Source organism: Diabrotica virgifera, chromosome 7 (assembly GCF_917563875.1).
Source record: "Diabrotica virgifera virgifera chromosome 7, PGI_DIABVI_V3a".
Taxonomy (NCBI): domain Eukaryota; kingdom Metazoa; phylum Arthropoda; class Insecta; order Coleoptera; family Chrysomelidae; genus Diabrotica; species Diabrotica virgifera.
This window is the reverse complement of record NC_065449.1, coordinates 98,651,930-98,940,287: the sequence shown is the minus strand read 5'-3', so window position 1 is coordinate 98,940,287 and position 288,358 is coordinate 98,651,930. Positions and strand designations below refer to the sequence as shown.

The following is a 288,358-nucleotide window of genomic DNA, read 5'->3' as shown; positions in this document are numbered from 1 at the left end:
TTTTTCTTATTATTGAAGTCAATATTTTATATGTTGTGCTTAGTAGTGTTATTCTTCTATAATTATCACAAATTTGTTGGTTCACAATACCAAAATACTATACTAAAATCCATTTAAGAAAGCTCAAAAAATACTCATTCCTAGTTTTGACCAACCTTGTATACTAAAACTAAACGTTTCTCTATATTAATAATGTTTAACAATAGTAGACTATATTAAAAATATTTTCAATATAAAGAGAAATTTTTATGTCAAGTTACTACAATTCTACAGGGTGTGAATATTGCTACGAAATTAACAAAAAACGTAATTATCTTTTAAACTACTTCGTATATTACTACAAAAGCTTACATTTTAGGAAAGTAGACGTACAGTAGAATCCAAAAATATAAAAATATATAGGGTGTTCTATTTAAAAAAACATAACTTTGTGTCACCCTGTCAATACGGATGGCCCTGTATATTTGAAAATATTTTCAGATTATGGTCCTGTCTAGGCACCAACTTTTAGCTAAATAACTTTTTTCCAAATCTCCTACGATAAACGAGTAATGGGACTTCTTCCCACTAATTCCCCACCCTTTATGAAATTAGCGAAACATCGAATATTAAGAAAAATAAAAGGGCGGCAAAATTATTTTTTTCACAACTAATTAACGGCAAAAAGCGGCAAATTCAGCAACAACTCGATTTGAATTTGAAACATTTTTTGCTGTTGTGATTCGCTAACTTCATATGAAGTTAGCGAAACATCGAATCATAAGAAAAATAAAAGAGCGGCAAAATTAATTTTTTCACAACTAATGAGCGGCAAAAAAGCGGCAAATTCAGCACCAACTCGATTTGAATTTGAAACATTTTTTGCTGTTGTGATTCGCTAAGCGAAACATCGAATATTAAGAAAAATAAAAGAGCGGCAAAATTAATTTTTTCACAACTAATTAACGGCAAAAAAGCGGCAAATTCCCATTGTGCTTGCCATAATATTTGCGAGAAATGATTCGCTAACTTTATGTACATAACTGCAGTAAATATCAATTTTTATTATCACTAAATGGTCTTTTCAGAGTTTTTCTAAAAACAATTTTAACGGTCGCATATGACCATTCACACATGACCAACTAAAACTTTTATCTATGCACATGACATAATTAGCATATAAGCAAATCACATAATATTGAATGCGCTTCGCAATTAAAATCTAGAGTTTAAACAACTAATTAAATAACTACTTAGGCCCTAGCTTTTCACCGATCTTCAAGTGACTTTACATCAATTGATTTTGAATTTTGAGTCTATACCTAAATACTTGTTATTTAAATACTTTTTAACATTGGTATTTGTATTTATTAGCCTTTCCCAAATTTAATAAAATTTGTGATTTTTATATTATCTAATCGTTGTTTTATTTAGATCAAGCATAGCCACAGATCAATCTTTATAGTATATAACGTTTCAGTTTCATTTTTAAGTACATCTAAAAAGGTACTACCTACATAATTTAATTTATTCATGCCTTAATTACAATGTGAACTTTTAGGGCCGGTTGTTCGAAAGCTAATCAACAATGATCATTATCAAACATTTAATTACTGTCACCAACTGTCAATGTCAACTTTGTTTGGGTTGCTGAAAACATAATATGAAATTACTTAATCAATTATGTTAATAATTGTTATGTTAATTGATTAACTAATCTCATAATTTTAATCAATTATGTTTTCAGCAACCCAATAAAAGTTGACATTGACAGTTTTGGTGACAGTAATTAAATATTTGATAGTGATCATTGTTGATTAGCGTTCGAACAACCGGCCCTTTAAGTTGTTAGCAAAATTTAGAATATAGCAAGATTTTATTATTTATAAAATTCTTTCATACAGCATGACTTGCTTGAAAACCATTTAGGTACTGTTTCTTTGTAATATCTATAAATTAATAATTTTCCCATTTCTATTTTATTACAATTTCTATTTGTATGTAATATTTTTTAAATAACTCAAAGACCCATTTCGCCGATTCAAGTTTATATACTTACTTTACTTTACTCCTCTTGATTCCATTTGGAACATAGGGCCTCTACAGTCCCCCTCCATTCATCTCTATTTCTGGCCAGGGCTTTCACTTCTTTCCATGTTAACCCATTGTCTTCTAGCTCTCTGGTAATATTTCTTTTCCAGGATGTCATTGGTCTGCCTTGTTTTCTTTTTCCAGTTGGTTGGTAATCCAGGGCTTGTTTGGTTATATCATCTTCATTTTTCCTTAATGTGTGTCCAATAAACTTCCATTTGCGTCTGTTTATCGTTTTGGCTATCGGCTCTTGATTAGTTTTTCTCCAAAGTTCCTTGTTACTTATCTGATTTGGCCAATATATTTGCAATATTCGTCTAAGGCATCTATTTACAAATGTTTGAACCTTTTGTATAATCTTTTTCTCTATTTTCCAAGTTTCTGCTGCATATAGCAAAATACTCTTTACATTTGTATTAAATATCCTGATTTTGGTTTTGGTTGTTAATCTATTGGACTCCCATGTTTTCTTCAGCATATAGAACGCATTTTGGGCTTTAGTTATCCTTCCATTAATTTCCTCTTCTATTCCACCGCTAGCGTCAATTTTGCTTCCCAGATAGCAAAACTTCTGTACATTTTCTACTTCTTCTCCTTCAATGAATATACCCATTTCTCTTTCCGTATTTATCTTCATAAGTTTGGTTTTTCTTGTGTTAATCTCTAGTCCTATTTTTCTTGCTTCTTTTGTCACCTTTTCTGTTTTTTTCTGCATATGTTGTCTTTTTTCGGACACCAGACATATATCATCTGCAAAGTCTAGATCTTCAAACTGACCGAAAGCATTCCATCTAATTCCTGTTTTATTTTTCGTTGCCTTCTTCATGACCCAGTCAATTAAGATCAGAAATATGGTTGGAGATAGAATACACCCCTGTCTGACTCCACTGTCTATGTTGATTGGTTCTGTGAGTTTCCCATTGTGCATGATTTGTGCGGTATAGTTTTCATAGAACATTTTGATAATTCTTATATATTTTAATGGAATTCCATATCTCTTTAATATTTCCCACATTTTTTCTCTGTTAATCCGGTCAAAGGCTTGTCTAAAGTCAATGAAATTTATATAGATTTTGCTCTGCCATTCTATTGTTTGTTCTACAATGTTTCTTAATGTGTTAATATGATCTGTGCATGCTTTATTACTTCTGAAGCCCGCTTGGTTTGGTCTTAACAACTGGTCTATAGTTTCTTTCATTCTTTCTAGTATCATCCTTGTCATGACTTTACTCACTGTAGAAAGTAGTGTTATTGCTCTCCAATTGTTGCAATTCGTTTGATCTCCCTTCTTGGGTATCTTTACAATTATACCTTTTTTCCAATCATCAGGTATTCTCTCCTCCTGCCATATTCTGTTTATTAGTACATACAGGATTTCTTCCGATGTTTCTCTATCTGCTTTCAGTAGTTCTGTGGTAATGTTATCTATTCCAGCTGCTTTTCCTCTTTTCAGCTGTTGTATTGCTTTACTTACTTCTTTTTTTGTGAATTCCGATTCGGTGAAGTTTAGTTCTTCCTTTATTTCTTCATTTTCCATTTCGTGTTCTAGTGTTCTGTTGGCATATACTTCTCTAAAATGTTCGATCCATCTCTCAACTATTTCCTTTTCATTCTTCAATATTTTCCCGTTCTTGTCTTTTACATGCTCAACGTTCATTTTTCCGCGCGAGCTTAGTTTTTTCGTCGTTTTATATAGAGTTCCCATGTCGTTGTTTTTTGCTGCTGTTTCTGCTTTTATTAACAGTTCTTCGTTATATTGTCTTTTGTCGTTTCTCGCACTTTTTTTAACTTCTTTATCTTTCTCTCTATATTCTCTCTTCATTTGTTCCCTATCTCTTAGATCATTTTTTAGCATTTTACATTTAAGTAGTTTCCTTTCGTTTATTTTTTCCCACGTGCTTCTCGATAGCCATGGTTTATTACTTCTTTTTTGTATTCCTATCGTTTCTTTTGCTGCTTGTGTATATACATACTTGCATTTATCCCACAGCTCTTCTATCGTGGCATTTTCTGTGTTGTAAGTTTTATTATATAATTCTCTTAACTTGTTCTTATATTCTTCAGTACTTTCATTTCCGTCTTTGAGCCAGTGAACGTTATATCTTTCTCGTTGTTCCATTGGCGTTTTCTTACTTCTGGCAAAGAATCAGGGTTGCCAGATGATCAAAACGAAAATATCCTACAATGCTGCAGAAATTATCGTTTTTTAAATGATTTTATCGTACAACCAACTGCACTTAATTTTTCGGTAGAAATCGTCAAATTTCGGTAGATTTTATTTTTTTACCTCTTTTGCTATCACATTGCAAAAAAGTAATATTTCAGGTATGAGTATTCAAAAACTACCTTTATCATCATATATGATGATCAATAATCATCATTCATCATAAAAAATATTCAAAGTTCAAAATCGGTATACGTATACGTTAAAAAAATGTATTTTCTCGACTTTTATAGCATTTTCTTCATTTTTTAAATCCAAAGTAACTCGAATAGAGCCGCTTAACAGACGAAGACGCAATACTAAAAATATCAAGGATGCTTTAGTTTTGTTATAATGAATGAATTTAATTATAACAAAAATAAAACTGCATATTTTTTCCTGTTGTTGACTTTTTAGAAAAATTTACCACAGGTGTACCTACCTTTTAACAGTCCCAATACAAATATCCTCATCTTTGTTAAAATTAAAAATGTTTGTTAGGATAATAAATAACAGTTATGTTATTTCTCATATAACATTTTTTTTATAAATTAAAGTAAATATATGTATTTATAAAATAAGCAAAAAAAGGTTTTTTTCGATCAATTGTTTATGCATTTCACATAATTCAGAAATTATCCTACATTTATTCATATTGATCGTACATCGTACAATACCTTTAATTATCGTACAAATACGATAATTATCGTACGTCTGGCAACACTGCAAAGAATACATATCTCCCAAGAACCGACACAAACGGATTATCTAAGAACTAAATTTTTATGCGCATGTGCCAGATCGGCCATTTCTCAATTTGTATGAATAGCAAATAATTTTGGTGACATTTGTCTTGTACAGGATCGGCGTTTGTTGTCACAGTTGTTTGTTTTGCTTGGCTTGGCGTTAGTATTTTGTTTTTGTATCAGTTTGTAGCTCATAATATTTTGTATAGACTTATTTTCTATATATATTTTCTTATATAGCCTACAACTATTAATTGTTATTTTCCAACATTTATACAATTTAATTCTTTTTGAGATATCTTGATTATGTGAATTAATTATTTTAAGCTTTTTCATGAACTATAAACTATCGTATAAAAAATTAATTTTGTATTTATTGGGATTTCACAAAGAATTTGAATCTAAAATATCATACAAATTCTCTAACCTTTCTTTGACCTCTACTGTACCAAATGCATCTTCACGAAGAGCACAAAGTCATATTTTATATGTGTTCATTCCACAAGCCACGTGCTGTGTTTAAAAAGTTGAGAATCCAATACTCACAAAAACTTCCATAAAGTACTTTTATCAGCAAACCTAAATTAAATTTAATAAACTATGTTTCATTAAATTGTTTCTGTAGTTTGTATAAAACAATAACTTAGGTCAAATATATAAAACAATTTATGACTGACTACTTGAAATTCAGGATTTTCAGGAGTAACATTATATAATTTAGCTAATTCAAAAAGTTTGATCCAATATCACTTGAAATTGTTTCAACATTCAAGTTAATGCTTGATAATTGACAATACACTCTTCATAATAGGTTTACATTCTCTTGATTATACTTGCGTTCCAACAAAAAAAGCTAAGGGCTGCTTTCATATGGAATATAAGCTTCTGACCATAATGATCAAAACGTTTCCATATATATATATTAATTAATATATTAATTTAAAAAATTACTTTTTCTCTTTTCTCGATCGCTTATTAGTTTTTATTGTATACTATGTATATTTTTTCAGTTATTACATCTCTATATTTATAGAAATAAAATAGTACAATACTTATTGGTTTTTTATTTATTTACCCCGATATTCGACTTTAAAGAATGTACTGGCTGGTTTTGGCTGGAATGTACGGAATGTTTTGGCTGGTTTCCAAGACAATAAAAATTGAAAATATTGACATTCGATTTTAACATACAGTTTCTTGTTGTTGATCACGAACATTTGTCATCCAAAAAGAATTGGATTCCGTGACGGTTACAACGGCTGTTATTTTTCGATTATTTTACGAAATAACGAATATAATGAATTAGGAAATACCTCGACAAACAAGTAATTGGTCCTAGGTTTTCACCCAAAGTAATCGAAAGTAGAACTGGAAGTCGATATTGGAACTCTTCGTGTAACTTTGCGTCGATTGATCTACGATTTTACTAAATTTGTCATCTTGTTTTACATTCATATCATATTTTGAGTGATTTTAAAGCAGTACCTACGGTTGTAACTCTAAAACCGAAGTCCGATGTCAAATTTCTCATCTTTAATACCATCCATGGGTTATAAGCTTCCATTCGACACCTCATTTGTCATTCTATCTGTATTAGTAACTGAGGAGTTGTATTCGCGATCGGACGGACAGACAGTCATGAAACCAGAAGTATATATTTGTTCTCGTCTTGCGAATGCGCGTCGAATAATATATCACTTGTGCTATTGCGGTGACTTTAAAAGAGTACTTCCGGTCGCATTTCTAAAACCGGAAGTCCTAGGTCAAATTTCCCACCTTTAGTACCATCCATGTATTATGAGCTTTCATTCGACACCTCATTTGTGATTCTACCTGGTATAGTGACGGAGGAGTTACATTTCCGGTCGGACGGACAGACAGTCTAGGTCAAATGTCTCACCTTGAGTACCATCCATGGATTATAAGCTTTCATTTGACACCTCATTTGTCATTCTACCTGGTATAGTGACTGAAGAAGTTATATTCGCGGTCGGACGGACAGACAGCCTATTAAGTCACACCAAGTCGTTCAAATTCTCACCAACTTGTTCACACTTTTTCAAAATTGGTGAAAACAACAAATTATATTTTGTATCGTTGTATCAATATAAGCCAAAAAGAATAATTAGTGAATGTCACGCCACTATAATATATTTTATTATTGGTCTTTCAATGCTAAAATCAGGATAAAAAAAGGTATTTTATCCATGGTTTTAATCAATATAATTCTCACCATTACTTTGTGTTGTATTTGCAACCTTTTGTAAATCAAAAATAATTCCACCATATTAAGAATGTCAACAAAAGCCGGCCCTGCATGCAACCTTTCTCTCAGTGCAACTAAAATTTTATTGATACACGCCAGAAATGTGCGAGACTTTTCTCAGTGTACACTTGCTAACTCGATACTAAAATTAAGTACATGCTAACAACAAAAGAATCGCCGTCCGTGTCGGTTCTTGTGAGAGATATGTATTCTTTGCTTCTGGCTAGTTTGAGTTTGATTTTGGCTCTAATCAACATGCGGTCGGACCCTATGTCTGCCCCTCTCATTGCTCTAACATCTAAGAGTGAGTGCCTCCATGTCTTATCTATGGTTATGGTTATGGCTCAGGCTCAAGTTTATATAGGCAACTCAAATTACACAGCGCAAAGTAGTGGGCCAGGATTTAGACAGAATAGTCACAGAAGTGACCAATGACGTTAATTCCATATGCATACGCTTAATTTAAATGCATATTATTTTGTAATATTTGATCAGTGGCAGCGTATAAATTAAATTATAGATTGAATATTATGTATTAATATTTATTAATAATTGATAGAAGAAATAATGAGTAAATATTAAATACATGTGATTAGAGCTGTACACGCAAAAATTCATCTTTATAATTGATACCTGAGTAAGAAAATACAGTGTGTCGCATTTAAGATAAAGACTCCCCTATATCGGCTATCAAAATAAAATACAGATTTGAAATTTTGCACAGTCGTACAGGTTGATGGTTCACATTTTTTTAGGATAGTCAACTGAAATTTAAATTTTAATCGCGGCCTACTGCGAATCCACAAACATGGTGAATTTTCGATAATTTGCTTCTTGATAAAGATATCAAAAGATATAAAAAGAAGAAAAGAGAAGAAAGGTAGTAAACGAAAAAATAAAAAGTTACAAATTAAAAGAGGAAAGATATAAGAAGAAATTCCAAGAAAAATTAGATAATACTCTGAAAGGTAGGGCAAAAAATACAAATATAGAACTTTCTTACTTTCCGTGTCCGGAACACCAACAACTTTAAATTCTGTATTTCCAATGGTTGGTCACATAGATGGCCCTGTCATTTGCTATAAATAAGTCTTGTTCTGTGCAGGTCTCTCTCATCTCTGTGCATGATAGTAGATGCCGGCTGGTCTGAACCGCGCCACAGTCGCAGGTATCGTCCTCCTGGTATCCCCATTTTTTCAGGTTACTAGCACAACGTGAAACGCCGGTTCTTAGTCTGCTTAGCGCTTTCCAAGTCGGATACGGTAAATTGTGTCCAGCAGCCATTTCCTCCGAGGGAGGAAAATGTGTCGCGGTAGCTGACGCTTGTCATAGGTGTATTCGGCGCGTCTCTGGCGCTTCGGGGATGGATCTTGATGTTTTCAGGAAGCTTTTCCGAGATCTTAGTCTGCTTGGCTGAGTTTGGTGGTCATATAAGGGGTGTCTTCGGTCCGTCTCCTGCTTTTTCCGTTCTACCTCTGACGTGACCTTCCTCCTGATAGGTGGTGGAGCAATTCCAGCAATGGGGTATACCTCTTCGATAGGTGTCAGTTTCAGGCAACCCGATATTATACGGACCGTTTCATTTAGAGCCACGTCGACGTTCTTTGCGTGAGCAGAGTTTGCCCATACTGGTGCTCCAAACTCCGCGGCCGAAAAACATAATGACAAGGCAGAAGTGCGCATAGTGTGTGGTTGTGCTCCCCATTTTGTATTAGTTAGCTTGCGGATGATATTATTTCTGGCACTTACTTTCTTCTTGACATCTTGACAGTGGTATCGGTAAGACAGAGTTCTATCCAGACGGACGCCAAGGTATTTTGGCGTCTTGTTGTGTTCCAGCATCTGACCACGCCATTCCACCTCCAGCGACCTTCGGGTATGCTTGTTTCTCAGGTGGAAAGCACATACCTGGGTTTTTGTGGGATTGGGTTTCAGATGGTTTTTATCATAGTATAGAGCTAAGTCTCCCAGGGCATCTGTCAGTTTCACTTCGACTTCATTGAAGGTTCTTCCGTGAGCTGCCACCGCTGTATCATCAGCGTAAATAAATTGCCTTGTTTGTTGGTGTATGGGTTGATCGTTGGTGTATATGTTGTATAGAATCGGCGCGAGGACACTTCCCTGTGGTAGCCCATTTTTTTGGTCCCTCCACCGACTGTTCTTGGACTGGAGCGTTACGTAGAAGCATCTATTCTGGAGGAGACATTTCACTAACCTTGTTAGTCGGAAATCCTTTGTAGTTTCGTAGAGTTTTGCGAGTAGCCGTTGATGGTTAACTGTATCATAGGCGGCAGTTAGGTCTATGAACGCTACTCCTGTTATTTCCTTCCGTTCAAAACCATCTTCAATATGTTGGGTGAGATTAAGAATTTGGCTGCAGCAGCACTCTCCAGGCCTGAATCCTGCTTGTTCTGGAATAATTTTAGTCTCCACATATTCTGCGATCCGGTTCAGTATCATTCTTTCAAAGGCCTTGAAAAGGTGGCACAAGAGAGATACAGGTCTAAAACTATTTGTATCCGCCGGATCCTTCCCTGGTTTTAAGAGCTACCACTCTAGCTTTTCTCCAGATTTTGGGGATTTGTAATGTACGGATGCAGCAATTCATCATTTTTACGAGCCACTCTACGGTTTTTAGTCCAAAGTTCTTTATTTGCTCTGTTCGTATGTCGTAAGAAAAAAGAGGTACCTAGAACATCCCTTTCTTCGTCGATGTTCCGTTGAGCTCTCACCTTGTTCTTTCTTGATGTCGTCTTACCGTTCATTAGAAGATGATGGGCTATCTGATCGGGTGTGACTTCTGTCATGTTAACTGCCGGAGCAGCGGGATCGTTGCCAAGATTCCGAATCAGCTTCCAGGCACGTCTGCTGTTTTGTTTCATGTCCAGACTCGTGACCAGCTTGCATCACCTTTCCGTTCTGTTGGCGGATATCGCATGTAACATTTCCTCCCCAGCCTGTATTGTCGCTTCCGAGAAAGGGTCTTCTTCATATAGCTGTTCGTATCTTTTAAGTAGGGGTTTAGATTCTTCATTGAGCCCCGCTATGTACTCAGTTCGACAACCTCTAGGGATAAATTTCCGTGATACTTGCTTTACGATTTCTACAAATTTATCGTATGAATCAGGGCAAGGTTCTAGCTGGGAAACTTCTTGATCCAATGTTTCAGAGAATTTTTCCCATTTTGCTTTAGTAAAGTTGAACCTTCTCTTGAAAGGAACAATTTCGTATCTGATTGCCGCGTTGGAAAGACAAATTATTGGTCTGTGCTGTGTCTTTGGGAGGGCGCTTTCAACGATTTTTGTCACCTGGTCTCCAATTCTGTCGCTGACAAATATATTGTCTGGGTTGTAACCTCTGCGCCATCTTCTGCTGTTGAACGACGCAGGCTGCTTTGGATCGTGAATAAGTTTTAGGTTCATGCTTTCAGCCCATTTTTCTAGTTCTTCGCCATTGGAATCTGTTTCGTTGTAACCCCACGCGACACTGTGACAGTTGAAGTCACCCAGTACGAATTTGATTTGCTGTGATTGAAAGTTATTCGGTTCCTCAAAAGCAAAGTCAGCGTTTGGTGGTTTGTAGATTGACGTTACTGTACAGGAGTTTATCTCCACTGTGAGGATCTCGATGTCACTTTGATCTGTTAGAGATGTGGATGCTACGTCGATATCTGGTCTGACGAAGACTGCGCTACCATATTGGTCGTGTGATCTCTCCAGTATGAGCTTCATACCCCGAATCCTTGGTCTGCGGCTTGCAGTACCTCTATGGGTTTCTTGAACCAGTAGAACATCGACACCATGTTCTCTGCACATATTAGACAATAGGTCTTCTTTATCTGCTGATAGTCCTTCAATATTAATTGAGGTCGTCATCAAAAATGGCCTTGATAAAGACCGTTTTGATTTTGATTGCATCTGTGTTGTTGGTGCACCGGTGTTGAAAGGATTAGCCGACATTACTCGTTTCCAGGGGACGCCCGATTGTATTCACAAGTGATCACAATCTACGTGGAGGCTCCTTTCATGTCCCCCACAAATATAGAAGAAAAATGGGAATATCTAAAAACCAGCATAATCAAAGCAGCTGAGGAAACTTGTGGGAAAGCAAAAATAGCAAATACTAATATGAGGGGAACGGAATGGTGGACGGAAGAAATACGAGAGAAAATAAAGAACAAAAAAGAAAAATGGAAGAGATACCTAAGTACAAAACACCCGGAAGAGTACGAGGCATATAAAGAAAAAAGGAAAGAGGTTAAAATAGCGGTGAAAGCAGGAAGGGAAAAGTCATGGGAGAGATTTGGACAAAAAAATGACAAAAAATTATAGGGAAAACCAAAAACTCTTCTACGGCGCATTAAAACAACTCAGACAAAAGAAAGAGCACACGATGCCGAATATAAAAGACAAGAATGGAAACGTACTAACAGAAGAAAAACAAATAATGGAAAGATGGAGAGAACATTTTAAAGAGCTAACTCATGCAGCACGGACAACATAGGGGAGATACAAGAAAGGAATGAAGAACAACAAGTGGAATCCATAACAAGAGAGGAATTAGAGAAAGCAATAGAAAGAGTAAAATTGGGCAAAGCACCAGGCAAGGATCATATTACCCCGGAAATGATAAAATTCATGGGGACAGAGGGAATGGATAGCATGAAAGAACTAATGAATGATATCATATATAGAGCAGAATTACCAAAGGACTGGAAGAAAGACATTATACTACCAATACACAAAAAAGGAGACAAGAGAAACTGTAATAATTACCGAGGTATCACCATATCAAGTATCCCTGGGAAGGTATTCGCAAGAATAATAGAGACAAGAATAAAAGCCTAAATAGAAACAACTATGGAAGACACACAGTGTGGATTCAGGAAGGACAGAAGCACGCAGACATTAAGACAAGTAAGTGAGAAGGTAATCAAGAAGAATAGAGAGATACATATGTGCTTCATTGACCTGGAAAAGGCGTTTGACAGAATCCGAAGAAAGGACGTATGGAAGACACTAAAAGAAAGGGGAGTCGACAGAGACATAATAGAAATAATAGAGGATATGTACAAAAATAATACAAATACAATAAGAACCAATAACGAGGAATCCAGAGAATTTACTACAAGTCAAGGCGTCAAACAGGGATGCGTGCTGAGTCCACTGCTATTCTCAGTGGTACTGGATGAAGCGATAAAGAAAGCCAAGAGAAGAATGAGAAAACTAACATTAGGATACTGGCAAATGAAACGGACTCAACTATCGGAGCTACTATTCGCAGAGGACATGGTATTGATAGCAGAAAACAGAGAAGACCTACAGAACAATCTTGAAATCCTATAAGAAGAGCTATCAAACATAAATATGAAAATTAATACAGAGAAAACAAAAACAATGATAATTTCAAATACGAAGAAGACACACGCAATAGAATTAGACGGGAAACAACTAGAGCAAGTGGAATATCTTAAATACCTAGGAGTAATAATCGAAGCAAATGGTAAACAAGACATGGAAATAAACGAGAGAATGGGACGAACAGGAAGCTTATTTAACGCTATGAAAACAACATTTTTGGGGAAAAAAGAGATACCAGAGAAAGTAAAAACGGCAGTCGTTAAATCAGTAGTTAGACCAACAATCATGTATAGCAGCGAGACATGGACATTGACGGGGAGACAAAAATCCAGAGTCAATGCTATGGAAATGAGGTTCCTGAGGAAAATAGTAAACAGAAAGAGGACAGACAAAATACGAAACGAAACAATTAGACAAAACCTAAAACTGGAACCAATCAATGAAAAAATAGTGGAGGGACAACTTAGATGGTTCGGGCACGTGTGTAGAATGTCGAACGAGAGGCTTACAAAACGAGTGTTCGAAACGAGAGTGCAGGGAAAAACAAAAGAGGAAGACCAAGAGTTATGTGGGTAGATGAAATCAGGAAAGAAGTCGAGAAGAAGGGATTGACATTGGAAAGTGCAAGAAACCTAACGCAAGATCGGAAAGCATGGAGACTACAATGCCAAACTCAAATCGACCAGCCTTACACCCAAAGGTAGAAAGGCTTATTAGGACTAAGTAAGTAAGTAAAGTAAGATAAAGATATCAGAAAAAGTTGTTTTAAATATTATTATAACCCCACATACCAAATTTTATGACAGAATTCGCACTACAGCTACAATTAGCTGGCCCGAGATGCGCATCTCGGGACAGCTAATACTGAATAATATCCACAAAATACTTACTGAAAACTATCCACAATGTTTCGAAACTAACACATTTGACCAATGTATTCTAGCGGTGCAACCTAACAAGAAGAGTCATTATTGGTAAGAAGCAGGAGCAGGACTAAAGTAAAAGGTGCTATCATCATATATCAGTGGCTTCCAGTATAACCATTATGTTAGCGCTGGTCTTATTAGTGTCTTGTACACAGTCAATTTAATTTTTCTACATAGGTATTTTTAAGGCTAACTGTCTTCTTAAGCCATAGTAACACTTCTTCTTCTAATTTCGTCACTGACATTGTTATCTTTAGTTAGCAGCGAGCCTAAGTATATGAAGGTGTCGACACCTTCCTACAGTTCTAGGTCGTCAAATATTTTGTTTTGTCGGCGTCGGGTTGCTTGACCTAGTGCAACACATATATTTGGACTTTAGAACATTTATGCGGAATCAAGAAATTCATATGTTGTTTGTCGACCTACGGAAAGCCTACGACACTGCTCCACTGAAGAAGTTGTGTGCGATTAAGAAGCTCGCCGTAGCAAACTCGGCTGGTTCAATGTTCGGTTTTCGCATACAGGTTTTGGGAGTTCTTCTTTTTCTTTTTCGAAAAGCCAGCTGGGAATCCAGCACCTATAAGGATTACTCTTTACGGTTGGTAGGTAAAGTCGGTTCGCTAAACTCAGACACAACTGGCTAGTGATTTTAGTAAGTAATTTTGCCAATTTGGTAAAATTGGCAAAAAAAAAATCATTGCTAAAAATAGTTGGTAATTTTGCCAAAATTGGCAAAAAGCAAAAAAATTACCTACTAAAATCGCTAGCCAGTTGTGTCTGAGTTTGGTAAACCGACTATAATTAAACACAATGTTGTTTATACAACAATAAAAAATATGTATATTGAAGAGTTAAATGAATAGAAGAATAAGCGAGAGATAGCAGATATTATATGTTTAAATTATAAGTTTATTTGTGAGACAGTTTATACCGCGTAGAGTTTAACTTGTTGGAACAGCAAACCGTTTAGATGTAATGGGAACACCGCGACTTTGATGTTAGATGATTAAATAATAATGTATTACATATCATCTTTCTTACTTACAGTTGATACAGCTATGATTGAATTAAGGCACTAATCACTTACGGCCAAGTTACTATGGCACTGACGCTAATTATTTGGTTGGATTTGTTGAGAAAACAAGCTGTGGCAATCAATGGAAAGCACGAATGTTAATATAGAATTAATAAAAGCCGCCAAAGTGCTATACAATCAATCAATAACAAAAATAAAAAAGGGACACAAATAGGTAATAACAGGATTTATAACAATAAAAAGGATTAAAGCAAGGATATTGCCTGCCCCCCACTTTATTTAAAATATACCTTGAAACTGCTTCAAAAAGATGGAAACAAAAATGTAGAACAATGAGGATACCACTCACCAGCACTATTGTATGTACGCTCAACTTCTCTGTGCAGATTGCTATTAACGACTGAATTGATTCAGTCATAAATTCTGTGGACCTACCTATGATGTCTATGTCATCTGCATATCCGACAATTTGTACTGATTGGTTAAAGATAGTACCATTCGTATTAATCTGGGACTCTCGAATTATTCTTTCTAATGCCAGGTTAAATATGAGACACGATAGTCCATCACCCTGTCTTAGTCCATTTTTGCAATGGAATGGCCTTGAGAAATACTTTTGAATTTTTACCATGCTCTCTGCTCCTGTGAGTGAAAGTTCAGTTAATTGGCCATGATGAAGCGGAATTTGAAATTCTACCATAGCAAGTAGAAGTTTACCTCTATTAACTGAGTCGTATGCCACTTTGAAGACCACGAATATGTGGTGGGTGTGGACGCCGAACTCTAGGATTTTTCAAGGATCTGCCTCACTGTAAATATTTCGTCCGTTGTTGATTTATTAGGACGGAAACCGCACCGATATCCTCGCACTATATGTTCGGCGTAGGGGAGGCGTCTTTTGTACAATATGTTGTACATTTTATATGCCATATTAAGTAGAGTAATACCTCTATAATTATCACACATCATGATGTCTCCGTTTTTGTGTAGAGGACACAGCACGCCCAACATCCAGTCTATACGTATTTCTTTCTGTTGCCAGATTGCAGTTATCAGTTTATGCATGTGTTTCAAGAGGGTGTCGCCGCCATTTTTTGGCAGGGAGCTTATCCGAAAAGGTGATATACAAACAATAAATACACTTAAATGGTCATTTGTGGACCACATCAGTAGACAGAAAAATGGTAGATGGGACGGTCAGATCATTCACTGAAGACCATGGGAATACAAACGTGGAAGATGAACACCGCAGAAAAGATGGGCAGATGACATCAAAGAACATGTAGGAACAAGATGAACGAGTTTGGCCCAGAAAACGGTAAATCTAAACAGGATGGAGGGGCTTATGCCCAGTACTGGAAGAATAAAAACTGATAAGACAAGGGGTTTCCTTGAGTCTTTTACTGTTCAACCTGATCATGGATGATATAATAAAAAAAAAGTAAGAACTAAAAAAGGATATCAAATGGGAGAAAAACGACTTAAAATAATCTGCTATGCAAACGATGCAATACTAATCTTTCAAAGTGAAGATGATTTACAACGTATGCTGCACCAATTTAATATAACTGGCAGAAAATTTAACATGTTAATTTCCCTAAAAATGACAAAATGCATGGCTATAACAGTAAATACAATAAGACGTCAATTGGAGCTGAGGGTCAGATAATAGAACAAGTGATGGAGTTTAAATATCTAGGTGGAAACAGAAGTGGAAGATCAAGTGAATAAAGCAAACAGAGCCGCAGGTTGCTTGAATAACACAATATGGAGAAATAAAAATATCAGAAAAGAAATGCAGAATTTACAAAACAATCATCAGACCTATAATGATATACGCGGAAGAAACACGACCTGACACAAAGAGGACAAAACGATTGCTCGAAACAGCGGAGATAAAAATCCTTAAAAAAAAAACGATGGTACAATAAAGCTTGTCACGCACTGGGAGCTATACTATAATATATATTATATCTCATATCGCTAATTACAGTAACGAGTGAGCCTGCGTACACGGAACTAATATTATGGTTCCGTCTAATGCGGGCTCGCTTATTATACAGGGTGATTGATTAGTGGGGTAAAGCTCAATAGATCCGCTATAGTAATAGATAGCAATAAAAGTTAATAACAAAAATTTTAGCCACCTTTGAGCTTCACATTACAAAATTACTTAGAATGTTACAGGGTGTTCGATAACACAGTGGCAGACCAAACTTATGTTTTTTTTTTAAATGGAACACCCTATATTTTATTTTATATTTGAAATCCCGTTAACTTTTCTATCACAAAAATATAAAGGTTTGTTATGTTATACAGGGTATTTACAAAGTTATAACCAATTTTGTATGAAAATCGTAACAAGTTCAACTCCCTGTATAAATAAAAATAAGCACAACAGCAATGGTTTATTAATGCCATATTTGTTTATTTATTGTCAAAATTATCAAGAAGATTAATATTGCTAATTTTCTTTATATCAATTACAAGGTGAATCAAAACGCAAGTACATTATTTTCTCAGTAATGTTAAATGGGACACCCTGTATTTTATATCATTATTGAAAAGTAACATTACCGTAATTTTTTATATAACATTCCCTATGTCCAAATTTATTAGTTTTCGAGATATTTTCATTTTTCAGAGCAAATTATTTTAGGTGTCTAAATTTACCTAAATTTTAAGTAAGCCATGACTAAATGGACAATTGACGATTATTGATTATCAACCGGTAATCAATGTAACAATGTAGCAAATAAAGAAATAAAAATAATTTATTAGTAATACATTTTACAAAAAAAAAAAAAAAAAAACAACCACAACATGCAACATTTTTGAAACAATGAAAAACTACTTTTTTATGTAAATGTAACAAATAAAGAAAGAAAATTAGTAATAAATTTTACAAAAAAAAAACACACAAACAAAATACAACATGTGAAGACAATTAAACACTACTTTTGTATGTAAATGTAACAAATAAAGAACGAAAAATATTTTATCAGTAATACATTTTGCAAAAAAAATGTTTGAACAAATTAGAAGCTACTTTTAATAAAATATTTTTAAAATTTAATTACATAAGGTATTCAAAATTACCTTCTTACACATTTATGCACGCCTAAAAACGATCATTGAATGAGCTACTTACTCTACTAAGCATTTGTAAATTAACACATCGAAATACACTTTGTATTCTAATTTTCATCTCATCCCTTGTTGTTGGAGGTATTTTATAAACTTCATTATTAACGTATCCCCAAAAAAATCAGTCCAGTTTATTAAATTCTGGTGATTTGGGTGGCCACGCTACTGGTCCATTGAAAAATGAAAATATCCCGAAAACTAATAAATTTAGACATAGTTATCTAAAAATTAAAGTACGGTAATGGTACTTTTTAATAGTGTTATAAAATACAGGGTGTTCCATTTAAAATTATTGAGAAAATAATGTACTTGCGTTTTGACTCACCCTGTATTTGATATAAAGAAAATTAGCAATATCAATCATTCTTAAAATTTTTGACAATAAATAAAAAAATATGGTATTAATAAACCATTGCTGTTGTGCTTATTTTTATTTATACAGGGAGTTGAACTTGTTAAGATTTTCATAAAAAATTGGTTATAACTTTGTAAATACCCTGTATAACATAACAAACCTTTATATTTTTGTGATGGGGAAGTTAACAGGATTTCGAATTTAAATTAAAATATAGGGTGTTTCATTTAAAAAAACATAAGTTTGGTCTGCCACTGTGTTATCGAACACCCTGTAACATTCTAACTAATTTTGTAATGTGAAGCTCAAAGGCGGCTAAAATTTTTGTTATTAACTTTTATTGCTATCTATTACTATAGCGGATCTATTGAGCTTTACCCCACTAATCAATCACCCTGTATGCAGGCTTACTTATTATTATAATGAGCAATATGAGATATAATATACAGGGTGTTTCATTAACAATTGTCCATATAGTAACTGGAGAAACCTTAGCACAAAATATGAAGATTTAACCTAAAACACTTAAATAAAATGTGGCTCCTTATTGAGTTACAGGGTGTTTTATTTAAAAATTATTTGCATCCAGTACTTTAAAACCATTTGACATATCCCTGTCATACTTGGCAGCAAGTGTAGGTACTGTACACTCTACTAAATTATGTTAAACAAACTTTTTTGGCTACTACCAGAGGCGTACGACGGTGGAAAATGAAAGGCTGGCCCTTTCCAAATTCTACACCACTGGCGGAATTCCTACTTTAGTGCAATTTTTGGATTTTCCAATACTTTCTATGTAAAAAAACATACTCTTCATTCGTAACGATTAAGCCATTAGTTTTCGAGATATTTGAAGTTGAAAATGAAAAGGCATAGTTATTTTTATTTAATGTACCCGATCATTTTTAACTTCAAATATCTCGAAAACTAATGGCTTTATCGTTACGAATGAAGAGTATATTATTTACATGGAAAGTATTGGAAAATCTAAAAATTATGCTAAAATAGCAATTCCGTCAGTGGCGTAGAATTTGGGAAGGGTCAACCGTTCACTTCCCCTGTCGTACGCCTCTGGTAGTAGCGAGAAACGTTTACTTAACATAATTTAGCAGGATATACAGTTCCTACACTTATTAGCAAGTATGATAAGGATATGTCAAGTACTTTTAAAGTACTGGGCACAAATAGGTCATTTTTAAATCAAACACTCTGCAACTCAATAAGGAGCCACATTTTATTTAAGTGATTTGGGTTAAATATTAGCTATTTGTAGGTAGTGTAAACACTACTACATTATGTTAAATAATCGTTTCTGACTACTACCAGGGGCGTACTACAGGGGAAATTGAATGGTTGACCCTTCCCACATTCTACGCCACTGGCGGAATTACTATTTTAGCTCAATTCTTCGATTCTTCAATACTTTCTTTGTAAATGATGTACTCTTCATTTGTAACGATAAAGTCATTAGTTTTCGAGATATTTGAAGTTAGAAATGAAGGGGCACAATGCATAGCACAAAATTGCTGTGCCGTTTCATTTTCAACTTGAAATATCTCGAAAAATAATGACTGTATCGTTACTAAAGAAGAGTACATCATTTACATAGAAAGTATTGGAGAATCCAAATATTGCGCAAAAATAGCAATTGCGCCAGTGGCGTAGACTTTGGAAAGGGTCAACCATTCACTATCCCCTATCGTACGCCTCTGGTAGTAGATAGAAACGTTTGTTTATCATAATTTGGTACAGTGTAGAGTACCTACACTTTATGCCAAGTATGATAAGGATACGTGAAATAGTTTTAAAGTACTGGGTACAAATTATTAATACATTTTTAGATAAAACACCCTGTAACTCAGTAAGGAGTCACATTTTATTTAAGTGTTTTAGGTTAAATCTTCGTATTTTGTGCTAAGGTTTCTCCAGTTACTATATGGACAATTATTAATGAAACACCCTGTATATTATAGTATACCTCCCAGTCAGTAACAAGCTTTAACTATATGGGACAGAGCTAGAAGTATATACAGATAAACGACAGAGATGCAAGGTGGACAACATTAATAACTTGGTAAGAAACAGAAGACTAAAATGGAATGACCACATAAGCCGAATGACAACAAATAGTAAGGACTGCGAGAGACGGTTCCCCAATAGGAAGACGATGAGTGGGAAGAGCACGAAAACGATGGAACGACAACTTACTGGAGGGACATTGAAAAAACAGACAGAGCCATGTCTATACAAAAAGAAGAAGAAGAAAATGGATAGATAGAATGAAGTTAAAAAAAAAGAATAGTATGATCGAATGTGATTAAACAAACACGAGACAAGGGATGAAAACGAAGAACATTCAAAGTCATAAAAGCAGAGGATCCAATGGCATAATATGTACATACTGATAAGGAAAAATATGGGAAACGGTAAGCTGAAGTACGATGGAAGGAAAAAGAAGACAACAGGGAGATAACAAACGCAAGAAAGAATACGGAAGAAAGGAAAAATAGTGACAAACAAGCAAGACATTGGAAAAGAGAATGGTTCAGAATAATATTAGCGGGCGATCTTTTTGATAGGTAGACAATTTTTATAATTATAAGACTACAGATAACTGCCATAAATATATTTATATTCCTTAAATAATATAGCATAAAATATTACAACAATACAACATTAAAATAGACTTCATAGATACTTTCACATACAAGAAACTTTGAACACAATTTTCTTAAAATGACATAAAATGTACAGTTAACTCTTATACTCATAGGCTCTGTTTTTTAGACTTTCTAATACGTCACGTCATATTTAATATAATACAAGGAAAGTCACTTTATAATATGTTCAGCTGCCACAAAGTTACGTAGTAAAGAGTCAAAAAACAGGTACATAATGGAATGTTTGTGATAGTCAAATTTGTATATATTACAACACACAATACATTTTCTTATTTCTTCTTCTTTTGTTGTCTTTGTCGTTTCTTTTCCTCTTTTCTTCTTTCTTTTTCCATCAGCGATGAATACAGTTTATAACCAAAGAATACTGAAACAAAAAGGCCAAACATTAATTTGATATTAGATTTAAACAAGATAAAAAACTTTATTATTGCTTAAACGTTTCGGATATTATAATATCCTCCTTTATTATAGTATCACCTCGCAATGTTGTTATGTAATGTAATGTCATAACGTAACATAACACAAAGATATAATAAATTGGCGACGAGGTAAAACATTGAATAACCAGATTTTTAAAATAAAAACCTTGGAAAGGACCCGCATAGTCAATATGAATATGAATGCGGTCCCCCGCATTCATATTGACTATGCGGGTCCTTTCCAAGGTTTTTATTTTTTAGTAATGGTTGACGCTAAACACGATGGGCTGAAATCAAAGTTGTTAAGGATGCGCCAACATCAGAAAGAACAATTGATCCTCTGTCAGAGATATGTTCTGCTCACGGATATCCTCAAATTATGGTATCAGACAACGCTACAATTTTTGTAAAGTGATCAATTTAACATTTTTCAAAAATCCATGGTATTTTTCAAAAGTTTATTGCTCCTGGTCATCCTGATATAAATGACTTAGTTGAACGAAATGTTCAAACTCTAAAAATGAGACTAAAAGCTTGTATACCCATGAGTAAGAAAGTACAAGAAATTATTTTAAAAAATAGGGCGACACCACTTTCCTGTGGAAAATCAGCAGCAGAAATGTACTTGAACAGAACGTTAAGAATCAAACTCGACGCACTTCGTCATCCAAAACCTCCTGGTGCAAGACAGTTAAATGTGGGAGAGAGGGTACAAGTAAGGTATTACCAAGGAAACCAGGAACTTTGGAAATTTGGCACAATTGTTAAAAAGTATGGATTGTTACATTACCAAGTCACAACTTGATGATGGGTATTGTCTAAAACGTCACATTTACCAAATTCGTAAAACCATGGTACCTAAAAAGAATGTAACCTTTGTAAACGAACCAGAAGTAATTGTTTATCAGCCACAATATCAAGAACCTCCCCTACATCTTCTACCGTCTATCCAACATTCAGTTCCTCCAGTTCATTTATATCCAAACCCTATCAATGAAAATGTAGATCTAATGATAGAACCTGATCATCATGATAATCAAATGGTAGAATGGTACCCATTAATGAATCTGCTACTGGAGAACGTACTGATCTTAACAATTCACCACAGCAGCCGCTTATACCTGAACATCAATTCAAGATTTTAGATTTAGATTTTTAATTCTTTTGTATTTTGTTGTAAGTTCAAAATAGCGTGGGAGACTATAATATCTTCCTTTATACTTTATAGTATCACCTCGCAATGTTGTTATATAATGTAATGTCAGAAAGACAATTATCAAAATATATTTATAAAAATGTCCAAATTATTTCATCTAAAGATACAATAGCTATATTTGCCATTTTCAATAAGCAGTTTATATAAACGTCACTTAATACCATTTATATTTAGTCTGCACTATTTACTAGTTGGCGATGGAATGCAAAAGTGATATTTCACCCGGAAACCATATGGCGACCCTTGAATTACGGCCAGTCGTAATTCACTTACTTAAAAAGTCTACATCTATATTAAAACCAGGAAAGGCAAATGATCAGTCTCAAAATTACGGGTCTATGCTGCTGGAACGCTTAACCTGCAGCAAAATTAGTAGGAACATATTTGAATCTAAGTATACCCATTGAGCCAGCAGGGTTCAGACCTATCCACAGTTAAACAGATCAGATCCTATCCTTAACAACACATATTGAAGCATATTTTCAAAGAAAGCTAAAAACAACCTTTGCTTTCATTAACCTATCAGCTGCATACGATACCGTCTAAAGAAGAGAACTATTCTGCAAACTACTCCGTGGCATTAGGTACGCGTCAAAAAATAACTAAACTCGTTGTTATAATAATTGATGGATTCGACTGTTACTTGATGGAAGTTCATTTTATCTAACAATAAAACACTGCAAACTTTTGTTTTCAATATTTGCACAAAATTTATTAAAATATTAACGTCACTACAGCTGTTTCGGCAGCAGGCCCGGCCCTAGGGATTTTGCCGCCCTAGGCAAGATGGGCGACCGCCGCCCCTCCCCCTTGGTGTACGCAAAAACTCCAAAATTTCACCATGGCTCTTAATTTGCTGAAATCTATCACTTAATGCATTAACGGTTGTGTCTATAATTTTTAAATAGAAGTCAACTTTATATCGTGTCTCTGGATCTAGGTCCATACTTTCATATTCAGCCTTCTTTTCGGATTCTCAATTTCTAACTTTGATGAGCCCTTTTGCGTCTGTCAAATAGCCCTGGAATTTTAAATCACTTCCGAGAGACTTAAAATTGATTTCCGATTTTTCTAATAAACTGATAGCTTGATACGCTCCCATATCAACACTCTGCATAATATGCGACTACGTTGATGTGAAGTAAAATGTCATGCCATATTACCACAGAGCAAAGAAAAGTAAAATCACGGATTTGATTTGCCAAACAGCTTGCCTCATGAGCAACCATTTTATCGTTGTTTTTATTCACAGTGATTTCTACAAGAGCATCGTAAATTTCTTCAATTTGGTATCTAATGGGAGTAATTGCATCAATTATTCTACTTTCCCATATAGTTTCGGACAAAGGTTTCAATGTTAGGGTAGAAATATGATTTTTTAGCATAGTTCAACGATGAACAGATGCTGAGAAAAAGTTGTAAATTTTGTCACTAAGGAAAAGAAAGAAACTGCAAACTGTGAGGCTTTAGCAGCATCGTTTACGACTAAGTTGAGTGAATGGCTAGAACATGGGACAAAAAATGCTCTAGGATTCATTTTCAAAATTCTGTTTTGAACTCCCAAGTTCTTCTCTTCCATGCTTGCCCCATTATCATACCCTTGTCCTCTCATATCTTCCAAAGATATTCCCAGTTCATTCTGGGACTCTGTAACTCCCAAGCCAGTGGTTTCCACTACAGGCACAAATCCAAGAAAATGTTCTTCAATTTTAACACTTTGTGAACAAGAACCTAAATCGACCAAATGTACAACAATAGTCATCTGTTCCACCCCAGCAATATCAGATATACAATCTAAAATTATGCTATAATACTTTGCTGATTTCAAAAAGTTTAAAATTTTATTTTTGATTTGGTCATGGAGGAGCTGAATAATTTCGTTTTGAATACGTTTTCCCAAGTAGTGATGCTGCTTGTTACTCCCATTAGTTATTCTCCTAATGTGCTCTTGTAACACAGAATCAAAATTTTTAAAGATCTCAAAAAGCTTAAAAAATTACCATTGTTTTGATGAAAATGTTTATTATCAGAATCGCCCCTCATTGGATAACACTGATGTGCTAAGAACTGTATTATTGATATAAGTCGTTGTATTACATTTTTCCAATGACCAGTTTCTGAATTTGGAACTTTTTGTGTTTCTTCATCTATGATTTTGCCCGATTCTAGTCTAATTGCTAGTTCTACCCACTGTCGCTGTGACTGTAGATGAGCTGGAGACTTAACGTGGCTGGACAAAGCTTCAGACATAAATATGTTTCTAATTATTATATCCATTTTCAGTAAAGTTAATTTTAAGTGAATTTCAGTGAATTTAGTGTAGTTCTGATCCTACTATTCTTATGCGATGAAGAAGGCGGTGTTGTTGATTTTCCGTCGAATTGCAATTCCGAACCTTGCAATTGTTATTGTTTCACTTACTTAATTCTCGTTTTTACAGTTGCATTTTTGCCGCTCTTGTTATTGATTATTATGGATTTTTAAAATATTAAAAACATAAGTTATTATTTCTTCAATTTCAAAAATTGGCTGTCTTCTAAAATTTGCCGTTCCTGAATTTTTACCGCCCTGGGCAGCCGCCCAGCTCGTCCACCCCTGGGGCCGGACCTGTTCGACAGAGTGCCTTTTTCAAGTGATGGGTTTTTACAATGCGTGTATACTTTAAAGTCTTTAACTGAATAGGTTGAGGAGTAGGCACAGGTGATCTGTGGGAGTAGGGAGCTGTTTGTCTAAAGTTGGTCATTCAGAATCATATCTCTATTTTTAAATTTATTAATTTCCATAGATTCTAAAAAAGGACTTTATTTTGAATATGAAGAATTTGATACTGTTCATTAAAATAATGATTATGATCTAGCTAGAAGGTGAAGTGAGTACGTAGATTCTGTTTTCCTATTATTGAAAGCCCTTTTGTGTTCTGCTATGCGTTTGTCAAAGGTTCTGTCAGTTTGACCGCATGAAATTCAGTTAGAGACTTTAAAGTGTAGACGCATTGTAAAAACTTATCACTTGAGAAAGGCACTCTGCCGAAACAGTTGTAGTGACAGGGCCGGCGATAACGGGCCTGCAAGGGATGCACTGCAGGCGGGAGCCGTTGGTTAGGGGGCGCCATAATGAGCTTTTTTCTGTCGGTGTTACACAAAATACTGATTTTAAATAACCAAAGGACGCCTGTGCTAGTTTTGCAGGCGTGCACCTTATACCCTAGCACCGGTACTGCGTAGTGACATTAAATTTTAATAAATTATATGTGGAAATATTGAAAACAAAAGTTTTCAGTATTTCATTGTTATAATAATGCTCACCGACCGACCATTTTAAATTACAATGGGCAATTTAAACACTATTCAAATGAAGCTCTGCAAATGACTGTCGCAGCAGTTTGGTTTCAAGAGTGGTTTCGGTATAAGGGAGGCGCTGTTTAGCATTCAGGTTCTTATACAGAGATGTCGGGATGTGAATGTTGATGAATATGCCTACTTTGTCTGAAGAGATAGGCCTGGATGGACAAGACATTCCGATAATAGCCAATTTGTACTGGAATCAAACAGCTGACATCAGAATTAACAACCAGACTACTGAAGAAATTCCTATTCTGAAAGGAGTTACACAAGGTTGCGTGCTCTCCCCGCTTCTGTTTAATTTGTATGCAGAAAAGATTTTCAGAGAAGCAGTAGAAGACAGAACAGGGGGTATAATGACCAATAGAATAATCATCAATAATCTGAGATACGCTGATGACACAGTTCTGTTAGCAATGGACAGGGATGATTTGCAGCCACTCCTACATTTTGTAATGGACCATAGCCAACAAATTGGTCTAAAGATAAACATAAAGAAAATCTAATGGATGGTCATCAGCAAAAACAAAAATATAGCTAATAGCTTAGCAGATATAATAGATGGAGACACAGTGCAGAGACATACAAGTCCAGCAATGGCCCAGCAGCATACAAGTATTTAGGCTGCTGGGTGAATAAAAAATGGGATTTATTACAGGAAATCAACTGCAGAATAATGCAAGCGAGAACAACATTTAGCAAAATGCAAAAGGTACTAACCAACAGAGAATTAAAAATAACGCTTACGAATAAGCTGATTACACTGCTATGTATTCAGCATTTTGTTTTATGGAATGGAAGCATAGACCCTCACGGAAACAATGTGCAAGAGGATTAAGGCTTTTGAAATGTGGGCTTACCGAAGAATATTGAGGATATCGTGGATGAACAAAGTAACAAATCCAGCGGTAACGCAGCGGCTAAACAAAGAAAGAGAAGTACTGAATATCATCAAAAGAGGAAAACTAGAGTATTTTTCCCACGTGACTAGAAATCCGAAATATGAAATGCTACATGTAATTATCCAAGGAAAGATAGAGGCAAAGCGCGGCATTGGACGCAGAAAAACATCCTGGTTTAGGAATCCCCGCCAGTGGTATGAAGTGAGCACCACGACACTATTTAGGTCAGCTATGGACAAAGTTCAAAGCTATGTTCACTGAAGCAATGGAGAAAAAACTTGAAGTCTTCGAGATGTGGCTATTGGGACCGTGCAAGTTCGGAAAAGCGACACCTGGTTTCTTCGCTCTGCACTTTTATTCGCACTTTTAATTATATTGGCCAATCATATGGTCCTGGTTGCTGGATAATTGTCAAGGCCATAGTCCAAAAAAATAATAAGAAGAAAAAATAAGATTCAGGTTATGTTATTAAAACGTAAACAATTAGGGATTCCAATGAACTGTCAGTGGTGGCCGGTGGATGGCTAAACTGACATGGCCATAGACATGGATAAGGGGGGTGGTCATCGCGTATCTAATGTTTACATTAAATATTGACAAATTTATAAAGAATATCCTGTTTGGTTTTGTTTTTTTGTTAATTGTGTAGCGAAATCTGTGAAATTGTGATAGCAAATTAAATATGAAATGGTTTAATAATTGGATACGCCTATGGATGACAGTTTTGCCATCCAGCAGCCATATTATATCACGTGATTTGGAATGCCTAATTGTATGTAGTAAATAAAATTAGTTATTAAAATGCAGTAATGCAAGCCAAATACAATTAATTACATTTACCTTTATTTAATAATTGCATATCATATCAATATTGTGGAGCAATATATAATTTTTCTTCTTCATTGAGAGTAGATATGAAATATACGTCAATTTGACAATTTCAATTGACAATGAATTATTTAAGAAAGTTACAATATTTCTCCGCTATTCTCGCACGATCGTTTCTCGTATCGCCTCCAAGTACTTAAACACCGCGAATACAGGCGAATCCTAAGGATATCATGGACGGACAAGATAACCAACGAGACCGATTGCGAAGAATGGGGAAAGAAAGAGAGGTGATGTATAAGATTAAAAGGAGAAAGTTAGAATATCTCGGACACATAATGAGAAACGGCACTAAATACAGATTACTGAAGGTAATCCTTCAAGGTAAAGTATTCGGAAAGCGGGGAGTTGGGAGAAGAAGAATATCATGGTTAAAGAACCTGAGGAAATGGTTCTCCACAACAACAACTACTAATCTCTTTAAAGCATCAGTTAATAAAATAATTATAGCCAGAATGATCGCCAATATTCGAAACGAATAGGCACCAAAAGAAGAAGAAGTTCGAGCATGGAGATGAGTGGCCAGAGAAACAGGTAAATGGAGGATTGTTCTGAAGAGAGCTTTGGCTCATAACGAGCCACCGATGATGATGACTATTTAAATAATGTAGAAAATACAAGGAACATCATAATTGCATGATAATTTGCCAAAAAGGGAAGTTGCGTGATTGACTAGATCAGCGCAATTGCAGCAATGCAACAAGAATACATAGGAATCTATACATAATATAAAGATATCTATAGAAAGATAATTAGGTACAGAAAAAAGAATTCATAAGATAAAAAAAGGAAAAATAAGACACAATCAAAATAGAAATACAAAAACAAAAGTTACAAAATTATAGTGACCGAAAAGTACTTTTTTAAATGTTTCTCTTATACAATTACACGATAAAATATGTTACTTAAGCTTACCTAGAATCAAAAAAACTATTGAAAGGAAAATGAATAAAATTGTGAATTCTCCTAAAATACCACCAGATGCAACGTTTTCTTTTACAGAATCAGCCATATTTTGTGCTTCTCTAGCTAGTCCTCCGCTTAGAATACTCTCTCTTAATTCCCGTTTATTTTCTTCACTAAGTTCCGACATCCGTGAATGTGTCCGACATAAGAATATCTCGGACACATAATGAGAAACGGCACTAAATACAGATTACTGAAGGTAATCCTTCAAGGTAAGTATTCGGAAAGCGGGGAGTTGGGAGAAGAAGAATATCATGGTTAAAGAATCTGAGGAAATGGTTCTCCACAACAACAACTACTAATCTCTTTAAAGCATCAGTTAATAAAATAATTATAGCCAGAATGATCGCCAATATTCGAAACGAATAGGCACCAAAAGAAGAAGAAGTTCGAGCATGGAGATGAGTGGCCAGAGAAACAGGTAAATGGAGCTTACAAAATATTTTCGAGCATTTTATATGGTCGCCTAAGTGCATATTCAGAGGAGCTTCTTGGAGAATATCAAAGTGGTTTTAGGCCTGGTCGATCAACAACAGACCAGATCTTTGTGCTAAGACAAATACTGGAAAAAACCAATGAATTCAATATCGACACATACCATCTTTTCGTAGATTTTAAATCGGCCTATGATAGTGTCCTAAGAAATAAATTGTATGAAGCCATGGATGAATTCCACATCCCTGACAAACTGATAAGATTGGTTAAGGCTACAATGCGTAAAGTCGTTTGCAAAGTCGAAATACAGGGCGAACAATCACAGGCGTTTGAAACGAATATTGGGCTGCGACAGGGAGATGCGCTGGCGTGTCTCCTCTTCAACATAGCTCTGGAAAAGGCGGTCAGAGATGCCCGAATAGACAACAGAGGAAATATTTTTAATAAATCATCCCAAATTTTGGCATATGCCGATGACGTGGACGTAGTTGCCCGCACAACACGCAAACTAGAAGAAATGTATACCACCTTCTCAAATGCCTCAAAAAATATGGGCCTGACAGTAAACGAGGAGAAAACTAAGATGGTGGCATCAACACCCAACAATAGAGCCAGAAACATCGGTCACCAATTCTCTGTTGATAACTCTACCTTTGAAGTGGTGGACAAATTCACATACTTAGGCTCCCTGATCACCAAGGAAAACGTCATGACAGAAGAAATCAAGCGAAGGATAATCCTAGCGAACAAATGCTATTTTGGACTAAGTAGACATATGAGAAGCAGAAACTTAAGCCAAAAAACAAAAATAACCATATACAAAACCCTTATACAACCAGTGTTGACATATGGATCGGAGACATGGACCATCTCCAAGGCAGATGAAAACCTTCTGCTTATATTTGAACGAAGGATCCTGAGAGGCATATTCGGTGGCATCTGTGAAAATGGTATTTGGAGGAGGAGGTACAACTACGAGGTATACCACAGATATAAACATATATTTGGTGGAAAAGACGTAGTATCTCTTATAAGAATAGGACGACTAAGATATGCAGGACATCTAGCAAGATCACAGCATAACAACCCTCCTAGAAGAATCCTTATGTCACAACCTGTGGGAAGTAGAAATAGGGGTAGGCCAAAATTTAGATGGAAAGATGGTGTAGATGAGGATGGGAGAAAAATAGGCGCAGCAAACTGGCAACGGTTGGCAATGGATAGGACTGACTGGCGTAATAGACTTGGGAAGGTCGAGGCTCTTTCATAGGGCTGTAGCACCATTGATGATGATGATCAATATTGTGGAGCAATATATAATTTTTCTTCTTCATTGACAGTAGATATGAAATATACGTCAATTTGACAATTTCAATTGACAATGAATTATTTAAGAAAGTTACAATATTTCTCCGCGACTCGTGCACGGTCGTTTCTCGTATCGCCTCCAAGTACTTACACACCGCGAATACAGGCGAATCCTAAGGATATCATGGACGGACAAGATAACCAACGAGACCGATTGCGAAGAATGGGGAAAGAAAGAGAGGTGATGTATAAGATTAAAAGGAGAAAGTTAGAATATCTCGGACACATAATGAGAAACGGCACTAAATACAGATTACTGAAGGTAATCCTTCAAGGTAAAGTATTCGGAAAGCGGGGAGTTGGGAGAAGAAGAATATCATGGTTAAAGAACCTGAGGAAATGGTTCTCCACAACAACAACTACTAATCTCTTTAAAGCATCAGTTAATAAAATAATTATAGCCAGAATGATCGCCAATATTCGAAACGAATAGGCACCAAAAGAAGAAGAAGTTCGAGCATGGAGATGAGTGGCCAGAGAAACAGGTAAATGGAGGATTGTTCTGAAGAGAGCTTTGGCTCATAACGAGCCACCGATGATGATGACTATTTAAATAATGTAGAAAATACAAGGAACATCATAATTGCATGATAATTTGCCAAAAAGGGAAATTGCGTGATTGACTAGATCAGCGCAATTGCAGCAATGCAACAAGAATACATAGGAATCTATACATAATATAAAGATATCTATAGAAAGATAATTAGGTACAGAAAAAAGAATTCATAAGATAAAAAAAGGAAAAATAAGACACAATCAAAATAGAAATACAAAAACAAAAGTTACAAAATTATAGTGACCGAAAAGTACTTTTTTAAATGTTTCTCTTATACAATTACACGATAACATATGTTACTTAAGCTTACCTAGAATCAAAAAAACTATTGAAAGGAAAATGAATAAAATTGTGAATTCTCCTAAAATACCACCAGATGCAACGTTTTCTTTTACAGAATCAGCCATATTTTGTGCTTCTCTAGCTAGTCCTCCGCTTAGAATACTCTCTCTTAATTCCCGTTTATTTTCTTCACTAAGTTCCGACATCCCTTCCAACATCTTTAGAAGTTCGTCTGTTGTGGGAATTTTTCCATCTTTTCCAAACACATTCGGGATACCACCAACATCACCACCGTTTTCTGCCATTTTCAGCGTTTAAATGAAATACAATTTTCCTGCTGTGTTTCGAGTAGTTTGACGTTTTATTTGAAACCCAGTGATGTGGCGCCAAATCATCACGTATGTTTATAGGTCGGGCAAATTTCGTAATTTCCACATCCAATATTACAAAAATATACATTTATTATTACTATCAGTTATAGAATAAATTTCAGAGATATTAATGAATGGGATAATATATAGGGTATTTGGAAAATAATATGAAATACACTGAGCAGCAAAACTAACGCACCACCTTAAAAATGGGACATTTTTGATGTCTCGAATTTCCTAAACTTGTCCGATTTTTTATTCTTACAGCCTTATTCTTTAAGAATATCGATGTAGTAATACTGTGGCTGGACAGGTAAATGTCATTCGTGGCAAAAATGTTAAAAACATTGTGCTTAACTAATGGTATTACCACAATAATAATAAGAAACAACCTTATCCCAGAGACTAGGCGCAATACGATCAAAAGCGAAGTCGAACGGGAGATTAACAACCAAGGGCTAGTTTTAGATCAAGTCCCTAATGAAATCCTTGATGAGCAGATTCCTGAGATTCCCATACCAGAAACTCAACCTGACAATACACAGCAGGAAAACAACGAGTTGCGCGATATTCTAGCAAACGAAATGGCTCGTGCCTTTCAAGAGTTTAATGGAACAAATCCACTTAGCAGACCACCGCTACCACGAATAAACTCTTGTAAGAAACTAGGTGCGCTGTTACAAATTGTAAACATTGAAGTCCTACCCAACTATGTCGTAGCAGCCCACACATTGGAATATCTGCATATGCTAATCTACTGTGCAGCAACAGCAATTGCTAATGTAGTGGGCGTTAAGATCATAACACGACGGGGTACTAATAACGGAAGGACTGGTAACAGAATTGTACCCTGGGAAAAAAGACTTCTCGGAAAAATTGAATTACTGCGTAGGGATATTGGTCAAGTCACAGAATATATAAGACGTGTAACAAGTAGAAAGTCATTAAGAGAGCTGAAGAAATAATACGGATCACTGCAAGACACTCGAGATACGATCTAGAAAATAACACAGCCCAACAGTGTCTGGATACATTAAAACAAAAACTCTCCGTCTATTCAGGACGATTAAGAAGGTATAAAGTTAGTAACAACCGAAAATGTGACAATGCACTTTTTGAGAATTCTGAGAAGGCGTTCTACCGAAAACTCAATTCCACCGTAGAAAGCGTCGACAAGTCTTACCCAAGCCAAGAAGAGATTCATGAGTTTTGGGGAAATCAACTTTCCACACCAGCTGCTCTTAACAACAATGCTGGCTGGATAGAAGATACGACGCACAACTGTCACCACTACGTCACACTCCGTCACAGCTAACTACGAACCATTCACTACTGAAGAGGTCTCAAATATCATCAAAGAGCTTCATAACTGGAAATCTCCTGGACCAGACGGAGTTCAGAACTTCTGGCTTAAGAAGTTTTGGAGTACACATGAGTGCTTATTAACATTAATTAATCATGTTATCTCTAACCCGCAGGAAATACCATCATTTCTAACTCAGGGAACCACTTATTTAATACCAAAGGGTCAAAATAACACCCAAGATCCAGACAAGTACCGCCCAATTACTTGTCTTCCAACTTTGTATAAATTGGTCACATCCTGTATAATCCGGCGTATCTACCAACACTGTGCTTTAAACAATATCATAGAGCCTCAACAGAAAGGATGCGCTAAGGGTTCTATGGGTTGCAAAGAACAACTTATCATCGACTCAGTCATTTCTAATCAGGCATATTCCAAAAAAAGGAACCTCTTTACTGCCTTTATTGACTACAAAAAGGCCTTTGATTCAGTGCCGCATGAATGGCTTATAGATATATTAAGAATATACAAAGTCGATGATAACATAGTGACTTTTTTAAGGCATATAATGACAAGTTGGAAGACTAAAATTCACCTCCAAATACCTGGTGAAAACAATATCGAAACGGAAGATATCGCAATCAACCAAGGCCTGTTTCAAGGAGACTCGCTGAGTCCATTGTGGTTCTGTTTGGCTATGAACCCACTATCACAGCTATTAAACTCCACTGACTCAGGTTTTAGCATTAAAAACAACAATACTGTAGTAGCGAAGCTTAATCATTTGTTGTATATGGAAATTAATGGCTTCTACTCGAGAGAATTTAGAACAGATGCTAAAAACAGTAGAAACATTCTCTAATGATATTAATATGCACTTTGGACTAGACAAGTGCCGCGTTTTAAATATAGTCAGAGGAAAGATACAGCCCGGTGGATTCGATATGCAAAATGGCCAGAACATCGATGCCATGGGTGAAAACGATATATACAAACATCTTGGAGTAAAGCAGGCGCGGAAAATTGACCATAAGCAAATGAAAACTGAAATAACTACTGAGTTTATACGAAGGATAAAACAGCTGCTTCGTTCACAGCTTAACAGTAAAAATTTGTTTAAGGCACTAAACACCTACGCTTGTTCCGCGCTTAGCTATTCATTTGGTATTGTTAAGTGGAAAAAAACAGATATAGAAAATCTTCAGCGAAAAGTACGAACACACCTCACAAAGGCGCAAAAACACCATCCTAAAAGTGCAGTAGAAAGAACAACACTACCACGGAATCTAGGAGGAAGAGGACTTATGGATATAGGTGAGCAATTAGATAAACAAACTGCTAATTTAAGAACTTATTTTCAGATGCAGGCTGAGACATCTACTCTACATCGCGCTATCTGCGCAGTAGATGACACAACACCGATCAAACTGAGGGAACCAGAAATGCGCATAAACCACCTTACTAAGGACGAAAAAGTGCGCGCCTGGATGGGTAAACCTCTGCACGGGCGACATCCCCATGAGGTCAGCCAAGATTATGTCGACAATATAGCGTCGAACTACTGGTTGACATCAGGAAAGATGTTCCCTGAAACGGAGGGTTCTTTACTGGCCATTCAGGATCAGGTTATACCAACAAGAAATTACCTGAAATATATCATCAAAGACCCTCAGGTTCAAAACGACAGATGCCTATATGGATGTCAAGCCCAAGAAACCATCCAACATATTACAGCGGGCTGCCAGGCATTTGCTGCAACTGAATACAAGGAACGGCATGACGCAGTGGGAAAAATCCTTCATCAAGAGATAGCTATCAAGCTGGGACTTCTCCAAACGGACCATCTCCCGTATTATCAATACGTCCCTGAGAGTATGCTTGAGGATGGCAACTACAAGCTATACTGGGACCGCACTGTGCTCACAGACCAAACAGCGGCAAATAATAAACCAGATCTCATATTAGTTAATAAATTAACAAGACAAACAACACTAATTGATGTGGCGATACCTTACAACAATAATCTACGTAGTAAATTTACTGAAAAGATCGCCAAGTACAGAGATCTAGAAATTCAAATACGAAGGCAATGGAGAATGCAAAGTACCCAGACTATACCGATTATTATGTCTACTACTGGAGTCATTGCGAAGACCCTCCTCGAAAGGCATAAAAAAGCTGGGTCTGAATGAACATCTTTATAAGACCATGCAGAAAGCTGTACTACTCGCGACGGCCAGAAGTGTACGAAAATTTTTGGGAGATACACCTGCATTCCAAGTCACCTAGGGCTCGATAACACGGAAAGAGTCTCACCAGAGCCCAATCCTTTTTTTTTTGATACCATAGGTATCTGGGATGAGTCAATTTTCCCCTTAGAGGGAGTGTGAGCCGTATGGCTAAATCTGGATTCAATTGGAACGTACACAAAAGTTTGGGGGGGGGGGTTAAGGGAACCAAACCCCCATAAAATTTTTCTGGGGTGCACAAATTTCACTGGTATTTTTTTTTAAAATGTTCCTGCCATAATAATGCTACAGGTCCATTTTCAATAAAAAAATCTCTTCAATAGTTTTCGATATATTGGAAAAAATTGATTTTTATTTTGTAACTCAAAGGACTGTAACTATCTTTATGTACACATTTGTACTAAGGTAAATTAGGTTCAATTGAACTATTTTTGATCCCAGATTATGTGATTTAATTTATGGCCTCCCTTTTGTTACACCCTGTATAATTTACTATGATATCATATATGTATTACCTTCATTTGTGTACATGGTTAAAAATGAAGTTTTTATAATTATTGTACCAGACTATTAATACCTTAGCTCATTGGTTATCCTTATCATTTATGTAGTAAGCATTTATTTTGATAACTTTTTATATAATAAGTAAACAAAGTTCAGGGTATCGATATGGATGAATATTATGTACTATATGGTGTTTTGTAAATTAACTATAGCCTTTAAATGAAAAATAGGAACATGGTTTTTTTTCAAGGTTATTTGAGAAATAAAATAATGTAAAATTTGTTGTCTATTTTAAAAGTTTTGCACAGAAAATAAGGTTAATGACCGATTAAGGTACTAGTACACTTTAGACCAAAAATAGGCATTTTTTTCATAAATTTTTTTCTCAGAACCTTTATTAAAAATGAACATAAAACTTTCACATATTAATATCTAACTCTTAGGGCCGGTTGTTCGAATGCTAATCAACAATGATCACTATCAAATATTTAATTACTGTCACAACTGTCAATGTCAACTTTGGTTGGGTTGCTGAAAACATAATTGATTATAATTATGAGATTAGTTAATCAATTAACATAACAATTATTAACATAATTCATTAAGTAATTTCATAATTGTAATCAATAATTATGTTTTCAGCAACCCAATCAAAGTTGACATTGACAGTTGTGACAGTAATTAAATATTTGATAATGATCATTTTTGATTAGCGTTCGAACAACCGGCCCTTAGAGAGTACAAAAAAATATATATCTTTTTTCATTTATGCACGTACACTAATATTGTAGAGGGCGCAAAAGTCGGGGCCTCGAAAAAAAGTAGTTCCGATGGCCAGTGGCGGATCCAGGGGAGGGCGATCGGCCCCCCCTCTCATTCTCTCATACCAAGTTATATATATAAAGAATATAAAAACAGTCATTTATTCATTTATTTTTCATAGAAATTTAGCCAATCGCCCCCCCCTCCTCTTGACGATGCTGGATCTGCCACTCTGGATGGCGGACAGTTAAGCCAGGCGCAAATTGAACCTAAGCGAGACACAACCTGCGCCGGCGGGACGGATGACCCGTGCATTTATTTTTCTAGCGCACATATTGAACCTAATCCGACCCAACCGTTGGCTGTCAGTGATACTGAGTACAAATACTGATTACAAAATACTTATGTATCTGATCCTTGTACTGAATTGAATAGGCAACTTTAAATCGGTATTTCCGCACATGTAACTCGTAACGTTTTAAAAATATTTTACATGTCCCTAGTAGTCGTAGCGGTATGACTTTCAAAAACATCGAATTTGATCATAAGCGGGTGCATAATAAGATGTCTTACACTGAGTATTATTTTATTTCTGCACATAATACCTACATATTTAAAATAATATCAGAGTTATTTCATAATCGCTCCGCTACTACTGATCGGTTATAAAAAATAACACTATCTGCATATTTCGTTTTTAATTTTTAAGCATAAACAAAAATGTAATATGCCGACAAGTTAAATTTGAGGGTAATACGATATATTTATCGATCACGGTTTTAAAAACATGAATCATTTTCACCTTATTTTTCTAATAATGTGTTATTGTAAAGGTATAACTTTGATTATTAATTTCGTCTACCAAAATTATTTAATATATAAGCTTATTTAGTCTACCAAAAGTTATCAGAATTTAATGACAAAGACAAAGCAGTTTTCACTCGGGGTTTTGACTATGCTAATATTTTTATTTATCACAATAAATAATTGTACTTAGGTAATACCATCCGTATTCATTTCAGATACGTTCATCTCGCAAACAAAAACAAATAAAAATAAACATCTGGCAGTGAGTCACGCATCCCACGACTCAAGAAAAACTGTACCCGATGACAAACGTTCCCAAGTAAGACCAGCGAGCGCAAGCAGTGATCGCAGCTTAGGTTCAATTTGCGGTCCCTCGCTTATAAGCGTGCTTTACAAAACTGTCCACGCAGTTCGCCGGTGCAGGTTGTGATCTCTGAAACAAAAAAATCATACGGCATTTGAAAAAGAAAGGTTTCTTACGTGACAATTTACCACAATTTGACCAAAAAATAAATATATTTTAACCATGAAAAACTGAATAAAAAAAAGCGAATTTTCACAAAATTTTTTCAAATTTCCGTAAAATTTTTTTTAAACTGTACCTTTTCATTTTTAACTTCAAATATCTCGAAAACTAATGACTTTATCGTTACAAATGAAGAGTATATTATTTACATAGGAAGTATTGGAGAGTCTAAATAGGCTATTGATTATATTCAAAATAAGATAGCTAAAAGGAACTACAACGTTAACGGGGTTTTATTATTTCATATGGTCAATGGACATCTATATATGATAAAACCGCGGAGTGCTACCATTTAAAGGGGTGCGTTTTTGAGAAATGGGTGAATTAGTCCCTGGGCACAGGTTACATTAGGGTGAGTTCTATGCACTTTTGGTACAAACATACCTACATAAAAATTATTCCTGGTTAAATTTCCTATCTACATATCACTTTTTAAAGTCAATGATACTTTTTTTTTCAAAAATATATTCAAAAGAAAAAGCACAAAGAAACCCAAAAGAAAAAAATTTTGTTTTTTGTCCCATAACTTTTGTCCACGAGGATATAGGTATAGACATTGCTTTACAGAAAAAAAAACCTACATATTTCTTCTTTAAAATGCTGTTCAGTAGAGGTAATTAGGATTTATAGTTTTCGAAATATGATTTATCAAAATTAGCCACTCACAGCAATTTTGGGCAATTTTCCTTGTTACTTCGCAAATATTGTTTTGTAACTTTTTTCTACGTAACTTTAGGTATATGCAATGGTACACGTAATAGGAATAGAAATCAATTACCTTTAAAATGGTCTACTGTATAACGTTGTACGACTTTTTCTTTTCGAAAGAGATTATGGTTTTTCAAGGTTTTATACTTTTAACGATTTTTTATAATATGTATAAAAATAAAATAATATTATATAATATATAATATATTATATAATATTATATTATATATAATATAATATTATATTATATATTATATAATACCTAATATAAAAAAATATTATTTTTTACATTTTTGACGATTATTTTTGAAATTTCTCATTATAACTTTTTTCTTCTATATTTAGGTATATATTATATTATATAATAAAAAAAGCTTATTTTGTTTACTTTAAAATCGTGTACTACAAAAAATTCTAGGATTATTTTTTAGTAAGATATTATTTTTCAAAATGTAATAAGTACTTGCAACGATTTTTGATTTTAGGATTATTTTTTAAATATCTCATTATAAATTTTTTTTCTTGTACATGAATATACTATATATTGCTCAATAAAGAGGGCTTATTTTCTGTTCTTTAAAATGGTGTTTCATCTATATTTAAATAATGGAAACCGAGTGATTCTTTGATATTTTTTACCTGTCACTTTAGTTAAAATTATTTAAATGTTAACATTTAAAAAATTTTCAAAATCAAAGTCCATCTGTTCGTTAGTTTTAGCTTCAATATCTTCCTCTGGCACCTCAGTTATCTTAGAGTTTCCACAATTAGTACCCATGCACATGCACCCTTTGCAGAATATTGAACAACTAATTCCTATCTTCCTACAACCGCAGTTTTTTGTACATCCTTTGGTACATTTACATGCTATTTTTTCAAGCAAAGCTTGTGGTGCAGGAGCTTTGACAGTAAATAGTACGTATAAAAAATAAGATTCAATCATAACACACAATCACATAAAAAAGTTGTAATGAGAAATTTAAAAAATAATCCTAAAATCAAAAATTGATGCAAGTACTTATTACATTTTGAAAAACCATATCTTATTCAAAAATAATCCTAGAATTTTTTATAATACACCATTTTAAAGTAAAAAGAATAAGCTTTCTTTTTTATTATATAATATATACCTAAATATAGAAAAAAAAAGTTATAATTTGAAATTTAAAAAATAATCGTAAAAAATATAAAAACTCGTTAAAAGTATAAAATCTTGAAAAAGATAATCTCTTTAAAAGAAGTCGTACAACATTATACAGTAGAACATTTTAAAGGTAATTGATTTATATTCCTCTTACATGTACCATTGCATATGCCTAAAGTTGCGTAGAAAAAAGTTACAGAACAATATTTGCGAAATAACAAGGAGAATTGCCCAAAATTGCTGTGAGTGGCAAACTTTGAAAAATCATATCTTGAAAACTGTAAATCCTAATGACCTCTACCAAACATCATTTTAAAGAGAAAATATGTAAGTTTTTTTTCTGTGAAGCAATGTCTATACCTATATCCTTGTGGACAAAAGTTATGGGACAAAAAACAAAATTTCTTTCTTTTGGGTTTCTTTGTGCTTTCTTTTTGAATATATTTTTGTAAAAAAAAGTATCTTTGACTTTAAAAAGTTATATGTAGATAGGAAATTTAACCAGGAACAATTTTTATGTAGACTTGTTTGTACCAAAAGTTCATAGAACTCACCCTAATGTAACCTGTGCCCAGGGACTAATTCACCCATTTCTCAAAAACGCACCCCTTTAAATGGTAGCACTCCGCGTTTTTTTTCATATATAGAGATTCATTGACGATATGAAATAATAAAACCCCGTTAACGTTGTAGTTCCTTTCTATAGTACATAATCAATAGCCTAAAAAGTTATGCTAAAATATTCTGTCAATGGAGTAGATTTTGGGAAGAGTCAACCATTCACTTTCCTTTATCGTACGCCTCTAGTAGTAGCCAGAAACTATTATTTAACATAATTTAGTAGGGTGTACAGTACCTTTTTTTTTCTCTGATTCTGGCCTTGGTTTAGAACTAGAACCTTTAGCCACGTAATTGTATATGGTGTAATGTGTAGTGTGTGTGTTGAGTAAGTGTCTTGTTACTTTGCAAAGTCGACGTCATTGTCTTTGCAAAGAGACGCTAATTGTATCCGAACGTCTGCGGTCCCTCCGGTGAGTACCGATCGTGTACAGTACCTATACTTATTAAAAAAATATTTTAAACCTATTTGACATATCCGTGTCATATGTGACAGAAAGTGTAGGTATTGTAGACCCTACTAAATTATGTTAAATAAACATTTCTGGCTACTACCAAAGGCGTACAACAAACATTGGAAAGTGAATGGTGGGCCCTTCTCAAATTCTACACCACTGACAGAACTGCTATTACATAAACATACACATTTATTTATGTAAAATTAAAGCGATATTTACTTGACTGGCTCCCTCCCACCACTGATGTTCCGTGAAGAAGAAAAACTGAAGGAAAATACTGATCCGGAACAAACAGAAAATATCGCCTAATAAAAAAAATAAAGAAACTAAAGAACAATAACAGCCCAAGAGTGGATGAAGTAACAGCAGAAGTTTTCAAATATGGAAGACCAGTACTATAAGCATTTGGAAAAGTTGCTAAAGGAACAAGAACATATACAAAAGACAGTTGTATATTGTTCCTTTGAAGGATTAAAGTGACACTGTGATCAATTCATAAAAACGACCAAAACAGTTAATGCCACAACTATAAATGAATAGCCATACTAAATGTTGCAAATAAAAAATACTTGCAGTAGGTATATAATACACTCCTGGCCAAAAAAATCGGGACACCTTAAAAATGGGTCATTTTTGATGTTTTGAATCTCCTGAACCTGTTGTCCGATTTTAGTGATTTTTTTAATATGTTATAGCCTTATTCTCTAAGAATATGGATGTAGTAATATTGTTGCTGACCAGGTTAAAACAATAATACTGTGTTTTTTCATGAAAGTTTGTAACACCCTGTGGAATATTCTAGCATTTAAAAAATATTGAAATTAAACTCAATTGTAGCCTTAGCCTTTCTTAACATTACGATTTTTGACTCATTCACTTATGTTGGATAATGAAGTTTCTGCGACAGCTTTAAGGGGTAATTCTGCATGAAAAAATAATGACCGTTTGATTTATAAACATAGGTCTGCAAATGCTTCATTTCCAAGATACCGGATGTTGAATTTTTTCTTACACACTGACGATTTATTTATTGCTCTAAAACTGGTTGAGATATGCAAATGAAATTTGGTGGGTTTTAAGAGGCAGTTATTGCGCATTTTTTGACATACAATTATGTATTTTATATTCACCATTGGCGTGCACAAGGGTCAAAGTACCCTGTGATATTACCTGTATGCACACCACTGGCGAATATAAAATTTTTAGTTGTAAGCCAAAAAATAGGAAATAACTACCTCTTAAAACCTACCAAATTTTATTTGCATATCTCAACCGGTTTTAGAGTAATAAATAAATCATCAGTTTGTAAGAAAAAATTCAACATTCCGTATCTCGGAAACGAAGCATTTGCAGACATATGTTTATAAAGCAAACTGTCATTATCTTTTCATGCAAAATTACCCCTTAAAGTTTGTCGCACTTATTTAGAAACACCCTGTATTGATGAAGAACATGGCTAGTTGTCAAAGTACCTAACTTTGTCATTATCCAACATAAGTAAATGAGTCAAAAAGCAAAATGTTAAGAAATGTTAAGGCTATAATTGAGTTTTAATTTCAATTTTTTTTAAATGCTAGAATATTCCACAGGGTGTTACGAACTTTCAGGAAAAAACACAGTATTATTGTTACACCCGGTATACAATGACATTTACCTGTTCAGTAACACTATTACTATATCCATATTGTTAGAGAATAAGGCTATAACATATTAAAAAAATCACTAAAATCGGACAACAGATTTAGAAGATGCGAGACATCAAAATGACTCATTTTTAAGGTGTCCCGATTTTTTTGGCCAGGAGTGTATAACAATCAAGCTATCTCAAAAAACAAAAAATAATGAAATTGGAGAATATCAATATGAACCTATTCATCAACTTTAAACAAGCTTTAGACAAAGTAAAACAGAAAGAAATATACAAAGCACTATGACCAATGGGAATAAACAAAAAGAAAAAAAGAATGATAAAATTTGCACTTCGAAAGATTACAGTCAAAATAAATGGGAAAGAAACAGATAAGTTTTTAATCAGTGACTGAGTGAAATTGGGACCCAATGTCATTACTATTCTTCTCGAAGTTAGCATCAGACAAGGTGAAATCAACAGATCAGGTCTTATATATCAATAAAAACACCAATCCCCATGTTATATATTATGTTTATATGGGATTAGCCAGCCACAATCGATTGTAATGATATGTAATTACATTTTTACCTAAAAAGATTTGATGTTTACTCTGGATATCAGGGGCGGCCCGTCGGGGTAGGCAAGGTAGGCGCCGCCTACCCTCTTCAAATGTAGTACAATAATATAAATTATTAATATAAATTACTTATTTCAAAATTGTAATTTATAAATTTTGACACAATACCTACAATAAAATAGCAAAAATTATACAAATTATTTTTAAAAATATCCAAAAAATTTTCTCCGTAGTTATAATTATTGTACGCTCCTTGTAGTATCAGTAGTACTGTATAAGATTCTATATTCTTCCTTGGTCAGGCACTTGAAAACGTAGCCTGAAATAGAACGACGCCAACACCGAAATGACGTGCGATCTCTCTCTGTTTACGTGAGCAGGCCTGCTGCAGGTTTGCTGGTAGCGACCGTATTCTACGAATTTGAAAGGGCGGATAGGCACAGAGTCTTATAGCCGGACCTACAAAATTTTATCAGTTGCTTCTCTTGTGTCTTGTGAAACTGTTTTAAATAATTGTTTTTTGATTTTGGCTGTTATTAGTAGGTTAAGTATTGAATAAAACTAGGTAGGACAATTTAAATTTGTTTATGAAAACTGAATAATAAACAGGTAAATTTGAGATCAGTCTATTGAAGAGCATTTTAATTTTATATTAATTTAGTAATAATTCACTAACGACAAATAAATCTGTGAATAGTTATTTGTCAGTCGTCCATTATATTTTTATTGTGTTTCAATACAATTTGGATAATTTAAAATTAAACTGACGAATTGTGTTATTAGATTATATAAATAATTAAAAATTTAAAGCGAGGTTAATTGTTAACTTATTAATTTATTCGAAGAGTAAATTATTATTTGATACATAAATAAAATAAGTAATATTTGACGTTGTTGAAACGTAGGTGTGTTAGTTTTATTGGTGGAAAAACTTTAGTCATCGAATATGAATATTTTAAATGATGTAATATGCAGTTTGATCGAGACGCCTTTTTCAAGGCGCCAAAATCAAGAAAGATCACAAATTATTTCAATGGGCCGGCCTTTACCAAATTTAACAATTTTATCCACAGATAAGACAAAAGACAATCAACCATTTTCGCGATCGTTTAAAACAATATGGTATGAAAATCATAAATGGCTAAGCGGAAGTTATTTTAAAAATTCACTTTTTTGTTGGCCTTGTCTGTTGCTCTCAAATTTGAAGCAAAATGTTTGGGTGAGTCAGGGATATTCAGATTTGAAAAAATTTTCAGCTAGTGTAAAAAAATATGAATCTTCGAAAGAACATTTAAACAATTGCTTAGGTTTAAAACCGTTAGAAAAAAATAAACAAACTATTGACAGTACTTTAGCTGGACAAATTTCTCTATCTAATAAGATATATAATGAAGAAGTTGAAAAAGATTGAAGAAGTTGAAAAAGATTGAAGAAGTTGAAGAAATTGATGTTACAATTCTGTTAGTAAAACAAGAACTTGCATTTCGCGGTCGTGATGAGAGCCATAATTCTTCAAACATGGGTAATTTTAAAGAAATTTTTAATTTAGTAGTTAAACGCGATCAGGAAATCCAGGATCATGTTAAAAAATAGAAGGGGTGTTCACGGGTTTGTCAAAAACAATACAAAATGATTTAATAGATTGCCTTGCCGATTACGTAAAAATTGAAATTTCAACAGAAATTAATGAAAGTCAATTTTTTTCTATACTAGCGGACGATACTACTGATATAACCGAAAAATCACAGTGTACTTTAACAATCCGTTTTGTTAACAAAGTTGGTCAGGTAACAGAAAGATTTTTAGGGTTTTTTGATGTTAGCGAGAATAGATCTGCAGACGCTCTATATAGTTTAATTTCAAACGTGCTTAAGCCATATGATTACAAAAATAAATTAATTGCTCAATTTTACGATGATGCAAGTGTAATGGCTGGCTCTTTAAACGGATTACAATCAAAAATTAAAGTAGATGCTCCAAAAGCAATTTTTACACATTGTTGTGCTCATAGATTACATTTAGTATTGCAAGATGGCTCAAAATTTATTACAAATTGTAGGATATTTTTTGTCGCCTACCCGAAGTATATGTGTAGCCTACCGCATACTGAGGTCACGAGCCGCCACTGCTGGATATCCAAGATGTTTTTGATGTTAGGTTATATCAAAAAATAAAAAAATTGAGGTTTGATTTACTTGCCTATGGTATTGTAGGCAACAGTCACACTTTAGCTAAAAAGATATGAGGGTGGATGTTTTATGCCACATGATACATCAAATTCTGATTATTCTGTGTATTTATGCATCTTTTCCATGTGTTATGCGATTCTGTGTTTGGGAGTGTTAGTAAATTGTGAGTTTTTAATGTATAAATTGTGTATTATGTGTTGCAGTGTATCCTGTATGATTTAGACCTTTGTTTCACATTTTCTTATCTGCTGTCGCTGGTAGGTATATTCTTGTTGTTCACTTCTTCTTCTTTAAGTATTGCAACCAAAGCTTGCTGCATTTTGCTGATGGGGTTGCTTCTTTTTGAATAGTCTTGGAGGAAAAATGCAGCAGGTAATTCGATGGATGTTGTAATATCTAAAAGATGTATTTCTTCTACATAATGTATTACAGCATCCAAAAATATCAAAGCATTCTAAGCTGTATTTTAACCACCATCACCATATTTTCTAAACTTCCTGCGAGCTACAAAATGTTATGCAGATCTATTTTGCAACACAAACAACTGGATCTCAAATTAGTAAATTTATTCTCTATTCCTTGCCAAAAGCTTCTTCCCAAAAACAAGGGCCATTTTAGCAAACTTTCAGATAATATTCTTCAGCTGTTCAAAAACAACACTAGGATGGAACTCCATAATAAATTAAATCAAGAAATTCAATAAAAAATCAAAAAGATACAACTAGCAATGTTCTTCAACTTCTATCAGGAATTTAAAACTTTACAAATATTTAATAAAAAATTCTAAAATATGAACAATGCAGCTTAATATTGGTGTACTTGTAAAATACTACTTTCTACTTACCACTTAGTGAAACAAAAACTATTCCAGGAATAATAAACACCGAATTAGAAAAACCATGTTCAATGGGTCCATCATGTCCTCCACCTAAATCTACCATGACACACTTTTAAAATTTTAATTCAAACTTAAAACAATTAAAAACTATAAACTAATTTGTTTATAATTCTGCTGTTGTTGACACTACTGTCAATTTGATAAAATTCATAACCTCATTATTTCTTCTGCTTTTATTAGAGGTTCAGTTGACCTTGTCGAAGTATTCAAAATGCACTTTTAAAACCAAATACTTGTATCTTAAGCTCATTTCACACGGGGAGTTGGTAAAGGCATAGCCACCTTTACTTAACAAGCCATGAAGAGAAAAAGGCAACATCGCAATTGATGACGTGCGTAGTCCGACTTTCGGACTACCGCTTTTGAAAACACAATTTTAAAGTAGAAATTCTGGTAAAATTTATAGTATTTTTGAGTCGAACAAGAAAATGTTATTAATTAGAAGTTTGTACAAAATAAAATTAAAAGTGCTTCCTTGTAAGTAACGTTTATTATACAAAAAAAAACCAATAACAAGAATATACATGGGATTAATTTTTTTCAAATCCTAAGAAAACTAATGAGTATTTTTCAAAAATTTAAACGCAGAATGAAAGATTACGTTAGGACCGAGGGCCGAAAGTCACTGAAAACTTCTATGTTTATTTTAATAAGTTACAGGGGCGAAAAATTAAGAAAATTTAGTGTGATTTTTAGTTTCAAATATGTCATTCAAAAACAACTTTTCATTCATTCTAAGGGACTTTCGGCCCTCGGTAATAAAGTAATCTTTCATTCAGCGATTAAATTTTTCAAAAATACTTATTAGTTTTCTCAGGATTCGAAAAAAATGATTGCATTTAAAATACACTGAACATTTTGACAGGCGTCAAAATTTTGCATTTTGTTCCTTTCCCTTTAAAGTTTTTCGCACTTATTTAGAAACACCCTGATTTGATAAAGAACAAAAATCTAGTTCTTAAAGTAGCTAACTTTTTTTATTATCCAACATAAGCGAAATAATAAAAAAAACAGAATGTTATTAACAAAACCAGAGTCTATAGTTGGGTTTTAATATATTATTATTATTATACAAAAAAACCAATAACAAGAATATGTGTAAAATACTTTATTTTAAATAAATAATATCTTATTTTAAATTATATACAAATATCGCTAGAAATAACTATAACAACAATTTCTCACATGGTTTGATGTGAAGTGTTGGGGTTTAGAGTCGATAACTTTCTTTTTTTGTTATTCCCCTTAGCATTACTTTTCTTTTTATACTTTTTTGAAAATTCATCACTTTGATGGCTGCTATTTTTGTTTTTTGTATAATTATTTAAAACAATATTACACATAATTTTTATAATAGCAGAATAAACTTTGAAGGCATTTTCCCCACATTCACACTCAAATTCAAAATTTAAATGAAAGCCTTCATGTTGTAAACCTTTCATTACCAAACATGATAACAGCTTCAGGTGACAATTGTGCTGCAAAAATAATTTTTCAAGATTGGGAATATTTATAATAAATTCGAATGTTGAGCAAAGATGATAATAAATAAATTTTACTGAGTCTGTTGCTAAGCACAAACCATCTCTCTGCAAATAATCGTAGTAATCTGCTCCAGTTGTCTCTCCTTTAGTGCAGAAAACAAGCTGTTTGAAATGTTCACAATAGTTTTTACTTTTATGAATTTGATGAGCCACATATCCACAAATATATAACTGGGTTGGTTCATCCAATTTATACACTTCTAAGTGGACGCATTTCTATATGCACGTAAGTTTATATAAAAATATATTATACTATAAAATATATTATATAAAAATATATTATATTGAACTAAAATCATCTTAATACATACCTTTTAATATTCTTTATAATTTGGAGCACGAAATATTGTAAAATGTTTGAGTTTTTCTGTAAATACAGTGAATATTATTTAAAAACATTTAAAAATAAATGAGAACTGTCACAATTAACCGGTCTACGCTTAGATGTTGCCAAGTTTCAACTTCATGGCTTGTAAAGTAAAGGTGGCTATGGTAAAGGCCATTGGCATTTTACCTCTGGGAAATTTCAGGACACGTTCGGAGCATTCTGCGCGAATAGGGCTTTTCATCGATTGTCATTTGTTTCGAGCTTCTGTCATGTGTCACATAATATTAATATATCTACGTCATACGTCTTTGGTTTGTACCAGTGATGTGGGAGAGAGATACTCTCTCCCACATCACTGGTTTGTACATAGATTTAAGAAGCCCATAGATTTAAGATTAAGAAGTACATATATTTAAGATTTAAGAAGGTGTTTTCATTAATCTAAGGGTTTGTATCATGATATATACTATAGCCACCTTTACTTAACCAATAAAGTAAAGTAAAGTAAAGGTGGCTATGTATATAACGTATGACGTAGATATATTAATATTATGTGACACATGACAGAAGCTCGAAACAAATGACTGTGAATGAAAAGCCCTATAAATGTGGAATCTTAGAATATAAAATAAACTAGGAAGGAGTAAAATGCGAAATGACTCCGAGCCAGGAAGGAGGTTGCAAACGGCGATCAGCTGTCAGATTTGCTTTCTATCTCCAGTGACGTACCTTTGAAAGAGGGAAGAAAATAAATTCCTTAACGATTTTATTACATCTTTGATGTTAAAGAAACAGCTATAGATCAAGAGAAAATACGTATTAATATAATATTTTGTTGAAAAGTCAGTTAAATAACATTTTATTATACTAATAACTTCAGTTAATTGATTGCATATACAGGAGCTTTACCAGATGGTACGCCTGGACAGCCTAAGTCTTGACGTCACAAAATTGGAAGGAGCTTATATTTGGCTCCAAACAATTCTGTTTATAATGTTAAACACTCATAAGGAATTTTTAATTTATTGTTTACGTGGTTTGTGTGACAAAATAAGACTTTTCATTTAGGTATTTAGTTAAAGAAACGTGCCAATTAAGAGATTTTTATTCGTTTTTGCCCAGGTGAATTAATTTAATGCAATGATTAGAATATAAACAGTTTTGAGGTTATGTTTATTTTCAATCACTAAGGAATAAAAACCACCCGAGCAAAAACGAATAAAAATCTCTTAATTAACACGTTTCTTTAACGAAATACCTAAATGAAGTCTTATTTTGCCACACAAAGCACATAAATGAAAAATTCCTTATGACCATTTAAGGTTACAAACAAAATTGTTTGGAGCCAATATAAGCTCCTCCCAATTTTGTGACATTTGTGACGTCAGACTTAGGCTGTCCATACACAAACACCTTCTACCTCGTTGACAAAAACTCATGAGTCATCCACAGACGTTCAAGATGGCCAGTTCCGCTAGAAATTTAAGGTGTTGTTGATATATGACAGACTCCTTCCTGTTCTTTTATATTCTAAGTGTGGAATAAATCTATAACAATCTATAATATAAAAGGTGCGTTCGCGGGTAACTGTGTTCGCGGGTAATTTGCTGACAAATTGTCAGCAAATCGCCTGCGCACTTTAAAATAATATAAATATTAGGTTTGTTCTAGCAAACAGTCAAACTAGTCAGAAACCGTCAGAAAACAGTTGGTCAGTGAGAGAACATAATGCAGTCACCAGTGCTATCCCCTCTACTCGTGCTGGTCCGCTATTCGCTGATGGTTTCAAACCGTTTGAAACTGATGCTAGAACAAACCTAATATCGTTAATAGCAGTGGTGGCTCGTGATTTTTACAATAGGGGAGGCTATAACTATAAAATATCTAGATAAATTTGGACTAAACAAAAAACAAAACTAGACAAATTTGTACTAGACAAAAAAAAAATTGTTTTAATACAATTAAATACAATACAAATAAATAGAATTTTAATAAGTTTAATAATAAATTTATATATATACTTACATATACAGTGTGTCGCATTTAAATGAAGATAGCCCTATATTTCGGCTATCAAAATACAGCATTTGAAGCTTTGCACTGTCATACATGTTGAAGGTTCACACTTTTTAAGATACTCAACTGAAATTTAAATTTTAAACGCGGCCTAATGCGAATCCACAAACAAGGTAAATTTCCGGTAGTTTTCTTCGTGTTAGAGATATCGAAAAAAGTTGTTTGAACAAGTTGTTCCAAATATTATTCTAACCCCTCGTACCAAATTTCGTCACAAAATTCGTACTTTTAGTTTTTTCATTATTTGTATCCAGGATCCTAAAATTGGTTGTCACGAGAGCGGAGGCTTCCGGCCGGCAAGCCTCCCTTGCTAATCTCCGGGCAGCGTGTGCTTTAAGCGATAGTGCAGCGTTAAGGAGGCCAGGTCTCCTTAAACACTACTGGGCTGCGCGGAGCATTAGCAAGAGAAGGCCGGCAGCGTTCGCTCTCGGGACAACTAATTTTAGGATACTGACTACAAATAATGAAACCACTAAAAGTGCGAATTTTATGATGAAATTTGTATGCGGGGTTAGAATAATATTTAGAACAACTTGTTCAAATAACTTTTTCCGATATCTCTAAGTAAACAAAACAGTGTAGCATGTGTAAAAAATTTTAAGCCTCCCTTGCCTCCTCTGACCAGCCGCCACTGGTTAATACATAAATATACAAGATATATTTACCTAGTATAAGTTAATAATAAGTTATTAAGATTAATTAAAAGAAAATATACCTTGTTTATTTATCTTTTAATGGCATTATTTATACAGATAAATTCATCTTTAAACGGAACATATAATTTACATGTAATTTATCTCGACTCCGCTCCACACAGTTGGACAATAAAAGGTTGTCAAAGAATTATAAAAATCAAATACTCAATCGGGCTAGTGGATTCTGAACTATTTCAGCACAAAAGTCACTGAAAGTCGAATAATGTCGAATGGTACAATGTTGCTAAAATTATTGTATTTTGATGATGAAGTAGTTTTCAATCCTATTAGCAATATTAATAATATTTAAAAATATTAAATTATTAAAAAATATTAAAAGATTTTCAAATTGAAAACTTATTGGTCAATTTTCTTGGTAACACATCCAAGAAGACAAGAGGGAATTCAAAAAACTTACAATTCACGACCCCGTCTGTTCAGCTGGTAAATTCCAACAGAAAATGACGACCAATATAAAAATAAAATAAAAATTCCATTTTTATTCAGTTGCAATGCAAAGGCAAAACAATCTTATTTTTCACTTAGAATACGGAGCGCAGTCCAGCACTCTGAATCGACGATTTTCGACTCTGTTGGAGTCTCATCGGAGAGAACGTAGGCCTGCTACTCCATACTCTAAGTGACCAACACCGAGAGTTTATTCCCCACACCGCAACTGACGTGAATGGACTAGGTGACTAGCGTCATCTGGCAATTGAAAGATGAAGTAGTTTTCAATCCTAATAGCAATATTAATAATATTTAAAAATCTTAAAGTCTCTCCGTATTCTAAGTGAAAAATAAGATTGTTTTGCCTTCGCATTGCAAGTGAATAAAAATGGAATTTTTATTTTATTTTATTTTTATTGTCTTTTGTTGGAAATTATTTCTTCAACTAAAAATGCCAATCTATTTTGTAATATAGTAATCTGACCTCTGACAATCCTACCATGTCCCATTTGATTTTAGTTAATTCCTCTTCGAGTTCGTACAGCTTTTCATCTTGAGCCATGGATCTGATATTATATGTCGCTACGTGTATTCTGTTGCATTCCTTCTTTTTCCGTTTTCTCTGATTTGTTCTTGTCGAGCTTTTACCTCCCCCAGAATCCATGAGGCAGATCGGTTTCCCGATGTGGGACTCCGGATTTCTCCTACCCACCTGGGGTCCATTTCCGCTTTGTTGTAAGTTCGACATTGTTAGTTTGGGGAAAATAGCCATAAAACACCACGCTGGCCAGGCGGGTTGGTGAGTTGTAGGGATCACATTTCCTTGACTCCCTGTAACTGTTGTATGGTTATCCCGCTCATACTCGGTCGCCAGAGCCTCGTCTGTTATGTAGCAGGAGGCACCAGGTAATTTAAGGCCACGTCTCACCATCAAATAATTTGATCAAACAGTTTGAGCAAACTCCGGAAGTACGTCAAAGTGACGTCACAATTGCAGTTTTTTTGAAATTCTAAAAATCTGTGCTCTCACTATCAGTCTAGTTTGATCAAATTTTTTGTATTGAGTTGTCTAACTTGTTTGTACTTCATTTAAAATTAAAATTTTTCATTATTATCCACAATGAACACTCAGGATGTGACGTCACTAACTGTCACTTTCAGTTTGCTCAAACCAGTTTGATCAAATTATTTGATGGTGGGACGCAGCCTTTAGACTACCACTCGTGCAGGTGAGGTTGACTTTGGGATCGATTGATGTATTGTTGTTAAGTCCGATCCCTTACCTCCCAACTATATATAGTAATCTATTATAGTAATATTATCGTAATAATAATTTATTTTTATAAAAAAAATAAAAACTGTGGCGTACGACAGGGGACAGTTAATGGTTGACCCTTCTCAAATTCTACGCCACTGGCGGAATTGCTATTTTAGCGCAATTTTTCGATTCTCCAATACTTTTTATAAAAATAATATACTCTTAATTCGTAACAATAAAGCCATTAGTTTTCGAGATATTTGAAGTTAAAAAGGAAACGGCACAGTTATTTTGAGTAATGTATTGTGCCGCTTCATTTTAATTTCAAATATCTCGAAAACTAATGATTTTATCGTTGCGAATGAGTCGTGTATTATTTTCATAGAGAGTATTGGGCAATCGAAAAATTGTGTTAACCAGTGGCGTAGAATTTGGGAAAAGCCAACCATTCACTTTCCTTTGTTGTACGCCTCTGGTAGTAGCCAGAAACGTTTATGTAACATAATTTAGTAGAGTATACAGTACCTACACTTTCTGCCAAGTATGATGAGAATATGTCAAATAGTTTCAAAGCACTGCGTACAAAATAGTTTTTAAATTTTTAAATAAAACACCCTGTATCTCAGTAAGAAGTCACATTTTATTTAAGTGATTTGGGTTAAACCGGTTAAACCATGATATTTTGAGATCAAGCATCTACAACCAGGGACCCGGACCGAAATGAATTAAAAGGTTCCGGTCCGGTTCCGGTTCTAGTAAAATTCAAAATTTTAGGTCCGGTCCGGTTCCGGTTTTGTTAAAATATTTCGATTCGGTTCTGACCAATCTTTTCGGTCCAAACGGTTTTTTTCGGTTCCTTCAAATTTTTGAAGTTATACTTCTTTACGGGCGTAATGACGGTGAAATTTTATATGGGAAAACCTAGCGACCGGGCGCATGCGCATTATAACTTTGTTCTGATTGGATGTTCAAATGACATGACAAAAATTATCCAATATGGCAGCTGTGGCACAGCTGTGGGACTGTGCATGGTTTGGTTATAATGTATGCTTGTTGCGTTTTAAAATTTGTAGGAAGAGAAACAACAAACAAAAAGTTAGTTAATGGTTATACTGCCTTTTTAAATAGTTTTCATATTATATTTTTGGACTTATTTACATAGAAGAGATGATTGTTGCATGCCAATGTGAAAGCTCATCAAACTGTGCCTAGTATGAGTGCCGCAGATCTCGCTTATTCAAAGCTAAAGAATCTTTCACTGGTAAGTGTTTTATAAATAGTTGATCAAATTTTGTTATGATATTTGAACATAGCCACTTTGCACGACGCAAGTGATTGCGAAATTTATTAGTCGTTATACGGGCTCCGATACCTACCTTGAACCTACCAAAATACATAAGTAGTATGTAATACTTTTATTTACATAATTTGATTACCATCAAAATTTCTATCAATATTCACCTAATATATTGTCTTCTTACTCTATGTTTTGTTGTATTTTTTCAATTCTAAATCATTTCAATTCAAAATCAAAATAATTTGATTTACATAAGTTAAAAATGTCAAAAGGTTAATCTGTTTAGTTAGACGATCTTCGCACATAATGACAAGCTGTCTCTGTGGCGAAGTTTTAATGCGGGTGAATCCCGATACAACGCAAATACCAGCCGCGTGGTGAGTTGGTTCGAATCCCAGTAGAAACTTTTATTTTTTTATTTTTTTTATACATTTTATGATTGTAAGTATATTTATTATATAATTTTATTTTCAGAAAATACGTATTTAGTTAAAAAAATTTCCGACAATTAATGTTCAGAAATCATTTGTGGCATTTTTAATGTGTTTTTTGGCACTGTTTTAATAAAAATGTTTGAGAAGTAGTAAGTATAAATTAATTTAATATTTAAATAAAATATAAATAAAAAGTATATTAATTTCGTTTATAATCATATAATCATATAATAGAAGTATAACTTCTTACGTGCGTACAAAGTACACACACATTCTTTTTCAATTTCACAGTCTGATAAAAAAGTAAATATATGGTGTAATTTCTAATAATTTTTTTTATATAAGATATAGTAGGGTAGGAAAGTATGCTAAATTTGCAGTTACTCGAGCGATATGGGGACCTATTGGGTTGTGGAGATTAGGTCCTAAAACCAAAAAAAGTTAAGTAAAGTTTTCTATTTTAGTGGGGACTAGGGGACTTTCCATTTTTTTAATTTAGTTTTCCATTTCCAACAATCGTTTTTCCGATTATAGTGCCATCTATCCATAATTCGAAAAAATATCTCGAATAAAAGTTACTTATTGTTATGTAAGAAATCCAAATCTGCAATAAAAAAGGAGGACTTCTATTTAAGATTTTAAAGTAACCCCCCACCCCACCTCCGTGGGGGTCGTGTTTGGTATCATTCGATAAATTTTTTAAAAATATTGAACTCGTAATTTTTAGTTTTTCGATCTGACGTTTATTTCTCGTAATATTAGCTTTTTTTATTGTGAAACTTTGTGACTCACCCATTTCCTTACCTCATGTACTTAACTTACCTTATCTTAATCTGACAATTTCGAGTTATTCTCAGGGTAGATTTTTTTTCGGATCCCCTTAACGAACTCCCCTGTAGTAAGATCCAATATATGGTAGGGGTACATTTACAGAGTAAGTATACGCTGTGAGCTCGTACGTAGAGGGGATATTTATAAATTCGTGAGCGCCAGTAGTGGCAAGTCTGTAAACGTTTACCGGAAATTTGACATAAATGTCAAAGTGATTAATTTAAAATTAAAATTAAAAACATTAATTATACACAATATTAGTTGGTCAAAGCTGTGGTATATATTTTTACCTTAAATATACTTACGTTTAAAATACTGAATTTACGTTTTTTTAATGTTCCATAATATGTAATTATAAATTAATCAGCGCCATCTACACGATAATTGTGAAAGTATCCGAAGTAAGAAATTAATATTTCATCAATAGAACGTCGAAATGATTAGCGAAATCTTAAAAAAATCTGTTACAATTTAATTACTTTTTAGCGTTGTAAATATTAAGCGATAACAATTAAATAATAAATTTAAAAATTACCAGTGAAAGTTGAATTAGTAATCCGCCAGGAGCGACATCAGCGAAGCTCAGAGCGTATACGCTGTGAGCTCGTACGTAGAGGGGATATTTACAAATTCGCGAACGCCAGTAGTGACAAGTTTGTAAACGTTTACCGGAAATTTGACATAAATGTCAATGTGATTAATTTAAAATTAAAATTAAAAACATTAATTATAAACAATATTAGTTGGTCAAAGCTGTGGTATATATTTTTACCTTAAATATACTTACGTTTTAAATACTGAATTTAAGTTTTTTTAATGTTCCGTAATATCTAATTATAAATAATCTATTATAATCTTAGCGCCATCTACACGATTATTGTCAAAGTATCCGAAGTAAGAAATCGATATTTTATTAAGAGAACGTCAAAATGATTAGAAAAATCTTAAAAAAATCGATTACAATTTAATTACTTTTTTGCGTTGTAAATATTAAGCGATAACAATTAAATAATAAATTTAAAAATTACCAGTAAAAGTTTTTTTTTTTTTATTTAAATTTATTTTGCAATCTGTTGAGTGTCAACAATAAACAAAAGTAATTACATTGACTAAGGACAAGAAAGATTTTACCCACTGGCAAAATCAAAGTACAATTTTTATAAAGTTCTGTACAAAATAATTACATTTCATAACTACTAACTCATTAGTTTAAAAGTTTACTCTAAATGGTAAGTCCAATGGTTTGAACCTCTTTAACCTACGCTGTTCTTGGGAATTGTCTAGGAGGTTAAGTGCAAACTGGTTTTCATGATCCTCCAACTTGGCAATGTAAGCAGCGCTACGTTTTGTGATGACTTCTTGTACCGTATCAGTTTTAAGGTCTCGATGAATAATTCTATTGTTGATGTACCAAGGTGCATTAGTGATGGTTCTGAGGGTTTTTGATTGGAAGCGTTGGATGATTTCGATGTTGGAGTGACTGGCTGTTCCCCATAGTTCCAACCCATATGTCCAGATTGGCATAAGTATTGCCTTATAGAGCAGCAATTTATTATCCAGAGATAGTCTTGATGAACGGCCCATTAACCAATACATATTTCTGAATTGGAGACCTAGTTGCTTTCTCTTGGTCCAGATATGTTTCCTCCATGTGAGACTTCTGTCCAAATGAATACCAAGATATTTTACCTCGTTGGCTGATGGTAATTGGTGATTGTTTAAAGTTACAGGAGGACAAGTTCCTCTTCGTGTTGTAAATGTAACTTGAATAGATTTTCCTTCATTCACTTTAATTTTCCATTCCAAAAACCAAATTTGTACTCTGTCTAGATACGCTTGAAGGATATGCGAGGCATAAATAGGGTCTGTGTGTGAGGCTAGGATTGCAGTATCGTCGGCAAATGTTCCTAGCATCATTTCTTCTGTAAGTGGTCTCTCCTCTAGTGGTTCCTGAAGAGGTGGAGGTATATCTGCGGTAGACAAGAGATACAAGGTAGGTCCCAGCACGCTACCCTGTGGTACGCCAGCTTTGATAGAATAGAGTTTGGAAATTGCATCTTGGTTTTTAATAAAGTAACACCTACCTGACAAATATGACTCAAGAAGAATGTAAAAGCTGTGCGGTAATGTCTTTTTTAGCTTGTATAGGAGGCCTTCATGCCATACCTTGTCAAATGCCTGCCTAACGTCAAGAAATGCCGCTGAACAGTACCTTTTGGCCTCAAAATCAGCATTTATATGTTTTACCACTCTGTGAACTTGTTGGATTGTTGAGTGATGGGATCGAAATCCAAACTGGTGGTCTGGAATTAGATTTTTGATCCAGGGTTCGAGTTTTTTTACTAATAGTTTTTCGAAAACTTTAGACGTGATTGGCAAGAGGCTGATTGGCCTGTACGATGTAGTTTCTTCTTGAGGTTTCCCCGGTTTTAGAATGGTTATTATCTGAGACACTTTCCATTGATCAGGAAAGTAACCTAAGTTTAATATGGCATTGAATATAAACGTTATAAGTTTTATGCATTTGATAGGTAATTCTTTCAATACTTTTCCACTGATCAAATAGTACCCTGGAGATTTTTTATCGTTTAAATTATTAATAGCCAAGATGACTTCGGACGACTTAAATTTCGGAATAGGCAAACTCATTTGATATGGACTTTGAAGAAATGAGAATACGTCTACTTCCACAGGTGAATTCACTTGATTGGGAGTAAATACTTCGGAAAAATACTCTGCAAAACAACTTGCTTTCTCTTGTGCACTACGAGCCCATTCTCTGTCCGATTTTCTAATTGGAGGTGACGGTTTCTGGGGTTGTTTCAGTTTTCTCGTGGCTTTCCATAGCGAATAATCGGTATCTTTAGTGGAATCTAAATTTTCCAAGTAGTACTGAAGTGATTGGCTTTTGAGATCTTCGAAGAGCTTTTTTAATTCCCTTGATGCACTATTGAATCTACGCTTATCAGCAGGATCTCTGGTCTGTTGCCATCTTTTCCTCAGTCTTCTCTTTAGCAAAATTTTTTCTTTGACAACTTGTGGGCAGTCATTTATTATGCATTTATTTTGTATTGTTGGTGTTGCTTGCCAGGCAGCTGATTGGATATTTGTAGTTAGTTGTTCCACAGCAAGAAAAATGTCCTCTTTGATTTTTAGTGGAATGTCTAGAGACACCTTGTTCTCCAGGATAGATCTGAATTTTGGCCAGTGTGTGCGTCTGTTATAAAGTGAGGGGGATATTTCTTTAATAAGTACCTGGGTTCCAACTGTGAATAGTATAGGCGAGTGATCAGAAGATAATTCGTAGCATGATGTAGCTTTTATATTAGACCTAGGGATGTTCTTAACTACAGCAAAATCGACCAAATCGGGGATTTTATTTCTGTCCGAGGGCCAGTATGTTGGTTCGCCGGTTGATGAATAATCCATATTATTTGACTCTATGATATTTAAGAGAACTCTACCTCTCGGAGTGATTAGTCTTGATCCCCACCTGGTATGTTTGGCATTATAGTCCCCTGCTGCTATGAAGCGGCTCCCAAGTGAATTGTAATAATCTTTAAATTGTTCGTTTGTGATAGAGTGTCGTGGGGGGCAATACAGCGCAGATACTGTAAGTCAGGGCCGGACTGGCTCATAAAAAAGGCGCCAACCCAAATTATAAAAAAGGCGCCAGCCCAAATTCTAAAAAAGACAGAATATCTAAACAATGGCGCCAGACCTCCCTCTTAAGCTTTGACATCAAACTTTTTTGAAATCGTAATGCGTGTAAAGTAAATCAATATGACTAATTTTATTTTAAATCCGTAAAACAATTTACTATTTTTATTGGGAATAGTAAATTATATTGAGATTACACAAAAATATAGCTTCAGTTTCCCAGTATCCGTTTTACTCTGCTACACTCTTTGATACTCTCTGAAGACTCCAAAACAATTTTCGAAAAGTGTGTTCAATTTTCACTTGCTACTACAAAAGAATCTATTGGTTCAAAAACATTTAACAAAAATCATGATGATTTGTGTTCAATAGAAGTCACCTTTTGAATTTTTTTAAATTTTTTACTAAATTCCATATAGCATAAGAGTAAACCTCGATAAAAATCCGCAACCACACACGGTGTCAGGCGATCCGTGCCTAAGTGGTGAATGGCCTAACGTCAGACGGTCTCAAACGGAGCCCTCGGAGAACTGCTGAAACTCCTTTGTAATTCAAGCCTTAGCGTTGGCAAGGGCGCACTACCTCGCCAGAAAGTATAATTCGCCCCTACTCGTGGAAACTATATGGGTAAGTATTTAATCATGCAGGAAAAAGGGAAACAACAAAACGAAGGGATAATGGAGCGAGTCACCAGTGATGGTGCAGCTGGAACAAGCTATGAATGAGATGATAAGGTGTTCATTGTAGTAAAGGGAACAAAGGGAAAGTATTCAGCGAAGAGAAAAAGAGGAAGGAGGAGACTATGGTCTTCGGAAGATCTGTTGGAAGATCTCCAGTCTGGGGTAGCGACCTGATCAAGACGGATCTTCCAGAGGAGACAACCTTGCAAAGGAGCTCCTCACTTGGGGAGAGAACACCTAGAGACTTAGAGAGAAGGAGGAGAGCTCGGACATAACGGCCATGGTAAGAGCAATGGAGAAACTTACCAGCGTTACAAATAATTTAGTGTAACTAATGTCCGACCATACAAACATTAAGGTCGAGATCAAGAATGAGGTACAATACCTGAAGAGAGTCACCGAAGACATGGAGGTTACTTTCAGACAAGTCGCCCTCGGCAGCATTAAGAAACGAAATAGAATAGTGTAGAAAACCGGTGAGGAAAAAAACGACTAGGAAGACTGTACGAGTGTGCACACAGATGGATTTCGACGAGTTCTTCCCCGAAAATCTTCGCATAAAAATGATCGCAACGGTCCTGAACTCAGGGAAAAGGGGCTTTGAAAAAATAAAGGACATTATACAGTCGAATTGGAAGAGGATCACTATACGGTCGCTAAACCGGGAAGAGGGAATAAACTTGCAGGCGACTTTGTAGTGGTCATGGAACATGGACTTTTCGGTGAGGAAGAAAGGTTACACGAACTGATAAGGGGAAAAATGAACTGGGAATATGTGCAGGAGGTGCAAACACACCAGGACAGGTGGAGTACCTCCAACTTAATACTATGACTACAATTACAAGGAAGAGTCAGAAGGAAGAAAACCGAGGAAACCGTCAGACCATTTTCATGGTCCCCCGTAGAGACAAGGGTGACGGAAATGGACGGGGACGAGAGACTACTGGCAATTATTTATAAATTGAGGGAAGACATGGAGACACTGGAGACCAGAGAGACATACATACCTAAGAGTAGTGGGGGCTACAGAGGTAGCAACCTCAGGAAGCTCCTGGAACTCACCTTTATGGGTGTGGACCTCCACCTCGCGCTGGAGGAGTATAAACTCGGGGAAAGGCGAGTGGAGGCGTAGAAAGTGATCGTGAAGGGAGGCAGAAAATCCTACGCCGAGTTGCTCAAGCAAATCAAGGGTAGCGTAGACATGAGGAAGGAGGGGATTAGCGTTAAAAGCACTAAAGAAGGCATAAGAGGGACCTCATCCTCGAAGTGACAGGGAAAGAACAGACCGAGCGCCTGAAGGAGACTATCGTGGCCCGCACGGATGGAAACGCAGTAGAGGTTGTCCGGGGCTATCAGGTTCAGGTGTATCTATTTGATATAGACGGAAGAGTCCCAAGGTAGAAATCCTGAGACAAGTTCGGAGGTATACCGGCAGCAGGGAGCCTGACGACGTCAAACTCGTCTGTATAAAGGAAAATAATGAACACAAACGTCACGGTTGGACTGTCACGTATCACAGCCAAGAAGGCACTGGATAGACAACATATACCTATTGGCTGGAACTCATGCAAGATACGAGAGAGACTGCGTGTCCAGGGGTGCTTTAGATGCCTGCAGTTCAGGCATAGTAAAACGGACTGCAAGAGAGAAAACAGGGAGGACTCCTACTACAGATGTGGTAAGGAGGGGGCACCAGTCACGAGAGTGCAGTAGTGAGACGACTTTTTCCCTGACTTTTAAAAAATCCGGTCACATTGCCGACAGCTTACAGTGCCCGGAGTGTAAAAAACTGATCCTGGAAAAGCGGGGTCTCAAGAGACACCCTGCCACAAGCGATGAGAAAATGGTGGGTGAAAACACCTTGGACCAGGAATCAGACAGCGTATGGGTAAGTAAGTTAGAAAGATAAGAACCATCTAATACGCAGTTCCTTTAAATAAATGTGGGAAAGGTGAGGGCCGCTCACGACGTTGCAGAGGCACTCGCACGAAGGGAAGGTATGACATTTGGTCTTTCGACAGGTAATCATTAAAAATAGGAGATCTGCCGTGACCGTATACGTGGTGAACCGACGTATTGGAATCACCAGACACTCTGTTAAGAATGTTAATAGGTATGTTAAGGCATAAGTTATAGACCGGCTGGCGTACAATTGTTATGTTTCACCAAACGTCCCGCTTCGAGAGGGGAATACCTATCAGAATGGATCCACGCCATGGGACTTACCATGCTAAATGACGGTAAGCCACCTACGTTCGTAAGAAGTAATATTGAATCCTTTCTGGACCTCTCGCTGGTTTCAACATCACTTCTAAACAGTGTCATAAGCTGGACTGGTTTGGAATAACAATCGCTCAGCTTACATAACTATGTGAGTTTTGAACTAACGAGCAAAAGGAAGAAACGAAAAGATGAAGATAGCGATCTAAAAAGATTTTCAAATCAGGAAGTTTTTGTGGATGCTCTTGGCTTGATTGGTCCGATATGCGAGGATGTGAAGGAGTTGATCGAGAGATCAGGTATCAGATAACCAAATAGCTTAGATGCGACGCGTAGTGCTTTCGCGTATAAATATCCGTTATTTGATAAACAGCGGAAATTGATACCCACGAAAGGTGCACCAATCGTAAAAATTGTCTTCGAGGGCGCCGCTCGTTGCATCTAAGCTATTTTTTATAATAGAAACAGTGGAAAGTGATACCCACGAAAGGCGCCCGAATCATAAAAATAGTCTTCGAGGGCGTCGCGCGTCGCATCTAAGCTACTTATTATAATAGAAACAGCGGATATTGACCCTACGAAAGACGCCTGAATCGTAAAATGGTATTTGAGCATGCTGCGCGTCGCATCTAAGCTATTTGATTATCTGATACCTGATACAAGTTGTATTTTATTGTACCCAGTGGCTTCATTATTTAGGAGTTTGGGACACAACAATTCTGCATGTATAATGTAGTTTTGGAGCACTGAAAACCACACCTGTATATTTTAGTCCAATTGTGGGATGTAATACTCTTTGTATCAGGTATCAGATAATCAAATAGCTTAGATGCGACGTGCAGCGCCCTTGAAGATTATTTTTCAATTTGAGCGCCTTCCATATGTATAAATATCCGTTATTTGATAAACAGTGGAAATTGATACTCACGAAAGGTGCACCAATCGTAAAAATGGTCTTCGAGGGCGCCGCTCGTTGCATCTAAGCTATTTTTATAATAGAAACAGCGGAAATTGATACCAACGAAAGGCGCCCGAATCACAAACATAGTCTTCGAGGGCGCTGCGCGTCGCATCTAAGCTATTTATTACAATAGAAACAGCGGATATTGAACCTACGAAAGGCGCCCGAATAGTAAAAATGGTCTTCGAGGGCGCCGGCCAAACGGCGAAATCAGAAGCAAGTAAAAACATTTTTTAGGGGAATGATAGCTACATCATTTTTGTGTAAAGGTTAAAAAAAAATTTTTTCAGCGTTTAATTTTTTTAAGGATAGATACTAACCAAGGCAAAAGGCGCACCGGCCCATGGGCCGGTGGGCCGGCGGCCCAGTCCGGGCCTGCTGTAAGTGGTCCATCCCAGTCTTCAACCACAATATTGGTCGCTTGAATATGATTTGTTTGGTACTCGCCAGCATTATGATGTTTTATTGTATTTCTAACTATAATAGCAGAGCCTCCATGTGCTGATCCATCTGGATAATTAGTAGTATATATAGTATAGTTTGGAATTTTAAGGTAACTTTTTTGTGTAAAGTGAGTTTCGGATACTAGCAGTATATCTATTTTATGAAGGTGTAGAAAGTATTTGATTTCCTGTGTATGTTGTGATAAGCCATTGGCGTTCCATGAAGCTAGTTTTAGAAACGCCTCCATCTTAGGGTTTTTTAGCAATGAGAGCGGTTAAGAGGTTTAACATTGTGCTCATTTGTTCTACCAATTGTTTGATCATATTTTTAAGTTCGAGCATGTCAGTGGATTGTTGAAGACTGGGAGCTGTATTTGATGGTATTTGATTACCAGCGGTTGCTACCTGAGCATAGGTTACATTCGGGACTACTAAGTGTTGGTTTGATTGGACAGGCTGACTTGTTGGTTTGCTTCTCAGTTGTGGAAATGCTCTTTTTTGCAGCTCTTTGTGGACTAAGCACCCACGATAGTTTGCTGGGTGATTTCCTTCACACAGCACGCATTTCACCTGGTTGTTTCTTTCTTTGTAAGAGCACTGATCAGATCTGTGGTTACCCGCGCATTTAACACATCTTGGAGAAAGGTAGCAAAAATTTTTGGTGTGGCCGTAGCGTTGGCATTTTATGCACTGAGGTACTACACGCTTTTTATGTGGAGGTTCAAAAATTACTTTATAGTTCAACAATGAATCGATCTCCTATATATCTTTGTTATTCTCGGCTTGTTTTAGTTCAACGTAGAACAGTGGTAATGGCTTTTTAGTACCTGATTGACGACCAGTAAAAGTTGAATTAGTAACCGCTAGGAGCGACACCAGCGAAGCTCAGAGCGTATAAGGTTTCTGCCCATGTGATTTTCTGACGCGCTCGAGTAGCTGCAAAAATTCCCGCTTGGGCTCCCCTACCTTGGCCCAATTCATTTATATCTGTATACCATTACATAATCTAATAATTGTTGACATTATTAAAATTATATTTTCCCATCACAACCAACTCCAAAGATTTATCACTATCACCGATTATCAATTACTTACAGTCGGAAAAATGAAAGAATACCCATAAACGAACATATAAAACACGCTGTATGTTTCTGTCACCGTGTCACAAAGAAAATTGTCCAGTGCAAGTACATGTAACAATAATAATTATTACATGTACTTGCACTGGCCAATTTTTTATCTGATACGGTGACAGAAAAATACAGCGTGTTTTATATGTTCGTTCATGGGTATTCTTTCATTTTTCCTACTGTAGTGACAGTGACCACTGATCAGGTGCAACAGTTAACAATGATGGACTAATTTTATTATTTTAGAATTTGCTAAAACCTGAATCACCCTGTATATAGCTCCACGTGCGTAACAAGTTTTGGTGGTGATCCTGCATACACGGAACCATAATGTAGCCTGTGACAAACCAAATGATGTTGACCACAGATGTTGACTGTTGTCTTTGACATTAGTTGTTATATGTCATGTCATTTTCATTTCATATTTAAAAGTTTCAAAGTTTATAAACAATTTTTATATCTTGAATATCTTTAGAATACAAAAATAATATATCATTTTCTTTTACTTAGTTCATTTAAATGGATGGCCAGGATGATTCTTCTTCAGCAGATTTACTCAGGGAGAGAGATGAAAAGATTAGTGGAGTAATAATATCCTTTTAAAAAGTCTATTCCAAGACAACAATAATTGGTTAGTAAAAGGACAATTATTATGTCCTTTAATTTTTAAGTTTATGAAGTATCTGTGGTTATAATTAACTAAATAAATTATGATAACTGAACATATTTCATTACCGCCGATGTACAATTATTTCCGAAAAACTATTTTATTGTTGATAATGAAAAAATGGCTATTAACTTGTTGAATTCCAATGACTCAAAAGTTGAGTTATGTAGGACGGTTTCCACTTACAGGCGATGACTCAACTCTTAAGTCAAGTATGTCCTATAAAATAATTGATTCAGTATAGCATAGCTTTTAGGAAGGGTTGTGTATTATATTCCAGCCTATTGCTAGATATTTTTAAAAGGTACTTACAGTTCTGGTTTTTAAATAGCTTGTGAAGTGTAATTTCAGTATGGACAGTGCAATTACAGGACCATTTAGACCTAAAAGTATGCAAAGAGACTATAGAAATCCTATAAACCTATGTAATTTTTCTGAATATCAGTTAGAAGAATTGCTAAATTCATCTGGTAGTGATATCGAACTATATCCGGAAAGGAGTGACTATGAACCCAATGATGATGAGTCTAGTTCCTATAAAGAAGAAGAAGCCATAGATGAAACTAACTTAGAAAATCTTAACGATTCACATGCTCACTCAAATGAAAATATACGTAACATAATGTGCTGTTATGGAGTGATTTACAGTAGACTCTCGTAAGTTCGGCCACCTTGGGACTGGACCCTAGGTCGAACTTAAAAGTGGCCGAACTAACCGATGCCTATCTAAAAAATACTCATTTATTGTTTGTAAGGATCTAGCAAGCACGAAACACTTGCACATTCTGTAGAATACAATACAGTGGGATACTCTGCCATATATTTACCACATATGAAAAAACAGAAGGATAAAAAGACACTACAAAACAATACTTACAGAACTGTAGGCCTAATATAATTTAAAAATATTACTGTAAGTTACTGGTTTGGCTTCTTAAACACTTTCTCAGCAGCATTTGCATCGCTATATTTTTCTCATTTTCCTGGCGAATAACACACTCGGAGATTTCGTCGTCGTCGTTCAAACCATGTTGTGCAGCTCCCTTTTCAAAGTTGATTCAGACCAAAACATCTTCAACAATGGGACCACAGTTCGGTAGTTGCCGAACGTCGTGCCTTGTCATCAGGTGCGTTAACAAGAATGTTGTTTGGCTCATCTGCTGTCATGTTTGCTTCGTCAATCTTATCTTCTATATGTAGCCAAAGTTTTTTCCATGACTTTATAAAAGTCGACAGTGGCATTTCGTCGTATGCCTTAGTCGACATATACACAACATCCTTCATATTAACTGACTGCAGTATTTCTAGGTCTAAGTTGTCATCAGCCTTCAATTTGGAAAGAACTTCAGAAAGCAGTTTTCGCCGATACTTCCTCTTGAAGCACTCAATGGCCTCTTGGTCCATCGGCTGCTGAAGACTGGTTACATTGGGTGGCAGGAACAGCAGTTTATTTAATTTTCATTGTCACACTGAATATCTTCCTGGTGATAATGCGCGTTGTCAGGAAGTAGAAATGCTTTGCTGAGCAGTATTAATTTTGTAAAATGTTTTTTCACTTTGGGAACAAATTCGTCGACGAACCATTCCCTTAACAAATATGTGTCCATCCATGCTGATTTCTGTGACCGATAATACACTGGGAAAGTTTCCATATTTATGTTCTTAATCGCTTTCAGATCCGACGCCCTGAAGGGCACTAAGGATTATGAGAAAGAAGAAGAATCGCTTTCAGTTTTGCTGCTGTGCCAATGACAAATAGGAGCCAATGTGGATCCCCGAAGCATTTGAAGACAAGGTGACCGTTATCATTTTTTTGCTGATTTACCCTGCAGCAGATGTTTCTTGTGAGGTGATAACTGTCTTTCTGGGCAGCAGTTTAAAATTTAACCCAGTTTCGCTGACGTTGGCTATTTGCTCTGGGCTCAAGTTTTGATCCTCGATGATAATTTGATCATCGATGATCCTCGATGATGGTGGTGGCCACCAGAAAAATTGGTGGCCACTGCAGGCAGAGAGCCGGCCGGACTAAGCGGAGACCGAACTAACCGAGGCCGAACTTACGGGAGTCTACTGTACCAAATTTCAATAATTTTCAATTTTATGGTAATTCTGGGCTAAAAACAAGTTTACTTACAGATAAACCTTATGTCTTTTTTCAATTATTTACTGATTACTTTTTCGAACATATACAGGGTGTCCTGAAAAGATTGGTCATAAATTATACCACAGATTCTGGGGTCAAAAATAGGTTGATTGAACCTCACTTACCTATATACAATAGTGCACACAAAAAAAGTTACAGCCCTTTGAAGTTACAAAATGAAAATCGATTTTTTTTCATACATCGAAAACTCTCAGAGATTTTTTATTGAAGATGGACATGTGGCATTTTTATGGTAGCAACATCTTAAAAAAAATTTAAGTATAATTTGTGCACCCCATACAAATTTTATGGGGGTTTTGTTCCCTTAAACCCCCCAAACTTTTGTGTATGTTCCAATTAAATTATTATTTTGGCACCATTAGTTAAACACATTATTTTTAAAACTTTTTTGCCTCTTAGCAATTTTTCGATAAGCCAGTGTTTATCGAGATATTTTGAATATTTGTCGAATCCACCACATATTTGTATATGGTTAAGTACGGTTATAGAGACCTGTTAATAATCTGAAAATTTATTTGTAATTTACATTTTTAGGTATATTTTGAAAAAGAAGCTACATATCGATAAAAGGTGACTCATGAACCAAAGACTAAGAGGCAAAAGTTTTACAAACACTGTGTTTAACTAATGGTACCACAATAATAGTTTAATTGGAACATACACAAACATTTGGGGGGTTTAAAGGAACAAAACCCCCATAAAATTTTTACGTAAATATATTGAAAAAGAAGCCGCATCTCAATAAAAACTGGCTTATCGAAAAAATACTAGGAGGCAAAAAAGTTTTAAAAACGTTGTGTTTAACTAATGGTACCACAATAATGAATTAATTGGAACATACACAAAAGTTTGGGGGGGTTTAAGGGAACAAAATCCCCATAAATTTTTTATGGGGTGGACAAATTTCACTATAATTTTGTTTTAAGATATTCCTGCCATAAGAATTATACATGTCCATTTTCAATAAAAAATCTCTAATAGTTTTCGATATATTGAAAAAAATCGATTTTTATTTTGTAATTTCAAAGGGCTGTAACTTTTTTTGTGAGCACATTTGTACTAAGGTAAGTTAGGTTCAGTCGAACTATTTTTGACCCCAGAATGTGTGGTATAATTTATGACCAATCTTTTCGGGACACCCTGTATTATAGTGGAGGAAACCAATGTGTACGCTGAAAATTTGTTTTTGAGTGAAAAAACAAGAGGACTCTAGAATAACTACCTGGAAACAATTAACTGTTTCATCACTAAAAGTATTTTTGGGTTTATGGTTAGGTACACATGAGACAATGGGTAATATTCAAATGAATTAATTGTATTCATAATCATTGGAAAACAGATAACTATAGAATCTTGCATGTTGTAGACATTGTATGAGTAGAAATCGTTTTCTTACAACCTTAAGATGTTTGCATTTTTCACCAACACCACAGGTTATAGTGATTGCCTGAAAAACATTAGGTGGCTATAGGATTTTTTAACCAACGCATTAATCAAATTTATTATCCAAATAAACAGCTTTCCTTAGACAAGTCAATGGTTCTTTGGCGATGCCGCTTAACATTTAGAAACAATACATCAAGAACAAAAGACATACATTTAGAATAAAACTGTATAATATGTTAAATGAGGCAGATGGACTTTGTTAAAATTAAGAAGCGTGTTTGGTAACGAATGGGCCATAGCTTAACCTCAGATTCCTGTTGTTAAAATAGGTTGATTTAAGCTATCTTACCTTAGTACGAAAGTTGATAATAACCGAAATACAGGGTGTCAAAATTAAACTTTTATTTTATTTATTTTTGAATATTTCCTGACAGGCATGGGATAACAACACGAAATTTGGTATGTGGGGGTTTTTGGGACGAGAAACCTAAATTCCCCACCAAAATTTATATATTACCCAGAGGGCGCCACATACGTCTTTCCATGTTCATTTAACACATTCAATTTTTTTTACCTGCCACCCTATATAATTTTGAGATCAAAACTTTTATTCCCCTATCATTTTTACTTAAAAAAGGTATACTACATTCATCTCGCTAAACTCAACTGTTTTCAATTTAAACACATTTTAAATCCACAATGCAAAATTAAATTTTTTTGCATTCCATTGCAGTTACTAAAAACAATTTGACATATCCTTGTTATACTTTTCAGCAAGTGTAGGTACTGTACACTTTACTAAATTATGTTAAAGAAACGTTACTGACTACTACCAGTTAGAGGCGTACGATGGGTGAAAGTGAATGGTTGACCCTTCCCAAATCCTACGCCACTGGCTGAATTGCTATTTTAGTTCAATTTTTGGATTCTCCTTCTTTCTATGTAAACATTATACTTGTCATTCGTAACGATAATGTCATTAGGTTTCGAGATATTTGAAGTTAAAAATGAAGGGGATACTACATTAAGTGTGCCATTTCATTTTTAACTTCAAATATCTCGAAAACTAATGACTTTATCGTTACAAATGAGGAGTATATTATTTGCACAGAAAGGATTGGAAAATCTAAAAATTATGCAAAAATAGCAGTTCGGTCGGTGGTGCAGAATTTGGGAAGGGTCAACTATTCTTTTTCCCCAGTCGTATGCCTCTGTTAGTAGACAGAAACGATTATTTAACATAATTTAGTAGGGTGTATAGTACCTACACTTTTTTCCAAGTATGATAAGGAAATGTCAAATAGTTTTAAAGTACCGAGTACAATAGTTCTTAAAGTTTTAAATAAAGAATAATTTATTAAAAAAAATAATACTTTAAAACTATTTGACATATCCGTGTCATTCTTGGCAGAAAGTATAGGTACTGTACACCCTACTAAATTGTGTTAACTAATCGTTTCTGGCTACTACCAGAGGCGTACGACAGGGGAAAGTAAATGTACGACCCTTCCCAAATTCTACGCTACTGACGGAACTGCTATTTTATTTAGCATATTTTTAAGTTTCTCCAATACTTTTTGTGTAAATAATATACTCCTCATTCGTAACGATAAAGTCATTAGTTTTCGAGATATTTGAAGTTAAAATTGAAAGGGCATTGAAAGTGTGCCATTTCATTTTTAACTTCAAATATCTCGAAAATTAATGACTTTATCGTTACAAATGAAGAATATATTATTTGCACAGAAAGGATTGGAGAATCTAAAAATTATGCTAAAATAGCAGTTCCGTCACTGGCGTAGAATTTGGGAAGGGTCAACCATTCTCTTCCCCCTGTCTTCTGCCTCTGGTAGTAGCCGGAAACGATTATTTAATATATTTTAGTAGGGTGTATAGTACCTACACTTTTTGCCAAGTATGATAAGGAAAGGTCAAATAGTTTTTAAGTACCGGGTACAATAGTTCTTAAAGTTTTAAACAAAGAATAATTTATTAAAAAAAATAATAATACAGTAGAACCCCGATTATCCGTGTGTGGATTATCCGGGCTGCGGATTATCCATGCTATGATTTTCTATTACTCAAATTGCATTTTTCAGGTTTTATCAAAATAGCTTCACCATAAATCGCTCGTACGAAACTCTATACGCCGAGAGGAAGACTCATAATCATAATAAAAGATTTATTTTTCTGTTATCTTTTTATGATAGGTACATGTATGTATATACACGTATATACATATTATATGTACGTACATATAATATGTATTATATCGTTATATATAAGAAATGTTCGGATTATCCGGGCTTTTCAATTATCCATGCCACCCTCCGGTCCCAAGGAGCACGGATAATCGGGGTTCTACTGTACTTTAAAACTATTTGACATATCCGTGTCATTCTTGGCAGAAAGTGTAGGTACTGTACACCCTACTAAATGGTTTTACATAATCGTTTCTGGCTACTACCAGAGGCATACGACAGAGGAAAGTAAATGTACGACTCTTCCCAAATTCTACGCTATTGTCGGAACTGCTATTTTATTTAGCATAATTTTTAGATTCTCCAATACTTTCTGTGTAAATAATATACTCCTAATTCGTAACGATAGTCATTAGTTTTCGAGATATTTGAAATTAAAAATAAAACGGCAGTTATTTTGATTAATGTATTATGCCCCATCGTTCTTAATTTCAAATATCTCGAAAACTAATGACTTTATCGTTACGAATGAAGAGCATATTATATGCATAGAAGGTATTGAAGAATCCAAAAATTGCAATAAAATAACAAGTTCGCCAGTGGCGTAGAATTTGGGAAGGGTCAACCATTCACTTTCCCCCGTCGTACGCCTCTGGTAGTAGCTAGAAACGTTTGTTTAACATAATTTAGTAAAGTTTACAGTACCTACACTAGCTGCCAAGTATGATTAGACAAGGCGAAAACGGCGGGTTCGTTGGGAAAAATATTCCCATGAGATTTTTTTGCATAATTACATTCGTGAGACATCCCAGAATAAGGTTCAATAAGTCGCCCACGTGAAAAGTGGGCCAAATTTTTTTTAACAATTTTTTTTTTAATCAAATTGCAAGAATCAATATTTTTGACCCGGACAATTTTTTTGTAGGTTTTTTGGACCATTCTGGATAAAAAAGGTCTCTTATAATTTTTCTCTAAAGTTGATCGTTTTCGAGTTATAAGCAATTTAAAATTGAAAAAAACGAAAAATGGCGATTTTCAAGGCATAATAACTCGGTTAAAAGTTATTATTATGAAAGTCAGAAAGTGACTAAATCAAAGTTTAATGTCCCCCCTACAAGATCCCGAAGAAATTTTTGTCATTATTTTATTACTAAGCTGTTATTTTTAAGTAATAATATTGAGCGCCATGCACGTGGTAGGCGGCCGTAAATGTGAGTGCAAGTAAGATGCACAATTGGACTGCCGGAGTGGCATCTCTCTCGCACTCAGAATTTACGGCCGGCTACCACGTGCATGGCGCTCAATATTATTACTTAAAAATAACAGCTTAGTTATAAAATAATGACAAAAATTTCTTCGGGATCTTGTAGGGGGGCATTAAACTTTGATTTAGTCACTTTCATAATAATAACTTTTAACCTAGTTATTAAGCGTTGAAAATCGCCATTTTTCGTTTTTTTCAATTTTAAATTACTTATAACTCGAAAACGATTAACTTTAGAGAAAAATTATAAAAGAACTTTTTTATCCAGAATGGTCCAAAAAACCTACAAAAAAATTGTCCGGGCCAAAAATATTGATTTTTGCAATTTGATTAAAAAAATTGTTAAAAAAAATTTGGCCAACTTTTCACATGGGCGACTTCTTGAACCTTATTCTGGTGTTTTGATTAATGTATTATGCCCCATCGTTCTTAATTTCAAATATCTCGAAAACTAATGACTTTTCGTTACGAATGAAGAGCATATTATCTGCATAGAAGATATTGAAGAATCCAAAAATTGCAATGAAATAGCAAGTTCGCCAGTGGCGTAAAATTTGGGAAGGGTCAACCACTTTCCCCCGTCGTACGCCTCTGGTAGTAGCTAGAAACGTTTGTTTAACATAATTTAGTAAAGTTTACAGTACCTACACTTGCTGCCAAGTATGATTAGACAAGACGAAAACGGCGGGTTCGTTGGGAAAAATATTCCCATGAGATTTTTTGCATAATTACATTCGTGAGATATCCCAGAATAAGGTTCAAGAAGTCGCCCACGTGAAAAGTGGGCTAAATTTTTTTTAACAATTTTTTTTTAATCAAATTGCAAAAATCAATATTTTTGGCTCGGACGATTTTTTTGTAGGTTTTTTGGACCATTCTGGATAAAAAAGTTCTTTTATAATTTTTCTCTAAAGTTGATCGTTTTCAAGTTATAAGTCATTTAAAATTGAAAAAAACGAAAAATGGCGATTTTCAAGGCTTAAAACTTATTACTCGGTTAAAAGTTATTATTATGAAAGTCAGAAAGTGACTAAATCAGAGTTTAATGCCCCCCCTACAAGATCCTGAAGAAATGTTTGTCATTATTTTATTACTAAGCTGTTATTTTTAAGTAATAATAATGAGCGCCATGCACGTGGTAGCCGGCCGTAAATTCGGAGTGCGAGAGAGATGCCACTCCGGCAGTCCAATTGTGCATCTTACTTGCACTCACATTTACGGCCGCCTACCACGTGCATGGCGCTCAATATTATTACTTAAAAATAACAGCTTAGTAATAAAATAATGACAAAAATTTCTTCGGGATCTTGTAGGAGGAACATTAAACTTTGATTTAGTCACTTTCTGACTTTCATAATAATAACTTTTGACCGAGTTATTATGCCTTGAAAATCGCCATTTTTCGTTTTTTTTCAATTTTAAATTGCTTATAACTCAAAAACGATCAACTTTAGAGAAAAATTCTAAGAGACCTTTTTTATCCAGAATGGTCCAAAAAACCTACAAAAAAATTGTCCGTGCCAAAAATATTGATTTTTGCAATTTGATTAAAAAAAAAATTGTTAAAAAAAATTTGGCCCACTTTTCACGTAAGCGACTTCTTGAACATTATTCTGGGATGTCTCACGAATGTAATTATGCAAAAAAATCTCATGGGAATATTTTCCCCAACGAACCCACCGTTTTCGTCTTGTCTAGATAATGATATGTCAAATGGTTTTTAGTAACTACAATGAAATGCAAAAAATTGAATTTTGCATTGTAGATTTAAAATGCGTTTGACTCGACAACGGTTGAGTTTAGCGAGATGAATGTACTTAGTATAACTTTTTTTAAGTAAAAATGATAGGGGAATAAAAGTTTTTATCTCAAATGTATGTAGGGTGGCGGATAAAAAAAATTGAACATATTAAATGAGCATTGAAAGACGTATGTGGCGTCCTCTGGGTAATATAAAATTTTTGGTAGGGAATTTAGGTTTCTCGTCCCAAAACACCCCCACATACCAAATTTCGTGTTGTTATCCCGTGCCTGTCAGGAAATTCTCAAAAATAAATAAAATAAAAGTTTAACTTTGACACCCTGCATTTCGGTTATTATTAACCATAGGCGTAACCAGGATGATCCTAAGGGGGGTTACAACTACCCCAACCCCCCCTGGTTACGCCTATGTTATCAACTTTTGTACTAAGGCAAGTTATCTTAAATCGATCTATTTTAACCTTAGGAATCTAAGGTTAAGCTATGGCCCATTCGTTACCAAACACCCTATACAGTGTAGCAGAGAAAAATATGCAGTGATATATGGGGCATGTCGCTCATGAGGTATTTTCATTGATGGGAAATTATTTAGATCACATATGTGATGTCATTCGTTTCTGTTTACAAATTAATATCCTCTACATTTTCTATCTTTAATTTATTTTTTGATATTTCTTACATATTTTTCTTAACACTTTCAATACAGTTCACTAGAAGCTGAAACTGAAGGCTCCAAGATTTTAGAGCATATTAAAACATGCCTTAGGTACTTATCAAGTTTCCATGTCAGTGAAGTGGATGAAAAATTACTCCAATGGATCATGCCAGCATTAAAGAATACTTTACAAAAGGTAAGTGTAATGTAAATTTCAACTATGCAACATAATAAAATATTGTATAAATTTTTTTAATTTAATTTTAGGCAATTGATGATAATTTTTTATTATCTGATACATGTGAAGATGACTTCGTTCTAAATATATTAAAGCAAAATTTAGGGGTAAGTATTTTAATATTTTCCTCTCTTGAGGTTATCAAATTCTGAGATATATTTCTTTGAACAGTTGGTAACGCTGATAATATTGAAAAATATTAGGTACAAAAATTGGACTATACTACATTGATTCCCAAGATAAGCTAGAGAAACATGTGATCAGTGAATGTGTAGTGTTGCAGCTGTAGTAGGCTAACACGACAATCCCATTGATCAGTGTGACCTCAAGCTTATCTTGGGAATGAACATATATAGGGTGAGGCAGATAACTGGCCTATTAGAAATATTTAGAGAACTAAAGGCAACAGAATCATGAAAATTGGAATGAAGGGGTTTTGAAGGGTGATCTATTTAATGAAAATATTTTCCTCAATTTGCCACTTCCGGTTATACCGGAAGTTGCTTAAAATTTCGTTTTTTTAAATGGGACACCCTGTATATTTTTACATTTTTAGATTCTACTCGATGTCTTCTTTCTTAAAATATGCGGTTTTGTAATGTTATACAGGGTAGTTTAAAAGCTAATTACGTTTTTTTATTAATTTCGTAGCAACTTTCACACCCTGTAGAATTGTAGTAGTTGGATATTAAAAACTCTATTTATGTTAAAATGATTTTTAATATAGTCTACTATTATCAAAAATTATTAGTATAGCTAAATGTTAAATTTTAGTATACAGGGTTGGTCGAAACTCGGAATGAGGATTTTCTGAATTTTCTTAAATGGAACACCCTGTATTTTATTATTGCAATGAAAAGACAGTTTATGGTACTTTTTTATTTCTTTAGCATTCCCTATACCTAAATGCTTTAATTTGTGCTTAATTGTTAATCGCGGCAAGAATGTTAACTACGTAGGTATTTTGATAGCTCAACCATTATTGTCAATTTTAAAGATCAGTCTAGATTAATATGTATTTATTTCCGAAAAATTATTTGTGATTGAATATTTTCACGGCCAACCTAATAAAATTTCACGTATTTTTTGTTGAAATTAATGTTTGGCTTGAATCACCAATAACTCACAAATTAAAGCAGTTAGGTATAGGGAATGCTTAAGAAATAAAAAAGTAGCATAAAATATCATTTCATTACAATAATAAAATATAGGGTGTTCCATTTAAGAAAACTCAGAAAATACTCTTTCCGAGTTTCGACCAACCCTGTATAGTACAATTCAACATTATCTATACTAACAATTTTTAACAATAGTAGACTATATTAAAAATCATTTAAACATAAATAGAGTTTTTGATGTCAAACTACTATAATTCTACAGGGTGTGAATGTTGCTAGGAAATTAAGAAAAAAAAACGTAGTTATTTCTTAAACTACCCTGTATAACATTACAAAACCTCATATTTTAAGAAAGAAGACATCCAGGAGAATTCAAAAATGTAAAAATATACAGGGTGTTAGATTTAAAAAAAACGAAGTTATAAGTCACTTCCGGTATAACCGGAAGTAGCAAATCGATGAAAATATTTTTATTAAAGAGATCACTCTTCAAAACCCCTTTACTCCAATTTTCATGATTCTGTTTCCTTTAGTTCTCGAGATATTTCTAATAGGACTTTTATATCTGCCTCACCCTGTATAGTTAACTAGAACATATAACGTCCCAATCTATAAACGGCGTAACTCCATAATTCTATGAATACGAGTTACTACTGCCATCTGTTTAAAAAATCCCTACTTATCGTTTAAAAAAGGATGCACATGCATATCTTTACCAGATGAGTAAATACAGACATCTTCGTATACACCGTATCTCCCTTGCCGCCAAATTTAGTATTAAAAATACGTAACTCCCTAGTTTCTCATACCACACGACTGACCCATCACTGTTTAGAAAGTGATATCTTGAAGAAAAAGTTGGTGGTATAGTGGTAAGTAATATTAAATAGGTACTTTATTAAACTATAAATTTAAACTAATATTTAAGGTTAATAGAAGGCGTAAAAAAACCTTTACAACAACAACATGGTAAGGGTTAAAACCGGCAATAAATACTCCACCTGATTTAAGACCACAAAAGTCTTATTGAAGGGATGCTCTACATCTCCGACACTATTCAAGATATTCCTAGAACAAATATTAAAACCATGGAAAAGGGAATGTGAAGGGATGGGAATTCCAATCCGGGACAACTTCTTGTACACATTAAGTTTTGCAGATGACCAAGTGGTAACGGCTCAAGATGAAGAAGATCTGTCCTATATGCTCCGAAAATTAGAAGAGGAATACACAAAAAATGGACTGTAAATAAACCTAGAAAAGACCGAATACTTAACAATAGAAGAACAAGAACCAGTGAGAAACTTGGAAATGGACGATGATAGGGAAATTAACGGCACTGAAACATTCAAATACTTAGGATTCATACTCTCAAAGAATGGAACCACCGAGCAAGAGATAACCAGCAGATTAGCACAGACAAGAACATGCATTAAACAAATGAACTGAGTATTGTGGGATAGACAGATTACCAGAAATACAAAGAAGAGAATACACTAACACCTTGGAATGTAGTATAATGACCTATGGAGCAGATAATTGGGTAATAAACAAACGAAACACGTCCAAAATTACATCAACTGAAATGGAGTTCATAAGAAGAAGCTGCAGAGTAACACGAATAGATCCATTAGAAATGAGGAGATAAAACTAAGAATGTCACTAGAACAAGACATCCTCAGCTACATCGAAGAAAAACGTTTAATTTGGTATGGACATGTGAGAAGAGCAGATCGTACAAGGTGGATATCCAAGATTTCGGATTGGAGCCCAATAGAAAAAGAAGAAGAGGTAGACGCCGAAGATCATGGAGGTATGAAGTGGACGAGGCCATGGAAAGACGAGACCTTAAAGACGGAGAATAGCAGAACAGAACAGAAACGACTGGAGACGTTGGCTGAAAGAAGGAAGGCGGCGACAGCTGTAAAAGTCCCTACATAGATAGATAGATTAAACTAATATTTATACTAAATTAAACAATATACAAATGTTAGTGATATGTGTTTCTCCACCTAGATGGAGAAATGCTCAATCATCTGCGTTTTGCCGACGATATGGTACTTATTACCGAAGATCTGGTTGAAGCACAACAAATGCTACTTGAATTAGAAAACGTATCTTCAACAATAGGTCTAAAAATGAATATCAGTAAGACCAAATTTATGACAAATTTAGTTCCCAGCGAACACCTAACAATCCAAAATCAAGTGGTAGAATTGACAGAAAAGTACATATATCTCATCAGAAATCAGAATAGGCAAGGACAATCAGACTTCAGAATTTCAACGACGAATAACACTTGCTTGGGCGGCGTATGGTTCACTAAGAGACATCTTTAAGAGCAGCATCCCGACAGCTATGAAAATTTGACCAATGCGTTCTTCCTATTATGATATACGGAGCAGAAACTCTCACGCTCACAAAAACAACAGCACTAAAAATGCGAGTGGCACAAAGGCGCATGGAAAGGAACGAATGCGAGTGGCACAAAATGCGAATGCGAATGGCACAAAATAAGGAACCAAGACTTAAGGAAAAGAACAGGTATCACTGATGTCGTTGAACGTATAGCCAAGCTGAAATGGAATTGGGCAGGTCACATAGCGCGACTGAAAGACTCAAAATGGACCAGAAAACCAATTGACTGGCGCCCAAGAGAAGACAAACGCAGCAGGGGACAACCACCAACACGCTGGATGGACGACATTAACCGAATATCCAAGAAATGGCAACAAGAAGCACAGAACCGTGAAGAGTGGCGAAGAATGGGAGAGACGTATGTCCAGCAGTGGACAGAAGAGGTTGCATGATAATGATGATGATGAGTGATATGTGTACCTATAAAATATTTCTAGTATTCGCATTAGTCATATTTAGAGAGATAGTTTTTCGTGTCTCCTGTAATATTTGGATAAATGGAGTTACGCAGTTTATACATTACGTCGACGATATAGAAGAATTAAAGCAAGGGTAAAGGAATAAGACTTTAGATTAGTAGAAACAAGATGCTAAAGAAACTGAAAAATAAAAAATCGTAAAATGCATTAAGTTTAAAAAAGAAGAAGATAAATTGGGCAGTATAAAAATGAACATTTTTAATAATATTTCTCACTTTTTATTACTACTGAATTTCTGTGGATGGATAATACATTTGTAAAATATTTGAATATATCCAAAAATTTATGTTTTATTTGCCACTAAATTTTTAGCAAGTTATAGCAGGTTTATTTATTTGACTTTGGGAACTTTTGTTGGTAACCTCTGGTCACGTCTGATTTTAAAATATCATTCCGTTTTTATATACCGGAAATTTATAGGTATTAAAAATAATTTTTTTAATTGAAAGTTCATAGAAGTGAAAGACAGTTTATGTTTCTTTTCGATTCAAAGGATATCCACCATCCCCAGACAGATGTTTCTGTCTCTCAAGACGTCTTCAGTGGGGCTACATAAACACCTCTTTGACCCTGATTCATTGATTTTGACTGGTGCTACTAATGTATGTTGCTCGAGAAGATGCTGTGAATAGGTGTAGAGTCTCAGCTCCTGATGCGATTTTAAACCTTGTAGACCAGGGCGCATCTGTAAAAATATTAGTACATTTGGACGTTGAGAGGTGACTCAAATTTTTTTGCAGAAATTGCTTAAAAAAAGAATAAAATAATAATATTTGAGTTATCCTCCCTCTCAAAAAGGTCCGGAACATTGTTTAAATAATCAAAATGTCAAAAAATTAAGGAAAAATTCGATTTTTTTCTTCGTTTTTTGATTATAACTTTAAAAGTATTTATTTCCAAGAAAAGTTGTACTAACATAAAAGTTGCATAATTAAATTTCCAACAATATAGAATTAGTTAAATATTTAAAAAATAGTCACCCTTGTTGCAAAATAGCAATAATTGCGAAAAAACCATACAAAAACAAGTATTCGCATTTTACGTTTTTCAACCATTTATGCTACACTTAGGACCTTCATATTTCACCCAGAAAAACTTTATGATACAGTTAAACAATACTGTAAAGTTCATTAAGATCGGTTCAACAGATTTTGCAAAATAAATTTTGCAATCCAGCTTTCGCAAAAAAAATTAATTTTTTCAAAATGTTACAGGACTGAAAATAAAGCAGATAGCAAGTTGAATTTTTTTTGCGTATAGAAGTGTAATGTACCTTTTATATGCAATTTTGCAAAATTAAAATCGATGAACACGACGGCGTCAGGAATTTTTTTAAATAAACATTAATTATTGATGCTACGCGCAGGACAGCGGATAGTTTGCTCTGATTGGGCATTCCAATGACCTTTGATAATGAATGATACTTTTTAATTTTTATTACATTTCGATATAAATAAATAAATTTGTTTATTGCAAAATAAAAACATACTCTATCCTTTGAAATAACACTTTTATAAGCAAAAACTTTCTTTGTTCATATATTTTAACTTAGAGAATAAAAGTTTATTATTTTTAAACATATGCAATTGTTTAAACAATACTTCACAAACAATAATAACATTAGTTTGATTTTTCTGGAATTAAAATATTAAAATACAACAAAATATAGAGTAAGAAAATAATATATTAGATAAAGATTGGAAGACATTTTGGTGGAAATCAATTCGTGTGAATCGAACACCGCTGTCCTGCGCGTAGCACCAAAAATTAATGTTTATTTAAAAAATTTCCTGACGCCGTGGTAATTAATCGATTTTAATTTTGCAAATTGCAAATGAAAGTAAATGACAGTACACTTCTATACGCAAAAAGAATTTCAACTTGCTATCTACTTTATTTTCAGTCCTGTAACATTTTGAAAAAATGAATTTTTTTGCGAAAGCTGGATTGCAAAATTTATTTTGCAAAATCTATTGAACCGATCTTAATGAAATTTACAGTATTGTTTTATTATATCGTAAAGTTTTTCTGGGTGAAATATGAAGGTCCTAAGTGTAGCATAAATGGTTGAAAAACGTAAAATGCGAATACTTGTTTTTGTATGGTTTTTTCGCAAATATTGCTATTTTGCAACTAGGGTGACAATTTTTTAAGTTTTTAACCAATTCTGTATTGTAGTAAATTTAATTACGCAACTTTTATGTTAGTACAACTTTTCTCGAAAATGAATACTTTTAAAGTTATAATCAAAAAACGAAGAAAGAAATCGAATTTTTCATTCATTTTTTGACATTTTCATTATTTAAACAATGTTCCGGACCTTTTTGAGAGGGAGGATAACTCAAATATTATTATTTGATTTATTTTCAAGCAATTTCTGCAAAAAAATTTGAGTCGCCTCTCAACGTCCATCTCAAAACAGATGCGCCCTGGACTATTAACAATTCCTTGAAATACCCCTCATTGTTAGGTCCAGCATCTTCGTAAAGAAGCAAAAGGCCATCATTATGGTGGCCCCTTAGAGGAATATTTTATCGACTTAACACTATAGACTATAGACTCTACTATTGGTCGTAGTTCTATTTTCTTGTATCTGTTTAGACCTCTGGAGAGTTAATGACTGATATCTGGTTAATGACTGACTTTTGCGGGTTGCGGTGCAAAAAACATTTGAACTGCAAATATTTAAATTTATATTTTTTTTAAATTTTGGGGGCCATGGCTTGGATCCGCCCTTGAATTCTTGTAAATCCTCTATGAGTATAAGCAGTGTCATAAGCAATATAAGCATAACAGGTGTGGTTTATATGTTTTCCGTTTAATCTTCTCTCATTTGTTTGGTTTTGAATTGCTAGTTGGAATATCTTCTCCACCTAGACATAAATAGTAGAATTGTTTGATGTTTTATCCTATCAAAAGCTCTTTCTTCTTCTTGCAGTACCGTCTCCTATCGGAGGTTGGCTACCATCACAGCAATCTTCACTTTTTTGGCTGCAGCTCTGAACAATTTTATTGAACTGCACCCATACCACTCCCTTAAATTTCGCAACCAGGATTATGAGCCTTAGCAAGGAGTACTTTTCCCCTCTCATTATGTGGCCTAGATATTCCAGTTTTCTCGATTGTATGGTTTTTATGGCTTCGAATTCTTTCCTAATCTTCAGCAAAACATCTTGATTTGTTACTCTCTCTGTCCATGGTATTTTCCACATTCTCCTGTAGCACCACAACTCAAATGCCTCAATGTTTTTGATGCCTATCTTTTTCAGTGTCCAAGCTTCCATGCCGTACAACTGAACGGAGAAAACATAGCACCTTAACATTCTCGTTCTTAATTTCAGATTTATGTCCCGGTAGCAGAGGAACTTTTTGATTTAAATAGATGATTGTCTCGCTATTTCTATTCGCCTCTTAATTTCTCTTGTCTGGTCATTAGTATCATTGAACCAAACCCCTAAATATTTGTAGGACGTAACCCTTCAACTTGCTTGTTATTTATGGTTAAATTCACATTGGTGTATTAGTGCAGTCACTGAGGGTGGATATGAACTATTGCCTCTGATTGCGTTGAACCTCCATAGATTTGCATGAAAATTTGTGAGTGGTTAGAGGATATTTCAAGGAACAAATGTGACGTGGTGCCAACTGGCGCTTCTATCCTGGGGGTGGATGCCACCCCTTCTCGTGAGTGAAAATTAATGTTTTTAAAATAATCCCATAATTCGATAGAGGAACAAATTATCAGCAACATTTGTTATATAAAGTTATTAAAATAAATCAAAACTTTTTGAGTTATTAAAGTTTAAAGATTTTAATTTTTCGTGAGAAAAATGCATGTTTTTAATCAATTTTTTATAAATAACTCAAAAATTGTAAGTTTTTACAAAAAAGTTATTATTACCAAAATTAAAGCTAATAAAAAATGAAATAAACTCCTTTTAGAAAAACCTTTTAATATTAACTAAAAGTGAGTTATAGGTAATTGAAAGTATATTTTTTTCGGCGAGTACCTAAATCTAAGTATTCAAGCTTAAATAACGGGAAAATGATGCATTTATAACATAAACTTATTTAACATTTGTCAAAGTACTTAGAAATATCTATCGAATGAACTACCGAACAAGTTGAGAGCATTAAAATTTATGCTCAAAAGATTTTTCAAAATTTATCTTTTAAAAAATTTTCCAAAAAATGTTATTGTTTTTTTTAATAATTCCGTCAATTTTTACGATATCATGTTCGCCTAAAAACCATTTGAAAGTTAATTTCAAGGGCTATTAAATCGCATTGAATTTAGTCTTTTAAATCCCTTACTTTTTTAAAAATAAAAGGTTAAATGGCCCCGGTTACATGGTTTTAGCAGCAAATTTTAAGTTTTAAACGTTTCTATCTCGGTTATTTTTTACAGCACAGAAATAATAAAACAGGTAAAATATTTGATACAGAAAAAAACTAAAATTTGGTTATATATCCTGTTTTAGGTATATTGATTATTTTTGGAGCTATTATCAAAAGAAAATGAAAATTACGATAATTTTAAAAATTCAGATGTTTTTAAATCATATCTTTTTTCAAAAATATGCATTCTAAACCGGTCAAAATTGTTGAAATCATTACTTATGCTAATATAAAGAAATTTTTGTAAGGATTACTATAAATTTTAATTTTTGTAGAAATGGCGTACGTTTTATTTTTCACTTTTTTCTAAAAAAAATTCGAAGGTTTCTCTTATTTTCATCATAACTTGAATAATTTTGATGCTATTAAGTTCTTCTGGAGCTCATTTGATAGGTATTCCGAAGTACTTTGATAAGTACTTGAATACTTAGATTTGAGTACTCGTCGAGAAAAATATACATTCAATTACCCATAACTCATTTTCAAATAACATTAGTTTAGCTCTTTAAGTAAGGAGTGCATTCAGTTTTTTATTATCTTCAATTTTAGAAATATTAACTTTTTTATAAAAGCTTATAGCTATTGAGTTATACGTGAAAAACAGTTTTAAAACATGCATTTTTTTACGAAAAAATAAAATCTTTGCTATTTAATAACATAACTCAAAAAGTATTGATTTATATTAATAACTTTATATAACGCATTTTGCTTAGAATTTGTCCCACTATCGATTTATGCTCTTATTTTTAATAAAACAATTTTCACCCCCGAGAAGGGGTAGCATCCACTCCTAGGATAAAAGCGCACGTTGGCATCATGTCACCTTTGTTCCTTGAGGTATCCTCTAACTACCCACCAATTTTCATGAAAATCGATGGAGGTTCAACGAAATCGGAGGTGAAAACCTTCAGTGACTGCACTATATAGCTTTTTTGTTACAATCATAAATTTAGTCTTTTTAATGTTCAGTTTTAGACCATAATTGTTGGTATGAGTGTTTATGTTTTCCAGCAAATACTGTAAATTTGCTAGGTTATCTGTTACTATTAGCGTGTCGTCAGCGTATATAAGCTTTGTTTTTAAACCAAGAGAAGTAAACTAAAAAGACAGATTCACACCCAAGAAAGTCACTAGAAGTTATCATCAAATACATCTTTTTTTTTTGGTTGATCATGTCGGCCTTCGACGGTAATCTATAAATATTATATTATACTAATACGTCGCTAAAGAGTTCTAAAAACAATAGCTTTTTATATAAAAGCAACTAAAAATCTACAAATTCAAGGAATAACGCAGAAAATACAAAAAATCGATGATATAACTTAATTAACCTATGAAATGCCAAAAGTGTCAAAATTTGAAAAATGTCATTAGTGTCAAAATTTTTTAATTTTTTTTTATTTGATACGCTGCTTTTTTTACAATCTACTCTATATAAAAAGTAATAAGTAAATGGTATGTAAGTCAATTAACATGAGTTAGGTACCGTCCAGTGACGGTTCTCTAAGTATTATTGTGGTAGGTCGTCTGGCCATATTCTCTTTAGTCTTTTTTCAGCAAGTGGTTGGGTGAATAAATTATTTATCAATTCGTTGGTGTGATCAGTGGTGCGATTTTTATATTTTATTGAACGATTTTTTATTAAGTCCTTGATTAGTGGGATGTCTAGATCGAAAGATCCATTGTCCAAATTTGATAACAGTGAAGTAAACTTTCCTGAGGTTGGACCGATTACAAACAAGCTTTACGGCGCGGGAAATTTGAATTACTCCTCTTGGTTTAAAAATAGACTAGTAGTAGAGTATAGACTAAGAACCGCTATAGGTGAAATTTCTTAATCATTTTGGCACGATGGGACCCTATAACTTAAATAGTAGAACCTAAAAGAAAAGGTTTGAACACTGTGCCGTCACTTTTCAGTGGCACATGCGTCGACAGTGGCGCATCAAACTTTCCACTTATGGACGGGATAAATAAATTTAAAGGTACCCTCCCTTAAGAACAGAATTCAATTTTTTTATTTTTTTAAGTAATATGTGATTAACACATAAGATTCAGCGTAATTTTAACCCACCACCCCCTTCCCCCTGCCCCACCATCAAAAACTTCATTTTTCGTTTTTATTTTTTTTTTGCTGGGATGCAATCAATTTTAAAATTTCAAAAAATTCACACGCATAGTTGAGGCTTTTATAAAATATATCTATTTTTTACAGACCCGTAGGTAGAGTGTACATAACCTCAAAAAATTAAAAAAAAATTTTTTTTGAAAAAAGCGTATAACTTTTTTTGGGGAAGAGCTGCATGTCTAATTTTTTCTTAATCTTGTGTGTTTTATCAAACACTATATTTCTAATTTTTTTAGATTTTTCCGTAATGCTCGCCACCTTCAAGAATCCGAAAAACTGCTTTTTGGGGGGTTTTGGGGGATTTTCCCTATTTTATAGACTTCATAATATATCAAATCATTTCGATTTTATAGGATATATGTAACTTGAAGTAAGTGAGTCCTTTAGAATATTTAAAAATGGGAGAAACACGTTCAAACCCCCCAAAACCCCCTTAAAAAACAGTTTTTTGGATTTTTGAAGGTGACCAGCGTTACAGAAAAATCTGAAAAAATTTAAAAATATAGTGTTTGATAAAATACACAAGACTAAGAAAAAATTAGATCTGTAGCTATCCCCAAAAAAAAGTTATATATTTTTTTCCAAAAAAAAAAAAATTTTTTTTGAGGTTATGTAAACATAACCTACAGGTCTATAAAAAATAGACGTGTTTTATAAAAGCCTTAACTATGCGTGTGAATTTTTTGAAATTTTAAAATTGATTGCATCCCACCAAAAAAAAATAAAATCGAAAAATAAAGTTTTTGATGGTGGGGGCAGGGGGAAGGGGGTGGTGGGTTAAAATTACGATGAATCTTATGTCTCAATCACATAGAACTTAAATAAATGAAAAAAATTGAATCCTGGTAGTGAGGGAAGGTATTTTTTAATTTATGTATCCCGTCCATAAGTGGAAAGTTTGATGCGCCACTGTCGACGCATGTGCCACTGAAAAGTGACGGCACAGTGTTCAAACCTTTTCTTTTAGGTTCTACTATTTAAGTTATAGGGTCCCGTCGTGCCTAAAATGATTAAGAAATTTCACCTATAGCGGCTCTTAGTCTAGTATATTGAACTCTCCGTTAATGTTCATATCAATGTTTCGCTCTAGGAGCGCTTCCTGACATATTGTTTCGCTATATACAGAGTGGGCCAAATAAAAGTATCCACCTCGATATTTGGCAGTATTTATTAGATTTTAAGAAAATGACGAAACAGGTCGATTTTTATCAAAGGGGGACACATTTTTACGGTATATACATACATCTGTCATTTGTCGATCCCCTCCTTTCCACATCCCCCATCCCTTATTTTGAAATAGGGAATAGGGGTCGTGTGCTAGCTCATTTGAAAGGTTATTCAATTTTCTATTCAGTAATATTAACATTGGCATAATTATTTGTACAGGGTGTCCAAGAAAAATTAATTTAAATTAAATTAATTGACACAAAAAAAAGAATGTATGTAATTTATTTAACTCAAAATACATTCTACTGCTGACAGAAAATATTGTTGCTTAAATTCAATATTCAACCTACCAAGAGGCAGATGGGTGGCAGCTTGAACATTGAAATTAAGCAAAAAGCAATGTTTATTTATCAAAAAACATTTTTTTCTGTTTTGTGACAGCAGTAGAATGTATTTTGAATTCAATAAATTACATACATTCTTCCTTTTGTGTCAATTAATTTAATTTAAAAAAAAATTTCTTGGACACCCTTTATAAATAATTATGTTAATGTTTGTATTACGGAATAGAGAATTGAATAACCTTTCAAATGAGCTAGCACACGACCCCTATTCCCTATTTAAAAATAAGGGGTGGGGATGTGGAAGGGAGGGGGTGACAAATGACAGATGTATGTACCGTAAAAATGTGTCCCCTTTGATCAAAAATCGACCCGTTTCGTCATTTTCTTAAAATCTAATAAATACTGCCAAATATCGAGGTGGATACTTTTATTTGGCCCACTCTGTATATTGAATAGTAGTGAAGAAAGCACACAACCTTGACGCACACCTCGACGAATCTCAATTTCTTCGGTTAGAGTTGTGACTGCATAGCTTCATTGAGGATGCTGAAATAGCTATATGGAGATGGTGGTCCAACTCTGAATCAAATATAAACAAAAACTGCCTTTATCCTTCTTTGGTTAACTTATTATCAACCTTGATTTTTGTTGTTTGTCCCCAGTACAACCTGGATATGATGTTAATGTCGCGACTGTCGATGTTTTTGCTTCTTAGGATTTCATACAGTTTTTGTGTCTGACTTTATCGAAGGCCTTCTCAAAATCTATGAAACCTACATAGAGGTCTTGATTTACATCCAAACATCTCTGCATTAACACACTCATTATAAAATGATTAAAAATCTCTTTGATAGTATTTAAATGCTATATAAAGATGTGTTGCAATAGGTCATAATATTATTACTTCTTCATATCCAGTGCCTTCAAAAAATGGGCTTTACCGTTGTCTTCTTCCCATTGTTTTGTCTATTTGTAAATGAAGAATTTTCAGAAAAAATTTTATGACATAACTCATTAGTCTTATAAATCTGGGATAATCTAATGAGAGGTGGCATTTTAATTTTTGTAGAAAAAGTTATGTGATAACTCCAATAATAATAATTGACTTTCCCTCCCACTAAAATAGATCGGGAATATTAATAAAAAAATTAAAATATTTATAAATGATTAAAACATATTTTTCCTACTTTCTACTTGAGTGGTTCAATCATTGGTTGCTTGAGCCACTTTGCATCTGAAAATATGTACTTAAATAAGGGATAACTTTAATGTAATACAAGCGTTTTGGTAAAATTGTGGGTTGTGGGTTAGGCCACTTTGCATCTCATAGCGTAAATTTTTGTGTTAAACTATGGTTTTAATTTTCAGTTGCTCTTGGAATTGGTTCATATTTTAAAAGAAGTTTTGGATTTTTTTGCTGCACAAGGTGAAATTTGTTTGGTAGATATTAAATATACAGCTATAACATCAATTGAGATAATATCATCAACATATGATCATTGCAGAAACAGGTAAAATTCTTATAAATAAATAAGAAGAGTAAGTAATTTGTGTATTAAGATTTTATTAAAATATGTTTATTTAAAAATTATACACTATATAATTTCTGTATATTTTTTAAATTTTCGTTAGTTTAATAATTAGCTAGCCATTCTAAATGCTTCAAAAACGGAGTTTTCAAAAACGGAGCCTAAAACTTAATTGCCTTTTAAAAGTAAACATGGACATAGGAGGTTTTTGAAGAATATAAAACGGCTAATTGATGAGAACGCAGTAAAAAAACTCTTCCAAAAAATTCTTCCATCGATAACTTTTTAATTGTTGTTTTAGTTCTGAAACGTATAAAGTGAATTTTAATGAAGACTTGTTAGACATATTTAAAGTAATGCAAGAAGTTCATTCTATATACCTTCAGATTTTTGATACCAGTGTTATACTTTCTGAAGCCTTACAAGATGATACAGAAAAAAATATTTTGTTAAAAGGTAATTTAAATTGTTTTTTGTTTATTTATTAATAAATAATAAAATATACATGTAGGTTATACATGAACATGTTATCTCTGATATGTATCGCAACTTTTCTCGATGTTTTCAGATTTCCAATCTATACCTTTATCGGTTATTTCATTTCCGCTTTATAAATCTTTCCCTCGGTCTTATTCTGTACATACCATGCCAGCTACTGGTTTTTGATATTTTCTGTGATTGTTTCTTTAATTCCCATTGTTTCTTCCACGTTCAAGAGTTGCTGGAAGGGGAACAACATAGAACTGGAGTACTGAAATGAGGAATTTAGAAAAAGAAGAAAGAGAAAAATTAAAAAACCACTAATTTTCAGGCAGCGATGGTATCCCAGCTTTATAGGGAAACACCCCTGTCAGACTTCATTAGAATACAAAGATTGCAATGGGCCGGACATGTGATAAGAATGGGAGAGGATAGGCTACCAAAAAGAGCACTGAATGCTAGAATGCCGGGAAAGAGTCCGGTTGGAAAGCAGCCAAGAAAGCGCTGGAAAGACACAGTAAACAGCGACGCACAAGCCCTTTTAGGAGTCCGTGTATGGAGAAGAGCAGCCACAGACAAGCAAGGGTGGAGGCAAAAAATAAAGGAGGCCAAGGCTCAATTTCCGCCGTAGTGCCGTAGAAGAAGAAAAAAAAGAAGATGGTATCCAAGCAGAGTTATTTAAACTTGATAGAGAGCAAAAAATCGTCAATGTGATGTAAAAAATTGTTTTGAAAATTTGGTCTGAGGAGCAAATGTCTAAGCAATGGAGCTTAGCCGTATTATGATCGTTACATAAAATGGGGAACCAACTAGAATGCAATAATTACTGCGGAATAACTCTCCTAAATACAGTATACAAGATATTATCAAATATTTTGATTGAACTCTCATGAGATATTTAATCCTTAAGGTCGGTGCATATTATCATGCACGTATAGTTTCCGGCACGTAGCGTTTCCAGTCCAGCAATCGGACTGCGCGTTGACATTTTCATACATAGAACGTTTCAGTTTGGTCCGGTAAAGATGTGTTCTCGCTTTTCGCGAAAAAATTATGTGCAATTGCTCTTCTACTTGACGATGAAGAAAGCAAGTTTGCAGTGTAATGCGGATCTACGGGGAGGGAAAATGGGGAAATTTCCACCCCTAACAAGGTCCAAAATTAAAGAAAAAATTGCTGAAACATACAAATATATTAGCTGACATGAAACTTAAACCACAGATAGACAAATTCAACCCAATAAACATGCTAGTTAGGCAAATTAAGGGAACTTGATGCATATAAGTTATTTATATCCATTACGTACTTTGGGTTTATTTTTTATGCCTTTTGGTTGGTGTTTCATTGGAAGTTAATATTCTCTGAAAAAGATTCATAACAATTTTGGATATTTGATGCTGCTGGTGATGTCATTGGCGTAGAAATATTTGAAATCCTTATTGACGTTGAATATTCCGATGTCTGAGGTGAATGCATTGGTGTAAACATATTTAAGGATGTTGAACTGTTTTGGTAGTTATTTTCAGGATAGCTAGCAAAAGTCCTATTATTAAAATTTTAGTCACAAGCAATGAAAACATGCATAAATGACAAAATAGCCTCGAAATATCCCTTCTTGATACAGAGTATTTTTTAAAACACTCTGTATCAAGAATCACCTAACAACGACTGGAAAACGACGGACTTGAATTCACATTATCCGTACCAACAGGTTCTGACTCGTTCCGTACCGGTCGGTATCCGGAAAATATTGTTTGCGAATATACTGAACGAAAACGTAAGGTGTCTGATACGATACGTGCCCGACAGTGTGAATTGTTGGTATTTAAAATCATTGAATCATATTTTTCGGAAACTAAACGCTACGTGCTGGAAACGCTGGAAATGCATGAAAATATGCACCGACCTTTATACCGAAGCGTGGACGACAAAGTACATTTACTTGGGTCATGAAATTGGAATTGGTAGAGATAACCAAACGTGCGAAATAAAAAGAAGATTAACTCTTGCTTGAGCAGCCTACGGAGCTCCGAGAGACGTATTTAGGAGCAGTATACCGATCGGTTTGAAAAGTGTTTGATCAATGTGTGCTGCCGGTAATGACATATGGAGCTGATACTGACTCTAACCAAGGCAACAGCGTCGAAAATGCGGGTTGCTCAAAGGCGTATGGAAAGATCCATGCTGGGTGTAACCCTACGGGATAAAATAAGAAATGAAGATCTCAGACAAAGAACCGGTATCGCAGATATTATAGAACGTATCACCACCAGGCTCAAATGAAACTGGGCAAGACACGTCGCCAGGCTGAAAGATTCAAGATGGACACGAAAGCTGATGGAATGGTGACCAAGAGAAGGTAAACGCAGTAGAGGAAGGCCGCCTACACGATGGGCAGATGATATCAGGCGGATTAGTAAAAACTGGCAACAATCAGCACAAAACCGTCAAATATGGAAACAATTGGGGGAGATTTATGTCCAGCAGTGGACGTGAATTGGTTGGATGATGATGATGATGTGGACGACTATTAACCAGATCTTCAGACTACGACAAACTCTCGAAAAAGCGCAAGAGTTTGATATAGATATGTACCATCTTCTTGTCGATATTAAAGCGGCATATGACTATGAGTGAGTTAGGAATTCCAAAAACTCATATGCATGATAAATGTGACGATGGCTAAGATGCTATCAGCAGTGAAAATTTAGAACAACTAGTCGACCATATTTGAAATGCATATAGGGGTTAAGGCACGGACTGGGTCGTTTCGCCGTCGCCGTTTCGCCGTCGCCATTTCGCCGTCGAGCCACTTCGCCGTCGGCCGTTTCGCCGTCGAGCCAGTTCGCCGTCGGCCGTTTCGCCGTCGCCATCCCGGCATTGGTTAAGTTTTCAAGAACATGATAACATACTAACTTTTTTTATACTAAATGTCGCAAGAACTTGATATCATACTAATTTTTTTATACTAAATGTCAGTGTAAATAAAATGCTGATGTTGCTAGTAAAACCAAGTTATATTTTCGTATTCAACTATACATTGTTTTCGTCTGAAAAATAAAATATTGAAAGTATTAAAAATATTTAAAGGCCTGTTGAGCTGAACTATATATATATATATATATATATATATATATATATATATATATATATATATATATATATATATATATATATATATATATATATATATATTAAAAATATTTAAAAGGTAATATCATAATTGGGTAATCATAAAGGTATCATAATTATGGGCAACTCCTCTAAGATATTCTAAAATATCTCCATCGCCGTTGAAGTTTCGGACTAATCTTAAAATTCGCTCATCCGCGTCCCTACATTTTTTCTTTTTCAAGGGTGGCAGATTCCCAGCAACTAATTGTTCATAGTGAACGTCCCTAATCTTCTGCACCTTACGAAGGCTCTCGATAAATTTCCATATTGTAGGGTGGTCGACTCCTAATTCTGTTTGAAGCCTTCTGTGTGCTGCCTCCGCGTAATTGTTGGTTCGATCCTCCCTATTCATCGTCCTTTGATAGAGATTCCACATCTCCTGGGGAAATAATGGAGGGCGTCTACCATCTCCTCGTCTATAAATAATTAATAAAATGGTATACAGATTTTGGAATTTCTGAAGAAGTACACTTTATAGTTACCTGTTCATACGTCCTGCGTAATTGTCTTCGAACCAATCCAACAGTGGTTGAAGCGCAACAGGTAAAGCGTTTCCCAACACAGCAATGGCCTGATCTAAATGACGAACTGGAACGAATGCCAAGGATGTCACCATCTTACAATTTAAGGCAAATTGGACGTCGTTATTGTATTCTGTAAGATGGCCTAACTGTGCCACATGCTTCTTCATGTTTTGTGCTAAGTGGAAGAAGGACCCGTTGATATTTACTCCTGGGAAGCAACCTTCCATGGCTGCGAATGCTGCCTGCTAGATGCAGTGGATGGCAGTAGGGCTCAGATTTGGCTTCAAATTCTTTATTAGATCGAACATACGGCTATAAGTAGCTCGTGATTTGTTTGGCAAAAGGGCATAAAATATAGGGTGGACCTCATTATTTTTAGTTGCCATCACGGTGTACACTTGGGGAAAAAAGCGGCGGTGCTATTGAAAATGTACCATCGGCAAACCATATGGCGAAGTTTTCAAATGCTGTAGCCAGCTCTCCCGAAAATCGATATTCTGTTGGGCCCTTCTCCATTGTCCGCCAAAAGGAAATTTTCTTCCACGCCATCCGACACTTCATAAATCCTGTAATGTTCCGGTATCCGCAATTCTTCCAAATTAACAGGGTTTGGCCTTGCAGCTTGAATTTCGTTGCGTTTTCATCTGATGGTCTTCCTCAGTGCGCAACTATTTGGAAGTCGAGCTTGAGAAGCCTGACTGGTATTATTCAAACATTCGTTGACTACCTAAAATAAAACAATGAATCAATCAATGAAAATTTCAAAGTAAAATATTGTTGGAAATAAGAAAATTTATTAGAATAATTTGAAAATTACCTGAATTGTTCCTTCCATTGTATCTTCTGCTCGTCTTTTAATGGTTGTTACAATTTGGGCAACCTCTACATCCACAGCCGAGGCGTCATGAGAGTGCAGGTTAACCTTTTTTATTATTTCACCATTTTTAGTGTGAATTCTTGCCTTTCACATGCCTCTTCTCTCACATCTCCAAAATCTAATTTCATCGTCATTTTTGCTAAGGGCATCAAAAACATAAATAAAACCATCTGAGCTAAATTTTGGCTTTCCTCTAGTAGATAGAATTTGTCGGTCCACAATTAAGTTCGTAATTATCGCAAACACTTTCAAGATACGACTGAACTCTTCAGATAAATTCTGCGCTTATATAGTAAATCAAAAGAGAGAAATGAGGAAAAGGGAGATAATCTGTTAATGGTACCTAATGTACCTGCCAACTTTTAATAGTCACCCATTGTTTGTAATTTTAAGTTTAACTTATTATTTCTAGGAAATTAAGGACAATAAACAAGAGTATAATTAGAATACATCATTAAGTAGATAATAATCTGTTAAGATAACTGATGTACCTGCCAAACTTTAATAGTCACCTATTGTTTGTAATTTTAAGTTTAACCTATTATTTCTAGGAAATTAAGGACAACAAACAAGAGTATAATTAGAATACATCATTAAGTAGATAATAATCTGTTAACGGTACCTGATGTACCTGCCAACCTTTAATAGTCACCTATTGTTTGTCATTTTCAGTTTAACCTATTATTTCTAGGAAATTAAGGAAAATAAACAAGAGTATAATTAGAATACATCATTAAATAGATAAATATGACTATTATCAGATTCCCGGAAATAAACAATATTGAGAAAAGGGATTTCAATTTCAATTGTTTTTACTGTATCAAAAATTAAAAAATTCATTATGCAAAAGTGAGTACCTATATAATCGTTCGAAAACCATTCAAAACTTATATACAAGTAATGATCATCCCGAAATTATAAGTGGGAATGCTAACAACGAAATGGCGACGGCGAAATGGCTCGACGGCGAAATGGCGACGGCGAAACGGCGACGGCGAAATGTCCTAGACCCGTTAAGGCTGGGAGACGCCACGCTTTTTTAACATAGCCTTTGAAAAAGTTGTATGAGACGCCAATTTAGATAGCAGGGGGACTATATATTTAATAGATAGGTCAAAAATTCTAGCATATGCTGACGACTCGACGTGGAAACAAGAGCCAGGGCCGAAATCCTAACTGAGTTAGTAGAAGCAGTAGAACGAAAATGTGTACATATGTATAAATCAAAATAACACCAAATTCATGCCGACTAACACAAAAAACGAGAGCTGGAAATGTTGACGCAGATCTAACTGCTAATGACCAAAACTTCGAAGCCGTCCATATCTAGGGACATCGGTTATCCCCAATAAGAACACATCAAGTGAAATGATAATTGCAAATAGGTGTTATCATGGTTTATGAAAGTGCTTACCTAAAAAACTTACGACTCAAAAATCTTGTATAATATTGTAAAGGTGATTCATTTAGAGGTACTTTTTCAAAAGAAAAAACAATGAAAAAAAATTAATTTTATTTGAAAATCTTTACTATCATACAGAAGAACCATTCATTACAATTTCAAGTTCCAATTTTCGATGAGAATTTCGATTGGTATTTGACCAATAACTCGAGCAATATTGGCCTTTAATGTCTCAATCGTAGCTGGATTATTCATCTAGAGTTTGGATTTTAGGTAGCCGCAAATGAAAAAGTCTAGAGGTGTAATGTCACAAGATATATGCAGCCAATTCACTGATCCGAAGCGTGAAATAAATTGCTCACCGAATGGTTCTCGCAGTAAAAAGCCATGCTTTCACGGGCTGCATCAAGTGGCGCCATCTTGTTGAAACCAAATGTCGTCGAGACCACGAGCTTCAATTTCAGCACCAAATTGTCCTTTATTATGACATTATAACGGTCTCCATTCACAGTAACGTTCTGGCCGACATCTGTTTTAAGGAAATATGGACCGACGATTCCACCGGCCCATAAACCACACCAAACATGTTTTTTCTGGAAGTAATGGCAACTCTTGAACCTTTTCGGGTTGCTCATCACCCCAAATACGGGCATTTTGTTGATTCACGTCTCCATTAAGCCAAAAATGGGCCTCATCGGAAAACAAGTTTTTTTTTTTTCAGAAAACAGTGGATCTTCTGCAAGCTTATCAAGATCACATCGACTGAAACGGTGACGATTCGACAGGTCGATCGGCAGGGCCTCTTTTACCACTAGACCCGTGAGGCACCTACCTCGGGCCCGCATTTTATTGAGGCCCGCAAAAATTACCAAAAAATTTTTTTATTGCAATAACAAAATAAATTTTCAAAATTCATTCATTTTACGGGAAATTATATGATATCTCACAATAAGAGTCATATTCATAAACCATAAACAGTTCTGCATAAACAATGATTAATTGTTTAAACATAAAGTTAATTTACAGTCCCTGGCCAAATTATTATACGCACTATAAGATTTTATATAAAATGTTAATTCTAAGGTGATACTAAATAGGTATTTTGCATCTACCAGACACAATGTATGTTGTTTGGTTGTCCATTTAATTGTCTATATTTTATTACAAATAAAACATCATCATTAATCAACAAATATGTGTTTATTAACTCTTGAAGGAAAACTGAAATAACGACAATTAAATGTTAATATTTTAGCAAGGAGCTCCATCTTGCATAGAAATGAATGGTTCCCCATTTGGAAAACAGTCTTGGAGCTGCAGAATCAACCGCCTTTACAAGACATCTTTGTACTGGTCTTGCCGCATCATTCCTTTTACCCCGTACGGACGTCCAGTACCCTTGCCGATAATGACTGACCAAATCATCAGTTTTATAGGGTGCTCCACAGCATTTTTTTTTATTGGTGACAGGTCTGCTGCAGGGATAAAATCACATTTGAAATGTTGCAGAATAAAGTTCAGTTTTTTTTGTCGTCGTCTTCAAGAAACTTTTCATCCTGAGTGTGTTGTTCAGACTGTAACACCCTGCAAAAGTGACATTTGGCCAGTCATTAGCGGCAAGGGTGCTGAACGTCCATGCGTGGTAAAAGGAATGATGAGGCAAGACCAGTACAAAGATGTCTTGCAAGGCGATTCATACCGCAGCTCCAAGACCGGTGTCCAAATGGGGAACCAGTTGGAAAATAGAAAGGATAATTCGCGTGTGTCATCATCATCCTTAAATGCAGGAGACCGTACAGGTTTGCATTGATAAAGGTAGCTCAATAAAGTATTAACATCTAATTGTCGTTTCCGTTTTTCTTCAAGAGTCAATGAATACACATTTTTTCATTAATAATGTTTTAGTTGTGATAAAATATAGACAATTAAATGGTCAACCAAATAACATACATTGTGTCTACTACATACAAAAAACCTATTATTTAGTAGCACCTCACAATTAACATATTTTATAAAATCTTAGTGTGTCTAATAATGTTGCCAGGGACTTTATTGTTAAAAAAAATTTAAATTTCTGGTGTAACTATATTTCTATTAAATAATTAATACATTTAAAAAAGTTACTATTATCATTATTAAATTATATTTAGGGGCCCGAAAATTGTGTAGTGCCTCGGGCCTGATTTGAAGTAAAATAGGCTCTGTCGATCGGCTTCAGATCTTGCACTAATTGAATTTTGTATTAAACCAATATCCTTACGTAAAATACGATAAGTTGTCGTATACGACAAGCCAAGCTGTTGGTAACGGCGACAAATCGATTCTTCATTATTCTCGCGTTCACTATCCGCTACCGCCGCTATACTCTCTTCGGTACGTGCTGAATGTGGTCTACTTGGTGGTGTGTTATCCAATAATGAAAACTGAATTTCAAACTTACTGATGGTATAGCGAATTGTGCGTTCGGTAGACAAATTATGATGACCTTAAGTTACTCTAAGCGCACGAAACACATTCCTCATAGAACACCTATTTTCGTAGTACAGCTGAATAATTTCTAGACGCTGTGCCGGGCTGTCTTTCCAGGATGAAATGCCAAACAATACTGAACAAAAACGCAGCGTCAGGTGATACGATTCCTGCACGATCTCCCATCAAATTCGCACCAAAAAAGTACCTCCAAACTCTAAATGAATCACCCTTTATAAACCCCGTTCCACATATGGATCAGAGCCATGGACCCTAATCCTAACAGACGAATTCTCTCTATCGATTTTTAAAGAAAGGTACTACGCAAAATAATCTGAGCGGTCTGTGAAAACGGAATATGGAGGTATAGGTATAATTTTTAACTGCAGAATATCTACAAGTATACGTTTGGTGGAAAAGATATTACCACTGTAATCAAGCGAAACCGTCCGCAGTGGGTAGGACATGTAGCTCGGGCCCCGGAATCGTGATAAAAAGTGCAGCCGATGGGAATAAGAGGGTTAGATGAAAGCTGAAGTGGATAAACGGGACAATACAGGCAAGTAAGGCATGGAGTAAAATGACGCAGAGAGCTTGAGAATTGATGATGATTTAGGTTTATTTTCTTTTATCTTAAGTAATATTATAATCCACCAAGGAAAACATCATCATCATCAATGGTGCTACAGCCCTATGAAAGAGCCTCGACCTTCCCAAGTCTATTATACCAGTCAGTCCTATCCATTGCCAACCGTTGCCAGTTTTCTGCGCCTATTTTTCTCCCATCCTCATCTACACCATCCTTCCATCTAAGTTTTGGCCTACCCCTATTTCTACTTCCCACAGATTGTGACATAAGGATTCTTCTAGGAGGGTTGTTTTGCTGTGATCTTGCTAGATGTCCTGCCCATCTTAGTCTTCCTATTCTTATAAGAGATACTACGTCTTTACCACCAAATATATGTTTATATCTGTGGTATACCTCGTAGTTGTACCTCCTCCTCCAAATACCATTTTCACATATGCCACCGAATATTCCTCTCAGGATCCTTCGTTCAAATATAAGCAGAAGGTTTTCATCTGCCTTGGACCTGGTCCATGTCTCCGATCCATATGTCAACACTGGTTGTATAAGGGTTTTGTATATGGTTATTTTTGTTTTATTTTGGCTTAAGTTTCTGCTTCTCATATGTCTACTCAGTCCAAAATAGCATTTGTTCGCTAGGATTATCCTTCGCTTGATTTCTTCCGTCATGACGTTCTCCTTGGTGATCAGGGAGCCTAAGTATGTGAATTTGTCCACCACTTCAAAGGTAGAGTTATCAACAGTGAATTGCTGACCGATGTTTCTGGCTCTATTGTTGGGTGTTGATGCCATCATCTTAGTTTTCTCCTCGTTTACTTTCAGGCCCATATTTTTTGAGGCATTTGAGAAGGTGGTAAGTGGTATACATTTCTTCTACCAAGGAAATCAACAAATATTAGTTATAAGAATCTTTTGAAGTATTTTGAAGTATTAATTTCAGTTTTTTGTTCAAAACCGTCACCAATTTAAGTATTATACTAGGTCTACACTCTGCATAGTATGCGGCACCAGATTAATTCATATTATTTTATTTATCTTAGATATTAGATAATGTTGCAATCTCAATTCTTTTATTCATTTTTCATTAGTAATTTATGATTGTAAAATACCGTGATCGATTGTATGTTTTGATATTTCTAAAATAAATATTGAGAATAATATTTTTATTTTATAGTTTTAGACAATTTATGTACAGTTAGCCAGAATTTGTTTTTCCTTAACCTAAAGCTACTAGCAACAAATTGGAAAGGATATATAGGAATTGCTCAGAAATTTCTGGATATATTGAAAGACCAATTGGACTTGAGGAAACCTATAGGTTGTCTAGCTTCGATCATTGATGATAATTTATCTTCCTTAAATGACCCTGTAAGTATAGGTAGAAGTACAAATAAACTTATAATTAAGATACAAAGGGTTACAATTTGTTATGTAAGTTTTATACTTATAAAGTTTTTACGGAAAGCACATTTAAGAAAATTGCGCGGAAAATTGAAAAAATTCAGAAAACCATGTAATTAAACTACGATTACTTAAATTAGGCAGGTTTGATCGTTGACACGGTGCAAATGTCGTTTAACAGCTACATTGGTCGGTCGAATTTATTGAGTTTAAGTGACGTTTTTTTGAGAGAAATCTTCCTTTTCGAGGTATTTTCAAAATCAAACTAAATTTAGAGATTTTGTAATAAAATGGGAGATAATAAACAAAATAAAATATTTTTGTTTTCAGCCATTATTTCAACAATTTTTAATTTATACAACTTTTTGCCATCTATCGCCAAAGCTCCTAAGATTTCATTGGAGATTTAAATAACTGGTTTAACTGTTTTATAGTTGGTATAGCTGTAATAACTGTTTTAATAATTCTAACTTCTTCTTTTTGTACAGACATGACTCTGTTTGTTTTTTCAATGTGCCTCTAGTAGTAAGTTGTCGTTCCATCGTTTTCGTGGTCTTACTCTGGTACTACTCTATTTCTTGTCATTCGGCTTATGTGGTCATTCCATTCTATTCTTCTGTTTCCTACCCAATTATTAATGTTGTCCACCTTGCATCTCCGTCGTATATCTGTACAGTGGAACCTCGATAACTCGGATTAATCGGGACCGCGGCCGATCCGGGTTAGCCGGAGAATATGGCAAAAATTAATAAAATACGGTATACTTACAGATAAACTCCGTTAGAATTGAAGTAACATGAAATATATATAAATATGCACAGTACCTACATCTAAATTACTAAAAACACAAACGTAAGCAAACGGAAGCGAACAATATACAAGACTGTACTACACACAATACAGTCACAATCGGTGTGATGTTATTTAAGAACAGTGAAAACTAAAGACCATTGTTAGAAAAAGAATTTTTTAAATAGTCTTTTAGTCTTTTTAAACAATGCTGTTTGAAATATATAAAGGAATACTACAGACAGGTGTGTGTTGTTTCTGCCGGCGCGGCTCGGCGTGTGCCATGAGTCATTTTTACTATCGTATAGTTCAAATTACACAAATACACATTATCTCTCAAATATTATATTACATACATTTTTATTGCTGAAATGTTTATCTGATAATTAACTATGTATTTTGATGGGAAATAAGCCACAAATAAATTGAAAAATAATTTTATTAACATTTCGACGCCCAAACCGTGTGTCGTTGTCAAAATACAAAATACTGAAAATCAAAATGTTTATCAGATGAAAATCGGTCCGGGTTAGCCGGACTTCCGGGTTATCGGGGGCCGACTTATCGGGCTTCCACTGTACTTCTAGCTCTGTCCCATAGAGTCTTACCATCGATTTTTCGGAGGGTTTTCATCACCGCTGTTTCGAGCAATCTTTTTGTCCTCTCCGTGTCGGGTCGTGTTTCTGGCACTTATGTCATTATTGGTCTGATGACTGTTTTGTAAATTCTGCCTTTCATTTCTTTTCCGATATGTTTATTTCTCCATATTGTGTCATTCAGGCAACCTGCGGCTCTGTTTGCTCTATTCACTTGATCTTCCACTTCTGTTTCGAGCCTTCCGTAGCTAGATAGTGTGAAGCCTAGATACTTTCTATTATCTGACCCTCCAGCTCCAATTTACATCTTATTGGATTTGCTGTTATAACCATGCATTTTGTCTTTTTTGGGGAAATTAACATGTTAAATTTTCTTATGGTTATGTTAAATTGGTGCAGCATACGTTGTAAATCATCTTCACTTTGAGAGATTAGTATTGCATCGTCTGCATAGCAGATTATTTTAAGTTGTTTTTTTCCTATTTGGTATCCTTTTTTAGTTCTTACTTTTTTTATTATTTCATCCATGATCAGGTTGAACAATAAAGGACTCAAGGAATGCCCCTGTCTTAGCCCATTGCCGGCTTCAATTGGGTCAGTTAGTTCATCTTGTACTTTTACTTTTATTGTGTTGTTCTGGTAAATGTTTTCAATCGATTTAAATATTCTTAGAGGTACCTCTCTTGAGTATAACAAATGGACGGCGTCCTTTAATTTGACCCTGTCAAATGCTTTCTTAAGTTCGACGAAACATAAATATGCCGGTTTGTTGTATTCTAACGATTTCTCTTGAACTTGCCTCATTATAAATATAGCGTTAGTGTAGGATCTTCCCGACCTAAAACCTTGTTGTTCTTCTGCTAATGTTATAACTTCATTCAATTTGTTTGTTATCACTTTGGTTGTTAATTTTAATGTTGTGTTTAATAAGTTAATTCCTCTGTAATTTTCCGGGTCCGACTTATCTCCTTTATTGAAGAGAGGTATTAGGATGCTTGATCTCCATTCTTATTGGTATTCTGTTTTGTTCTATTATTTTTTGTATTAGTTTTAATAGTTGTTTAGTCAGATCTTGTTCTCCGTACTTTAGGAGTTTACACAATTCTAACTGTAAGCACAATTCCTTATGACTCACCCTGTATATATACTGTGAAATAATTGCAAAAAACTCTTGAAGAATTGTTCTTTGTGGTCCTGTAATTTCTATCTAACTGTAAATAAAACAATGATTGTTAATATGCTGGGCAACATGAGAGCCAACGATCGGCAAGCGGTCTCGGCACCTTAAGAAGAAGAATTTGTATCTTCAATATTGCCGCTTGTCCTGCTCGAACTTCTGATGTTTATCTAACTGTGATAATTTAAACATTCATTCTCCCTTTTCCTGCTGACCGTCATTTTAAATGCCTTCACAGGCTCTTCTTTTTAATCTGTACTTAACTATCATGCATAACTATATGATTGATATAAATATGATGATATATCATCACTAGATGATTAATTAAAATTAAATTTTTTTAAACAGATTGTAAAGATTTTAGCTCTATCTATAATAGTTCATAGTTCTATCTATTATACACTCACCGGCATAAAATTCCGCCACTAAAAATTTTTGATTAAGTTTGACAATTTATAACTTTATTATTTGTAGTCCGATTTTCAAGATTCTTGCATCAGTTTGTAGGTACATGTATTGATATCGTTTGTTATTATACCGATAACAAACAATTGTTGCTTAGATGGCGTTATACGGGGGTGAATGGAAGCATTGTATTTTTTCCTAATTTTGAAAGTTCTAAATTACTTTTAATGGGAAATAAGCCACAATTTTACCAAAAAAAAATATTTTGTTAACGTTTCGAAACCCAAATCGGGTTTCGTTGTCAAAATACAAAATACTACTAAAATAAACAAAAATGTTGTTGCTAAGTAAAACATTCTTCTAATAATTTGCTTAATCTGACTCATTTATATTGGAAATTCAGACGTATATTATACATTTTAAAGTAGAAGACTTTAAAATGATATCGTCAATATTTATGAGTTGCGTTCCTGGGACGACTTTACTAAAAGATAGTTCATTCGATTACATGAAATCATTCCTAACTCAAGAATATCCGTCACAAAAAAATCATAGCATGTGATCTGTCTTTAAAAAGACAACCAAATGCAACGATGACAGTAAAATTCTCGCGTTAGAGATTCCATAGTAAATCACGAGGGAAAACCAGGAAAAAAACCTCGCGATACTATCCCGACATCGTAAGTAGTTGGTCTTACATTTATTTACTTTTCATAAAACTAATACCAAATTCTGACTTTAATATGTTTAAATTATAAATAATATTAATAATACATAGATATACAATAAGTAATACTAAAATATAAAATTTGTACTAATTCGATATGTTATTGACTGACTAATCGTGGTATTTTCTTTCTATTGACTCCCTCTTTCAGTATGGGTAACCACATCTTACTGCATTCTACCGAGGAATTTGCGACACAATTGGTTTCATTTAGCATAATTAGAACCGCTTCTTTGATTTTTCTCTTTTTACTATCTGATTCTTTCAGGACTATACTTGAATCTCTCCACTGAATTCTATGTTCATTATCCCATGCATGTTGACATATTTGAGATCTATTAAATTCTCTATTTTTAATATAAGACTGATGTTCACTTATTCTAACGTTTAATGGTCTTGATGTTTCACCTAAATAAAATTGTTCGCATTCACAAGGTATTTTATAAATACAATTCTTTGTTCTTTCTTGTTCACTGTTAGGTTTAGTTTTAGATAGAATAGATCTCAAGGGCAGACTGCAATTGCGCGCAGCGGTCAGGGTTCTCAACAGGGTGTCTAAGCCAATGGTGCAATTGCGCGCACGTCTTTAAAAAGGTATGCTGTGATTGCTCGCAAAGTAGTAAATTATAGTAAACGGAAGTTTTATTTACTTCTTATTCGTTTTGAACGGAAATTTTGCTAATTTTAAAAAATTAAGATAATAACAAGTGAATACTACATTGAAATAGTTGTGATAAAAAAAACTAAATAGTGTTTCTTTTATAATTAATATTTATTGTATTAAATAATGTACATATGTAGACATTTAATTTGAACATGCCTTATAACATATAGTTTTAACAAATTCTATTCTGGATATTTCTTTATTTTTAAATTTCTCTATCAAATTTGTTACATATTTTAATGTTCTTTCATAATTAATATTTTTAATTTTTTTTTGTAAATGTAAGCTATTTAATTGCACATAAGATCCTACTTGAACATTTTTTAATTCATTTAAAAATACAAAAATATTAGGATGCGGAAAATAAAATCTTTTGTTAAAATGGCTATGAAAAGATTCACATGCTTCATGTTTAGAAATTTATTGATTGTGATTGTCAATAAAATCTTTTTTACATACTTTGATGTATAATTTTTACAGTTTAATATGATCATAAACAAATAAAACATTTTTTAATATGAAGGTATAATATGTATTAAATACTGTGTGTCTCTTTAAAGTTAAATATTTATTTTATTTGTGATACAAAAATAACCAATGTAATGTAAATGTATTAGGTTTAGGTACTTGAAAGAATGAATAAAATAACATAGGTATATCTATGAAATCTTTATTAGACGAGGATACCCTATTATAATATTGATTAATTAATTAAAAAATTAATATTTTATATATATGACATATTATACAGTACAATTTTCAAAGGAGGAAGACCTAACCCTTCGGTACAAACCTAACTTTCGGGTATTAAGACCGCGTCCCACCATCAAATAATTTGATCAAACTGGTTTGAGCAAACTGAAAGTGACAGTTAGTGACGTCACATCCTGAGTGTTCATTGTGGATAATAATGAAAAATTTTAATTTTAAATAAAGTACAAACAAGTTAAGACAACTCAATACAAAAAATTTGATCAAACTAGACTGATAGTGAGAGCACAGATTTTTAGAATTTCAAAAAAACTGCAATTGTGACGTCACTTTGACGTACTTCCTCAAGTACGTCAAGTTTGCTCAAACTGTTTGATCAAATTATTTGATGGTGAGACGCGGCCTTTATAGTGTAGAGTACCCCAGGAGGTATTTGACCGCTGCGCGCAATCACAATATACCGTTTTGTTTACCTGCCTTAATCCTTCCGTTGCGCGCAATCACAGCAACCCTCTTAAAGGTAAATTTCAGTACCCCAGGAGGTATTTGACCGCTGCGCGCAATCAAAACCCACCCGATCTCAATGTGTTTGTTGTTTTGAATGTTGTTGAAATGTTGAATTTATTTCCTATTGTTTTAAGTTTCTCGAATAGTCCTTTTATATATGGTATTGATATTTTCCTCGTATTATTTCTTGTGGATGTTATAGGATCCCGTTCTACGTTGTTCTGTTCTATTCGATCCAGTCTTGACAATTCCTTATTTATAAACAGAACAACAATTTATAAATAAGGAATTGTCAAGACTGGATCGAATAGAACAGAACAACGTAGAACGGGATCCTATAACATCCACAAGAAATAATACGAGGAAAATATCAATACCATATATAAAAGGACTATCCGAGAAACTTAAAACAATAGGAAATAAATTCAACATTGCAACAACATTCAAAACAACAAACACATTGAGATCTATTCTATCTAAAACTAAACCTAACAGTGAACAAGAAAGAACAAAGAATTGTATTTATAAAATACCTTGTGAATGCGAACAATTTTATTTAGGTGAAACATCAAGACCATTAAACGTTAGAATAAGTGAACATCAGTCTTATATTAAAAATAGAAAATTTGATAGATCTCAAATATGTCAACATGCATGGGATAATGAACATAGAGTTTAGTTGAGAAATTCAAGTATAGTCGTGAAAGAATCAGATAGTAAAAAGAGAAAAATCAAAGAAGGGGCTCTAATTATGCTAAATGAAACCAATTGTGTCGCAAATTCCTCGGTAGAATGCAGTAAGATGTGGTTACCCATACTGAAAGAGGAAGTCAATAGAAAGAAAATACCACGATTAGTCAGTCAATAACATATCCAATTAGTACAAATTTTATATTTTAGTATTACTTATTGTATATCTATGTATTATTAATATTATTTATAATTTAAACATATTAAAGTCAGAATTTGGTATTAGTTTTATGAAAAGTAAATAAATGTAAGACCAACTACTTACGATGTCGGGATAGTATCGCGAGGTTTTTTTCCTGGTTTTCCCTCGTGATTTACTATGGAATCTCTAACGTGAGAATTTTACTGTCATCGTTGCATTTGGTTGTCTTTTTAAAGACAGATCACATGCTATGATTTTTTTGTGACGGATATTCTTGAGTTGGGATTGATTTCCAATGAATAATCCAATGAATAATCTTTTAGTAAAGTCGTCCCAGAAACCCAACTCATAAATATTGGCGATATCATTTTAAAGTCTTCTACTTTAAAATGTATAATATACGTCTGAATTGCCAATATAAATGAGTCAGATTAAATAAATTATTAGAAGAATTTTTTTACTTAGCACCACCATTTTTGTTTATTTTAGTAGTATTTTGTATTTTGACAACGAAACCCGATTTGGGTTTCGAAACGTTAATAAAATGATTTCTTTGGGAAACTTGTGGCTTATTTTCAATTAAAAGTAACTTATTATAAAAATGCCACAAGAAAATAGCTCCACATTTGAAAGTTCTGTGGAAAAATTGAAGGGTGATGTTGTTTCGTATCCCTTTCGTATTATCTCGGAGGCATTCCTAAAATTTTGTTTTTTGAATTATCCGAATATCTCTTTTCTTGTAAAAGCTGTAAATAAACACACTGATATGAAGGGTTTATATTAAAATTATCAAACGCACTAAAATTAACAACAAAAAACAAAATTAACAACACAACAATTCAATAGCGGGTATGTCCATCTCTCGCAGCAACGACTGCTGGCAATCTGTTTGAAATCTAATAAATAAGATGCGTTATCCTTGCCTGGGGAATAGCCCGATATTCCTCTACCAAGGGCCATAACTGTACCAAATTTTCTGGAGACCTAGGATGATGGTGAATAGCTATTTTCAATTCATCCCATATATGCTTGATAGGATTGAGATCTGGACTGCATGCTGGCCATTCTAATCTTATTAATCCAACCTCTATTTGTTTATAAGCCATATACAGTCGGAAAAATGAAAGAATACCCATGACCGATCACATCAATCACATATTTTGTATTTGCTGTTTTTTTAATAAATAACAAATGAGAGAGATAGATTATTAATAATCTGAATAATATGTGATTGATGTGATCGTTCATGGGTATTCTTTCATTTTTCCGACTGTATGTATGTTTATGAGTCAATCAGTGTTTTTATTTACAAAAAATTACGCAGCTCTTACAAGAAAAGAGATAGGTATTTGGATAATTTCAAATGTTAGTGATTCCTCCGGGATAATACGAAAAGACTATGAAACAAAATCAGCTCTTCAATTTTTCTACAGAATATTTTAAAGTTAGGAGAAAATACAACGCTACTAATTTAGATGTACCTACAAACTGATGCAAGAATCTTGAAAATCGGAGTACAAATAATGAAGTTATAAATTGTCAAACTTTCAAAAACTTTCTTTCAAAAATCGACAGAGCGGATTCATCTGTTTTAGTTAGCGTCCATGCCTCTGATCCATATGTGAGAACGGGGGCTATCAATGTTCTATACAGCCTTATACGAGTTTTTTGAGACATACGTTTGTTAGCTAAGTACTTTGATAGACTATGACACCTGTTTGCAATTATTATTCGTCTTTTTATTTCATCTGATGTGTTATTATTGGGGTTAACCATGTCCCTAGATATATGAACTCTTTGACCGCTTCGAAGTTTTGGTCATTGATGATTAGATCTGCTTCAACATTTCCAGCTCTTGTGTTTGTGTTAGTCGCCATGAATTTTGTTTTATTTCGATTTATATGTAACACCATTCGTTCTGCTGCTGCTACTAGCTCGGTTAGGATTTCCGCAGTTCTCGCTCTGGTTCTTGTTATAATGTCCACGTCGTCTGCATATGCTAGAATTTGGACAGATCTATTGAATATTGTTCCCCTGCTATCTATATTAGCGTCTCGTACGACTTTTTCTAATGCTACATTAAAAAGTTGACACGCCAGCGCATCTCCCTGCCTTAACCCCCTATGTATTTCAAACGGGGTTGACGAGTCGTTTTGAATTTTTACTGCTGATATCATCTTCGCCATTGTCACTTTTATCATACATATGAATTTTTTTGGGATTCCTAACTCATTCATAGCGTTGTAGAGACTTGGTCATAATACACTGTCATAAGCAGCTTTAAAATCGACAAAAATATGGTACATATCTATGTTAAACTCTTGCGCTTTTTCCAGGATCTGTCGTAGTGTAAAGATCTGGTTAATGGTTGAACGTCCATGCCTGAATCCTGCCTGGTATTCTCCTAGAAACGTTTCGGTATAAGACTTCAATCTCTCGTGCAAAATGTTTGACAGTATCTTGTATGCTGTATTTAGGAGAGTTATTCCGCGGTAATTATTGCATTCCAGTTGGTTTCCCTTTTTGTGTAACGGGCATATTAAGCCTAAGTTCCATTCTTCAGGCATTTGCTCCTCAGACCAAATTTTACAAACAATTTCTCGCATCACCTTGGTGAGCTGCTCTCCACCGTGCTTAAATAACTCTGCTGGGATGCCATCGCTGCTTGGAGATTTGTGGTTTCTTAGTTTTTCTATAGATATTTTCACTTCTTCTACCGAGGGGGGTTCCACGAGTTCCGCATTTCGGTATTCCAGTTCTATATTGTTAGTAGGTTCCCCTTCCAGTAACTCTCGAAAGTGCTCTACCCATCGTAACAGGATATCCTCTTTGTTGGTAAGTAAGTTACCTTCCTTATCATTACAATAGTTGATTCTCGGTTTGAATTCTTTTCTAATAATATTTATTTGATGATAGAACTTTCTTGTTTTTCCGTGACTCATATGGCTTTCGAGCCGTTCTAATATGTCATTTTCCGAGTCTCGTTTCTTTTTTCGGTGTATGCGTTTTTCCTCTCTCCTTAAGTTTTTGTATCTATTTATTGTTGTCCTAGTTTTCCGTTGTTGCATGGTCCTAAATGCCTCGTTCTTCTCATCTGTTATTTTTTTGCAGTCTTGGTCGAACCAGTCGTTTCTTTCTTGGGTTCGGGATATTCCTAATGTGCTTTCGGCTGCTAATTTCAGAGCCTCCTTGCAGTTGTTCCACATTTCCGTGCTTGACTGGTCGACTGCCCAGGTGTGTTCTAGGGTTTCTTTTATATGTGACTGGAACTGTTTCTCTGTTTTCATTTTTTAGCATATGTAAATTATATTTTACTTGTCTAGTGCCCCTTTCTTTCTTGGCATTGGAAATTCTTTGTCGTAACTTGGCCCTTACCATGAAATGGTCTGAGTCAATATTTGCGCCTCTGTAACTTCTGACGTCCATTAGGTTTGTAAAATGGCTTCTGTCAATTATAACATGGTCAATTTGATTTGTGGTGTGTCCATTTGGTGATATCCAAGTTGCTTTATGGATATTCTTATGATTAAAACATGTACTTCCCACAATTAAGTCTTTGGAAGCTGCCATACTAATAAGTCTTAAGCCATTGTCATTAGTAACTTCGTGGAGGCTGTGTTTACCAATATAATCTTGGTAGCATATCTCCTTTCCTATCTGGGCGTTCATGTCTCCAATGATTATTTTAATGCCGTTTTTGGCACAGTTATCATATGCTCTTTTGAGGTCTTCGTAGAATAAATCTTTAATTTCTTCGTCTTTTTCCTCGGTTGGCGCGTGCACATTGATCAGGCATATGTTGAAAATTTTTCCTTTTATTCGAAGGATGCATAACCGATCATTTATGGCTTTAAAACCAATAATAAATTTTTTTATTTTCTTTGATACTAGTAACGCAGTTCCGAACTCATGTCGGTTCGGGTTGCAGCTGTAATAGATATCATGTTCTTTTTTCTGCATGATGCCGGTTCCTGTCCATCTCATTTCTTGAGTAGCTGCAATGTCTATTCTATATTTTAGTAGTTGATCTTGGAGCAGCTTCAGTCCCGCTGTCCTATACAGCGTTCTTACATTCCAAGTACTAATCTTTAAATCATTGTCCTTAGTTCGGTGCCTGGGTCGTCGTCTTGAATTCAGTCCGGCTTTTTTATCTTGAGATTCCGTAACAATAGGTTTTTTCGGGATAAGGGAGTTAGCCCCATGCCCAACCCCCTTTTCGGAGGACCATTTCTCCCTTCCTCGTCAGCCCTGACCCCACCTTCCACTGGGGTTGGTTACCCAGTCTCCAGTAGGGTTGCTGAGGTTTACCGGGGTTCACCCGTGTGATCCGGATCACACTTCTCGGAGGTGAGGATAGGAATTGAGTAGGAGAGGCTAGAGGTGTTATCTGGAAGCAACACCTTATGATGCACATCACTACCCCATTTAAACCCCGTTGTCAAACTTATCAAAAATTTTTAGTGGCGGAATTTTGTGCCGATGAGTGTAGATCTCCGTATCCAATTTTCGTTGATCGGTTCAAAGATCTTTCTTAATTTTTTTTAACTTTTTGGAGCGGAATATATGACCGAGTCGGAAATATAATTTGCTGTTCTCTATTATTCTTTTTGAATTTCTGCCTTTTCTATTTCCTGTGTATTTAATGATATGCGAGTACTTCTCACTCTTTCAATATCATTTTCTACTCTCATTTGATTTCTGTTTCTTCTTGTGTTGTTTTGTCTTTTGTATGTTTATTTATAGTATCGCCGCTTCTGCTCTGCGTTACATGATTTTGCCATCGGCCTTATAATACACTCAGATGCCAAAAAACGCAACGGAGAAAATTTTGATCAAATTCAAAATATTTCAGTTTTTATTTTTAGCCCTATTTTGATGATTTTTTTAGCACACTGTCTAAAAATTTATAAATTTTAATTTGGTATAGTGAGTTTTTTAATAAAATTTTGTATTTGACTTATTATACGGGGTTAATCGAAAGGTGGTTTTTTTATCCTAATTTTGAAACATCCTGTGGAATAATTCCGTTAGCGGATTTTCGTAAAACCTTGCTTTTCAGTTGCAACCATGTCTTTTAAATATTATATTTTTTGTTTCATGTGAAAATATGGATTGGTTCATTTTTAGGAGCAAAATGACTTTGCCACCCACAATTTACGACTTTTCCTATTATTAACATTATCTTTTACGACGATGGGGGCTTTGGTAACTGATATCGAAGGAATGTCATATCGACATCCCAGAAGCACTGTATTTAAGTAATGATTAAAAGCAACGACATGATCTTTGTTTTAATAAACAATGATAACAATAACAAAACATAAAAAAACAACTTAAATGTAACTTAACCAAAGTACGCAAATAACAAAGAAAAACTACTTAAAAATAACTTACTACTTTGTATTGCCTCCCCAAGCCTCTATAACTGCATGTACACGTCGGCTCATGCTGTCTATGAGGTTGCGAATATTATCTTGCTGGATGTTTTGCCATTCCTCTTCTAGAGCCAAGCGGAGTTCGTTAATTGAAGCTGGTGCGATTTCGCGACCTCTAATATTTCTACCAAGCATGCCCCAAACGTGCTCTATTGGGTTCAGATCTGGCTAACACGGTGGCCAGTTCATTTTATTAATACCAACTTCCCCTAAATATTGCGTGACACACATTGCAGAGTGAGGTCGCGCATTATCTTGCATTAATAGAAAATCATCGAAAATTGAGAAATGGGTACTATGTGATTCGCTAAAATTTCCTCAATATACTATACCGGTGTGCAGTCAACGAACCCTCAGTAAATACCAATGCAGTGTGCGCCTCTCGGGATATTCCTGCCCACACCATCACCGAACTCCCTCCATGGCGTTAGCCATGGAGGGGCAAATCTCTGTCCAGCTCGACGCCATACTCGTTCTCTCCCATCTGATGATTGAAAACAGTATCTCGATTCCTCCGTAAAAAGAACATTGCTCTGTTGTCCTAAATTCCAATGTAAATGTTCCCTGGAAAATTGTAGTCTAGCCACTCTCTCCCGTGGAAGTAATTTGGGCCCAGTTGCTGGTCTGCAACTTTACAAACCAAATTCATGTAATCTTTGACGAACTGTAAATACACTTACATTATTGCCACTTCCCGCTTTACGCTTGTTTGTTCCAGTTCGTATAAAACGTTCCACTACCCTTTGAATGGTAGAGCGATGAGTGTGTAGTACTCTAGCCACATATTCATAATTTCGCCCATCTTCAACCAGAGCAACGGCTTTCGCACAATCTTCGACACTAAGAACCATGATCAATCATAGGTGTCATAGTGTCAATATGACATAATGACAACAGTCACCAAAGCCACCTCGTCGTATTACAAAATAACTCCAAAATAATCATAATTAAAAAAGTCATAAATTGTGGGTGGCAAATTCATTTGGCTCTAAAAAATGAACCAAACCATATTTTGACATGAAACAAAAAACACAATGCTTAGGAGACATGGTTGCGACCGAACAATAAGGTTTTACGAAAATTCGCAAACGGAAATTATTCCACAGGATGTTTCAAAGCGGTACCGCCCAAAATCCCGACAGCCAAAATCCCGACAGCCAAAATGCCGACGGCCAAAACATCGACACGCCAGAATCCCGACACGCCAGAATCCCGACAGGCCAAAATCCCGACATGCAACAATCCTCGCATAAGTAAAAATTCCGACTTTTGTTTAATACTTTTAATACAAAATACTTTAGTTTAGTAACAAAAAATAAAAAACGGATGTCCATAAACAAAAAACAAGAAATAAATGTAATTATAATATGTTAAAAATAAACTTATCAAACCTGTCGGGATTCTGGCTTGTCGGGATTTTGGCCGTTGGGATTGTGGCTGTCGGGATTTTGGGGTAGACCCGTTTCAGAGTTAGGATAAAAAAAACCACGTTTTAATTAACCCCTTACAATAAATCAAATATAAAATGTTATCAAAAAACTGACTATACCAAATTAAAATTTATAAATTTATACACAGTGTGTTAAAAAAATCATCAAAATAGGGCTCAAAAAAAATTGAAATTGAATTTGACCAAAATTTTCTCCGTTGCGTTTTTTTTGCATCTGAGTATATATTAAAGTGTCAGAATGTTATAACTACATCACCATCTTTCTTTAGCTCTTGGGTTATTTAATCTAGTAAATTAATTCTGTATGCGATTCGGTGCTATTGTTAAGCTTGTAAATTTTACTAGTTGGATATATTTCGATGGTTGAAGCTTGGCCGGATGTTATATATCTGTCTTATAGCTTTCTTTTACAATTCACTAATTGGTTCCTGCTGTAGAAGAGTCCATATCGCGTAATACTGGGTATTTATCTTAGTATTTATGAGTAGCCTCTTTCAAACTTTATTCTTTTTTAAATTGTGGTTTACTCCACGTTTTCTTGAAATGTTGTTTTTTGTTTGGGTAGATGCCAAGGTACATTGATGGATCCATTTTCCTCTCCATTTGATGGTGTCATTAATCTTTATCTTCATTCACTTTTCAGATTTGTTATCGGTTTAGTCCTCAACTGATCATTAGCTAAGTTTTACGCTATCTGCAGATTTCTAAACGTGTTGTGAGTATTGAGTATCCTAACCGGATGTTTAGAATTTCGAAATTAATACTTTATAATCCACTTTTAATATATTGCACAATCTAATAAATTTAAAAATGAGTTGGTTTACGCTATTATTTTATTTTAGGAAAACATAAAGACACCGCAAATCGTACAGTTAACAGGGTTTTTGGTCAAAGTGATTCTAAAATTATTAGATATATTTTGGGATTCTAAAGAAAAAAATGTCGACATGATCATGGAATTCTGCTGCTCTATCTACAGGTAATAAGAAATGTTTTTACGTTAATATCGTCATTGGTATTGTATTGCAGTTCTTAAGAGCAAACACTAGCGATCAACAGGTAGCAACAAACGCGTTCCAAGATTGCGGCTCTAATTTTGAATATTTTGCCGAGATATTTGGCACACATATTCGTAATATAATAAAGAATGGCGGTACAGAGCCCAATTTTAGAAAACTGTTGGTATGTGGAAATTACTCTATAACTAAATAAAATATTGAAAAAGGAGCCTGTACCGCCATTAAGAAAGACTAAAAATACACTTTCTTCAAATAAACTTTTTTATTCCGTGCCTAGATTTTATGTCACATTGGAACTACTAAAAATCGATTTTTTTATAACAAGAAATCGAACGTCACTGACTTGGCAACATTTCGCGCCTAGGTGTATAACAATTATTGTTTTTAATAGTATAAACGTCACTGTCAGTGTAGAATTACCGACGCACTGTTGCCTCAATTTTGAAAGTTCGCAGAACCGTCGCAATCTTGGACCGTTTGTTGCTACCTGTTGATCGCTACTGTGTGCTCTTAATGAGAACTGGCTAGGATTTTGACTTAAGCATTATTAACATTGCGGCAGTTTGTACTACTTGCAACTGAAGGACTAGAAAATACAGAGATAACAGACCTTAAAAAGTTGAACAAGACAGTATCAGAAACACTAATATAGGTAACAAAGAAACACTGGTCAAACCGCGGTAAACAGAATAAAATTCGCTCCCACACCAAAGCATAAATGGAACGACGAACAGAGTCAAGATCAAGAAATAAGTTCTATAAACAAAGATATCTCCAGAAGTATTCGGAATGATATTAGACGCTACAATAAAGTAAATCAAACCGGCAACTGGTGTATGTTTTCAAAAAAACTGATAGTGTGTAAAAACTTTATTAAAATTCAGCTAAGTACTTTCAGCATATCAAAATGCCATTATCAGAGCTATCCTATAAAAAAGACTAAGTTTAAATGACTTATTCATAAAAAATAAGGTGTAAAAACTTACGTCTCATAGGTATAAATACCTCAAATGAAGAGTAATCGTTGAACAACACATTACAAAATTTAAAATTGACCCAGGGATCAACCACTGATCATGAGTAAAAATCCTTAAGGATCAATAGGTAGCCAAAACGCGTTCCAAGATTGCGGCTGTAATTTTAAATATTTTTTCGAGATATTTGGCACACGTATTCGTAATATAATAAAGAATGGCGGTACAGAGCCCAATTTGAAAAATATATTAATATGTGGAAATTACTCTCTAATTAAGTACAATATTAAAAAAAACGAGAATGTACCGCCATTAAGAAGAACAAAAAATACACTTTCTTCAAATATACTTTTTTATCCGATGCCTAGATTTTGTGTCATTTTGGAACTACTAATGAAATAAGAAATTTTAGTAGTTCCAAAATGACACAAAATCTAGGCATCGGATAAAAAAGTTTATTTGAAGAAAGTGTATTTTTTTGTTCTTCTTAATGGCGGTACAGGCTCGTTTTTTTAATATTGTATTTAATTAGAGAGTAATTTCCACATATTAATATATTTTTCAAATTGGGCTCTGTACCGCCATTCTTTATTATATTACGAATAAGTGTGTCAAATATCTCGAAAAAATATTCAAAATTACAGCCGCAATCTTGGAACGCGTTTTCGCTACTGTTTCCTCTTAAAATACAGTCGGAAAAATGAAAGAATACCCATGAACGATCAATCACTTATTTTGTATTTGCTGTGTTTTTCTATAACAAACGTTTATTTATAGAAAAAGACAGCAAATACAAAATAAGTGATTGATGTGATCGTTCATGGGTATTCTTTCATTTTTCCGACTGTATATAATTATCACATTTAATGTGAGTTCTAAATAATGGCTACCATTTTACATTTAACAGCTGTTACTGACAATTTTGCAATGATGAGGACGGAAACAAAGTTCGAAGTTGATTACTCTTCATTTGAGGTATTTATACCTATGAGACGTAAGTTTTTACACCTTATTTTTTATGAATAAGTCATTTAAACTTAGTTTTTTTTATAGGATAGCTCTGATGATGACATTTTGATATGCTGAAAGTACTTAGTTGAATTTTAATAAAGTTTTTACACACTATCAGTTTTTTACCAGTTGCCGGTTTGATTTATATAGAAGTGTGTACAAGTCGTACAGTCTGTTTTTATTCATAACTACAATCAAGAGTAGATATAGAAATTCGAAAAAAAATAGAACAATGCAAGTTATGAGAAGAAAGCTAAATAGAAAAACCTAACGGAAATGAAATTCTTACAACAGTCGAAGAATTCTACTGAGAACTTTATGAAAGGCAACAAAAGATGCAAAGCACACAGCATAATGATACCAATGTTCAAGAAAGGAGACAAAGAAGACCCCAACAACTATAGAGGTATAAATCTACTGAACACCGCACTTAAGCTAACCACAAAAGTCCTACCCAACAAAATCAATAAACTAATAGCTTTATCAGATGAACAACGGATTCAGATCCGGAAGATCCTGCGTAGACGCCGTATTTGTACTGAGACAAATCACAGAAAAGGCCATTGAGTACAATAAACCAGCATATCTATGTTTTATAGACCTGACAAAGGCTTCCGATCGCATCCAACGATTATTCATTATTATCTGAATAATAAACAATCTTTACTACGAACAAGAAGCTAGAGTACATACTAGATAATATGGATATCATTATAATAGCTCTTAATCTAAATCTTTATGATCATGATGTAATAGTCCTATTTTTTTGGGGTAGATTATTCCCCTTTGCTCATTATACACACAGTTTCAAAAGTTAGGCATCACCTCAAATGTATGATCATTGTCATAGTTGATTTTTTCGTGAACGCATTCCGCTATTTTTTTTTATTTTTTTAGATATTTCTTTGGTATTTATACAGTTGGTCAAAATCTTCTTTTTTGGAGATATACCGGGTGGAAAAAACAAAATGTTTTTCTTATGTTAAGTTTGAGACATATTGTAGGGATGACGAGGCATAAGTATGGGTATACATTATACATCGAAATGGTATTGTAGTCCTATGTTTTGTGAACATTTTGTTTTTTGAATATCTCTGATATCTTTAGAAACAAAGAAAATATACGCTTTTATTCTCCAACATGACGTGTTTTAACTGAGACAAAAAGAAATTAACAATAAAAAAAACAGTTAACAATTCTTTAAAAACGGAAAGGCATATAACGTTAACAATTTTGGTCGACACCTTAAGAGTTATTTATCGACCAAGTGAGCGGTATGCACATCGCAACATAATAAAGACGAAATTGTTTAACGGAGGCTCTGTGATGTTTTGGGGTAGAATTTCCTTGAGAGTAAGTACGGATTTGGTGTCTACGTGGATAGCGAGAGGTACTTTGCGCAGACTTTCTTTCTTTCTTTCTTTGAACACTTTGTTCCTGTCGCACTAGAAGATATGAAATAATTTCATCTTAGTGTATGATAAGACATTAAGCCATGGCTTCTTCACATATCGCATGTCGTATGTTAAAACACATATACGAGGTCTGGCTATTAAATAACGAGACTGCTTATGAAAAAGAGTTTTATTTTAAAAATTATTTTACAATCGAATGCTGTCCTTCAATATATTCCCCTTCCCTCGCCACACACCGTTCCATTCGTTTTTTCCATTGGTCAAAGCAATGCTGGAAGTCTTCTTTTGTTAGAGCTTTTAGGAGCTCCGCCGTTTTTCGCTTCACCTCTTCCATCGGCTCGAACCGGATTCCTTTTAAGGCAGACTTGATCTTCGAAAACAGGAAAAAGTCACAGGGTGGTGCATCAGGCGGGTATACCCTATTCCACGAACATACGCCTGGATTACTTCGACAACGAATATTTTACTATGCAAAATAAGAAGAACGAAAGTAAATTGCAAATTACATTGTTGTTTATTGGAATAATTATTAGCGCCATTTACTTTCGTACTTCTTATGTTGCACAGTAAAATATTCGTTGTCGAAGGAATCCAAGACAGGCGTATGTTCGTGGAATGGCCCATACGGCGGGTGTTCGAGCACTGGAATGCCTCTAGCGGCTAAATATCGCTTCACAGATAGCGATCTGTTGAGGGACGAGCTTTTGGTCAGGGGTCAAATTTTTTGGGACTAACTTCGCACAGACTTTCTTCATGTTCGATTTGTCATGTAAAATTTTTCTGACAGTTTCTTTATCTGCGTTAACAGTCTCAGCAATCATCCGAATGCTCATACGACGATCTCCGCGCACAATTTCATTTATTTTGGTCACTGTTTGCGGGTGACTTATGAAACTATGTTTAGTTTGCTATGTGTTTTCGTGGCGTTTTAGGTTATTGCATTGAGCTGTCTAATCTATAACCCTTCATGACTATTGGAGTCAAATCGGTTATTTTTCGAAGCATGTCTTCTCAGTATATGTCAGATCCATTCTTGGCGGAGTTAATATATCTTACTATGTTTTCTGTCTTTAGTTAGTTTTCTATTTTCTTGTTCTTTTAAGTCTTTTTCACCTTCTCTTGTTATGTTTGAGTCTACTATTACTCTCATTAGTTTTCTTTTAAATTTTAATAAACTGCCTTTCTCTTTTTTATTTATCGTTGCTGTTACCATAGCATACGTATTGTATTGTCTAATTAAGGTTATGTACAAATTAATTTTTGTATTTTTGCTTCTCGGTAAATTTCTACTATTCATACGACTGATTTCCTTTTCGAATTCTTTCTTCTACTTTGTCCATCCCAAACTTTGCAATTGTCACTCCTAAGTATTTGGAGGTGGATAATTACTATCATTATCCATATTTTAACGGGGGAAATAGGTTTAGGAGCCCGATTTTTCATGTTTTTTTTTTGAGAATTTTTTTTAAGTAGAACAAAAATTTTTTTTGCAACTTTGGGATCAGTTTATACATATTCTAAAGTATATGTCCAAATTTTTTTAAGTTATTATATTTAAAAATAGAGCAGTTGTAGGCCGCAACCCGTGGACGTTCGCCGCACGCTTGCGCGACATGTAGAGGTCGTAATTTCCGCCTAAAATCAAAAATCCAAACATTTTTACGTTTATTACAAGTTTCTCTTCGATATGAACCTCAAATCGGCTAAAAAATCAAAAATTTGAAAAACTACGCAAGTTTGAAAAAAAAACATCAATTTAATTTTTTCAGTTATTTGCCCTTAAAAATGTACTTAAAACCCAGTTTTTATTCCGATTGGAAGTTCATATCGAAGACAATTTAATAACGAACAATAATCACTTTGGTTTTTTAAAATTGGTTCATTATTTTTTGAGCTAGACGTCACGCAATCCGAAAAAAAGTCTTTTCGAGAAAACGCGTTTGAAAAAAATCTCATAGATTGCGCTCTACGCGAGCGCGCTTCGTATAATTCTCATAACTTGCGAAGGACTTCGAATTTTGCTTTGAAAGTTTCAGAACACATTCTCGAATAGTAATACTATCGATTCATGCTAGTTCCAAAAATTTGATATTTTGAAACCTCTAAACCTATTTTCCCCCTTAATTAACTAATGAAGATAACTCATGTGTAATAATATTAGTTTATAATAATTATATTTTAAAATTTTTAGTTTTACTCCCCATATATTTTCAATGTTGGAATATCCCCTTGAAATTATCCAATTAATAGATGACACCATATTTGCTCATATGAAACCATTTGTATGGAAATTTATGCAAGAGGAACAGTTTTTGCAGGTAAAAAACGGTAATTGTACTTTAAAGTTTATTTATTTATTTTGCTCAACAGGCTACGTAGGCCTTGGGCGTGAAATACACTATTTTTTTTTTCTATACATACAATATACAATATTTGTTTATTTAAAAAATACATTATATAAGTAAATATATATAGTTATCATTTTACAGTTCATGGCAAATTCTTGTGTTAAAATTTCTCTTGCGCTCTTCTTACCACCCCTCTCCATTCACCTCTGTCTAGTACCTTGTTTCTCCAGTTATCTATTTTTAATTCACGTAAATCTGCTTGGACGCTGCCAACCCATCTTTTACGAGGTCTTCTTTTCCTTTTTTCTCGACTGGTTTCCTGTTCAAAATCATCCTGGTCATTTTATGATTTTCCAATATTTGCACATGTCCCAGCCATCTTATTCTATGCGCTTTTATTATAGCGGTGATTTTTGATTCCGGATACAGCTCTTCTAACTCTTTGTTCGTCCTTCTTCTCCATCCCATTTGTGTATTTATGCCTCCGTAAATTGATCGGAGAATTTTCCTCTCCCATCTTTCTAATCTTTCTTCATCTGCATTTCTCAAAACCCATAATTCAGCTCCATAAATATACAACCGTAGCTCTAATCACTGTCTTGTAAATTCTTTCTTTTGTTTTTCTTGAAACATACTTAGACTTCATTAGGGATCTCAGCATTCCGTATTTCTGGTTGCCTTTTGTAATTGTGGATTCTATTTCTTTATCTTCATGTCCATTTTCCTTTACTTTCACACCAAGATAGGTAAACTCTTCCACTCTGTCAAAACTGTATATGTAATCTTTCTCCTCTTGTATTTTTATAAACTGTTCATTGTTTTGCTGTGTATCCCCCATTATCATGTATTTCGTTTTCTTTTCATTTATCTTCAGGCCAAACCTATTTGCTTATTTTTCTATCTTTTTCACAATTTTTTTCAATTCTTTCTTTGATTTTGCTAATATTGTTAGATCATCCGCGAAAGCAATACATTGATGTTCATTTTTAAATCGGTTTCTACCATTTTTTTGCTGCAATTCCTCATTATTACTTCAAGAACAAGATTGAACAACGTGGTTGACATCGGGTCACCTTGCCTGCTGAGTCCTTGTTTGATTTCGAAGTCCGCTGAGACGTCTTTTCACACTACTTCACTTTTTGTTTTTGTCAAAGTCATTTTAATCAAGCTAATCATTTTTTTGTGAATTTTTAATTCTTTCAGAGCACGGTACATTTCTTTTCTATTTATACGATCATATACCTGCTTGAAATTTACGAACAGAGCATAAAGGGGCGTTTTATACTCAGCAATTTGCTTGTAATTCTTTTAGAGTGAAAATCTGGTCTGTTACCGAATGGTTTGATCGAAAGCCTCCCTGGTACTCCCCACAGTATCCTCCATGTATTCGTTCAGTCTTCTACGTATGCATTGTGCTAATATCTTATACCCTGTCTCTAAGAGTGCTATTCCCCTATAATTTTCACATGTTTGCTTATCTCCTTTTTTATGTATGGGGCAGATTCTAGCCAGCATCCACTCATTTGGCATTTTTTCCTCTTCCCATATCTGTTTCACCAGCCCATATAGTTGCTCGTACAGTTGTTCTCCTCCTGCCTTTAACATTTCAGCTGTTATTTCTGTCGCTCCTGGGCTTTTGTTGTTTTTAAGTTAGCTGATTATATTCAATACCTCTTGTTTTGTTGGCGTCTCCACTATTGGATCGTTTTCTTCAATGTTCTCTATTATGTCCACCTCGTCTTCTTCCACGTTATTTAATAGCTCTTCGAAATAATTTTTCCATCTTTCTAACACCTGCGCTGGTTCACTTATAATTAGACCTTCTTCATTCTTAATATAGATGCTTCGGCTCTGATATCCTTTGTCCATTCTTTTAACCTCCTGGTAAAATGTCCTTATTTCTTTAGTTTGAAATTTTTCTTCGATTTCCTTTAGCTTATCTTCTTTGGATATTCTCTTCTTTCTCCTACATTGTCTTTTCATCTCCCTTCTTGCGTCCCTATACACTTTTCCGTTATTCTCATTCTCGTTTAATAGCATTATTTGTCTAGCTCTCCTCACTGCTTCAGCTGCTTTTTCACATTCTTCATCATACCAGTCATTTACTTTTCCTTTTCTCACTGTACTATTTAGAACTGCCTCATTTGCGTTCCTTATTGACGTTTTTACTTTTTCCCATCTTTCTTCGATTTCCAAGCCTTGGAAATGCGCATGTTGCCAGTTCTATTTCTATTTTCTCTTTATATTTATTTTGTGCTTCTTCACTTTTCAATAAAGTCGAATTGTATTTTCTCTCACTTTCCGTTCTTTTCCTTTTTCCCTTCTCGATCGCACCCCAGTTTCCCATGCATGTCACTCTTACTAGGTAGTGGTCTAAATTGCATTCTGCTCCTCTCATGCTTTTTATTTTTGTTATAAAATCCATGTCTATTTTCTCTATTACTACATGATCTATTTGGTTAGTTGTTTTTCCGTCGGGCGACTTGCATGTCCCTTTGTGAGTTTCCTTCCGGCGAAGTTGTGTACTTCTTATTATCTTATTACCATGTTTCTCTCAATTGCAAAACAAACTGCTCGGCGCCCTTTATTATTTGTTATATCATGTTTGCTATTCTTCCCTACTATGTTCTCATATTTATCCTCCTTTCCAATCTTTGAGTTGAAATCGCCCATTATTGTTTTCATATCGTATTTCGGCGTTTTTTCGTATTCCTCCTCTAGTTGTTCATAGAACATGTCTTTCTCATCTTCGTCGGCATCTTCTATAGGAGCATGCACATTTATAATACTTATATTTCTTCTTTTCCCTTTCATTCTTAAAGAACACAGTCTGTCAGATATAGGTTTAAAAGCTATTACCCTTGATTTCAAGTTTTCCTGTAGTATGAAACCTGTTCCTCTAATTCTGTCTTTTCCACCACTTTTAAAAAAGGTTGTGCCCACTACATCCACTATTTCGGTTCCTAATTGTTTGGTTTCTTGTACTGCAAGTAAGTCCAATTTATATTTCTTGACTTCTCTTACTAGTTCTTTCAGATTGCCTGCACCATACGCCTCTCTTACATTCCAAGTTCCAAAGTTGATTTTTCATATATATTTCTCATTTACCTTAATCGTTGCCTTGGTCGTTTTCTTGTTACCTACCGCTTTTAGTTTTTTGAACTATGCTGCATCTCAAAGTAAACGACTTCGTCGTTTACTGTCAGTTTCTGGAAACCAACTTTAACATTCTTTCCTTCTTCTTTCTCTTTCTTTGCTCGTTTTTGTATTCCTCCTTATATTTCCCTTTCTATTTTATTCATATCCTCATTTATGCATATCTTTTCCTGGCCAACCTTTTGCAATTTGTTTTTATTTACCATTATCTTTTCTTTATCAGTTGCGTTCTTTAGTTTCACCAGACATGTTTTATTTCCTAACTTTGTTGCCCCCTTAATATTTATTTCCACTTGCAGTGCTTTAGCGCAGAAATCCTCTATCATTGTCTTTAATATATTCTGATCGTAGGTATTGATGTCCATTCCTTGTATGATCACATTGTTTCTTCTCTTTTCTTTTTCCATTTTATCCATCCTCTCCTCCATTCTGTCCATTTTTTGTTTCAGATCCTTATTTTCCTTTTTTATATTATCGTTTTCTTCCCTTAGTTCCTTAAGCTCCTGTCATACTGCTTCTGTTCCTCTTTCATTTACTGATTATCAGTGGCTAGTTTTGCTAACATTTCTAGTACTCGATCCATTTTATCTTCCTTCAATTTTTCTCCCCCTTCACCCTTTCGTCTTTTGTTTTGACTGGTATCCGTATCATATTCACTGTCATTACCATTTTTTTCTTCGTGGTAAACCTTCAAGACAGATGGTTACGGTTCTATAGATCTTGTAGTTCTTGCAGCCCCGCTCAAGTGACTATTGACCGGTCCATCCGTCCGATCTCTAGTCTATATCAGGATTACAATTACCACTCTATTTCAAATTTGATTTCCGTATTGGACACACTTTATTTGAAAACCGGCAACGTCGCAAATTATTTTGCCGTGACCCGCCTTCAATTATCGCTGCTATCAGCTGTCCCTAATTAGTTTAATTACTCAGGTATATTTACACTAGTTTTTCACTATTGACGTTTATGTATTAATCACTCACTAAATTCATTTAAAAGAGAAATTTTTTATCACTACACTTGTAAGTAGAGTCTGCTAAGTTTATGTCCTGTTCGAATTTTTTGAAATATTTTCTGTTGTAAGTCGCGTAAATCGAGATTATTAAGGCCGCGTCTCACCATCAAATAATTTGATCAAACAGTTTGAGCAAACTTGACGTACTTGAGGAAGTACGTCAAAGTGACGTCACAATTGCAGTTTTTTTGAAATTCTAAAAATCTGTGCTCTCACTATCAGTCTAGTTTGATCAAATTTTTTGTATTGAGTTGTCTAACTTGTTTGTACTTTATTTAATATTAAAATTTTTCATTATTATCCACAATGAACACTCAGGATGTGACGTCACTAACTGTCACTTTCAGTTTGCTCAAACCAGTTTGATCAAATTATTTGATGGTGGGACGCGGTCTTTACAGACAGAAAATATAACACATTCTTACTCTTCTATTGGGACCGTGCAAGTTCGGCAAAGCGACACCTATTTCTACGCTCTGCAACTTTATTCGCACTTTTAATTATATTGGCCAATTATATTAGTCCTGGTTACTGGATAATTGTCAAGGCCATAGTCCAAAAAATAAGAAGAAAAAATAAGATTCAGGTTATGTTTTTAAAACGTAAACAATTGTATGTAGTAAATAAAATTAGTAATTAAAATGCAGTACTGCAAGCAAAATACAATTAATTAAATTTACCTTTATATCATATCAATATTGTGGAGCAACATATAATTTTTCTCCTTACATGACAGTAGATATGAAATGTACGTCAATATGACAATTTCAATTGACAATATGAATTATTTAAGAAAGTTGCAATATTTCTCCGCTATTCGCGCACGATCGTTTCTCAATTCCCTTCCAAGTACTTGCACACCGCGAATACCAACGTTGCCACTCACTTTAAAGTTAATTAGGTAATATAATTTTATAAACATACGATGTATTCCTCTATTTTTGGTAACTTTCTGGTGTCAAATGAATAACCTTTTTGCGTATCCACTTTTCGTTCATTTCCCTAATGTGTCCGTAACATCGTAATTGAACAAATCTTATGTCCTCTACAATGGTGTCTAGAAATAACAGAGATATGCCTTCTTGTTTTCTTTTCATGGGTCGATGTTTCTTATCCTTCTTCGTCACTCATTTCTGTCCATCGTGTCTTCGTCACTTAAACTTTTTCTTTCAAGTCTTCTACCACGCACTTTTTCCATTTTTTCCTAAATTTTCCTCCACCTCTCTTTCTATCAACATCTAACAGCTCGACCCACATAGTTTTCATTTTTACGCCTGACGTTATCAAACTATTGCAATCTTTGTTCGTTGTTGCATCTTTTTTGAAACTGTAATCACCTCGACTCTTTTTCTAACCAAGCCATTCCTGATTCTGTTAATTCTAGTATTACCCAACATCCACCGTAACATTTTCATTTCCGTTACTTCCATCTTCTTTTTTCCAGGCCACACTTCACCGCCGCGCGCCGTACACCAACGCAGGTCTAACACAGTCTTGTATATCTTTCCTTTCAACCCTTCCCCGATTTTTCGACCACAAAGTACCCCGCTCATTCGCTTCCGGTTAAATCAACCAGCCTGTAGTCTAGTATCCCATTTTTCGTTATGTGAGAGACAAGGTATTTAAATTCTCCTGCTCCTTCTAGTTTATCTTCAAGCAATTCGATGTCCCCAACCATTCCTATTCCTCCCAACCACATATATTTCGTTTTCCTGCTACTAACCTTAAGTCCTCCCTCTTCAATAGCCCTTCTCGACCTCTCCAACTTCTCTTCCAACATGTCTTTGCTTCCCTCTACTAACACGAGAAAAAAAAAAAGAATGTGTGTGTACTTTGTACTCACGTAAGAAGTTATACTTCTATATTATGATTTCAACAAAATCAATATATCTACTTTAAACAGTTTTTTTTGTATTGTATAATATTAAATTAATTTTAGAAAGAACTAAAAGAATACAAAAAAAATATGCATTGTCCGGGATTCGAACGTGGGACCTTCCGATCTCTAGACGAATGCTCTATCGACGAGCTACCGAGGTTACCCTTACGTACAATTATTTCTCGGTCACATAGATAATTTAATAAACATTTTCAGTAATATTTATTACCGTACTCCCAAAGACACAAAAATTATAATAAATATATTAACATAAAAATATATTATAATAAAAACACTAATATATTCTATTCACGCACACCTCAGTTGCGCTATATAATTTAAAAGCTTTAGCGACTAACACCATACTGTCGTTGTGCGCATGCGCCGGGAATGTTAAAATTTCACCCTCAATCGCGCCTAAAGAAGTATAACTTCAACAAAGATTTGAAAAACAGTTTTGTCTGAATCTTATATTAATTACCAATACTAATATAAATTATGATGTTTGTTCTGTTTTCTTGTTTCCATTTTACAATATCTGCTTTGGTCACATTCCTTTGACCAGCTTCCGTGGCAAATAACGTGTTGGTTGTAGATTGCAGATAAAGTGGTCTTTTCGTCTTTCTCTCTGGACCTTTCCTTCATGGTATCTCCGTGACCTGATATTTCTGTTAGGCTATTTATGGGCGCCCACAAAGGACACGTGGGGAGGTCATTCTCGGCATACTCGTCATTAGATAGACGTTACTTTAGGATATCTACCAGTCCAAGTAGATGTAGGTGCTGTTTGAGTCTACAGTCACCGGTGGGCAATCCGATCTTCAGAAAGCATCTCCTACGGTTAAGTAGGATGAATCGAGCTGTGAGACTCCAAGAATGCCATGTTACATGGAGCCCCTCCTGACAGAATAAACAAATTAATTGATACGTTTTATCTCTTTGTGGACTTTAGGTCCACAAAACGTATTATAGTGTCCTAAGATGTAAATTATATGAAGCCATGAATGAACTTAACATTCCCCATAAATTAATAAGACCTAGAGTACAAATACAAGGTGATCTGTCATAATAGACAAGCCGAAAACGGCGGGTCCGTTGGGAAAAATATTCCCATGAGATTTTTTTGCATAATCACATTCGTGAGACATCCCAGAATAAGGTTCAAGAAGTCGCCCACGTGAAAAGTGGTTCAATTTTTTTAACAATTTTTTTTAATCAAATTGCAAAAATCAGTATTTTGGCTCGGACAATTTTTTTGTAGGTTTTTTGGACCATTCTGGATAAAAAAGGTCTCTTTTAATTTTTCTCTAAAGTTGATCGTTTTCGAGTTATAAGCAATTAGACCAGAAAGGATCTGTTTTTAGGTGGATGTGAGAGGTGGCATTCAGATTTTTGCGGATAAAGTTAGGTGATAACTTCGTTAATAATAATTGATTTATGCTCCTTCTCAAATATGCCCGAAACATTAATAAAAAAAATAAAATATTTAAAAATTTCAAAAAATTTCGTTTTTTTTCTACTTTTTTTGCTTATAACTTTAAAACGATTCATTTTGGAACAAAGTCGTATAGGAATAAAACAAAGATAATTAAATTTTCTATCAGATGCGATTTGTTAAAAATGTCTTAATTTATCACCCTTGCTGCAAAATAGCAATAAATATCAAATAAGGGGGCAAAACAAGCCTGTCCTTATTCAATGATTTTCCATCACTTAGGTTACACTTGGAACCTTCCTAATTCGCTTAGAAAATTTTTGTAATGTGCTAAAACCGTACACCAAATTTCATTAAAATTGACTTACTAGATTTTGAATAATCTAAACTTTTTTTTAAAAAATTAAAAAATTTTTTCTACAACCTTGTTAAAAATGCAATTTTTAGCACTCCATACGAGCGTTAAAAATGCTACTTTAAGGCACTATTGCTTTAAAAAAATTTTAAGGCACTGCAGTTCGTATTGACCTTATAGACAATTTTGATGTAAGGTCAAAAAAATATAAAAATGGAATGTCAGTCAAGTTCAAGTAAAAGTTTTTGTAGATATTGTCCTGTAATTACGTTTGTAGAAAAAATATTGTATGATATGCGTGTTAAAAAGTACATATTTAAGGCACTCATGTGAATTGCAAAACTCGCTATCGCTCATTCTGCAAACTTTCACATGCGTGCCTTAAGCGTGTACTTTTAACACTTATATCATAAATATCTATTAAAATCTTGCACAACAAAAACTAGAACATACAAAGATTTGTCAATTTGTTTACATATAAAGAAGCACTCCACCTATCTAATGCACTTTACAGATTTGAAATCGGATTGTTTAAGCAGCCTCAGCAATGTTTTAAAGTTATAAACAATTTTTTGGCTTATAAACAAATTAGTCCTGTGGCCAGGAGGGGTGCTACGGGCTCCTTTATTTAGATGGACTTACCCAAGATTTTTATGTATTTTTTGACCCGTAAAACACGATTTTTTTGGATAACAGTTGATCCGGATGTCGATAAGATTGTTATAAACAAAGAACTTGAGGAATTACATAACATCGATTTTTCGCAAAATAAAACATTTTTTTGTATGTCTTCGGTAATTCTAAGCAAAAAATGTTCTTACAAGTTTTTTCGTAGGATGCATAGTTTTCGAGATAAACGCAGTGGAACTTTCAAAAATTCGAAAAATTGCAATTTTTGAACGCGAATAACATTTGATTAAAAAATAAAATAGCAATTCTGCTAACAGCATTTGAAAGTTTAAGTCAAATTATACCGGTTTTAATTATTTGCATTGCTAAAAATTAATTTTTTTATTATTAAACAAAGCTATTTGTTTATAAGCCAAAAAATTGTTTATAAGTTTAAAACATTGCTGAGGCCCCTTAAATAATCCGATTTTAATTCTGTAAAGTGTATTAGATAGGTAGAGCACCTCTTTATACAGTATGTCCCTGTAAGTTGTATCCATATGGAAAACATTTTTATTATTAATTTTACGAAAAAAAGTTATTCGAAAAAAAGTAAGATTTAATCACCAAATATCAAATTTTTTGAATATTATACGAGGTATGTCAAAACGTTTGAATTTCACTCAAGAGTAAAGTAGCTTTATTTTTCGTAATATTGGAAATTGCTATTATGAAAAGTTGTTTGGAATTAAAAACTATATTCTAATACGCAATTACATCCTTTTAATTGAAAAAAATTTTTTTTGAGAAATTATGGATAACTATCATTATTTTTTCGTTATTTCAATTCTGATAACCCTTTTATTATTAATTTTGCTAAACTTTGCTGGATGTTCTAAAACTTAAAATACAACCATCTTATATCAAATTTTATCAATTTTATACGAGTTATGTCAAAAAAGATAAATTTAGATCAAAAGTAAAGTACCTTTATAGTTCAGAATATTTCAATTAGAAGGATGTAATTACATACTCAAACATAGTTTTTAATTCTAAATAACTTTTCATAATAACAATTTTCGATATTGTGAAAAATAAACGTATTTTACTCTTGAGCGAAATTCATATTTTTTGACATACCTCGTATAAAATTGATAAAATTTGACAAAAGATGGTTGTATTTTAGATTTTAGACCATGCAGAACTTTTTATTAAGTATCACTTTTTTTCGTAAAATTAATAATAAAAGAGTTATCTGAATTAAATAACTGAAAATAATGTTAGTTATCCATAATTAAAAAAAAAAAATTCAATTAGAAGGATGTAATTGCATACTAGAATACAGTTTTTAATTCCAAACAACTTTTCATAATAGCAATTTTCAATATTGTGAAAAATAAAGCTACTTTACTCTTGAGTGAAATTCAAACTTTTTGACATACCCCGTATAATATTCAAAAAATTTGATATTTGATGGTTAAATCTTAGGTTTTGGACCATGCAGAGCTTTTTATAAAGAATAACTTTTTTTCGTAAAAGTAATAATAAAAAAGTTTTCCATATGGATACAACTTACAGGGACATACTGTATGTAAAAAAATTAGACAACTTCTAAATGGTCTACTTTTTTTTCAGAAAGATTTTAAAAAATTTGAACTTTTTTAAAAACATTTAGATTGCAAATTTATTATGCCAAATCTATTAGGTAGATTTTAATGAAATTTGGTACACGGTTTAAGTGTATTACAAAGAATTTCCTAAGCGAAGTACTAAGGTTCTAAGTGCCACCAAAGTGGTTAAAACATTGAATAACAAGAGGCGTATTTTGCCCCCTTATTTTGTATTTATTGCTATATTGCAGAAAAGGTAATACGTTAAGACATTTTTGACCAGTCGTATATCATACAAAATTCAATTATCTTTATTTTATTTTTGTACGACTTTGTTCCAAAACGAATCGTTTTAAAGTTATAAGCAAAGACAGCAGAAAAAAATCGACGTTTTTCGAAATTTTTAAATATTTTAATTTTTTTATTAATGTTCCGGGCATATTTGAGAAGGAGCATAAGTCAATTATTATTACTGAAGGTGTCACCTAACTTTATCTGCAAAAATCTGAATGCCACCTCAATGCCAAGTCAATTATTATTACTGAAGGTGTCACCTAACTTTATCTGCAAAAATCCGAATGCCACCTTTCACATCCAAAAATAGACGTTTTTTCACAGATCCTTACTGGTCTAAATTTAAAATTGAAAAAAACGAAAAATGGCGATTTTCAAGGCTTAATAACTCGGTTAAAAATTATTATTATGAAAGTCAGAAAGTGACTAAATCAAAGTTTAATGCCCCCCCTACAAGATCCTGAAGAAATGTTTGTCATTATTTTATTACTAAGCTGTTATTTTTAAGTAATAATAATGAGCGCCATGCACGTGGTAGGCGGCCGTAAATGTGAGTGCAAGTAAGATGCACAATTGGACTGCCGGAGTGGCATCTCTCTCGCACTCAGCATTTACGGCCGGCTACCACGTGCATGGCACTCAATATTATTACTTAAAAATAACAGCTTAGTAATAAAATAATGACAAAAATTTCTTAAGGATCTTGTAGGGGGGGGGGGCATTAAACTTTGATTTAGTCACTTTCTGACTTTCATAATAATTAATTTTAACCGAGTTATTAAGCCTTGAAAATCGCCATTTTTCGTTTTTTTCAATTTTAAATTGCTTTTAACTCGAAAACGATCAACTTTAGAGAAAAATTATAAGAGACCTTTTTTATCCAGAATGGTCCAAAAAACCTACAAAAAATTGTCCAGGCCAAAAATAGTGATTTTTGCAATTTAAAAAAAAAATTGTTAAAAAAAATTTGGCCCTCTTTTCACGTGGGCGACTTCTTGAACCTTATTCTGGGATATCTCACGAATTTAATTATGCAAAAAAATCTCATGGGAATATTTTTCGGCAGGGAGACGCGTTGGCGTGTCTTTTCTTTAATATAGCTTTAGAAAAGACTATAAGAGATGCCGAGTTACATAATAGGGAACAATATTTAAATAAGTCAACGCAGATTATGGCTTAAGCTGACGATTTGAATTTGATCGCACGCACCACAGGATCAGTGGCGTGCTGGAACTTTTCAAGCGGCCCGGTGATTTTATAGAAAAGCGGCCTCCCATCCTCATTTTACCTTCTATTATCAGGATGTTTTATTCGGTATTTAAAAAAACAAAAAAACAAAGATATAAATTATTGTTGAATCAAACATAAAACTTTGAATTCAATGATTTTTTTCTTAATTTGCTATATTTTTTCATTTAAGAATAATCAATCTTACAAATAATAATTTACATGTATAACAATATTGTATGCGGTAAGGCAAAAACCATAATTTCCTAAATAAATATAATATGAATTTGATGTAATTAAGGTACAAGTAAAATAAAATTGAGAATTTTTCAATTATGTATTAAGCTGCATTTTAGTAAATCAATTATACAAGAGAGCACAAATACAAGTACAGTGCAAATACTTTAATTTAACAATATTTAAAATGTTAATACAACGCAATAATCTAAATATTCTTTTGCAATTATTTTATAAAATAATTACTTAACTCTCGATCAATAATTTCCGCATTAAAATAGATTTTTGAGCAAATTCGTTCGATTATTTCATCATTTTTAAGCTTATACAAAGCTTCTTTTCTATAGCCATTAGCATAAAAGTGATCTTGTGTTAAAGTACTACTTAACCGATTTTTTATGTATGTTGAAAAGATTTTTTCGCAAGATACTTGTGTCACTGAAAGAGTTAATAAATGCTTTATATTATACTATTTAAATTTGGATATTGTCATTTGTTATTTCGTGTTCATTATCACTTTAGATTAATAATATCATCCTTCACATTTTCTGTAGGCTGAACATATTCATCATTAACTCCATCTTGTATGATTTTGCAAAATCCTATTTTTAATACAATCCATTTATCAGCAAAATCCATGACTTCTTCTCTAATTGCAGTCGCAGATATGGTAGGATAAAACTTTCTTAATTTTTCAGTAAATTATTTAAATGCCATCAAAGGTATACCATTTTTTATTGTATCAAAATTTCTAAGATGTAGAGTGCTTGTATCATCATAAAACGATTTGATTTGTCTTGATCAAATCGTTTTTAGATACTTTCAATAATTCCGTCAAAAATGAGCAAGACGTTTTTCCATTTTTTAATTCTGCAGAGTACATACAGGTTTGAAGGAAATTGGAAAACCATAAATATACTTGTATGTATGAAAATAAATAATATTATCTGTAGCAATCTATTTATGTATATTATATAGACTATAGAGTCTTACTCATTTACTTAAATTGTATTTCACGATTAAAAAAAATTTGATTTTTTTAAATGTTTTATTATATTATTAGCAAAATTAACATCCGATTAGAAATTAAAAAAATATTTTTTGTTACATCTAAAAATTTTTGTGGAAACCTATTTGACCGGCCTCAAGAGGCCGCGGCCTCTCGGTGATTGCACCGATTCATTTATATGGCCAGCACGCCACTGCACAGGATAACTTGTGGATAAGACGGTTTCCACCTTATTAACGGTCTCAAAAAAATATGGGCCTTAAAAAAACAAGGAAAAAACTAGTGTTGACATCGATTCCAAATAACAGAGATAGAGCTAGAAACGCCGAACAAAACTTCAGCATGGACCACTATAATTTTGAGGTCGTAAATAAGTTTACCTATTTGGGTTCTATAATGACACATCTAGGTTCTACCTATAATCTACACATCTGAACAAGTAAAACGAAGGATACTGCTAACGAACAATTGTTATTTTGGACTAAACAAGCACCTAAAAAAACACATTTAAGCCAAAAAACCAAACTAACAATACATAGAACACTCATCCTACCAGTGCTGACATACGGGTCAGGAACATGGACCATCTCCAAAACAGACGCAAACAGTCTGTGAGAATAGTATATGGAGAAGGCGATATAATTTCGAATTGTACGAGAAGTATTAAGCAATAGTGAAAGGTAGAGATGTAATATATTTCATAAAAATTGGTAGATTTAGATGAGCTGGACATGTGTCAAGAGCCAATGAAAATTACCCACCCAAACGAACCCTATTACGAGTACCAGTAGGGAATAGGAGTAGAGATAGACCAAGACTGAGGTGTTAGGGCTGATCTTAGGGCTGTAGCACCACTGATGCTGATGGGCAACTAATTGTGAGACTTTTTTGATCGACTTTTGTTTGATCTTATAGTACGCTATTAATGTTTCAATCATCTTCATATTTTGTGTATCTATTTTATTTTACTCGCTACTAACTTTCGATTATTTTTCTCTCTCTAGATTATATGCCAGGGAAATAAGGCAAAAATATAGCATGTTCGGGACACTTGAGCATGAGCAGCCAGGTTGCAAATGGGATTTTTTGGTACTATATACCTAATACATTAAAATTACAAAAATGCCTGTCACAGTTCGGACGAAAATTTTAGTTATTAACAAATGTGTCAAAAATGGCAGTTGGTGGAGGGGAAAATGGTGGAGGGGAATTATTAAAATCCGTGCACTCAAAAAATGAAATTGATTCTTTAAACATATGCTGCGATTAATATCTCCGGAGCTTGTTGATGGATTTTGATCATATTTTGTTTAATTTGTATGTACTCGTAGTCTTGTAGAGTACGTTATGTACACATATCCCACCTAACATTACAAAATGTTAGGGGGAACCCCTGAAACTGATAGAAGAGTGAAAATTAAGGGTTGTATGTATTTTTTAATTCTACACCATATAAAATTAAGGTGACAATAAATTTTGTCCAAAAAATAAAAAAAAGTCAGGGGGGTAACCTCCCTTATAATTTATGGGTTTGAAAAATATACGCCTAAAATTTCATAAAAATCGGTCAAGCTGTTTCGGAGGAGTATGGTAACTAACACTGTTACATGAGAATTTTATGTATATAGAAGTAACTGTGAATTAAATAATAAAACTGGTTAACTTTGACCGCAATTAACCTAGGCAAAAAGTTTTTTTTTATTCGTGTAAATTTTTCAAATCTCAAAGTAGATTTATTCTACAGTCAATATTAACAAAGCTATTCAAATTGTTTTTAAGCCAAAAATGACTCTACTTTAGTAAAATGTTTTCGGAATGATAAAAATGACTTTTTATTAATTTTTTTAAATGCTTTGAAAATACAAGTGTTCTACTTTCATGTGGTTTCCACAGAATGTGATTATTTTCTGAACAATAATATTGCAAAAAAGCTCTTTGGGATAAAAAAATTGAATAAAATTTAAACCAATTGACGAATCGTCTTGAAATTTTTTGTGCATGATAAGTACTGGTTGTCTCAACTTTTCATGCAATATCAAAGTCTTAAGTTCATTTTCGCAAAAGTTATAGCAAATTTTTTATTTTCGAAATTTTAGTCTTATTTTGCAATTAGCGACGCAACAAATAATCGGACCAAAATTCAAAAAATGCCATTTTGAACCTTTGCTCATCTACTAAAATAGGAATACATACATATTCTAAATAAGATATTTAATTACCCCATTTTTACCTGTAGCGATTTAAACAAAAAAACTGCCATTTTTGAAACTTATTTGTTAATTCTCGTCCTAACTGTGACGGGCATTTTTGTATTTATAATGTATTAGGTATATAGTACCCAAAAAACCCATTTGCAACCTGGCTGCTCAAGTGTCCCGACAAAAACCTTATCTCTCTATACTCTATTTGCGGTGTGCAAGTACTTGGAAGGGAATTGAGAATCGATCGTGCGCGAATAGCGGAGAAATATTGCAACTTTCTTAAATAATTCATATTGCCAATTAAAATTGTCAAATTGACGTACATTTCATATCTACTGTCATTTAAGAAGAAAAAGTATATGTTGCTCCACAATATTGATATGATATGCAATTATTGTATAAAGGTAAATTTAATTAATTGTATTTTGCTTGCAGTACCTACTGCATTTTAATAACTAGTTTTATTTACTACATACAATTGTTTACATTTTAATAACATAACCTGAATCTTATTTTTTCTTCTTATTATTTTTTTGGACTATGGCCTTGACAATTATCCAGTAACCAGGACTAATATAATTGGCCAATATAATTAAAAGTGCGAAGAAAGTTGCAGAGCGTAGAATAGGTGTCGCTTTGCCGAACTTGCACGGTCCCAATACTATTAGTATGTTGGCTTGGTTTTAATGTTTTATTTTAATAAAATAAATTTTCACATTTGTTTTTGAAACAATTTCAAATGAGCTTCCATCGCTATATTGGAGATGACAAATAAGTTTATTTTGAAACTGAAATTAAAATGTCAAGTTAGTGTATACAATATATCCTCTTTAATTTTTGTTTTTAGGGGTTCCAGAGTAAGACATCTTTATTAAAAAAATTCCCTTTTGGACTTCTTAATGTCCTAAATGTCTGTTTAGAAGGTGTTGTAATGGTTGAAAATAGTCTGAAAATAGAATTGGATATTCTGATTAGATTAATATTCGAGTGCTGCAAACCATGTAAGTAAGACAATTTCCAGATCTTAAAAATTAGGAATTAGTAAGATACTTTTATTAGTATTCTTTTTTATAATGCCTTATCAATCATTTGATATCGGTAATGAGCTATGGATGAGTGTTATGCAAGTCTGAAACTTCGTATAATTGAAATAAACGCTGTAGTTCCTTTTATTTTCGCTTTATTATGACTTTTCTGCATACTCCCGTACTTCATGGAAGTCTGGAGGACAACCTATAAAAATGCTAAAACGTATTTGTAATAAATGTATAGAAATAAGTGAGGTATAGTCGATTCGCTAATCTGAGACACACATGTCTACACTACAATCACAATACAAATGCACTATATAGAAATAAACAACCCAAAACACGTTGAATGTTCGAGGAGCACTCCCAAATCATAATTTGGGAGTACTCCTCGTTCTTATTTATTTCTAGTGCATCTTTATTGTGATTGTAGTGTAGAAAGTTGTATTGTGTTGTATTAGCGAATCGACTATACCCACAGTTTGGTTAAATGCTCTTATAATATTGATATTTAAAAAGGGAAATAAATATAAATTAGAAAACTATAGACCCATTAGTTTTGTATAAACTGTTTGTGAAGATAATTACATTGCGAGTAACAAACAAACTGGATAGTTATCAGCCTCGGGAACAGGCAGGTTTAGAAAAGGTTATTCGCTCCGTGCATGACTGTCGCGATACCTAGCGTAGTCGCCTGAAATTTTTGGCGAACACAATTTGACGTTAAACATATGACACACGGTTCACTGTGAAGAGACCGAAATCATTAGACCGAAAGCAGTAGACCGAACTCATTAGACCGAAAAGCACTTTACCGAAACCTCACTAGACCGAACAGCAGAAGACCGAAAAGCAGTTATTTTTACTTGTCGCAGTAAAAGAGATAAGACTAATGTAATTACAACTAAATGTTATTTGGATGGTTATTATAAACAGTTAAAATGGTGTTAACGTCACTCTACCCTTAATTTATTTTTACCTTCACTAATTTGTTTAACGGATGAAAATTTTTTCATATCAGACTGTACAGAGTAACAATTTACACAGTCTATATATAAAATAGTACAAAAAAAAATTACAAAAAACAAAAAGACAGATATACAAAATCTTAGCATAATTTACCGCAGTCTTTTTTAATTTATGTATCATTTCGGTCTAATGCTGTTCGGTCTAGTGAGGATTCGGTAAAGTGCTTTTCGGTATAATGAGTTCGGTCTACTGCTTTCGGTCTAATGATTTCGGTCTAATTGTCGTGTACCATGACACACATGTGACATATTTGACGTTAATGTAATATTTTATTTACCATTTTTGACATAAGTTATTATGCAAACAATACTTAAGATCGAGTGTCAAATAAACGTCAAATTAAAAAGCGCATATTTGGTTCTCTGAAGAAAATATCAATTTTAAGGTTTTTCTTCACTTTTTCGTTATAGTTTTGTTGTCGGTGATAACATTACCTAATTAAGTGTACATAAAAAATAATTAGGAAGTGTGAATTGTTACCAGATTTTAACATTAGCTGGGTCTATTGAACTACACTCAGCTGCAAAAAAATCGATCCACTGAAAATTTGGTCATTTTTGATGTCTCGAATTTCCTAAACCTGTTGTCCGATTTAAGTGATTTTTTTACAATGTTATAGCCTTATTCATTAACAATATCGCTGTAATAATATTGTTGTTAGACAGATAAACTGTCATTGTATACCGGGTGTACGAACCAAACTGTGTTTTTTCTCAAAGTTAGCACCACCCTGTGGACTATTCTAGAATTTATAAATAACTGAAATTAAAACACAACTATAGCCTCAGGCTTTCTCAACATTCTGTTTTTAGATTCATTCGCTTATGTTGGATAATAAAAAAGTTAGGTACTTTAACAACTGTCCATGTTCGTCATCAGTACAGGGTGTTTCTAAATAAGTGCGACAAACTTTAAGGGGTAATTTTACATGAGAAAATAATGACAGTTTGCTTTATAATCATATGTCCACAAACGCTTCGTTTCCGAGATACGGGATGTTCCATTTTTGTCTACAAAATGACGATTTATTTATTGCTTTAAAACCAGTTAAGATATACAAATAAAATTTGGTGGGTTTTAAGACGTAGTTATTGCACATTTTTTGACATACAATTAAGAATTTTATATTCACCATTGGCGTGCATACAGGTAATAGGATCGGTAATAATACCCGTTTGCGCGCCAATATTGAATATTAAATTCTTAATTGTATGTCAAAAAATGTGCAATAACTACGTCTTAAAACCCACCAAATTTTATTTGCATATCTTAACTGGTTTTAAAGCAATAAATAAATCGTCATTTTGTAAACAAAAAACATTTGGAACATCCCGTACCTCGGAAACGAAGCGTTTGTGGACATATGATTATAAAGCAAACTGTCATTATTTTCTCATGTAAAATTACCCCTTAAAGTTTGTCGCACTTATTTACAAACACCCTGTACTGATGACGAACATGGCCAGTTGTTAAAGTACCTAACTTTTTTATTATCCAACATAAGCGAATGAATCTAAAAACAGAATGTTGAGAAAACCTGAGGCTAGAATGCTGAGGAAAATGCTAGAAAAGTCCACAGGGTGGTGCAGACTTTGAGAAAAAAACACAGTTTGGTTCGTACACCCGCTATACAATGACAGTTTATCTGTCTAACAACAATATTATTACAGCGATATTGTTAATGAATAAGGCTAAGGCTATAACATGGTAAAAAAATCACTTAAATCGGTCAACAGGTTTAGGAAATTCGAGATATCAAATATGACCAAATTTTCAGTCAATCGATTTTTTTGCACCCGAGTGTATTAATTTTAATGTATGGAAATAGATGACGATAGGAATAAATACCACCAGATCGGGGAAGGAAAGAAAGCCAGTATGAAAATATAAATATAAATAATAAAAATCAAAACGGCAATAATAAGGTAATCGAAATATCTATTGAAAAAAATTAGTATTCAATCATTATTCGCCAAAGTTGTCATATTTCGCCGCTACGGGCGCTGGCGTAGTTTCGTGTATCCCCACCATGGTCACGCACGGAGCGAATAGCACAAGAGATCATATACAAGTAATAAGAACACTAATCGAAAAATCATACGAATGCAATATAACACTCTGGATAGCTATGGTAGATTACGGGAAGGCATTGGACTCAATGGAAATTTGGACAATCCTAATGCATTAAGCAACAGTAGAAGTAGTTCATGACCGATATCCAAAAATAATTAAGTATGTATGGCAATGCAACACCGCAAATAAACACAGAAAAGATAAAACTACAGAGAGGGTCAATAACTTAGACAAGGAGATTCCATTTTACCCAAGCTATTTACTTTAGCTCTTAGTATGATACAATTGATCCAAAAAATGGAATAACCCAGACATCCAAAGTCAAAGTTATACTCCAACACCAAATTGTTCTATATGGTCCACATAATGTTCAGAAACAAGTCATACCATTTTGAGCGTCGGGTTTGGGGGTGGAGAAATCGGTAAATTCGTAGTTTTTTTACGTTTTTCGTCAATATTTCTAAAATTATGCGGTTTAGCATGAACAACCGTCTATACAAAAATGTTCTACATTAAATTTGAAATAAAAAAGGCCCTGTGCATAATTCTTCCAAAATGAACGGTTCCAAAGTTACGGAGGTAGTATAAGTATAATTGGTCCAAAAAGGCCTAACCCATACATACAAAGTAAAAGTTTTCATCCAACACCAAATTGTTCTATATAGTCTACATATTGTTCAGTAAAAAGTTACACCATTTTGAGCGTCTGGTTTGGGGGGGAAATGGGGGAAAAGTCGGTAAGTTTAGTAGTTTTTTTAAGTTTTTCGTCAATATTTCTAAAACTATGCTTTAGTGTAAACAATGTTCTATACAAAAATGTTTTACATAAAATTTAAAACAAAAATGGTCCGATACATAATTGTTATAAAATCACTAACTTATCACTAACATACCCTCGGCCGCTGAAATAGCAAATTTTATTTACAAAACACAATCCTGTTAAACAAAATTTCTATCATCAGTAATAATATTATAAATTGCCCAAAAAATATAAAAAGTATCGAAAACCTCCACTTTTCACCCTCCGTAACTCTGGAACCGTTGATTTTATAACAATTATATATTTATAGAACTTTTTTTGTTTTAAATTTTATGTAGAACATTTTTGTATAGAACATTGTTTACGCTAAAGCATAGTTTTAGAAATATTGACGAAAAACGTAAAAAACTACTAATTTACCGACTTCTCCCTCATCTCCCCCCCCCCCCCCAAACCCGACGCTCAAAATGGTGTAACTTTTTACTGAACAATATGTGGACTATATAGAACAATTTGGTATTGGAGGAAAACTTTTACTTTGGATGTCTGGGTTAGGCCTTTTTTTGGACCAATTATACTATACTACCTCCGTAACTTTGGAACCATTAATTTTAGAAGGATTATGCATAGGGCCTTTTTTATTTCAAATTTAATGTAGAACATTTTTGTATAAAAGGTTATTCATGCTAAACCGCATAGTTTTAGAAATATTGACGAAAAACGTTAAAAACTACGAATTTACCGATTTCTCCCCCCTCTCCCCGTCAAACCCGACGCTCAAAATGGTGTGACTTTTTTTCTGAACATTATGTGGACCATATAAAACAATTTGGTGTTGGAGGATAACTTTCACTTTAGATGTCTGGGTTTGGGTCTAGTTATACCATACTATCTGGAAGATATGTTTAGAACGGGCCAATAAAGGAATGACGATAGACGGCGAAAACCTGAACCATCTGAGATTTTCTGAGAAGACAGAAAATAACGGCAGGAAATGCTATTAGACCTAAATACAAAATCAAAAGAAAGAGGATTAAAAATAAATCTAGCAAAAACTAAGTATACAGTATGTCCCTGTAAGTTGTATCAATATGGAAAACTTTTTTATTATTAATTTTACGAAAAAGAGTTATTCTTGATAAAAAGCTCTGCTTCGTCCAAAACCTAAAATTTAACCATCAAATATCAAATTTTTTGAATATTATACGAGGTATCTCAAAAATTTTGAATTTCTCTCTGAAGAGTAAAGTAGCTTTATTTTTCACAATATTGAAAATTGCTATTATGAAAAGTTGTTTGGAATTAAAAACTATATTCTAGTATGCAATTACATCCTTGTAATTGAAAAAAAAATTTGAAAAATTTTGGATAACTAACATTATTTTCAGTTATTTCAATTTAGATAACTCTTTTATTATTAATTTAATTTTACGAAAAAAAGTGATTCTTAATAAAAAGTTCTGCCTGGTCTGAAACCTAAAATACAACCATCTTACGTCAAATTTTATCAATTTTATACGAGGTATGTCAAAAAATATGAATTTCGCTCAAGAGTAAAAAATACGTTTATTTTTCACAATATCGAAAATTATTATTATGAAAAGTTATTTATAATTAAAAACTATGTTTCAGTGTGTAATTACATCATTTTAATTGAAATATTCTGAACTATAAAGGTACTTTACTTTTGATCTAATATCTTTTTTGACATACCTCGTATAAAATTGATAAAATTTGATATAAGATAGTTGTATTTTAGGTTTTAGACCATCCAGAACTTTTTATTAAGAATCACTTTTTTTCGTAAAATTAATAATAAAAGAGTTATCAGAATTGAAATAACTGAAAATAATGTTATGTTATCCATAATTTTTCAAAAAAAAAATTTTCAATTAGAAGGAGGTAATTGCATATTAGAATATAGTTTTTAATTCCAAACAACTTTTCATAATAGCAATTTTCAATATTGTGAAAAATAAAGCTACTTTTACTCTTCAAACTTTTCACTCAAAGAGTGAAAATCAAACTTTTTGACATACCTCGTATAATATTCAAAAACATTGATATTTGATGGTTAAATCGTAGGTTTTGGACCATGCAGAGCTTTTTATGAAGAATAAGTTTTTCCGTAAAATTAACAATAAAAAAGTTTTCCATATGGATACAACTTACAGGGACATACTGTATAACAAACGAGTCTCTAGATATAACTGAGGATATAACTCTGGACAGTAACAATATCGAAAAGGTTGAGTCGTATATATAGGTACTTAGGACAAAAAATAGGGAGCTTTTTAATTATGTTAAAAGTAAGAAGACTGCATACTTGGGGCATATATTACGAGCAGAACGATACACTTTTCAGCAACTGATACTCGAAGGGAAGATAGAGGCAGTGGCGTCTTAAGCGGGGGTGCAAGGGGTGCACGGCACCCGGGCGGCAGGTTATAGGGGGCGGCAGCTGGATCATAACGAATGACAAGTTCCATGTTTACATACGCATATGCACAAACGCTTTTTTACTAAGATGTACCTACCTACACTTAATATGCTGTATATTATATAGCCTACTTTAAAGTGTACGCCACTGTCTCGGCGTGAACAAATCTGAAAGTTTTTAGAAAATACTCAATTTAGGAAGCTTCTTAGAACTGAATCAACAGGGGGGCGTCTGTGAATCTTAAATGTGTTCGAGCGGAAGTTGTTACCAAAAAAAGGTCAATCCTTCTCGGTAAACCTTTGAAAAATGGTAAAAAATATTTTGTATTAAATATCTATTTACGTAGAATAGATGACGTTGATATATTTTCTCTCTACGAAAATTAGGAACCCTTTAGATGGGAGGAGACATTTTAACAATTAAAGAAATAAGAGTCCCATTGGTTTAATGGGGAAAGGACCGCCTTTCAAAGTTTATAAAAATCGGTTTTCTTAAAAAATTTTTAGTTTCTATCTGAAATTTGAATTTAAACCAGTGACTTCTTGAGTTCCTGCTTTACGTTATTTTAACGTTACTTGATTAAATAGTACAGTGTCGTGAGTTTTGAAAAACCGCAGAAGTGCCCATAGAGATACAGCATCGTCAAACTCAAGGTAAGAATGTTATTAAAGTTACTACCTATTAAACGAGGACTGTAAAACAATTCTTTTTGTACATTAATGAAACTCACGTCTGGCTAGAGGGTTGTAGTATTTTTATTTATTTTTTTAAATTATTGCAGATGGCTGATGGAAGACAAAAACTTTCTGGTTTCCAATATCGGAAACGGAAACTGGAAAAAGAAGAAAAAGTGAAAAAATGCACGAGTTCTATAAGCAAGTTTCTTCAGAAAGTTCAACCAGGACCATCAACAAGTTCAGATATGAATCCAGTTTTCGAAAAAACTGTTGAAGATACAATGATGGGTGTTACTGAAACTTCTACTGATACTCCGATGGAAGAAATTTCAGCAACGTCAGCATCGGAAGCAACATTAACACCGACCGCAGCAGCCTCGGTAACAACTACTGCATTTTCTGATCATATCAGTAATAATTCGAGTTCAGTAATGAATGCGAATATCATCGATTCATTGACAGATCCTGCCCTTTGGCCACAAAGTATTTCAGATAATGTCAAGCTCTCACTACTTGAAATAGGTCCGGTACAAATAAAAAATTTTACATTTCCATTAGATGATTCTAATCGATCATTTTCAACTACGTATTTTCTTAAGAAACTAGGAAATAATGAAACGGTTATACGGGACTGGCTCGTTTATTCTAAATCTAGTGATTCTGTGTTTTGTTTTTACTGTAAACTATTTAGCAGTGCAATAAATGCTTTTAATGATGAAATAGGTTACAAAGATTGGCGTCATTTATCGAGAAATATAGAACGACATGAAAAAAGTGTAGCACATTTTCAAAGTGTGAGACAATATGTTGATTTAAAACAAAATATAATGAAAGGAAGAACTGTAGATTCGATTAATCAGGCCCAAATGGACCGTGAAAAAAAAAGGTGGATGGCAGTTATTGAAAGAATTATATACATTATTCAGTTTTTGGCTAGACAAAATTTGGCTTTTAGAGGGCATACAGAAAAGATATTTCAAAATGATAATGGAAACTTTTTAAAACTAATAGAAAGTGTTTCAAAATTTGACAATGTTTTAGCAGAGCACATTAATCGCATTGAAAAAGCTGAACACCGCAATATGCCTCATTAGCTTGGTCATAACATTCAAAATGAACTGATAACTGTAATAGGAGAAAATATCAAAAACACCATTGTTAACACACTGAAACATTGTAAATATTATTCTATAATTTTAGATTGTACACCTGACATAAGTCATGAAGAGCAAATTACAATAATTTTTAGATTTGTTTATCTTAACCCCTTAACAAAAAATGTTGAGATAAGAGAGCATTTTCTTGGATTTTGCTCTGTTACTGACACAACTGGACAAGGATTAATGACGTTTCTATTGAATTTTTTGGAAGGCTTAAATATTGATATTAATGACATGCGCGGCCAAGGCTACGACAATGGTGCCAATATGAAAGGCAAAAAAATTGGCTTACAAAAAAAAATTTTGGATATAAATCCTAGAGCATTTTATGTACCATGTGCAGCGCATAGTCTTAATTTAGTTGTAAATGATGCTGCAAAATGTTCTTTGGAAGTTACAAATTTCTTTGCCATTGTCCAAGAATTATATGTATTTTTTTCGGCATCAACATCGCGCTGGCAAGTCTTAAAAAAAGAACTGCCTACTTTAACTCTAAAATCACTTTCCGATACACGATGGGAAAGCCGCATTGATGCTGTGAAAGCCCTTCGTTTTAATTTAGAAAAAATTTATGATGCTTTGTTCTTTATTTATAGTGATTCAAATAAAGATAACGACACAAAAAATTTGGCATATTCTTTGATTTCAAAAATAAAGTCGTACAAATTTGTTTGTTCCTTGGTAACTTGGTATAATATTTTATTAAAAATTAATACTGTAAGCAAAATTATGCAGAAATCTACTGTGATACTTCCAGAGGCTGCTAAAATGTTAGAAGAAGTAAAAAAATATTTAACTGAATGTCGTACAGACTTAGCTTATAAAGAAATGCTTAATGAATCAAAAATTATTGCTGAAGAATTAGACTGCGAAATTAGTTTTCCAGCAGTTGGCACTGTACGACCTAGAAAACGAAGACCTATGTTTAATTATGAAGGAAGAGATGACGCTATACAAAATCCAGAGTTACACTTTAAAGTAAATTTTTACTTTTTTTTATTAGACACTGCCATAACTAAATTAGATGAAAGGTTCGAATTGTTAAGTGATCACAACAACTGTTTTTCGTTTTTACACAACCTTGATGCTTTTAAAAATTTAAATTCAAATGATAAATTAAAGTATTGCGCGGATTTGCAAAATAAATTGACAGATTTTCAAACTAAGCATTCTGATATAAATGCAGTCGATTTGCTGAATGAAATTGAAATTTTACCGACCTATTTAAAATCTACCTCCTTTGCAATTGATGTTTTAGGATATTTATTTAAAAATAACTTGATTAGCACATTTCCAAATTTGTCGATTGCTTTACGTATTTATTTAACATTACCGGTTACTGTTGCTGAGGGTGAAAGATCATTTTCCAAATTAAAGATTATAAAAAACTATTTAAGGTCTAGTATGACACAAGAAAGGCTTTCAAATCTAGCTATAATAAGCATTGAAAATGATGTTGACATAGATATTAATGACATTATAAAAGAATTTGCTATCCGAAAATCTAGAAAAATTGATTTTAGCTTTTGAAAAATATGGTCAAACATTAAATAATACCTACCTATTTCAAGATGTGTATTATTATCATAAGTATGTATTCGGATATAGGTATAAGTACGTAATTTTTTATAATTTGTTTTTACATCTGGTACATAATATGTATATACATATGTGACTTACTTTTCATTTAATTAAATATATATCTGATGTTATTAAATTGTGATATAACTAAATAAATAAAATTGTTTGGTTTATTTTAAGAATAGTTCTCTACCTATCTAGCTTCCCTTATGTCGTTCACCTTCTTCACGGTATATAGGAAATAAGTCTTATTTTCTAGGCTGTAACCTCCTTCAACTTATCGCCCAGAAGGGGCGGCACACAAGAGTTTGCACCCCGGCGGCAGGTGAGCTAGAGCCGCCCCTGGATAGAGGGTAAGAGGGGTTTGGGACGTAAAAAGATGTCATGGCTGCGTAATATTCGCCAATGGACAGGAATTCACAGCTATTAAATGCTTCGCAATGCTGCTAAAAACAGAATAATTTAATCCTGAATATCTAACATCTCACCAGACAAGATAATGTACGGTGGACGCCTACGCAGATATGCACGGCACTTTAAGAAGAAGGACAAAAAATCGATCGAACTATCAACGCTTAAGCTAAGGTCTGATTTAAATAAAAGATGTTCCTTAGCATGGATAGCATTGGGAAGATTACAAACAGTATTTAAATCTAACTTACCGAATACTTTAAAGGCAAAAACTTTCGATCAGTACGTATTGCCGGTTCTGCAATATGAAACTGAAACATGGACTTTTAACCACAACATAGTCCACAAACTTCAAGTGACTCAGAGAGCTATGGAACAGAGAATGCTCAACAGTAAGCCCAGCGCAAATCCAATAAAGATATAAGAAGACGATCAAAAGTACCAGATGAAGCTAGGACAAATTATCCCCGGACAAATAATCCCGGACAAAAAATCCCCACAAATTATCCCTGGACAAAAAATCCCCAGACAAATAATCCCAGGACAAATAATCCCCGGACAAAAAATCCCCACAAATTTTTTTGGACAAAATATCCCCACAAAACTTCCCGGACAAAAATCCCCAAGAAATATTTGCTATCGAATAGTTCTCTAAAAGTTTTCCCGTGAATGCAATCGGCGCAAATGTTTTTCAGCCTCAGTGCATGAGAGTTATAGCAATCGCCATGAAATCAGTTTTTGGCACGAAAATAATTCATCACGAATAGACAATGTTTCGAACAGAGTTATTCTAAGCAGAGTGATCAAAAGATTTAAGCAAATAATTACAACATGATTCCCCCAGCCTTAGATTATTCCCCATATATTCCACGATTTTTGAAAAAACTCACAATTAGAACTCTAAATTAGGTAATCAAAATTACAATTCATTCTTAATTTTAATTGCTTATCATTAATTATTTTCGTGCCGAAAACTGGTTTCATGGCGATTGCTGTAACTCACATGCACTGAGGCCGAAAAACATTTCCTTCGATTGCATTCACATGAAAACTTTTAGAGAACTATTCGGCAGCAAATATTTCTTGGGGATTTTTTGTCCGGGATTTTTTGTGGGGATTTTTTGCCCGGGGAATATTTGTCCGGGGATTATTTGTGGGGATTTTTTGTCCGGGGATGTTTTGTCCAGGGATAATTTGTGGGGATTTTTGTCCGGGATTATTTGTCCGGACCCCGTACCAGATGTAATTTAAAAGATTGTCATGTTAAAATGAAACTGGGTAGAATACAAAGAAATAATGGAAGAAAACCGTTGGACAAAGCAAATTGTTGAATGGCAACCAAGAGTAAATAAGAAAATTAGAGATAGGCCGCAAACCAGATGGACTGATGACATCAAGCGAATGGCTGGTTACGGATGGATGCAAAAAACAACGAACAGAAATGAATGGACACGTAGTTTCAACTACTTTTAAGATGATAAAGATAAAGGCAGTTTTTGTTTTGATTTGATTCAGAGTTGGACCACTATCTCCATATAGCCTATTTCAGCATCCCATGGATCCTCAGTGAAGTTATGTAGTCACAACTCTGAAAGAAATATCAACAATCCTGCCTATTTAAGGGAAACCATCGCGATGCAATGATTACACCTTTTGAGAGGCAATCCAGCGACATCTCTCGCAATGCGAGGAAAACAACGAAAAGCCCTAGATACAAAGTTTACTACGTTTTAAACAACTAGAATAAATTAAATAAAAATTTAATAAACAATATTTTAAATCTAAGACTTTTCGTTAATAAACTGCTTTCTGGCTGCATCCTTTATCTCCGGCTTTTACAATATATAAGCACAAGAGACAACGAAATTAAGAGAAAGCAAATAGAGGACACTTTGGCCACGCATTTACCTTCTCTTCTTCTCTTACTTTTAAGGTGTTTTCACTGATAATGATCTGATAGGACTGAAAACGTTTTGAAATTTTTTTATTTTTTTTTTTGGATAAGGTCAAGTGTGTAAAGTCAAAATGTATTTTAATATTGTTATACAGGGTGTCCCGAAAAGATTGGTCATAAATTATACCACAGATTCTGGGGTCAAAAATAGGTTGATTGAACCTCACTTACCTATATACAATAGTGCACACAAAAAAAGTTACAGCCCTTTGAAGTTACAAAATGAAAATCGATTTTTTTTCACATATCGGAAACTCTTAAGATTTTTTATTGAAAATGGGCATGTGGAATTATTATGGCAGCAACATCTTAAAAAAAAATTAAAGTGAAATTTGTGCACCCCATAAAGATTTTATGGGACTTTTGTTCCCTTAAACCCTCCCAACTTTTGTGTACGTTCCAATTAAATTATTATTGTGGCACCATTAGTTAAACACATTGTTTTTAAAACTTTTTTGTCTCTTAGTAGTTTTTTGATGAGCCAATGTTTATCGAGATATTTTGAATATTTGTCGAATCCACCACATATTTGTATATGGTTAAGTATGATTATAGATACCTGTTAATAATCTGAAAATGTATTTATAACTTACATTTTTAGGTATGTTCCGAAAAAGAAGCCACATCTCGATAAAAGGTGACTTATCAAAAAAAGACAAAGAGGCAAAAAAGTTTTAAACACACTGTGTTTAACTAATGATACCACAATAATAGTTTAATTGGAACGTACGCAAACAATTGGGGGGTTTAAAGGAACAAAACCCCCATAAAATTTTTATGTAAATATATTAAAAAAGAAGCCGCATCTCGATAAAAACTGGCTTATCAAAAAAATACAAAGAATCAAAAAAGTTTTAGAAACGTCCTGTTTAATTAATGGTACCACAATCATGAATTAATTGGAAGGTACACAAAAGTTTGGGGGGGTTTAAGGGAACAAAACCCGCATAAAATTTTATGGGGTGGTCAAATTTTACTATAATATTTTGTTTTAAAATGTTCCTGCCATAAGAATGATACATGTCCATTTTCAATAAAAAATCTCTAATAGTTTTCGATATATTGAAAAAAATCGATTTTCATTTTGTAACTTCAAAGGTCTGTAACATTTTTTATGAGAACATTTGTACTAAGGTAAGTTAGGTTTAACCGAACTATTTTTGACCCCAGAATGTGTGGTATAATTTATGACCAATCTTTTCGGGACACCCTGTATACTAGTGTCGCCATCTATGATTCGTTAAAGAAGAATACAAATGCTTACATGGTCAAGTGAAACCAAGATTCGCTTTGATTTATTTAACTAGAAAAGTGTCATTCTGTTTGAACCTAACGTTAAGTGCGCATTTCATGCGAGACGTGCCATTTAAAATCAAGTACCATTTGCATTCTGTGTTGAATTTTAAAACTTTTTTTTGCACTTTTAAAACTTTTTTTGCACTTTTAAAGTACACACTTACGCAGATTCCATTTCTATTGATTCGTGGCTAAAAAAGAATGTGTGTGTACTTTGTACGCACGTAAGAAGTTATACTTCTATTATATGATTTCAACGAAATAAATATACTTTCAACAGGTTATTTGTATTTTATTCAAAGAATAAACTAATTTTTACTTACTACTTTCCAAACATTTTTATTAAAACAATAAGAAAAATAAAAAAATTAGAAAACACACGGGGATTCGAACCGGGGACCTCTCGATCTCCGGTCACGCGCTCTACCACTGCGCTATACTCCCTTTGCTTTGACAGGTTACAAGATTTCTTATACATGCTGACAAATTTAATAGACCAAGTGAAGTATACAAAAATACTTTAAAAATACTTACTATTATTATAAAATATCTTATTCCCGAGGAAGACAAATCCAAAGACACAAAAATTATAATAAATGGATGTACTAAAAAGACTAATAATATATTCTTTTCACGCACACCTTATTTGCGCTACATAAAGATGTAGCGACTAACATACTTACTCTCGGTGTACGCATGCGCCAGGGAATGTAAAAATTCACCCTCGTGCCTAAAAAAGTATAACTTCAAAAATAAATCGTAAACACACTTCTCCCATTTGAAGGGGGAAGTGTGTACTACGGACATAGAGTATAACTTCAAAAATAAATCGTAAACACACTTCTCCCATTTGAAGGGGGAAGTGTGTACTACGGACATAGTTAAAAAAATAAAATATGGTGACGTCCTTGCCGTGAAAAGTTATAAAATGAAGCAGTTAAAATGCCGTTAAGAATAGAACTTTCAATGAACGCCGCGAAAAATATTATTTTAGATTATATGATTGTGAAAATTATAATCCCTAATAAAGTGTTAACGGAAAAATTTATTTTTTGAAGAGTATCAGCAAAAAATATCATTTCTGTTTATGGGTCCACGAAAATTATAATTACTAAAAAGTTCTCAGAAATAATTGTTTTCGTCGGCATCTATTGTGAACTAAACCTTTTCGTTATAAATATTTTGGGAGTTATAAACTTCGCGGATAAGCATATACAAAAAAATTGTATCGCCAACATTTATCAAAGAGTTATTATTTTCACTGGAAATATATTAGGAATCACATTAATCATAGGTACCAGCGATAGGTAATACATATTAAAATATTATATTAAAATATTAGCTTCAAATCTTACTTGGTTTTAAAATGCGGTATGTAAATATACTAACTTTTAATATTTTGCTACACACTTACCCCACCCGACCTTAATTAAAGTTTTATAACAAATATATACCATAGATAAGGTATATATAAGTGATATATACCATCATCCATCAGAAATTTTTACTTCATTGTAAGTGTTTTGTTAATTTAATTTATTTTTGTTGTTTTAGGTTTTAAGGAATATTTTTGGCCAGAAAATAATTTTGATGATTTAGTTGTACATATCGCCGCAGCCGTTATAACTCACGACATATTTTACGCAAAAATTGAAGTTATCTTACTCGAAAATATTTTACAAGAAGAAATATGGACGTACCTTTTAGCTACAGAAACGTGGTGTCTCATATTAAGGTAATATATTTTTTATTTTTTGTTCACTTAAAACAATACTCTTAAATGTGAAATACAAATTATGAATTTTCTATATTTATTTATTTATTTATTTATTTATTAAGCGCAACAGGCCTTGTAGGCCTAGGGCTAAAATGTTTACATTTCTGATTACATAAATAATATAATAAATAACTTAGTATAACTTACATAACTTATAAAACTTGTAAATTTTATTTAAATACACTTCAGTCTTTTTATACACTCCTTCACCACCTCTCTCCATCTCCTTCTGTCCAATGCTAGTTCTTTCCATCTCTCAATGTTACTTTTCTTCAAGTCTTCATATACACTGTCCTTCCATCTTTTCCTTGGCCTGCCTTTCCTCCTCTTTTGTATTGGTCTTCGTGAGAGTACCATTTTTGGCATTCGTTTACTTCCCATTCTCTCTATGTGCCCCAAGTATCGTATTCTCTGTGCTTTGATCGTCGTCGTAATCGTTGGCTCTTGATATAGTTCTTCCAATTCTTTATTGGTTCTTCTTCTCCACTGACCTTCTATTTTCACACCTCCATATATTGCTCTTTGCATTTTTCTCTCCCATCTTTCTAATAGGTCTGTTTCTGACTTTTTGAGCACCCATGTTTCACTTGCGTATGTTACTGTAGGTCTGATAACAGTCTTATAAATTCTTATTTTTGTTTTTCTTGATACGTATTTGGATTTCAGTAATGTGCGTAATGCTCCATATTTTTTATTTCCTTTAGCTATTCTTGCCTTTATCTCCCCTTCTTCATGACCATTTTCATCTATTTTGGCTCCCAGGTAAATAATTTCTTTGGCTCTTTTGAACGAGTATGTTTTTTCTCCATCTATTTGTACTATGATGTTATTTTCTTTTTCTTTTTGGGTCTCTCCCATTATCATATACTTTGTCTTTTCTTCATTTATTTTAAGTCCGAATTTTTTGGCTTCCGTTATTATGTTTTTCATTAACTTTTGTAGTTCTTTTTTGCTTGTTGCTAATAGCGTCAGATCATCTGGATATGAATTTTCTGAACCTGTAAATAGTCTATTCGCTGATGGTAAAATATTTCAAAACCTCCGAAAATTAAAGAACCACTTAGATCAACATGAAATTTGGCATACATATAGCTAATATGTCAAAGAACAAAAGTGACATTGTGCCAATGTGTGCTTTTGCGCTGGGGGTCTCCCCTTCTCGAAGGTGAAAAAATATACTTTCAAAATAAGTCCGGAGTAGTTAAACTGACTCCTACTGACTTCTAAACAATTTTTGTTTTATGGAGTTTTTTTTACTCCATAAGTCAATACTTTTAGAGTTATTTGCGAGTGGATAGTTCATTTTTCAACAAAAAAAAACACGTTTTTATTCGGCTTTTCTCAAAAACCTCAAAAAGTGTTTTATCGAAAAAAAAAAAAAAATCTTAGCAAAAATATAGCATACAAAAAAGTGAAAAAATAGTGTACGTATGAAGTCTGTAGACCACGTAGAAGCAGAGTTGTAGCTAATGAAAAGTAGGTTATTATTTTAACGAATATCAAAACGAATATTTTAACGAGAAATAACCAGAACATAAAGCACTTTTCGGGGAAAACTCAGGACAACTTTTTTAAATTATTGTTTAAAAAAGCTTTATTTTTTTTTTAAGTTTCTAGCACCAAAAGTAAGCAAGTTATGCTCAAAATGAAGTTGTTCTCTTTCTTTTTGGTAAAAAATCGTGAAAATCACCCCCTAATTAGCATCCCAAATAAAATTAATCGTTACCGCTTCACAAGTTACTTTACTTATGTGTTGTTTATATGATCTGCATGTTTTTTGGTTTAAAGTGCTTATTTTTGAAAGGGCTGTAGTTGAAAGGGCTTGAACGAGTCAGTAAGAGTATAGGCAAATTTTGAACAGCCATACTTAATCAATTTTTGTCTTACAGAAAAACAAAAAATAAAATTATTCAGAAAAGGAAAACCTTCATTTTTTTACTCTTTTCGTATCACAAATACTTTTTAAGTTATTTTGAAAAAGGCTGTTTTTCACAATTTAAAAAAATATTTTAATTTAAAACCAAATTTTTTTAAAAATAAGCATTTTCAACCGGTGAAACTTACATATCGTATAAACAAAACATAAGTAAAGTAACTTGTAAAGCGGTAACGATTATTTGCATTTGGAATGCTAGTTATGGGGTGATTTTCACGCTTTTCTTAATAAAAAAAGGGACCAACTTTATTTTGAGCGTGACTTACATAATACTTTTGATGGTAGAAACGTTTTTAACACTCTAATAAAGTTTTGATGAGTTTTACGCGAAATTTTTTGGTTATTTCACGTTGAAATATTCGGTTTGGAATTTGACGAATAATACAGCTCATCCAAACCCTTTATTCAGTGCGTCATTAATTTTGACGTCATATAGGATTTTAAGAATGTCTCGAATCATTACACGACATTTTAGTTAAATATATATACATATTTAGTTAAATATATTAGATATATATAAAAAAAGACTGAGAACCGAAATGAGTGGAGAAAAGTAGTGAATGAAACAAAGACATACCAGAAGGTTTGAGGAGACAGATTAGAAGAAAAGTGGACTGATCCCCTTGTCTTAACGGATCATTAAAGTGAAAAACAGCTATAACTTCCACGGGAGCGTACAGCTTATATACATATACATATATAAATATAAATGATATTTATATTTATACATACATATTAACATCAATATTTATTCAAATATTTGCCAGAACATTAATATTTAAAATGTTTTAATGTAAAAATAAATAAATATAAAATCAAATTTCACTATACAATGTCCGAATATACCAATGACATAAAATATTTATACAGGGTGTTTTATTAATAATTGTCCATATAGTAACTGGAGAAACCTTAGGAAAAAATACGAAGATTTAACCTAAAACACTTAAATAAAATATGGTTCCTTACTGAGTTATAGGGTATTGTATCTAAAAATTTAAAAACTATTTTTGCTCAGTATTTTAAAACTATTCGACATATCCTTTTCATACTTGGCAGAAAGAGCGACTACTATACACCCTACTAAATTATGATACATAAACGTTTCTAGCTACTACCAGAGGCGTACGACAGGGGATAGTGAATGGTTGACCCTTCTCAAATTCTACGCCAATGGAGGAATTAATATTTTAGTGTCATTTGTAGATTCTCCAATACTTTCTACGTAAACAATATACTCTTCACTGGTAACGATAAAGTCATAGTTTTCGAGATAATTGAAGTTAAATATGAAACGGCACAGTTATTTTTATTAATTTATGATATATGATTCATACGATTAAAATTAAAAAATTATTTGTAGCCAGTACTTTAAAACTATTTGGCCTATCCTTATCATACTTAGCAGAAAGTGTAGGTACTATACACCCTACTAAATTAAGATAAATAAACGTTTCTAGCTACTACCAGAGGCGTACGACAGGGTATAGTGGCTGGTTGACCCTTCCCAAATTCTACGTCACTGACGAAATTGCTATTTTAGTGTAATTTTTTGAATTTTCAATACTTTTTACGTAAATAATATACTGTTCATTCGTAACGATAAAATGATTAGTTTTCGAGATATTTGAAATTATAAATGAAGCGATACACTACATTAATCAAAATAACCGTGTCGTTTCATTTTTAACCTCAAAGATCTCGAAAACTAATGACTTTATCGTTACGAATGAAGAGTATATTATTTTCATAGAAAATATTGGAGAATCCAAAAATTAAACTAAAATAGCAATTCCGCCAGTGGCGTAGAATTTGGAAAGGGTCAACCGTTCACTTTCCCCCGTCGTACGCCTCTGGAAACAGCCAGAAACGTTTTTTTAACATAATTTAGTAGTTTGTGTAGTACCTATACTTCCCGCCAAGTATGAAAAGGATACTTCGAATAGTTTTAAAATGCTGAGCAAAAATAGTTTTTAAATTTTTAGATAAAACAACCTGTAACTCAGTAAGGAACCACATTTTATTTAAGTGTTTTAGGTTAAGTCTTCGTATTTTTTCCTAAGGTTTCTCCAGTTACTATATGGACAATTATTAAGGAAACACCCTGTATTTATGTTGCTGAAAAATACTAGAAAATACCTAGAAATTACAGTTGTCATTTTACCCGATGATATTGTGAAAATACTCTCACGATCGATTACTTTTGTGTCAAATTATCTTTATTTTCATCATTGATTGGTTATCTATTTAGTTAGAGTATTGCAATCGGCAACCAATTATACATCTATAAGTATAAGTATAAGTATAAGTCGTTTTAATATGCAAATACCCGCCAACGAATACATAATTTTCTAAGTTCTATGTATAATAAATAATCAAGGAGGTATACGTATATATAATCAATCATACTTGTTTTGCTGTCACTTTCAACTATAATGCATTAGAGAGAACTCGATAATCTATGACGCACTGAAAAAAGGGTTTGGGATCAACTGTAACCTACTTTTATTAGCTACTACTCTGTTTCTACTGGGTCCACAGACTTCTTCATACATACACCATTTTTTTCACTTTTTTGTATGCTATATTTTTTCTAAGAATATTTTTTTCGATACTTACTTTTTGAGTTATTTGCGAAGAATCGTCTAAAAATGATTTTTTTTTTATAAAAAATGAACACCTTTTCACTCGCAAATAACTCGAAAAGTATTGACTTTTCAGTAACTCTAGTATAGAACAAACGTTGCTTAGAATTAGTCAGTTTATCCCGAGAAGGGGTGAAACTCACCCCCAGGACATGTTCGATATGTTAGATATGTGTATACACAAGTTCTTTAAAAGTCGGAACAAAAACCGTGAGAAAATGAACTAAAATGTTTATAGGTGTAATAAGTATTTGTTGCTTATGATATTTATTACAAACGTTCGAGAATTTTATTTCAAAGAAACAAAAAGAAGTAATTTGCTTCAAGATTTTTGTCTTAGAAAGGTTGCGTTATTATCTACAGTGGTCCAGTAAATCCTATATTTTGATCGATAGAACACCAATTTTTAAAAAATTGATGAAGGTAAATCACTTAAGTCTACTCTTGGTCATTTTATGTCAAATCACTTAGACAAAAATTTTTGGATCTCCGATTTGTCTGGAACTTGGTGTATAGCTTCTGCGAAACGTAAAAATAAGCTCAAGCTGACGCATTTAAGCCTGATTATTAGTCACCTTCTTTTTTTTCTCAAATTATTATTTTTAGCGATTTTACAGTGATTTGGTATTTATTTAAATAAATTTGTATATCTTATTATAAAGTATCAATGAGAAAATAATGTTTTAATAGAAGAGACTGAAAAATGTCATTATAAGGCATTATATCAAGTTATTTTGATTCAAAACTAGTTTTTGATCAAATTTTAGTGTAAGCAACGTTAAAATGCCGTATTTTACATTTTCCTCCATTTCCAAAATACATTATATTCCAAAATATACAGTGATGAGCGCGCTAATAACTGGCAAAATAGCGCAAAAAATGGAAAACATATTAAATTGTGAGAGAAAAAGAAATAAAACTAGTCAAGCTATTAAATTTAGCGATAGTAACATATAAATTGACAATTATATTGATTGTTTCCCACCTTTAGACGTATCAGAGAAGTATGTCAACTAAAACTGTCACTGTGACAGTGGCATTTGTCAAACTCGCCCGATACGTCTAAAGGTGGGAAACAATCAATATAATATCAATAATTTATAAGTTACTATCGCTAAATTTAACACCTCTTCTAGGTTCATCTCTTTTTATGTAACAACTTAATTTTTTTTTCATCTTTTGCATTATTTTGCCGGTTATATAGGCGTCTACTGTAAGTACAATTAACTCGAAAAATATCGACATCACGGAAAATATTGTTCAAAAGAAATTGTAATAAATCTTATTGTAAATACGATCTATTTGGAACAATTTCAGTTTGTACCTTTTTTGTCGAAAAGTTGAAAATGGCGGAGATTGAACAAAACAACTGCTATAGAACTCAGTCAAAGATAGTCAAAAATATATAGTCCAGTCGGGATAGCATTTGACCTTGCATGAGAATGCAAGCAAAGTATTGAATTGAATATCGTTTTTAAGCTGCCCAAAATTTTATTTTTCTGATCTTTAGAGGGGTTAATAGTAGTGTAAATTTAAAACCGCGAATGAATTCCACCGTTGCGTTAGCTGCCATCTTGATTTAGAGGAGAACCGTTTTTGCTCAATATCTCCGCCATTTTCAATTCTTCGACGAAAAATGTAAGGACTGAAATTGTTGAAAATGTGATTTACTATAATTTTCTTTATTACAGTTACAGCATAATTATTGAATTATCTCGTTGATGATTGGTTTTACCACAAAAATGTACCTATACAAAAATGAAAAAAATTAAATTTTATACAATTTTGATCTCTTTCACTTTTTTGCTAATATCGATATTTAAGGTAGGACGTATGCGGTAAAGACGCGAGTGTAAGACGTGATGGTTTTATAGCAGTTGTCTTTGTTCAATATCTCCGTGATATTAAACTTTTCGACTAAAATGGTACAAACTGAAATTGTTTCAAGTATATCGTATTTACAATTATTACAATTTCTTTTGAACAATTTTTTTCGTGAGCTCGATATTTTTTGAGTTAATTGTACTTACAGTAGACGCCTATATTTTTGACTCTCATATTATTGCATGTAACTTTTTTTTATTGCAAAACTATAAAAATCCTTTTAACCACTTTTTACAGTCCTGTGTTTTTACTGTATGTGCGCAGATTTTCAGCCAAATCGAATGTAATGTATTTTCAGAATGAAGGAAAATGTAAAAAAACGGCATTTTAACGTTTTCTACACTAAAATTTTATCAACAACTTGTTTTGAATCAAAATAACTTGATATAATGCCTTTTAATGATATTTTTGAGTGCCTTCTATTAAAAAATTATTTTTTTTCATTGATACTTTATGATAAGATATACAAATTGATTTAAATAAATACCAAATCACTGTAAAGTCGCTAAAAATAATAATTTGAGAAAAAAAAGATGAAGACCTTTCGGGCTTAAATGCTTCAGCTCGATCTTATTTTTAAAGGTATACATCAAGTTTCAGATAAATCGGAGATCCAAAAGTTTTTTTGATCCAAAATTGAGTGGTTTGAAATGAAATCACCCAAAACTATTTTTACACTATTTTTACAAGAAATTTACAAGTTTGTTCGTGGAAATTTGTAATATAACTCCAGAAATGATCCACAATATTAAAGAAAATTGTCGTCGTTGTTTCAATTACTGCTAAGGGGGGTGACAGTTTGAACATTTACACAATTTAAACGAAGAGCAGTTTATTTGTCAAATAAACATTTTTTTTTGTTTTCTGACAGTAGTAAAGTGTGTTTTGAAGCATTTGCAGCAGTAAAATGTTTTTTACATACATCCTTGTGTCAATTGATTTAATTAAAAAATTATTATTTTTTGGCTACCCTGTATAAATAAGTATGTTAATGCTTATATTGCTGAATAGAGAATTGAATAACCTAGCACACGACCCCTATTTTCATTTAAAAAAATCATCGATTACGTCATCACGCCCAGATGAATAACGTCACTAGTATGATATACAGAGAGGGGCAAAATTATGTAATACTCATTTTCTCTAAAATGGACGATTTTTGAGATAAATCCCGAAAGAGGTCGATTATTATTTTTAGATTATAATTTTTTGGCATATGTATCATACTAGTGACGTCATCCATCTGGGCGCGATGACGTAATGGATGATTTTTTTAAATGGGAATAGGGATCGTGTGGTAGCTCATTTGAAAGGTTGTTCAATTCTCGATTCAGTAATATAAGCATTAACATCATTATTTAGACAGGGTGGCCAGAAAGATAATTTTGGAATTAAATGAATTTACGCAAAAAGAAGAGTGTATGTAATTTATTTAACTCAAAGTACATTTTACTGCTGTCAGAAAATAAAAAAAAATGTTTATTTGGAAAATAAATATTGCTTGTCGCTTAAATTAAATGTTGAAACTGCCAAGAGGCAGGTAGGAGGCTGTTTGACATTTAATTTAAGCGAAAATCAATGTTTATAATATGTGAAATAAACATTTTTTTCTATTTTCTGTCAGCAGTAAAATGTATTTTGATTTAAATAAATTATGTGCTTCTTTTTGCGTCAATTAATTTAATTCAAAAATTATTTTTGGCCACCCTGTATAAATAATGATGTTAATGATTATATTACTGAATAGAGAATTGAACAACCTTTCAAATGAGCTACCACAAGACACATATTCCAATTAAAAAGAAATCATCGAGTACGTCATTACGCCCAGATGGATGACGTCACTAGTATGATATATATGCCAAAAATTATAATTTAAATACAAAAATCGATCTGTTTCGGGATTTATCTCCAAAATCGCCGATTCTAGAGAAAATGAATTTATTCCATAATTTTGCCCTTCACTATATTATGCCGAAAAATCACAATTTCAAAATAACAATTAACCTGTTTCGGGATTTTTTTCTAAAATTGCGCATTTAAAAAAAATTAATGAATTCCATAATTGTGTCCCTTATTGTAGTAAGTTCCTATACAGTATGCCGTATTTAAGATGAAGACATCTCTATATTTCGGTCATCAAAATAAATACAGATATGAAATTTTGCACAATCATATAATTGATGGTACACATTTTTTAAGATAGTCAACTGAAATTTAAATTTTAAACCCGGCCTACTGCGAATCCACAAACAGGGTGAATTTTCGATAGTTTGCTTCGCGTTAGAGATATCAGAAAAAGTTATTTGAAAAAGTCCTTCCAAATATTATTATTGTTGTTCTGAAGCTATTTTCTTGTGGCATTTTTATAATTTTAACTATTTATAATGGGAAATCAGCCACAATATTATTAAAAAATGATTTTTTATTAACGTTTCGACGCCCAAATCGGGTGCCGTTGTCATATTTTGTATTTTGACAACGGCACCCGATTTGGGCGTCGAAACGTTAATAAAAATCATTTTTTAATAATATTGTGGCTTATTTCTCATTATAAATAGTTAAAATATTATTATGACCTCACATACCTAATTTCAGGACAAAATTCGTACTTTTAGATTTTTCATGATTTGTAATCAGGATCCTAAAATTGCGTCTCAAGACGGCCAATTTTAGGTTTTATGATCCAAAATTACAATTACTATCACGTTATGTCATGGTCTATTTATTCCCAAATTTTCTTGCACTATCTCAATCACGAACGTCACAAAAAACCTTATAATTTTTATATTCGCCCCTGTCCCCACCCCTTTGTCGGCCACGCAGCGTTTCGCCTCTGGAGATTTTACTGAGTTACGTCATGACCTACTTATTCCCAAATTTTGGTGCACTATCTCGATCATGAGCGTCACAAAAAAATAATAAAAATCGCGACTTTGACCCCTTATAACTACCCTCGTCCCCCAGTCTGGTTTCCGCCCGTTGGGGAAAGTCATGTACACAACTAATTCAACATATTCCCGTATAGTTTTTCCATATTACTTATCACGAGCAAAATCCGCTTCTATCTCCTACTATTCCGCGGGTATGTTGTCGATTCCTCTCTTTTTCCATTTTTCATTTTCTCTATTGCCGTTTTTATTATTGCTCTTTTGAAAATATATCCTGGTTTAAATCCATCTGATCTGCAACATTTTCCAGTTCAATTTCATTTAGCTCTTCATATATATATTTTCCTGTAATATATGGATTCGAAGTATTCTGTCCACCTTTTAATTATTTCTTTTTCCCATTTAAGAATTTTCCCATTGCCTTCTTCAATTTCCCTAGTGTTTCGGTAATTACTTCTTGCCAATTCTCGTATTATACTGTACTATGTTTTTAAATCGTGTTTTTGTGCAGCTTCTTGTGAACTTCTCAATCTCCCGTTTATATATCTTCTTTTATCGTTCCTTGCCTGTTTTTTACTTCTTTGTTCTTCTCTTTGTATTTCTCCTCTAATTTTTTACCTGTTATTATTCCTTCTTTTTGTAGCATGATGTCGTGTATATTACACTGAAATCATTAAGAGAAGAATCCCTAACCGTAGCGTCATGCGTCACCAAGAAAAGAATCAAGAAATATTGATACGACAAACGTAAATTGAAATAAAATTTTTCATTGAAAATTAACTGATTATGTAACGACCATATTATGATATATTTTATCGATTCTATACAACATGAAACAAGAATAATTATATTCGAGTACGTTACTTATCCTCGATATATAACATTTACCTATTTAATATAATCACTATCATGCTGGTTGAAAGTTACAAAAAGTTTAAAGGACAATTAGATACAATTGGCTTATTTGCTCAATAAGTTTAAATATGACGTGGTGTTTATTTGGTCTAGTGGAATAATTGGGTGAAAATTGAAAGTGTAATATTTGTTTGAGCTGACGTACTACCTATATTTTTGATAATTAGAAGCACCATTTAGAATTATTAAACAAATAGTGATTTTAGCATGATCGTCTGCAAATATTTAGGGCAATAGTGAGTGGGGAGGAACGCACCAAACTTTAAGAATGTTACCAGAGAACGGCAGTTCTCGCGAGTGGCGGACACCTACACCCCCTACACGCAACACTATATATACACGAAATTTTAGATTTTATAAATGTGACTGAATTGAAAATTGGGCCAACTTCCATCTTAAAGTAAAGACCCGCCCATTCATATGTCAACCATCCATTTTAATCCAAGGGTGTGGATTTTACGGCCCTTCCTATTTAGGGTCTGTTTTTCGTTCTCGTCCCCAAAACTCCCAAAAACTTCGAAAATTTAAGTTCGACCTTTGCGGCTTCTAATAGTACAGATGCTTACCTTTCCAACGCATGCGTCTAATTTTGAAAATCGGTTATACCGTTCAAAAGTTACCGAGCTCAGAAATATGACTCAATTTATAATTAAAAAAGGGAAAATGTTTGAGGATATGTATGTATGTATGTATGTATGAGTGTGAAAAAGTTAAACCGATCTGAATTTTTTTTTCTGTGTTTGAAGAAGGGGTCAGGGCCGATTCAGAACCGGTATAGTTTGTGACTTTTGACTACCCATAAACCAGCTATAGGACTTGGTAGGTTCAAAACAGCATATTTTTTAGGGGTATGTATCTTCGGTCCAAGAAGAGACATGAGAACCGCAAATACACTAAATCAATAGTGTTGAGTTAAGCTTTCAAATGGTGTGCAAGCCGTCAGGATCAGACATACACACGGCTCAGTATAGCCGAAAAACTGAAAAACTAAACTTTGAAAATTTTGGTTTTTCGACAATTACTCAAAATTTCAACCTACGAATTGCGCCAATAACTGAGTGTTTGTAGAAGGACTCTAGACGAATCTAACGGTGTGTACCTCATATCAGGGAAAATTCGAATTTTTAAGTTATAGGCTTCATAAGTATGATCAAATCTATTATCATGGGAAAAAACGGTTTTCAAGCTCAATAATTCCTGTAGTAACTTCAGTTATCATACTTGACCTTAGATTCATCAGATACTACTTGTCAATACGTTTCAAACTCATGTTTAGTGATCAAAATCGGTTAAGCCGTTTAGAAGTTATTAAGCTACAAAAGTATAATCCATTTAACGATTATTCTCGAAATGGTTTATGTAGTTGTAGTGATTACGACGCTAAATTTGATCTGGCAACGGGCAATCCGAGTTTATTTACCGGCCATCCCAATATTTTTTCAATCTATTTCGAATAAAAAAAAATAAGTGTACATTCGACGGACACTAGATCATTTGGGAGGTAATGCAACAAAGGCGACCATTTATAAAGCTAACGTGTAATCGAGAAACATTGCATTCAACTTCATACATTTAATTTATAAATAACTTTGAAAAACTCCTGATACAAAAACCGCTAAACGCCGTAAAAATGAGTGGCGCATACAATATTCCAGCTACAAAAGATCTGATATGAATATTACGTTGCGCGAAAATGTATTTTCATTTTGATGCAAAAAAAAATTCTACTTTTACATATTTTAAAAGATTTGAAGTAAACGCGCCACAAAAGAGTTTCAAAATTCAAACTGTATCAAAGTTACTATTTTGTGACGCGATATACTTCAAATTGAGCAAATATTATGGAAAAATCTTTTAAAATAAAACTAGAATTTTGTTTTCCATTAAAATGAAAATTCATTTTTGCGCGACGTAATACTCGTATCAGCTCTTTTGTAGCTGAAATATTGAGTGCGCCACTCATTTTTACGGCGTTTAGGGGTTTTTTATTCTTGTAGTTATTTGTACAGGGTGTCAGGTAAAATCGTTTTTTTTTTAAGCGCACAATCTAATAGAACAGTCTTGAACGACTGTAGTAACTCGAAGTCTACCTTATCCGGAACGTCTGCTGTAGTCGTTCATTTCTCTAAAGCGTTAAAAAATACAGGAAATTAATGTAGGGGAAACTTCCAACCTCCGACAGATAGTATGGTAGCTAAGTCCTTCGCTATGTAAGGTCACTGACGGACTTACGGAACTTACGGAAATTACGGACTTAATTGAAACTTTAATAAATATACGAGCCCCTTCCCATATCAGTTGGCCTAATGCAGATTGAAACGAAAATCCAATTTTATAGAACAAATACAAAAGTCAAGCAACCTTAACTTTAAAAGTTTTAATTCATCGATAATTTGTGGATTTCCAGAAGTATACAAAATATGTTTTAAATTAATAAAAATGATTAATTAAACAGAATAACAACAATTAAAAGTAACGTAAACAATATCTAAGTTTAACAAAACAAATGTGAAAGTTTACAACTCAGTGACATCCCTTTTATTTTTAATTAGATTCAAAATTCTTCGAGGCATAGTTTTTACAAAGTTCTGGCAACACTCTGGTGTAAATGAATCCCATATTTTTTGTAAGTTTTGCTTCAATTCTTTGACGGACCTAGCAGGATGTTTCCCCAATGTTTTTTTTGTTTCGCGCCACAAAGAGACGCGAAAGTTTCTCTCAAAGACAAGTCGGGACTGTTAAAAAGGTATTCCAAAAGTAGTATATCATGGTCTCAAATCCAGTTTAAACTCTTTTGAGGTATGGCAACCTAAGCCATCCCGTTGGAAGACAAAATGTTTCGCTGATTTTAACTTATTTAGATGAGTTTGTTCCAAAATCGGTAAGAGATTATTTAAAACCTTCAAATATTATTTGCGCGTATTTAAAATTCTATCGATAAAATGCAACTTTTCCACACCTCTCGCCGACATGCTGACCCAGACCACGATAAACGTAAGAAATATGACTTTTCTGTTGAGAGAGTAAGGCTGAAAATCTTTATTTTTTCTGCGAATAACTCGACTCCTACTGTCTCCAATTCGACTCCAACACACACACTTCAAATCTGGTTTCCTCACTCCATTGTATTGCATCCATTGGTAAATTTGTCCAACCTCAATGCTCTTTTGACCATTTTAACCTATATTTCTGGTATTGTAATGTTAAGACTGGATTGTCATTAGTCTGATATAAAATGAAATTTTTCAAAACCAATTCATATTGATTTTTTCAACTTGATTCAATTAATTTGTAAGTAAGCAAATACTAATTTGTGGGCCTCTCGGTGATATGTTCATCTAGAAACGTGCCTTCCAACGAGGTTACTTCACAAAACACTTAAATCGAGATAAGTTGCACGTCGTTTTTTCGCTATAATGCGTCTTAATTCCCTTTGATCTGATTTGTTTATTTTACTTTTTCCTGCATTTATAGGTTTGGTAATGCCAAAACCTGAGGTTTTGTATCTTCAAATATTTCTTACACTATACTGTGACAACTGAAGCATATTTGTGATTTCCGAATTGGATTTTCCAGAATTGAAAAATCTATTGATGATTCAACAAAAATGTTCTCATCCATCACTTTATCTCCACCGATTCCCATTGATAATTTTATCTCGACAAACGGTAGTAGGCTTTATAATATCACAAAATCTATTTGACATTAATTGACAATTGTTTTGATATAATTTTGCACAGCTAGCTCTGATTTTAAGATAATTATGAAAATAATCAATGAATGTTGATGTAAGTGATCAAAGGCCACGATTTAACGATTTTTTTATTATTAGTGTTTGAACTAAATAAAAATATCACAGGGGTAATGTTTTCAATAAATATTAATAAAAAAGTCAATAATTTAATATGCGGATTTATAAAAGTATGTAGATTATCATTTGTTTGTGGTAATTGCCATAAACTGCAAATTCCAAAGGTGGACCAACTGAAATGGGAAGGGGCTCGTATAAGTTTTACAATAAATAATAAATCTACTAATTTTCGCAACAAACCAGATATTTTTTGACTGTTAACAATTTGACATCTATCAAATTGCTAATTTGTCATGGCGTCTATTTAAAGAGAATAAATAAAGATGTATTTAACATTTACAGTACAGGGTATTAAAGGATGACTTGAAAGACTCCCTTTTATAATGTGTGATCCCATGAAATTTGCGGTTTTATCGTTGTAAATAATGTAATTGACTTCCTTTTTTCCTAAATCATTTATGAAAACACGTTCCGTCCATCGGACACGTGCAATCGCATTTTAATAAATATATATATATATATATATATATATATATATATATATATATATATATATATATATATATATATATATATATATATATATATATATATATATATATATATATCGGGTGTTCTACAGCAGTCGCCGTTTCCCGCATCCTATTCGCCATGCTTTTCGGTCACGAATATCTTCCTCGTTGAGTTGTCTACTGTTCATTGCTTTCTCTACATCTTGTATCCATGTTCTCTTCGGTCTGCCTCTTTTTCTTCTCTCGGGTGGTACATACTGGATCATTTTCTTGGGCCATCTTGTTGGTCCCATTCTCTGGACATGCCCGTACCATATTAATCTTTTTTGTTCTATTCTGTCTATAATATCCTTTTCTACTTCCATTCTTTCTTTTATTTCTTCGTTTGGGATATGCTGCAGTTTAGATATTCTGCAGCTTCTTCCATTTTAATAAATAATTTTGTTTTTGGGAATTCAAACCCCCGATTATGCGCAGATACGCTCTTAAATCTAGTAAAAATTTATGATCAATTGAATTTCGGTGTCAACACTCACAGATTGGAAAATATTTATTTGATATACTGAATTCGCTCTATCCAGATTCACTTTGACACTGACGTTAGTAATTTCTTTTTTGGAAAGTTCAGTTTTTATAAGTGACTGAAAATTACTACACAACCAACCCACCTGCTCATAGCCAATATTATTAATAGTAAACAGATATAAAAATAACACAAACCTTACGCCAATCAATAATTATTTATTTACACCATTATAATGTATTGATAACAAAATAAGAAAATTATTTATTGTACAAAATAAAAATATTTTGTAGAAATACACTCCACAAAATTTTATGAGATTAGTAGACACTCCCACTATTTCTAATAATTCTTCTTTTTTTTAATAAAAGATTAAGTTGGTTTTAGCAGTTAATAGTGTGAGGTAGGAATTTTTGTGTTATATGTTTCCTATTCCGAATGTGTCAAAGTGAATCTCGGTAGAGCGAATTCAGTATACCTTTCATGTGACGAGTTTTCGGCCTATTAGCGGATTTTTTAAAATCTCAAATGAGTCGGAGCGTGTACGCTTTTCCCAGAGTGTAGAAGAAAATTGGGTTTAAACATTTCAATTTGCCAATGAAAAATATTGTAGAAAACGTTCGGTCGAAAACTATAGAGAGCTTTGAAAATATGCTGTTAAAAAATAACTCACTAAATCCTATAATACCTTCAGTTATCAAATTTGACCTTAGATCAAATCAGACACTTTTGTTAATACCTTTCCAACTCATGCTTAGTGATCAAAATCGGTTAAGCCGTACAGACGTTATCGAGCTCCAAATGTATAATCCATGTAATCATTATCGCCGAAATGGTCTAGTTTTAGTAGTTACGACCGACGCTAGATTTGATCCGGCAATCCGAGTTCATTATATTTGTCAGTCATCCCAATCATTTTTTTTTCAATCTATTCCTAACAGAAAAAAAATCTAGTGTACATTCTATGCACACAAAGAATTATATTGAAAAAAGAAGTACTGGAATGGCTGGAATATGAACTCGGATTACCCTATCACAAATTTAGTGTCGTAACCACTAGATCATTTGGGCGATAATGCGACAAAGGCGACCATTCATAACGTTATAACGTGTAATCGAGAAACATTACATTCAAGTTCATACCTTTAATTTATGAAAAACTTTGAAAAACTCCTGATACAAGAATAAAAAACCGCCGAACGCCGTAAAAATGAGTGGCGCACTCAATATTCCAGCTACATTACGTGGCGCAAAAATGTATTTTCATTTTGATGAAAAATAAAATTCTACTTTTATTTTGAAATATTTTTCCATAATATTTGCTAAATTTGGAGTAAAACGCGCCACAAAAGAGCATCAAAATGCAAACTGTATCGAAGTTACTCTTGTGTGGCTCGTTTTACATCAAATTTAGGAACTATTATGGACACAAAATTCATTTTTGCGCCACGTACTACTCATATCAGCTCTTTTGTAGCTGGAATATTGAGTGCGCCACTCATTTTTACGGCGTTTAGCGGTTTTTTATTCTTGTAGTTATTTTATACAGGGTGTCAGGTAAATTCGTTATTTTAAAGCTCACAATCTAATAGAACGGTCTTGAACGACCGTGAACTACGACTCGTAGTAACTCGAGGTCTACCTTATCCGGAACGTCTGCTGTAGTCGTTCATTTCTCTAAAGCGTTAAAAAATACAGGAAGTTGATGTAGGGGAAACTCCCAACCTCCGACAGATAGTATGGTAGCTAAGTCATTCGCTATGTAAGGTCACTGCTTCTCATCACGGGTCAAATTCCTTGTAGCGAGTTCCATTTCCACCAAACAACAAAAGAAATTACGGACTTAATTGAAACTTTAATAAATATATAACTTTTATAATAAATAATAAATCTACTAATTTTCGCAACAAACCAGACATTTTTTGACAATCTGACATCTATCAAATTGCTGATTTGTCATGGCGTTTATTTGAAGAGAAAAATAAAGATGTAACAAAAAAAAAACTCCCAAGAACATAGAAAAAAGCATCATTGCAAAATCTATCACCGATGTAGGTAGTGAAACTAATAATTCCTGTTACAAAGAAAACCAAATAGCCGTTTCAATTAAAAATAAATCAATAAAACATGACATAATATTTACAAAAGCAGACAAAGGTAACACTACTATTGCTATCGATAAAAGTGACTATAATAACAAAACAATAGAATTTTTAAATAACCAAAATAGTATAACACTAAACAAAGACCCCACAGAAAAATACCGAAAACAAATTAAACTAGCCATTGAAAATTCAAAATCAATACTAAATCCAACAGAACAGAAATACCTTAATATTATGAACCCACAACCCCCTAAATTATACTCTTTTATTAAACTACACAAACCTGACCACCCAATAAGACCTGTAGTTTCTTTTTATACAGCTCCGTCATATAAACTTTCAAAAAAACTGTCAGATATTATTACAGAATACACTAAATTTTCACCTAAATTCACCGTAAAAAATACACTAGAACTAGTTAATAAAATACAACATTTTCAATTGCCCAACAACTCCAGACTAATTTCATTTGACGTAAAAAATCTTTTTCCTAGTGTTCCTCCTACAGAAACTTTTGTTTTAGTTAAAAACCTTTTAGAACATAAGAGTACAAATCCGATCATTGCATCTGAAATTTTACACCTTCTTGAAATTTGCATAAATCAAGACTATTTTGAATTCAATAATCAAATTTACACAAATAACAGTGCAGGACTTATTATGGGTAATCCTCTAAGCCCATTACTATCAGATATATTTATGAACCAACTTGAAACAACAATTTCTAAACACCCCGTATTTAAACAGTTCTTATATTGGTGGAGATACATGGATGACATACTAGTCTGCTTTACAGGAACTAACAGACAACTTGACCATTTTCTATCATATATTAATTCACTTCATAGTAATATTGAGTTCACAATAGAAACAGAACAGAATAATTCCATAAACTTTCTAGATGTAACGATTACCAGACTACACAACAAATATGAGTTCTCCGTATATCATAAACCTACCCATACTGACACAACTATACACAATTCATCATCCCATCCTACACAACACAAATTAGCAGCCTACCATAGCATGATACATAGACTGACAGAAATTCCTATGACAAAAAATAACTTCGAGACAGAACTAAATATCATTAGACAAATAGCAGTAAACAATGGCTATAACGAACAAACAGTTAACAACATTTTAAACCAAAAACTCCATAAGAAAGCCTTGAAATTAGTGTATCCACCACCACAGAAAGAACCCAGTACCTTCTGCTCTCTCACATATACTGGCAAAATAACAACAAAAATAGCCAGATACATAAAAAAGAAAGGAATAACACCAGCTTTCAGAACTAACAACAACTTAAGCAAACATATTAAAAACAATAAAAGCCGAAAGAGAAAGCAACTACAGAGTGGTGTGTACAAACTAACTTGTGGTGACTGTCCGAAAACTTACATCGGTCAAACTGGCAGAACTTTTGACAAACGGATAGCAGAACACAAAAGGGCTTTCAACAATAGAAAAACAGACACTTCTACATACGCACTTCACCTTCTAGATCATAATCATTCTTTCAATGAAGAGTTTCAAATTCTACATATTCAAAATAAAGGCCTTAAGCTATCACTTTTAGAATCAATGGAAATTAATAAATTGAAAAATACAGATATAATTCTGAACGACCAACTTGAGACAAACAGCTCCCCACTCCTCAACCTCTTCAGTTAAAGACTTAAAAAGGCAAACACATTGTAAAATATATCACTTGAGAAAGGCATTTTGCCGAAACAGCTGTAGTAATAACATAGTTGTAATAAATTTTGTGGAAGTATAGAAAACAAACGTTTTTCAGTGTTTTATTGTGAGAAAGATGTAACATTTACATTGTATTCAAGGATGACTTGAAAAACTCCCTTTTATAATGTGTGATCCCATGTTTGCAGTTTTATCGTTGTAAATAATGGGAGAATTACGTCTACGTAAATTGTAATTTTGACCTCTTTTTTTCCTAAATCATTTATGAAAACACGTTCCGTCCATCGGACACGTGCAATCGCATTTTAATAAATAATTTTGTTTTTAGGAATTCAAACCCCCGATTATGCGCAGATACGCTCTTAAACCTAGTAAAAATTTATGATCAATTGAATTTCGGTGTCAACACTCACAGATTGGAAAATATTTATTTGATATCTTTCATGCGACGAGTTTTCGGCCTATTACCGGATTTTTCAAAATCTCAAATGAGTCGGAGCGTGTACGCTTTTCCCAGAGTGTGGAAGAAAATTGGGTTTCAACATTTTAATTTGCCAATGAAAAATATTGTAGAAGACGTTCAGTCGAAAACTATAGAGAGCTTTGAAAATATCGGAAGAGATAATTTTACCACGGAGGATCTAATTAATTTGGTAGGTATAAAAATATCGATATTACATGATAAAATTAACTTACTGTATTTTATTATTAAATCCGTTTTATCATTGAGACGTCTAATTATATTATGCGTCGTATATAGTAAGCGCCACGCTAGTAGACACACGTGTACCTAATTTCTAGGCGTGGGCTAATCCTATCCGTTCTCACCTGTGACTTTTATATCCATCATGTCATGTGGCTGTCGTTAAACTATTCAAAATAATTGTTTTTCCCTACAAAAAATACATTAATTAATACTAATGTTATTCTGCTTTAAAGAAAAACTTTATTCAAACACCAAAAGTAACACAATACTTTATAACTTTTACAACTTTAATATAATGACAACTATAAACTTCAAATACAGCTGTTCTATAATCTGTCAACTTTCTATGACGTTCTAGACGAAAGTAAACAGTCCAACAAGTGAAGAGTCCAAGATTATATTACCTCAATGTACCCGTTTGTCTAGTAGCGCGGCGATTACTGTATAATATGTCGTAGTTCCTTAGAGAATCAGCTTTTTAGAGAAACAGCCAGCTTTATAGACAATTTTCGAACGTTTTAGTCTATAAAGCTAAAATCTTCAAATTAAAGGGAAAGTCCCATAGGCCTGGATCCCGCGTACCAAAAAAAGTTTATTAATGGTAAGCTGAAAATTTGTTAACAGCTTAACGGTGTCTAGTCTGACAAATTTTGATGTACGGGAACACTGGAACAGGGGAAGTTTTAATTGTGGACAGTTTACAGGTTTCGAACGTCAGACTACGAAAACCTCCCGTGTATTTTGTCGGACAGAACTTCCAATTGATTTGTTACCCTTTCATTAAACTCTCATGCAAAAATCAGAATGCTATTTATCACCAAAATAATTCCTGCCTTTTAACATGTTCTACGTGTCGAACTTATTAAAATGGCTAACATATTTCTCGGACAAACATTTTTTCATATATTATACAGGGTATCCAGAAACTCTACCGACAACCTCGGAAAATCTCGGACAAACATTTTTTCATATATTATACAGGGTATCCAGAAACTCTACCGACAAACGAATACAGGAGATACCTCAGATAATTTTAAGACAATTTAACATTCACTTAGTCCGAAACAGCATCTAGCTCTAGGGAGCTAGAGCTATTTGAAGATAGCGTCTGGTAATTAGTTTTTGTTAAATATCTTCCAGAGATAGATCGATTACATCTATCGCAAATTTCTAGTACCGGCCATAGGCGCCGTTTTGGGTAGGGCAACGGTTAGTTTATCGCATAACTTTTTTGAAGTTATACTTCTTTAGGCGCGATTGAGAGTAAAATTTCATAATTCTGCGCGCATGCGCACACAGACAGTATGGTATAAACGTTATATGGGATCTGATTGGGTGTTAAAATCATCTATCAATAATTGTTCAATATGGAGATTTTGGATAAACAAATTAATGTTGTGTATATTAGTTTTTATTGTTGTGATGGCAGAGAAAAATGCAAGTTTATAATATTGTAGTGACTTTTTAAATAGTTTTTAAAAGCGACAGGTGCGTAATAATTGTAAATGTTTCAGTATCCTAATAAAAAATTTCATAGGTAGGACTTACCTATTTGGAAATTTTAAAAAGAACCTACTAAAATACACACACCGGCAAAATTAGCCGAACACCTTAAAAATGGGACATGTTTGATGTCTCTAATTTCCTAAACCTGTTGTCCGATTTGAGTGATTCTTTTAGTATGTTCTAGCTTTATTATTTAAGAATATCGGTGTAATAATATTGTTGGTGGACATGTACATGTCATTTTATACCGGGTGTTACAATCATACTGTGTTTTTTTCTTAAAGTTTGGAACACCCTGTGGAATATTCTAGCATATCTAAAATATTAAAATTAAAACTCGCTTGTAGACTTAGGCTTTCTTAACATTTTCTTTTTTTGTTCATTTGCTTATGTGGGAAAATAAAAAAGTTATGTGCTTTAACAACTAGCCATGTTTCTTATCAATAAATCCTCATAGTAGGGGAGGAAAGTATGCTAAATTTGCAGTTACTCGAGCGTTATGGGGACCTATTGGATTGTGAAGAGTGGGTGCTAAAGCCAAAAAAAGTTAAGTTTTCCATAAAGTGTGGGACTCTCCATGTTTTAATTTAATTTTCCATTTCCACATGTGGAAAAAATGTTGCGAATAAAAGTTGCTTATTTTTACGTCAAGGATCCAAATCTACTATAAAAATTGGGGCTCCTATTTAAGATTTTAAAGTACCCCACTCCACCTCCGTGGGGCGTCGTGTTTGATGCCATTCGGTAGATTTTTGAAAAATATTGAATAAGTGTATTTTGCAGTTTTACGATCTGATGTTAATTTCGCGAAATATCGCATGTTCGAATTTAAAATGTTTAATTTACCTCCCACCCCTCTCCGTGGGGTGTCACGAGCCCCCACGGAGGTGGTGTGGGGGATTTAATTTAAAATCGTAAATAGGAGCCCCCAATTTTTATTTCAGATTTGGATTCTTTATGTAAAAATAAGCAACTTTTATTCGACACATTTTTTCGAATTATGGATAAATAGCGCTATAATCGGAGATACATGATTGTTTCAAATGGAAAATTGAATTAAAAAATTGAAAGTCCCCCACTTTATGGAAAACTTAACCTTTTTCTGATTTTAGCACATACTCTTCACAATCCAGTAGGTCCCCATAACGCTCGAGTAACTGCAAATTTAGTATACTTTCCTCCCCTACTATGAGGATTTATTGATGAAAAACATGGATAGTTGTTAACGCACATAACTTTTTTATTATCTCACATAAATAAACTGTTTAAAGTATATTAATTTCGTTGAAATCATATAATAGAAGTATAACTTCTTACGTGCGTACAAAGTACACACACATTCTTTTTGTGTTTAACTTTTAAGCATTTTTGACTCTGGATTATTAAATTGTGAGGTATTCTTGTACTAAAATGTACTCTTGCTTTAAGTCGGTAGAATACACCGTTTTCTAGAAAAATCGATTTGAAAATTTTTCGTTATTTAAATTTCAAAAAAAAAACTATTTAAAAAAACGAAAACTTGTTTGTTTAATTATATTCCAGAGATGAATCGATTTCATTAATTGCGAATTTCTAGTATCGGTCATATGCGTCGGTTTTGGGTAGGTCAACGGTTATTTTATCGCATAACCTTTTTGTCTTTAATTTTTGGCGTTTTTGACACTATATTATTAAATTATGATTTATTCTAGTACTAAAAGTTACTCTTGCTTTAAGTTGGTAAAAAACACCGATTTTTTTGAAATTTTTTTTCAATTTTTTTTTCAATTTCAATAGACGAAAAATTTTCGAATCGATTTTTCTAGAAAACGGTGTGTTCTATCGACTTAAATCAAGAGTACCTTTTAGTTCTAGCATACCTCACAATTTAATAAAAAAGTTAGGAGATAAAATAACCGTTACCCAAAACGGACGCCTATGACCGGTACTATAAATTCGCAACGGATGGAATCGATTTATCTCTGGAAGAGAAATATGCGTATCAATTTTTGTTTTTCTAACTAGAAGAGTTCTGGATGTATTTAAGAAAAACTAATTTACAAGACGCCATTTTCAAAGAGCTCTAGCTCCCTTAGGAAGCATTTTCTGACTAGGTGAATTTGGTGAAATTGTCTTAAAATTACCTGAGGAATCTCCTGTCTGCGTTTGTCGGTAGAGTTTCTGGACACCCTGTATAAAGTTTGCTATTGAATAAACTTAAAAACAACCTAATAGTTTTCACAATCATAAAAATTGTTAGGATGACAAGTTCCACAAATAAAACTTCCCCTGTTCCAGTGTTCCCGTACATCAAAGTTTGTCCGACTAGACACCGATAAGCTATTAACAAATTTTCAGCTTGCTATTAATAAACTTTTATTTTATTGGCGGAATCCAGGCCAACCGGTGGTTGGCTGTACACAGTACACAGTGTACACCATAGTTTTAAAACTTATATAGAAGTATAAACTTCGGTTTGTATAATGGTATAACATTTATTAAAACTTAAAAAAAGTCATCCAATTTGATTAAAAAACATCAGAACGCTTTCGATCTAGTCAGATAATCTTGAGTGACATTCTGTGTAGTAAATGAAACTAGCCTACTAGTTGAAATAAAGTCATCATAAATACATGGTTATTTGGTTAACATGGTTACATGTTAACGGATTTTTAATACTTAAATTGCAAGATGACTCCCCTGCTCGAAAAAACTGAAATGGTACTTGCCACAACAACTGACACAGACCGAATGTACTCTGAATTTGTATTGGAAGCAGAAGGCTAATATCAAAATAGAAAACGAAACATCTTAAGAAATAGAAACACGCAGAGGAGTATGACAAGGTTGTGTCTTGTTACCATTTCTATTTAATGTCTATAGTGAAAGCATCTTTGAGGAAGCTGTTTTAGAAGCAAACAGAGGAATTATAATCAACGAAGAGATTCTAAACAATATTCGAGATGCAGAAGATACTGTCTTAGTCACAAGAATAGCAGACTATTTACGAGTGCTTACAAGTCTAAATATTACTTGTAATAATTACGGCATAAAAATCAATGTTCAGAACACTGTGAAGATAAAAAGATAAGATAATTCGCGTTAATTACTTGTTAATTACAATCTGCATATCTGCATTACGATCTGCATTTCGTAAACCTCGGGCCGATGTGACGATATTTGATACATGAATGAATGATAAGGGAATTGCGTTTATTTGTTAATGTGAAATGGACATAAGGAGAGGCCATCTCGCTCAACTCGTCATGGGGAAAGACATGTAAGGAATTACGATCACCTCTCGTATAGGATGGGTAAAGTGAAACGTAGAAATCGCTCAACACGCCAAGTCGACGCGGTTCGGAAGGGTTTCGGAATATGATCGGGATGTACTTAACTCACCTATTATACCTTCTTGTTTATTCTCCGTTCAACTCACCGAGAATAATCAAATGGCTTTCCGTTTCGTCTTTTATACTGTTAGAGACCGTATAAAAACACGTTTTACTTAATACATTGGCGTACTCTAGACGATAAAATTATATTATCGTCACAACACCAAGTGTATGGTCTTCAGTAAGAATATGACATAACCAATACGAATTAGTATACATGCACTCAAATTGATAAAGTATCAAATTACAAATACTTGGGAATTTTAATAAATGAAACTGGAGACCAAGACAGTGAAATAAAAAGACATATCTAAATTGCCAGGGGCACATAGAGTTCCGGTCTCTTACTCTTAAACAGAACAACATAAAAAATATTCAAAGCTGCGAGATCTGGTGCTACCATCGAATACTAAAGATAAGTAGGATTGATAATATTGCTGCTCCGCCTATGTACCAGTCTTTGTCTCTGTTGTTCTGATATAAAGCATGACCGGACTTTATGGTGATGAGTGTTTGTTATTTTGGTCGTCTGGTTGACGAAATAGTACATAAATACAATGAAATGCAATTAAATTGACTAATGGCCATATTACTTATTCATTTAAACTGTCTCCAACGCGATGTAGAGTAGCACAGATCGGCCAATAGTGTTGGATTTGATAATCAGAAACATAAAACATTAATAAACTAATGTTTTTGCTTTGTGGTATCATTCCAGCAGGGTAAAACACTATGAAATTTTATCCTTTATCTTTTATCTTTTTCATCTTTACTCAGATTTGAGTATATAGAAACTGTCTTTCGGTCCTTTTTCCTTGACGAAGAGAAGGTAAATGCGTGGCCAAAGTGTCCTCTATTTGCTTTCTCCTAATTTCGTCGTCTCTTGTGTCTCTTAACACACAAAAAATTGACATAATGCTGATTACAGAAACTCATTTTACATCCAAAAACCACATCAATATTCCACGATTTACAACTTATCATACGCAACATCCCAACGAAAAAGCACATGGAGGCACTGCAATAATAGTTAGTAATAAACTAAAGCACTACGAAATACAAAAACATGAATGCGACTATCTACAGGCCACCAGCATTGTTGTGGAAGATCAACTAGGCCCACTAACAGTATCAGCTATATACTGTCCGCCAAAGCACAATAACAAAACGGAACAGTTTGAAAATTTCTTTAAAACATTAGGAAATAGATTTATAGCAGGAGGAGATTTTAATTCTAAGCATACTACCTGGGGATCCAGAATTATTACCACAAAAGGCAGAGAACTTCTTAAAGCTATAAATGCGACCAATGCAAATTACCTCACCACAAGGGAACCAACTTACTGGCCTACCGACAATGCAAAAATACCTGATCTACTCGACTTTTATATTGTTAAAGGAATTAATGTTAAATTGGCAAAAGTAGAATCTTGTTACGATCTACCCTCTGACCACTCTAGCGTAATCGCGACATGTATGCACAAATAACAAACAGTACTAAACAACCATCACTATACAGTAACAAAACAGACTGGAGCATTTTCAAGACTAAACTAGATGAACTAATTGACATAAACATCCCATTGAAAACAGAAAGTGACATCTACGCAGCAGTAGAAAATCTTCAGAAATCTATACAAGAAGCTGCTTGGTATGCTACCCCTGACTGCTACCAAACAGAATTGAAAGAGAATTGCCCAACTGTAATAAAGGAAATGATTGCTAGAAAGAGAAAAATAAAGGAAGAGTGGCGAAGAAAAAGAACACATGAGAACAAGGCGAAATTAAATAAAATCACCAAGGAAATTAAACTACAATTGCATAATATCAAAAATAACAAAATACAAGAATATCTTACAGGTTTATCAGCAAACGCAGATAGTGAATATACCCTTTGGAAGGCCACGAGAAAAATCAAACACCCGAAACAACAAATACCACCAATACGAAACCAAGAGGGAAACTGGTGTAGAAATAATAAGGAAAAAGCCGAAGCATTTGCAAATCACCTCACTAATGTATTCCAGCCACATCCCATGGAAGATGGTGACACAGAGGAAGAAATAAATGACTTCCTGGAATCGCCCTACCAGATGGATTTACCTATACAAAAAATCACCACTAAAGAAGTTAGAAATATGATCCAGCATGAAATCAGTCCAAAAAAAGCTCCAGGGTATGACCTGATCAACGGGAAAGTACTGCAGCAATTGACATGCAAAGGTCTGAAAATGATAACGCAAGTATTTAATGCAATATTTAGGCTAGGTTACTACCCAGAACAATGGAAAGTTGCTCAAATTATTCTCATACCTAAGCCAGGGAAAAATAAAACTCAGGTGACTTCATACAGACCAATAAGCCTGCTACCTGTTCTATCAAAAATTTTGGAAAAACTTCTCCTTAAACAATTATCCCCAGTTATAGAAGAAAGGAAACTAATTCCCCAACACCAATTTGGGTTCAGAACACAACACGGAACGATAGAACAGGTACATAGACTGGTAAAACACATCAGAAGTGATCTAGAAAATAAAAGGTATTGTTCTGCTGCATTCCTGGACATTGGTCAGGCCTTCGACAAGGTATGGCATGCTGGTATGCTCTTTAAACTAAAGAAAAACCTTCCTCATCCTTTTTATCAAATCCTAAAAAGCTATATTTCCAACCGACATTTCCTAGTCAAGCAGGATAATGAATACACAAGCCTAAGACCAATAAAAGCCGGAGTACCACAAGGAAGTGTCTTGGGACCGATATTGTACTTGCTCTACACTGCTGACCTACCCACAAGTAACAAAACAACGTGTGCAACTTTTGCTGATGACACTGCTCTACTAGCCTCTCACCATGATCCAAATACAGCATCCAGAACCCTTCAGAAAGACCTTAATAATATACAAATATGGCTTAAAAAATGGAAGATAAAGGCGAATGAGAGTAAATCCATCCATGTAACCTTCACCATGAGAAGACAAACATGTCCATCTGTAACACTAAATGAAACTCAACTCCCACAAACCGATACTGTCAAGTACCTAGGAATCCATCTTGATAGGAGATTAACTTGGCAAAAACACATTTTTACAAAAAGAAAACAACTAGGAATAAAATTTCGAGAAATGTACTGGATCATCGGTCGTAAATCTCAACTATCACTTGAAAACAAACTGCTGATATATAAAACTATATTAAAACCAGTGTGGACTTATGGTATCCAACTTTGGGGGACAGCCAGTCAAACTAACCTAGAAATATTGCAGAGATTCCAGAACAAAGTCCTTAGAACAATGCTGAATGCCCCTTGGTACGTGCCAAACTATGTGATAGAGCAAGACCTCAATGTGCCATCCATAAAAACAGTAATAACGGAATATTACAAAAAATATTCCAAGAGACTAGAATCTCATCCAAATGAGTTAGCCAGCAACCTTACTGATGACCACAATGATGTACGACGCCTGAAGAGATTCAAAGTAGTGGATCTAGCAAGAAGATTCGAATAATCTGTGATAACTAAACTTATTTTAATTTGTTTTAATTTAATTTATGTAAAGAGGGTGATCACTGGATCTCCCTCTACAGGTCAAAATTTTCAATTTTTGTCAAATAATTTACCTATTGTTCTCAGTTGAGGACAGATTGTAAATATTACAACATTAAATAAAAAAAAAAAAAAAACATAGCTTTACTGAGGATGCATGGGATGCTGAAATAGGCTATATGGAGATGGTGGTCCAACTCTGAATCAAATAAGAACAAAAACTGCCTTTATCTTTTTCATCTTTACTCAGATTTGAGTATATAGAAACTGTCTTTCGGTCCTTTTTCCTTGACGAAGAGAAGGTAAATGCGTGGCCAAAGTGTCCTCTATTTGCTTTCTCCTAATTTCGTCGTCTCTTGTGCTTATATATTGTAAAATCCGGAGATACAGGATGCAGCCAGAAAGCAGTTTATTAACGAAAAGTCTTAGATTTAAAATATTGTTTATTATATTTTTATTTCAATTGTTCTAATTGTTTAAAAAGTAGTAAATTTTGTATCTAGGGCTTTTCGTTGTTTTCCTCGCATTGCGAGAGATGTCGCTGGATTGCGTCTCAAAAGGTGTAATCATTGCATCGCGATGGTTTCCCTTAAATAGGCAGGATTGTTGATATTTCTTTCAGAGTTGTAACTACATAGCTTCATTGAGGATGCATGGGATGCTGATATAGGCTCTATGGAGATGGTGTTCCAACTCTGAATCAAATAAAAACAACTGCCTTTATCTTTATCTTTAACTATGAAATTTGTTTGATGAAATATGATCTTTTTGTAATATTTATATACATTATGCATAGTATTTGATGTATTATTAGATAAATATAACTTGTTTCTCTTCTCTTATTATACCCCATTTCTGATGTAGGTCGGAAATTTAGAAGCCCTGTCAACTGTAAACTATCAGGAGCTTAATTTGTCTCATGTGGATTTAGTGAACACAATAGCAAGCATATTGGAGTTACCATTGCACAATAATACTAATGATACATTTAAATATTTTATCGCAAGCTTTTGTAAAATAACGAATAATTACTTGACGGAATTCAACAATAAACAATTATATACGGTAAGTAGTCTTATCTTTAACTTTACAAATAGTTTTTAGTTTTTAATTGTAACCTTATCCATAAATATCCTCAAGTTTTATAACAAAAACATAATTTTAACATGCAAAATACGTATATGGTCACGGAGCTCAAACTATTATCCATTATTTAACCCTGACAAAAATACAAATCTTATTTAAAAATAATTGTATTGCTTTTCAATTCACTCTCGCCTATACTAAAATCACAATCAAGATGCACTAATAGGAATAAGCAAGCAAACCAAGACACTTGAATGTTACGAGGAGTACTCCCGAATCACGATTTAAAATGTATAAACTTTGTAAATCATGATTTGGGATTTATACAATGTATATACGGTATGGTGCAAATGTTTGGAATAAATTCGTTACAGTCCGATTTTTATTTTTGAATTATGATTTTTTGACATATACATATATCATAGTAGTGACGTCATCCATCTGGGAGTGATGACGTAATCGATTATTTTTTTAAACGAGAATAGGGATAGTATGCTAGCTTATTTGAAAGGTTATTTAATTATCTATTCAGTAATATAAAAATTAACATAATTATTTATACAGAGTGTCTAAGAAAAATTATTTTGAATTAAATTAATTAAATTTTTGAATTAATTTATTTAATTCAAAATACATTCTTCTGCTATTAGTATGATAGAATTGATCCAAAAGATGGCATAACCCAGACATCCAAAGTGAAAGTTATCCTCCTACACCAAATTGTTTTATATGGTCCACATAGTTTTTTTACGTTTTTCGTCAGTATTTCTAAAACTATACTTTAGCGTAAACAATGTTCTATACAAAAATGTTATACATACAATTTAAAACAAAAAAGGTCCTATATACATAATTGTTATAAAATCAACGGTTCCAGAGTTCGGAGGGTGAAAAGTGGAGGTTTTCGATACTTTTTATATTTTTTGGGCAATTGATGATAATTTTGGGTGGTGAGGTTGACGTTTCTTCAAGGGCTTATCACTTACACATACCATCGGCCACTGAAATAGCAAATTTGATTTATAAAACTGTTAGGGATAGCAAATTCTGTTAAAGAAAATCAGTAGGGAATTGCCCAAAGAATATAAAAAGTATCGAAAACCTCCACTTTTCACCGTCCGTAACTCTGGAACTGTTATTTTATAACAATTATGTGTCAGACCTTTTTTGTTTTAAATTTTATGTAGAACATTTCTGTATAAAACATTGTTTACGCTAAAGCATAGTTTTAGAAATATTGACGAAAAACGTAAAAAAACTACTAATTTACCGATTACCGATTTCTCCCCCATCTCCCCCCCCCCCAAACCGGACGCTCAAAATGGTGTAACTTTTTACTGAACAATATGTGGACCATATAGAACAATTTGGTGTTGGAGGAAAACTTTTACTTTGGATTTTTAGATTAGGCCTTTTTTTGGACCAATTATACTATAGTACCGCAGTAACTTTGAAACCGTTCATTTTAGAAGGATTATGCATAGGCCCTTTTTATTTCAAATTTAATGTAGAACATTTTTGTATAGAAAAAAACTACCGATTTCTCCCCCCCAACCCGACGCTCAAAATGGTGTGATTTTTTTCTGAACATTATGTGAACGATATACGCTCTGAGCTTCGCTGGTGTCGCTCCTAGCGGATTACTAATGCAACTTTCACCGGTAATTTTTAAATTTATTATTTAATTGTTATCGCTTAATATTTACAACGCAAAAAAGTAATTAAATTGTAACCGATTTTTTAAAGATTTTGCTAATCATTTTAACGTTCTATTAATGAAATATTAATTTCTTATTTCGGATACTTTCACAATTATCTTGTAGATGGCGCTTAGATTAATTTATAATTACATATTAGGAAGTATTAAAAAAACTTAAATTCAGTATTTAGAACGGAAGTATATTTAAGGTAGAAATATACACCATAGCTTTGACCAACTAATATTATTTCCTATTAATGTTTTTAGTTTCAATGTTTTAAATTAATCACTTTGACATTTATGTCAAATTTCCAGTAAAAGCTTACAGACTTGTCACTACCGGCGCTCGCGAATTTTTAATTATGCCCTCTACCTACGAGCTCATAGGTATAGAATAATTTGGTGTTGGATGATAACTTTCACTTTTTATGTCTGGATATTTGGGTCTAGTTATACCATACTACTATCTGAAAACAGAAAAATATGATTATTTCACAAATAAACATTGTTTTCAGCTTAAATTAAATGTTCAAACTGTCAAGAGGCAGATGGGTGGCTACTCGAACATTGAAATTAAGCGAAAAGCAATATTTATTTATCAAAAAACATTTTTTTCTGTTTTCTGACAGCATCAGAATGTGTTTTTAATTAAATAATAAACATACATTCTTCTATTTCCGTCAATTATTTTAATTCAAAAAATTTTTTGTTGAACACTTTATAAATAATTATATTAATGCTTATATTACTCACTAGAGAATTGAATAACTTTTTAAATGAGCTAGCACACGACCCCTGTTCTCATTAAAAAAAACATCGATTACGTCATCACGCCCAGATGGATGACGTCACTAGTATGATATATGTCAAAAAATCATAATTTAAAAATAAAAAACTACATGTTTCAGGATTTTTCCTTAAATTCGCTGGCTTACGAAATAACGAATTTATTCCAAACATTTGCACCATACTGTACATTGTAAATCATGATTTGGGAGTGCTCCTTGTAACATTCAACGTGTCTTGGTTTGTTTATTTCTAGTGCATCTTGATTGTGATTTTAGTTTAGTTGTAATGTATTTATTCTTTGTCTGTCGCTGCATGGCGCAGTGATAAGTTTGTTAAGCTTATCACTACGTCTCATACGACTTCCTTCATCTCCTGTCTTATACCCATGATCGTCAATATATTATCTTCTTTCCTGTTTATTCAGACATGTTACGATATAAACATTATCACGATCATTGGTTGCTGTATCAGTATAAATAATTTGCTACCTTTAATTTAATACCTTTTTATTAATCTTCTTTCTTAAGGTACCTTCTACATTACTGAAGATTATCGATAATAATTGCAGCAAATTTGCTCTCTATCCTGAACTGTTCTTAATAATGAATGGGTGTCCGTGTCCATTCCTTCCCAGTCATTTGCATTCTTCAGTCGCGCGCGTTTTCTTGTCCCTGAATTTCTTTTCCTTCTACTTTTCCTATCATTGTGAATCGTAGGAAATTGTATTTTTCTCATCTGTAAATATATCTTATATAACTCGTTTTTATTAATAAATAATGGAAGAACAATATAATTTGTGTGAACTCTCTTATTAAAAAAATATTATGGAAGAGTCGTAAGGTGTTATCGATCCATCAAAAGCAGAGGTTAAAATATGCACACATGATCTTCTTCCTCTTCTTCTTTTATATAAGCAAGTTTGTTTTTTCATTGGCGGGCTGTTGCCTCTATGGACGATTGTCCATTGCGATTGCGCGGTCGGTCTATACTTTTTCTACCACTTGGTGATTTGTACCTTGCTATTTAAGGACTCTTGTGTGTTCTACTGATGTGATTGTTCCATTAATTTTTTCTGTTTAGTGTCGACTCGTTTATGCTCTGTATATTACATTTTGTTCTGATCTCGTCACCCGTTATTCGATCTCTAAGTATGTTTCCTGTAATTCTTCTGAGAATTCTCATTTCTGCTGTTTTCAGTAGTCAGTGTTTTAGTTCCTGATGCGTATTCAGTTTCTGGTTCATGATGCGTATTGCCCCAGGCTGTGGGTGAAAAATCGTGTTATAATTCAGGAATTTTTGAAACATATCAGGTGTTGTAAAGGACGATGCCAGGAATAACATCTACTAAAATGTAACCAAAATTTTTGAGAGTTTTTTTAATTTATGACGTTTTTCATTTGTTAAATTTGGATATTCATTTTAGAGAAAAACTTTTAAATAGAAAGTTATAGTAAATTAAAAAACCTACAATTTGAGCTGTGGCAAGTTTAATTTCGTTAATTTGTTATTGCAAAATTGCCACGAAAGGTCCAAAATGGTCGTTTTTTGCAATTGCATTATTTATTGTAAAAATAATTTTTTTTATTCTCTAAGGCTTTAAAATGAAGATCTTTCAATTCCAAACATAAAAAATAGTAAAGCCCTACTGGGGAACTTGTTGCTTAGATATTATAAATTGTTAATCCCGAGAGGTCAAATGTCGAAGGCTACAACTTTTTGAAAAAAAAAAAATCGTAGAATTAATGCAAGATCCACTCTCCTTCTAAAGAGTTATATTTTCATATTCTGATGTAAATAAATGCGTAAAACATTTTTCAACCTCTTATTTTCGGGTTTGAAAATAAGAGGACAAATTTCGTTATAAACATTATTTAGAACTGAAGCGGTCGTATACATTTTATGAGTTTCTAACATACAGATTATTGTTGCTGAACACAAAACGAAGATTTTTACAAAATAAAAATTTTCTGCGACCAACTGAAGCCGAGATAATTGTTTTTGTTTTCTTAAATCGTAGTTTAGACTTTATTTATAACAATTAATAAATTATTTCACAGTCATTGACTAAAGAAATACATACTTATATTATCTTAAAATAAAAAATAATTTAAAAGAAAATTACATTTAATTATTAAAAATGATTTTTAAAGTGGAGTAGAGATTTATTTTTCTTTACGATTGTGATTTATTGTGTCGGTTGCCCTTAGCAAGTTATAGTACATTGAATCACGGTTTTTGCTCCAAATTTGTGAAGAACCGCTTGGATTGACATGAAAATTGGCATACACATAGATAACATGTCAAAAAAAAGTGATATTGGGCCGATGTGAGCTTTTGCCCTGGGGGTGAATTTCACCCCTTGTGGAGGGGAAAAAATATACGTTCAAAATAAGTCCGGAAATGAATAAACTGACTAATTCTGAGCAACTTTTGTTCTATAGCATTTTTTCACTAAGTTAACACTCTTCGAGTTATTTGCGAGTAAATACGTTCAGTTTTTAACAAAAAAAAAACACATTTTCAGACGGTTTTTTGCAGATAACTCAAAAAGTAAGTCTTTTGTCGAAAAAATATTCCCAACAAAAATATAGCCCATAAAAAACTAAAAAAAAATGGTGTAGGATAGGAGATCCCTAGACACAGTAAAAGAAGAGTTCTAAGTAATAAAAGATAGGTTCATACTCGCCAAATTACAAATCTAATATTTCAACGTGAAATAACCAAAAAACGAAGCACTTCTTGGGGAAAACTCATTACAACTTTTTTTAAAGTTTTATTTTTGTATCTTAAAAAAGTTTCTAGCATTAAAAGTAGGCAAGTTACGTTCAAAATAAAGTTGTTCTCTTTTTTTTTTTCGGTCAAAAAAACTCAGGAAAGTCACTCCCTAATGAAATTTGTCCACTTATTTTCAAACCCGAAAATAAGAAGTTAAAACATGTTTTACGCATTTTTTATTTACATCACAATATGAAAATATAAGTCTTTAGAAGGAGAGTGAATCGAGGATTAACTCTCTAGGATTTTTTTTTTTTTCAAAAAGTTATAGCCTTAGACATTTGACCTCTCGGGATAAACAATTTATAATATCTAAGCAATAAGTTCGCCAATCGGGCTTTACAAATTTTTGTTATGTTTGCAAGTGAAAGATCTATTTTAAAACCTTAAAGGATAAAAAAGTTATTTTGACAATAAATAATGCAATTAAAGCTCAAATTGTAGGTTTTTTAATTTACTGCAACTTTCTATTAAAAAGTTTTTCTCTAAAATGAATATCCTAAGCTGCAAAATTAAAAATCTTTAAAAATTTCAAATTTAACAAATGAAAAACGTCATAAATAAAAAAGCGCACAAAATTTTTGGTTACATTTTAGTGGAATTTATTCCTGGCATCGTCCTTTATATAATATAATATAATACCTGATAGGTTTCAAAAGTCCTGAATTATATCCTGAAATCGACCTATTTTTCACCCACAGCTTGGACTGTTGGTTCTATTTCAATGTTAATGGCAACGAAACCAAGAAACGTAAATGACGACAGCAACGAAATTTCATAATCAAGTAAGACCGATGTAGCCTTCTTCTTCTTTAAGTACCGTCTCCCAATAGGAGGTTGCATATCATCATCACTATACTTACTCTATCTTCCGCTGCTCTGAAGAGTTCTATTGAACTGCATTTCTTCCCCCTTTTTCCACCTTTCACCTTCATCTTTTATGTACATCTGGTTATCTGTTTTTATGTTGACGTCTTTCTTCCATTAAATCTAAAATTTCCTCCGTCATCCATTATTTCTTTTTATATCTGATTGGTGTCATAATTTCTTTTTTGACTTGGATCTATTTCTGTCTTTATTACTAACCATTTTGTATCCGTATCATAATTTTGCTGAATTTGTTCTATAAAATTCATTAATCGATTATTGATTTTATCTGTCAGGCGTTGTCTTAATAGTGGTTTCCTAATTATTTACGTGTTTCGATTTGTTCATCTGTTGTTCTTCGTTTTATTATTGTCATTTTGAGCCTAATTTTGGTAACTACTGGGTTGTGATCTGATCCTATGTCGGCACTTATGGTTTGTTTAACAGTAAATGGTTCAATTAATGCGGTCGTAAATATTATTAAATTTATATGACCTGGCCCATTGTTAAGACCCACCCGGAGCGATAAGCAACCGAGGTAGACAGAGTTGGTCTTTTGACAATTAACACTGACTAGACGGTACTCCCATAATAAAGCAAAGAAATTTTACCAGAAAACATATTTAAATTTTACCTGAAACCGGGCCTTTTATACTATTATCGGTTAATCCAGGATGTTTATAGTGGTAACTAATTGAACTCAACCATTTACTGTTAAACATACCATAAACATGTTTTTGCTGATAAAATTGCGCCCCTGTATCTTTGTCTAACTAATACATAGCCTATTTGGTTTCTTACAATCTCCTTTGATTGATCTTCTGGTGTCTTCCACGTGTCTTCGTCGTTGACAGTTTAAACAATGTATTCGCTATAACAAAGTGATTGTTTTTTTACAAAATTCGATGTAGCCCACATGGGCACTATATTGATAATTATAGATCGTCCCAAATCCTTTTTTCAGTGCGTCACAGATTATTGAATTCTCTCTAACGCATTACAGTTGGAAGTGACAGAGAAAAACGTACCTCTGTGATTATTATACATTTAACTTAGAAAATTATGTATTCCTTGACGGGTATAATTGGTTGGCAATTACAATATTCTAAATAGATAACCAATCAATGAGGCGAGTAAAGATAATTTGACACAAAAACAATCGATTATATGGTAAAATGACAATCAATTGTAATTTCTAGGTTAGTATTTTTTAACGACGTAAATATAAATATTTTATGTTATTGGTAATTCGGACATTGTATAGTGAAATTTGATTTTATATTTATTTTTACAGTAAAATATTTTAAATATTAATATTCTGACAAATATTTGTAAAAATATTGATGTTTATATAAATATAAATATTCTGACAACTGTCAGATTTAACTAAAGTGTCATGTAATGATTTGCGACATTCTTAAAATCTTATGTGACGTCAAAATGAATGACGCACTGAAAAAAGGGTTTGGAATCCACTATACTCATAAATATATTATTTACACTACCGGTTAATTGTTAATTTAAATTTATTATTTGGTACCTAATATTTATTTATTAATTGCTAATTGGAGTGCCCTTCGAATAACCTACATATATTTTTACCTAAAGTAATAAGGGAGACAGTAATCGCTTCTTTCAAATCAAAAACATGTGGGATTTACTATATTCCGCCTGACAATGCAACAACCATTAGAAACATTATCATTAACACGCTTTCCCATCTCCCACTCGATAGTGCAGCACCCATTAGACTTATTACCAAAGTTTTTAAAAATATATTTAATACAAATAGATATTTATATTTTTGACGTCATCTATTCGAATAAGTCGCACATACTAAATGCAATTGACCGTTTAGAATTATGCCCTAATTCTCATAGGAACTGTAACAATAGTAGCCCATTATAGGCTATTGATTATGTATTTTAGAAAGGAACAACAACGTTAACGGGGTTTTATTGTTTCATATAGTCAATGAACCTCTAAATATGAAAAAACCGCGGAGTGCTACCATTTAAAGGGGTGCGTTGTGTAGAAAGGCGTGAATTGGTCCCTAGACACAGGGCGAATTAGGGTGAGTTCTATGCACTTTTGGTACAAACACGTTTACAGGAAAATTGTTCCAGGTTAAATTTACTATCGAAATATCACATTTTAAAGTCAAAATATGTACTTTTTACAAAAATATATTCAAAAGAAAAGCAAGAGAAAAACACGAAAGAACAATTTTGTTTTTTGCCCTATACCTTTTTTCCACGGGGATATAGGTATTTTAATGGTTTTTTATATTATTTACGATTATTTTTAAATTTTTCGTTATAACTTTTTTTATTGTATATTTAGGTATATACATTGGGCAATAAAAAAGAAAGCATATTTTCTTTACTTTAAAATGGTGTATGATAAAAAATTCTAGGACGATTTTTAAACTAGATATGCTTTATCAAAATGTGACATATACACATGCAATAGGTGCCACTAAGTTGGAACCAAATGGAAAACTTTTTTATTAATAACTTTATGAAAAAATTATTCCTTATAGAATGCATTGTATAGTCTAAAACCTATATACAATCATCAATTGTCAAATTTTATCAATAGTGTACGAGGTATGTAGTGACCCGTGTGGAATGTCGACTGGCAAAGGGATTCTGATCGACTTGAATCTGTGCAAAGATGGGCAACAAGAATTCCTTATGGCCGTCGTCGTCCTTCCTACGAAGAACGGTTAACCTACTTAAATTATCCTACATTTATGGACCGACGACTTCGTGGGGATTTAATAATTGCTTATAGAGCGTTACAGGGAAGGTTTGGGATAGATCTATCACATCTCTTCCCTTTGAGTAACGACCTTAGATTGCGGGGTCATCCATACAAATTAGCCAGACAACAGTTTCACAGTAAATGTCGTGAGAACTCTATATCCAATAGAATATTTTATACCTGGAACTCACTTCCACACGACGTCGTCGGAGCTGTATCTGTAAATTGCTTCAAAAATAAATATGACTCTTTTAGTTCTGTACCACGGGAACAATAATTTTTCTTTTCTTAAATTAAATTAATTTATAAGTCGTATGTAGTCTTAAGTTTAGGTTTCTTTTTGCATAGTTCTTTTTAGTAAAATGGAGCTATATAGGTCCTAGACCTCGGCTCCTTTTCCTTCTTTAATAATAATAATAATAATAATAATATGTTAAAAAATATGAATTTCGCTCAAGAGTAAAGTACCATTCTATTTCACAATATCGAAAAGTGTTATTAAGAAAAGTTATTTGGAATTAAAAATTATGTTCCAATATGCAATTATATTCTTCTAATTGAAAAAATAAAAAATTTTAAAATTTTTCTCAGAATACGGATACCTTTGGATATTCTACGGATATCTTGTTTAAAAGTAGTCTTAGAATTTTTTGCAATACACCATTTTAAAGTAAAAAAAGTAAGCTTTTTTTTATTCCACAATGTAGATACCTAAATGTACAAAAAAAAAGTCATAATGAGAAATTTAAAAAATAATCATAAGAAATATCAAAAATCATTAAAAGTATAAAACCTTGAAAAAGCAGAGCTTAAAAATAGTCGTACAACTTATACAGTAGACCATTATAAAGGTAATTGGCTTCTCTTTTTACTAAATGCACCATGGCATATACCTAGAAATGCGTAGAAAAAAGTTACAGAACAATGTTAGCGAAGTAATGGGGAAAATGGTCCAAAAATTCTATGAGCACCGAACTTTGAAAAATCCTATTTCGGAAACTATAAATCGTGGAGATTTCTCCTAAACGTCATTTTAAAGAGGAAGGATTGAGGTTATTTTTCGCTGAAGCAATGCCTATACCTATATCACCGTGGAAAACAGTTTTGGGGCAAAAAACAAAATTGCTTTCTTTCGTGTTTTTCTCTTGCTTTTCTTTTGAATATATTTTTGTAAAAAGTAAATATTTTTGACTTTAAAATGTGATATTTTGATAGTAAATTTAACCTGGAACAATTTTCCTGTAGACGTGTTTGTACCAAAAGTGCATAGAACTCGCCCTAATTCGCCCTGTACCTAGGGACTAATTCACCCCTTTCTCAAAAAGGCACCCATTTAGATGGTAGCACTCCGCGGTTTTTTCAAATTTAGAGGTCCGTTAACCATATGAGATAATAAAATCCCGTTAACGTTGTGTTTCCGTTTAGCTCTCTTATTTTGAACATAATCAATAGCCCAGTAAATTACCATATTGGAGTGTAATTTTTAGTGTTACGACGGATTTACTTGAAAATTTGTATTTAGGTTCCTCTTACCCTCTACTTCATGTTGTTCTGAAGCTATTTCTTTGTGACATTTTTGTAATTAACTTTTCTAAACGGGAAATAAGCCACAATTTTACTAAAAAAATTATTTTATTAACGTTTCATTATTAGACTTGTGCCGTTGGTTGTTTTTATTTGATTTTTATTTCACCCCTTTTAGGAGGTGAAAAAACATAAGTTTAAAATATATCCTTAAATGGATAAATTGACTAATTCTAAGCAACTTTCGTTCTATAGAGTTTTTTAAGTAAGTCAATACTTTTTGAGTTATTTGCTAGTGAAAATGTTTATTTTTCATGTCTTAGCGTAGTAAAAAAAAACAAAAAAAATTCAAAATACACTAAACAGGAAAATTAACGCACCACCTTAAAAATTGGACATTTTTCATGTCTCGAATTTCCTAAACCTGTTGTCCGATTTTAGTGATTATTAGTATGTTATAGCCTTATCCTTTAAGAATATCGACGTAATAATATTGATGCTGGAGAGGCAAATTTCATTGTATACCGGGTATAACAATCATACTGTGTTATTTCCTCAAAGTTCGAGACACCCTGTGGACTATTCTAGCCTATATAAAATATTGAAATTAAAACTCGATTGTGGCCTTAGGCTTTCTTAACATTTTGTTTTTGGATTCATTCGCTTATGTCGGATAATAAAAAAGTTAGGTGCGTTAACAACTAGCCATGTTTTTCGTCAATAAATCTATATTTTCTGCTTAGTTTAATAATCGAGCCTAAGGTAAGCTATGAGAAATTAACAATTTGATAGATATCAAATTGTTAACAGTCAAAAGGTGACTGGTTTGTTCTAGTAGATTTATTATTTAAAGTTTCAATTAAATCCGTAATTTTTTCTTTTTGGTGAAAATGGAACGTGCTACAAGGAATTTGTACTTACACAGCAAAGGGCTTAGCTACCATGCTATAGATGGGAGGTTGGGAGTTTCATATACATCAATTTCCCTTATTGTTCAACGCTTTAGACAAATGAACGACTATAGCAGATATCCCAGACAAGGTAGACTTCGAGTTAAACGGTCGTTCAAGACAGTTTTATTAAATTATGACCTTTAGGCGCACGATTTAGCGCGTCAAAGTATCTTTTAACGGAACTTAGTGCAGTTCATAATATCCAACCCAGCATTGATTCCGCGAGGAAACGTTTGTAGAACATGACTTGCGTATTCGAAGATCAGCTACAGCCCAGCATTAACTGCATACCACCGCAGAGCTAGATTACAATTTGCTCGAGCACACGTAAACTGGAACACGACTGGGAAAACGTTCTGTTTACAGATGAATCCAGGTTTGCCTCTATAATTGCGATCGACGTTTAAGAGTAATCCGACGACCAAATGAGCGTTATGCTCAGTACAACATGAGTATGCTTTTTCTCATGAGGATCTTTCAGTGCGTCACAGTTTTTCGATTTCTTCCTAACGCATTAAATTGCATGTAACAAAAAAAAACGCACGTCGGTGATTACATTTCGTCGGTGACATTTATAACATTTATTCTAGTTGTCAATAGATGGCGCTATAATCGAAAAAAATTATTTACGAATTATATAATATATCTACAAATATAATCTGTTCAATTTATAAAACTATACAAATCAAAGAAAATACCATTTTATAAATGCAATAAACACAATTGATTTGATTTTATGCCAAATTGCAAATAAAATGTGACAACTGTCAGATTTAACTAAAATGTCATGTCACTAAAATGTATATTATCACGGACTTACCTTTTTTTCTATCATTTGTGACGCACTTGTGACGAAAAATGCTCATGAAAAGAAGCATATCTTTGTTAGTTGAAGCTTCTGTTCGAGTACGAGTTTTTGGTGCAATAGAGCTGTTAGAACGAATAGAATGAGTGACTTTTGAAGCAAGGCTGTCCATAAATAAATCAAAAACAAAGCTTACGATTAATGAGTTAATAATTTTACTTTCATTTTTAAAATATGCCACAAGTATCTAAATATAATACAATGTATGTATTTATGTATCTAACTGTAATTTTTCTAAAATTAAATCTGTAGCTTCTATAATTTTTTATTTATAAAGTCACCCTTCTCACAAACATTGGCGCACTGTAAACTAGCGTTCGGAAAAGTGCACGGTTGATTTATTTTAATGTAATTCTTTAACTAATGAATCAAATGAAATTTTACAAATTGGACATGAAAGAAGAATAATTAAGCTATCTTATGGTTATAATAAAAAGAAATAAAATGTATGGGCATAAGTACGGTGTGGGCGGAAAGTGAGACTTACATGAATTTTGTTTAAAAATGATTTAAAAATGTGTAACTAATACAATTTTTCTTATAAAACTCTCAATTTTGCACAACTTACCTTTCAAACATTTTACTAAACGATGTTTCATTAAAAAAAATCTTAAAAATTTAATTCAAATGATATGACGTCTCAAAAAATGTAATTTTTGAAAACTTCGTAGTTTTACAGAATTACCACCACTTTAAGACGGTATTACTCAAGTTTGAACAGATTTATTACAATTTTATAGGTGCTTTTTAAAGCTTAAGATGCAATCTTTAAAATGCACTGAATTATTTTACTTTAGAAATGAATTAAACTACATATTTCTCTTTGAGAAAATTAAGAAAGATAACAAAAATGTAATACAAAAACCGAAAATTACCGGCTAAAAAAATAGTTAAACAAAGTGATCAAAACTTTTTTCTGTAAAACTTACCTAAAATACATTTAATAATAAGCTTCAACAATAATAAATGTTCAACAAAAAAATTTTTTTAGCTCTTACAGTATGTCTGCGTAACTTGGAACCTGTTAATAACTTTTTTATTACCAGTTTTACGAAAAAAAAGTTATTCTTTATAAAATACTCCGCAATATATAATCTAAGATGCAACCATCAAATATCCAATTTTATTAATTTTATACGAGGTATGTCAAAAAATATGAATTTCACTCAAGAGTAAAGTACCTTCATTTTTCACAATATCGAAAATTGTTATGAAAGAAAGTTGTTTCTAATTAAAAAATATGTTTCAGTGTTCAATTATATCCTTCTAATTAAAATATTGTGAATAATAAAGGCACTTTACTCTTAAGAAAAATTCATATTTTTTACATACCTCGTATAAAATTGAAAAAGTTTGATATCTGATGGTTGTATCTTAGATTTTACCCAGGTAGATCATTTTATGAACAATACCTTTTTTTCGTAAAATTGATAATAAAATAGTTATCATGCCTGTTTGTAATAAAATGATGATTGCTATCCGTAATTTGAGAAATAATTGAATTTTTTTTTATTAGAATGATGTAATTGTATATTAACACATAGTTTTTAATTACAAACAACTTTTCCTAACAGCATTTTTTGATATTCCGGAATATAAAGGTACTGTACTCTTTAACGGAATTCATATTTTTGACATAACTCGTATAAAATTGATAAAATTTGATAACTGATGGTTGAGTTTTAGATTTTTGACTATCCAGAGCATTTTATGAAGAATAACTTTTTTTCGTAAAATTGATAATAAAAAAGTTTTCCATGTGGTTCCTAGCTACGCAAACATACTGTATAAGAGCTTCTCTATAATCATTTTCAAATTGTACCTAATGCCATATTCTGATTCAGCATATTCAAAAACAAAATAGAAACATATTTTATCAAAGTAAAATGATGAATTGAACTATATTTTTAATAGTTATTTATGATATAAGTGTTAAAAGTACACGTTTAAGGTACGCATGTGAAAGTTTGCAGAATGAGCGATAGCGAGTTCTGCAATTCACATGAGTGCCTTAAAAATGTACTTTTTAACACGCATATCATACAATATTTTTTCTACAAACGTAATTACAGGACAATATCTACAAAAACTTTTACTTTAACTTGACATTCCATTTTTATATTTTTTACTTTATCGTACTACATACGCAGTATGAGTATAATAGATAAAGTTATAGGATCGTGCAAAAAATTTTTTTCAGATTTCACTTTTTTTCGACGTTTTGAGTCCCACTGAGTCTAAAAAGCAAATATAAAAAACATGTCGGAAGTATGTACGTATGTCGCCACCGCCCAGCAAAAACTACTGGACCGATTTCGATGAAATTTGGTATGAGTAAGTTTAAGAGAATTTTGTCGAGAAACTAAGCTTTTGAAAAAACCTCTCAAAGGGGGGCCGAAATAGGGGGGTTATTTGGGGCCCATTTTTGCAAATTTTGACCGAAACGAATGAAATTTAACTTAAAGTTAGCTCATCGATAGGTAAATAGAAACACGGAATTTGACATTTCCAAATCCAAAATGGCGGCCAGCATGGCCGACCGCCCACCCGATTCATTTCCCTACCAACCTAAAAACTTGTTTAAGATAAATTTAATTTGAAAAAACATTTATATAGCCTAAAGATAAGCTATAACAAGAATATTATCGTTTTTCAGATAAAGTTATGGGTTGCCTATATTTAAGGGGTCAAAATTTGACATAAATTTGAACTAAATTTTCTCAAAAATGACTCCAAGGAATTTGTTTATTTTTTGATATATTTTTGATATCCTATCAGTAAATTGAATAACATTGGTCAGATTTTTTAACTCCTCATAGGAGGGGAGTTATGAATTTTTTATAAAAAAATATTCGAGTGCCCGTAACTACCTCTGTAATAGAAACTAAAATTTGAAATTTGGCAGACATATATAGTAATTTATTATCTATTAGCACAATAAATTTAACCCACAATATGGCTTCCGGTTTAACCGGAAATGAAAAAAAAATCTTAATTTTTTACATACGCCCTGTATATTTTTACATATTTTGAAAGAATGTAAAATTATTTTTCCAATGACATAAAACTCGTTGCTGTAACTCAAAAACTCGAAAAGCTACAGAAAATTGAAATTTTGCTAGAATCTTGTGTGTGTCCCCTCTCACGCGATCATAGCAGAGCATTATTATAGGGCAGTCAATGAGGGTATTTGGCTCCGAATTCCATCCTACTACATCGATGTACTTGATATTTTCACAGTAAGTAGGGAATAGCTCAAGAAACAAAATCTACCCTATATACTATGGCGCTTTTATCTTGGGGCAATTCCCACCCCTTCAAGGGGGTGGAAAATGTATTGGTCAAAATAAGCTTGGAAGTGGCTAGAGAACCTATTTTTAAGCAAAAACTGATCTATACTTTTTTTTTTGAGAACTCAATACTTTTTGAGTTATGCGTAGTTGAAAATTGTCCATTTTCATTTAAAAATGACACGTTTTCGGACGGTTTTTTGTGAATACCTTAAAAACTATGCATCAAACTAAAAACACTATATAAAATTTTTTTTTAATTATAAATAACAAAGAGATTCGTTCCTTCGTAAATTTTCTATTTATAATACAAAAAGAGATATGGTAGGTAAAAAGAGTAAGGAGTAGAAAAGGCCTTTAAAACGAGCACCGTTAAATGTCGGTTACATTCAAACTAAGCGAGATATGGTGCAAAAAAATATATGACTAATGTACTTTAAGGAAAAATGAGAAGTACACTCATTTAACCCCTCATTCACCAGAATTTAAATGCATTGTTTTTCTTTTACAATACCTCTTAATATAGTGTTATTTCTACTTTCAAAAAGTTGGACGGGTGAAAAAAATAAGATCAAATTATAGAGCGCATTTTTAAATTTTCTTAAAATTCTTCCTAAAAATTGCATTTTTAACACATTTGTAGAAAAAATTATTTATACAAAACAATTGTTATTATTTAAACAATTAATAAACAATTAGCGGCCAAATCTGCGAGTAGAACTTTTTACTTTAACATGTATATAAACTAACAAAAAAAGGTTTAGAAAAATATAAGCTTGTTTGAATTATTCCTAAACAATGCATGTTTTCGTTCTAATTGCACTCCCCTATATGTAGTATTTAGTGTTAGAAATACAGAAAAATTCTTCGGTTGCACTGTGTTTATTTTTAAAATAACCAAATGTCTGGCTAATTGGCTTGGCCAAGGCCATCAAATTCACAAAAAAAAACACGTTTTTAGGCGGCTTTTTTGTAAATAGCTCAAAAAGTAAGAATTTTATCGAAAACAATATTCTTAGCAAAAATGTAGCTTATAAAAAAATTAAAAAATTTGTGTATTCATGAAGTCTATCGCCCAATAAAAGCAAAGTGTATGAATCTGAAAGAAGTATGATCTGTATGTTTGACCGGTTCAAAGTGCTTATTTAAAAAAAATTGGTTTTATAGTAAAAAAATATTGTTTTAATTTTGGAAAAACGCCCTTTTTTCAAAACTAAAAAAAGTATTATTGATACGAAACATTTCAAAGAATAAATAAATGTAGGTTTTGCTTTTATAAATATTTTGGTTTTATTGTGGTTTTATGTAAGACAAAAATTGGTTAAGAGCCTAGGCGCAAAATTTTCGGCCAATGCTTTTTAAACGCATTCAACTTTTTCGAATCCTGAGAAAATTAATAAGTATTTTTGAAAAATATAAACGCAGAATGACAGATTACATTATTACCGAGGGCAGAAAGTCCCTTAGAATAAACAAAAATTTTCTTTGAATGAGATATTTGAAAATAAAAATCACACTCAATTTTCTCTTCTTTTCACACCTGTAACTTATTAAAATAAACATTATAAAAATAACTTATTAGTTTTCCCAGGATTCGAAAAAAGATGAATGCATTTAAAAAGTATTGGTCCGAAATTTTGCGCCTACAAAAGACAAAACACCAAAGACAAAACATAGGCCCGTGGGAAAATCCGTATACAGCGCTATAAAAGCTCCCAAATTCCCTTTCAAACGAAGGTTTAATTTCAAAAAGGCGAACTGGGAAAAATATACTGATGAATTGGAAACACAAGTGAAAAATATAGTCCCGATCCCCAAAAACTATGATGCGTTCGTCAAACTTGTAAAACGAACATCATGTAAACACATACCCAGAGGATGTCAACAACATTACATATCTGGTCTGAACGATGAAGCAAATGACATTATGACAAAGTACACCGAAGAATATAGTAAAGACCCATTTAGCGAAGTTACGGCAGAGATAGGGGAGAGACTGCAGCAAATACTAAGCGCCTCCAGACAAGAACGGTGGAGCGAGACTTTAAGTAAAATGGATATGACGCACAGTAGTAAGCAGGCTTGGAATATGATCAAAAAACTTAATGGTGATCCCACAGAGGTGAAAGAGCCGTGTGCAATAACGCCAAATCAGATAGCCGACCAACTGCTTCTGAATGGCAAAACAAACAATCGTAACTATTTATAATGGGAAATAAGCCACAATATTATTAAAAAATGATTTTTATTAACGTTTCGACGCCCAAATCGGGTACCGTTGTCAAAATAGAAAATACTACTAACATAAACAAAAATGTTGTTGCTTAGTAAAAAAATTCTTCTAATAATTTATTTAATTTGACTCATTTATATCGGCAATTCAGATACATAATATGATACATTTTAAAGTAGAAGACTTTAAAATGATATTGCCAATATTTATGAGTTGCGTTCCTGGGACGACTTTACTGAAAGTAAATCACGAGGGAAAACCAGGAAAAACCTCGTGATACTATCCCGACATCGTAAGTATTTGGTCTTACATTTAATTTACTCTCAAAATTAATACCAAATTCTGACTTTACTATAATTTTGTTTCAATTATAAATAATATCAATAATACATGGATATATAATAAAATAAAAATCATTTAAAATCGTCGAAACGTTAATAAAAATCATTTTTGAATAATATTGTGGTTTTATTACTACTATTGTGGTTTAATAATATTGTGGCGCATGTAAAACTGAATGTTTCTTGGGAGGGACAACGCTTGGAACATACTGATAGGCCCAAATATCTTGGAGTGATACTAGACCGGTCACTAACGTATAAATTCCACTGTCAGTGCACAAGACAAAAGGTTTCTACGAGAAACAACCTTCTTCGGAAACTTTTAGGGAGCAAGTGGGGTGCAAACCCCAGGTCTTAAAGTCAACAGCTGAGGCCTTATGTTTCTCAACAGGGGAATATGCTTGTCCCGTCTGGGGTAGATCTAGACACGCCCAACAAGTCACCACGGCGTTAAATGAAACATGTAGAATAATTACCGGTTGTATGAAGCCTACCTCTCTACCATTACTGTACCGGGCAGCTGGATTCGCATCACCAGACGACCGTAGATGCGCCTCACAATATATGGAAAAGTTCAGGCAAACTTTCGATGAAAGGCACCAATTATACGGGTTTGACGAACCGCCAGGAATCAGCCGACTTAAATCAAGGAAAAGGTTTATGAGAAATATCAGCGTCGAACCACCCGAACTGTTCCCCCTACATCCAGAACGACCTAATGGAATGAACCTGGACTGGAGAACCTGGCGGACACTCAACTGAATACGCACAGGTGTTGCCCCTGTAAAACAAAACCTTATTAAATGGGGCATCAAGACAGATAACGACGCACTTTGTGAATGTGGGGAAATACAGAGCGTGGAACGTCTGAGAGTATGCAGACTTTGCCCATCACAGTGCTCCCTCGATGATTTATGGCTCGCAAATACAAAGGGTGTAGACGTAGCCCGATATTGGGCAGAAATACTGTAGTCGGATCCAGACACGAAAAAGTAAAGTAAGTTTGCGCCTACGCTTTTAAGATAGCTCCGAGAAACCATATGGAGAAACAAATATCTGACCACGGAAAGCAAAATGAAAATATACAAGACAGCAGAAAGACCAATCCTAACATATGTAGCAGAGACAAGGACCGATAGAAGAAAGATGAAACAATAAATCAACAACAACAAAATGAAAGTATTAAGATCAATAGCGGGCATATCATTAAGAGACAGACAAAGCAACAGAAGTATACGAGAACAATGCAAAATTCAAAATATTAACAGATGGATTAAAAAAAAAAGAAAAAAAACTGGAACGAACATGTAAACCGAATGGGATGAGATAGATTAGCGAACATCTGCAAAAACAACAAGCCGATTAACAGAAGACCCATTGGAATGCCGCCGAAAAGATGGAAAGACAATGTCCAATCAACAACAACTGAAACAGAATAAGAGGCAGACAAACAGGAGTAATCCTAGTCGCACCAAGAAGAAGAAGCTCTTAAGATATGGCCTTTCAAAGTTTGCATACACTCGTGATTAGTGACTCGTTCAAGCCCTTTCAACTAGAACCCTTTCAAAAATAATCACTTTGAACCGGTGAAACTTACAGGTCATATAAAAAATACAAAAGTTGATTAAAGTATAAAGTGGTAATAATTAATTTCATTTAAGGTGCTAAACAGGGTAAAATTTTCACGATTTTTTTTATTAAAAAAAGGAGCCACTTTATTTTGAGCGTAACTCGCTTAGTTTCAATGCTAGAAACTTTTATAAAAAATAAAAATAAAGCATTTTTAAACACTTTTTTAAACAAGTTGAAATATTCGATTTGGAATTTAACGAATAGGAACTTACTTTTACTGGGTCGATGGACTCATAAATAGACAATTTTTTTCATTTTTTATAAGCTACATTTCTGTTAAGAATATTTTTTTTTCGATAAAATACTTACTTTTTGTGTTATTTGTGAAAAACAGCCCGAAAACTTGTTTTTTTTTTGTTGAAAAATAAACATTTTTACTCACAAATAACTTGAAAAGTATTGGCTTAGAATGGCTTAGATAAAGAGCTCTATACAGGGTGTCCAGAAACTCTATCGACAAATGAAGACAGGTGATTCCTCAGATAATTTTAAGACAATTTAAGCAAATTCACCTAGTCCGAAAATGCTTCCTAAGGGAGCTAGAGCTCTTTGAAGATGGCGTCTTGTAATTAGTTTTTCTTAAATACCTCCAAAACGCTTCTAGTTAGAAAAACGAAAATTGGTACAGATATTAACCTTCCAGAGATAAATTGATTCCATCCATTGTGAAATTCTAGTACCAGTCATAGGCGTCCGTTTTGGGTGGGGCAACGGTTATTTTATCGCATAACTTTTTTGTCTTTAACTTTTAAAGATTTTTGATACTGGATTATTAAATTGTGAGGTGATTGTGATACTAGTACTGAAAGATACTCTTGCTTTAAGTAGGTAGGATACACCATTTTCTAGAAAAATCGATTTGAAAATTTTTTGTTTCCTGAGTTTGAAAAAAATTGAAAAATTTTTTCAAAAAAAAACCATGTATTTTACCAACTTAAATCAAGAGTAACTTTAAGTACTAGAATACCTCATAATTTCATAATTTAGTGTCAAAAATTCTTAAAAATTTTAAGACAAAAAAAGTAGGTATGCGATAAAATATCCGTTGACCTACCCAAAACGGACGCATATGAGCGGTACTAGAAAGTCGCAATTAATGAAATCGATTCATCTCTGGAATATTAATAAACGTACCAGTTTTCGTTTTGCTAAACAGTTTTTTTTTTAATTTTTTTTATATTCAAAAAACGAAAAATTTTCACATCGAATTTTCTAGAAAACGGTGTATCCTATCGACTTAAAGTAGAGTACCTTTTAGTACTATAATACCTTACGTTTTAATAATCCAGACTCAAAAATGCTTAAAAATTAAAAACAAAAAAGTTATGCGATAATATAACTGTTGTCCTACCCAAAACGGACGCCTATGACCGGTACTAGAACCTGTATAGAACAAAAGTTGCTTAGAATTAGTCAATTCATCCATTTCCGGACTTACTTTAAACGTATGTTCTTTCACCCCTGAGAAGGGGGGGGGGACTTTTACCCCCAAGTAAAAGCAACCACCGGCACAAGTCCAACTTTGAAGTGGAGGGTAAGTAGAACCTAAATCCAAATTTTCATGCAATTCGATAATGACATTGAAAATTACCCGGTATCGCCGTATTTCTCGTTCATTTACTGCGCTACAATGTTGACTGTATATTGAAGTTAATTTTCCATTACAGATATTAAACCAACTGGCACTCCTCTCATCGAATGAATTCTTCAAAATACACGTATGTTTTGCACTCCGATCGTTTTGCTATGTAAATAAAAACAAGTTATTAGGTCAAGATGGCCGTAGAATTTTCGGGACAATTGTCACCATTTTATCCAATTTACTTAACTCTAATAACGTCGTTAAACAGACTGTTTTAGAACTTTTAGAAGTGCTCGTACAAAATGGAAAAGAGGAAATCGTCAAGAACACTTTAATGAACTGTGGTAACAACGAGATAGTGGAGTTGGTTTCAAATTTTTTGAGAAAAAATGTAGAAAAGCAGAAATTTAATACAAACTATTTTAATTCCATCGGAGAATTAAAATATAGACATAACTGCGTTATGAGGACACATACACACACAGCTAAAAAATTAAAGTTAGATATTGATGTACCTCATCAAAATAGAGATAATTGTGCCTTTAGAAAATCTGTACAAAACGTTGATCCTATTCAAGTTAACAATAATATAGAAGAACAGACTGCAACTCACGCTGTTAAACTTAGAGATTACAAACATAGGCCGAAGTCAAAAATGGATCCTCCAGTGGTAGCTGTCGAAGACTCCAAAGGAAATGAAGATGATGGTATAGATGAAGTATTGTGTAGGATTAAAGGAGAAATAAAATGTTTAACGAGAGCCTTAAAGACTGAAAAGTTGTCTTCAAAAAATGTTTCCGATTTAAAAATTATTACAAGTCAATTATCATCGTTAATGTAATTTATTTTTGTTTTTATTTAATAAAATATTTTTAGAATTTGGTTTCTATTCTTATTTAATAGTCCCCAGTACACCATCTTTTTTTGAAAATGATTATACAAAAGTCTTAAAAATGGTTTTAACTGCTTCGTTTGAGATTGAGATGGGGGTAACTTTAAAATATTAAATCGTAACCCCAGTTTTTATTGCAGATTTGGATTCCTTACGTAAAAGTAAGTATGTAACGCTTATTCGAGAGACTTTTTTCGGATTGTGGATAGATGGCGCTATAATCGGAAAAAACGATTTATGGTGATACCATATAGGTAAATTATAGAAACGTTCTAATATCTCGAGAAATACAATTGCAAATGAAAAACCAAAAAACCATGTTTTTAATATTTTTCAAAAACCTATCACGATACCAAACACTACCCCCCGCCACTCACACCCTGGATGTGGGGTGGGAGGTAACTCTAAAATCTTAAATAGGAACCCCCGTTTTTTATTGCAGTTTTGGATTTCTCATGAAAGAATAAGTAATATTTTTTCGAAATTTTTTTAGAATTGCTGATAGATGGCGCTAGCAAATCGTATTTTTCCGATTGTAGCGAGATCTATCAACAATTCTAAAAAATGTTTCGAATAAATGTTACTTATTTTTTCATGAGGAATCCAAATCTGCAAATTAGACCCTTTTTATAATTTGCCTGTGGTATCACGATAAATCATTTTTTCCGATTATAGCACCATCTATCCACAATTCAAAAAATATCTCGAATAAAAGTTGCTTACTTTTACGTAAGAAATCCAAATCTGCAATAAATACTGAGGGTTTCTATTTAAGGTTTTAGAGTTATCTCCCACCCCACCTTCAGGTAGTGGAGTAGGGGAGGGGGGGTCGTGTTTGGTGTCATTCGATAGATTTCTGAAAATTATTGAGCACGTATTTTTCAGTTTTTCGATCCGATGTTCATTCCGCGAAATATTCGACCGTTCCGCTACTTTTGGGACAGCCTATTTTTGTGTAAAATTTTCTGAATTTTTCAATGGTTAAGGGAGTTTTTTTCTAAAATTTATATATTCGTAGGTATTTAAAAAAACAATTAATTTCGCAATTCATTTGTTTAATAAAAAATTTTAAACACCCCTTTTGGAGTAGAACTTTTTGATCTGTTTTCTGTGTTGTTTGTGTTTCTTAATGAAATTATAAAAGTTCTATCTTGTTTGATTTTTTCCGTAAGTAAAAACTCAATTGATTGGCACTAGTCTCATAAGACTTATAAGAGTTGTACGCGGCCTGGATCCCGCGTACCAAAAAAAGTTTATCAATAGCAAGCTGAAAATTTGTTAATAGTTTAACGGTGTCTAGTCGAACAAACTTTGATGTATGGGATCACTGGAACACGGGAAGTTTTAATTGTGGAACGTGATTTTAATTAAAAAAAATAAGAAAAACTACGGTTTCGTTTTGATTAAAATCTGTCTTCCTCCATCCCCCGATAGCACTATTTCTAGATCTACCTGTTGCCAAGGAGGCTCTAAGGAAGACAGATTTTTACCATTCCGACCGTAGATTGTCGATATAAATTAAAATAATTTATATCGCAGTATGGATAGAACGCCCTCTAACGGGGAATAAGCAAAATGAATTTCGACTCAATTCAAGCTTTCTGCTTAACCCAGGTATAACATACCAAAAGGCACCGCCAGGAAAACATTCCACTTTGAGGTTCAGAGAGCCCATATGAAACGGGTCTTTGTACTCTATGCAGAGTATGGCATTAACAAAATAAGAAAAACTACGGTTTCGTTTTGATTAAAATCTGTCTTCCTCCATCCCCCGATAGCACTATTTCTAGGTCTACCTGTTGTCAAGGAGGCTCTAAGGAAGACAAATTTTTACCATTCCGACCGTAGATTGTCGATATGGATGGAGGAAGACAGATATGGATTGTCGGGGGATGGAGGAAGACAGATTTTAATCAAAACGAAACCGTAGTTTTTCTTATTTTGTTAATGCCATAGAGTACAAAGACTCGTTTCATATGGGCTCTCTGAACCGCAAAGTGAAATGTTTTCCTGGCGGTGCCTTTTGTTATGTTATACCTGGGTTAAGCAGAAAGCTTGAATTGAGTCGAAATTCATTTCGCTTATTCCCCGTTAGAGGGCGTTCTATCCATACTGCGATATAAATTATTTTAATTTATATCGACAATCTACGGTCGGAATGGTAAAAATCTGTCTTCCTAGAGCCTCCTTGACAACAGGTAGACCTAGAAATAGTGCTATCGGGGGATGGAGGAAGACAGATTTTAATCAAAACGAAACCGTAGTTTTTCTTATTTTGTTAATGCCATACTCTGCATAGAGTACAAAGACTCGTTTCATATGGGCTCTCTGAACCGCAAAGTGGAATGTTTTCCTGGCGGTGCCTTTTGGTATGTTATACCTGGGTTAAGCAGAAAGCTTGAATTGAGTCGAAATTCATTTCGCTTATTCCCCGTTAGAGGGCGTTCTATCCATACTGCGATATAAATTATTTTAATTTATATCGACAATCTACGGTCGGAATGGTAAAAATCTGTCTTCCTTAGAGCCTCCTTGACAACAGGTAGACCTAGAAATAGTGCTATCGGGGGATGGAGGAAGACAGATTTTAATCAAAACGAAACCGTAGTTTTTCTTATTTTGTTAATGCCATACTCTGCATAGAGTACAAAGACTCGTTTCATATGGGCTCTCTGAACCGCAAAGTAGAATGTTTTCCTGGCGGTGCCTTTTGGTATGTTATACCTGGGTTAAGCAGAAAGCTTGAATTGAGTCGAAATTCATTTCGGTGATTTTATTTGTGGAACGTGTCATCCTGACAAATTTATGATTGTGACAACTAGCAGATTGTTTTTAAGTTTATTCAATAGCAAACTTTATTTAATATATATGAAAAAATGGTTGCCTGACAGATATATGTTGGGCAATTTAATAAGTCGGACACGTAGAACATGTCAAATGACAGGATTATGTTGGTGGTAAATAGCAGTCTGATTTATGCATGACCGTTTAATGAAAGAGTAACAAATCAATTGGAAGTTCTGTCCGACAAAATACATGGGACGTTTTCGTAGTCTGACGTTCGAAACCTGTAACCTGTTCCACAATTAACCCGGGAGTAGTCGCGCTCACTTCTGTAACGTCAATAGTCGCGTGTGAGATTCTATCTCAAAATACGAATTTAAAACAAATTTTTATTTTGTACTATTTTTATCTACTTTTTATATTGAAAATATATATTTCTAACAATTTTATTAAAAAAACCTGTGTTAAAGACCACCTGCCAACATCGGCCACCTGTCCCTAACGGCCAGTTTAAAAATTTCCCAAATCAATTATTTGTAGACTACAAAAACTGGCAATACCGTCCACCTTTCTATATCGGCCAATAGTTCTTTCATTTTTAGTGGCCGTTACTGACAAATTTTACTGTACAGTAAAACCTGTGTTAACGGCCACCTGCCAACATCGGCCACCTGTCCTAACGGCCAGTTTAAAAATTTCCCAAACCAATTATATGTAGACTACAAAAATTGGCAATAGCGACCACCTTTCTATATCGGCCAATAGCTGTTTCATTTTTAGTGGCCGTTACTGACAGGTTCTACTGTATTACGAAAAAGGATGAAATGTGAGATTCTATCTAACGGCGCGACTACTCGCGGGTTAAAGCTAATTGGCTCTCCCCAAAGCCATAAATTCCACAAAAAGAAGAAGAAGAAAAAAAAATAATTCCTACGCATTACTACACCCTTCCTCGAGGCACTTAGAAACTTTTTCAAAATTGCAAAATTTTTCATCAAGTTATCGCGAAAAAGGATAAAAATTGAGATTCTATCTCACCGCGCGACTACTCGTGGGTTAAAACTTCCCCTGTTCCAGTGTTCCCGTACCAGTGGCGGCCGGTCAGGGTCGGCAGTGCCGACCCATACATTTATGGACAAATTGTAGATTTTCTAAATATTTAATTTAATCAGAGTTGATGATACTTGTTTCTGTAAAATAATCTGTAAAATAAAAAAAATTAATTTATAAACATGTTTAGGTTCTAAATCTATGTGAAAAAAAAAATAAAAAAACAAAAACCAAAAATCTTCTATGATGATTGAAGCCTTTTAATTAGATGGTATACCTATCTGAGGAGGCAAAAACCTTGCCCACCCTGTCCCTAAAGCCACGAGCTGCCACTGTCCCGTACATCAAAGTTTGTCCGACTAGACACCGTTAAGTTATTACTCATCGAATGACTGCTTCGGGACAATTTATTGTCACCATTTTATCCAATTTACTCAACTCTAATAACGTCGGTAAACAGACTGTTTTAGAACTTTTAGAAGTGCTCGTACAAAATGGAAAAGAGGAAATCGTCAAGAACACGTGAAACTGTTGAACTGTGGTAACAACGAGATAGTGGAGTTGGTTTCAAATTGTTTTAGAAAAAATGTGGAAAAGCAGAAATTTAATACAGACTATTTTAATTCCATCGAAGAATTAAAATATAGACATAACTGCGTTGTGAGGACACATATACACACACACAGCTAAAAAATTAAAGTTAGATATAGATTTATCTCACCAAAATAGAGATAATTGTACCCTAAGAAAATTTGTACAAAATGTTGATCATATTCAAGTTAACAATAATATAATAGAAGAACAGACTGCAACAACTCACGCTGTTAAACTTGAGAGATTATAAACATAGGTCGAAGTCGAAAAAAGATCCTAGCTGTCGAAGACTCCAACGAAATTGAAGATGATGGTGTAGATGAAGTATTGTGTAGGATTAAAGGAGAAATAAAATGTTTAACGAGAGTTTTAAAGACTGAGAAAAGTTGTCTTCAAAAAATGTTTCCGATTTAAAAATTATTACAAGTCAATTATCATCGTTAATGTAATTTATTTTTGTTTCTATTTAATAAACTATTTGTAAAATTTGTTTTCTATTCTTATTTAATAGTCCCCAGTACACCGTCTTTTTTTTTAATGATTACAAACATAGATTTTTAATGTAGCCTTTAATGTAGAGACATTTTTAATGTAGCCTTAGAAAAAGTTGTACGAGTCGCTAATTTAGATAGCAGAGGAACAATATTTAATAGATCAGTCCAAATTCTTGCATATGCAGATGACGTGGACATTATAACAAGAACCAGGGCGAGAACTGCGGAAATCCTAACCGATCTAGTAGCAGCAGCAGAACTAATGGGGTTACATATAAATCAAAATAAAACAAAATTCATGGCGACCAACACAACCACAAGAGCTGGAAATGTTGATGCAGATCTAATCATCAATGACCAAAACTTCGAAGCGGTCAAAGAGTTCATATATCTAGGGACATCGGTTAACCCCAATAATGACACATCTGAGGAAATAAAAAGGCGAATAATAATTGCAAACAGGTGTTATCATGGTCTATCAAAGTACTTATCTAACAAACGTCTGTCTCAAAAAACTCGTATAAGGCTGTATAGAACATTGATAGTCCCCGTTCTCACATATGGTTCAGAGGCATGGGCAATCCGCTCTATCTATTTTTGAAAGAAAGGTACTACGCAAGATATTCGGAGCGGTTTGTGAGAACGGAATATGGAGGCGTAGATATAACTTTGAACTGCAGCATATCTACAAGCAAACGTTTGGTGGAAAAGATATTATCACTATAATTAAGCGAAATCGCCTGCAGTGGGCAGGACATGTAGCCCGAGCCCCTGAATCGAACATGATAAAAAGGATTCTAACAGCTCAACCCGTGGGAATGAGAAGACGGGGTAGACCAAAGTTGAGATGGATGGACGGGGTAACACAAGATGCCGAGAAGATCGGAGTCGGCAACTGGAAAGTGCAGGCAAGGGACAGAGCAGAATGGCGTAGAACGCTTGAGAAGGTCGAGGCCCTCTAAGGGCTGTAGCACCATGATGATGATGATGACAAACATAGATATATAATACTCTAGATTGCGCCTTACTATTTTAAAATGGGTGACGGTTGCGACAGAGATAAATGAGCCTATTTGGTCGGTAGTCTCTTTCTAATTCAAGGGGAGTATCGACGACGTCACTATCCTACTATGTCGTCGAGTATTTTAGATGGTTTGACAGTTCGAGCGGATGGCGACGAGAACTGGTCGTTTGTCTTCGGACGTGGATAATCCTGGTTCGAATCCCATACCAATCTTTACTTTTTTTATTTAATCAATATTGCGTTTATTAGATATTATTACTTCTCTAAAGTAAATCTATGCAAAGAAATATATAACAAATAAGAAAAACTGTGTAGGTGCCTATAGATTTTTAAAAATATAAAAGCCAATGTTATTTTTTTAATAAGTTAATTGTAGAATAGTATAAAGTAATTGTTAAAATATTCGTAAAAAATTACCAATAATTAATGTCAACCTAACGTACCATCGATTTATTAATTGAATCGGTCATTTCAAAAACAACATGAGTCACATATTCCTAATTTTACAGAAGAGCAAAGAAAACTAACTATATAGTCGAAAGATGGATGAAATGGATGACATCAAAATTCAGAGTTATATTGTACAGTTGAGTCCGGGAATCTTTACCCGTGCGTCATCATTTAAAGCATACGAAATAAGTCGATGGTAAGTCGGAAATTGAAATTTACTAAACGCAACAGCAAGTCACTTACTGTCATTTGCTGTTGCGTTTAGTAAATTTAAATTTCCGACTTATCATCGACTTATTTCGTATGCTTTAAATGATGACGCACGGGTAAAGATTCGCGGACTCAACTGTAGTTTTGTTCCTAATGTTTTTACTGGACTGGTGTCGTTTTTGCACACAACGTTTATCTTAAAGGAGTCTATTCCTCTCAAAAAGTTAGTTTCTGAAAATTGTGGACTGCTGTTTTTTAAATGACCGATTCAATTATAAGTAATTAGACATTATTTTTATTTATGAAACTATTGTTACAATTTTTTAAAAAAGTAGAAGCAAAACAAACATTCACATCATTCGAATAAGGACGAATTTATATTAATAACGAATGACTTTTATTTTACTATGCAGTTCACAAATTATGTATTCCAATATTAACTTACTATACATACATTTATTATCTGCTAGATTTACTTAGGTCCATTTTTCAGATGTAAAAATATCTAATAAACGCAATATTGATTAAATAAAAATAAAAAAAGTAAAGTTGGTATGGGATTCGAACCACGATTATCCACGTCCGAAGACCAAAGACCATTTCCCGTCACCACCCGCTCCAACTGTCAACACATATTACTCGATAAAGTGGGATATTCACGTCGTCAATATTCCCCTTAAATTAAAAAGAGACTACCGACCAAATAGGCTCATTTATCTCTGTCGCAACCGTCACCCATTTTAAGATCGCAGGGCGCAATCTAGAGTATTATATATCTATGATTACAAAAGCCTTAAAAATAGTTTTAACTGCTTCGTTTGAGCGAGTCTACCATTTTCTGAAAAATTTCAGAGTGTAGGTTGGACGCGTATCCGCACGCACATCACCTAAATTTGTAGCTCTAGCGCGGTTATGTTTTGTTATTGCAAAACTATAATTTTTAATCTTAATCAAAACATTCCGTACAATATAGAAACCGTTGCACGTCATCCGCGTCATAGCACGTGACGTCACATGATACCAACACGAAATATTTAAGTCGTAGGTGTGTCCCTTTTTAGAATCGTTTAGCTGAGTACACTGGAATTACAGCCACTAGATATATTTTATTATATACGCGTAGAAATAATATTGGAAGATTTCTATTAATGTAAATTTAAAGAAACATACCCTAACTTGTTTCATTTAATTTGTATAAGTGAAATATAAAGCGTTTTTATAAAGCACACTTGTTCGGATTACACTCTAACTGCGATCGAACAACGATGACATTTTGCCCGTTTTGGCATAAATCGGTGACATTTGACAGTTGCGGTATTGACACTTCAGATTTGTTTTTATTTTTTACTGTAGTTATTTGTTTTATTATATTTATTGTTTTTATTATTTACTTTAACGTAAGATTATAACTTAATTCTTGTTTTCTATTTCTAATGTTTTTTTTTTATTTACATTGCATATTAATTTGTTTTGTTGTATAATCCGCTTCGCAATAATTATGTAATATATTTGATTTAAAATGAGTTCAAGAATTTTTTGTAATTGGGCAACAATGTCAACTTAGATCTCTGACGTAGATAATGACGTGCAATGGTATCTATATTGTTCGGACTGTACGTTAAAATATGTAATAGCTATTTGTATAACAAGGCAGCAAAGTGCTACTTTTTCTCCCGAGAATGAAGTTTACTACCCGACGCGTAGCCAGGGGTGTAGTGGAGCCGGAACGCCGTTACGGTTCTGCTTTTTTTGGTTCTTCAAATCCCGCGGAAAATTGACCAATGCATTGGCAAGTAATATCACAAAGTCATAGCGTTCCGGTACTGCTTAATTTGCTACTATACCCCTGCGCGTAGCGGAGGGCAGTAATCATTCAAGGGAGGAAAAGGCACTTTACTCCCATGTTATACATATGATTTTTCCACCTCCCTTAAATAACAAGTCATTTTTTCATTTTTAAATAATTTATTTATGTAACTAACAAAATTTATTAGATATACTGAATTCGCTCTATCGAGATTCACTTTGACACTGACGTTAGTAATTTCTTTTTTGGGAAGTTCAGTTGTCAGAAGTGACGGGAAATTACTACACAACCAACGCACCTGCTCATAGCCAATATTATTAATAGTAAACAGACATAAAAATAACATAAACCTTACGCCAATCAATAATTATTTATTTACACCATTATAATGTATTGATAACAAATGAAAAAATTATTTATTGTACAAAATAAAAATATTTTGTAGAAATAAACTCCACAAAATTTTATGAGATTAGTAGACACTCCCACTATTTCTAATAATTCTTCTTTTTTTAATGAAAGATTAAGTTGATTTCAGCAGTTAATAGTGTGAGGTAGGAATTTGTGTGTTGTATGTTTCCTATAGGGCTTTTCATTCACAGTCATTTGTTTCGAGCTTCTGTCATATGTCGTATAATCCGTGTATATTAATATTATACACAGATTATACAACATATGACAGAAGCTCGAAACAAATGACAATCGATGAAAAGCCCTATTCCGAATGTGTCAAAGTGAATCTCGAATCTCGGTAGAGCGAATTCAGATTAACTAAAACTAACAAGTAGGTACAGTATTTATAACTGTCAACTGTCAAATATAAGTCAAATTATTAAAGTAAACATTGTTAAATCAAAATAACAATTTACTGTTTTTTACCATTTTGCAAAATACAGGGTGTTCTATAAATACACGTTAAAATGTAGGTATAGATACTTACGTCATAGAAAATAGAATATTGTATAGAGCGTCAATAAGTTATTTCATCGATGACATACCATGACGTCACTTTTACTTTTACTCTCTAGGAGTGAACATACTTTATCTCCCTAGGGAGAAAAAGTACGACTTTGCTCACAATCAGGTCAGGAATTGTATACTTTCGGTAGAGGTAGGTGGAGAAATAAATTATTTTTGCCGGATGAAATGGAGGGAGCGATCGTCGATTCAGACACCCGCAAGATGTCACTCTAATGCGGTACAGTTTTGTTATCAACTATTTTCAATGGGAAATAAGCCACAGTTTTACCAAAAAAATGATTTTATTAACGTTTCGACGGCCAAGTCGGGTGTTGTTGTCAAAATACAAAATAATACTAGATTAAACAAAAATGTTGTTGCTTAGCAAAAAATTCTTCTAATAATTTATTTAATCTGACTCATTTATATCGGCAATTCAGACATGTATTATACATTTTAAAGTAGAAGACTTTAAAATATCATTAAAATGTATAATACATGTCTGAATTGCCGATATAAATGAGTCAGGTCAGATTAAATAAATTATTAGAAGAATTTTTTGCTAAGCAACAACATTTTTGTTTAATCTAGTATTATTTTGTATTTTGACAACGACACCCGACTTGGGCGTTGAAACGTTAATAAAATCATTTTTTTTTTTGTAAAATTGTGGCTTATTTCCCATTGAAAATAGTTGAATATAAAAATGCCACAAGAAAATAGCTTCAGAACAGTTTTGTTATTATAAAACTCTTAATTTTCTATTGAAAGTACTTACAGTCGGAAAAGTGAAAGAATACCCATGAACGAACATAGAAAATTGCCCAGCGCAAGTAGATGTAATAATAATTATTACATGTACTTGCGCTGGCCAATTTTTTGTGTGACGCGGTAACAGGAAAATACAGCGTGTTTAATATGTTCGTTCATGGGTATTTTTTCATTTTCAGCGAAAACTTTTCGTTTATAAATTTGCAAAAGTCTGTGTGTTATTGCGTTGCCGCTCCTGCAATACTTAGAGCAGGTGTATCGATGGATTCTTATGTAGTTTTGCCTTCTGAATCCAAATCTGAAAACGGCATTTCGATATATCTAACCGTCTTCGAGATAATCGACCTCAAAGTCTAAAATGTGACGTCACAATCCGGTTATCTCCTACAGACGCACTAAACGTCAGCTCAAATGGTTGATTAGGAAGTAGGCTACTTTTTTTTTAAATCTCGATTTGCCAAGCATTGTAGGTTATTTACATTTGAGTTTGACACTTCGTGAATGTCAAACTAAATTTTAAATTAAGTATTAATAAAACATCAATAACATTTGATAGTGAATTTAATTATTATATAAAATAAATAAGATGTTCAAAAATACAATTTGAGTATAAATATTTTAAAAGCAATGATTTATTAACAGTTTTAAAAAGGTTTATACCAGTATAAATACGGCCTCCCCTTTATGGTAAATGGACTGTTCCATTTGCTATAAAATTAAAATATTATGTATACCCATAGTCGTTCCCTAAACTCGACACAACTGGATAGTGATTGTAGAAGGTAATTTTGTTGTTTTTTGAGAATTTTGCCGAAATTGGCAAAATTACTAATTATTTAGTAATAATTATTAACTATTTAGGAATTATTTTTTTGTCGAATTGGCAAAATTATTGACTAAAATCACTAGCCAGTATTGTGTCACTAGCCACTCAAATTATGGATACCAAGAACATTTTCATTTATAACTCTTTTATTTTTAATTTGACAAATAAAAGTTATTCTTCATAAAAAGCTCTTCTTGTTCTAAGATTTATGATGCAACCGTGTCCCAAAAGTAGGGGAACGGTCGAATATTTCGCGAACTAAACATCGGATGGAAAACTGAAAAATACATGTTCAATAATTTTCAAAAATCTATCCAATGACACCAAACACCAACTCCCACTACACCCCCTGGAGGTGGGGTGGGGGGTAACTTTAAAATCTTAAATGGAAACCCCTAGTTTTTCTTGCAGATTTGCATTCGTTACGTAAAAGTAAGCAACTTTTATGCAAGACATTTTTTCGAACTGTGGATAGATGGCGCTATAATTGGGAAAAACGATTTATCCTGATACTATAGGTAAATTATAGAAACGGTCTAATATCTCGAGAAATACACTTCCAAATAAGAAACCAAAGAACAGGTTTTTAATATTTTTCGAAAACCTATCGATAAACACTAAACATGACCCTCCAACCCACCCCCTGGAGGTGGGGTGGGGGGTAACTTTAAAATCTTAAATAGCAACCCCCACTTTTTATTGCAGATTCGAATTCGTCATGAAAAATTAAGCAACATTTATTCGAAACATTTTTTAAAAATGCTGATAGATGGCGCTAATAAATCGTATTTTTCCAATTAAAGCGCCATCTATCAACAATTCTAAAAAATGTTTCGAATAAATGTTGCTTAGTTTTTCATGACAAATCCGAATCTGTAATAAAAAGTGGGGGTTGCTATTTAATATTTTAAAGTTACCCCCCACCCCACCTCCAGGGGGGTGGGTTTAAGGGTCATGTTTATTGTTATTCGATAGGTTTTCGAAAAGTATTAAAAAAATTTGTTTGGTTTCTCATTTGGAAGTGTATTTCTCGAGATATTAGACCATTTCTATAATTTACCCATGGTATCAGGATAAATCGTTTTTCCCAATTATAGCGCCATCTATCCACAGTTCGAAAAAATGTCTTGAATAAAAGTTGCTTACTTTTACGTAACGAATCCAAATCTGCAAGAAAATCTAGGGGTTTCCATTTGAGATTTTAAAGTTACCCCCGCCCTAGATTAGAGATTTTAAAGTTAGTTGGTGTTTGATGTCATTGGATAGATTTTTGAAAATGATTGAACACGTATTTTTCAGTTTTTCGATCCGATGTTCAGTTCGCGAAATATTCGACCGTTCCACTACTTTTGGGACACCTTGTATAAAATTTTATTAATTTTATACGAGGTATATAAAAAATATGAATTTCGATCAAGAGTAAACTACCTTTATAGTTCATAACATTTAAATTAGAATGATATAATTGCACATTAAAACATAATTATTAATTCTAAACTACTTTTCATAATAGAAATTTTCCATATTATGAATTAAACTACGTAAATATACAAAGTTTTCGTTATGACAATGCTCGCATTTTCAGCTTGTTCCTACTGTATATGTAATTAATTACAAAATATTAATTACAATCGTTTTGCTACGTAAATAAAAACAAGTTACTTAGGTCAAGATAGCCGTCGAGTTTTCGGGACAATTGTAACCATTTTATCCAATTTACTCAACTCTAATAACGTCGTTAAACAAACTGTTTTAGAACTTTTAGAAGTGCTCGTACAAAATGGAAAAGAGGAAATCGTCAAGAACACGTTAATGAACTGTGGTAACAACGAGATAGTGGAGTTGGTTTCGAATTTTTTAAGAAAAAATGTGGAAAAGCAGAAATTTAGTAGACTTTAATTCCATCGGAGAATTAAAATATAGACATAACTGCGTTATGAGGACACATACACACACAGCTAAAAAATTAAAGTTAGATATAGATTTGTCTCACCAAAATAGAGATAATTGTACCCTAAAAAAATCTGTACAAAACGTTGATCCTATTCAAGTTAACAATAATATAGAAAAACAGACTGCAACTCACGCTGTTAAACTTAGAGATTATAAACATAGGCCGAAGTCAAAAATGGATCCTCCAGTGGTAGCTATCGAAGACTCCAAAGGAAATGAAGATAATGGTATAGTATAGATTATAGATGAAGTATTGTGTAGGATTAAAGGAGAAATAAAATGCTTAACGAGAGTTTTAAAGACTGAGAATTTGTCTTCAAAAAATGTTTCCGATTTAAAAATTATTATAAGTCAATTATCATCGTTAATGTAATTTATTTTTGTTTTTATTTAATAAACTATTTTTAGAACTTGTTTTCTATTCTTATTCAACGTTCCGAGAACTGTTTGGGCAGGTATTTGAGGCAATCTGAAAATTTTTCAGTCAACTCTTCCATGATAGCCTAATACAAAAATGCCAGGCTGACTGGAGGGTAGCGGTCATTTTCTCAAAAAATCCCCCCCCCCCAATGTTAAAAAAGGGTAAAAATTGTTATTACAAAAAATATTTTTGAGGTGACTTAAAGTAAATTTAAATAAAATTAATGGGAAAAACTTCAAGTTGTATACTGGTATAAAATCGTTTATTAAAAACTATCTAAAAGTCATCCAAATGCATTGCAAAACATTTTCGTTCTAATTCAGAACATCTTCAGTGCCTAGAATGAAGTATTTCCACGTTAGATTAAAGCAAAAAAGTTCAAATTGTGACTGTTAAAAAGAGAAAACATGTGGAGAATACTTACATTCAAAGTCATCCAAATGCATTGCAAAACATTTTCGTTCTAATTCAGAACATCTTCAGTGCCTAGAATGAAGTATTTCCACGTTAGATTAAAGCAAAAAAGTTCAAATTGTGACTGTTAAAAAGAGAAAACATGTGGAGAATACTTACATTCTGCTGAGTAATTGGAACTAGCACACTATTTAAAGTGGTAACCTCATAATATGTGGTTTACATTATTATATTTTAAGAAAATATGGTGACTACAAGTCGATGTTGTTAGATTAATTTGAATACATGCTCAAAGGGCAACATGTTTTCTTGCTCGAAAATACTAGGTTCTTGCACGTTCAATGGGTACAGACCAACTGATAAAATAGGAAATGGACATTCAATATGACAAGAGTGACGTGACAAGACAGGATAAAGCGAATTTTTGGTTAAGAACTTCAAAAAGTGTAGTTTTAATTTTGGATTTTTAGTTAAAATGTAATGGTTGTTAATAAATGTCTGAAACTGCAATTTAAATTATTTAAATATTAGAATGTATTGTAAAGTCTAAATTAGCAACTCTCTATTCCAGAAAAACTTATGGATTATTTGGATTTAAGGTGGGTATATTTCATGGTTAAATGTGTGACGTCATCGATTGTAAAATGACAAGATGAAAGTTTAATTTAATTTAATAAAATGAAATATACTAAATTTAAATATTCAAATATAAAGAAAATCAACAAGCCAGGCGATTTGCGAGGCTTGAATGGGGGCCCAAGATTATTTTCAGGGGGTGCTTCTGAACTTCAGGAGATTTCATCTGAATAAATACATACTGTTAACCAGTATAAAATATACACCTGTATGTACATGTATAGCTATGTACTTTCTTTCTGGACATCGGGTGCAATTTTTAGTTATTAGTCTTACGTCGTTGCCCAGTCAAAAGCTGCTAAGTGGGACTTTTTCACAAAAGGAGATATCTGTACCATTTAACAGATTTTTACGGTGGTCACCGTCCTATAAATACAGTTATATGGTAATTCATATAATTGCTGTAATATCCAAGTTTGAAAAATATGTTATTGAGCGGGTATCGCAATAAACATGTTATGTGGAGTCCTCATCCACGTAGAAGAAAAATATTTACATAACGCGCGCCCGTCATACACTGCTATGTGGATTTCTTCATGCACATAGCAGAAATAATTAACGACCTTGAATTACACGTTTAGGTTTTATCTGTCTCCTGTAAAATTCTATAAAACCCACATAGCAGCTTTTGACTTGGCAACGAAGATTTGACAGCGCATTTTTTAATATTAAAAATAAATATTCTAAAAAAGACAAATTTTTTTGTGATATGTTCTACATCTACATGTCAAGCGATCAAAAACATTACGCGAGCATGTGAATGAAAAGCGCTATAGGTAAGCTGCAGCGTGAGAGAGAGCGTATATGGATAACTGTTTGCGTCCTCAATCGCAACGATTCCATTCGCTCGAGCAAAATCACGTGATCTGACAGTACCCATGGTTTTGTGCGTCAAGATGTTGGAATAATTATAATATATTTTAGATTTCTCAGATATCTTTTTATTAGTTAAAAGACGATAATAAGTACTATAAAATAAATTTTGCAAATATGAAAGAAAAAAGAAATTCTGTGTCCGAATTTTGTACTTTCAAACTCTTCATCTGAGCTAAAATATTATTTTCCTTCCTCTTCTTCGTCGGAGACCCATGTTGAGCTACCCCCCCCCCCTTCCCCCCACTTGCCAAAATTAAAAAACCAATAGCCCTGATTTATGAGCTATTTATGAGCTTTCATATTCCGCAAATTAAAAATTTTGAGCTCGTTTGACTCAGCCCCCCCCCCCCCACTACTGAAAAATAGGGATATTGAATCGATTTTTGCGGTAGAATTACGAGCTATTTATGAGCTCTTGAAATGATATAGTTTAGATTTTTGAGCTCATCCCCTTCACCCCCAAACAACCCTTTAATTGATTTTACATAAGAGAAACATGCTGAAAAAATTAAAATATATCGTATCACGGATATTATTCCAATAGCTTATATATTCTAAGAATAAACTCTTAAATCATGCGCATTTCGATTATTGAGCTACAACCCCTTCGCAAGAAAACCACCCCATTTTCCAGGCTTAAGAAAGAGTTGTACTTAAAATGCATTAAATTAATTATTTGGCGACTAAATATCGTTTAATAATTTATGAGCTCCAAAAATACGCGACATTAGGCCATTAAATTGCAATTTATTTTGTATAGTGCAGTCACTGAATGTAAAAATCAACTATTACCTTCAATTTCGGTGAACCTTCATCGATTTTCACGAAAATTGGTGAGTGGTTAGAGGATACCCCAAGAAACAAAGGTGACATGGTGCCACCTTGCGCCTTTATCCTGGTATGTGGATACCACCCTTTCTCGGGGGTGAAAATTATTTTATTAAAAATAACTCCACAAATCGATAGAAGGACAAATTATAAGCAGAATTTGCTATATAAAGTTATTAAAATAAATTAATTTTGAGTTATTAAAGATCAAAAATTTTAATTATTCGTGAAAAAAAATGCATATTTTAAAGCGGTTTTTCGTAAATCACTGAAAAACTGTAAGTTTTTACAAAAAAGTTAATAGAAGTTAAATTCGTATAGCTTATATTCTAAGAATAAACTCTTAAATCACGCGCATTTTTATTATTGAGCTACAACCCCTTCGCAAGAAAACCACCCTATCTTCCCAGCTTAAGAGAGAATTTTATTTAAAATGAATTAAATTAATTATTTGGCGACAACATATCGTTTAATAATTTATGAGCTCGCAAAATACACGCATTTCAATTATTGAATTGCAATTTTATTTCTATAGTGCAGTCACTGAGGATAAAAATCAACTATGACCTTCGATTTCGGTGAACCTCCATTCATTTTCACGAAAATTTTTGAGTGTATAGAGGATACCTCAACAAACAAAAGTAACATGGTACCAACTTGCGGTTTTGGCCTGGGGTAGATATCACCCCTTCTCGGGGGTCAAAATTGCTTTATTAAAAATAACCCCACAAATCGATAGAGGGACAAATTCTAAGCAAAATTTGTTATATATTGTTATTAAAATAAATCAATACTTTTTGAGTTATTAAAGATCAAATATTTTAATTTTTGTGAAAAAAAATGCATGTTTTAAAGCGATTTTTTATAAATAACTCAAAAATTTTTTACAAAAAAGTTTTCATCACTAATTTTGAAGCTAATAAAAAATATAATAAATTACTCACTTGAAAAACCATTTAATGTTACTTAATTTAAAGTAAGTTATAGGTAATTGAATGTATGTATATTTTTTTTTCTGCGGGTATTCAAATCTAAGGATCCAACCTTAAATAACGGGAAAGCGATGCATTTTATAACACTTACTAAATACTTGTCAAAGTACTTAGAAATACCTATCAAATGAGCTCCGGAAGAAGTTGATAGCATTAAAATTTATACTCCAAAAATTTTTCCAAAAAAATTATATTGTTTTTTTTTGGAATATCTGTTAATTTTTATGATACCAGGCACATTTGAAAGTTAATTTCAAGAGCTATAAAACTGTATTACATTTAATTTTTCAAATACTTTATTTTTTTAAGATAATAAGTTTAAAGGCTCCAGTTACATTGTTCTCGCAGTAAAATTTAGGCTTAAACGTTTCTCTCTTGGTTATTTTGATTCATACAGAAATCAAGAGTAAAATCTTTGCTAATAAAAAAAACTCAATTTTTTAAAATATGCATTCTAAATCGGTAAAAATATTTAAGGTCATTACTTATGCTAAAGTAAAGAAAGTCTTATAGGGATTACTAAAGATTTTAATTTTTGTGGAAATGGCGTTCATTTTATTTTTCGCTTTTTACTAGAAATTTGACAGGGTCCTATTATTTTCATGTTCACTTGCTTAATTTTGATGATATCAACTTCTTTCGGTGCTCATTTAATAGGTATTACTGAGTACTTTGACAAATATATTATGTTCAGTATATTTTATAAAATGCATAGGTTTCCTGTTAATTAGGCTTGAATAATAGAGCAGTCAATGAGGGTATTTGGCTCCGAATTCCACCCTACTACATCGATTAACTTGATATTTTCACAGTAAGTAGGGAATAGCTCAAGAAACAAAGTCTACCTTATGCCGGTGTGTGCTTTTATCTTGAGGTGTGGTTCCCACCCCTTCTCGGGGTGGAAAATTGTTTGGTTAAAATAACTAGGGTAGTGGCTAGAACACCTAATTCTAAGCAAAAACTGTTCTATAAGTTTTTTTTAAACTCAATACTTTTTGAGTTATTCGTGGTAGAAAATTGGTCATTTTCATTGAAAAATGACACCTTTTCGGACGGTTTTTTGCGAATACCTTAAAAACTATGCACCTAACGAAAAGAACTATATAAAATATTTTTGTAGCTTATAAAAAAACAAAGAGATTAGTTCCTTCATAAATCGTCTAGTTATAATACAAAAAGAGATGGTAGGTGAGATGAGTTTGTTTTATTGTACATGCTCAAATCAGTGTATTCAACTTGAAATAACAGAGAAACGGTCGATTTTAGGTTTAATGCTACCAATACCTTTGTAGTGCTGGAAAATACCTTTAAAATTAGCAATATTAAATGTCGATTACATTCTAAGTAGCAAGATATGCTGAAAAAATTGATGACTAATGTATTTTTAAGAAAAAATGAGAAGTATATTTAACCCCTCATCCATCAGAATTTAAATGGACCGTTTTTCTTCTACAATACTTTTTATTATAGTGTTATTTCTATGTTTAAAGAGTTGGACGGGTTTAAAATTAATGGTTTTTAAAAAAAAATAAGATCAAATTATAGAGCGCATTTTTAAATTTTTTGAAAAATCTTCCTTATTCTCCATAAAACTCGAAAATGATAAGAGATACGAAAAAATATACCGCACAAAAAGTAGAGATTTTCTTGATAAAAATTTTGTTTTTGTTTTTCATCACTGTATTTCTTATCATTTTCAAGTTACACGGAGAAAATGAAAAATTTTTAAGAAAATTTAAAAGTGCGCTCTATAATTTTCTTATTTTTTTTAATCATTCATTTCAAACTCGTTCAACTTTTTGGGCATAGAAATAACACTACAATAAAAGATGTTGTAGAAGGAAAACGATGCGTTTAAATTCTGGTGAATGAAGGGTTAAAAATATACTTCACATTTTGTCTTAAAATACGTAAGTCATTAATTTTTTTTGAGCATATCTCGCTTAGTTTTAATGTAATGGGCCTATAATATTACTCATTTAAAAGGTCTTTTCAAGCACTATAAAAAGTATTCGTGGCGTTATAACCTAAAATTCGACTGTTTCTCTGTTATTTCAAGTTAAATATACCAATTTGAGCATGCACAAAAAAAAAACAAACTTTTCTCACCTACCATATCTCTTTTCGTGTTATATAGTATATTGTACAACAAGAGAGAAAAAAGACATATTTATCACCAGCGTAGAAGTTTGTGCAAATCAAGCGAGAGAGAAATATGTAATTTTCTCTCGTGTTGTACACTGTACTTTTTCTATGGATGCGTTTTTGTCAAAAGTTCAAACTTTAAAATTAAATAATTTAGGTGCTATTAGGTATATTATATGCCTGAATTGAAATAAAATACATATATACACATAGGTATTTAATATTCTTAATATTTATATACTTTATTTATTTTAAATTAAGTATAATTCACAGTTGAACAGTCTTAAAAGGTAATTTTTGATAAGTTTTGACAAGTTTAAACACATTTTGTTTGACAAAAATAATTGTGTTTGTATTGTGCATGTTACCATAGAAATGGCGATCATATGTATGTAAACCGGCGGTGAACCCGTGAGAAAAAATATTTCTCACTGCAATGGCCGACTTTTCTCACTGCCTGAGGAATTGTTCATTTTGAATGTATGTAAGTAGTGAGAGAAGTTGCACATTGTATAGCATCCATAGAAAAAGATTATAACTGCATGATTTATGAAGGATTGAATTTCTTTGTTTTTTATAAGCTACAAAAATGATTAAGTTTTTTTAGTTAGATGCATAGTTTTTAAGGTATTCGCAATAAAACCTTCGAAAAGGTGTTATGTTTTAATGAAAATGGCCAAATTTCAACCACGAATAACTTAAAAAGTCTTAAGTTTTCAAAAAAAAATATAGAACAGTTTTTGCTTAGAATTAGGTTCTCTAGCCACTTCCGTGGTTATTTTAACCAAAAAAATTTCCACCCCCGAGAAGGGGTGGGAACCACCCCCAACATAAAAGCACACATCGGCATAGGGTAGACTTTGAATTAGGAGATAAGTAGAGGCTCCTGCCAAAATTTCAATAAAATCCATGCAGTAGGATAGAATTTGGAGGTAATAGCCTATTCTTGCTCCCATTGACTGGCGTATAATTAGATTTAAGTAGGTACTCGCCGAAACAAAAAATACATTTAATTAGATACCTATAAGTCACTATGAATTAATGATAAATGGTTTTTCAAAGCTTTGATTTTGGTAATGATAACTTTGTTATAAAAACTTACAATTGTTATGTCATTTGCGAAAAACCGCTTTAAAGCATGCATTTTTTCACGAAAAATTAAAATTTTTGATCTTTAATAACTCAAAAAGTATAACAAATTCTGCTTATAATTTGTCCTTCTATCGATTTGTGGAGTTATTTTTAATAAAATAATTTTTACCCTCAAGAAGGGGTGGTAACCACCCTCAGGGTAAAGGCGCAAGGTGGTACCATGTCACCTTTGTTTGTTGGGCCACTCACCAATTTTCGTGAAAATCGATGAAGGTTCACCGAAATTGAAGGTAATAGTTGATTTTTACCTTCAGTGACTGCACTATACAAAAGAAATTGCAATTTAATGACCTAATGGCGCGTATTTTGGGAGCTCATAAATTATTAAATGATATTTAGTCGCCAAATAATTAGTCTAATGCATTTTAAGTAATTTTAAGTACAACTCTCTCTTAAGTCTGGAAAATGAGGTGGTTTTCTTGCGAAGGGGTTGTAGCTCAATAATCGAAATGCGCATGATTTAAGAGTTTATTCTTAGAATATATAAGCTATTGGAATAATATCCGTGATACGATATATTTTAATTTTTTTCAGCATGTTTCTCTTAAGTAAAATCAATTAAAGGGTTGTTTGGGGGTGAAGGGGATGAGCTCAAAAATCAAAACTATATCATTTCAAGAGCTCATAAATAGCTCGTAATTCTGCCGCAAAAATCGATTCAATATCCCTATTTTTCAGTAGTGGGGGGGGGGGGGGCTGAGTATATTAAATTCCTGCTCAGTGGAACGAGCTCAAAATTTTTAATTTGCAGAATATAAAAGCTCATAAATCAGGGCTATTTGTTTTTTAATTTTTGCAAGTGGGGGGGGGGGCAGCTCAACACGGGTTCGTCGGAGTCTCCTCGAGACTCGAATTCCTCTATATGATCTGTAAATAGTTACATGTGTGTATTGAATTCATTAGACATTAAGTAATAATTAATTAATTGAATTGCTACGTATTCACTGTCCGTTTATATAGAGTCGAAGCCTGGACAATTACGGACGCAACTGAAAACGGACTTGCCATTTTTGAGATGTGGTGTTATCGAAGAATGTAAAAAATATCATGGACACTGGGCACAAACATGACGTGGGCGTACTGGGAAAATCCACTAACTCACAAAAGTAAAGTTTTGAGAAAAACGCATTTGAACATTATTTACTTTATTGCTTACCTCTTAAAAATCGGACACTGGCTGTTCAAGTTTTGGTACCTGGATATGATTTTGAAGGATGTTACCCACAGGTGGTGTGCACATAATATGTACATAAAAATATTTGGAAAAACAACATTTTATTCATGAAAACTTAGAAATAGATGGAGTTAGTTGATTTTCTTTGTCATTGAATGTACCGATTTAAGCACGGTGGATGACGAGTTTGGAGATATACGGTTTTTCCTTTTAACATATTGATGTTTGTAGATTTAATGGTATTGAAATGTCAAAATTGACAAAAATGGAGTTAGTGGATTTTCCCAGTACGTCCACGATGAGTTGATGCGATTAGTTATACAAGGAAAATTGGAAGAAAAAAGAGAAGCGGGAAGACGACGCATACCTTGCGTGGAGTGGAAAAACAACAATAGAACTGTTCAGAACCGCTGCAGACGGAGTTAAATGGACCATGATGATCGTCAATGTTCTTAAAGGATGAGGCACATGAAGAAGAAAGAAGATCTCCAGTATGTTTTATTGTCTGCTAGTATTCGCTCCGTTACTTTTCACTTCTCTTATTTTTGCCATTCACAATTACTAAAAAAATATTTAAATCGTTGAACTCTTTCAAAAGTGTAGTTTTCTATCTTGATTTCTCTCGTCCTTTTATCTTCTCTTCGAGAGCAGAGTAGATATTTTGTTTTTCCTTCGTTAATTTCTAGACCTCTTTTTCGTTTTCACTCATTTTTATGTGTACATAGTTCCCTCCAGTTTTTCACTTTCAGGATTTTGATATGAAAGTCACCGAATATTCACCGAAAACCAGAGCCCGGATTACGTACACTCGATACGCATCATATCCGCCATGTTTTCCCATAAGGCGCTACAGTAAAACATGGCGGATACGATGCGTATCGAGTGTACGTAATCCGGGCCCAGATGTGACACTCAGTGCGTATCTTTTCGCACTGCATGCCACATGCGATGTAGGATATTGCTTCGGTATGCGAGCTCGCTTAGGCTAAGCGAACGGCTCCACGAGCGACAAGTTTACGCCAGCAGTAGCCGTAAAACGAACTTAAGGTTCCGCAGAACGGAATAGGAATAGCCGAACTGAACCGACTACGCACAAGTCCTGTAGTCGGTTCAGTTCGGCTATTCCTATTCCGTTCCGCGGAACCTTAAGTTTGTTTTACGGCTACTGCTGGCGTAAACTTGTAGCTCGTAGCTCGTGGAACCGTTCGCTAAGGCTCCACGGGCGACAAATTTACGCTAACAGTAGCCGTAAAACGAACTTAAGGTTCCGCGGAACGGAATAGGAATAGCCGAACTGAACTGACTACAGGACTTGTGCGTAGTCGGTTCAGTTCGGCTATTTTTTAAAACAATGTTTTAAAATAATTAAGACCAAATTGCTTATCGGTAACTAATAAAATAAGCTTTGAACTTGAATTTAGGCACTTCGTAGTTTCAAAAATAATATTTTTCACTTTTGTTTTTGAACCTATAAAATCGTAATTTTTCCATTTTTTTCAGTTTTAAATTGTTTATAACTCGGAAACGATTAACTTTAGAGGAAAATTAAAAAAGACCTTTTTTGTTCCCAATGATCCAAAGAACCTAAAATAATGTCTACCGGGCCGAAAAAATTGATTTTTATAATTTGTTAAAAAATTTTTTTTAATAAATGTAGCAATAACTCCGAAATTATGGCATTTAGGTATAGGGAATATAACATGAAAAATAATCAGTATTTGTTAAGGGTTTTAAAACGCAAAAAATACAGAGTGTTCCATTTGAAATAAGAAAGTTAATTAGAAAAAATTGATTTTTATAATTTGTTAAAAAATTTTTTTTAATAAATGTAGCAATAACTCCGAAATTATGGCATTTAGGTATAGGGAATATAACATGAAAAATAATCAGTATTTCTTAAGGATTTTAAAACGCAAAAAATACAGAGTGTTCCATTTGAAATAAGAAAGTTAATTAGATTTCCAGAAAAATGGAAAATTTGACAACAATGTAATTACCACTATAATATCGGCCGCATTTGAAAACCTTTACGCACCAAAATTTATAAAAATTGTTCTAGCGGTTTCCGAGAAATTACCGTGTTGCCAGACTTTCTCGCAACCCTGTATAACTACTACAAACGAATCCGAAATGAAACGCAACACTTTAGTCAAACAAATAAAAAGGGAACACTGGCACAGCTTCAAAATAGATGGAAAACGACTTCTACGGAACACAAAAAGAAATATGGAGAATGATCAGGGGGCAAAGAAAAAGATGAGCTGATTTAAATGAAACACATTCAACGGTGTCGATAATGAACCATCAACACTAGAAGTGACAAAAAACGAAGAAATAAACATTGAGGAAGGAAAGGTAAAGGACGCATTAAGGAAATTAAAAAATAAAAAATCACCAGAAGGGGACGAAATATCGAATAAACTACTAAAGTACAGCTACGCCAAAAAATAATAGGACAAAACAGAATACCACAAGAATGGAGATCAAGCATACTAATAACTCCAAAACGGGAGACAAATCGGACACGGAGAATTACAGAGGAATTAATTTATTAAATACATTACAATTAACAACCAAAGTGATAACAAGCAAACTTAATGAAATTATAATACAAGCAGAAGAACAACAAGGTGATAGATCGGGAAGATCCTGCATCTACGCTATATTTATAATGAGGCAAGTGTAAGAGAAATAATTAGAATATAACAAACGCCATATTTAATATTCTCTAAATTTATTATTATTTATTTCTATTCTTAACTACAGCTACTTACTTTAGCTCATATGTTAAAATTGGCTTTCTTAAGATTATGTTTTTCAACGAAAACTTTTCGTTTATAAATTCGCAAAAGTGTGTGTGTTATTGCGTTGCCGCTCCTGCAATACTCAGATCAGATTTATCGATGGATTCTTATGTAGTTTTTTCTTCTGAATCCAAATCTGAAAACGACATTTCGATATCTCTATCCGTCTTCGAGATGATCGCCCTCAGTCAAAAATGTGACGTCACAATCCATTTATTTTCTTCCGACACACTACACCTCAGCTGAAATCGTTGATAGTAAGTAGGCTAGTTTTTGAATCTCGATTTGTTAGCAAAGCATAGGTTATTTACATTATTTGAGTTTGACACTTCGCGAATGTCAAACTAAATTTTAAATTAAGTATTAATAAGACTCCCCTAGACTTAAATGTGCTATTAAGTGTGGATAACATTAAAAATTTTAAACTAATTATGACATTTCTTCAAAAAATTAAATTAAAAGTGTGAATGTAAAACTAATCGTTTGAATGAATAGGTATTTCTTTTGTATTATGTAATGTATGAATGAGATATTTACTGTAATTAATTATATTATTTTGTAACCTATGTATGTTTTAGTTCTTACCGTAGTGAAAAAAAAATTAATATAGTTGTATTTATTAACATAGCACGTAGGCATTGTTATTTGTAAGCTTTATTTTTTTTATTTTTTTATTTTTAAGTATACTGGACAATTTTATACTTATGAACGAAGAATAATAATTTTATATGTAGTTACGTGGCTAAAGGTTCTGAACCAAGGCCAGAATAAAATTAAAAAAAAAAGGATTAATAAAATATCAATGACATTTGATAGTGAATTTAATTAGGTATTATATAAAATAAATAAGATGTACAAAAATACAATTTGAGTATATTTTAAAAGCAATAGTTTATTAACCGCTTTAAAGAGGTTTATACGAGTATACGCCCTCCCCTTTAATGATAAATGGACTGTTCCATTCGTTATGAAATGAAAATTGTTATTATAGTCGGTTCGCTAAACTCGACACAACTGGCTAGTGATTTTAGTAGGTAATTTTTTTGTTTTTTGCGAATTTTGCCAAAAATAGCAAAATTACTAATTATTTAGTACTTATTAACTATATAGTAATTATTTTTTGCCAAATTGGCAAAATCATTGACTAAAATCACTAGCCAGTTGTGTCTGAGTTTAGCGAACCGACTACATGAAATAATATTGTTTGGAATAAAAAATTCTGGTCTGATATGTGCAATTACATCCTTCTAATGGAAAAAAATATTTGAAGAGTTTTGTCAAATTATGGATACCAATAAAATTTTCATGTATAACTCTTTTATTTTAAATTTGACGAAGAAAGTTATTCTTCATAAAAAGCTCTTCGTGGTCTAAGATTTATGATGCAACCATCATATATAAAATTTTATTAATTTTATACGAGGTATATAAAGAATATGAATTTCGATCAAGAGTAAAGTGCCTTTATAGTTCATAACATTTAAATTAGAATGATATAATTGCACATTAACCTTCGGATGACCAAGCGGGGGAAATTGTGACCCCAGCGTATGTTTTTCTTTAATTTTTTTTTTTTATTAAACACAAGCTGTGTTTAGACTACTGAAATCTGGTCATCAGTTGACCAATTATCAGTTCTTCTTTAACTTATATTACTACATGATACATAATCTAAGATCCTAACCCTATGGTGTCCTCTTATTTTTTTAACAAGTATGAAATTTGAAAACTAAAACTAACACACAATACAACACTATGCTCTGCTTTTACACTAACACTTTACACTAACTCAAATGGTTTTCTTCGTTTGAGTCTTCTTTCTAGCCCAGTATTATCGAGGAGCTGGATGGCCTCGATGTTTACATGACTACGGAGCCGTTGTTCGTGACTACCTGCCATCTTCTTGATAACTTTGTCTACATCTTCCATCTCAAGATCCTTGTGGAGGTCGACATTTCGGATATACCAAGGAGCATCAACGATGTTCCGTAATACTTTATTCTGGAATCTCTGGATAATCTGAATATTACTTGAATTGGCACAGCCCCAGAGTTGGCAACCATACACCCATACTGGTCTAAGTATTTGTTTGTATAAAAGTATTTTGTTATATGTGGACAATGCAGAGTTTCTTCCCATCAGCCAATACATTTTTTTGTAAGGATACCTAATTCTTCCCTTTTCTTTTTAATGTGGACTTTCCAGCGAAGCCTTGCATCAAGTGTGATACCTAAATATTTTGCAGAAGATGCATATGGTATTTGGGCATCATTTATTCTAATTGGAATGTTTTCGATTTTTTTATTTGTAAAATTGACAAGAATAGATTTAGATTCATTTAATTTGATTTTCCATTTTTTAGTCCAGTTATGTATTTTATTGATTGCCAACTGTAATTTTTCTGCTGCTTCTTCGCTGGTATCACCTACTGCTAAGATAGCGGTGTCATCTGCAAATGTGGCTATAGTATCATTTTCCATTTCAGGTATATCGTATGTGTATAACAGGTAGAGAACAGGACCTAATACGCTTCCTTGAGGGACTCCTGCTCTGATTTCTTTTAGATCAGTGTACACGTCTTCTTGCTTAATTCTGAAATATCTGTCAGATATACAGGGTGTTTCATTAACAATTGTCCATATAATAACTGGAGAAACTTTAGCACAAAATACGAAGATTTAACCTAAAACACTTAAATAAAATGTGGTTCCTTACTGAGTTACAGGGTGATTTATCTAAAAATTTAAAAATTATTTTTGTTCAGCATTTTAAAACTATTCGACGTATACTTTTCATACTTGGCAGATAGTATAGATACTGTACAAACTACTAAATTATGTTAAACAAACGTTTCTGGCTATTACCAGAGGCGTACGACGGGGGAAAGTGAATGGTTGACCCCTTCCAAATTCTACGCCACTGGCAAAATTGCTATTTTAGTTCAATTTTTGTATTCTCCAATACTTTCTACGCAAATAATATACTCTTCATTCGTAACGATTAAGTCATTAGTTTTCGAGATTTTTGAAGTTAAAAATGAAACGACACGGTTATTTTGATTAATGTATTGTGTCGCTTCATTTTTAATTTCAAATATCTCGAAAACTAATCATTTTATCGTTACGAATGGACAGTACATTATTTTCATAAAAAGTATTGCAAAATCAAAAAATTACACTAAAATAGCAATTTCGTCAGTGGCGTAGAATTTGGGAAGGGTCAACCAGCCACTATCCCTTGTCGTACGCCTCTGGTAGTAGCTAGAAACGGTAATTTATCTTAATTTAGTACGATTCACAGTACCTGTACTTTCTGCCAAGTATGATAAGGATACGCCAAATAGTTTTAAATTACTGGGTACAAATAATTTTTAAATTTTAATCATATGAATCATATCATAAAATAATCAAAATAACTGTGTTGTTTCATATTTAACTTCAAATATCTCGAAAACTAATGGCTTTATCGTTACCACTGAAAAGTATATTATTTACGTAGAAAGTATTGGAAAATCTAAAAATGGCATTAAAATAGTAATTCCTCCAGTGGCGTACAATTTGAGAAGGGTCAACCATTCACCATCCCCTGTCGTACGCCTCTGGTAGTAGCTAGAAAAGTTTGTTTATCATAATTTAGTAGGGTGTCTAGAAGTCGCACTTTATGCCAAGTATGGTAGTGATACGTCGAATAGTTTCAAAATGCTGAGCAAAAATAATGTTTAAATTTTTAGATAAAATACCCTGTAACTCGGTAAGGAACCACATTTTATTTAAGTGATTTAGGTTAAATCTTCGTATTTTGTGCTAAGGTTTCTCCAGTTACTATATGGACAATTATTAATGAAACACCCTGTATATGATTGTAAAATTTCTGAATATTGTTTAGGCATAAGAATTTTGAGTTTGTAGACTAAACCTTCATGCCAAACTTTGTCGAAGGCCTTAGCTACGTCTAAAAAGATTGTAGAACAGACTTTCTTTTCTTCTAATGATTTCTCAATTATGTTAGTCATTCTGTGTACCTGATCAATCGTAGAATGTTTATTTCTGAAGCCAAATTGGTGGTTTGGAATCATTTTTTTCTCTTCTATTATTGGTTTTATTCTTTTTAGCAGAAGTTTCTCAAAAAGCTTCGACATCACTGGTAAAAGTGATAATGGTCTATATGAAGACACTTCATTTGGTGATTTTCCTGGTTTTGGTATCATTACAACCTCAGCTATTTTCCATAAATTTGGAACATATCTCAATCTAAATGCAGCATTGATGATGTTGGTCAATTTGACTATGGCTTTACGAGGCAGGTTTTTTAGTAATTCTCCAGTAATTAGATCATATCCTGGCGCCTTCTTAGGATTTATATTGTCTTTTATTTCATCAGCTACTTCCTTCGGGGATGTTGGTCTTATTCTCTCCTCTGTCTGATTAGGCTCTATCGATATTTGATCATTATTTTGGTCATCATGCGGTTTAAATGTATTTTCTAAATATGTGGCAAATCTCTCTGCCTTTTGCTCATTACTTCTAGCCCAGCTACCATCTTCTAGTTTAATGGGTGGAGAATGGGTTACTGGTCTTTTTAGCCTTTTTGTAGCTTTCCATAGAGAGTACTCTGTGCTACTATTATCCGTCAACTCTCTCAGGTAATAACTGATTGACTCATTTTTTATATTTTGAATCTCTCTTTTAAGTTTTTGACTAGCATTGTTTAAATTTGTTTTATCTTGGGGTGCTCTGGTTTGTTGCCAGTTCCTTTTAAGTTTTCTTTTCTCTTTAATTAACTTTTTAATTTCTTTCGGATAGTTGTTTCCTTTGACGTTTGATCCTATAGTAGGAGTACTTTCCCATGCTGATTTTTGTATATTTTGTACAAGCAACTCAACTTCCTCATCTAGTTGTTCAGGTTTTTTTAATGGTACTGCTAGTTCAATTATCTTCAAGGATTGATCTAAAACTTTCCCAGTCTGTCAGTTTATTTGTTAGTATTGGGTTACAATCCTTTCTGATAATCGTGTCACTCACAGTGAGTATTATGGGTGAATGATCTGAATTCATATCCCAACCTTCATTAATATCTACATAGTTGGAAGAAATATTTTTAATAACAAAGAAATCAATTAAGTCCGGTATTTTGTTTGTATCTGTGGGCCAATAAGTCGGTCTACCTGTTGATATTACTTCACATTTCTGTTCTTTTATGGCTGCCAGTAACTCTTTTTCTTTAGTTGTTGTTAATCTTGATCCCCATTGGGTGTGCTTTGCATTAAAGTCACCTCCAATGATATATCTTTTTCGCAAACTTTTTTAAGTATTCTACATACTGTTCTTTTTTAATGGAATGCCTAGGGGGGCTATAAATTGAGCTTACATTAACTTCGCAATTAGTTTTGAGTTTGACACATACCGTAGTTGCTTGTATGTGTTCTGTTTCATATTTTAGCTGCTCATAATGTTCAATGTTATCTTTTATTATTAGTGCGCTGCCTCCTTTGGCTGCATTGTCAGGATGTATAGTGTGGTATACCCTGTATCCTCTAAGCTTTATAAAAGATTGTTTCGTGAAATGTGTTTCAGCTATGAGACATAAATCAACTTCTTCTGTATCTAGGATAGTTTGCAGTTCATTTTTATGTTGTAGAAGCCCATTGGCATTCCATTACATGATTCGTAGTTGCTTAGCCATTTCGAATTTTCGGTATAGCTCCTTTAGCGCTATGTTCCAATCTAGTAACGCGTATATCTATTTGTGTTATTTTGTCATCTATCTTGATGAGTTTTTCTAATATTATTTTCAATGTATTCTCGGTTTCCAATTCTTGGTCCGTTTGTTTTACATTATTAACTACATCACTGTATTTTCTATTTGCAGTGACGTTTTGTGCTTTTGGCTTTTCCTTCTCATTGACCCTTTGTGGTGGTTTTGGTAGACTGGCCTTATTTGTTCTCTGATTTCTCAGCTTTTGTATTTTTTTGGCTACATAACATTCTCGGTAGCTTGCAGGATGATTTTCACCACAATGGATACACTTTGGTTCCTCTTTTAGTGGTTTCTGACAATCTTTGGTAAGGTGCTTACCGATGCATTTAACACATCTTGGTTCCTTATTACAATATTTCCAGGTATGACCATAGGCCTGGCATCTTTTGCACTGTGGTACCAGCTTCAAGCTCCTTAGTGGTTCAATTTCTACTCTCATGCTCAAAATGTCAGTTATTCCAAAGATTTTGTTTATATCTTCATCTTGTCTGAACGTCAGGATGAACATATCAAGAGGTTTTTTAGTTCTCCACTTCAATTTCTTATCAGCTTGTATAGCTTTATATCCTCTTCTTTGTAGCTCCTTTACTATGTCATTAGGCTGATAAGGAATGATGTAGTTTCTTAACCATTACTCTGATTGGTCTTTCTTGTTTATTTTCATATGTGTGATAGGAAAGTTTACTCGTGTTTAAACTGTTTATTAGTTTTCTATACTCATTACTGTCGGGTGTATTGATTTTTATGACTTCACTGTTTATTATTTTCATGGTGAATTTAATACTAGCATCGACTAGAGTCTTACTTAAGTTGGCAGCATCTTCGAAACCTTCTACTACAACCGGAGGTGGCAGTTTTGGTTTTTGAATTTGCTTTACAGCTGTTGATTTCTCTGGAGAGGGAGGAGATAATGAAGTATCCATTTTGCGTTTTTTGGTCTTCCTGTTCTCTTGTCTTATCCACTCCGTTTCGTTGGCTAAATCTTCTTCATCGGTAAAATATTCAGATTTTTCTGTTTTGGTTTTTGTTTTATCGGCGCTTGCTGTTGACCCTATATCTTGTTGGGTATTCTCAAGCTTTGCTAATCTTTGCTCCATTGTGATAATTATTTGATTTAGGCGCTGATTATCTATATTAAGTTTTTGAACATTATTTTCTGTTTGAACCCATGCATTATATAATGCTTGTTCATTTTGCGAACGTTGTGCATTTTCTGAAAATAAAACGTCCTTTTCCTGGACTAATATTGCCTCAGTTGGCGTCTGATTAGGAAACATTTTAAAATAATAATTGTTCCTTTATTTTTAATAAAAATAAAAGTAAAAACTTACTTATTAATCGACTTTTGGTTTCTGGTTTCGTGATAACATAACGACCATTTAATTGGATCGTCGGACATCACTCACGATAAATAATATCCTTAATAATATACTAATTTAACTACTCGTTGATAAGAACGTCTCGGATACAACCTTACCGGTCGGAAGTCTATTTGTTACTTTTTCTTTAATAAATTTAAAAGTATTTTCAATTTTTAACTCATTATTTTTTATTTGACTTTAATAGATATCATTCTAGATATCCTCATATTTTGAAATAAAAAAAAATCCCTATATTTTACGAATAAAAAAATATATTCTGAAGTTGATGTTTAGTAAAATACCGCCTATTATGTGTAATTCCAAGTAGTTTTACGCTAATTACGTCGACTTTGCAAAGTAACAAGACACTTACTCACAATACACATGACACTAATACTCATGTTGTGACTGGCTGAATGACATAAAATCCATGCCATAAAAAAAACTTCATTTTTTTGTTAATTGTCATTTTTGACCCGGGGTCATTTCCCCCCCCCCCTTGGTCATCCGTGTAACAAAAAAAGGTTGGTCATCGCAAGGTTAAAACATAATTATTAATTCTAAACAACTTTTCATAATAGCAATTTTCCATATTATGAATTTAAATACGTAAATAAACAAAGTTTTCGTTATTATAATGCTCGCATTTTCAGCTTGTTTATTATTAATTTTAATGGAATGTTCATGTTGAGTGTATCTTAATGATAATATAGTTGTCAATTAATTACTTTTTTTTTCCGAACCAATAATAATTTGTCTCTATTTTGCATATATTTTTAAAGAAAAAACAGCATTCACTATAACAATAGTTGACCAATTAACATTTTTTATACATTTATGTATAATCCAGATTTGTGTTTTAATCCAGACAAATTACGGGTTACATAGCTGCAAAAAACAAATATTCAAAGTGAATAAAGTCATGCAATAATTTTGTCAGTTGCTCTTAACTATAATCCTCATATTTATTACATGACGAAGTAATCAAAGTAATAAAAGTAGATACAATAGTCGTTACTCGCTCTGATACGATTGGTACGAAGTAATCAGAGTAATCAAAGTAACGATTTGCCTCTCTGTATAGTAATCGTTACTTTCGGTATTCGTAAGTAACGAGTACTTTGTAACGAATAGTTACTTTTTTAACATCACTACCATCCATCTCAGTCTCTGTGCTTTAATAAATATAACTAAGTGTATCTTTTCCCTTCATTATGTCTCTTAGTTCATGGTTCATTCTTCTTATTCCATTCCTGGTCCATTCTTATTCTTATCGGGCCCATAATCCGTCTGAGGCTTTTCCTTTCGAATATCCTTAATTTTTCTTCATATTTTTCTACTGGTCTGATTGCCACTCTGTGTATTTTCAGTTTTGTATTTCTGGGTAAGTTCCTTTCCTTCTTCTTTTAATCTTTCCGTGTCTCTGATTAGTTTTGCTGGTATATCTTGATTTTTCTTTTAATAAATTATATTCAATATTTCTTCCAATACAGTCAAAGGCTTATCTGAAGTCTATGAAGATAATGTGGAGTTCTATATTGTTCGTGTATCGTTCGTGGCATTTTTCGATTGTTTGTGTAATTATGTGGATCATATTTGTAGTTAGTGCAGTCGATATGTGAAACAATTGTGCATTTAATGAGAAGTATATAATTTGGACCACATATAAATACTGCACATATAAAGGTTCAAATTTAGATGTGAGGCCAAATCAGATTTTGCCTTTTACAAAAATAGTGAGGATTCAAAATGGCGACTATACATTGTGACTAATAGCACGATAACTTTTGAACGAGACTTCAGATTTCAACCAAATTTGATATATAGGTTCTTTTTTTGATGTATAAGATCGAGGTCTTGAACGGGAAGAATCGGTTTACCAGAAGTTGTGTTTTTCTTGGTTTTTATGTAAAAATATGCTGTTTTTTTTTTCAATTCTTTCACCCTGTATGTATTAATTTTTCAAAATGGTAATACCACCATTAAAAAGAGCGTAAAAATATTTTTTAGGAAAAATTTTTAACTTTTTAGTTATATTAATTACCATTTAATAAATGCACAACGTATCTTCACATGTACCTATATGCGGCAGATTCGTACAAATATTATAAGAATTATTGTGCATTTAATGGTAGAAGCACATAATTTGGACCATATATACTACACATATAAAGATTTAAATTTAGATACGAGACCATCTCAGTTTTTGTTCCTTTTACAAAAATGGCGGGCATTCAAAATGGCGACTATACATATGTGACTAATAGCACTATAACTTTTGAACGAAACGTCAGATTTCAACCAAATTTGGTATATAGGTTCTTTTTTTTGATGAGTAATATCGAAGTCTTGAACCGGAAGAATCGGTTTACCAGAATTTGTGTTTTTACTGTTTTTTTATGTAATAATATGTTGTTTCTTTTTCAATTCTTTCACCCTGTATATATAAATTTTCAAAAAGGTAATAACGCCATTGAAAATAATGTAAATATATTTTTTAGGAAATATTTTGAACTTTTCAGTTGTGTTAATTACCATTTAATAAATGCATAACGTATGTTCACATGTACCTATGGGCGGCAGATTTATTTGAATGCCCGCGATTTTTGTAAAAGACTAAATCTGAGATGGCCCCATATCTATATTTGAATCTTTGTAGGTACCCATATTAAGCTGCACCCCCCACCATGGCGAATAAAGTTCGGACTAGGCAAAAATTTAGTGCTATTTATGTGCTAATTAGTTGCTCTATTCCGAATTTTGTTGCTCAAACCGTTTACCAGGAAATCGTGTAGAAAGTGGGGGGGGTGCAGGTTAATGTAAAGCTGCACCCACCCACACCGAAAAAAGCTCAAACTTCTTGATTTTTTTTGGTGATAAATTTAGTGCTATTTATGTGCTAATTAGTTGCTCTATTCCGAATTTTGTTGCTCAAACCGTTTACCAGGAAATCGCGTTGAAAGTGGGGGGGTGCAGGTTAATGTAAAGCTGCACCCACCCACACCGAAAAAGCTCAAACTTCTTGATTTTTTTGGTGATAAATTTAGTGCTATTTATGTGCTAATTAGTTGCTCTATTCCGAAATTTGTTGCTCAAACCGTTTACCAGGAAATCGCGTTGAAAGTGGGGGGTGCAGGTTAATGGAAAGCTGCACCCACCCACACCGAAAAAAGCTCAAACTTCTTGATTTTTTTTGGTGATCAATTTAGTGCTATTTATGTGCTAATTAGTTGCTCTATTCCAAATTTTGTTGCTCAAACCGTTTACCAGGAAATCGCGTTGAAAGTGGGGGGGTGCAGGTTAATGGCAAGCTGCACCCACCCACAACGAAAAAAGCTCAAACTTCTTGATTTTTTTGGTGATAAATTTAGTGCTATTTATGTGCTAATTAGTTGCTCTATTCCGAATGTTGTTGCTCAAACCGTTGACCAGGAAATCCCGTTCAAAGTGGGGGTCCAGCTTAATGGCAAGCTGCACCCACTCACACCGAAAAAAGCTCAAATTTCTTGATTTTTTTGATGAAAAATTTAGTGCTGTTTATGTGCTAATTAGTTGCTCTATTCCGAATTTTGTTGCTCAAACCGTTTACCAGGAAATCGCGTTCAAATTGGGGGGGTCAAGCTTAATGGCAAACTGCACCCACCCACACCGAAAAAACTTCAAACTTATTGATTTTTTTGGTAATAAATTTAGTGCTATTTATATGCTAATTAGTTGCTCTAATCCGAATTTTGTTGCTCAAACCGTTGACCAAGAAATCGCGTTGAAAGTGGAGGGTGCAAGTTAATGGCAAGTTGCACCCACCCACAACGAAAAAAGCTCAAACTTCTTGATTTTTTTGGTGAAAATTTAGTGCTATTTATGTGCTAATTAGTTGCTCTATTCCGAATTTTGTTGCTCAAACAGTTGACCAGGAAATCGCGTTCAAATTGGGGGGGTCCAGCTTAATGGCAAGCTGCACCCGCTCACACCGAAAAAAGTTCAAACTTATTGATTTTTTTTGGTGATAAATTTAGTGCTATTTATGTGCTAATTAGTTGCTACAATCCGAATTTTGTTGCTCAAACCGTTGACCAAGAAATCGCGTTGAAATTGGGGCGGTGCAAGTTAATGGCAAGTTGCACCCACCCACACCGAAAAAAGCTCAAACTTCTTGACTTTTTTGGTGAAAAATTTAGTGCTATTTATGTGCTAATTACTTGCTCTATTTCGAATTTTGTTGCTCAAACCGTTTACCAGGATATCGCGTTCAAAGGGGGGGTCCAGCTTAATGGCAAGCTGCACCCACTCACACCGAAAAAAGCTCAAACTTCTTGATTTTTTTGGTGAAAAATTTAGTGATTTAGTGCTATTTATGTGCTAATTAGTTGCTCTAATTCGAATTTTGTTGCTCAAACCGTTGACCAAGAAATCGCGTTGAAAGTGGGGGGTGGAAGTTAATGGCAAGCTGCACTCACTCACACCGAAGAAAGCTCAAACTTCTTGATTTTTTTTGGTGATAAATTTAGTGCTATTTATATGCTAATTAGTTGCTCTATTCCGAAATTTGTTGCTCAAACCATTTACCAGGAAATCGCGTTGAAAGTGGGGGGGGGTGCAGGTTAATGGCAAGCTGCACCCACCCACACCGAAAAAAGCTCAAATTTCTTGATTTTTTTTTATGATAAATTTAGTGCTATTTATGTGCTAATTAGTTGCTCTATTCCGAATTTTGTTGCTCAAACCGTTGACCAGGAAATCGCGTTTAAAGTGGGGGGTCCAGCTTAATGGCAAGCTGCACCCACTCACACCGAAAAAAGCTCAAATTTCTTGATTTTTTTTATGACAAATTTAGTGCTGTTTATGTGCTAATTAGTTGCTCTATTCCGAATTTTGTTGCTCAAACCGTTGACCAGGAAATCTCGGTCAAATTGGGGGCGTCCAGCTTAATGGCAAGCTGCACCCACCCACACCGAAAAAAGTTCAATCTTATTGATTTTTTTGTGGTGAGAAATTTAGTGCTATTTATGTGCTAATTAGTTGCTCTAATCCGAATTTTGTTGCTCAAACCGTTGACCAAGAAATCGCGTTGAAAGTGGGTGGGTGCAGGTTAATGGCAAGCTGCACCCACCCAAACCGAAAAAAGCTCAAACTGCTTGATTTTTTTGGTGAAGAATTTAGTATCATTTATGTGCTAATTAGCTAATTAGTAATAAAACTATGGTTTACAACAATTACGGTACGACTATTGCTGATAAATGTACTTGAAAACGAATTAATTCAAAATTCATTCAAATTTTTTGCATATAAAGAATATATTTAGTCGGAATGAGCGAAGCGAATTCTGAAATTCACATGAATGCCTTAAAAATGTACTTTTTAACTCGTATATCATACAATATTTTTTCTACAAATGTTATAAATATATAAAATACAATATTTTTGTTAATTGCTGAAACCATGAAACCTATCACCCGTAAAAGATAGAACTGGTTGTCTACACTCGAGGGGAATATCTAAAAATTCTTAGCGAAAATATTATACCGTTATATAAACTTGTTTTTTCTACAAACGTGTTAAAAATGCAATAATAGAGTTTAAATTAAATTTTAAAAAACCTTTTAAACCACCGTTTTCAAATTGTGCAAGTTTTACTATTAATATTAATGTTAGTAAATGAAATATAAATATTTTGACTTTTCACAATTTGACAATTCACTTTTAACTGCAGTGCCTTAAAAATTTTAAAGCACTAGTGCTATAAAGTAGCATTTTTAACGCTCCAATGGAGTGCTAAAATAGTTATTAATGAAACAGTTCGTGAAGTATGCTTTTTGCGATCGCACGCGATTTTTAGAGCACGAGCGACAACGGAGCGAGTTCGCAAAAAGTACTTCACGCACAGTTTCATACAATATTTTATCTACGATAAACAAATAAAAAAAGCTGTAACTCTTCTATTCTACAATTTTTAGAACTTTGAAATTTAAAAATTACAACTACTTTCAAACCACAAAACTGTCAAAACTCTTGTTATAATTCATTGCTCATATTGTCATCACCATGACAACGCGAAAATTAAGGATTGTCACCATGACAACTCGAAAGTTACAAACAGTGCGAAAAAGTAAATCCCATTTAAAATACATTGTTACTTAACGCCAGGGGCGTAGCTACCGTCGTATCAGCCGTATCAATTATACGGGGCCCCCGACATTCAAGGGCCCCATCGCGGCATGTCGAAACAAAATTCCATTTGCAAAGATTGAACTAAATATTCTACAGGTATTTCACTATTAAAACGCTTTGAAACAGTGTATGTTGTTTGGATATCAACATTTTGGTGTAGTGGATTCTTTATATACACCTATATAAATCATATTTACCTATTATCTATTCTCTGCCCCATAACAACAGAGCTTTATTGTTTTCAAGGTATCTCTCATTGTAAATTCCGTTGGCTGTGTGTGAGTTATTGTATAATGTATATTGAAGAATGCCGAATTGCAATTTTTGTAATCGCTTTATCTTTGAATATTTGAAACAGTATGTATTGTTCGGGTATATTATGTATGTTCGTATAATCTGTTCTTTATCTTTATTGTATTTATGTATATCTACATTTCTCCAAGAAATTAACGTATCACCTTAAAAATTGGTCATTTTTTATGTCTCATATTTCCTAAACCTGTTTTCGATATATTTTTGAACATTTTCGTTTAATAATATTGTTGCTAGACAGGTAAATAGACGACCGGAGTGTGACGTCACAGCCAACTGCGGCTATATTCAGTGTTATGATGATCACTTGCAAACAAAGATTGTAAACACGTTGAAAAGTAAGGTTTTACCGAATCTCAAGACTTTTTAATTAGTATTCAATCTAAAAAAATAAAATAAAATATAAAATCTAAAATTTATAAAAAACAAATAAATTGTAACCTTACTTCACCGAGACATACATTTTATTGTTATTTATATAAAACGTCATGCTTTATTATTTACACAACCTTCTAAAATTGTTGTAGTAACTATAATAATACTTAAATATTGCAAAAAACGGAAATATTCTCTGTAAAAACTGAAAAAAACAATAAAAAATACAAATTTGCCACACTAAACAACGTTTGTTTGGAAAACTCTGACATATGTCAATAAAAATTGACACTTCTACGTCATCACTCCGGCTGTACATTGTTATTGTATACCGGGTGTACCAATCAAAAAGTAATTTTTTCTTAAAGTCACCACACCCTGTGGAATATTCTTGCATTTATAAAATACTGAAATTAAAACCCAACTATAGCCTCATGTGTTCTTAACATTCTGTTTTTCGATTCATTCGCTTATGTTGGATAATAAAAAAGTTAATTAATAATTTAACAACTCGCCTTATTTTTCATCGATACAGGGTGTTTTTAAATAAGTATGGCAAACTTGCAAACTTTATTGCAGCTTCCAGCTTCTCTTGTACTACATTGCTACCTTGTAATGTCATATTTAAATTCTTGAAGAAGTCAAAAATATAACAAATATACGCTACCTTGATTAACCGATTGGCATCATGAAAACTGTCTTTAAATTGAAATATTGCATCCCTAGCCGTTGGTGGATGTTGTTCTAAGAATATTGAAATTTCTTCCTTGAATTATTCAATTAATTCAAAAAAAGTTTTCTTTAAACATTCCCTTTTGATAGTCAACGCACTTCGCAGTCTAAAAGAAGACGTTCATGTGAAACGGCGAGGCGAGGCGACCCGGCATTTTGCTTTCGTGGCCCGGTACCGGGTCGCGACCCACCATTTGGGAAACGCTGCTCTAGCGCGTAGTTTGATTTTACGCTCGTCGTCCGTAGCAACCGTACAACCATACAATACAATCACATTGAACATTCAAACTGAAAGATATAAAATGTTATGACATTATAACGACAGATATAAAATAGTTACAATAAAGTTAGTGATTTAAAAATAGTTTCATTTTATTAAGTGATTGTAGAAAAAATGTTGTATGTATTACAAGCGCAAAGTGACATTATTTCTTTCGAGTAATTACCGCTCTCCGCTACGGTCGAGTGGTAACTCTTACTCTCAAGGAATAATGCATCACTTTTCGTTCTTAATACATAAATAACTATTCAATTTGAATTTTCAAATTGTACGAGTATTGTATGGTTGTACGGTTGCTACGGACGACGCGCGGTAATCAAACTTTAACGCGCTAGCGCTATAAAGTGACGGTACTCAGTAAACGTTAACTTTTCGTTGCCATTGACAAGCGAAAAAGTCTTCTTTATCAAGTGATTGTAGAAAAAATTTAATAGATTTGCTTGAGTTTTACCGCAAATAATTTGTGCTATATCAAAATGTATTTTATTTCTGTTAATATAATAATTAATAAATGTGAGATATTGTATTAGATTTTGTAATAAAAAATTTTAAAACTATATTAGTGATTTCTATAAAACACTCACCAGTATACAGTCGGGCCAGATTCAGTGTGTATTTGAGATTTTGGATGTGCACTAATGTTTGGCGTTCGGGTTTTCCACATTTTCTGAATTTTATTTTGGTACCGTGCAGGTATTTTACTTGACGAGATGTTATCAAAATAAAAATCACAAAATTTGGAAAATCCGAAAGTCAACAACAATGCGCATCCAAATCTCAAATACAAAGTGAATCTGGTCGGACTGTAAGATACCTCACCGAAGAATGAAACTTCAGCCGCTTCAACACCACCTTTAAGACTAATATTCAATTGTTTTATTTTTAAAACATTCACAAGCCACAAAGATTTTGTATTTTTTTTAGAAATTTATAATTCACACTCGTATTCGTATCTTACATCAACATGATGGTTACTTGGTGAAAGTTTGTATGTTTATTACAAAATGTGGAAGTATGTATATAGTCCATATGGTGAGACCGCTCCATATAGTCCATATGGTGAGTCTGAAAACATTTCTGATTCGGTTTCTTTGTGGATTCCTATTAAAAAATGTCCCCTTTAAACAAATCTGAAGGGTACCGATTATCAGAAACAAATATTACAATCAAACGGCAGAAATCAAAATAGAAGACCAGTTAACTGATAAAATTGCAATAGAACGAGGAGTACGACAGGGCTGTATTTTATCTCCACTACTATTCAATATTTACTCTGAATGGATATTTAAAGAAGCTTTAGACGGTTGTGCGAAGGGAGTATTAATAAATGGTGAATGGTTGAATAACATTAGATATGCAGATGACACCATAGTTTTCGACGATAATCTGAATGATTTACAGATATTAACAAATCGTATAACAGAAGAAGACCAAATTTATGACAATTAGTAAAAAACCAATATTAAACGCTCAACTTACAGTCAACCAACAGAATATCGAAAGAGTTGAGCAATATACATATCTGGGTACGAATTTAAATAGCCAATGGGACCACTCGACAGAAATTAAACAGCGAATAATAAAAGCGAAAGCAGCATACGTTAGAATGAGACCAATTTTCAACAGTCGAGACATATCATTAAAAACAAAATACCGTCTGTTGAAAAGCTACATATTCACAGTTCTGCTCTACGGAATGGAAGGTGGACACTAACTGTTGCATCTATGAATCGGATCGAAGCTTTCGAAATGTGGTGTTATAGGCGCATCTTACGTATATCCTGGGTTGAACGAATTAATAATGTAAAAGTGCTGCGTAGAATGGGGAAAGACTGTGAAATTCTCATAACCATCAAAACAAAAAAATTAGAATATCTAGGACATGTAATGAGAAATCAAGAACGTTACGGCCTTCTCCAACTGATTCTCCAAGGGAAGGTAAATGGTAAAAGAGGGCCGGGAAGAAGACGCATTTCCTGGCTTCAAAACTTACGAAAGTGGTATAACACCACTACCACTGAACTGTTCCGCGTTGCGGTAAACAAAGTCAAGATAGCCATGATGATCGCCAACATCCGAAACGGATAGGCACTTTAAGAAGAAGAAGAAGGATATATGGCGGAATTTTTGGGCAGAAATTGTTTAAACAATTTTTTTAAACAAATACAAAAGACCACCTTTTTTGCCCTGGAACATATATTTCTAGATTGTAAACTAGCCCTAAGAAAAGATAAGAATGAAAAATCTCCAGGCGAAGATTGTGTAATTACTGATGCAATAAACATCGGAGGCACTTGTCTTCTTAAGAAAATAAAAGACCTTTTTAATATGTGCCTTTTAAATAGCAATATACCCGACAAATGGCATAATGCTCAAGTAATTCTATTGTACAAAAAAGGAGATCCCCATGAATTAGAAAATTACAGACCTATAAGTCTTCTTAGTCACTTATACAAACTCCTTACAAGAATAGTAACGAATCGTCTTGAGAAAAAACTTGATTTCTACCAGCCAATTTGGAACAAATGATCACCCACAGAGCATTAAAACGGTAATAGAAAAGACTATCGAATACAATCGACCACTCGTTTTGGCTTTTGTAGATTTCCATAAAGCGTTTGACACGGTAGAATGTGACAAAATTCTGGAAGTACTACAAGCATGCCGCATTGACTACCGATACACAAGGTTAATTTACAATACATAAAAGAACGCAACTATGTCGGTGAAACTACATAAAAACACGGACCATATCCCAATCGGCAGAGGAGTCCGACAGGACGATAACTTATCGCCTAAACTCTTTACCGCAGTACTAGAATATGCTTGTAAATAACTTAACTGGGAAGAGCGAGGCCTGAATATTGACGGTAGAAGATTAACAAATTTGAAATTGGCAGACGACATAGTTTTGTTCTCTGACAACCTCAAGAAGATATGTACCATGCTACATGAACTTTAGTTAGTGTACGCCAGTGTAGGTGTCTCAAAATAAACATCTCCAAAACAAAATTCATGACAAACCTAGTACCTAGCGGAAATATCAATATTGGAGAAAACGAAGTAGAGCTAGTGGAAAAATACATATACCTTGGACACGAAATAAAGATCACAAGAGACAAACAAATATGCAAACTACGAAAAATAATAAACCTACCATAGGTAGCCTATGGAAAACTCAAAGACCTATTTAAAAGCGACATACCAATTTCTCTAAAACGTAAAACATTTGACCAATTTGTGTTGCCTATGATGACTTATGGTGCCGAAACTTTGACATTGGCAGCCACAGCTTCTAAAATGCTGCAAATAGCCCAGAGGAAAATGGAAAGGTCAATGCTGAGTATGTCGCTTCGTGACCGAGTTAGAAATGAAGACATAAGGCGAAGAACAAGAGTTACCGATGTAATTTCCCGAATTGCCACCCTGAAATGGAACTTGGCCGGACACGTCGCCCGAATCAGTGATGGAGAGTGGACGAAGAGTGCAGGCCGAGATTAGACAAAAGAAGTAGAGGAAGACCATCGACTCGTTGGACTGATGAACTCAAGAAAATGTCAAGAAATTGGATGCAAAGTGCTCAAAATAGAGCACAATGGACAAAAATGAGGGAGGCCTATGTTCAGCGGTGAACGAAAAGGGCTGTATGATGATGATAATGATACGTACTATCGAAATATATCGGTATCCGATTTTGTTGCTAACCGTAGAACTTGCAAATGCATTAGTTAATCCCACCCGACCTGGCTCCGCGCTATACATATGTGTCTCTGTTCTATGTTAAATAAATAAGTTACTCGTACATATTATTTGGTACTAAAATAATTTAGGGAACACGTACCATCAAATTATACTTCTATCTGATTTTATTTCTCATTGTTTTAGTGAACATACAAGTGTTTCGTTGTGCGTCTAATGAGAAGCTGGCACCGCCCCACTTTGAACGCGATTTCCTGGTCAACGGTTTGAGCAACAAAATTTAGATTAGAGCAACTAATTAGCACATACATAGCACTAAATTTTTCACCAAAAAAATCAAAAAGTTTGAGCTTGTTTCGGTGTGGGTGGATGCAGGCTTGCCATTAACTTGCACCCCCCCACCCCCATTTTCGACGCGATTTCCTAGTCAACGGTTTGAGCAACCAAATTTGGAATAGAGCAATTAATTAGCACATAAATAGCACTAAATTTTTCACCAAAAAAATCAAGAAGTTTGAGTTTGTTTCGGTGTGGGTGGGTCAGGATTGCCATTAAACTGCACCCCCAATTTCAACGCGATTTCCTGGTCAACGGTTTGAGCAACAAAATTCGGATTAGAGCAACTAATTAGCACATAAATAGTACTAAATTTATCTCAAAAAAAAATCAATAAGTTTGGACTTTTTTCGGTGTGGGTGGGTGCAATTTGCCATTAAGTTGGACCCCCCCAATTTGAACGCGATTTCCTGGTCAACTGTTTGAGCAACAAAATTCGGAATAGAGCAATTAATTAGCACATAAATAGCACTAAATTTGTCACCAAAAAAAATCAAGAAGTTTGAGCTTGTTTCGGGGTGGGTGGATGCAGGCTTGCCATTAACCTGCACCCCCCACTTTCAACGCGATTTCCTGGTCAACGGTTTGAGCAACAAAATTCAGAATAGAGCAACTAATTAGCACATAAATGGCACTAAATTCTTCACCAAAAAAACCAAGCAGTTTGAGCTTTTTTCGGTTTGGGTGGGTGCAGCTTGCCATTAACCTGCACCCCCCCCACTTTCAACGCGATTTCTTGGTCAACGGTTTGAACAACAAAATTCGGAATAGAGCAACTAATTAGCACATAAATAGCACTAAATTTTTCACCAAAAAAATCAAGAAGTTTGAGCTTTTTTCGGTGTGGGTGGGTGCAAATTGCCATTAACTTGCACCCCCCCCCCCACTTTCAACGCGATTTCTTGGTCAACGGTTTAAGCAACAAAATTCGGATTAGAGCAACTAATTAGCACATAAATAGCACTAAATTTATCACCAAAAAAAATCAATAAGTTTGAACTTTTTTCGGTGTGGATGGCTGCAGTTTGCCATTAAGCTTGACCCACCCAATTTTAACGCGATCTCCTGGTAAACGTTTTGAGCAACAAAATTCGGAATAGAGCAACTAATTAGCACATAAATGGCACTAAAGTTATCACGAAAAAAAATCAAGAAGTTTGAGCTTTTTTCGGTGTGGGTGGGTGCAGCTTGCCATTAACCTGCACCCCCCACTTTCAACGCGATTTCCTGGTAAATGGTTTAAGCAACAAATTTCGGAATAGAGCATCTAATTAGCACATAAATAGCACTAAATTTACCACCAAAAAAATCAAGAAGTTTGAGCTTTTTTCGGTGTGAGTGGGTGCTGCTTGCCATTAACTTGCACCCCCCACTTTCAACGCGATTTCTTGGTCAACGGTTTGAGCAACAAAATTCGAATTAGAGAGCTAATTAGCACATAAATAGCACTAAATTTATCACCAAAAAAAATCAATAAGTTTGAACTTTTTTCGGTGTGGATGGCTGCAGTTTGCCATTAAGCTTGACCCACCCAATTTTAACGCGATTTCCTGGTAAACGGTTTGAGCAACAAAATTCGGAATAAAGCAACTAATTAGCACATAAATAGCACTAAATTTATCACCAAAAAAAATCAAGAAGTTTGAGCTTTTTTCGGTGTGGGTGGGTGCAGCTTGCCATTAACCTGCACCCCCCCACTTTCAACGCAATTTCCTGGTAAACGGTTTGAGCAACAAATTTCTGAATAGAGCATCTAATTAGCACATAAATAGCACTAAATTTACCACCAAAAAAATCAAGAAGTTTGAGCTTTTTTCGGTGTGAGTGGGTGCTGCTTGCCATTAACTTGCACCCCCCACTTTCAACGCGATTTCTTGGTCAACGGTTTGAGCAACAAAATTCGAATTAGAGCAACTAATTAGCACATAAATAGCACTAAATTTTTCACCAAAAAATCAAGAAGTTTGAGCTTTTTTCGGTGTGGGTGGGTGCAACTTGCTATTAACTTGCACCGCCCCAATTTCAACGCGATTTCTTGGTCAACGGTTTGAGCAACAAAATTATGATTGTAGCAACTAATTAGCACATAAATAGCACTAAATTTATCACAAAAAAATCAATAAGTTTGAACATTTTTCGGTGTGAGCGGGTGCAGTTTGCTATTAAGCTGGACCCCCCCTCTTTGAACGCGATTTCCTGGTCAACTGTTTGAGCAACAAAATTCGGAATAGAGCAACTAATTAGCACATAAATAGCACTAAATTTTTCAGCAAAAAAATCAAGAAGTTTGAGCTTTTTTCGGTGTGGGTGGGTGCAACTTGCCATTAACTTGAACCCCCCACTTTCAACGCGATTTCTTGGTCAACGGTTTGAGCAACAAAATTCGGATTAGAGCAACTAATTAGCACATAAATAGCACTAAATTTATCACTAAAAAAAATCAATAAGTTTGAAGTTTTTTCGGTGTGGGTGGGTGCAGTTTGCCATTAAGCTTGACCCCCCCAATTTGAACGCGATTTCCTGGTAAACGGTTTGAGCAACAAAATTCGGAATAGAGCAACTAATTAGCACATAAATAGCACTAAATTTATCACCAAAAAAAAAATCAAGAAGTTTGAGCTTTTTTCGGTGTGGGTGGGTGCAGCTTGCCATTAACCTGCACCCCCCACTTTCAACGCGATTTCCTGGTAAACGGTTTGAGCAAAAAAATTCGGAATAGAGCAACTAATTAGCACATAAATAGCACTAAATTTATCACCAAAAAAAAATCAAGAAGTTTGAGCTTTTTTCGTTGTGGATGGGTGCAGCTTGCCATTAACCTGCAACCCCCACTTTCAACGCGGAGCAACAAAATTCGGAATAGAGCAACTAATTAGCACATAAATAGCACTAAATTTATCATCAAAAAAAATCAAGAAGTTTGAGCTTTTTTTCCGTGTGGGTGGGTGCAGCTTTCTATTAACCGGCACCCCCCCACTTTCAACGCGATTTCCTGGTAAACGGTTTGAGCAACAAATTTCGGAATAGAGCAACTAATTAGCACATAAATAACACTAAATTTATCACCAAAAAAAATCAAGAAGTTTGAGCTTTTTTCGGTGTGGGTGGGTGCAGCTTTACATTAACCTGCACCCCCCCACTTTCAACGCGATTTCCTGGTAAACGGTTTGAGCAACAAAATTCGGAATAGAGCAACTAATTAGCACATAAATAGCACTAAATTTATCACCTAAAAAAATCAAGAAGTTTGAGCTTTTTTCGGTGTGGGTGGGTGCAGCTTTACATTAACCTGCACCCCCCCACTTTCAACGCGATTTCCTGGTAAACGGTTTGAGCAACAAAATTCGGAATAGAGCAACTAATTAGCACATGAATAGCACTAAATTTTTTGCCTAGTCCGAACTTTATTCGCGATGGTGGGGGGTGCAGCTTAATATGGGTTTTGTAGGTGTAGTATGTGTGGTCCAAATTATATGCTTCTACCATTAAATGCACAATAATTCTTATATTATTATTTGCACGAATCTGCCGCACATAGGTACCTACATGTGAAGATACGTTATGCATGTATTAAATGGTACTTAATATAACTAAAGAGTTCAAAATATTTCCTAAAAAATATTTTTACGCTCTTTTCAACGCCGGTATCACCTTTTTGAAAAATTAATATATACAGGGTGAAAGAATTGAAAAAGAAACAACATATTTTTACATAAAAAAAACAGTAAAAACACAAATTCTGGCAAACAGATTCTTCCAGTTCAAGACCTCGATATTATTCATCAAAAAAAGAACTTATATACCAAATTTGGTTGAAGTCTGACATCTCGTTCAAAAGTTATCGTGCTATTAGTCACATATGTATAGTCGCCATTTTGAATGCCCGCCATTTTTGTAAAAGGAACAAAAACTGAGATGACCTCGTATCTAAATTTGAACCTCTATATGTGTAGTATATGTGGTCCAAATTATATGCTTCTACCATTAAATGCACAATAATTCTTATAATATTTGCACGAATCTGCCGCATATAGGTACATGTGAAGATACGTTTTGCATTTAATAAATGGTAATTAACATAACTAAAAAGTTAAAAATATTTTCTAAAAAATATTTTTACGCTATTTTTAATGGCCGTTTTAACTATTTGAAAAATTAATACATATAGGGTAAAATAATTGAAAAGAAAACAACATATTTTTACATAAAAACCAGGAAAAACACAACTTCTGGTAAACTGATTCTGGTATACATAAAAAAAGAACCTATATACCAAATTTGGTTAAAAACTGAAGTCTCATTCAAAAGTTATCGTGCTATAAGTCACATAGATATGTATAGTCGCCTTGTAAAAGGCAAAATCTAAGATGGCCTCCTATCTAATTTTGAATCTTTATATGTATAGTATATGTGGGCCAAATTATATGCTTCTATTATTAAATGCACAATTCTTATAATATTTGCACGAATCTGCTGCACTAAGTGGATCTGTCTTCTCTGAATCTGCTGCACTAAGTGGATCTGTCTTCTCTGAATCTGCTGGTAGTCCCTAATTTTTTTTCTGTGAATTGAGTAAGTTTATACATGAATATTACATATTTCTACGTGTCTGTTTTCATACAATACTTTCAGCTTTGTTTCAATTAAATTTTTTTTTGTTAATATCTGCCAAAATTTAGTAAATTATATTTCAACTCAACAGAAGTGTTATTTAGTTCATCATATCGACGTTGGGTTTTTAAAGTAATTTAAAGCAATTACTTTTAAGCATTAAAAAGTAATTGCTAACAAAGATGATTTTTCTCTCATTAGACTATCTGTCAATAATGGACCCTAATGAGCCATGTTTCACGTATATGTCACTAATTACCTATATGTCGTATAAAAATAATTAGTGAGGTTCCCATAGGTTTTGCCAAATGAAATAAAAGAATGGGTACATCTAAATAAGTTTACAATGAAATGTAAATATACCTACTGCAATATCTAAATCGAAATGATAGAATGTATGAGAAATACAATATTAGGAAACCTAAAAACGGGAAAGTTTGTTAAGGATGTAGATAAACCACATATAGCCCAGTAAATGAACGGGAAATTCGGCGATACCGTGTAATTTTCAGGGGCAACTCCGAATTTCATGAAAATTTGGATTTAGGTTCTACTTACCCTTCACTTCAAAGTTGAAATTGTGCCGTTGGTTGCTTTTACTTGGGGGGTGACAGTCACCCCGTCTCGGGGGTGGAAAAACATACGTTCAAGATAAGACCGAAAATGGATAAATTGGCTGATTTTAAGCAACTTTTGTTCTATAGTTTTTTACGTAAGTCAATACTTTTCGAGTTATTTGCCATTGAAAATGTTGATTTTTCGACAAAAAAAACTACGTTTTTGCACGATTGATCATTTTTGACTGTTTACCGTGACAGATTTTACGTCAGTAGGTGACATTTACTAGCAACTCGACGGTAAGTAATCCAACTCGACGGTAAGTACTCCAACTCGACGGTAAGTAATTCACTTACCGTCGAGTTAAAAAATCTCTTAATTTTAATTTATTTTTTGAAAGAATAAAGAAAACTAACTAATTATTTATTAATATTGAAACTTATGGTACAATTTGTTAAATTATTTAATGAAATCCCACTTGTTTGGGCTGTGGTTTCACTTCTAACAGAAACTCCTGCAGAATCGCATACATTAGTAGTATCCAACATTTTTTCTCTTCAAATACGCGATCAAAGTTGAAAACTTGGAAATATCAATGCCATCATAAAGAAAAACGGTGGATTTAATCATTGAATATTCTGCCCAGAGGCTTCCAGGAGCTTTCAATTGCATATGTCTTTGAACGAAATATCCCAATAGAGTCTTTTCTTCGATTCTTAAATTCTTGCCTTCGCACCATTTTTTAAAACTTTGGTAGGTATTTTGATAACGGATTTTGGATTTTTCGGGAATAATTGCGGAACACCCTTCTTCCCAAGCCTGTTCAATTTCTTCAAATTCACTTTCGCTCATATTTTAATTTATAATAATCAAAATTGTACTTAAAATTATTGACAACTAAATAAAAACTCAATTCTCCATTGTTGTTATGCACCCTAGTTACTACCTAACAACCAAAGTATCTATCTTGATAAAATGAATGAAACTAGTCAATATGACGAAAATGTTTAATTTTATAATTTATAATGGTATCAATCGTGCAAAAAACGTTATAAGCATGTCGAACGTTAAGGGTAACCGATCTCAGACAATAATTGGAGTCGTTCCGCTCCTCCTCCAAACAATTGTCTTCGATCGGTATAAAACCCTTACCGTTCTCCATACTTAATATACTATTTCAGACGGTTTTTCGCAAATAACTCAAAAAGTAAATATTTTATCGAAAAAATTATCCTTAGCAAAAGTGTAGCTTATAAAAAACCCAAAAAAATAATGTATCAGTAAAGTCTATCAATCAAATAAAAACAAAGTTGTAGCTCATGAAAAATACGTTCTTATTCGTCTAATTCCAAATCGAATATTTCAAGATGAAATCACCGAAAAATTAAGCATTTTTCGGGAAAAACCCGTTTAAACTTTTTTAAAGTGTTTATAAACAGCTTTGTTTTAATTGTTAACAAAAGTTTTAGCATTAAAAATAAGCGAGTTACGCTCAAAATAAAGTTGGCCCTCTTTTTTTTTGTAAAAAATCATGAAAATCTCGCCGTGTTTAGCTCCCCAAATGAAATTAATCGCTACCGCTTTACAAACAATTTACTTACCTATCTATCTTCTGTATGATGTGTCTGTCTCACCGGTTTAAAGTGTTTATTTTTGAAAGGGTTATAATTGAGAAAGCTTGAATGGGTCACTACCTAATCACAAGTGTATGCAAATTTTGAACAGCTATATCTTAACCAATTTTTGTCTTACGGAGAAACAAAATAAACTAGCCTATTTATAATAGCAAAACCTACATTTTTTTACTCTTTAAGATTTTTCTTATCACTAATACTTTTTAAGTTATTTTGAAAAAATAAAAATTTTCAAAAATTTTTAGAAATTTTTTTTTTACTATAAAACCAAATATTTTCAAAAATAAGCACTTCAAACCAATCAAACTTACAGATCATATAAACAATACACATACAGTCAAAATAGATAGTAAATCCAAACGATTAATTTCATTTAGGGTGCTAAATAGAGGGAGGTTTTCACGATTTTTTTTTTTACCAAAAAAAAGGGGCCAACTTTTTTTCAGTGTAACTCGTTTATTTTTGATGCTGTAAACTTTTGTAAAAAACAAATAATAAGCTTTTTTTCGATACTTTAAAAATGTTAATAGGGTTTTTCCGAAAAACGCTTCTTTCTTCGGTGATTTCGCGTTGAATTATTCGATTTGGAATTAGACGAATAAGAACGTATTTTTCATGAGATACAACTTCGCTTCTACTCAATTTGTAGACTTTACTGGTACACCATTTTTTCGTTTTTTTTAGGCTACACTTTCGCCAAAAATATTTTTTTCGATAAAATATTTACTTTTTGAGTTATTTGGGAAAAACGGTCTGAAAACGTAGTTTTTTTGTCGAAAAATCATTATTTTAAATCGCGAATAACTCGAAAAGTATTGACTTACGTAAAAAACTTTATAGATCAAAAGGTGCTTAAAATAAGTTAATTTTTCCATTTCCGGCCTTATTTTAAACACGCGGTTTTCACCCCCCGAGAAGGGGTAAATGTCACCCCCCAAGTAAAAGCAACCAACGGCACAAATTCAACTTTGAAGTGGAGGGTAAGTAGAACCTAAATCCAAATTTTCATGCAATTCGGAGTTGCCCCTGGAAATTACACTCCAAAACGGTCATTTATTGGGCTAATAGAAAGATATACCTATTCAAAGAAAGTTGACAAAAATTTTTTGATTATTGAAATTATGAAAGTACAATATAAGTTAATTTAAGTATACTGTATTGGGCATTTATACCGCGGTTCAAAAAACGGCAATTTTTAAATGTTAGCAGTTTTGATCTTCAAACTTTTTTATTTGTGCCCTAATTTCGATTATTTTTTGGACAATTTGAAGAAAAAACACCTCAGATTAATTAACATTAACTGCAACAAATGAAGTTTGTAATCTATCTCTTTAGTAATCAGTCGGGGACCTCCGGAGAATTGGAAATGGGGCCCCATTTAAAAAATGATTAATGCGACTTGTGTAACAAAAACCTATATGTATTATAGCCCTAGCCCAGTAAATTAACGTGAAATACGGCGATACCGTTGTAATTTTCAGTGTAACCATCGAAGTGATCAAGTCAATGGGTCTATTGAATAAAAAGAAGTATTTGCTTTTACTTACACGAATTTAAGTATTTACTTAATACTAATTGAATAAAGTCATTTCTTTAATGCTTTTTTCCATTACTATTAAGTAAATACCTAAATACGAGGAAGTAAAAGCAAATACTTATTTTTATTCAATAGACCCAGTACTTTCCTAGTTATTTGCGAGTGAAAATGTTTATCGTTCAACAACAAAAAAAATACACATTTTCAGGCGGTTTTTCGCAAATAACTAAAAAGTAAATATTCTTAGTTCATACATAAAAATGTAGCTCGTACAAAAATAAAAAAAAGAAGTCTATCGACCCAGTAAAAGCAAAGTTATAGTTCATGAAAAATTGTTCTTATTCGTAAAATTCCAAATCGAATATTTCAACGTGAAATAACCAAAACATGAAATACTTTTCGGGGAAACTCATTAAAACTTTTTTAAAGTGTCGTTTTTCCTTATTTTTTTTGTTTTATAAAAGTTTCTCGCTTAGTTTCATTAAAACTAAGCGAGTTACGCTCAAAATACAGTTAACATTTTTTTTTGGTAAAAAAATCGTGACAATCTCCCCCTATTTAGCACCCCAAATGAAACTAATCGTTACCGTTTTACAAATTACTTAACTTTTTTTTATATAACCTGTAAGTTTCACCGGTTCAAAGTGTTTATTTTTCAAAGGGTTCTACTTGAAAGGGCTTGATATTGAACGAGTTACTAATCACGAGTGCATGCAAATTTTGAACAGCCATTTATCGTAACCAATTTCTTGTCTTACAGTATAACAAAATAAAACCAAAATCTTTATAAAAGCAAAACCTACATTCCTCTACCCTTTGAGATTTTTCATATCAGTATCTAATAATTTTAAGATATTTTGAAAAAAAGACGTTTTTCCAAAACAAAAAAACTTTTTTTATTATAAAAACAAATTTTTTCAAAAATAAGAGCTTTGAACTGGTCAAACTTACAGATCATATTAACAATACAACATTATATTATAAAGTAAATGGTAAAGCACTAATGATTAATTTCATTTGGGGTGCTAAATAGGGGGAGATTTTCACGATTTTTTTTACCAAAAAATTGTCCAACTTTATTTTGAGCGTAACTTGCTTAGTTTTGATGCTAGAAACTTTTATAAAAAATAAAAACAAATAAAGTTTTTTTTAACATTTTTAAAAAAAAGTTTTAATGAGTTTTCCCCGAAAAGTGCTTTTTTTAACGTTGAAATATTCGATTTGGAATTGGACGAATAAGAACAAGTTTCCATGAGCTACAACTTTGCTTTTACTGTGTTGATAGTCTTTATGAATATGTTTTTTTTTGTTTTTTTATATTTAAATTTTTGCTAAAATTAATTTTCGATAATAATTATTTCGATAAAATACTTATTCTATTAGTTATTTGCGAAAAACCGCCTGAAAACGTGGTTTTGAAAAATAAACAATTTCACTCGCAAATAACTGGAAAAGTATTGACTTAGATAAAGAAACTCTATAGAACAAAAGTTGCGAATCATGCTCTATCAGCGAATATATCTAAAATTGTATTAATACATATCTATCTGATGGGCAACTTCATTTTTAATACCTACTACACTGCTTAAAAAACGTTGTGTATGTATGCGAAAATAATATAACAATGACACATTTTTACATATATTAGACGACAAGATAGGGCCCCTGACCAGGCCCGACCAGAGGGGGGGCAAAATCCCCGGGGCCCGGCCGTTAGCAAATTTAAAAAAATTCCTTTTATTAAAATATTTTACAACAGATTGAATTTGCTTGCGGTTTTAATTATGAAATTATTATAAGGAATATTATGCATTTGGAAAAGGCAATATGCAAGAAATTATTTCTTTGCATAAGTTACAATTAATAAATGAGTGTTCACTATTACATATCCCAGTTTATGAGTTATCAGATTTTTGGGAATTTTCGTTCAACTGGGTTTGGGGGGGGGGCCGGCCGGGTCTCATCTCCGGGGCCCGGCCTGGCTCTGGGCGGCCCTACCCCTGACATATTTGCCCCCTCCCCCGCCAAGGTGCGGGTGGTCTGTTACGCCTATTAAGTACGTTACGGGGGGTCTGTTACGTTAATGACCCTCTGGTCGTCTGTCTCTGGTCATTTCAATTTGACCTGGCAACACTGTAATGGACTATCTCGAAAGAAATTGATTAATTCTTTGATGGTCGCAGCGGTGTTTTGAATATCTTGTATACTATTTAGGTCATTAATTACTAAATTTAGCTTGTGAGAAGCGCAATGGATGGATATTTGTCCCTAATTATTTTTTGGACGCCGTTTTAATGTCCTGTCATAGTTGAACAACCATCGAATCCCAAACCAACCAGCTTGTCCATATTCAGATTATTGTCTAAGCAAAAGTTCAAGATTGTCTTAAAAATCCCATTAGCATTTAAAGTGGTTAGCTCAGAAAATCCTAAAAATTCTTCTCTTATATTGTTTGCTTTCTCTACAAATCTAACTCCAAGAGAAAGTTGTTCTTTACCGGCTATATCTGCACTTTCATCAGCAATAATGTAAAATCCATCACTTGCATTAACCTCTTCTACGATTTCATTTCCAATTATTGATCCACAGATTGAAATCAATAATTCATTTTGGGTTTGATGTGACGTATATTTTGCATTTTTATTGCAACTAGTTAAATGATCATTCAATAATTGGTCCCCACCTTCCACTCTAAAATCTAGAAGGTCTTCAAAGTTACCTTTTGTGGTACCACGTAAAGGTAAGTCATGTGTGCCACAAAAAATTTTCGTCGAAATAATTGGGTACAGCTTTTTCCTATTTAACTCGATTAGCTCGCGTTCTGCATGACTAATTTGGTCAATTACAGATAGAGTTTTGCCTTCAATAGATTTAATGAAGTTTTCAGCATTAACTGTTGATTGCTTGTGCCAATCAGAACTTAGAACTACTATGAGCTTTTGCAGATGCAATAAAATCATTATATTTTATAAAAGGCCTCACTGTAACTGCTCCTTGTACGCCTCTATTTACTGCAGGTCGAAAAATAACGCAGTTTTTACATAAAGCCCCTTTTAACTTGGAGGAATAGGCCAACCACTCAAATTGTTGAAACCATTCGTATCGAAATGCTCTTTTTCCCTCCCTTGAGTCGCCTTTAAAATTATAATTATTGCTGGGTTTAAATGAACTTTTTATCACATCAAATTTTATACTATCTGCTATCGGCTGTTGTGGGTTTACAAAATTGCCCAAGTCGAATTTATGATGAAAAATATCAACCTCAATGTTCGGAACGTCCCGAGACGACACAATTTCTAAAAAAAAAAAAATAAGAAACCGACTTTTTGCATTAGTTTTACCTAATCCGGATTTACTGGAATTATTGCTTTTCTTGGAAACCTCAGTCGGTAACGCAGAACCAATAGTATGCTACTAGCTATACCATCATTCTTAACATTATTTGACTCTTTTTCATGAACCTTATATATTAAAAATTTTCTGATATCCATTTTTGTCACAAATCTACAAAAAAAACGAAATAAAAAATAGACAATTTTTTTGAAATAAAATTAAGAATTATTAGACAGTAGGGAAAAAATAATACATATTAATTCGTGAAAAGGGTAAAAAGTTCTGGCGTTTATCCCCTTCACAACAATTTTCCCATAGAACAGACGACTGTATATGCTAAACGTTACTTACCTACTATCCACAAGAACTAATAATAATTCTTAACAACACCAGCGTAAGGGCTGCACCACAGTTCAATAGTTACACTATTTAGACCTCGCTTAATTTAGCCAAATCACAAAAGTCACAATCTTTCACACATCAATAACTATACCAGCTTATTAAAGAATACTTGCTAAATAAAACAGTTTCAACTTTACTACTAAAACAACTGCGGTTAATTCAAAACAAAGTTTGCACTGTGACACCGCTCTAATATCTTTGTCGAATGAACCCTATAGTTCTATGTTACTAGTCTTTTCCAAAAATTAATACAGTTTAGGTAATCTACCCATCATAAATAATTTTTGTCAAAACAGGAAAATCCTTTTGCACTCATACCGCCGCATTACTAAACGTGCCGGAATGTCGCACCACCGGATTACAGATATTGTACCTAGAATCTAGAAATCGTAACTTTTCTCACCTCATTCACTCTCTGTTTTGATAGCGGTCCTAGGCGCCAACACTGTCTGCAGGGTCCCCGCAAGATTGAGCGGCGCCCGCGTGCGGCACATATTTTAACGCCCTTTAAATCTATTATATCCACTTATGAAATAAATCTATATTTTTTTATTTGCAATAAAACAACACAAATTGCAAGAACTCAAATTTTATTTTTCTTGTAACTGATTTGCCGATGATGGCAAAAAAAATAAAACAGTAATATATTAGTTAAATCTAAAAATCGATACGTTCTTTTATAATATCTTCAATTTCAAAAGTCAATTTCATTGACGAGCTTGACGAGCTCTTGCTATATAGCTAATATTGCCAAACCAGATAATCTTTACTCTACCATAGTAGACCTCAAATAATGTTTTTCTACAACCGTGTTAAAAATGCAATTTTTAGCACTCCATACGAGCGTTAAAAATGCTACTTTAAGGCACTAGTGCTTTAAAAAAATTTAAAGGCACTGCAGTTCGTATTGACCGTATATGCAATTTTGATGTAATGTCAAAAAAATATAAAATTGGAATGTCAGTCAAGTTCAAGTAAAAATTTTTGTAGATACTGTCCTGTAATTACGTTTGTAGAAAAAATATTGTATGATCATCATCATCACTGGCTCGACAGCCCTCTCTGGGTCTTGGCCTGTTCCAGGATTCTTCTCCACTCTGATCTGTTTCGTGCTTTTTTTCTCCAGTTTTTTATTTTTAAAGTTATTATATCATTTTCTATTTGTTCTAAATATCTCAGCTTCGGTCTTCCTTTTGTTTTTTTCCTACTGGCATCTGTTTGAATATTTTGTTTGGTATTTCGCCTTCTTCCATTCTTTCTGTATATGCGTGTATGAATGATATATGCGTGTTAAAAAGTACATTTTTAAGGTACTTATGTGAATTGCAGAACTCGCTTTCGCTCATTCTGCAAACTTTCACATGCGTGCCTTAAACGTGTACTTTTAACACTTATATCATAAATAACTATTAATTAACTTTAATTTTGAAAATGATCTCTCACCGGAAGCAACAGAAACAGTTAAAGTGAGGAGGAATCTTAATGAAATAGTGATATTTGGTAAAGATAAAGTTAGATATTTTCAAATATATATTGAAGATTATTAAGAGTATTTGATAAGTCAGGAAAGAAAATAATCTTAGAATTTTATCTCACTAAATAAGTCAGTTGTATCAATATCCGCCTCCGTTTTTACTTGATCAGTTTGCTTTTGATGAATAACAATAAAATATCATCGTCACTTAATGTAAAAACATCTCTCAAAAACCAAAAGGAATCATCATTCATAACCTACACAAATCTACACCATCAGGGCCGGTTCTAGGGTTTTGAGCGCCCCGGGCAAAATAAAATTTGGCGCCCTTTCTTACAAGAATATACCTACAAATTTACTGCGAATATAAAAAAATATCATAAAAGGCAAAAAAATCAAAATTTCACTATCAAGAACTATGTAAAAATAAAGATGTTGATTGTGCGCAAGATACCTATAGCTGCATCCCCAATGGCTAAATTGAGGGAGTATTATTTGCAAACACGAGCTTGTACACCTTTATTTTTTCCATTCATGTTAGAGTCACTGTCATATTCTTGGCCTTACAATCATATAAATTCAATTAAAAATCATTCATTAATTTTTTATTACTTATCTCATATAATGAGTAGGACTATGCAGTGGGAGCACGCAAAATATAATTCTATTTTAGTGACGTCACGTTGCCTAGCAACCGTCGATTCTCCCATTATGAAATTCTATTTTGTGACGTCAGCAAAATAGAATTCTATTTGGCGTGCTCTGGGCCATGATTCGATACTTTAATTCGATACTTTAGAACCAAACTATGGAAGCAATGGAAGACATCGAAGTTTCACGAGTACTAATAAGAGCAGTAAAAGCAGTCTACAAGAATCACAAAGTAGCTATCAAAATGAACAATAGAATATGCAGTCCATTTAAGACAATACAGTGAAAACTGCTTAAGGCTATGGGTACATAATTCGCAAATATTTTACGTGTATCCCTACTTTTTCTGTCTTTACACGGCAAATTACGTGTAGTAAAATTCACACTGGTGTGGATATGTAAACATTACTAGAATGTCATTCTACTTGAAAATGTCATAATTAATTTAAAGAGATGGCTTTTGAATGTTCTTGGATAACTGTTATTTTTATAATTGCAAATTATTAATTCAGTTAATAAATGTGATAATTTTTTCACTAACTATGTTTTCAGTGATTGTAATAATTTATTTGTACAACAAAAACTAATAATCAATCGAGAAAAGAGGAAAAGTGTTAAAGTGATTTTTTAATAATATGTTGTTATTTTGGAACGCTTACAATTTTGAACATCTCTAACAACAAAATACTTGGATCACAGGATATATCTGATGTATTCTCTGCTTGGATCTTTCACAAATAATACACAATAAATAACTTTTTATTAAATTCACGTCTTAAATCAATTATTTATCAAATACACTATATATCAATAATATTTAATCAATTTCTCAAAATATTCCCGATGCAATGTCAAATATTTAAAATTGTCACTGATTGTCAGTGTCTGACTGACAATATATGCTGACAATATTATATTCGGTTGAGTGCGTTGTAAGACAAAGACAGATTTGGAAAATATTACCACGGCATTGTGTTCATTTTTTTCAAATCCTGAAAAAACCAATAAATATTTTTGAAAAATTTAAACGCAGAATGAAAGACTAAATTATTACCGAGGGCCGAAAGTCCCTTAGAATAAATAAAAAGTTTATTTTGAATGAGATATTTGAATTTAAAAATCACACTAAATTTTCTCTTAGTTTTTTCACCCCTGTAACTTATTAAAATAAACATTGTAGAAGTTCTCAGGGACTTTCGGCCCTCGCTAATAACGTAATCTTTCATTCTGCGTTTAAATTTTTCCAAAATACTTATTAGTTTTCTCAGGATTTGAAAAAAATGAATCCCCATTTGAATAGCATTGCAGCCGAAAATACGTTCCGATCCTCTTAAATCCTTAGTAATATGCAGGGTGTTTCTAAATAACTGCGACACATTTAAGTTTAAGGGCTACTTAAGTTTAAGGGCTAAGCAAACTTAAGTTTAAGGGCTACATGAAAAAATAATGACAGTTTATATAAACGTATGTCTGCAAATGCTTCGTTTCCGAGATACAGGCTGTTGAAATTTTTCTTACAAACTGACGATTTATTTAGTGCTCTAAAATCGGCTGAGATGTGCAAATGAAATTTGATGGGTTTTAAGAGATAATTATTGCGCATTTTTTTACATAAAATTAAGAATTTTATATCTACCATTGGCGCGAATACGGGTAATGATCTGAATTTTTTAAAGAAAAAAAAGCCACTGAGATATTTCAGATAAAAAATCATTTTTGATTTCATCGTTCAATTTGTGATACAAAAATCTATCTTTCCTTTTTTTACGCAAGGTGCCGTTTTTATGCAAAAAATAAAACCCTAAAAAAATCTTAACCTTACAAATATTCGAAATAAGTTTGTATATGTACATTCATAGGAAAAAGAACTTTTCATTTCTAATTCATTCATAACCACTTTATTGGCAGAAAAAAATGTTAAAAAAAAGGAGAAATAAATCACTTTTCAATGAAATAATAGGTAAATTTATTTATTAACACGGATGAGAATAATACTTTTAAAAAATCACTTCAAAAGTTCAAAATTTCCGTCGTTTACCTCCTGACAATCAGCAATTTAATATTATATTTCCTACCATAAATTTTATATTTTTTATTAAGTGGATACCTACTTACCGAAATTTATATGACGTAAAAATAAAAAAAAAATATTATCTAATTATTACAATACTGCCAATTCTCAATATCTAACAAATTTTTGTTTTATTTCGCTTCAATTATTACACACACCCACGGACACACGCCAATCTTGTTAACACAAAGTTTACAGAACAGAAAGACAATATTACTTAACCTTAACCATTTAGGTGTAACATCCCTGACATAATAATTATACAAGCGCCAGTATTGTAATATCCCTGACTATTCATAAATTTGATCTTTGTCAATTTTTTTAAGTATGTACAGTCGGAAAAATGAAAGAATAGGGCTTTTCATCGATTGTCATTTGTTTCGAGCTTCTGTCATGTGTCACATAATATTAATATATCTACGTCATACGTCTTTTGTTTGTATCATTGGTTATATCAATAACGTATGACGTAGATATATTAATATTATGTGACACATGACAGAAGCTCGAAACAAATGACTGTGAATGAAAAGCCCTATCCCCATGAACGATCACATCAATCACTTATTTTGTATTTGCTGTCTTTTTCTATACGTTCTGAGCTTCACTGGTGGCGCTCCTAGCGGATTACTAATTCAACTTTCACCGGTAATTTTTAAATTTATTATTTAATTGTTATCGCTTAATATTTACAACGCAAAAATGTAATTAAATTTTAATCGATTTTTCCTAAGATTTTGCTAATCATTTTGACGTTCTATTGATAAAATATGAATTTCTTACTTTGGATACTTTCACAGTTATCGTGTAGATGGCGCTAAGATTAATAGAATAATTTATAATTAAATATTACGGAACAGTAAAAAAACTTAAATTCAGTATTTAAAACGTAAGTATATTTAAGGTAAAAATATATACCACAGCTGTGACCAACTAATATTTTTTATAATTAATGTTTTTAATTTTAATTTTAAATTAATCACTTTGACATTTACGTCAAATTTCCGGTAAGGGTTTACAGACTTGTCACTACTGGCGCTCGCGAATTTGTAAATATCCCCTCTACGTACGAGCTCACAGCGTATAAATAACAAACGTTTGTTATAGAAAAATATTGCAAATACAAAATAAGTGATTGATGTGATCGTTCATGGGTATTCCTTCATTTTTCCGACTGTATGTACATTGTTACCATAAGTGATAGGTACGTGACAAAAATGTCCATTTAAAAACTGGACAAACATTTTAGATCGTAAAAACATTTTAGTCTGCATTAATATTTTATAGGTGATAAAAATTCTTGCAAAAGCTTGCATTATATTGATTAAAAAATTTTTGTTTTTGTCTATTAATCTTTTTCTGAGGTATTGATTCTGATTATATATACTAGCAATAGTTTTCTTATTACTAAAATTATTATTCAATCAGAAATAATGCTCAAAGTTATAAAAAAAATAATGAATGTAAAAAATATTTATTTTTTATTTCGGCATCCCACAAAATTTGGCGCCCCGGGCGGTCGCCCGGCTCGCCCGCCCCTTTATCCGGCGCTGTACACCATTTAAGGGGAATGGAGCAAAATGCAAAATTTTGACGCATATCAAAATTTTCAGTGTGTTTTAAATGTATTCATTTTTTTTTTTCGAATCCTGAGAAAGCTAATTAGTATTTTTGAAAAATTTAAACGCCGAATGAAAGACTACTTTATTACCGAGGGCCGAAAGTCCCTTAGAATAAAAAAAGTTTCTTTTGAATGAAATATTTGCAATTAAAACTCACACTAAATTTTCTCTTTTATTTTCACCATTGTAACTTATTAAAATAAACATTATAGAAGTTTTCAGGGACTTTCGGCACTCGGTAATAATGTAATCTTTCACTGTGCGTTAAAATTTTTCAAAAATATTTATTAGTTTTCTCAGGATTCGAAAAAAAAAAATGAATACATTTAAAACACATTAAAAATTTTGACATGCGTCAAAATTTTGCATTTTGCTTCGTTCTCCCCTTAACCAACTTAGTACTTGATAAATTATTCTAGTACTTTCTATGTTTTATATCGTCTACTTTCTATATTTATAAGGTGTCATTATCTGCTATATCTATAAAATTCTCACAAATTTTAATTACATACATGAAAATTTGAATAGCTTTATAGATTCCATCCTACTCTACCATCTTGTATCACTTAGGAGTTTAAGATTTAACTCAGTAACGTAAAGTTCTTGTACGGTATTAAAAAAGTTTACTATTTTATTTGACACTTTAGCAGCATCATTCACTAGTAAAAGGCTCGAGGAGGATCCTACTCTTACCATACACGTATATGGGCACCGTTATTACACTATTGACCTCTCATGTCTTTTATATTTAAATTTTAATTTTGTAATAGTTAAACTACAAAATTTAATAGTCCTTCCCTATAGTGTCAAATATTAAGTGAAAAGCTAAAAAACTCTCTTGTATTTGAACTTTTTTTAGAATTATCGTTTAATTCTACATAACGCAAAATTAGGCTTATTTGCTTTGTATGACTTGAAAGTAGGCCCTAAGGTACAGTCCATAATAATAATTTAATATATAATTTAATAATTAATAATTTAATTGAATAATATTTGGCAACTATGATCCATACCCAAAAATGTTATTTTTTACTTTAAAAGACTGCTCTACTTTCAAAGACTTTTTTTATCATTTACGAATACTGCAAAATAGGTAGTCGGATATTATATTCTTTTATAAATATGTACAATAATAGTAATAATTATTAACACCAAATATAAAATAAGATTTTGATTATTTTTTCAGTAATAACACATTTGATTTTTGAGATTTCTCTACATAGGTGTTCATGAAAAATTAAAATAAATATTTCTTATTTACCAAACCTTCGTTTGGCGCCCTTTCGGGGTTACGCCCGCGTGCGTCGCACGAGTTGCACGCCCGGTTACGGGGGCCCTGAATGTCTGTGTGGAAGTTTTGCACAATGCATTTTATGTGATTTATTTTCTGTTAACATTTTAACTAAACGTACAATTTTGGGTTGTCGTACAATATTGTAAATTTTAGGAATTGAGACGGATTTGTTTGATCTTAAGCTGTAATTATCCAGGGGGGTCGGCGGACCCCCCTGACCCCCCTTTCCGGCGAGCCTGATAGGATGTGGTATTGTGGTTATCCAGAATATTTAAAGAGGAAATCAAGAGAAAGAAAATACAACTACTTATTACTAAGTCAATAACATCTAGGTCTAGGATACATTATTTATGTTAAACTCACGTACATTTAAGATAAGAGTTTGGTGTTAATATTTCAGAGTAAACTTAATGTACCTACTACCAAGTACTTACCATGTCGAGATAAGGTTTTTTTCCTGGTTATTTCCTTATAAGTTACTATGTAATATAATAGAGGATCCGATATAAGGTCGATCGGGACTGAGCTGTTTAAGCGAAAGTCCACACGGGCGATAATTTACGGCGCCGTAAGAGCAGTAAACCCATTGGTTGACTAACTCCTCCACCAATTGTAGATGAAATAGGTGTTAGTCAAACAATGCCTCGTCAGGTTTACGGGAATACGTAAATTCAGTCCCAAGAAAGATTACGCCCAAAATAACGAGTAAATTGGGTCCCAAACTTTGTTTCTACCTGACACTGCATATGTAAATTTGGTCCCCAGTAAATTATTTTATGGGGGGGGGGTCAGTAATTAATAACATCTTGTTAGGTATTGAATAACGTCTGATATATTACATACAGTTAAAATTTGTGTATCTGTACATTAAAATTATTATATTACTTAGTTCCTACATGCTAAACAGACTGTAACATCTCCACATTCTCAAAAGACACAAAAAAAGTCATAATGAAACCCCACAGTGAAATGAGACACTTAACGAAATTTAAACGACTTATTTCTAGTATAAGAGCTGTGAGACATTTTTGAGTAGGTATTTTAGGCAACCTGAAAATTTTTCAGGTGACTCTTCTATGATAGCCTAATACAAAAATGCCGGTCTGGCTGGAGGGTAGCGGTTATTTTCCCCAAAAAATCCCCCCCCCCCCAAATTAAAAAAAGGGTAAAAATTGTTATTACAAAAAATATCATTGATATGACTTGAAAGTAAATTTAAATATTCAAATATAAAGAAAATAAACGGGCCAGGCGATTTGAGGGCGATTTTAACTCTGCAAGATACTTGCATGGGCGCCCCAGGAGTATTTTCAGAGGGTGCATCTGAACTTCAGAAGATTTCATCTGAATCTGTACATACTATTAACAAGTATAAAATATACAACTATACATGCATAGCTACGTATATTCCTTCCGGACAGGGAGGTGCAATTGTTATTTTGGCAGGGTATTTTTTAATTTTAAAAATAAATATTCTACAAAAGACAGGTTTTTTTTTTGGTGAAATTCTCCAACTGCCAGGTGATCAAACAAATTACGAGTGCATATAAATGAAAAGCGCTATAGGTAAGCAGCAGTGTGAGAAAGAGCGTATACCGATAGCTGTTTGCGTCCTCTGTTGTAGTTGAGTGAGTCCGTTCGCTCGAGAAAATCACGTGACCTGGCGATATCCATGTTGTTGTGCCTCGAAACGTTAGAGTAATTATTATATGTATATATTATAGTTTTTTAAATCATTTTTCTTAATTAAAGGAAAATAATAGGTACTATACAATAGATTTTGCAAATATGATAGAAAAAGACAAATTTATTATTATAAATATATGTATAGGTAGAAAATATAAAACTATAAACTAAATTAATTCGGTGTCCGAATCTTCTACTTCTTCTTCAAACTCCTCATCTGAGCTTAAATGTTCATTCTGTTCTTCTTCGTCAGACTCCTCTCGAGACTCGGATTCCTCTTCTACGTGATCTGTAAATAGTTGTAATATGTATTTAGAATTAATTAAAAATTAATAAGTGATTAATTAATTGAGTTGCTACGTATTCTCTGTCCTTTTATACGGAGTCGAAGCCTGGACAATCACGGGCGCATCTGAAGAAAGACTTACTATTGTTGAGATGTGGTGTTATCGAATAATGTAAAAAATATCATGGACACAACACTTAACAAACACGGAAACATTAAGAAAGATGAAAAAGGCAAAAGAAATACTCAACACTAGGAAGGAAAGAAAAATGAGCTAAAATAAATATTCATTCTCTTCTCCTTCGTCAGACTCCCCTCGAGACTCAGATTCTTCTACCTGATCTGTAAATAGTTTTAATATGTATTTAGAATTAATAAAAAATTACCAATGCTTAATACTTTTCCTTATATAACCAATCACATCACGTTTTTTATTTCTTAGTGTAGGTATGACCAAAGTAGCTCATGTTTCTTTCCTTCATAGTGTTGAGTATTTTTTGCCTTTTTCATCTTTATTAATGTTTCGGTGTTTGTTACGTGTGTCCATGATATATTTAACATTATTCGATAACTCCACATCTCAACAACCACGTCTTTCTTCATATGCGCCCGTGATTTTCCAGGCTTCGACTCCATGTAAAAGGATGAAGAATACGTAGCAACCCAACTAGTTAATCACTATTTAATTTTTAATTAATTCTAAATACATATTACAACTATTTACAGATCATGTAGAAGAGGAATCTGAGTCTCGAGGGGAGTCTGACGAGGAAGAAGAGAATGAATATTTAAGCTCAGCTGAGGAGTTTGAAGAAGAAGTACAAGATTCGGACACAGAAATAATTTAGTTTATAGTTTTATGCTTTTCTACCTATATATTTATAATAATAAATTTGTCTTTTTCTATCATATTTGCAAAATCTATTGTATAGTACGTATTATTTTTCTTTAATTAAGAAAAAGTCACTTTAAAAACTATAATATATTATAATAAATACTCTAACGTTTCGAGGAACAACAACATGGATATCGCCAGGTCACGTGATTTTTCTCGAGCGAACGGACTCGCTCAGCTACAACAGAGGACGCAAACAGCTATCGGTATACGCTCTTTCTCACACTGCTGCTTACCTATAGCGCTTTTCATTTATATGCACTCGTAATTTGTTTGATCACCTGGCAGTTGGAGAATTTCACCTAAAAAACTGTCTTTTTTAGAATGTTTATTTTTATTATTAAAAAATACCCTGTCAAAATAACAATTGCACCTCCCTGCCTGGAAGGAATGTACATAGTGTTATGCATGTATAGTTGTGTATTTTATACTCGTTAATAGTATGTACAGATTCAGATGAAATCTTCTGAAGTTCAGATGCATCCCCTGAAAATAATCCTGGGGCGCTCATACAAGTATCTTGCAGAGTTAAAATCGCCTTCAAATCGCCTGGCCTGTTTATTTTCTTTATATTTGAATATTTAAATTTACTTTAAAGTTACGTCAATGATATTTTTTGTAATAACAATTTTTACCCTTTTGTTTAACTTTGGGGGGGGGGGGGATTTTTGGGGAAAATAACCGCTGCCCTCCAGCCAGACCGGCATTTTTGTATTAGGCTATCATGGAAGAGTCACCTGAACAATTTTCAGGTTGCCTAAAATACCTACTCAAAAATGTCTCACAGCTCTTGGACCATTCGTTTTAAACGTATGAATAGATCATTTTTGTAATAAATTTCTTACGATTTCTAACTTTGCTGTTAATAATTGTGGCATTCAAATGTACACTTTGTATTTTTACATATGTTTCAATCTGAAACTCTTTTAAGTTTATCAACAAAAACAAAAATGTTTGGTGTTTGGATGAGACTTGTAAAACGAATCGTTAAAGTGTCTATGAAAAGATTCACAAGTATTGGTAGTCCTTGTAAGTTCTGCTGAGTTTTCAGCCCAAAGTATATATTAAATAATCGCAATACATCTGAATTAAAATAGGAAATGTTGCATATTTATGGGAGACAAAAATGTCGGGAATTTCTTCTTTCTACGAAATCGATTAAGCAGCCAAGTATTGTAAAACCCTTAGCAATTAAGATGGTTGGGACCGAATTTTCTCATTGACAAAATGGTAGAAAGTTTTTAATTTAATCTGCTACCTGCCGGGACCCAATTTACGATCACCCAGGTTTACTGCTCTTACGGCGCCGTAAATTATCGCCCGTGTGGCCTTAGCCTTATTAGCCTTATGGATAAAAATTATTGGATATGTAATTTAGTATATTAACCTTCCGATGACCAACCTTTTTTTCCTCGAGGCTACCCCGTTAGCCTACCGCACCCACCTATAACACATCCTCTTCCCTACCCCGAACAGGGAGAAGTTGGTTTTTTGCGGTTTTCCAACTTCATTGCACAATTATACCTGTTCGTCCCAAGAAAATAGCCGCAACTATTTTCACCACTCGAACGCTCACTGTCCACGCTGCGCTCAAAACCACCTCTTGACCGCCGACGAGGGCCGCTGGTTCTACCAGTTGGCGTACAATGGTTTCTAGAGGGGTGGTCGAGGGCAAAGCACGGACAGTACACGTAAATGTCAATGGAACCAACATCAACTCCATCTAACTTTCTTCTCTGTTGTCTTTTGGCCTTCTGGACACCACCGTCCGGCATAACCCAGGAACACCACACTTGCCCCAATGCGTTTTTCGGACTGTTTGCTTTTGCGATCCATCACAATACATTCACCACAAACCCTGAAGAGGACAAAATCCTAAATGGGGACACTCATTGATAGCATTTCCACAAAGCATTTTATCTTTACACGCAAATCAATACAATGAGATGATGCAACCTATTTTTGTTACACGGATGACCAAGGGGGGGGGGGGAATGACCCCAGGTCAAAAATGTCAAAAATAATTAACAAAAAAATTAAAGTTTTTTTTTAATTTTTAATTTTTTTTGGCATGGACTTTGTCATTCAGCCAGTCACAACATGAGTATTAGTGTCATATGTAGTGTGTATGTTGAGTAAGTGTCTTGTTACTTTGCAAAGTCGACGTCATTAGCGTAAAACTACTTGTAATTACACATAATAGACGCTATTTTACTAAACATCAACTTCAGAATATATTTTTTATTCGTAAAATATAGGGAATTTTTTTATTTCAAAATATGAGGATATGTAGAATGATAGTTTAAAGTCAAATAAAAAAATAATGAGTTAAAAATTAAAATACTTTTGAATTTATTAAAGAAAAACATACGCTGAGGTCACAATTTCCCCCGCTTGGTCATCCGAAGGTTAACAATTACAAAAAACAAGGGGTGCCTGATCTAATTTTGTTCTTACTATAAATTAATTAATAATGATTAAAAAATGACTTCTTTCTAATAAATTTAAATAAATTCTTTTCGACCGAGCAGATATTACTTCAGATTTTTGCATCATTCTAAACAAAAAAAGGTATTTTCTAATTTTTCTATTAAGTTAATAGTTTTCGAGTTATAAACAATTTAAAACTGAAAAAAGAACGAAATGTGACGATTTTCCAGGCTCAAAAACATAACTAAAAAATATTATTTTTGTAATCGTCAAGTACCTAAATTCAAGTTCAATCAAACCTTCTTCTATCAGGTCCCGATAATAATATTTGGCGTGTTTTATTCTAAAATAAATTTTTTAAATTGTTAATGAGGAAGGTTTTTTAGGGGAAGACGGGCATGAACAACTAAAAAACAATGTTTCAAAATAAAAGAAGTCCAAAACACTTATCAAGGACTGATAGAATAAGGTGAACTTAATTTAGGTACTTCGTAATTTCAAGAATGATATTTTTGATGGCCACGGTCACCGATCTTCGCCACTGTTGCGTCCATTACAAAATCATTCGGGCTACATCTCCTAAGCCACTTTGTGGATCCACAGAGTCAGAGTAGCTCTGCAGCGTGGTACGTCTGTTTTTGTGCTTAGACTATAACACAGTATAAAGAGGGACAGTAGAACCACTCTCTGAAAAATTGGAAGTAAAATCTGTAGTCGCGCATGGCGACCGCGCAATGTTGGCAGTCGCTTTTGCCCCACTCTCGCATTGCTATTCGCATAGAAACGTACGGCTTTTAACTGCCGGTTAGAAGGGCCCGTAGTCATAAAACTCCAAAGAAAAAAAAACTGCCGGTTAACTGCTTTTACTGCCGGTATTACTTCCTGAGATCAAAGAGCCGACAGAAGAGTGATTTTACTGTGGAACCTCTATATACTGTGACTATAATATGGGATCACCAGGGGCGGATCCAGAAAATCGATTAGGGAGGGCACATAGGGTACAAACTCAAGGAGTCTGGAATATACCCCAATAAAAGTCTATTCTCTCTAGTGTATTTTTGATCCGTCTGGGGGGAGGCCCGTGCCCCCGTGCCCCACCCATAGATCCGCTACTGGGGATCACTAACAGGAGAATTTACTATCATTGCATGTGGTTGTCTTTTTGAAGACAAACATGCTATGATTTTTCTGACGGGAGATTCCTAAGTTAAATTTGATTTCATGCAATCGAATAAACTATCTTCCAATAAAGTCGTCCCAGGAACCCAACTAATAAATATTGGCAATATAATTTTAAAGTCATTTACTTTAAAATGTAGGTATAACTTATACCGAAATTGTCAAAATAAATGAGTCAGATAAAAATAAATTATTAGAAGAATTTTTTACTAAGTAACAAAACAACATTTGTTTAATTTATTAATGTTTTGTATTTTGAGAAAGATTTCCGAAGTGGCAATCGAAACGTCAAATAAACTTAATTAAGTAATAAGTAAAATTGTGGCTTACCTATTCCTAACAAAAATTGTAAATTAATTGGATTAAGATGTCTAAGAACAAAATGCTTCAGAACAATATTAAGTTTGTTTTTTTAAACAATCATAAAAATTGAACAAAGGTTCTTTTTTAAAGATTGTGTTTTTTCACCATCTCTTCAATGATTTTAAGTACAACAGGTGACATAAAAAATATCTAAGTTATTATAAATGTTTATAAGCTTGAAAGTCAGTCTAGTCCAGTCGGGTTAGACGAATAAGAGGCCTAACCTTGCATTAGGAGCTACCCCAAATTTTATTTTTCTAATCTTTAGAGAGGGTCAATAGTAGTGTAAATTTAAAATCTCGACTGAATTGCACCGTTGCGTTAGCCGCCATCTTGATTTTAAACTAGAACCGTTTTTGCTCAATATCTCCGCCATTTTCAACTTTTTGACAAATAAACTGCTCGTCAAAAGTTAGGGATATAGAAAATTCTGCTGAATTTTTATGGTAGATTTTTTCGTGAACAGATTAACGGATTCCGCTATTTTTTTTATTATTTTAAACTTTTATTTAGTATTTACACAGTTATGCAAAGGTTTACTCAAACTTTTTTTTGTACTTATACCGGGTGGAAGAAAAGAAATGTTTTTCTTATGTTAAGTTTGAGACGCCCTGTAGGGAGCACGATGTACAAATGGGAGTATATATCGAAATCGTATTGTAGTCTTATGTTTTGTGAACATTTTGTTTTTTTAATGTCCCTGATATCTTTAGAAATAAAAAAATAGACGGTTTTGTAATTTAACATGTGTTTTAACCGAAACAAAAGTTTGAGACACCTTGTAGGGAGAAAAAGGCACAAAGGTGAGTATACCTCGATATTTTGTTGTAGTCTCATATTATGTGAATATTTTATTTTTTTAATTTCTCTGATATCTTTAATAACAAAGAAACTAGACGATGTTACTCTTTAATATGTGTTTTAACTGACGACATGCGTCACATCACACATGTGAAACATAGAAAAACATATTAAAGAGTAATACCGTCTAGTTTCTTTGTTATTAAAGATATCAGAGGAATTAAAAAAATAAAATATTCAAAAAATATGAGACTACAACATAATATAGGGGTATACTCACCTCTGTGCCTTTTTCTCCCTACAAGGTGTATCAAACTTTTGTTTCGGTTAAAACACATGTTAAATTACAAAACCGTCTATTTTTTTGTTTCTAAAGATATCAGGGACATTCAAACAACAGCATATTCACAAAACATAAGACTACAATATTATTCTGATGTATTCACATTTGTACCTCGTTCTCCCTACAGGGTGTCTCAAACTTAACACAAGAAAAACATATTTTTTTCTTCCACCCGGTATAAGTACAAAAAATAAGTTTGAGTAAACCTTTGCACAACTGTGTAAATACTAAAGAAAAGGCTAAAATAAAAAAATAGCAGAATCCGTCTGTTCGCGAAAAAATCAACTATGAAAATCAGCATAATTTTCTATATCCCTAACTTTTGACGAGCAGTTTAGTATACTAACCAAAATTGATGAAAATGTAATTTTCTATCATTTCTATTACAATTTTTTCGTGGGGTCGATATTTTCCGAGTTATGGCGGAAAATATTGACAGTAAGAGCATAGTTATTGAATTATTTCGTTTATTATTAGTTTTACGACAAAAATGTTTCTATACAACAATAGAGAGAATTAAATTCTACACAATTTTGATTTCTTTCATTTTTTTGCTAAAATTAATATTTAAGGTAGTACGTATGCGGTAATGGCGCGAGCGTAAGACCTGATTGATTTTATAGCAATTGTTTTTGTTCAATATGTACGCCATTTTCAACTAAAATTGTTCAAAATACGATTTCCTACAATTTCTTTAAAACAATTTTTTTCATGCGGTTGATATTTTCCGAGTTACATTGGGAAAATAGTAAAAGGTGGTGGGGGGAGCATAATTATTGAATTGAATCTTGTTTCCGAGCTGCCCCAAATTTTATAATTCTATCCTTTAGGGGAGATCAATAGTAGTGTAAATTTAAAATCTCGACTGAATTCCGCGGTTGCATTAGCCGCCATATTGATTTTAAATGAGAACTGTTGTTGCTTAATATCTCCGCCATTTTCAACTTTTCGACAAAAATGGTGGGAACTAAAATTGTTGGAAATGCAATTTCCTACAATTTCTTTTGCACAATTTTATTATTCGATCAATATTCTATGAGTTGGAAGCGAAGGAGAAGCATAATTATTATTGAAATGTCTCATTTATTATTAACTTTACGACATAATTGTACATAAACAAAAACAAAGAGAATTATATTTTATACCATTTTTGAAACTTCCAATGAAACATCAACCAAACTAAATACGTAAAAGACATAAATAATAACTTATATGCATTAAGTTCACATAATTTTATTAACTAGCGGGTTTTATTGGTTGAATTTCTCTGTCGATATTTTGTTTCATGTCAACTAATATATTTTAATATTTCAATATATTTTTTTTCATTTTGGACCCTGTTGGGGGGAATTTTCCCACCCCCCCCCCTTGTAGACCCGCCACTGGTTCTCTCGAAAAATTGTAGTAAGTAAATCGTAATTGCAACAATTTCAGTCCTTACACTTTTTGTCGAAAAGTTGAAAATGGCGGAGATATTGAACAAAAACAATTGCTTTAAAATAAATCAGGTCTTACGCTCGCACCTTTAACGCATAAGTACTACCTTAAATATTGATTATATCAAAAAAATGAACGACATCAAAATTTAATTATTTTATTACTAAGCTGTTATTTTTAATTATTAACAATGAGCGCTAAGCGCGCATTAGGCGGCCGCCAATTGTGAGTGCGAAAGAGATGCACCATTCCGGCCGTCCAATGATGCATCTCACTCGCACTCACATTGACGGCCGCTTCAATACACGCTTAGCGCTCATTGTTAATAATTAAAATTAACAGCTTAGTAATAAAATAATGACAAAAATTTCTTCCAGATTTTGTAGGGGGAGCTTTAAACTTTGATTTGGTTACCTTCTGACTTTGACAATAATTATTTTTAACCTAGTTATTAAGCCTTGAAAATGGTCATTTTCGCGTTATTTCAATTTGAAATCGCATATAATAACTCTACACTACAACAATCAATGTTAGAGAAAAATCACAAGAGATCTTGTATGTGCAGAATGACCCAAAGAATCAAAAAAAAATTGTAAAAAGTGAAAAAATTATTTATTGAATTTGTTAAAAAAAATGTTTAAACAATTTTCCGACCGTGGCATCTCCTGGCACCCCGTGGATTTGTAATAAGGTCCTCTTTTTGAGTAAGTTTGTGCAAAAAAAAACAATCGAAATAATTTTCCTAACGGGGGCGAGCATACATAATGGACTATATCCCTTATATACCTTTTAGAACTTTAAAAAACCTGTACGATTTTTTACCAGTGTTTTTTTTTCTTTACTGGCCTATAAAAATGGTTTAGATAAGTATTAGGAAATAACAACCACTACTTCCTATAAATACTTCCTGAATATGGTTTTTATAAAATTTATAATAATCAAAAACTATATTTCCATTTTTAATTTTTATACCTATGTGGTAAATACTCACCTTGCTTGATCTTGATAAAACATGTAATTGCATCTCACAAATGTATAAGTAAAATATAACTTTACATTTTTTTTTGAATTACTAAAATTGAAAATCACAAAATCAGTTTTTTAAATGTCTTGAATAATAACTGTATTAATAATTTTGACACATAGAATAAAAGCCAGTTAAAAATTCCTATTGTCGATTATTCGATTGCAAGACATTTATAAAAATTTTAGATACGATATAAGGTCGATCGCCACCGATCTGTTTAATGGATAAAAATTATGGGATATGTAATTTAGTATGTTAACAATAAATTATAAAAAACAAGGGGTCTCCAATCTAATTTTCTTCTGACTATAATTAATTACTTGACAATTAAAAAATGACTTTTTTAAATACAAAAAAAAAATCGACACGTGCAGTATTATTTCAGATTTTTTGGATCATTCTAAACAAAAAAGGTCCGTTGTAATTTTTCTCTGACGTTGATCATTTTCGAGTTATAAACAATTTAAAACTAAAAAAATAATAAAAGATGACGATTTTCAAGGCTCAAAAACATAAGTAAAAAATATCATTTTTAAATTAGGAAGTACCTAAATTCAAGTTCAAAGCTTATTCTATCAGTTGGTGATAAGTATTTTGGACTTTTTTTATTTTAAGACATTGTTTTTTGGTTGAGTTGTTTAATGCAGCCCGATTTCATATTGAACATTCCTAATTAACAATTAAAAAATATATTTTAAAATAAAACATGGCAAAAATTCTCATCAGGACCTTATAGAAAAATTTTTTAACTTCAATTTAGGTATTCGATTACAAAAATAATATTTTTTACTTGTGTTTTTGACCTTCGAATCTTCATTTCTTTATTCTTTTTTCAGTTTTAAATTGTTTATAACTCAAAATCGATCAACTTAAGAAAAAATTTACAAAATACCTTTTTTGTTTATAATTATCCAAAAAAATTGAAAGAATACCTGCTAAAGTCGACTTTTTTTAATATATAAAAAAGTAAATTTTTTATTATTAATTAATTTATAATCAGAACAAAATTAGATCGTACAACCCTTGTTTTTTTATAATTGTTAACATACTAAATTACATATCCAATAATTTTTATCCATTAAACAGATCGGTGGCTATCTTTTCAAAATAGATTATAAAAATTAAGTCAAAAAATACTGTTACTGTCTATATTTGAATAAGAAGAGCAATTCAAGAAGGTAAAAGGATTAAATACAAAACAAAAATGACAAATTATTTTTAACGGATTTTTTTATGAAAAATAAAAATTATTTTTGCCTGTAAGATTCCATCCTTTACATTCTTGAAATCAAATCAAATATAGATTCAAAAGTACTGTTTTCGTGGTTTTCTTTAAAGTTAAAATAAAAACAAAATAAATTTTAATTGTATATATTATATACAAACATTATAAATTAAGTACATTAAAATTTTATAAATTACTGCTAAACTTGGTAAGCATACCTCAGATATGTTAACATTTTTGTAGATTTCTTTACACTTACACGTATTATTCAAAAATATATTCAATAACTACAACAAAAAGTTTTTGAAATGAGAAGTGTTTATTTCAAAAATAAATTCAGATCTTGCTCACATGATACAACTAGGGGTAACTTCGATGACACTTTAGGCACTTAATTCATAAAAAAAGTTTATAACCTCATAATTACACTAGCGGCAACCATCAGCAATCCAAGATTGGCGTAGACAGTGGGACTGCTGCTCTTTTTGTCTTCTTTCTTCTCTCCACCAGCTTGAGCACTTGGAGAAGCTGCAGAAGCGGCGGTAGTAGCAGAAGTAACAGCAGCTGTTGGTTTCTTGTCGTCTGGTTTTGTGTCAGTAGGAGCAGTTTCTGGGGTAGTAGTTGGTGGATCAGCAGGATTGCTGCCTGGCTTTACACCCGATGGGGGCGCAGGTTCTTGAGGAGCTGGTTTTGAATAAACCGTATTTTGAATTAAAATAAGGCACAAAACACTAATGACTACAAATGTTACTGAACTGGCCATCTTTACGAATGTAGAATCGCCGGTCGCGGAATTTCTATCGTATGATAATAATACTGGAACGTATTCAACACTCAGCTACTCGATCGCCGACGGGTGAGGACTGACTTCTATACCGACACCTGGCTGACTAGACTGCGAATAATTGTGTCTTCGTCGAGCGTATATGCGTATATGGGTTCTGATAAAAAGTTTTGTGAGTCACTCGGTGATACCAACGGAAAATTGCCAAAGGACCAGTAGAAATTCCCAGAAGGGTCCGGACTGGGCGGTTTGAATGCTTTGTGTTAGCGCATTCTTTAACGGTATACAGGGTGGGATGGAATGTCTGTATTCGGATTTTATATGGAGGTGTGTTGAATTTTAAGTACAAGGTATCGCTATTATGTATATTTGCGCGATGCGATGTGTGAATCATGGTCAATATAAAAATTTGCCCAATAAAATATTTATTAAGACTACTGAACTGATATTATAAATTGATACTTTAGTTAAAAATAATTGTATTTGGGATTATTATTATCATTCTACTAATTATTTATTGTAATTATTTATATATCTAACAAAAGAAATACAAAGGTAATACTGAAAACACGTGCTAGAGATATACACCAGGGAAATAAGCAGGGGCGTCATTTGGGCGTCCAGGGGGGGGGGCATTTGCCCCCCCTGGCCCTGAAAATGACTGAAATTTACAAAAAATACATCAATATTCATCATTACATCATATATGTATTGTATCTATAGTGCTTGCCCCCCCCCCAAACAAAATTTCAAATGACGCTCCTGGAAATAAGGCAAAAATATACCATGTTCGGGACACTTGAGCAGCCAGGTTGCAAATGGGTTTTTTGGCTACTATATACCTAATACATTATAAATACAAAAATGCCCGTCACAGTTTGGACGAGAAATTTAGTTATTAACAAATAAGGGTCAAAAATGAGAGGTTTTTCGTTTAAATCGCTACAGGTAAAAATAGGGTAATTAAATGTATTATTTCTAATATTTTTCTTTTAGTAGATTAACCAAAATTTAAAATAGCGTTTTTGAATTTTGGTCCGATTATTTGTTGCTTCGGATATTGCAAAATAAAACTAAAATTTCGAAAATAAAAAATTTGCTATAACTTTTGCGAAAATGAATTTAGGACTTTCATATTGCATGAAAAGTTGAGTCAAACAGTCCATACAATGCACAAAAAATTTTAAGACGATGCGTCAATTAGTTTAAATTTTATTCAATTTGTTTATCCCAAAGAGCTTTTTTTTCGAAATGTTATTGTTCAGAAAATAATAATGATACAGTAATTCTGTGAAAACAACATGAAAGAAGAATAGTCATATTTTCAAGGCATTTAAAAAATCATTAAAAAAGTCATTTTTATCACTCAGAAAACATTTTACTAAAATAGAGTCATTTTTGGCTTATAAACAATTTGAATAACTTTGTTAATATTGACTGTAGGCTAAAACTACAATGGAATTTGAAAAACTGGTATTTTTATACGAATTTTCAAAGAAAAACTTTTCGCCTAGGTTAATTACGGTCAAAGTTAGCCACTTTTTTTATTTAATTGACGACTACTTTGTTTATAACAATTAAGCAACCTAACTAGAGACATTTTGAAGTTGAAGATATATAGGTTATGTTTAAAAGTTTGAGTAAACTTTGAACCTCAACAGAGTGGTTAATAAAGCATTAAAAATGGCGTCCGAACGGAATTAATTCGTGGTCGATGGAGGGGAATTACTAAAATACGTGCACTTAAAAAATGAAACTGATTCTGCAAACATATGCTGCGATTAATATCGCTGAAACTTGTTGATGGATTTTGATCATAATTTTTTAAATTTGTAGGTATGTACTCGTAGTCTTATAGAATACGTTATATACACACAACCCCACCTAACATTATAAAATGTTAGGGGAACTCCCCTTATCACTCAAAGATATGAAATATAGATTACGACCGATTCTAAGACCTACCAAATATACATATATAATTTCATAAAAATCGGTCAAGCGGTCTCGTAGGAGTATGGAAACTAACATTGTGACAGGAGAATTTTATAGATGTAAATATATAGATGGCTATTAACAAATAGGGGTTGGTGATAGAAGAGTAAAAATTAAGGGTTGTATGTATTTTTTAATTCTACATCATATAAAATTAAGGTAGATCATTTTGTCCAAAAAAATAAAAAAAAAATGTCAGGGGGGCAACCCCCCTTATAACTTATGGGTATAAAAAATAGATTAAAACCTCTTCAACGTCCTACAGGATAAACGTGTAAAATTTTATAAAAATCGGCCAAGCCGTTCCGGAGTAGTATGGTAACTAACACTGTTACAGGAGAATTTGATGTATATAGAAGTAACTGCGAATTAAATAATAAAAGTGGCTAACTTTGAACCTAATTAACCTAGGCAAAAAGTTTTTTTCTGAAAATTCGTATAAATATACCAGCTTTTGAAATCCTAAAGTAGATTTACTCTATAGCAGCGTTTCTCATCCTTTTACCATTTGCGACCCAATTTTCCATAATTATTTTCACCGCGCCCCCCCCCTCGTACAATAATATATCATATGCAATAACAATGTACCTTAAGCATTTTGACAAAAAATTCAACACCGATTTGGAACAGATTGTCTCTTTTCGCGGGAAGTTCCGAGTTATTTTGAACATTCTCGATCGTCTGCCTGCATCTCCATCTTCTCAGTTCTGACTCTGACCAACCAGTCTTTGTCTAGTCGAGTCAGTTCAAGTTCAGTCAGTCCTGTAACTGTTAAATTTATTGTGGATGTGTACACATATTATGTTCTAGTTACACCCTGTTTCGGTCAACTTTTCTCTGCAGAACAAGCCCAAGGAAGTCACTAATTTACGTTAAGTTTGTTGATAATTAGTATTAAGTATTAATTAGTATTAATTTATTATTCAATTTTCTTTAATTATAGCTCCTTGTCAGTGTTCATGGGTATTTTATTTTGTCAGAATTTTGTTTTGCTTTGTTTTTAGTAAATTAGTCAATGTTGGTGTTTTTTTATATACTTACGCCCCCCATTACTAAAAGCGCGCCCCCTAGGGGGGCGCGCCCCACAGGTTGACAATCACTGCTCTATAGTCAATATTAACAAAGTTATTTAAATTGTTTAGAAGCCAAAAATGACTCTATTTTACTAAACTTTTTTCAGAGTGATAAAAACGACTTTTTCGTACTTCCGGGCCTAAAGTGACAACTTCACTCCCTTGTGACAGGTACTAAAGTGTCACATTTAATCCCTCCGGGATTAAATATTGACGAAACTCCCGGAACGATTAAATCACAAACAAACGAATTTAAGGGATATTTTATTGAAAAATATAATTAATTAGAATGGTAATTAACGTTAATATTCAAATTAATATTGTGACAGTTCGTCATATTGACCAGTCTTTCCTGGGTTAATGCAGCAGGTAACTGACGAGTAACAGATAGGTCCTTTTCATATTGAACTGGTGTTTGTTTCGAAGATCCTGCGGAAACAGGAAGCGAGAATGAGGACTGTGGCATAACTATAGTGGACGAATCGGCGACTTGACCAAATATTTTATCTGAAATTTTTTGTTTATTTTTAATAGACGATTCAATATATCCCTCGGCCACGTTGGAGGATTTCCATCCTCCATGTCTCTTCAGCACGTCTATTGTTGCTCCCGAATCAGCTAACAAAGACGCAGATGTGCGTCTAAAACAATGTCCCGTATAAGACGTCGCATTTTCTAATTTCAAGAAAGCTGCTATTTGCCGTGGAATTGTACCAAACATGTTTTTTCCTACTACTCGCGTAGTACATTCTTTGTTGATGTATTGAACAAAAAATTTTGAATGAGTTGTCCCTGTCTTTCGCAATGCCACATATTTCCGAAATATCGCCACAAAACTGATGGCACTGTTTTCTGAATTTTTGATCACAAAATTTCGGTCAATTTTATTTTTGGTGTTTCTAATCGCAATTAGGAAGGAATCGCCCAAATCTCTCACATCGTCGATTTCTAAATCAACCAACTCTTTTCCACGACAAGCTCCCGCAACGCCCAAAATAAGTGCAACCTACAAAAAAATTGATTTCTTAAAATTTCTGAATATAAACAAATTTCCAAATTTACCTTAAGCATTAAATATTTATCATCCGGAGCCTCCCGTAAGAACTGATCTACCTGCTCAGACGTGAGAATTCTTGACTTCTTTGGCTTAAATCCCTCATTTCTTCTCTTCAAAAAAGCTAATAATTTTGGAAATTTACTTATATCAATATCTTCTCTAATGTTAATAACCGATTTCAGCATTGAGTAATGTGCCCAGAGAGTTGAGGCACAAACCGCTTTTGATTTATCATCGAAGTAGACTAACAGCGCATTTTCAGTAGGTTGTCTCACATTTTTTAAGCGGCACCACTTTTTAAAAGCATCGTACTGCTGCTCGTATAGTTTTCTAGATTTCGGTGGTAACAATTCTTCACCTACTTCGGCTGCTCTTTTATCAATATCAGATACACCTTCTTCACTCATGATACCAATAATTATCAATAACAATGTTTCTTTACAATGACACTAGTAATGACAATGTTTCTAAATTATAACTGTCACAACGCAATGTTACTATGGTAACTTATTTTAAAGACAGTTTATTAAATGAGTTGAAGAGAGAAAAAACTGATTGAAATTATTGAAATAATTAATAAAATCATACCGGAAGTACGAAAAGTATCGTATATACCTTGCGACTGAAGTACATTTAATCCTTCAGGTAAATTATGGCCCTCCCTGCGGTCGGGCCATAAACTTTACCTTCAGGATTAAATGTACTACTTCAGTCCCGCGGTATATAATGTACTATTTTAATGATTTTTTTTTCAATACTTTAAAAATATAACTATTATTATTGCATGTGGTTTCCACAGAATTGCTATGTCATTATTATTTTCTGAACAATAACATTGCGAAAAAAAGCTCTTTTGCGATAAACAAATTGAATAAAATTTAAACTAATTGACGAATCGTCTTAAAAATTTTTATGCATTACATGGAATGTTTGACTCAACTTTTCGTGCAATATGAAAGTTTTGACGCCATTTTTGCAAAAGTTATAGCACATTTTTTATTTTTGAAATTTTAGTCTTATTTTGCACTTTCCGAAACAAAAAAGGATCGGACCAAAATTCAAAAAGTGCCATGTTTAACTTTGACTCATCTACAAAAAAAAAGAATATTAGATATAAATAAGATATTTAATTACCCTATTTTTACCTGTAGCGATTTAAACGAAAAAACTGCCATTTTTGACCCTTATTTGTTAATAACTAAGTTTCACGTCCGAACTGTGACGGGCATTTTTGTATTTATAATGTATTAGGTCTTCTTCTTCTTCTTCTTAACTCAGGCGAGACTCGTTAGTCTCTGGCACTTGGTCATAAGACCTTTGTACCAAACCCTGTTCTTCTCCTTAAACTTTAATAAGTCCTGTGGCCTCAACGAAGGCCAACAGTTTTCTTATTGGTAGTTTTAAGATCTCTTCTGGTTCAAACCTCATTTGACCAGTGAAGTTCTGCCTTACATCATCTAGCACACTGCAATAGCATAGTATGTGTATGGCAGTTTCTTCTTCCATTTCGCACTTTCTGCACCATGGTTCATTCACCTTACCTAGTTTGTATAGGTGATTTCTTAAACGACAATGTCCAGTCACCATTTCAGTGACCGTTTTGATCTCTCGTTTATTGAGGTTCATCAAACTGTTCGAGAGTTTTTTATCAATATTCTTGATTATTTTTTTAGTCTGGATTTGCCCTTGAGTGGTTCTCCATTTATTTTGATGATTCTTTATCAGCCATTTCTGAACCTCGTTTTTCATAGCATCTTTAGTGATGCCACAGAAAGGTTCTGGGCCTTCAAAAGTTTTTCTCGAGCCTTGTTTCGCTAACATATCTGCTCGTTCGTTCCCATGCACCCCTTCATGACCCGGCACCCATATTAAAGACACTTTGTTGTCTTTTGCCAGGTTATTGAGGAGAGCTTTGCAGTTTCTCACCAGTTTTGATTTGGTGAGAGGGTTCTTTACAGCCAGAATAGCCGATTGGCTATCTGTGTAAATGTTGATTCTCTTAGCTTTAGGGTCCTCATCAATTATTTCATCAATGCAGGCCACCAAAGCAAAAACTTCAGCCTGGAACACCGTTGTATGTTGACCTAGGCTGTAAGATTTATTATAGTTACATGTTTGCCCAAAGACTCCTGATCCAGTACCATGGGCAGTTTTAGATCCATCAGTGAACCATATTAAGTCTCCATTAATGTTTGGGACTTTTTGTTCTCTAGATGGTATAATTGTGTTAATCTTCTCAGTGAAGATTAGTTCTGGTGTCATCATATCTAAGTTCATCATAAAGATGTATTCCTCAAGTATAGTCCCAGTAATGTTTGTGTGGCTATTCAATACATAATTTGGCCTCCAAGTATTGTTTGCTTTGAGCCTCAGGATGGTCATAAAGGCTACCGCCGAAATATACAATTCCAGCGGAGGGAGACCTGTGATAGCCTCTAATGAAGCCGTTCCTGTACTATTCAAGGCTCCTGTTATATTTAGAAGCGCTTGTCTTTGTAGGGTGGTGAGAGTGGTCACACAAGATTGCAAAGCCGTCTTTCTCCACCAGAGTACTGACCCATAAGTAACTGTCGGTCGTATCACTGATGTGTACAACCAACATATCACCTTTGGTTTCAATCCCCAGGTTTTACCTACAACTCGTCTGCAGTTCCAGAAGAGTCGCTTAGCCCTATTGGTTATATTGGTAATATGAGTATTCCAATTGAGTTTCGAATCCAGGGTTACCCCTAGATACTTAACCTCATTGGTTCTTTCCAGTACCTCTCCAAATAATTTCAGCTCACTCAGTCCAGTAAGCTTCCTCTTATTTGTAAAGGCTACCAGTTTAGTTTTAGAAGGGTTCACGGAGAGGTTCTCTTTCAGACACCAGTTCTCTATGTAGTGAAGGGCATATCGCATCTGATACGCAACAGTGCTGGGAAATTTTCCCCTAGTTACTATCACGATATCATCTGCGAAACCCTGGACCCAGATTCCTTGGGCGCTTAGCCCATGAATCAGATCATCGACAACTATGTTCCATAATGACGGTGACAATACACCGCCTTGAGGGCATCCCTTAGTTGCCCTCAGATTTATGGTATCTTCATGCGTATCTGTGGATATTATTCTGCTCTGAAGCATCTGAATAATCCACTTGCATGTTGTGTTGTTGATTTTCTTCCTCACCAGTGCGCTTTGTATAGACTCGATTGAGGTATTATCAAATGCACCTTCTATATCTAAAAATGCAGCAAGGGCGACTTCTTTCTGATGCAGACTCCTTTCGAGTTCCGACACTAGATTGTGCAGGGCGGCTTCACCTGATTTCCCTGCCTGATACGCCCATTGCCGTTGGTGCAGTGGATTTTCATTTAAATTGTTTTTCTTGATGTGTTCGTTCAAGATTTTTTCCATGGTTTTTAACATGAATGAGGTCAGACTTATAGGCCTGTAGGATTTTGCTAAGGTGTAATCTGTTTTTCCTGGTTTGGGAATAAACGCCACCCTTGCCCTTCTCCAAGCTTTGGGAATGTATCCCAGAGCATGGCTAGCTCTAAATATTGTGATCAGGGGACCCATGATTATTTCCAGACCCTCCTGGAGAAGCTTAGGAAATATACCATCCGGTCCCGCAGTTTTATAAGGTTCAAAAGTTTCAATAGCCCATCTGACCTTGTGAGAACCAAAGATCTCGTCAGAGGTCAGCCAGTCCCTTTTGGTTGGGCTATTGTTTGCTTGATGATTGTTATTAGCAGTCAATTGCGTCGACCCTGGAAAGTGAACACTTAAAAGATGCTTTACAGCCTCCTTCTCTGTGTCCGTATACTTCCCATTGGGCAATTTCATTGACTTGGGTTTGTTAATGTTATCTCTTTTGAGGATTCTGTTAACCCTGGCGCTTTCAGGTACACTTTCAATGTTTTCACAGAATTCTCTCCAGGATCTTTCCTTAGCGGATTGGATTTTCTTATTATAGGTTTTCAGTTTAGCCTTATATGCTTCCCAATCACCTGATTTCTTCACCTGAAAATGTATTAGGTATATAGTACCCAAAAAATCCATTTGCAACCTGGCTGCTCAAGTGTCCAGATCAATCAAAGGTGCAGATTCGTGAATTGCAAAATACATCTATTTGATTACGTTTATGTTAAACCATAGAGTTCAAAGAAGTTTTAGGAAAGTTTTTTTTTTTTTTGGTCAGTATGGTTTTAGGAAAGGTAGATCAACAGAAGATGCAATAAATAAAGTATTTGAAATAGTAAACGAAAGCATAAAAAAGTATGTTTTAATGATCTTTATAGACGTGTCTGGGGCTTTTGACAATCTTTGGTGGCCGTCATTCTTTGAAAGACTTCGAAGAATGAGATGTCCAAAGAATCTGTACGGAAGTCTCAGAAACTACTGTCAAGACCGATATGCAAACCTAAGCTGTCCAACAGGAAAAAAGACAAAACATATCACAAAAGGATGTCCACAAGGATCAGTTTGTGGACCTATGTTCTGGGATGTAATGCTAGAGAAACTGTTGGAACAATTGACTATAGATCCTGAAGTGCTTGGAAGCATAGCATATGCAGATGATTTGTTGTTGATCATAGATGCAAACTCAAGAAGAGAATTAGAAAATAAATCAAATGAAGTATTAATAAGAGTAAATGATTGGATGAATAAAGTAAAATTAACAATATCAGATTCAAAAACAACATATAGTTTAATAAAAGGAAATTTAGAAAGAGATCCGATTATAAAAATTATAGGGAAAACAATAAAAAGAAAAATGGAAACAAGATATTTAGGTATTATAATAGACGAACAAAAATTACTTACAAAACACATGAATTGTGTCTGTGAAAAGGCAACAAAGATCATGCATAGCATTGCTAGTCTAGCACAGAAGGAATATAGAATTTCGTTCCGACAGATGAGAATATACCTAAGTACAATACTTGCATCAATTGTAGGGTACGGTTCAAGTGTATGGGCACATAGATTAATAAATAAAAAAAATGCAGAAAAATTAAATAGAGCTCAGAGAGGATTTCTTGTAAGAATGACGGGAGCATTTGGAACAAACTGCAACACAGGCACTCACAGTTTTAACTGGAGTAATGCCAATGCATTTAGAAACACAAAAAAGAGCATGTAATTATTGGCTAAAAAAAGAAAAATATGAAAAAATCATACAAATAATAGGATTAGATATAAGAAATAAAAGAGAATTAAAAGAAATAATAAATAGAAAAAGACAAAATGAATGGGAAAATTCAACAAAATCTAGACGTTTATACAATTTTATACCAATATTAGAAAACATTCCAAATTATTTTAATCCAAAACAAGGTTTAATACACTTTTTAACAGGACATGGACCGTACCCAACATATTTGGAAAGATTTAACTTAAAAGATGATGCATATTGTGAATGTGGAGAACTAGGTACACCAGAACATATAGTGTTACATTGTGAAAATACTATAAAAAATGAAGAACATAGAGAAATGAGAAGAAGATTAGAAAGAATTTAAATAAGAGATATATTACAAAATGAAGAATATTTTGAAATATTAAACAATCTCACACAAATAATATCTAAAAAACAACAAGAAATCTATAATAATAGAAGAAGACAACCAATAATCCAACCCTGATGAAGTTGAGTATAGATAAAATTAAAATAAATAAAATAAAATATAAATTCAAAAATAGATATTTACAATTATAATAATAATAATTCAATATAAAATAAATAAATAAAAATAATAATTCAATATATAATTCATGAAATTAAAAAAAAAAAAAACTACCAACTCTCTTCTGAAAATAGAGGGACTGTCTTTATAACTTAGAAGGGAGTTGATAGTACCAAAAATATTTTAAATTGTTTATTTAAATTTGTTTTTTAAACGTAATTAATAGATTATGGCAAATTGTTAATTGTAAAAATAGATTTAATAGTTGAGTAAAAAATGTAAAAATATAAAAAAAAATATCTGTAATCCCATCAGGAAAAATCTACCTGGATTAGTCACTAGAGGCCAGGTCATATGTATAAATAATAAATAAATAAAAAAAAATAAATAAAAGTTCAAAGAAGTTTTATGGTGAGTTTTAGGTCTAGATGTGTTATAGAAAAAATATGGTGCAACTTTTAATTTTAAGAAAAACGTGGTTTAATTTTTTTTTTATTTTTAGGGAAAAATTGCGACTTTGACAATGTTCTCCCACCTGAAATTCAAAATAAACTTGATTTTCGTTTTCAGCACCAAAAATCATAAAGTAAGACCAAAATTAGCCATTCACCACCAATGATCAGTATCTCGAAAAATTAGCGTTATTTTGGGGATTTATAACGTAGATGTTAAAAGTTGCAGCGTTTGTTTCCTATAAAACATTTTGATCCAAAACTTTCTAGAAAACTTCTTTGTACTCATGTTTTATTTTTGAAACACATTTAAAATCTATATTTCAAATATTGTCTGTCAAATTTTGCGATTAAACTTTGCAATTCACGAATCTGCACCTTGTACTTTAAAAGATTCATAACTTTTACTAGAATAAGACTAAAAGCTTAAAACAGAAACCATTGTCTTCAAAAAAGTGAGCGATATAATATATACTATATTATAGTGTACAAACTTTAGAAAAAAATATTAAAACGGACCAGAGTTGTAGCGAGCTAAACGCAAAAAAACGTGATTTCATTTTTTTTTTATTTTTAGGGTAGAATTGCAATTTTGACAATATTTCCCCACCTAAAATTTAAAATAAATTTAATTATCGTTTTCATCACGGTCAAAAACATAATCTAAGACCAAAATTAGCCATTCACCACCCATGGTCAGTATCTCGAAAAATAAGCGTTATATTTGGGATTTCTAATGTCAACATTAAGTTGCACTATTTTTTTTCTATAAAACATTTTGTTCTAAAACTTACCAGAAAACTTCTTTGTACTCTCTGTTTTAACATAAACGTAATTAAGAAGCTAAATTTTAAACTTCGTCACACAACTTTTGCGATTAAACTTTGCAATGCACAAATCCGCACCTTTTTCTTTGAAAAATTCATAACCTTTAGCAGGATAAGAATAAAAGCTTGAAGCAGGTACCGTTGGCATCTAAACATTCCGTATATGTATTTGGAACCTAGGAGTTTTCGGACATCTTGGATATTAAAGCACCCTAATATGTCTGTGTAGATTTTGGCGTTCGATCCGACCATCACTTGTGACATCGTTGCCGTATCCTCTATTTTTTCATATTATCACGTTACAATTTTTGTGATATTATACACGAGCGTGACACCCTCAAAAAAGCGCTTAGTTTTCGAGATACTGACCACAGAGGGATGAATGGATAATTTTATTCATACTTTATATTTTCGAGGGTGCTGAAAACGAAAATGAAGTTTATTTTGAATTTTTTTGAAATGTAGGTACCTACAAGAATAATAGAATAATAACGTTTACTTCTCCGTCATTATACTAGGTAAAACGACAAATGAGGTGTCAAATGAAAACTTATAATCCAAGGATAGTACTAAATGTGAGAAATTAGACCTAGATTGTCTGTCCCTAAAAAAATAAGCGTTATATTAGGGATTTCTAATGTTGACATTAAAAGTTGCACTATTTTTTTTTCTATAAAACATTTTGATCTAAAACTTACCAGAACACTTCTTTGTACTCTTTACTTTAAAATAAACGTGATTGAGAAGCTAAATTTTAAACTTCGTCACACAACTTTTGCGATTAAACTTTGCAATGCACAAATCCGCACCTTTTT

General features: G+C 33.3%; 2 protein-coding genes across 3 annotated transcripts; one reads left to right on the top strand and one right to left on the bottom strand.

Annotated features, from left to right (window-relative positions):
* Positions 1-20,720: 20,720 nt before the first annotated feature.
* Positions 20,721-46,108, bottom strand: LOC114332078 (uncharacterized). 2 transcript variants are annotated; one of them, XM_028281788.1, is made up of 2 exons: positions 45,857-46,108; positions 20,721-21,154 (listed from the first exon to the last, which is right to left on the bottom strand). In XM_028281788.1, exons 1-2 carry the CDS (start codon positions 45,951-45,953, stop codon positions 21,060-21,062), a joined length of 192 nt encoding a protein of 63 aa, XP_028137589.1. In that variant the 5' UTR covers positions 45,954-46,108; the 3' UTR covers positions 20,721-21,059. The 2 variants fall into 2 exon arrangements, with proteins under 2 accessions (XP_028137589.1, XP_028137587.1); XM_028281786.2 differs by lacking the exon at positions 45,857-46,108 and adding an exon at positions 31,192-31,532.
* Positions 46,109-74,006: 27,898 nt separating this feature from the next.
* On the top strand, positions 74,007-201,426 carry LOC114332074 (uncharacterized). The gene is made up of 12 exons (XM_028281783.2): positions 74,007-74,211; positions 74,283-74,360; positions 87,674-87,816; positions 88,136-88,290; positions 98,521-98,714; positions 112,943-113,079; positions 118,711-118,837; positions 134,745-134,898; positions 149,861-150,041; positions 169,341-169,665; positions 179,007-179,207; positions 200,630-201,426. The coding sequence occupies exons 1-12, from the start codon at positions 74,182-74,184 to the stop codon at positions 201,383-201,385; spliced, it is 2,481 nt and encodes an 826-aa protein (XP_028137584.2). The 5' UTR covers positions 74,007-74,181; the 3' UTR covers positions 201,386-201,426.
* The last annotated feature ends 86,932 nt before the right edge of the window (positions 201,427-288,358 follow it).

Bases quoted from the DNA above. Each gene is read 5' to 3' on its own strand.
- LOC114332078 (XM_028281786.2), bottom strand. From the start codon at position 31,468: ATGGCAGAAAACGGTGGTGATGTTGGTGGTATCCCGAATGTGTTTGGA. The intron at 21,155-31,191 runs GTAAGCTTAAGT...TTTTTGTTTCAG, and splicing joins AATAGTTTTTTTGATTCTAG to TATTCTTTGGTTATAAACTG.
- LOC114332074 (XM_028281783.2), top strand. From the start codon at position 74,182: ATGCCAGCATTAAAGAATACTTTACAAAAG. The intron at 98,715-112,942 runs GTAAGTATAGGT...ATTTTATTTTAG, and splicing joins TATCTTCCTTAAATGACCCT to GAAAACATAAAGACACCGCA. The intron at 134,899-149,860 runs GTAAGTAAGACA...TTGTTGTTTTAG, and splicing joins ATTCGAGTGCTGCAAACCAT to GTTTTAAGGAATATTTTTGG.